Raw genomic sequence first — 256,221 nt, 5'->3', positions numbered from 1 at the left:
TTCATAGTTCTCTTTCTGGATACGGATGGCATTTTCCATCCAAAGTTTATTGAGATAACTTTGGATCATGGAACCACTGAGAACAAATTCTGTCACAGACAATCATTGCATGATCTTGCTATTGATGACTACAATGTTTTCCTGGTTCTGCTTGTTTCACTGAGTATCAGTAAATCTTTCCAGGTCTTTTTGAAATCATCCTATTTATCTTTTTTTTATAGAATGATATTATTCCATTATTTTCATATACCATAATTTATTCAGGCATTCCCCAATTGATGGGCATTGATTCATTTTCCAATGCTTTGCCACCACAAAGAACTGTTACAAATATTTTGGCACATGTGGATCCGCCTCCCTTTTATGATTTCTTTGGATATAGACCCAGAAATAACATAGCTGGATCAAAGGATATGCACAATTTTACTGCCCTTTGGCATAGTTCTGAATTGCTCTCCAGAATGGTTGGATCATAAAATTAAACATTTAAACTAAAACAGCTTCTTTAATTGAAGTAATATTTTTCACAAAAATGTCATTTTTTATCTACACAATGAATGTGCAAAAACTTTTCCTTCTTTTCGTTCATAGCTTAATGAGTTTTACATTCTATCAATAAAATCAATAAAAATGGGCTGCATTCTGATTTTGTTCTCTATAGTTTCCTGGTTTTAGTTAATTTTCATAGTAGTCTTATAGCTTTCTCTCTAACATTCAGATATCTGAATATCAAACATTGTTTGATATCTGACTTAAAAGTTCTATTAAAGAGGCCTGAAAAATTCTAACGGTATTGTCATTTACCCAGTGTAACATGATGAGAGGCCAGTAGCCTTAGGAAGCTCATCAGACTAAGGAAGATCAACTCCATTAAACTAATATGTAGTTAGAGATTAATGGCTATTACAATGGGTAATGGCTAAAGAATGAATATGGACGTCAATACATATTCATTGCACAGCATTAAATAAGGAATATGATGAATTCAAAAGAACACAGAAGCCTTAAATAAATGATGCAGAATAAAGTAAACAAGTAAAACAATATGCACGATGTTATAAGGAGGAAAAAAAAAGGAAACTGAATTCTATGTAGTTATGATGACCAACTTTGGCCCCACAAAATAGGTGAGAAAATATACCTCTTTTCTCTTTTTGTAAAGAGCATGTAACACTGTACACTGCCAGGCACAGTTGGTATGTTGATAGGTTAACTTTTACTTTCTTTTTTAATGTTTAAAAGGATGGCTTGCTGGGTAGTGGTATGTGGAGGGATGTAATTGGAAATAAAGTTGATCTAAAAACAAGAGATCAATAAAAAATTTTTTTAAATTGTCATGCAGCAACCTTTTCCTAGAGCAGATAAAAACCAAGTACCTACTGACTTTCAGAAATGAATCAGTTGAATCTATCACAGTGTGCAGAAGATCAAATCCCTGCATTGAGTCAAGAGGAACATTTATTTGATTGTGTTTAAAATACTAAATACCAAAATGTCATTTCCACAGGCATAACTATTGTTATTTTTTTCTAATTATCACACTCCATCAATTTCTGAAATTGTTCAATTTAAAAATAAAATGATGAAAAACACAAATAAAATGTGAGGCATACATTCCTTTAGGGAATCTGTAGTGTAATAAAACAGCTTATTCTGTGTCTCACAATGTACTCTGTTGGATATTCATCTTTTTTTTCTTTTTAATAACTTATCAAGACATGGATAGTGGTAACTCAGGGCAGAGCTAAGAAGCCAGGATGTAGACACTACTTGAGGACACAAATAGGTAAGCAAGGTAGATCATAAGATCAAAAACTTGAAAGGATCCAGGAGGTACTATGTGTGAGAATAAGTAATGATCTTATATCCAGGGAATTAGTTAAAGTTCGAATGATTAGGATCCCCTAATCAAGGCACTGGGAAGGGAGGGAAGTTATTATCTATTCTCATAAGAAATTGTTGATATCTGCCTTATTAGCATTATATGATAACATTCTATAATTCAAGGACTAAATAACCAGTTAATAAAACCTACTATGTAGGTACTAAAGATACAAAGACAAGAACATTATATTCTATCAGAGGAAATAATATATATATATATACATATATATATAACATATATATATGTATATATATATATATACATATATACATACATATAAATAATTACAAATAAACAAAGTAAATACAAGGTAGGTCAGAGAATTTGAGGTATTGCTCCTAGCAAACAAAACTACCAGTAAAGTGAGTTCTGATTTTAGGATAGAAGATGCTCACTTAAACTTCTTCTGCATGAGGGTGTTAATGGGGTAATGTCCCAAATTTAGATTACTGGGAGATTTTTACAAATATCCAAAGTAATTTTAAAGCTCTGCAAAAATAAATGAAAACATAAAGATTTTGTCTTTTGGAGAAGATCTATGGTTATAACTTGCTTGTACCATAAAGTTCATATTTTTCCTCAAAATCTCCATGGTTGGTGTCATCAAAGAAATGTAAGCCTGAAAAAGGGGAGGGGACTGATGATGCAATAAAAGTAAATAGCCAATATGCTCCATTGTGCTCCATATTCCTGTGATCCATTGGTATTTCATGTCAAGAGAGCAAGGAAGGAATAACAAAACTTTGGCAGGGGGAAATATGTGGTTATATCAGTAAGTACAGAAAAAAATTTTTTTTTAGTAAAATGCAAAACTTATCTACATTTAAACCACTAATAAGCTTAGGAATAAATGGAGCTCTCTTTACCACGGTAATAATATTTATAAAGAATTAGCATAATCTATAATGAAGAATCACCAAAGGGTTTCCCAATAAAGTGAGGGATAAAGTAAAGATGTTCATTGCCACTATCATTATTTGATATAGTTCTAGAAAATCTAGCTTTTACAAAAAGACAAGATAAATAAATTGAGACATATACACTAATCACAAGCCATGAAGAAGCAAAAAAAAATTTTATTTTCAGATGATGTTTTGCTTATCAAACTAAAGACTCAACTAAAATTTTGTTAAAACAATAACTACCTCAAGAAAGCAACAAGATATGAAATGAGCATACAAAATCATCTGTTTTTCTATGTTACTTACAAAAATCCAACAAGAATAGAAAAAACCATTCAAAATAACTACAAAAGGTATATCTGGGAAGCAATGTGCCTAAATGCCAAGTGAGCACATGCAAATTTTTCTATTGTGCATTTTTTAAAAATGCCTTATTTGGTGTTTTTTATTACCTTTTTAAAATTTCTCTATCACTACCTATTTAATTACCTTTGCCTCTCCCCCAAAAGCCTTCCCTAAAAACAAGTATAATCAAACAAAACATATTGGCTCTTTCTGAAAATATATATACCTCATTTTATGCCTCTTGACCATCACCTCTCTTTCAAGATGTAGAAGATTTGCTTCATTACCTGTTTTTTGAAATCTGTCATTCATCATGACTGGGCATTCATCAGCTTTCTTTTTTAATTGGTTACTGGGTTAATCAGAGCTCTGAAGTTTTTCAGAGTTGTTTTCCTTTGCATTATGATGTTCATTATGTAAATTGAATTTTTAGTTCTATACATTTCACTTTATATCAGTTCATACAACTCTTCCAAGTTTCATTGAATCCTTCAAGATTGTAATTTCTCATGGCATAATACTCTATCATTAAATTCTGCTCTAAAAATCATGTGGGAGAAGTCACCAAGATGAGATGTAGCAAAGTCCATTTTCCCCCATTTCATGGGAAGCTAAGTTATCACTTCTTCCTGCTCAATGGCCAATAAAGGGACTGCTTATAATACCTAAAATGCATGTTGATGCTGTCACCAAAATCAACCAAATTCTAAAATTCCTCAGCCTTTAATTAACAAATATGGCTGGGTGGAATCAGGAAGGTCATAGTCATGTATGCTGTGTTCCATTCCCATTACAATGAATGTATAAAAAATAAATAAAAGTGATTTCAAAGGTGCCAGGAACTAAGCTGATGAAATCAAAGCTGCTCCTGTTTTTCTACATCTTTGTACTACGTCTATTCTACATTATTCCTTCCCTTCCTCCCTCTCAACCCTTTTCCATCCATTAAGAAGTAAGCAATATGATACCAATTATACCTATGAAATCAAACAAAACATATTTTTATATTCACTATATTACAACAACAAAAAGGCAAGAAAAATAAACCAGAAAAAAGTATATTTTAATTTGCACTCAAAGTTCATCAATTGTCTCTGGAAATAGACAGAATTTTTTATCATTAAGTATTTGGAATTGTCTTGGATCATTGTTTGAATGAAGCTAAGTGATAATATCATTATTATACTATTACTTTTATTGTGTACAATGTTCTGCTCACTTCATTTATATCAGTTCAAAAAAGTCTTTCCAGGTTTTTCTGAAAATAGCTAGCTCATCATTTCTATTTTTCTAATTTTAAATAATATTTTTCTAGTTACACATAAAATCAATTTTTAAAATTCATTTTTAAAAAATCTGAGTTGCACACAAGGTTTTATGAAGGTGAATGTTGAAAACTCTCTTTGCATGTATTTGGAAAAATAAAATATTTTTGAAAAAGTAATAGCAAGACTAATTAGCAGGTAGAAATAGAAGAGTTAGCAGGGATACTAAAGAGATAATACATATATGTATATATATATGGTATGTAATATATAAGTAATTTATATTATATGTGGGTATGATATGTATATATAAAAATAAATAGATCCTTGCTTAACTATAGCCTGCTTCGGGGACACAAAGGGGATAAAGAAAAGGGAAGAATACAGAATAAAGTAAAAAGTGCACCACAGAGAACAAAGGAAAACTTATAAGCACTTTCTATTATTATCATTACTTTATTTATTTATTTAAATTTTTAAAATTTATAATTGAAATGTAAAAAATAGAAAAGGAAAATCAGAAAAAGAAAAAAAATTATCTTGTGCAAGTAGAACAAGAGAGGTTTCAAAACATGAAACAATAAATAGCCAAACTAAGAAAAATAATATGATTACCTCAATAGGTGCAAAAAAAAGCATTTGACAAAATCAAATACCATTCCTATTAAAAACACTAGGGAGAATAGGAAGGAATAAATGTAGTTTTCCTTAAAATGATCAGTAGCATATATTTAAAAACCATCATCAATTAATTTATAGTATTATTATTTTTACTATATTGACTCAGCCTACTTAGAAACAATTAACATTTTCCCATTGTTTACATATGATATAATGTGAAAAGTGTTTTGTGATTGTGTTCAATGTATTCCTGGGTTTATCATGGCAGATAGGTTCATAAATTATCTACAGTTATTTTAAATAAAATTTCTTTTTCTATTTCTTGCTGCTGGACTTTGTTAGTAATATGTAGAAATGCTGATGATTTATGGGAGTTTATTTTATATTCTGTTCTTTTGCTAAAGGGATTGATTATTTCAGGTAGTTTTTTTAGTTGATTCTCTAGGATTGTCTAAGAATATCATCATATTGTCAGCAATATATAATAATAAAATACAATGTATTCAGAACTTCCCGTCTTTTATTTTGCTTCCTTATAGGTTTTCTTTTGTTCTCTACTGTGTAGTTTTTATCTTATTCTTTTTTCCTCCTTTCTTCCCTTCCATCTAGGAGGCTATAGTTAAGCACAGATATATTTATGTTTACAGACACACATATGTAACAAACATGTATGAATGTATGAATACTTATTTAGGCATTATCTCCAGTTCCTATCTCTGCTAATTCTTCTACTTTACTTCTATCCACTAACTTGCTTACTTAACTTCCTTCCAAGAATCTGTCTGTATGATCTCCCCTCACTCTAACCCTCCCATTAATCTACACACCTTCTATAACCCACCTTTTTCTCCCCCCTTTTATTTCTTCATAAATTTTGGAAGCTACTATACCCTTCTTGGTATATATATATATATATACCAAAAATACACACACACACACACACACACATATATATATATATATATATATACACATATATATTTGTGTATGTGTATGTGTACATATATATGTATATATATATATATATGTATATATATATATATATATATATATATATATATATATATAGTTTTGTTCCATCTTTAACCTATTCCCAATGTGAGTTGTATTTCAGAACTATGACCCTCCTCCTTCATTTAATTCCTCTGTGTTGATTCTTACTCTCACACTCATTCATATAGCCTAATAACTGCTTTTACTTTTTCCTACAAGGCTTTTTAAAAAATAATCACATCATACTCAACTCTACCTCAATCTTTCTTCTGGACTACCCAATTACAATGACAATCCTAGAGATATGGTTTATATTTCTACATATAAAATGCAAACAGTTTGTCTTTATTGAGTCTCTTGAAATTAGTCTTTGATATTGGCTTTATATGTTAAATTTTCTATTGAGTTCAGGTTTCTTTGAAACAAAATCTTGAAATTCGGACAGTTCATTGAATCACTTAATTTTGCCAGATGTAATAATTTTGGTTGCAACTTTAGTTCTTTTCATTGTAAATATATTATATTCCAGGACCTGTGGTCTTTTATGGTAGATGATAGCTGCTGAAAGAACTTGTGTGGTTCTCATGGTAGCACCAGCATATTTGAATTGGGGTGTTTTTGTTGTTGTTGCTTGTAAAATTATCTCTTTGATCTGGGGGGGGGGGGCTTCAAAATTTAACAGTGATGTTCCAATATCCTTCAGGTGGTGCATCATTTCATATGACAAAAGTTACTAATCACAATCATGTTCAAGTTGTTTATTCATTCCCCAACAATTTCTAATTCCTTGCCATAATAAAAAAGAACTGCTATAATTTTTAATCCCTTTATTTTTATTATCCTTTTTTATCCTTTTATTTTTTCTTTGATCTCTTTGGGATACAAATCTAGTAGTGGAATGGCTAGTCTTTTGTGAATACATCCAAATTGTTCTCCAGGATGGTTGGATAAATTGTATTATGTTTCATTTTTTTCACATTCATTCTAGCATTTGTCATTTTCCTTTCCTATCATGTTAACCAATCTGAGAGGTATAAAGTGGTAATTCAGAATTATTTTAATTTGCATTTCTCTAATCAACAATGAATTAGAGCATTTTCCCATATGACTTTGATTTCTCCTGAAAACTGTGTGTTCATTTCTTTTAACTGGGGAATGACTCTTATTTTTATAAACTTAACACATTTCCCAAAATATGTGAGAAATGAGAACTCTGTCAAAAAAACTTAATGTAAACCTTCCCCCCCCCCCCCCAATCCTGTCTTCCTTCTAATCCTGGTTGCATTGGTTTTATTTATACAAAAGTCCTTTAATTTAACATAATCAAAATTATCCATTTAACTTCCTATAATCCTCTCTATCTCTTGCTTGAATATAAATTCTTACCTTTTCCATAGATGTGACATGTAAAATTTTCCATGTTCCCCTAATTTGCTTATATCACCCTTCTGGTCTAAATCATGTACCCATGTGGGCATTATTTTGGTATATAATGTGAGATGTTGGTCTTTTCCTTGTTTCTGCCTAACTGCTTTCCTGTTTTCCCAACAATATCAAATGCAGTGAGTTCTTGCAGTCCAAAAGCTTAGATCTTTGGGTTTATCAAACACTAGATTACTATGGTCATTTACAACTGTGTATTGTTTGCCTAATCTATTCTACTGATTCACCATTCTACTTCTTAGCCAATACCATATGGTTTTGATGATTATCACTTTGTAATGTAGTTTGAAATCTGGCACAGCTAGGCCACCTTTCTTCACAAGTTGCTGTTGTTGTTTAGCAGAGATTTCCTTAATATTCTTTAATAACAATAATGATGATGATAATAATAATAATCTTTAATATTCCCTTTGTTCTTCCAGATGACGCTTTACTTTTTTTCTAGCTCTATAAAATAATTCTTTGGTAGTTGATTGGTTTGGCATTGAATAAGTCAATTATTGTGGTCCTCTTACTGAAAGTACAACAATCTAAACTAGTGCAGAAAAACCCTAGTTTCCTTTATTTGTCTCTTCTGCAGACCATCTTATTGAATCAATAGACTTTACAACTTTTGCAAATGTAATCATTTATTTAAAATAGAAAGTATTGTTATATCCAGAGAAAATAAACAATTGATCATGTGAAAACATAACCTTCACTTTCACATCCTCAAATTCTAGATCCCTCCGCTACTCCCCAGATTTTAATTTGCATTTCACTAATCAAAAATTAATTAGAGCATTTTTTTCATGTGAATACCTGTTCCTTTGACCATCTATTAAATGGAGAATGATTCATTTTAAATAAATTTCATTTAGTTCTCTCTGTATTTAAGATATTTTAAAAATTACACAATAACTACCTGACTAAATATGCATCATTTCACATTCACACAGAGAGCAAGGAAATGTGTTTCATCATTTCTTCTCCTGCACTATTACAGTAAGATAACCTGCTTTTTAGTTCTCTTTTAATTTTTATTATTGTACATATTATTCTGATGCTGCTAACTCAGCTCTGAATCCATTTCTTTCTTCCAATATTTCTTTGAATTCCTCATATTTATTTCTAATAGCATAATTGTAACCCATTACATTCATACCACAATTTGTTTAGTAATTCATTAGTCTATGGGCATCCTCATTGTTTCCTGGTTTTTTGGGTTTTTGTTTACTACTATTACGATTTCTCATTTAAACAATTTTACTAGTAGAAAGATAGCAGAATTAAAGATAGTTGTGAGAAAAAACATTGAAAAAGTAGCCCAGAGAAAAAGGAAAGAGTAAAAAGAGCTAAAATGGACTGTCTCTGAGCAACTAATTTGTATATGAATAATTTGCTGAGGGCAGGACAATTGTATATTGCTTCATTATGAGTTGGTTGGCAGAAATATTAATTTGAGATAAAGCTGAGTGACTTCATACAATAGACCCCCCACAAGAGAGCAGTAGTATTGGTCAAAATCAGACCTCAAAATGGCAAAACAGATGTCAGAGTAGGATCTAAAAAGAATCCTCAGAGCTAGGATCAAGATATAATTCAGATCTGTTCTGGGAATAGACCTAACAACTTGCATTGCATCAACTGCTTGAAATGCAAACCCCTCAGAACTAAGCCAAGGGAACAAACTAGAAAAAGCTAGGCAGATCTTAGGCTTAGGATTTCTGCTGTGATGGAAATGCATAACACTGTCTTTGCAGCCCAAAAGAGGTACGACCTAAACATAACAGTAGAGAGGCAGACTTATCCACCATTATATTGTCATATAGACTGCTGAAGTGGACAAAGAACATCAAAGTCTGTATCACATGTTCATGTGCTTTTTTGCCAAAGCTCTGTAAGTTTGCACTCATTCTCCCCACAATGGAATTACATGCATCAGGATAAAAAATAAGTATTTCCCATGTTTTTGAGTGGAATGTCATGATATATAGTTTTTCTTAGAGCATTGCCTTCTGTTTATTTAACATTTCTTATTATTAGTTAATGGAATTCAGCTGGTTGACTCATTAAGGGGAATACACGCTACTGGAGGTAAAGAGCTACTGTGGACAATGGTGGGAGTATATTTACCCCATTAGGTGACCCCCAGAAGCCCAAGAGAGTGAAATGTAGCAATAGTCACTTTCTCTGAGCCAGTTTTTTTTTTATCAAAACAAAATTCCAAAGAAAGAATTTTACTTTTAAAACAATCTTAAATTTTTCATTACAAATGAAACAAGAAGACAAAATGAAGTTGCAAATAAATGAAAGAATGGCTCATGCTTTCTCCTTGGGGAAGCAATTAAAAGAATTGGTGCATCTAGCTTTATAGTTCACTCAAAAGCAAAAGAAACATAATTTTTATGAGTCATTGGATAATCTTATGGAAGAAGATGGTAAGAAATTATTGAGCAATATTGTCCCATAGAACAGAGAGAAAAAGATGAAGGGAAAAGAAATTTATAGAAAACTTGGTGAGAGTTTCAACTAAGCCAAAACATCCTAAATATATCTAAGGATAAAACTGGGGGAACAAAAACACACTAAAAATAGAAAGTTATATCAAAACCACTGCTTTATAATATAGTTTTATATTTGATACAACTAGGCCACTTTCATTTGCATTTTTTTTCATTAATTCCCATGAAATTCTTGACCTTTTATTCTTCCAGATAAACTTTGCTATTATTTTTTCTAGCTCTATAAAATAATTTCTTGGGAATTTGATTGGTATGATATTGAATAAGTAGATTAATTCATGTAGTACTGTCATTTTTATTATATTAGCTTGGCTTACCCATGAGCATTTGATATTTTTCCAATTGATTAGATCTGATCTGATTTGTGTGGAAAGTGTTTTATAATTGTGTTCATATAGTTCCTGACTTTGCCTTGGCAGGTAGACTCCTAAATATTTTATTTATCTATAGTTATTTTAAATGAAATTTCTTTGTATTTCGTGCTGCTAGACTTTGTGGTAATGTATAAAAATGATGTAGGATTTATGTAGATTTCTTTTATATCCTGCAACTTTGCTAAAGTTGTGAATTATTTCCATTAGATTTTTAGTTGATTCTCTAGGATTTCAAATATACCATCATATCAATGAAAAGAGTGATAATTTGGTTTCCTCGTTATCTAGTCTAATTTCTTTTAATTTCTATTTCAAGTCTTGTCTTTGAAGATCAAATTTTCTGTTCAGCTCTGGTTTTTTCCATCAGGAAAGTTTGAAAGTCTTTGATTTCATTGAATATCCTGTTCTCCTGAAAGATTATGCTCAATTTTACCAGATAGTTAATGCCTGGTTGTAATCCAAGCTCCTTTGCCTTCTGGAATATCATCCAGTCTTTTAATGTAGAAACTGCTAAATCCTGTATAATGCAGGCCATGGCCTTTTGATATTTGAAATGTGTCTTGCTCACTATTTATAAAACTTTCTCATTGGTCTGATAATTCTCAAATTTGGCTATTATGTTCCTTGGAATTTTCATTTTGGGGTCTCTTTCAGAAGGTGATTGGTGGAGTCTTTCAATAACTGTTTTACCTTCTGGATCTAGGATATCAGGGCAGTTTACCTTGACTTTTTTTTTTTTTTTTTAAATATTGTTTAGGCTCCTTTTTTTCTCCTCTTCCTCCTCCTTCTCTTCTTCCTTTTCCTCCCCCTCTTCCTCTTCCTCCTCTTCTTCTTCTTTTCTCTTTTTTTAATCATAGCTTTCAGGTAATCCAATAATTCTTAAATTATCTCTCCTGGATCTATTATTTAGGTTGGTTGTTTTTCAAATAAGGTATTTTAAATTTTCTTATATTTTTTTTCATTCTTTTGATTTTGTTTGATTCTGGATGTCTCGTAGAGGCTTTAGCTTCCATTTGCACAATTCTAATTTTTAAAGAATTATTATCTTCATTTTAACTTTTGTAGCTCCTTTTGTACTTTACCAGTATGTCTTTTTAAAGAATTGATTTCTTCAGTGGATTTTTTCCCCATTTGGCTAACTGTATGTTTAAGGAATTGTTTCCTTTAGTCAATTTTTGTCCTTCCTGTTCTAAGCTATTGATTTTCTCTTGCCTCTCCTTTCTTTCTCCAATTTTCCTTATATCTCTCTTAATTGATTTTTAAAATCTTTTTCTGAGCTTTTCCAAGAAGGTGGTGTGGGCTTAAGACAAATTCATATTCCCTTGCATAGAGGGATTTTGACATAGTTGTCCTCTTCTAAGTTTGTGTTAGGATCTTTTCTCTTACCATAGTAGATGTCTATGAGCAGAGCTCTTTTCTGAGTTCATTTTTAAAAGTTGATCTCTGCTTCTGGGGCACAGAGGTCCTTGTCTCAATATTCTTATACAAGAGATGAGGGGTCTGGTCACTGACTATCTGCTCCATAATCTGAAGTGCTGGCAATTTGCCCACTGAGTTGGGATGGTCCAGACTAGTTGCACCTGTTGTGCCCTTGGTTCTAGGATTGCCCATGTGCCTGTTGTGCTAGTGCTAATGAGCTCACAACTGGTCAACTGAGGCAGGACACCTGGCTTCGGCTGCTGATCTGTGCTGTGGCTAAAAAGTCTCTTGCTGGCTTGCCTGGACATCACCTGTGCTGGGCTCTGTTTCCTTTTTATCTAAGTAAGACAGACATTTCTTGAAGTCCTTCTAAGTTCTCTTGATCTGGAAAACTGTTTTACTTTGTCTTTTTTGGATTGTGTCACTCCAGAATTCTTTGATTTAATTGAATTGATTTAATGCTGTTTTCAAGGGAAACTGGGGAGAGCCTTCTGGCTTCTCTTTGCCATCATCTCTACATTTTTTTTGGACAGATGCTCTGATTGGACAGAGAACTGGATCCAGAATTGAGAAGGAAGAAGAAAAGAGGTGAGATTACCTTTGGAGAAGGGTTAAGCTTTGAATGATCTAAAGTTTCTCCTTGAAACAAAAACTTATTTAAGAAAAGATACAGTATTTTCTGTTGATTCTATATGGTTTCAAATAACAGAATACCACTATTTCTAAAGAATTTCCAGTTGTGGGCTTATCCAAAAGTCAATGGAATATCATTTAGTGGGTATTAGTAGGTTCCACCATTTTAACAATGTTAATTTCACCTATCTTACAACGTCATTATAAGGATCAATGAGATAATTTTTGTAAAAACAAAACAAAACAAACAAAAAAAAACAACACAGTATCTAGCATATAATAAATGTTACATAAATGCTTATTCTCTCTATTTTTTATTTTTAGTATTACCACTATTAACCTTTATAAAACAGATTTAAGAGGAAAAAAATTCATGCTACCAAAATAATACCATTTGTCTATAACAGAATCTTATATAGCTTTAAAGATAGCCCATTCAAATGTCAGGGAGTGTTATAGATTTTCAATTGATATTATCTAATTTAACAAAAATATATATATATATATTTAAAAAGATGAGGCAAGAGAGAAGAGAGGGCAGGTGGCTGATTTCCCTGAGAAGAAAATGCCAGATTGTATCTATTTTTTCTCACATTTTCTGGAGGAGGATTTTTGCTTCTCACCACCTCCCTTCAACTAGACTTAAGATTCCAGACCTCTAACAAATGCAGCTGCTTTTCTTGGCTTCTCTCTCCTCCACTCCACCCTTCCCACCTTTCATTCCTAGATGAATTAGCATCCTGTTACAGCTTGGAACTGGCATGTCCCATTAAATGTTGCTCCACAGGGGTGCTACAAGTAATAGCTGATGATGGACGTATTGTATGCTTTGTTGAACTGGATAAGATGAAGTAAGACATCATTCTTTTGTTCCTCTGGGCAGCACCACCCCAGTTGTTTATCACTCATTGTCAGAATGCTGTCTCTAGAAATTTGTTTGAGCAAAAATGATGAGAAATTTCTCAGTCCCTGGAATATAATCAGAAACTTGGATCTGCTTTCTTCTACTGGCTTCTAGCTACTTGGTGCTGTTCCAAGGCAAGGAAATCCCACTCTCTTGCTCCTTTAATCTCTGTTATTCAAAACTAGTATATGTCTTTTAAAAATCCCCGTCTTTTCCCCTCCATCTTTTATGAACTTTTATTCTTAATTGCTTTGCTTCTTTGTTTCTGATTCTCATCCTCCTCATTCATACCTTCTATCATGTCACCAAGGAAAAGGTCTTTATCTTTCTCTTCTTTTAGACTCTTTCAATCTCAGTGCTACCTGAAAATTAGATTTTCTCTGAAAAAAAAATAACTTCCTTAATCATACTTTGCAAATTGACTTCTTCCTTTTCTATGCTCCTTAATGCTTAAGGCCAGGAAGATTTAATCTATTCCTTTTCCTCCATTGCAATTTCCTAATAATAATAATGATTTTATATAATATAATAGCACTTTAAGGTTTGCAAAGCACTTTACAAAATTTCATTTTATCCTCACAACAACCATAGCTGCTACTATTATCCTCATTATACAAATGAGAACACTGAAGCAGGTAGAAGTTAAGTGACTTACCCAGGGAGAAACAACTATTAAGTATCTGAGATAGAATTTGAAATCAGGTTACTGCCTGTAGATATGCAACAATCTTTCCTCTGTTACTAAAATTCAAACCATCTTGACCAACTGCCACCATTTGAGGAAGATAACTCAGCAAAAAAAGGATTTTTAAAGTTAAAATACTATGCTTTGATCTATACTCAGTTTTAATAGTTCTCTCTCTGGATGCAGACAGTCTTTTCCATTCCAAACCTATTGGAATTTCCTTGAATTGTTGTGCCACAATTTCTTTTTAATTGTTCTGCCTCAGTTTCCCTAAATTGTCCTGCCTCAATTCCTTGAATTGTTCTGCCTCAATCGCTCTGGTTGCAACACCCCTTCCTGACCATTAGAACTGAGACAATTAGGGTTGGGAGCTCTGACCATTAGCATTCCATAAGAGCCATAAAAACACAGCTGCATCATTTCAGATCTGGGAAATATCTCTTATTCCAGACTTCCTGTCTCTAGTTTGACTACACCCTTCACTCCCAATGTATCAGGATTTATGGTCCTCACCCCCTCCCCCAACCTGTCAGAACCGCTCACCAGTGTTTGGACTTCACCCCTTGCCTTTGTCTCCCCTGATCACTAAAGCCCTATAAAAATCATTGGAATCTCACATTTGATGCTGAAGTCTTTGAGATGAAAGTCCAATTCAGTCCTGGGGGCAAAATGGATTCTGCTTTACCCCCAGACAATCTCCCCCTCTCACAAATTCAAATAAAATATTAAAAACTCTAATCTCTATGTTGCCTCAGTTTCTCCAGCCTACAGAATCACATAATCTTGTTACTCTATACAATGTTCTGTTGGTTTTGCTCACTTCACTCAGCATCACCATATAAGTCTTTCCAGGCTTTTCTGAAATCATCCTGTTGGTCATTTCTTACAGAACAATAATATTCCATAATATTCATATACCACAATTTATTCAGCCATTTTCCAGTTGATGGCATCCATTCAGTTTCCAGTTCCTTGCAACTACAAAAAGGGCTGCTTCAAATATTTTTGCACATGTGGGCCCTTTTCCTCTTTTATGATCTCTTTGGGACTCGGATCCAGACACTGCTGGATCAAAGAGTATGCACAGTTTTATAATCCTTTGGGCATAGTTCCAAATTGCTCCCTAGAATAGTTGAATCATTTCACAACTCCATTAATAATGCATTAATGTCCCATTTTTTCCCATATCCTCTCCAACACTTATCATATCTTTTCCTATCATGTTAGCTAATCTGATAGATGTAAGGTAGTACCTCAGAATTGTTTTAATTTGCATTTCTTTAATCAACAGTGATTTAGAGCATTTTTTCACTAGAAATGGCTTTAATTGAAAAAAGTTCTTAACATCCAAATCTTTGGACCGGTCAAATAGTTCATAATCCCAAATAGAAAGGGTTGACCTGACCCCTTAAGTGTGGCTCAGATGGGAGTGATAGCAAAGGATACAAGAGTTGAGATTAATAAACTGGGAAACTAAAGTATTTGAGGCACCACCAACACAGGATCACAGAAGTATAGCTCTAAACCTGGGAGGCCTCTCAAAAGCATCTAGACCAACTTTAGATACTAAGAAACTGAGATCCAGAGAGATTAAGTGATTACTCAGTGCTAAAGAGCACTTAGTTTAATTAATAATAATTTAATATTTTACTTTAATAGAGCAATTTAGTTTAAAGAAACTAATTCTAAAATATAAAGACAAGGGATGGGGTAGAAGGAAAGAATTAAACTACTTGAAAATAAAGTGAAAAGAAATAAAATGCAATGGAAAGAACAATGGCTCTTGAATAAGCAGCCTAGATTCAAATTCTACCTCTGACAGTGTGAGGTTCAATTAAGGTTCCATATCTATAAAATAAAGCATTCAAATGAAATGGCCTCTTAGGTGACTTCCAGCTAGTTCTAAGTCTATAATCCTAAAATGTAAGGTATGATAGAGGGTTGGGAAGTGGGTAGAAGGAGGGAGCAGCACAATGGAAAATTACCACTGTTGCTTATTATGAGATGGCTTCTATTGTTTTTAAAAGGATAAGGGGTAGCAAATGTAGTCATTGACATCTAAATTCAACTGCCTGCAGCAGAAGCTTGACCTTGTTGTAATATTTAGGACTTGATCTTATAAACATACAGAATCCAGGTGACTATATTATATACAGATGATGCTCAATATCCTTTGATGATAATGATAAGACTTTTAAAGTGTTATACTCAGAAACTCTATGTCTTTTTAATATTAATTTTATTTGTTTAATTATAATTATTATATATCAGAGTACATTTTATTTAAACATGTTATATTTCTATTATACTTATTTATAATTTGTGGAATAAAAAAGATTTTCATAATACAGTATAATAAAATGATTGCCCACAAAACACAATCTATTTTGTATAACTTAAATATAACATGTAATATAATATATATTTAAATATACAAAGTTATCATGTGGGAAAAATAAAAATAAATAGAAATACCAAAGAATCCCCACCCTCAGAAAACTTACATTTTTGTGGAAAACAGTTACACCTGTTCTTTGATATCTTTGATGAAATCATTTGTAAGGAGCTGCTCTAATTTTTTTAGATAATTGATTTCTAGTTTGTAAAAGAGGCTTTACTCCCTCTCTTGCACTCTCTGATCTAGACAAACTGATCTCTCTATGCCTCACATCCAGTATTCCATCTCCTATCTCATTGCCCTTTCTCTTGCTTGCAATTATATCCCCTCTTCCCTGCCTCATAAAAGCACTCTCTCTTCCTTCAAGACAGCTCAGGGCATGAACCATTTCCTGATCCCTCTCCCTGGTGTGTGTGGAGTGGAAGAGGCTTCCTCTATTTTTTCTTGCTCAAACTTTCCATTGTTTGAAAAATCTCTCTTCAGGTGTGTACTCTTTTTCACCATACTTCTTCCTCTGAAAGAAGACTCCACCCTTAGACCCTTCCTACACTTGGAAAATTCCTTCTAAAGTTCCTTCCATGTTGATGAAGTGCTCAGACCAACTATGTGGGCTCTACTCCTGATTCTGTATTTCTCTATGATCTCCTATGTGGGAACCTTCTCCTTTTCTCACTATCTAAATTTTCAGTTCTCTTTTATGGTCTGTCTTCCTCCATTAGACTGTAAGTTCTTTGAGATAGGGACTGTCTTTGTTTTTGCTTATATTTGCATTCCCATTCTCTGACACATAGTAAATATTTAATAATAACTTATTATTATGCATACATATATAAATGTTTATTTGTTGACACCTACAATACTTTTAATTTGCAATTAGTCATACTAGATTTCTGTCTTTAATTTCCATTTTAATATTTTATTTCAAATATATTTTTCCAGGCTTCCTACAAAATACTGACTTTAACTATTCCTTATGTTTCTTCCTAACTTAAAGAGTGGGCTTCATGACAGGCCAAACCTTTTCTTACCTGCTCAAGCCTCCCAGACCTGTTTCATCTTCTCTCAGCTGGAAAATGTTGCCTCTTAACTTACTAAGAAAATTGAGATGTTTCAACAAGTTTTCTCTCCTCTTACCTTCTTCATCTCCAAAGTCCTTGACGTCATCTTCCACTCTTCTCTAGACTCTGACAATAAGGGGTCTCTCTTTTCCTTCCAGATATATGAGGAATGGTGTTGAATTGGTCTATTAAAATCCACATCTATATAACCCTCTGTTTTCCATAACCAAATACGTATAGACACTGGACAAAATCTACATGTACTCTTAATTTCACCAACTTCCAGTCTCCTCCTAGTTTTGTAATCGCACCATTAACTTGACTCCTCACTTTCTGATGCTTATATATAACCATTCTTGCCTTTTTTACTTCCTGGATGCTTTTTGCCTCGGACCTCATCTCCCTGTGCACACAAGTACCACTGTAATTCAGGCCTAGATCATTCCTAATTGGTCTCCATTCCTCAAGTCTTTCTTCCCTCAGTATATTATCCACACTGCTGTCAAAGTAATTCAGCACAAATATCATGTCACTCCCCTACTCAATACATTCCCATGGTTCCCTATTACCTCTAAGGTCAAATATAAACTCCTGTTTATCTTTTAGGGACCTTCCCAACCTGAGCCCAGCTTTTCTTTCTTTTTTTAAAATTTATTTTATTAAAAAAATTTTAAAAAAGAAAAATGGAATAAAAAACAAAATAAAAGAGAACTTTGTCATGTGTCCAGCAGAACATCAGAGAGGATTTAAAAGATGTAAGAACAACAGCTCTTTTCAATTTTAATGGTTATCGCTCCCCCTCTTATACTCTGTGATCCAATCAAATTGAACTCTCTATTTCTTGCATCCAATATTCCATCTCCTACCTCATAGCCTCACACTGGTCATCCTCATTTTTGCAATTACATTCCCCCTTCTCTGCCTCATAAAATCTGTCTCTTCTTTCAAAACACAATTTAGGCACTGCCTTCTGCATGAAAATTTTCCTGATCCCTCTTACTCCTAGTGCCCTGCCTCTCAAACTATTTTCTATTTAATTACTTTGCATTTTTATATTTATTCTTTTAATATTCATTCTGTATATGTTTATAAATGTACAACTGTCTTCTCCATTGGGTGCTCCTAGTAAGTGAAAATTGTTCTACTCATGTCATTTTTGTCCCCATCCTGTAGCAGAATATCTGGAACATAGTAGGCAGTTTAGTCTAGGTGCATGTCTAATCAAAGACTCAGAGACAGCTAGCAAAGATGACCTTAGTCATTATACAATAGAGAAGGATTCTGAGAACCAGAAGAGCAAAAGGTGACATCATTAAGCAGTGCCAGAGTCAGGGCTTGAACTTCAGTCTCTTATTTCCCAGCCCAGTGCTTTTCCTGCCCCTCTGCTGTGTCCCTTACCTTAAAGAACACTGTGATTTATGGACTGCCAGGTGCACAGAGCAATGTACTTGGCACAAGGGCCAAGATTCATTGATTAATTTTTAATTCAAACATTTATTAAGGGCTCACTATGTCCAAGGCCCTGGAGATACAAAAATGAAAATAAAACAGTCCCTGCCCTGAAGGACATCCTACTGGTATGACGAATACACTGATAAATATAATACAAGGATGACTTATGACACTGCTCTGGAATCTCAGTGTCCTTTGAGTTCAGTGGAGAAGCTAGCAGGTTAGGAAGCATGAATCAAGTTGTAAAACATTTCATTTAAACAGAAAGACAAAGGAAGAAACACACAAAATCAAGCAAGAGAATCATTCTTTTTCATTCCCTCTGAATATTAATGACTAAAAATTGTGCGAGAAAGAGTTTTGCTTCTGGTGGAACACTTCTTTGTCCCAGTTCTCATGGCTTTGTCGCTGAGAAAATGGCTTCTTAGTCCTGCCTTTGCAGCTTCCTCCACATGGTCCTAGGACCATGGTCACTAGAGCTTTGTTGATGCAGTTCTCCTGAAATCTCTTCTGCTTGTGGAGGTTCTCTCTTTCTCTTCCTTTTCTTGTCCTTGTGGTCATAGAAGATCTCCTCCTCCCCCTTCCCTTCTTCTCTCTCCCTCACTCTTCCTTCTTGCTTCCCTTCTCCCCTCCCTCTCCTTCCTTCTTCCTCCCTCCCTTCCTGCTCCTCCTTTCTTCCTTTTCTTCTTCCTCTTCTTTCTTCTTTTTCTTCCTCTTCCTCCTCCTTCCTTCTTCCTCTCTCCCTTCCTGCTCCTCCTTTCTTCCTCTTCTTCTTCCTCTTACTTCTTTCTTCTTTTTCTTCCTCTTCCTCTTCTTTTCCTCCTCCTTCTTTCTTCCTCCTCCTCTTCCTCTTTACCTTACTAACACACCTCAGGGCCTCTTCACTTGAAGGGTCCTTCACTTTTGCTTCTAGCTAGATTAAGCAAAGAATTCCTTTTTAAGATCTCTATTCCAGAGCAATCTAAGTACTTCTCCTGCAAAGGAGAATCTATCTTAATCTAGTAATTAATACATATATCCCTTTTCATTCCCCCTTTCAATTCCCTTCATGTTCCACTGCCTTCTCTCTGCTTTCTCTCCCCCACCTCACTGCAACCCCACTAAAAATTGTTTTGAAATTTCAGTCTGCCTCAGGAAGGCACTTGATAATGGAGAAGAAGAGACTGGTATCGCTGGTGACCTTTGGTCTTAATTCCTCCTGCAGTTACAGTAAACACTGTGAATGACAGATCTGAGAGTGCCAACAAAGAGTCCTGTGAAAATCTGAGAGGGAAAAGATCACATTCATCTGGGAATGAGGAAACAGAGAAGAATAGGAAAAGATGACATAAAAGGCTCCATGAGATCTGAGTACTTTAGAGAGGGAAAAAGGAGATTTCATTAGGCAGAGAAAATGATGAGAAACTGCGTCACAGGCATGAGGTTACAAATAAAGTCAAATCCCATAACTTGGGACAGCACATGCTCAAAAAGGAGGATGGACATCTAACCTGCAATGTCCTTGGACTCACTCAGGATGACTCCCCAAAGAAAATTATTTTTCTTTAAGATAAATAATAGTTAGCTTTTACATGGCATTATAAGGTTGGCAAAGCACTTTACAAATATCTTATTTCACTTGAAGAACTCTGGAGGTAGGTACTATTATTGTCCCCTTTTTACAGTCCAGGAGACTGAGGCAGAGTTCAGTTAAATGACTTACACAGAATCACAAAGTCAGTAACTGAAGGAGGATTTGAACTCAGGCCTTCCTTCCTCTAGAATCTATAGCCCCCATACACTTTTGATACTGTGATAGAGATATAACTAGCCATTCTAGCAAGCAGAGCAATCATACAAAAGTGTCCTTAGGGAAGTCTCAGGGAAGAAAAACCTAAAAAAAGGTGCTGCTGGGAAGAGACAGTAAGGAATGGTCAGGCTGGGGAGGATCACACCTGAGATGTGGCCACTCTAAGGCTTCCTATTTTAATTATTCTTATTAAGTTCAATTGTTTGTATCTGCTGAGGACAGATGCCCCTAAACTAAAGCCTTGGTTGCTTTGTCCAACTTGACTCCATATTCTAAATCTGGGTAACCTGACTTAGTTCTAGTGCTCTGGTGACTCTCCTTACAAGGCAGCAAAGAATGCCATTTATTATTGCAGGATAGCTTCTCCCTGGACTTTAATGTCTTCTCCTTAAGTGGCCTATAGAGAATACAACTGATGATCTCATAGGTTTTTTTCCACTGTCAGAAGCTAGGATTTTGCAGTCTCTTGCTTTGTCAGTAAGAGGCAAACAAAATCTCCTCAACTGATAAACACAGCATTTTAAAGACTGGCCAACCAAATTTGACTTTTCTTGTGATAACCAGTGAGAAATCATTTTGTTTTTTTCCTCTTTAGGCAGTTTTTCTCCTAACCAAGACGCTTAATTATCTCATACATTAACATGAATGACCTAATCTCACTATTAGCTTCTCTGAACCAACTGCAATGAATAAAAAAGCCAATGAATAAATTAAATTTTTTAAAACACTAATTAAGTATATGTGCTGGGCACCATAAATAAAAAGACAAAAAGATGGGCCACCAGACACTTTCATCCTATTGACCCCAGATTGAAATGAATAAAGAAATCCCCCAAGATTGGATCCTAAACAAGAATTTGAGCCAGATCCTGGTCAATAGTCTGGGAATCAGGTAGCAATGAGTCATATGTCCAAGTGCAGGAAAACAAAGAGGATAGATCTAGAGAAGCTGTGGAGAGTATAAAGATATTGAAATCAAAAGATTTTTCTGGACTAAAGAAGGAAGCAGCACAATTCAGACTAGAACCTCAGAAAGGAAAGTAATTGGGAAGCTTGGGGTTCCTGGCAGAGTACTACAATGATGAGTTTGGAATAAAATGAGGAGCATGGACTTCTGGAAGTGTGAATGGACAGAAGAGAAGGGTTAAGAAACATTAAAAGATTGGCAAGTATCAAAGACAAATTTTACCTATTTGGTAGCCTTGCTTTGATTGGTTTTTATCCTTCTTTCCTATCTAAAACCAGACAGAAAATCTTTGGCCTTTTGGGAGATCTCTGAGAACTCTTGGATCAGAGAAATTATTTCTTAATTCTTTGTAAATCAAAGTCCAAGAGGAAAGAGAGTGCTATGATTCCACCTGCTCTATCATTCTTCCTCAGAAAGACTAGCTAGGCAAGACATAGAACTGGATTTCTAGTGTCATGTGAAAAGCACTGTCTCTGAAATGAAAGGATCTGATGGATTGAATTAAATTGAATTCTACGTAACCAAGTAACAATATTTTTTAGAAGAGAAAGAAAAAAAAGGAAGAGGAGGAGGAGGAGAAAGGAGGAAGAAAAAGGAGGAGAAGAAAGAAGAAGAGGAGGAGGAGGAAAAAGACATTTAATTACTAGCATAAGATCAAATGACTTACAAATCAATGAAAAGGTAGGATTGGAGTCTCTTTTCTGACACCAAATCACTAAGTCTGTATCTCTTTTCAGGCTTCCGTTTTAATTAATGAAGGACTCTATACAAAATGGATATTACAAATTTTTTCTCCTGATGTCACCAGAAAAAAATGCCATCACCATACCTAGAAGACGATATCTTTAAAAACCTACCTAGAAAGACATAGGAGAATGAAAGGAAACTACTACATGTCCAACACAGAGTTAATGTGAGTTGCAAAAGCAAAATGATCCCTCCTTCAAGGATCTTACATATTGATAGAGTTGACAACATGTAAATATTTACAAGATATACAAGTAAATATAAGGTTACCTTAGAGGGGAAGACAGCAATAGCTGATTGAATCAGGAAAAGCTACCCACAAAATATAGCCTTTAAGCTGAGTTTTGAAGGAAATCAAAGATTTTCTTGCCCAAAGTAGCAAAGCAATTAGTGAAAAGATAACCAGGAATAAAGTGACCCAAAGATCATAAGGCATAACCTCCATTGAAATTAATGAAAAAAGAAAGGTCATATGTTCATCAAAATATTTATTAGCAGCACTTTTTGTAGTGGTTTAAAAAAACAGACAAATCAGGAAACAAAGTAAGTGTCCCTTAATTGGATAGCTAAACATGTCATGCTACATAAATTTAGTAGGATATTATGTGCTGTAAGAAACAATATGATTGTAGAAAAGCATACAAAGATTTACAAGAACTGATATCAATAGAAGTATAAAGAACCAGGAAAATGATATAATGATATACACATTTTAGAGAACAATGTATAAGGGGGCTGGCTCTGTACATTTCAAATTGCCTAACATGGAAGCACCTGCATCCTAAATTTCCCTATCTTGTGAGTAGAAGTAGTCTTCTGTGATTGGTTGTATAGTGTAGCATCTTTTAAATTGGCCAGACTGGAATAGTCTTTCTCTTTCCTTTCTATGAGCTGTCTTGCTGTGCCCTGAGAGTGAAGATTACATAAAGTTCACTCACACTTCTAGTCCCAAGTACTAATTGGAAGGGGAGGGAAGCCTTCTCCCTGTCCCTCTCTATTTATCCTTGATCCTGGCCCCAAGAAACTGTCCTAGGGATTTTGTTTTTTTCTGCTTCATTTTTCCTCAGTTTCAGAAAAAAGGCCAGAATTTCAAAAAGGGATAGAGCAGCCAGCCATTCCATCAGGGAAGCCCAGAGAAGGTAGGGCACTGGGACTCAAGACCTAAAAGGATCTTCAGACCTAGAATTTGGGACTGCACTCTATGGGAAGTGAGCTAAAATGTGACCCTAACTCCTCACTGTCTCCCCCTCCGTCCTTCTCTACTGAAGTGTATAGAGAATTAAATTTAAAAGTGTAGGGTATACATTTGTATATTATATATATACTTTTTTGAAGTAAACATTTCTTCGTAAAAAATGTGTAGTTTTGCTGAATATTTTTTTTTATTTTTAGTTATAAGGGATAGCGCTCTAGAAGATAATAAAAAAGTATTAAAGATAATATGACTGTCATGTGGTTAAATGCCACATAGGTCAAGGACTTAGATAACATCCAATCTCTCTAAAGGATACGTATTCCCAAGAAAGGAATGAAACATAACACACTTTGCTTTCAGATAGAGCCAGGGTAGTCAATGTATAAATGAAAAGAACAACAAAAACTTAACTTTCTTTTTTAAGCAGAGAAGAGTGAGGGGAAGAATAAAGGACATGGGACATTACATATAGTGTCAGATTTTTTATATGTTTAGTTTTGCTGATTTTTTTTCTCTTTTTTATTCTTAATTATTAAGGAATGGCTCTTTAGGAAGAGAGAGAAGGTTTTATTGGAAAATACTGGTAATGTAAAAACACAAGCTATCAATCAAAATATAAACAAAAAAAGAAAAAAATTTTAACAATATTCTTATGTCTTGTCCCATAGATTACCATAGCTGACCTGAAAATAAAACACAAGTAATCCTTAATATGTTGCAATCACCAAAGAATACATTATTTACTGATGACCCTACTGGTAATTCATCTCAATATTTAGCTACGTTCCTCCTTCCACAGTGAAAAGACACACATTTTGGGATATAGCTAATGTGGGAATTTATTTTTCTTAACTTTGTATAATTGTAATGGGTTTGTTTGTTCTTTTCTTCCTTGGTAAGGGAGCAGGGAGAGAGAAAATAAATGCTTGTTAACTGAAGGGCAAAAACCAGATAATGTCTCCTTGAATCACTCATTCCTTCCTCATAAAATCTGTCAGAACTTATGCCCAGTTGGTCTATGTATTGTCAGCGTCACACCATGATGAAGCTATGTGAGGAAGACTTAGTCCCTTATACAGATTCTAGTGTTTTGAAATTATTTTTCTCCACTCCTCCTTTATTAGGGTCTCAAGGAGGACTCTGCCGGTGGCTCTGCCACTAAATGAACTCCTAGAGTTTGAGGATGTTATCGGAGGAATCAGACAAGAATGAGCACTCAGGATCTTGCAGGCATGACGTGCTTCCTAGCATTCCTAGTTAATGACCACAGCACAGGTACAATGGCAGTGATTTCAGAAAAGTGATTTGGAAAGAATTCAAATTAACTTCCTTTTCCCAAACCACCAGTTAGCTGAGGCAAAGGGCTGGCTGAGCTGCACAATGGTGCCACCTAGTGGAAGAGGACTTGAAAATCCCCCTTTTCAAATTATATTGTCAACTGCAAGTAAGAACCCATTATAACAAAACTTGTGCTTTCTTTGAAAAAAACACAGTTGCTGTTAGCACTACTGTCTCTCTACCCAGGTTACTTATACCTTCGGAATCCAATACTTAACGTGCAACAAGAAAATTGGATTTATACATATATATTGTGTCTAGGCTATATATGTATAAATGTATGGGATTGCCTGTCATTTAGGGGAGGGAGTAGAGGGAGGGAGGGGAAAATTTGGAAAAATGAATACAAGGGATAATGTTATAAAAAAAATCCTAGGTAGAAAATTAAAAAAAAAATCTTACCTGCGATTCAAATGTTAATTGTCAAATTGATTCAACTGTATTATAAGCTTTACATCTAAGTCCCATTTTGCCTTGTAATTTTAGGTTGAGCTTATTAAGAAATATTATCAAATGTGTAGAAAAAACTAATTTCCAAAGCTTTTTCATTGTTTGATAATAATGACTGAGGATGGATCTACTTTTTCAGAAAAATTACAATATTGCCCTTGAATTTAAATAATTGGAACAAAATATATGCTATATATAAAATTATTTATATCTATATACATAATAAAATTACTTATATATATAATAAAGGATATGTATTGCATAATGTGTACTATATATAATATATACTATATATGTAATATATAGTATATATTATATATAGTATGTCAATATCATATATTGTCAATATGTGATAATAAATAATTTTTAAAATTAATTTTATAATTATACATTTTTGACAGTATATATGCATGAGTAATTTTTTATAACATTATCCCTTGTATTCATTTTTCCAGATTTTCCCCTCCCTCCCTCTACTCTCTCCCCCCATGACAGGCAATCCCATACATTTTACATGTGTTACAGTATAACCTAGATACAATATATGTGTATAAATCCAATTTTCTTGTTGCACATTAAGTATTAGATTCTGAAGGTATAAGTAACCTGGGTAGATAGAGAGTAGTGCTAATATTTTACATTCACTTCCCAGTGTTCCTTTTCTGGGTGTAGTTGTTTCTGTCCATCGTTGATCAGCTGGAAGTGAGTTGGTTTTTCTTTATGTTGAAGATTTCCACTTCCATCAGAATACATCTTCATACAGTATTGTTGTTGAAGTGTACAGTGATCTTCTGGTTCTGCTCATTTCACTCAGCATCAGTTCATGAAAGTCTCTCCAAACTTTTCTGAATTCATCCTGCTGATCATTTCTTACAGAGCAATAATATTCCATAACCTTCATATACCATAATTTACCCAACCATTCTCCAACTGATGGGCATCCATTCATTTTCCAGTTTCTAGCCACTACGAAAAGGGCTGCTACAAACATTTTGGCACATACAGGTCGCTTTCCCAGCTTAAGTATTTCTTTGGGATATAAGCCCAGTAGTAGCACTGCTGGATCAAAGGATATGCACAGTTTGATAACTTTTTGGGCACAGTTCCAAATTGCTCTCCAGAATGGTTGGATTCTTTCACAACTCCACCAACAATGCATCAGTGTCCCAGTTTTCCCACATCCCCTCCAACATTCATCATTATTTGTTCCTGTCATCTTAGCCAATCTGACAGGTGTGTAGTGATATCTCAGAGTTGTCTTAATTTGCAGACAATAAATAATTTTAAATTAAAAAGAAAAAAGAAAAACAGTTGTGAGACTGTGTATCTTATAATTCACATTACATATAAATCGGTGTGTGCAAGCCAACGGACAGCCCACATATTACGGCTGTCCATGAAATATTAGAGATAAAGGCGGGATGGCCCTCCTGCGCAGGACTTGCAGAACATGCATGAGAGGACATGCTGATTGTGGTCTGTGTCATTCCAGGGAAAGGTGGAAACTTGGACAGTCATTGTCCGGACAAGCCTTTGGAACTGCTAGATGGATAATGGGAGCCTCGAATGTATACACTTGGGGCAGAATTCCCGTGGAAGTGGACTGGAACTTTGTGCCCAAGAAACACACCATCCTGAGGAGTCTAAGAGAGGCAGTCCATTTCCCTCCCAGGCAGACCATTGCACTTCTGAACAAGAAATTACTAGGAGATAATTCTATCAAGCCCAAATATGCCTCTCAATAGTGCAAACTGTGAAATTCTGGCCTGGATAATGAAAATCACTTGTTCCTTTTGGGCTTCCTTCATTCTTTTCATCTCTCTGTGGCCCCCTTTAGGCATCTGTGGGAGAATCAGAACTGGTCTCTACACGCTTTCATTTGTCATCTTCAGCAGATGCGTGAGCTAAGTTGTGTTTATGGTCTCCCTAGGGTAATAGTGCTGAGCAAAGGTCAGTGGCACTGGGCCTTGGGTACCGACTGCCCTTAGTAGGAGCAGGACAGATGATGCAGTGGCCTGGATCCCTTTGATGTCAGCTCCTTTGGATTCGGTCAGGATGGGAGGATGGGGAAGCAGAAGAAGTTCCTTGCACCTTGCAGATGAGAAAAGGTGAGGGAAAGAGGAGGGACAGAAACATTTATTAAGCACTTGCTATGCACAGGCCCTGTCAATGAGCACTTTACAAATATTCTCATTTGAGCCTCACAACAACCCCAGGAGGTAGAAGCTATTACTATTCCCATTTTACATTTGAGGAAACTGAAGTCAAGAAACATTCAGTGACTTTCCCCAGATAACACAGTGAGTATCTGAGGCTGGATTTTGGACTTAGGTCCTCCTGACTCCAGGCCCAGTGTTCTACCCACTGCATCATTTAGTTATCTTCACTTTATCAGTGAAGTTACTGGACAAAGTTACTGTAGATAGCTTCTTGGCTGTTTTGGGGGAAGAAAGCCAAAAAAAAAGAAAAAGAACAATTTTTTAAAATTTTTATAATTATAATTTTTTTGACAGTATATATGCATGAGTAATTTTTTTTATAACATTATCCCTTGTATTCATTTTTACAAATTTTCCCCTCCCTCCCTCTACTCCCTCCCCTAGATGACAGGCAATCCCATACATGAAAAAGAACAATTAACACATGTGTGACACATGTCAATTACCTGGGAAGTAACAGGAGAATAGCCATAAGTTATTGGAATCAGAAATCTTATAAAATTGCTCATATGATTTTTTTTTTCTTCTCTCAGAAATCCTACATGTGAAATGCTAACAGATTCCATAATGGAGGGAGAATAAACTTCTAATATTCAATGATACCAATAAGGCCTTATATATTAATAGTCATATGTAAATATGTAAGTATATGTATATATATATATACATGTAATTCATAGCAAGCAAAGTTCTAAAAAGCAAAATCATATTTTTATACACATGATAAGAAAATTATAGACAAGGCATTATGGAAAGCATTTCAGCTGTTGACTCTGCCACATCAGAAACAGAATACAGCAGGACAATCATCTCATTAATTTTGTACATTATACCTATCTTAATACAACCTAGAACACCAGGCTTTTTGGGGTCCTATTCATAATTAAGCTAAAAGCCCAGCATGTTTTTACAATTCATGTTTTCAGCCACGCCTTCCCCATTAAGAACTTCTATAGTTGATTCTTTGAAGCTAAATACAGTATTTTACAATCAATCAACATTTCTTAAACATCTACCATGTGCCTGCACTGTGCTGAACATTTTAGTTATCCCTATTAAATTTAGTTTTATTAGATTTGGAGCATTGTTCTAACTTCTTGAAATTCTTTCAGGTCCTGTCATACAAAATATTAATTATTCTGCTCAGCTACATGTGATTGGCAAATTTGAGAGCATGCCATCTCTGTCTACATTCAAGTCATTAAAAAATGCAGAATAGGACAAGACAAGACAACTGGGTCACTCCATTAGAGACATCCCTTCAAACTTACATGAACTCCTTGATAACTAACTAATCTTTGGGTCTATCATAGAATGTTATGAATATACCTAATTGTATTATCTAGTCCATTTCTTTCCATCTTTTCTAAAAGGATAAATGAGAAATTTTGTCAAATACCTTGTTAAAATCTATGTCTACTATGCATAACATTTTCTTGATCCTAATATTTTAGTTAGCCTTCCAAAAAAGAAAATGATTCTAGGGCATCATTCTTATTTCTTATTGAGACCACGATGTTTTCAGTGATCACTATTTTCAATGTACAAAAACTACAAAGAGGCAAATTTATGCTTAATGCTGACAGTTATCCCAAAGTAAAACAGGATACCTTTAAAGAGAAAGTACTGCATAGCCACTTAGGCTGAATTGGATCATGTTGGAGGTCCCTTTCAACTCTGAGATTCTGTGATGTCCTTTCTAAATACCTTTAAGACATTTCTTTAATATGTTCAACAACTTTGCAAGAAACACAAGATGAAGACTCCATCTCTGCACTTTTTTGGAAATCAGGACATGTGCCCATCTCAGTTCCTGAAGAAGCTCTTTTCTCCATGTTTCCATGATCCATAACAGTAGCTGAACAGATGCAGCTGACAATTCTTTCAAATTCCTGTAATGGGGTTATTTTCAATCATGTGATTTGAATTCATTAAGACTATAAGTATTCTCTCACTATCTCTTGATCTATCTTGAGTTTCAACTCTCTTTTAAATATTTTTCTCAAAATAAGGATCATCCTTTTTGTCAGAAAAAAAGTGAGCATATAATGCTGAAGAAACAGGCACGATAGTGATTTTTTAATGTTTTTTGAGTTTGGGTGGGTCTAAGAATTCCACTTAGATAAAATGTATAGATGGATAAAATTTCCGGTAAGATCAGTAATGTCCTTCAAAGACTGATTGTATTAGCCTACAAGAGTTTGCTCTTGAGTAATGAAATTTTTAAAAATCTTAATAATTGGTTATTAAATATAAGAGAAACAATTACTTCTCTTGTTGTGCCACAGTTCCCTTTTAATGCCTGACTCAGTTCCCTAATTGTCCTACCTCAGTTACTCTACCTCTTAGACCCAACCAAACTCAAAAAACCTTACAAATAGAATCTAATTCGAATGAATTTTGGCCCACTCAGGCTTGAGGTGGGGGGGGAGGGGGATGTAGAGGGTTAAGGATAGAGTAGATCCTTTGTCTAAATTCCTCAAGGTGGAGGTGATCTTGAAATAAGAGTGGCATCAGCAAAGTCACATCCCCCAGCCCCTCATTAGAGAATAGCTTCTCATTAACTACTAAACAATCAGAGTTGATTGCTGCCTTTTTGGGAAAAGGGCACATAAACATCAAAAGGCCTCCAAGAGGAGTCTTTTTGATTTACAAGAATAAGCCAAATGACCATCCTTTTATTAATTATTCACTAGTCATAATTAATAAAATGAAATTTTGTCTCTAGAATTTTTTGTCACACCAGAAATAAATGCCAGCACTTTTCTATCATGTTATCATGCCATCCAATTGGAGCAGTCATACTCTCCCTTCATTATTGCTTACAACTTAGCCCAAAAAAACCCCTTTTCATTTTCCTTTGGGCTCATTGCTAGCTTCTCAGGGCTTTTTAGTTCTCTTGACATTGTTCCTTTAGGACTGAGTATTCACCCTTAATTATTTTTTCTTGCCTCCATTTTATTTATATATCTTTAAGATCTAGGTTCTTTGTGATCCATTTAGGTTCCTTTAAACAGCTTGGTGGAAGTTACTGAGGGACCAAGTATATAAGCCAATTTGAAATATGCCTGGGGTGTGGTGCATATATTTGGAAAAATCTGGGAAGAAAGGGGATTTGGAAATAGTAAGGGTAAAGAATTGGTCCACCATACATTAGTCAGAGAGGAATTGGAAAACATTCTGGCTCCTAGTGTTGTGCCACAGTTCTCTTTTAATGTCCTGACCCAGTTTCCCTAATTGTCCTGTTCACTCTGCCTCAGGGTATAACCATTCCCTTTTAATGTTAGGATAAAGGTTTTATATCTTAGACCTAGGCTATACTCATTCCCTCTTAATGTTTGATGGGATAAAGGTCTTTACCCATTTTAGATTAGAATACCAGGAGCCTTTCCAGTACCTCCCTCCATTATGCCTGCCTCCATTATATCATCCTCATTCTAGATTCCTCCCCCCATTAGGTCATCCCCATCCAGATATCTCCCCCATTATGTCATTGTTTTTGTTACTCTATAAAAAATCCTGTATCTGACATTCACTGCTGGATTCTTTGAGACAATAGTCTCGTTCAGCCCTGGAACCAACCATCGATCCATTGGTCCCAGTAAATCTCTCCATTTAATAAGTTCTGTATTGAATACTCTCTAATCTCTGTCTTGCTCAGTTTCTCCAGCATTACATTTTGGAGGCCCCAACAATATGTTAGAAAATGAGCAGGATTAGAGATAAGAGACTCTCCAGCCTCTGCCTTAGGCCAGGATGGCTGTGAATCTGAATTCTTGGCCTTAAGAGGCAAGGCCCCCTGGATTTTTTTTCCAGAGCCTCCAGGAAAGAGAGCAGTTTCCAGCATAACAGCCTAATAGTAGACACCCTCATTTCAGCAACAGGAAACTAAGGCTGTCTGGGTACCTTTTGGGGTGCCACCTGTTCTGTTCTGTATGCTAGCATCTGGATTACCAGAATTACGAAATGCTAATGGGCATAAATTTTGGGAATAGGGTCTTCTGGACACAGGGGACCTTACCTGGGTGTCTAAGACACATCTGTATGCCAGTTGGCACAACTCTGGGCATTCCAGAGTATAAATCTGGGTGTCTTTTTTTAAAGACACCATCTGGCTTAAAAAAAGGGGGGGCTCTGTTTGGATTATGGGAGGGAAGACTGAAGCCTACAACTTCCCTCAGGGCTATTCTTTCCAGATAGCCCTTTGTCTGTGTTAAATGTTTTTGACTGCTGCTCAGTCTATTGTGTGTTCTGTGTTCTGTGTGATTTGTCTGTTTTGTTAATTTTAAGAGCTCTGTTAAGTTTAAGAACAATGATCAAATTTGGGAATTGGTTATTTCAATACTGAACTCCAGCTGGAGAAAACATTTGATTAGGAATTTTATGATGATTCTAAATTTGGGAAATAATTTTACTAGTTTACCTTTGCATGCCAGATTTGTTCTGAGTATATTGGGCAGTTTTAAAATTGTAAAAAAAAAAAAAAATTACAGTTACCTATACCGGCTAGATTTAATTATCTTTGAGTATAAGATCTTAAAAGAACAATAGCTTGTTAAAGAAGTTCTGTTAACTTGCCTGAAAGGCATCATGTGCCTCTAATTATTGGTAAAGTAAGTAGCAAAAAGGATCTGACTTCTGAAGGCTCCAACTCTGGCCAAGTTGGAGCTTAGGAGAAGTACATTGGGAATAATGGTCACGTGGGGCCAGAGGGAGAGAAAGAAACTATGCTGTTTCATTATTTGAAATATGATAGGAAAAGCAGTTTTATATTATTGGGAATTTAAAGCTGTATTCAGTTTGGTTCAGAGTTTGTTACCTATATTACAACATTATAAGTTATACTTTAAATCCAACTCTGCTGGACCCCCTCTTCCCCCCACTAATTTCTGCTACTTTAAAGGTTGGGTGGGGTAGGGATCTTTTGTCTTCAAAGGTCAAGATTTAAACTTCCCTCCCCTCCTCTTTCCCCCCTTCCCCCTCACTGCTGCTCTCTATTACTTCAGGTCTGGAGCATCTAGTTAGCCTGAGCTGCAGTTTAGTTCACCTTCCTTCCCCCCTACCTCTTTGGAGGTGGAGTGGGGGGAAGGGCAGCCACTTGGAATCCTTTCCTTCCCCACCTCCCTTTAAACTTTGTTCCAGCCCTTTTCTATCAAGTTGTAGCCACCTGGTTCTTGGCTAAAAGGAGCAAACTGGTTCATATAAATATAAGGTTATGGTGAAAATCTGTTTAGGATTTATCCGAAACTTTGGTTATTGGAGGTTATTGAAACTTGTTAAGGTTAAAGGTTAAATTTCTTGGGTTTGTAGTTAATAAGTCACTGCAATTTTTTCCTCCTGTAATTGATTGCTATAATCAGAGCAATGGTCAATAAGAAACTGTTAATGCAATTCAGTTATGCTATTTCCAATATGGTTATATGTTATACCTGGTTATCTGTAATCAATACTTGAGCGAATAAGTATTTAGTCTGTTCATCTATCAGTTACTAGATATTGTGTCTGGATATTCAAGTTTTTTTTTTAAGGTTTATAACTAATGAGAGGCCACATGTTGTAGCAGTCCTTGTGGACCAGTCTTTCTATCTCTCTTCTAACTTTTGTTAGATTTGTTTTTGTTTCTAGATTTGGTCAAATTACAGATACTGACTTGCTTCTGGGACTTAGATCCAAGCTTTGATTGTCAGCCACACTACACCCATCATCCTCCCTGGATTGAGCATCTCCGCCCATCTTCAGCAGGAAGTAGTTTTGAGAAAACCATCGTCCCTGCTCCTGATGTAATTTGGACTGATATGGGGGAGTGGGAAAGTGGTTGAATATTGTTAAAATTTTAACTGTATTACTGTGTTTGAGACTTGGGATGGAAATTGTTAAACGTGTATAACTATTGCTGTTATGTTTGAGGGATTTTTAGTCTGTTATGTATATGTATATGTATAGGAATTTTGATTCACTCTTGGGATTTATATGTGGACTGGTTATTTGATAATTCATTTCCGTAAGAAAAAAAGGGAGGAAGACATAGGAAATTGAGGAAATTGGTATATTAGGCACTTCTGCTCAGAAAGTAGGATACTAGTAGCAGCTCCTGTTCCAGTGAGGGGACAGGTGGAGCTACTCCAGACCCCACTTTTCCCCCTAGGACTTGGGGTGCCCCTCTTAGGATGGGCAGCAAATTTAGGACTGTCTTAAGCCCTGCTGCTCTATAAGCAGAGGCTGAGTCAAATGTAACTCACAATGAACTGTCCACAATGAACTTCTAGAGGAAGGTAATTCAAAGATTTGAATAGTTAGAAATTTATTCCCAGTGGACTTCTCCTAAGCTCCAACTAGGCCAGAGTCAGATCCTTTTTGCTACATACTTTACCAATAATTAGAGGCACAAGACCCCTTTCAGGCAAGTTAACAGAACTTCTTTAACAAGCTATTGTTCTTTAAGATCATATACTTAAAGATAACTAAATCTAGCTGGCATAGGTAACTGTAAATTTCTTTTTTTTACAATTTTAAAACTGCTCAATATACTCAGAACAAATAGTCATCCTCATCCTAGTTTCCTCCCCCCATTAGGTCTTCCCCATCCAGGTACCTCCCTTATTATGTCATTGTTTTTGTTACTCTATAAAAAATCCTGTATCTGATGTTCAGTGCTGGATTCTTTGAGGCGATAGTCTTATTCAGCCCTGGGACTAACCATAGAACCATTTGGTCCCAGCAAATCTGTCCTATTTAATAAATTCTGTATTGAATACACTCTAATTTCTGTCTTGCTCAGTTTCTCCAGCATTACACTAGGAATGTAGCAGTAATACATAAAGGGACATCAGATGGGAAATTCTTTTTGCGGCAAGGGGAAATAAATTAGCAGATGAGGAGGCCAAGAGAGCTGGAGACCAGATTACTCCTATAATGGTCTCGATACCTGTACTTCCCCCTATTCTGCCCTCACTGTTTTACCCAGAAGGAAAAGAGAAGGCCTCAACTCTCGAAGCAGCTGAGAACTCTGAAGGACGATGGCTCTTACCTGATGGCAGAGAGGTACTGACCAAAGCAAGTATGAGGCAGCAGCTGTACAGGGCAGTCACTGGGATGTCCAAAACCTGTGTGATGCTATCCTGACAAGGTATGTTTTCCCCGGTGCCATGGTCTGGTCTAGCTCCTCTGAAGGGCTCAGAATAAGTCCTTGTCAGGATAAGCAAAAGTCCTTGCCCCACGTTGTGGACGCCAATATGTAATGTTCTGTTGTCTCCAGAAACTGCCGATCGCTCTCTGGTCTAGAGGAGAGACTTCTTCCTCCAAAGAGCCGCCTCAACTCTGACCTAAAGCAGAGACCCCCTATCTCTGGAGTGCCTGCCGCTCTCTTTTATCTTCCCAGAGAATGGGCGTGGGATAACGCAAGGGCTTCTGGGAAAAATTACTTCAACCAATGAATTTGCTCCTCCTAAGCAAGCAAGCTTCACCCCCAGGAGTTCACAAGTAAAACTCCCAGTAAAGGCCGGAACTAGAGAACTGTTAAGTACCGACTTAGCACTTAATAAGAACCTAACACCCGGGCCTATATACTTGGCCCAACAACTGGTGGAGGGCTGCCTCAAGGACTAACAAGGCTGCTCAATGCCAGATCCCAAAAGGGGGATGACTTCCAGGAATCAAACCATTCCAAAGCATCCAGGTGGACTTCACTGAGCTATCATCAGGGGTGGCCTCAAATACTTGCTGGTCATAGTGGACCATCTGACCTCATGGGTGGAGGCTTTCCCCTCAGCCCAAGCAACTGCCTCGACAGTAAGTAAGGTCTTATAAGAACAAATTATTCCCAGACATGGAGTAGTGAAGAGGATAGACTCAGATCAGAGAACACATTTTCCTGCCCAGGTATTGCAGAATCTGATTAGGACCTTAGAACTCACTTGGGATCTCCACACCCCTTGGCACCCTCCCTCTTCTGGGAAAGTAGAAAGGAAGAATCAAGAAATGAAATGGCAACTGACTAAATTATCTTTAGAGACCCAACTACCTTGGACTAAATGCCTTCCTCTCACTCTGGTCAGAATCAGAACTAAGCCATGTAGAGACACTGGGCTTTCACCTTTTCACCTGGACAGTCATCCTTTCCAGGCTTATCATATGGGAAACTGAGACCCTATTTTAGAGACAAAGGATTTCTTTCTTAAGAGATATGTTAAATCATTGGTACAACATTTACAATAACTACAACAAAAAGGGTTAATAGCTCAGACTCCTTCTCTAGGTTTCCCTGTTCATAGAATTCAGGTTGGAGATTGGGTTTTGATCCGATCCTGAAAGGATGAGAAGTTACTTTGTGCTGGGACGAACCCTACCAGGTAACACTGACCTCAGACACTGCAATTTGGACTCAGGAACGAGGCTGGACACACCACACCAGAACAAAAGGACCCGTGGCACCACCTTTATTGGAGTGGACAGTTGAAGATGGGGAGACCTTAAATTACATTTGAGGAGGGGGCTTCCACTAAATGGGAACACAATCTCTGAACCCAGTGCACTGTAAATGTCTATGTATCACTCATTACTTTTAAAAATTATTTTGGGCCTCTTTTTTTGAGAGCTGATATATTTTCTCCTAGGAATTTCATTTTACTCATAGTGTACTCACCTACCTCTTAATTGGACAGGGATATGTTATATTGGATTAATAAGGCCCTCATGTTCCTGTACAGAATTGGACCTTACCATTTAATACTTCCTGGTAGTCCTGGTTTGGGGGAAGCTGGTGGAAGCAGCTTCTTTGGTTTGGTCTTATAACACTTAGTAGTGTTATTTTACTTCCTACCTGCATCTTGTTTGATCTGACTGATAAGTAGGATAGTCCAAAATTCATTATCCAGAATGATTAGTCGGAAGGGAAAGCTGAAAGCCCTGTTAGATTGATGGTGTTAAAAGGACAGAAGTGGGAGCTAATGGCCCAAGAAGACTGAGAGGAGCCAGAAGGGGATAAGTAATTAGATAGGGAATGTGAAATTATGATACAAAAATTTGAAGAGATCTCAGTGTACAAATAAGAAGGGGGACTGAATGAGGTGAGGTGAGATCTCTCAAGACAGTTGTGAACATCGAGTAAGGCTTCATCTACTTCAGAGTTGGAGTAGGCCTAAAGATCTCTGAGCATTGACTCAAGGGCATATCGAAGTCCCCTTCCTGCTATCCTCCCATGACATCATTTTCTCCCTACTTCAATCAAATATGGGCAACTATGAACTTATTGTTCAATTTCTTGGGTAGTTCCACATTTAGAATGTAAGATCCCCAGCCAATGAGTATGAGGGTCAGTGGCGGAAGAGGTGTTTGCCTGTCCCAAAAGTGTAAAGTGTAAAACCTGTCCCAAAAGGTGCCTCCTCCCTTTGATTGCTTGCTCGACTGGAGGGACGCCCACTTCTCACAAATATGTACAATAAACTTTTGTTTTGCTCCTAGAGATATTTCCAGCTTTTTATTAAATGATGACCACTCACCATTCTGAGCCACACAAGATCAAAAAAGAAAAAAAAGAAAAAAGAAAAAACAAGCAAGCAAACTCCAATCAAAAAGGTGAAAAAACTATGTTGTGATTTACATTTAGTTCCCACAGTTCTTTTTCTGGCTATAGATGGCTCTCTCCATCACAAGTCTATTGAAATTGGCCAGAATTACCTCCCTGCCTCCTTTATGCCCAGGGTCATAAAGTTGTAAGTGTCTGAGGCCAACATCTTCTTGTTGTTACTATGTACAACATTCTCTTGGTTCTACTCACTTTACTCAGTATCAGTTATATAAAGTATATAAAGTCTCTTGAGGCTTTTCTGAAATCATCCTATTAGTCATTTCTTATAGAACAATAATAAGGAATTTCATTTTTGAGAGTTTTCTATGCTTAATGAACTATTACTCTGTCGAATTTTGAGGCCATATTCTAATCCAGATCTAATTTAAGCCTGTCCAGTGATTCTGAGATTGGAACACTAGTACAACATTTAAGACTATAAAATTCAATAAAAATAAATTTACTTAATAATACATGAGTCTTAAATGATAACAGTCGCTGATTGAAGAAGAAGTTGCTCCCTCCTATCTCTGCATTTAATTACCATTTTCTGGTCAGCAAAGAATTCAGTTAAGACTGAGCAGCATTCACTCTTCATAAGCTGGGCTTTTTAATGTCTTAAGCAGTCATACCAATGTTGTAAGTCATAGTTCTCCAGATCAATCAAATCTAGAAGACTGGCCTCTGTTCCTCTTAAAAGGAATCAAGCCCAGTCATTGTAAAACAAATGCCTCTTACCACAGAATTCAAAATAATTCTTTACTTTTAGAAATTGCTTATACTCAAATTTAGAGAATATCAGACTGTGCTCAGTCTTCCCTTGGGATTTTATGGCAAAGATACTGGAGTTGTTTGCCATTTCTTTTTCTAGATGAGCAACTGAGGCAAATATAATTAAGTGACTTGCCCAGGGTCATAAAGTTGTGTCTGAGGCCAACTTTGAACTCAAGAAGAGAAATCTGACTGTAGCCTGAGCATTTTTATCCACTGTACCACTGAATTACCCATATAAGCACTTCTTTCTTTTTGGATAGAATTAGTTCCAGAATATATTCATTCCTTTATCATTTCTTCTACCTTCTAAAGTATAAAATGACCATTAAAGCAGTTTGAGAATTTATCAGCTGCTTTGCTTTTGCCAGAAATGTTTATTGATATCTGGATAACTGAAATTATCAGGACTCTAGGCTAAGGTAGATTTTCTAAATTACTCTTTTTTCCTTCTGCCTGGTTAGCCGATAATATATTTCCATAGTATCACTGTTTCTCTCCTCACTGGACTTTATATTTAAATACTCACCACCATGTTCCTCCCTTGTATTACTAGGACTTCCCCCAAATAAATATGTTACTCTACTAGCTTTTTAAATCTATTCTGTACCTTTTTGATGTTATACCCTTCAATAGCTACCCTCAAATCAGTTACCTTTTCTCCACTCAAACACTCCCCACTCTAGTTGTTCTCCCTATATCCAGTCTTTTAAAGCAACCACTCCAATTCATTTCTCCTCTCAGCTGCCACAATGATTTTCCCAAAGAGTAGCTGATCATATGACCTACTCAATAAACTCTAGTGACTCCTTATCTTTAGCATTAGATACAAACCCTAGTGGCTGGAATTTATAATTCATCATCTGGCCCTTTTCTACACTTTCAGCTTTCTCATGACTACTCTATCTCACTAAGCCATACTGGCTTGCTTGCTGTCCTTCCATGATACTATCTCTATGGTCTCCATGGCCTTTTCCCATACCTGGAATATTCTCCCTTGTCCTCTCTCTCTCTCTCAGAATTCCTATTTTTCTTTATCTCACCTATCTCATGAAGTTTTTTTTTTAATCTCCCCAGCTGCTAATGCTGTCCCTCCTTTGTATTAATTTTGAACATAATCTATATGTCTTTCCTCACTTTTGTTTTTGTATTCCTAGCACTTAGCACAGTGGCTGGCACATAACAGGCTCTTAATGAATAGTCTTTTCCAATTCTAAAATAATTCCATGATTGTAAGTGGTTTCATCTACATCACTACTATATATATATATAAATGCTTCAGGACAATGGTCAAAATATAGTATCCCATTTAAGCTATGAATCAAACAACAGAGCACTAAGACTAGTTACCTATTTGATGTGATAAGGGTTCTATATACATATATTTAGATGAGATGATGATGTGACGGCTCTCCTCACCATTGGTGCTTGCTGAATGTGTGATGGTGAGATAACTGTAGGCAAGGATTGGAGAGCTGAGGGAGAGAGGTAAGAGTCTCTCTGCCGCAGGATAAGGAGGAGCAAGACTTCAGGCTCCGGATTCCAAAGTCCAGAATTGATCTTTGGTAAGCTGCATGGCAGTTTGCCTGCCTCCTTCACTTCTCTTCCTAAAGACCAAGGATTTTGATTGATCCTGAGCTCCTCCAGAAAGCTAGCCTGTACAATATACATTATTTTATTGTTGCAGGTGCTTCTTCCATGGATGCATGTGAAGTCCAGGTTAGCACCCTGGATGCCTTAGAATCAGCCAGAGTCAGGATAAGCAAAAGTCCTTGGTCTTTATTCTTGGTCTCTAGGGGTAGAAGTGAAGGAGATGGACAGAAGCTCTCCATAACCTTCCTTCTCCTTGTCCACTGCAAAAGTGACCCTGGCTTATCTCACTCCACCCCCTAATCCCTCCTACAATTATCTGTATACACCAAAAGTTTGAGCCAGCATGGAATAGTGAGAAAGGCCATTTTCCAAGCATATGCTAATGGAGTCTTGTCCAATGGGTAATTAGCTTTAAGTCTCAGTTGTCTGATTCCAGTGCACTTACTCAAGAGTTTCAGCTCTTTAAAGATGCACATCAACCCTTCTATAATTTCATAGGCTGCCTTTGAAAGTTGCTAGAAAGATGAATTGTGGCCAAGTCGCAAAAAGCTACATATCATTATCATAAAGGCAATATGGAATTGAGTCTTATTAAGTAAGGGAATGGCCCAGTCAGATTTGCACTTAAGGAAAAACATTTTGACAACTTTATTGAAAAGGGACCTTAGGGAATGAATTAGAAGGCCAGTGCAATAGTCCAAGCAAGAGAGAGCAAGGGTTGTGGTCACAACAGTAAGAAGGGGTCAGACAGGAGATCCACAGGCACAGATGGCAATTTTGACATCCAGAACAAAGTTAAGTGAGAAGTCAAGGATTATCTTGTTTTTGAGAACTTGTGAGAAAGGACACTAGGATCCTGAACTGTAATGGAGAATTTTGCAAAGAGATTTAGGAGAAAGATAAAGTTAGACCTATGTTGTGTCTGAAATGTCTACAGTTTGAATGTCTAATAGGTTTGGATGTGTTGATACTGAACTCAGAAAATAGACTAACATATATAGATCTGAATCATTTGCAACCCACTGGAGCTTCTGAGGTCACTAAGGGTATATAACAGAACCTTGGGGGAATAATCAGTTAGGGGAATGATACAGATCCAGCAAAGGAGACTAGGTGGTCAGAAAGGTAGGAAGATCAAGAGAATGCAATATTACAAAATCCCAGAGTGACTGACGGTAGTAAATTGTGGCAGAGAGCAGGAAGAATGAAGATAGAAAAGTGCATCAGATTTATATTTTAAAAAATGTTTATACCTACTTGCTGAAATACACAAATTGTAAAAGATTATACAACACGGTCTAGTTGAAAGAATACTATTATTGGGAAACATAAAAACTCTTATAATAAATTCAGATTAGTTTCTCTTTATAAAATGGTGTTAATACCAGTATTGCCTACTTCACAAGACTCTTGTGAGGAAAGTGTTAAAGGGAACTTCATTTCTAACAATCTGATATTCTCTAACATTCCTCAAGCTCTCAAAAGTAACTTCCTTGTCAGGACACTTGATGAATTGTGTAGCTGGTTGACAACTTCAGGATAAGAAATACTGATATTTTAATTTTTTTCTTCCTTTATTTTTCAAGACAGGGAAGAACTGCTGCTAACTTCTGAAGGACTACTTTCTGCCAGCAATCTTAATTCTAATCTTTCTCATTTTACTAAACTAACTTTCTAGACAGCTTTAGAGCCTAAGCTACACAGGTATCCATATAAATTTTTTTTTTAATAATTTTTCACACCTGCTTGCTAGTTATCTTAATAGTCTTACCTCTTGATATTGATGATACATTGAGACTCTAACCCCAAAATCTGAAACTATTCCTCTTAATGGGACAGTTTAATAAAGTAGAAAAAGTTTTGGGTCTTGACATTGAAGATGTATTCTAATGTGTCTCTGATGTAATTATGAGCAGGTTAAAACCTTTTTGGATTCAATTCCCCCATCTACAAAAGGAGAGAGTTGGACTACTTGCTCCCCCAGGGTCCTTCCCAATTTTAAATTTATGATCTTTACCTATAAGCAAGAGACAATACAAAGATTTTGTAAAAAAAAAAAAAAAAAAAAAAAAAAAAAAGTTACATTTTAAATTTTAACTGTCTCCCTCTACTCTCCTCACTTTGCACTAGAGAAGACTACCATTTGCTGCAGATTTATAAATATATGTAAAACTATAGTATATATAACTTCTATTTATCAGTTCTTTCTCTGGAGGTATGGAGGATCTTTCTTCATAGGAAGATTTAGAGATGATTTGAGTATAGCTTAGTTGTTCACAATTATTCTGAAGTCTAGAAAGTTAATGTATACAATGTTCTCTTGGTTCTATTCATCTCAGCTTTCGTTATTTCATATAAGTCCTTCCATTTATTTTCTTTTTTTTTTTTTTTTAGGCTGGGGTTAAGTGACTTGCCCAGGGTCACACAGCCAGGAAGTGTTAAGTGTCTGAGACCAGATTTGAACTCGGGTCCTCCTGAATTCAAGGCTGGTGCTCTATCCACTGCACCACCTAGCTGCCCCCATTTATTTTCTAAAATCAACCAGCTCAGTATTTCCTACAGTGCTGTACTATTCCATCACAAGCATGTACCACAACTTGTTTAGCCATTCCCCAATTGATGTGCATCTACTCAATTTTCATGTTGTAAATTTCAGATGGGAATTTAAAACTATTTTATGTTAGCTACTAAGGCCATTGGATTAAAAATCCCACATTAACAGATGATGAGTGATCTAACTAAAATGAATTTATTTCACTGGTTGTTGGTAAGTGACAACAGAGATAAACAATGTCAGATAAAGTATTAAGATATAGATCAAAGCTTCCATGATCATAGCTTGATGTTACCTGTTTGTTTCAAAATTAAAGATTTTTTTCAGGCTAAAAAAAACCTTTTTGACCCTTACACATTCTATCTCACCACTCCAACATAAACACACACACACACACACACACACATACACACAGTATGTAGAATCTGAATGTACTTCAAAAGTACCCCCATTAGAGGACAGAATTTTTTATGTACAGAATTGAAATGCTTTGATCCTAATGAATTAGGATTTGAGAAATGTTAAGCCTGAGAAACAGATTAAATTCCTAGGACACAAAGCATACTTCATTTTCCCCAAGCATAGATGCAGCTTACTTTATTATTGTTATTATTTTGCCAAGGCAATTGGGGTAAAGTGACTTATCCAGGGTCACACAGCTAGGAATTGTTAAGTATCTCAGGCCACATTTGAACTCAGGTCCTCCTGACTTCTGGGCTGGTACTCTATCTACTGTGCCACCTAATTATCCTGATGTACCTTACTTTAAACAACAGATGTGTCCTTGAAAAGGTAATACAAACTAATTTTTAAAAATAAAATTATTTTAAATGCAATAGAAGAGTTGGATTGTTTAAAGGAATCCTAAAGTGAATTCTTTGAATGTAAGCAAATGCCTTACCCCACAAATGTTTTAAATTCATATTTGTATGCATTGTGTTTTAAGCTCATTTTACAAATAAAGATAATATAGAATGAGGTTTGCTGATATTGGTATTCCACACTGATACAATTCTTATCTCCTATGAAGAAAACCCTGATTCAATTTCTAAATAATGAAAAAAAATCCAATATAGAATCTCAATTACTGATTTCAAAACAAGCTTCCCTATGGCTACTTGTCCATTTAGATAGAATTGGAGAAAGGGAAAATTCGTGTTTTCATAGAATTACTTGAACTTTCTGTAGCTTAGTCTTGTCTACAAATCATAATAATTCTATGACCAAAGGGTTATAAAACTGTGCTCATCCCCTCAGCAATACCACTACCAGATATAGAATCTGAAAGAGATTTAAAAAAAAAAAAAAAAAAAAAGGAAAAGGGCTTATATGTAACAAAAATAGTTATAGAGGTTCCTTTTGTGATGGCAAAGAACTAAAAATTGAGGGGATGCCTATTAATTGGGGAAGAGCTGAATGAATTGTTGTATATGATTATAATCAAATACTATTGTGCTATAAGAAATGAAGAATGATTTCAGAAAAACCTGGGAAGACTTATAAGAACTGATTCAAAATGAAATGAGCAGAATCAGAACACTATTTTAATCAACTGCAAAAGACTTAGCTGTTCTGATCAATATAATGATCCATGATGATTTCAATGGACTCATGATAAAAAAAATGAACTAATGAACTCCAAGTGCAGATTTAAAGCATACTTTTCGCCTTTTTTTTTTTTTTTTTTGCAACATGTCTAATACAGAAATGTTTTGCAGAATTTGACATATATAATAGATATATTATTTGCTTTCTCAATGGGGGAGCGTGATAAGAGGAAGGGTAAGAATATGGAAATCAAAATTTAAATTAAATAAATGGAGATGGTTCCTGTCTTAAGGGGTTATTGTGAAAATCTGTATCAATCAAGTTACATATGGCATATGTAAAAGAATTTGAAAACTGTGAAATACTACATATATCTATGGTATTATTAATCAAATATTTTTAAATTGAGAAGAGGTTCATATCTCATGGAATATCAGAGCTAATTGGGACCCTGGAGATCACCAATTTTTCTAGAGCAGGAAGCTGTTGGTTCCAAAAAGCCCCAAAGGAACTGCAGGTTTGATTTGTTCTTAACCTGAAAAGAAGCAAGACATTGTATAAAGAAAAGCAACACCTTAGTGATTTCAGAATTTAGTTTCAAGGCTAGCTTTTCACTGTTATGAAGTCTTCCCATATCAGATTCCCTAAAGCAATCTTTTGTTTATTAAATTTAGAGGAACAGTGGTATGTTGTTGTTGTTGTCATTTTTAGACTTAAGCAAACTGAGTAAAAAAAACGAGGGGGAAAAACTTGATTTACATAATTTGATTCAAGAAAACATTCCTACTAAAAGGGTAAGTATGAAGAAAAAACCAAAACCAGAGAGAGGTCTTTAAAATATATTTTAAATGTTATTATCCAACTGCAATTCAACAATTTTACATTTTCTTTACAGAAATAAGTCAAGAATTTGTAAATTCATCTATAATTTTAGGGCCTTAGAGACTTTCCTGAACCTCAGAGGACTGTCCTTGAGTCTAAAGCTCTATTCACTCTGCCAAGCTGCTTCTCTACATTTGTCTCTTAATACTTGTAAATAACAGGTAAAGCAATAGTATGGCACATATAGGACACTGTCACTGGAGTGAAGAGATGGGAGCTGTAGGCTTAGTGATATTGATTACCTGTGTGACCTTGAGCAAGCTCTCAGCCTCTCTGAAACAGTTTGGTCATTTGTAAAATAAGATGAGTAAAGTAGTTAATCTCTAAGGTCCCTTTTAAGTAACAGTTATAAAATAAGCTTTAGGACAGGTATGTAGTATTAACAAACCAGTTCTAAATTTTAAGAATTGGACCATAATGACTTGGTTTGAGTATTTCCAGTAGTAATTCAAGTTTTGCTGTAGTATACTTTGCCTTACCATTTGTGTGCTATTTTGACTTATTCAACATTTCATGAAGAGTATTTTCAAAGACTGTTTTTCTTCAAAGCACTGTAATCCAAGCATTGTCTAAGTTCTTCTCCTTACAAATTTTTAAGGTTTAAAAGAAAGCTCAATTAAATATAAAGTTCATATCTGGGCTTTGCTTGTTTGTTTTAGGGGACTTCTGCTTGCTTTTTCAATTTTTCCAAAATCTCTTCTGGAGTTATGGATGCCAAAATCTTTACCACTTTTTCACGAGATTTACCACCCTGGTTCAAAATAAAATAAAGAATATCAGATATAACATTCAAATAAAAGACTAGTGAACATAGGTGAACAACAATTTCTCACAAATTTGTTTACATTCAATAATTTAATTCAATGAACATTAATTAAGCCCATGGGAACAAAGCACTAGTATAAATCCTAGCTCCTGGGAAGATATAAAGTTTAGGTAAGACATAAATCCTTTCTTTACATGGAACTTATAAACTAATAGGAAGATATGACATATACATATATAACTACAATCTAAAATGATTTATGATAAATGTTAGAAAGGCACTATGTGAGATCTGGGATGGAAGGGCAAGAGAGAGTTACTGCCAATTGAAGAGATCAGAAAAACATTCCTAGAGAAAATAATATTAAAGTTATGTTTTTAAAAGAGAGGAATACAACATGTGGAGAGGAAGACACTAAAAACACAGGGAACTTGGTGAGAAAAATCATGGAAGCAGACAGTTCAGAATATATACAAGAAATGGTGAATAGTCTAGTTTGGCTGCAATATAGTATATTTGGAAAGCCTCATATACCAGGATGGGAGTCTGAACTATATAATGGGTAACGGGACACCACTGAAGGGTTTTGAGCAGAAGAGTGATTAAGACCAGATCTATGCAAAAGCAAGACAAGTCTAGCAGCCAACTAAAGGACAGAATAGAGGCTAATGGAATGGGTCTAGTAAGGAGTCTGTACTTGGACTGTGCCAGGGGAAATAGATTGATATCAAAGATTACAGATGTAAAATTTATTTTTTAAATTACAAATTAACATTTTTTTTGTTTTTATATCACTGTCTCTTCTAAATATCTTCTTCCCCCTTTCCTTTTCCTTGTTGAAAAGAATAAAAATACAGAATAAAAAAACCTGGTTCTGCAACTTGGACAATTTTGGCAAGTAATTTAAGCTTTCTAGGCCTCGGTTTCATTTGTAAATGATGAGATTAGGTTGGGTTTTTTTTTTTGTTTGTTTTTGGTCTGAACCTAAAACTTTATTATTTTAAGGAATTCTCAGTAAGAAAACTCCCTTTAGAACCTAAGTTCAAATCTGATCTCAGACACTTAACAGTCCTAGCTTTGTGACTAAGTCACTTAACCCCAATTTTGCCTCAGCAAAATAAATAAAAATTTAAAAAAATATTAGAGGTGTCACCAGAAGGCTCATTGCTTTTTTATTTAAAAGAACTTAGCACTGTGTGAGGCATATATTTGATGAGCACTAAAAATGTGTTGATTCTCAATGTTTTTAATTAAGGAGTTGAGATGATAAAAGCAATATTTTAAGAAAATTAAAGTCTAGCAGCAATGTTCAGAAATGTAATCGAGGAGAGAAGAACTCTGCAGATAAGAAAAATACCTAGGATGTATTGGTGCTAACAGGGTCCTAAACTAGAAAGTTGGATGGAATGAAGAAGAGACAAATCCAAACATCATTTTGAAAAATTTTTACAGAAACCAATGATTGATGGAACACTAAAATGCAATAAATAAATGATATACCTTATCTAAGATAACATCACTCTTCCTAAGTTCCAGGACCTTGGAAAGATACCGACATAGTTCTGCATTAGCTTCTCCTTCTGATGGAGGTGCAGCAATAGCTACACTTACATTTTCTGTTGTTACATCTGTAACAAAAATGGTTTGAAATTTTGACCTGAAAGTGCTCATTTTTAAACATGTTAGTTAAGCCAGGCATAATTAAGGAAACAAAATAAAAAATAAATTTGAGGATTTGTTGAAAAAAAAAAAAAAAACATATCTGATTTCATTGGTATATAAGGGCTTCTTAAACTTTTGCTACTTGCAACCAAAAATCTTTTCACTGAAAAATTTTTATATGATCCTAGGTACATAGGTATATAAAATAAGTATACAAATCAATCATTTACTGATAACAAATCATATTCATGAGCCTACACTCAGTTATGAGACTCTCTATTGGGTCACAATCCAAATTTAAGATTTCTTTAAAGAATGCCAGGAGGCTTCCTATAATTGTTTAGCAATTAATAAATGTTAAGACAGTTACTTGGGAACTGGGAAGATAAGTGACTAACCCAGGGTCACAAAGCCAGGCTTTTTCCTCAATCCCACAGTTTCATCTACTACTTTTATGCAAATGACTCAAATCTCTATCATTAATCCTGGTCTCTTCTGAATTCCAGACACATACCTCCAATATTTTTAAAAGTATAAACTCATCTCTCTTTTTTTAATAATAGCTTTTTATTTTTCAAAATACATACAAAAATAATTTTCAATATTCACCCTTGAAAAACCTTATGTTCCCCCTCAATCCTCTCCCAGACAGCAAGAAATCCAATATGTGTCAAATATGTACAATTCTTCTAAACATATTTCTACATTTATCATGCTGCACAAGAAAAATCAGTTCAAAAAGAAAAAATTGAAGAAGAAAAAAAGCAAACAAGTAAACAACAACAGCACGGAGTATCAGCCAAGAAGTCAGTAGGACCCGAGTTCAAATCTGGTGATCCTGATCTCAAATCAAGTAAAAGTAAAGATAGATCTAATTAAAAGAGATAAGAAAGGAAACTATATTTTACTAAAGGGTGCCACAGAAAATGAAGCAATATCAATCCTAAACATATATGCACTAAGTGGCATAGCATCCAAATTCCTAGAGTAGTTAAGAGAGAAGAAAGAAGAAATAGATATATATCTACATCTTGCTCTCTCAGAACTAAATAAATAGAACCACAAAATAAGAAAAGTTAAGGAGGTAAATAGAATGTTAGAAAAGTTAGGTATGACAGATCTTTGGAGAAAATTGAATGTAGATAGGAGTTTACTTTTTTCTCAGCAGTTCATGGAACTTAATCTCAAAATCAATTGCAGAAAGGTAGAAATAGTAAATGCCTTTTTTTCAGATCACTATGCAATAAAAAATCACATGTAATATAAGAGCAGGAGAAAACAGACTGAAAGGTAATTGGAAATTAAACAATCTAATCCTAAAGAATGAATGGCTAAAACAGCAAATCATAGAAACAATCAATAATTTCATCCAAGAAAATAACAAGAATGAGACAGCATACCAAAATTTATGGGATGCAGCCAAAGTGGTTATAAGGGGAAATTTTATATCTCTAGATGCTTACTTGCATAAAATAGAGAAAAAGATTAATGAATTGGGCTTACAACTAAAAAAGCTAGAAAAAGAACAAATTAAAAACTCCCAATTAAATACCAAATTTGAACTTCTGAAAATAAAAGGGGAGATTAATAAAATTGAAAATAAGAAAATTATTGAATTAATAAATAAAACTAAGAGTTTATTTTATTTTTAAAAAAACAAACAAAAATAGATAAACCTTTAGTCAATTTGATTAGAAAAAGGAAAGAAGAAAATCAAATTGTTAGTCTCAAAAATGAAAAGGGAGAACTTAAAGTCATCCCCAAGATAGTACACTATGACCAAGTAGGAATGCAGGGCTGGTTCAATATTAGGAAAATTATCAGCATAATCAACTATATCAATAACCAAACTAACAAGTCATATGATTATCTCAATAGATGCAGAAAAAGCATTTGATAAAATCCAACTTCCATTCCTATTAAGAACACTAGAGTGTATAGGAATAAATGGAATTTTCCTTAAATGATCTGTAGCATCTATTTAAAACCATCAGCAAGCATCATATGTAATAAGGACAAACTAGAAGTATTCCCAATAAGATCAGAAGTGAAACATGGCTGCCCACTCTCACCATTACTATTCAATATTGTATTAGAAATGTTAGCTTTGGCAATAGAAGAAAAAGAGATTAAAGGAATTAGAGTAGATCACGAGGAAACCAAATTATCACTCTTTGTAGATGATGTGATGGTATACTTAGAAAATCAACTAAAAAACTACTAGAAATAATTCACAACTTTAGCAAAGTTGCAGGACACAAAATAAATCTACATAAATGATCAGCATTTTTATACATCACTAACAAAACCCAATAGCAAGAGATATAAAGAGAAATTCCATTTAAAATACCTGTCTAAAGTATAAAATATCTGGGAATCTATCTGTCAAGGTAAAGTCAGGAACTATATGAGCAAAATTACAAATTACTTTCCACACATATAAAGTCAGATCTAAACAATTGGAAAAATATCAAGTGCTCTTGGATAGGTCGAGTGAATATAATAAAGATGACACCTAAACTATCTATTTATTTAGTTCTATGCCAATCAAACTTCCAAGAAGCTATTTTACTGACCTAGAAAAAATAAAAAAATTCATCTGGAAGAACAAAAGGTCAAGAATTTCAAGAGAATTAACGAAAAAAAAAAAAAAAAAAAAAAAAGCAAATGAAGGTGGTCTAGCTGTACCAGATCTAAACCATATTATAAAGCAGTGGTTATCAAAACCATGTGGTACTGGCTAAGAAAATGAGTAGTTGATCAATGGAAAAGTTTAGGTTCACAGGACAAAATAATCAAAGACTATAGTAATCTGGTGTCTGACAAACCCAAAGACCCCAGCTTTTGGGATAAGAATTCACTATTTGACAAAAACTGCTGGAAAAATTGGAAACTAGTATGGCAGAAACTAGGCATCGACTCACACCCAACGCCATTTACCAAGATAAGGTCGAAATGGGTTCATGATCTAGATATAAGAACTAGAGATCATTTTTTATGACAAAATATATAATTTTGATTATATTAAGTTAAAAAGTTGTTTTTTTTTTTTTTTTCCAAACAAGACTAATGCAGACAACATTAGAGGGAAGGCAATAAACTGGGAAAACATTTTTACATTCAAAGGTTCTGATCAAGGCCTCATTTCTAAAATATATAGAAAATTGATTCAAATTTATAAGAATTCAAGCCATTCTCCAATTGATAAATGGTCAAAGGACATAAACAATTTTCAGATGAAGAAATTGAAACTATTTCTAGTCACAGGAAAAAATAGTGACGAATGTTGGAGGGGATATGGGAAAACTGGAATACTGATACACTGTTGGTGGAACTGTAAACGGATCCAATCATTCTGGAGAGGAATTTGGAACTATGCTCAAAAAGTTATCAAACTGTGCATATCCTTTGATCCAACAGTGTTTCTACTGGACCTAAATCCCAAAGAGATCTTAAAGGAGGGAAAGGAACCCACATGTGCAAAAATGTTTATCGCAGCCCTTTTAGTAGTGGCAAGAAACTGGAAACTGAGTGGATGCCCATCAATTGGAGAATGGCTGAATAAATTATGGTATATGAATGTTAGAGAATATTATTATTCTGTAAGAAACAACCAGCAGGCTGATGTCAGAAAGGCCTGGAGAGACTTACTGATGCTAAGTGAGATGAGCAGAACCAGGAGATCATTACACAACAAAACTATACAATGATCAATTCTGATGGACATGGCCATCTTCAACAATGGGATGGTTGAGGCCAGTTCCAATTGTTCAGTGATGAAGAGAGCCATCTACATCTAGAGAAGGACTGTGGGAACTGAGTGCAGACCACAACACAGCATCTTCACTTTTTCTGTTGACGTTTGCTTGCATTTTGTTTTCTTTCTCAGGTTTTTTTTTTCCCCTTCTTTACCCGAATTTTCTTGTGTAGCAAGATAACTGTATAAATATGTATATGTAGATATTGGATTTAACATATATTTTAACATATTTAACATACCTGCAATCTAGGGGAGAGGGTGGGAAAAAGGAGGGAAAAATTTGGAACAGAAAGTTTTGCAAAGGGTCAATGCTGAAAAATTAACCCATGCATATGTTTTATAAATAAAAAGCTTTAATAAAATTAAAAAAGAAAAAGAAAAAAAGAAAATAATATTAAAAAAGAAGCCAGACAATCATCTCTTAGGTAATTTTCTATATTTGTAAGTGTATTTAAACATGTTCTGATACATGAATGTAATGGAATATTACCATGCTGTAAGAAATGAAGTATGTAATGAATACAAAGAAGCACAGAAATATTTACATGATGCAGAATGAATGCAATAAAATTATAAAGATCAAGCATGACTCTAATGAAACAATAGAGATGAGAACTCCAACCCAGTCCTGGTGAAAGGTCCATAGGAATTGTATATGTTTTCATATTTTTGTTATATAAGATGGCTTTGAGGGCTTGGAAGAGAGAAAGCTAGTGGGGATATCCAGAAGGATAGAAGATGCAATAATTGCATAAGTTAAGGCAAATAAATACATAGATCCACAAACCCATTACTTATTCAGTAAGTATATGTGATTTCAACTACTTGGTTCAGATATACCTGTTATGGCATTTTGTTTGGAGCCAGGTTTGGCATGAATGGCTATTGTGATGGAACCATTTTGATCAACTGCCACAGGTCCAGTGGGAGGAAGTGATTTCACTGGCTCCTTATTCTGGCCTTTTCCCTATAAGAACAATAACAACATCACCTTAAATTTAAATAGTGCTTTATGGTTAAAAAAAAGCTTTCACATACATAACTTTATCTGATCCTTACACAATTATCCTCTTCCAATTTACACAGAAGACATCTTTTTTATATATAGTTATTTGCATGTGACCTCTCCAGTTAGACTTCTAAGTAGCAGAGTAAGCTGTTTGACAGCAAAAACTGCATTGGCTTTCTGTATATTCCAAGTATGTCTAGCATAATAAATACTCACTGACTTGACTCCCCAAGAGTAAAAGTATTTTATGACATTTATGCTACATTGAGATGCTTTATTGCCCCAATATATCCAGCATATTAGGCAATGTAGCACACTAAAAAGAACACTGGATTTGGAGTCACAGAACTTAAGTTTGATTACTCTGCTGCTTATCTGTCTGACCACACCCTTCTCAGGCCCAAGGTTTTTCATTTAGTCTCTTTATTTACACATAAGACAACTTATAAAAGTATTTCCAATTCTACATCTATGACTTTACTGCTTTATGGACTCTCCCCACTTCATTACCTTTGTTCAGAGGCCAAGCTTAGATGATATCCCTGCCTTCTCTCTTACCCTCCAATCAGCAGGCAAAGCTTGGATAATCTCTCCTTTCTCTAAATGTTCCCCGCCAACTTCTATAAATTTCCTATGAAATTTTATACTTAGAATAGTCATTCTTATTTTATAGTTTATTTGTACATCTGTCTTATTTTCCCTATTATACTCTAAGCTATGTAAGAATAAGGAATATGTAGTTGTAATCTCCCAACCTCCCTCCCCGCCCTATTCATTTAATGTTTATAAATGCCATTAATTCAACAAACATTTAAATGCCTACTATATTAGATACTAATAGGCAGATGAAAAAGTTTGCTCTCGTGGAGTTTACAACTCAACAGGATGCATAAAAACACAAGGCTGAATGTGAAAAATAAAAAATGGGTCCAATGCACTGTGAGAAATAAGAGGGAGCATGGTGATCAATTTGACCTGGTACAGCTTCATAAGAACAAGCATTTAATTTAGGCTCTGAAAGAAGACTACCACAAAGATGTAAAATGATTTCCAAACATCAAGGCAGCAGATTAGAACAAGATTGGAAAACGATGTCCAATTTGGTTAATGGTTCAGTTAAGTTAAAACTTCAAATCTGGGAAGAGTAGTAAAAGTTAGGGATTCTAGGTGACCATGAGTAAGAGTTCTCTTGCATGAGGTTTTTAAAATTTTTTTAAGTTAGAAAAAAACAATACCTGGGTTACCCACTTTTCACATGATCATTTTGAGGAAAGTGCTTCATCACTATCAGTAGAATACTAGGACTTCAATAAATTGTAGAAGAGAAGGGAGCTAGACTGTAAGATGTCCTGAACGCTAGAATAAATATTGTGTATTCATTCTATGGACAATGGGGAAACGTTCAAGATTTCTGAACAGGAGAGTAATATAATCAAAGCTGTGCTTTACAGTTTTCCTGTGGCAGCTGTGTGAAGGGCAAATAGAGAAAAAATGATTTAGATCATCCCATAATGCAGGCAAGAGGTATTAAGGTGTTGGGGTAAATAGAAAGAATCAATATTAGAAGTATTTTTGAGGTGTTCCAAATCACTACTGATCAAAGAAATGCAAATTAAGACAACTCTGAGATACCACTACACATCTGTCCGATTGGCTAAGATGACAGGAAAATATAATGATGAATATTGGAGGGGATGCGGGAAAACTGGGATACTGATGCATTGTTGGTGGAGTAGTGAACTGATCCTGCCATTCTGGAGAGCAATCTGGAATTACGTCTAAAGAACTATCAAACTGGGCATACCCTTTGATCCAGCAGTGCTGCTATTGGGCTTATATCCCAAAGAAATACTAAAGAAGGGAAAGGGACCTGTATGTGCCAAAATGTTTGTGGCAGCTCTTTTTGTAGTGGCTAGAAACTGGAAAATGAACGGATGCCCATCAGTTGGAGAATGGTTGGGTAAATTATGGCATATGGAATATTATTGTTCTATAAGAAATGACCAAAGGATGAGTTCAGAGAGGCCTGGAGGGACCTACATGAAGCGATGCTGAGTGTAATGAGCAGGACCAGGAGATCATCGTACATGACAAGATTATAAGATCATTTCTGATGAATGTGACTCTCTTCAATAATGAGGTGATTCAAACCAGTTCCAATTGTTCAGTAAAGAGAATCAGCCATACTTGGAAGGAAAACTAAGGGAAATGAGTGTGGGCCACAACATATTGTTTCCACTCTTTATGTTACTGTTTGTCTGCGTTTTTGTTTTCCTTCTCAGGTTTTTTTACTTTCTAAATCCAATTTTTCTTGTGCAGCAAAATAACTGTATGGTCATGTACACATATATTGTATTTAATTTATACTCTAACATATTGAGCATGTATTGGTCAACCTGCCATGGGGGGGGAAGGAGGAGAAAAGTTGGAACAGAAGGTCTGGCAGTTGTCAATGTTGTAAAATTACCCCTGCATATAACTGGTAAATAAAAAGTTCTAGTAATAAAATTTTTAAAACCAGAAGTATTTTTGAAGTAGGATCAACAGTGCTTGACAAGGTGAAGAAAAGGAAAAAAGTAAAAAACGAGTTCCGAGTATGTATACTGGAAGGTGGGCACCCTCGAGAGCAAACGCAGGATTCTGGGTGAAGACATGTTTCCGCAGTTTTGATATTAGCGGTTGGCACTTTGCAGCTAAGAAAACTGAGCCCAGGAGATCAGAGGGGCGCCCAAAGCCCCCCCCCCCGGGGGGGGGGGGAGTCCGCTGTGCGCCCCGAGGCGCATCACTGGGCGGCCATGAAGGAAGCTCTCCATCCTGCGTGCGAGCCAGTGTGCCGGCGGCCGGCTCCGGGCGGCCTCCAGAAGCCGGGGAGGGCAGGTGTGGGGGACGGGGAGCCGCGCCCCTGGAAGCCGAGCCCTCGGGCCCTGACCCCCGGGCTCTTCCACCTCTCGGAGCCTCAGTATGGAGGTAAGTGAAAAATGGGACTGATGACCAGCAAAGTGACCACAGGCCCACCCCCTACAGAGCAGACGGAGCCCCGCGGTCAGCGCAGCGGCCGGTGCACCAAGGGGAGCGGGAGATCCGCGTTCCAGCACAGCTTCTGTTTCACACAAGGGCCCTGGGTGTCCCCGTCTGTAAATGAAAGGGCCGCCTCCATGGAAGCTTCCTCAAATCCGCCTTCCCCCCCAAGAAACGTGTCGCGGGTAGCCGAGGGTCACGTCACGGCCCCTGCCCGGCACCACTGACCTTCTTGGGCATCCCCGCGCCAGAAAAGGGCCTGGCCGCTGCCGCCTCGGCTCCCACAGCCCAACGGCACAACCCGAGCATGGACGGTGGGGCCTCCTCCGCCCGAAAATAAGAGCCGGTGTTTGGCGGGGCGGCCGTCGCGCCTGCGCTCTGACGTAAAAGGGAGGGCGGACCCAAAGCGCGCAGCTTCCGGAAGGAGGCCCCGGTTCTGCGGCAGCTGCTCCTTAGGTGCCCGCCCTCGGGGGCTTGACCCCGGCCCGTTCTTCACTGTCCTAAAGAACCAGAGCCTTTTCCTGTTCCCCAGAAGCCAGGCTAACGAGCCAGAGGTTCAGGACCGGTGGGAGTCCATCTCCGGAGACCGGAGTTCAAGGTGCTCGGACCCGCCGGGAAGCAGTTGGGCTCTACAAAGTGGGCGTGGAGGGAAACGAGCTGTAGTGCAGGGCCCGGTGACCCGGTGAGGAGTGACTTGGAAACCGCCCGAGAGCCTCAAGTTTTGAGGAAAGTGACCTAATGAGGGGCTGGGTTTTAATGTATGAAAATAGTGCAATAGCCCAGGTTACACAAGGGCGAGTGTGAGCGGGAAGGATTGCAACAGCAGTGACAATTATTTGACAAATATATTTGGGCCCCGAGAGAGAGGTGTGAACTTGTGACAGGGAGCAGATGGACATGGCTGGGCAGAACTCCGTTCTGAGAAGCCAGAGAAACGTCCGGGAGCTGATCCACAGACAGTGCCACAGCGCTTCGTTTAGAAGCCAGAGTACAACTGGGTGGATTTGGGGTTTCTTTTCATTAGCTGTGCCCATCCCCATACCAGCTTTCTGGAATGCCCGACTTTCTTCAAATCACAGCTAAAATTCAACTTTCTACAAGCAGCTTCTCCCAGTCTCCCTTAAGCTGATGATCTAATAACATTATCTGTAGTCTCCCAATTATACTGACGCCCCTTATACTTTTTTTTTTTTCCTTCTCCATAGTCTCAGCAGTTAGCAAAAGCAGATCCGCAGCAGGCAATTAATTAATCTTTGTTAATTTGACCAGAAGCCAATCAGTGAAAGCTTAAGTCACTAACATTGAGGTAAGGCCCAGGCCAGGGATGGGGAATACTAATGCTAAATGGGTGGGAAATAAATGATCCAGAAAAAAAAAAAAAAAAGAATCAGTGGGACATGTAAGAGGAAAGTGTCACTGAAACTAAAGGAAGTATCCAAAAGGGGAAGAGCAATCAATAGTATGAAAAACTACAGAAAAGCAGAATGATAACAAAAATATCACCAAATCCAGCAACATCTTGGATAATCTTGAAATAAAATTCAGGAAAGAAAATTAAAAGATCCAGTGAAAGTTTTTGGTGGTGATCATTGTTCTGTTTTTAAGGAAAGGGTGAACATGTTTTTGTAAGGCAGTGGAAAGAGCCACAAAACGAATGATTTATCAACCAATTAATGATTTCTATGTATAAGATTATCCAGAACACAGTTCTATTTTAGCGTATCTACAAGATCAAGAAATATCATGTTATTTTTTTTCTGAATTTTTAAAACATTATCTAAATTATACTTTACCAATAGATTTAAAATACCGCAATGGTGTAGTGACAAAGTTGCAAACTGCCTTTCCAATGAATGAGTCAATGATCAGAATCTTTCTCACTTTTGCCAGCTCCCCAAATAGTAGCAATAGATTCTGGAAATGAAATCAAAACTACAAAAACTGGCAGTGGTAGAAGTCAATATTTCTCAGGAATTTTATCAATGCATTTGTAATAATGTATTTTTATTATCATACTATATGCATAAACTAGAAAAATCATTATTAGTAAAGACCCTCAATCTATTTCAAAGCCAGAACCACTATATTTATATAATATAAATATATTTCAAAAATCTACTTCTAGGACTGAACTTTAGGATAATACATTCAGAGTTCAGCTTCCAATATCTTTCTACATACATCTAACCTAAAATTATAATTAATGTTCATCATAATAATCCTGAGTCTTTGAAAAAGCTTAATCAAGAAATAGATTGAGTACTTTGGGGACATTATACTTACCAAAATAAAAGAATAATAAGTATTTTAGGCAAAGGTTCAAACAAAAAAGTATACTTTGTTTAACCTTGAGTTAAGCATAATTCATTTCCTTTGCTATTAAAGGTAACAGAATTTTTACTGCTCTGCAGTCACTGGTATCAAAAAACAACAATCATCAGTGGTCCTCAAACTTTTTAAATAGGGGGCCAGTTTGACTGTTGGAGGGCCAGATGATAGTAAAAACAAAAGCTCACACTCTGTCTCCGCCCCTCAGCCCATTTGCCAAAACCCAGTGGGCCGCATAAACATCCTCAGTGGGCTGCATAAACATCCTCAGTGGGTTGCATCTGGCCTGCAGGCCATAGTTTGAGAACCCCTGAATTCTAACTCTTCTTTCCCCTTTCCCAATCATTTAGAAAAATAGGGGTTACCACTATATTTCCTTGACTCTACTTTAAAAAGGCTTTTATACTAAAGTTCTAGTTCAGATGAACACTTTTTATTCAAACATTCTATTTAATGATTCTTCCATAATGTATTCTTTGAAATTCCCTTCTCAAAAATAAAATGCTTTTTATAACAAATTATTTACTTAAAAAAAAAATCAATATAATTTTACCTGCTCTATTTCAAATATACTGGAATAGCTGAATCCATGATTGTAGCACTATCAATAAAATGTTCAGTAGATCTCTGTGTAATGTACCATATAATTACCTCATTCTCTGGAACACAAAGTATCATTCATTCCAAACTCTTCCACCCCTACCCCCCAAAAATTACACGCAGTGATGCAGTATCCAGTCTTAGATAACTTCGCTTTTTCACATTTTACATTATTGTAGATTTATTTATATAAAACTCCAATTTATAGTTTATAAGTTCTACTATGTAACTACATTACTATACTACTACAAAATAACCAATTCTTTAAATGGATTCCAGATTTCTTCAGGTAAGCAGATAAATACTTTTCAACACTTAGAAGCATTTTTAATGCAATTCCAAATATGTTCGTGGTTCCCCAAGATTCCAAAACCAAAGATACAAATCCAGTTTTCATATTTCCTGAAAACAGTTATTTGAATTAATAAAAGGTTTAGCAAGAATACTGACCAAGCCCACATGGATCAATTTACCCATCCAATTGGCAAAACAGTAAAAAACTCCAAAACATCAACTGTCCTTAACAAGTAAGGAACTTTCCATTTAAAAACTACTGAAAGATTATCAGCCAAACAAGCTGATTTATGAAATCATACAAGTGAAAGAAAGCACAAGTAGCTGCTTAAATATGTATTTTTTTATAATTAAAGTCCTGTACTTTTCTCCTAGTTATATGAAAATGAAACACTCCATTAAGTTCTTCATAGCCTGATGATAATCATGCAAAAGCCAATATGGACATTTTTCTATCTTTCCTAAGAAACTAAAATGTTTCTTATATATTAAAATTATGAACATTCATAACACACTACTAACATTAGCAGCTAGTTAGTTACGCCTTTCAGGTTAGTCTGTTTATTTGCTGAATTATGTATAAAATATTATTTCTGGTATTTGTCCATCTTCTATTGATGTACCATTATTATTGCCAGGAGAACTAAAAAATGAAAATGTTGTTTTGCTTGCAGCAGGTGTTTCATGTACTACTTTCTTCAATCCTTTTGTGCCATAGTGAGAATCTGGACCCTAAATCAGAAACAACAAAATTTGTCAGCAAATAGTTACTAAAAATGAATACTACACCTTATAACTGCTACATAATACTTTAAACAGAAGCTAAAGGACATTTGAAGTCACTTAAAAAAAGAACTTTTGCTGAAGACTTCAATGAAATTTACTAGGCTTCAGAAAGAGAACCGGGCAACTGGAAGAATATGATGAATAACCATTTATTCTCTTTGTCTTCTCCTTCATTCCCTAATTCCCTAAGGATTCCCTAATGAAATGTTAAGTATTAGAACTCAGTTTACACATAACATTTTCTCCTAAAAACCAAAGTAAAGAATCATTTTCTCCATAGTCTCTCTTATTTCTACCTAGAAAGGCTCCACTATTCAGAATTCATGTCTGATAGCAGCTTCCAATAAAATAATAGTAACAAAAATTTTAGCAATGGGCACACATTAACTTGTAAAGTTATATAATCTTTAAAAAAATTATATAGTCTTACTTTGAGTGTTGCACACGCTGTATAGCAGACATTGGGTAATATTTCTATAGGTTCTTTGAACATGACCCGGAAAGTATTAGCTGTTCCATCACAACTAAATCCAGTATCATTTTGTCCCAGAGTTTGTTTTTTTTCATATTCAATTATCTGTAATAAAAAGAAAATTAAATATAAACTACTTCAAGGAAACAAAAAAAAGTTCCTAAAGCAAGAATGGTTATAGAAATAAGGTGGAAAACTATAACTTAAGTGCAAAATTGGACAAATCTCTTATCTTAATTTCCACTTTTCATAAAAGTTAGAAAATGTTCAAATAACAAGTATTTTATATTCTGAAGGACTGTTTTGAAAGAAGGCACCAGTGCATTACAGAAAGGGCAGTTGACTACATATGAAAACCATAAGCATTCAGTGGCCCTTTTATTTAAGGAGGTGATTTTTTTTGTTGTTGATATTGTTTAATGGTTAAATCATTTTAAAGAGCTTCCTTTTTTAAAAGCCTTTGGAATTTAAAAAATTGTCTTTTACTATTATAATTTTATCTGTTCCCCTAAGAAACACAAAATAATCCAAATAAAATCTTTTTTTTCTTGCTTTTGATTGTTAGTTGGTTTTTTGTTTTGGGGGGGTTTTTTGGTTTTGTTTTTGCTACCAGGTGTCATAGATCCTATTGTATAACTGACAATAACTAAGGTGTCTGGGCACTCCAGGAATTATGTAAATCAGAAAAAAGCTATTTTCTAACTCAACAACATTAAGTGAGAATAAGTCAACAAGAATTTATTAAGCACCTACTACATTCCAGGCACTGCATTGAACACTGGGGATACACAGAAAAAACAAAAACAGTCCCTGCTCTCAAGGAGTTCACAATATTGGGGAGACAACTTATAAACAAGAACAATTTGAAACTGATGAGGTTTGGCTCAGGGCAGAGAATTTTGAGAACCCCCCCCCTTCTGGTTGGCACAGGTCCTTCGTAAATGAATTCACAAACCCGAAAAGTTAGACTGGCAAAAGAAGTTTATTCGCACTGGGAAGTCAGCTTTGCAGGCTGACTTCCTTAGTGGCAAGGTCCTCAAGTCCTGAACTGTTTTGTGATATCCAAATCTGAAATCCCAGCTTCCTGAAGAAAACTCTAAACAAATATCCTACTGGCATCTCTAACTAATATGTCCAAAAACAATTTAATTCTCTTTGCTCTTGAAGCCATTCTTCCTCCCCCTTTCACATATTTCTGTCCAAGACACATTCAATTAGTATACTTTCAACTTACCTTTCTTCCTTTTCACATCCAATCAGTTAACAAATCTTCTTGATTCCACTTTCCCAATCTCTCCCATAAATAATTCACTAACACCCAAAGTATTGCCCATTTCCACCTACCAGGACTACTAAAAGATCTTCCTATTTTGATATTTTCCCTCTGCTAATTCATCCTTCATACAATTTTTAAAATACTTGAATGCTTAAGAAAGATCTGATCTCATTCCTCTGCTCAAAAGTTATCAATGTCATTATTCTTCCCATGACCCTAAAAAAAAAGTACTTCAAAGTTCTTTGTCTGGCATTGAAGGACCTCCAAAGTCCCACTCTACCTTTCCAGACTATCCTCTGTCACCCCCTACATATAATCTATTAGTTTCAGAAAACCTGGTTTACTTGAAATAAGCTGTGAATCCCCTAGCTTCTGTGCTTTTACTTAAGCAGATCATTATTCCATATTCAATTCCTACCCTTCTTTTAAAACCCAAGTTAAATACCACCTTCCTAAATAGCATTCTTATTCCCCCTAACCCAAGTTGGTAAAGAAAGAAATATGCTATACTTCACATAGCATTTTATTTTAAATTTCTTTTTGCACTTATTTAATTTTAGTTATTTGTTTGTCTTATTTCCTTTACCATAATGCAATTTTAGTTTTACAAAGGCAAAAACAATGTTTAATTTCAGCTCTGCATACCTATCACAATTCTCTGAAAGCAGTATTTTGAGAAATGATTTTGTAAATCAATGTCTCTAATTTGAAGGTGAAAAAAAAGATGGGTAGCGTTGTTAAAAACAATAATGGTGGTAAAAAGGAATGTCAGGAATGAAATCACAGATCTAGGGCTAAAGTGGACCTTGGAGCCCATCTAGTCCAATCCCTGCATTTTATAGCTGAGGAAACTGAGGTAAAAAAAAATATCCTGAGCTAAGGCACAAAAGTGGTAACAGTGAATAAAATATAGTTTGTCTACAATGTACTTTGTGAACATAAGGGTAATGAAAGATAAGGCTGGAAAAACAGATTGGGATTCTACAGTGAAGTGGTTTTGAATGATAAGCTATGTTTATGATGGGGGTTGAGGTCCCTTTAAGATTCCTTTCTAATTGCTCAACCCCCATGGCTGACCTTGATTCACAAATCCTGGTCAAAAGCATCCTTTTGAATATCCTGGCCCAGCCCCCACCATCAGCTCAGCTTCCCCCAGCCCTCACCTGATCTGAGCTAACTGAAAAGCCCACCAAGAACTTGGGGGTACTGCCCACAATCTTTTAGGTATAAAAGAGCCAAGCGGAGCTCTCTCTTAGCAGGAGCCCTCTCCACCGCCACATGGTATCCTTCCAACCATCTAAGGGTTCCTGCCCGCCCAGCGGCCACCTTCTGCCCTGGCATTTTTCTAACTGAACTTTACTTCCAAATTCCTACAATAAACCTTTTATTTATCAATCTAGGTTTTCAGGCCTGTAAATTCATTTACAGGGGACACTACGCCTCATGGGATTATCTTTGCTCCGAGAAATGGGGTTCCCCCTTTTCTTTCCCTCATTATTTAAACTATTTTATAAATAGCCACTAACTACTTTTAAAAGCAGGGAATCATTATTGAATTGTCAACCATACAAAATGGATTAGAATGTGAGAAAAAAGTGTGAAAGTCATTCCAGGAATCTAGGCAAAAGATAACAAAGAACTAAACTACAAGGGCAACAGGAAAAAAAAGAAATGGATATAAGTTTATAAATGAAAATATTTCAAGGATTATGTGCAAAAGAACTTAGTTTTATTGTTTATTGCTATAGGAAATCAAGCTAGGACAGAAGAATAAATTTTTTTAAACTAAGCTATTACAAAAAAATAAAAATTTTTTGTGAGGCAATGAGTTACCTAGCTCATCACTGACAATCTAAGGAAAGGCAAAAATAACTTTATGAGGATTCCTCTTCTGGAAAGATTAATCTTGATATTCTTTCCAATCCTAATGTTCCCTGATTCTTTTGTTTTGTTTTTTGTTCTATGATTCTAAATGAATTTCTTTACAATGAGGTAGTCTCTAAAAGTTCATCCTGCATATATAGATTAAAATTAGGCTTCCAGAGCTATTATCTCTCTGAGATCCACTGGAATTGCTGTTTTTCCTCAAAGGCTTAGTCTATTCCTAAATCTCATAAAATAAAATTCTAAATGATCACAAACATTTTTTTTCTTCATATGATTTAACAGAAAAGATAGTCTCCAGTAATATACATAATTTTGTAACTTTAATCAAATAATGATTTTAATGAAAATTTAAAATGGGGTTTTATCACAAACTTATTATAAATACATACAAATTTCCATTAAAATGTATTATGGAGAAAAAAAGTGGTACCTGTATATTCACTTGATAATCTGTGGGCCCATGAATAGAACCATATAACCCAAATCCTACTATGGAGATTCTTCTATTAACTGTGAACCTAAAAAACATCAAATCAAATCAATAATAAATAGTTTTTTAAAAATCATGACCCATGTATAAATGATGACCCAGATTTATTACACAGAATTTAATATTGTGAAAGCACACTAACCTTATACTCTTTCCCCTTTTTAGAAATATTAAGAATGGCTGGATATGGTAGAACACATGTGAAATATCTGCTATCAGAGAGGTTGAGATTGATAGATCACTTGCACTTAGGAGTTCCAAGCTGCAGTACGCTAAGGTGATTAATGTCCATATTAATTCCTGGTAACTGTGTTACCAAAAGAGGGGAGAACTGGCCCAGAGTGGAAGAAGAGAAGATCAAAGCTCCTGTGCCAATCAGTACTGGTATTAGACTTGTGAGTAAAAAAAAGCCCTGCAATAAGCTCAAAAATATATATAATTTCTTAATGATTTCAACTGGGTTTCTTCTGATGATTCCCTAGGATTTGCCAAGTAGACTATGACATAGGTAGATATAGTTTTGTCTCCTCTTTAACTATCTTTGCACCTTTCTCATCTCACGGTCATTGCTAGTATTTCTATAGTTATTCAGTAGTTACAGTGGTGTCCAACTCTTTGTGACTACATTTGGAATTTCACTGCCAAAGATGCTGGTGTGGTTTGTCATTTCTTTTCTCTAGCTCATTTCTATGCTTATATCAAATAATAGCAGAGAGAGTTTTTGTTTCTAAGAAGTATATGTAGTCTCAGCAATTCAATATCTAAAGCAAATAATAGCATTCTAGCTTTATTCCTATATTTACTTGGAATATATTAATAGTATTCCCATGGAAAATATTGCTTACTTTTTATTTTAGAAAGTTTTTATGACATTAAAACATTATTTTCCTGTCTATGCTTTACAGAGTTTTTTCCCAAGAATAAATAACTGTTCTGAAACTTTGTAAAAAAATAAAAAGCCCTGCACTAAATCTTCTTCACTTTTACCAAAATTATGACACCACTTTTCCTAGAAAAAAATGCATAAAAATTTAGAGGGAATTCTATTCTTCTGAAAGACAAAATTAGGCCAATGACCTAAAGAACAAGAAACACTTGATTAATCTACTTAAAAGAAGCATCCTCTTTGCCCATACTTTGCTCAGAATTGAATAATAATTAAACTACTTCTAATCAGGTGGAATGGAGAATACTAAGGAGGGGGTAACCTAACAAAGGCAGGATAGATTTTTTTTTTTAAATTCCTTTCTCTAAGAAAAGAAAGATTTTAAAAGTTACATTTATAATTTTTTTCCCCTCTCAAGCAAGCCATCCCTTATAATATAAAAAAGATGGGGGGGAAAAGAAGTTCAATTAAACAATATATTGTCCAACTTTGCAAAGATGGGATATATATATATATATATATATATATATATATATATATATATATATATATATATATATATATATATATATATATATATATATATATATATATATATATATATATATACATACACATACATATACTAACATTCTAACATAATTTTGAGGTTTCAAGGAGCCACAATTTGGTAATCACTAATCTCAGTTAACTAGCTAACAAAATTACTCACTTCACCATCCAACTATTTGAACTAAAAAAGGCTTTAATATATACATCTGAACTAATTGTCAATATATTCATTAAAGGACTCTCTACATGGCCTGGAGATAAGGGGCAGTCATGCATGGACATAAGAAATAAAGAAATGTGGTCAGTATAAATTTTAAAGTCTGCCTAGAGATTACTTAATGAAAAAATTTTTTCTTTTTTTCTTTTTTTTTGCTGAGGCAATTGGGGTTAAGTGATTTGCCCAGGGTCACACGGCTAGGAAGTGTTAAGTGTCTGAGGCCACATTTGAACTCAGGTCTCCTGACTTCAGGGCTGGTGCTCTATCCAACTAGCTGTACTGAAAGTATCTTTAAAAAAAAAAAAAAAAAAAAAAAAAAAATTTGAAAACATAACTATTCTTATCACCATCTGCCTAAACTTTCTCTTGTCCAGCTAAATACTCCTAGTTTGTCTTTCTTAGTGTTATCATCCAGCAGGGATTTAAGGCATTTTACCCTTCTGGATAGACCTTTCTAGACATTCCCCAATGTATCAATATCCTTCTTCCTCAATGTAATACTGGTGAAAAAACTAAACAGTACAAGGTCACATATCTCCCTAGAATACCCAATCTTTCTTCTAAGATGTCATCAGACTATTGTTATTTGTTAATGACTATTCAATCAGTTTCAAATTTACTTACCTGTACTATCATCTAAACCAGAATTTCTTAAACTTTTCCACTTGTGACTCCTTTTTAGCCCAAGCAATATTTATGTAACTCCAGTATAGGAAGGTATATAAAATAGGTATATACATCAGATTTTTGCTGATAAATCATTATTTTGTGGACCCCGCCCCCACATTTAGTTACAAGATCCCACATGGGGTCTTAAACTACAATTTAAGGAGATGGGAAGTATATCACATCCCTGCCTTCCTTTTCAAAAGTCCAGGAAGGACTTTATTTAGGAAGTGCTTTGCTAGACTCCAAGTAAACTATATGTACAAGATTCTCCTGATCACCAGTTTAATTGTTGAAGAAAGAAGAAAGTCTGGCATAAGCTATTTTTGACGAAAGTATGCTGATTCTTTGAGGTCACTAATGATAGATAATTATTAACTATTCCTTTAATAATATGTTCTAGAATTATGTCCAGAAATAGTCACATACATACCACATTCTCCTTTTTTTGAAAACTGGAAAATCTGCCCTTTTCCAATCTTGTGATACCTTTCTCCCTTTCTCTGAGAGATTTCTATCTTATTTTTACAAAGTCTAAATAGAGACACAATAATTAAGGGAAATCTAAATCACAATCACCTAGATGATTTATTGAATAGTTTTTGGCTAAATCTAATAATTTTTGACAGTAAAATTTAACAGAATATAAAAAACACATCTTCTTCAAAATATCTTCAATTCAACATTAAAACTGTTTTTTCCCCACCTCTGCAACATGATGCTATGACAAATACCTAATTCGGTCGCTTGTTCCACTGTAACCCCAACGACTTTCTACTTGCTGGAATCTATTGATGCTGCATTCTTTTCCCCTGAGGCAGCACCTTGGTCGATCAATGTATTCAACTCGGGGTTTAGGATTGACTGTAAAATGAAGGAAGAGATTTACCACTTCTCTGTCTGATAAAATTCCAGATTGAGCAGGACCTATGGAAAGAAAAACAAATAAAATTTCAATTAAAAAAAAAATTTGTTTTAAAAATGTGCTTTGAAATGAACTTTATGAGATCAAAATGGATTTGCTAAATTCAATGCAAGTTAAAAGAGAAAAACAATTATAATAATAATAATCAGTTTTAGTCCTTTTTGAGGACAGTATATAAAAACAGGTTGTTGACTAACAAAAGGCATAACAATTAAAATACTAATCATATGATAAAATGCAATATACATCTATATGAAACTATGTTTCTTTTAAAGAGACAGTCCAAATGACTAGAATTAAATTCCACTTAATTAAAATTAAATTCCACACAAATTAAAATCCACTAGAAGGTTGGAAAAGAAATGCAAAAGAGTACAGAGGAAAGAGCAATGGATTTGTAATCAGGAAACCTAAGTTTAAATAATAAAGTGTCACACCTTGAGCATGTTGTGTAACATCTCTCTGGCCTTCAGAAAGGATTTGTTGGTCTTTTAAAACTTTTCATTTATAATCTAATGATAGGAAATCATATGGAATTGGGAGGCCTACAGAAGTTAAGTGACTGATCTAAAGTCACATGACTACCAAGTAGTATCACTGGAATCAGATCTCAAGTCTCCTGACTTCAAATGAAATTCAAATCCACAGCTTCATACCTATTATTTGACCATTCTTTACTTGCTATCTTTTCCTCATATACTTCTGATGCGATTTCTAACTACTTTTACTTAGGCTACTATAGCCTGCCTCCATTTTTTTGTTGCTATGGTCCTCCACCCATAGGGCCACTTCTCTTGGTCCAACCACCAAAATGATGCCCAAAGAAATTCTGCCAAAATAGTATCTTACCTGCAGCAAACTCCTCAATAGTCATCAGTGGAAAACGGATTAATGAGAGCGCTTTTCCCAGCACCTTCTGTTTGTTTGCAAAAGTCACTGGTAGTTGCTGCCTCTGACATTCAGCTTCTGCCCATCGAACAACTGCTCCAAAGAGTCGACTTTCTCTAATACTAAGTGTATCTCTTTCCAGAACGGCACATAATGTGTCTAAAGGCAAGACACAAAATCCAATTTAAACTATATTTAAAATATTGGCAGCTTAACATTATATCTTTATTTAAAAAAAAAATTAAGTTTCTACTCAAAAAAGCACATTAAACTTGTAAGCCATCAAAAATAAAATGTTATTAAAAAATCAAAACTTATGCAAATCACTCGGGTGTCCAAAAACTCTTGGTGCAATTTTAAGTTTTAATAGCTTAAAAGGCTTAATTGCTTTAAGCTTTAATAGTTTAAGTATACAAGATATATCTACCATTTCTTACCAGTATGATATTAGGCAAGTCACAATTTCCCTGATTTTAGTTCCACATCTTTAAAAAAGAGACTTGGAATGGATGAGTTTTAAGATCCTTTCCACTTCTAAGTCTATGACATTATATCCTATGATTATGCAAAACATATGGATGGCCTAAAGTCCATGCACAAATCACTCTTTATTAATATCAAACCCTTTTTTTTTGGATACAGTACTGATCAGCTTCTGCTTGGCTATCTGACTTCTAAATCTTGCTACTAAGAAAGAAATTATTTTTAAAATATGGATAGAAAAATGATTTAGTACTAAAAAAAAAAAATAAGCTTCATAGGATCAATAATTTCAAATCCCTCTTTTTATAGATGAAGAAACTGAGGCCCAGCCAAGTGAAATTACTTGCCTAAGGCTGCATTGATATTAAATAACAAGGCAGAAATCTGAATCTATATTGCTGATCTCAAAACCCAGTATACATGGCCTAGAATCTGGAAAATTTATACAGAATAGCTTTTTCTTCAAAGACACTATATGAACATGGCACTATTCTATAAAATCTGTGCAATACAGGAATGTCAAGCTAAAATTTAAATGGAAGGCATATTACTATTTGAACTGAAATCAACCAAAAATTTATAGAGATAAGTGAACCCAGTAATAGAAAGCAAAATAAAATTATTTTCTTTTAAACTATCATTCATCAATTTCGCCATGGGGGATGGGGGTGGGGATAATTCTGCTCTCTTATACACATCTTAATGTAAGCAATGTTGTTTTTCTTTCTCGTAGGTTTTCCCCTTTTGATCAGATTTTTCTTGTGCAGCATGATGAACATGGAAATATGTTTAGAAAAACTGCATATGTTTAACATTTATTGGATTGCTTTTGCAAAGGTGAATCTTGAAAACTATCTTTGCATATATTTGGAAAAAAGAAAAAGCTATTAAAAAAAGAAAGAACAAAAAATAATGCAAGAAAATTATATGTGGCTTGAATACTGTGAACTGAAAACTTTATAATACAGATGATTTCATTATATAGAAAACTACTGAGAACTACAAATCCTGCTTTCACATACACTAATAATTCTAAACTATTATAGACAAAGCTTGCTCATCAAAAACTTTTAAAATTAAACTTGCCACATTATTGATACTTTTTTGCCTCCTTTTCTAGAACAAAATCTGATAAAATTGTAAAATAAAAGTCAGGAAAAAAATTACTAAATGGGTAACATACCATTTATTCAAAATACCAGACTTGTAACAACCATAAAACTTTGAAACAGTTAAAACAGCAAAAAGCCCTCAAAGTAAAAATCCCAAATGGGTTGTCACAAAACCCCTTCACTTAAAAAAGGCTGTTAGTCAAAACCTTATTGACTTTTTAAATTGAACTTGTTAAACTTAATTTTTCTTCCTACACCAAACTAAATCAGACCAAAATAGATTAGAAGTAGCAAACTAAATAGGACATAAAGTAGCTATGCATATATTGACAACAGCCAGAAGTAATAACTAAATACCTAACAATTAAGACAAACATAGCATAACTCTGCTATGTATTATGTATTAAAGTACAAGAATAGGTCCTAAATTAAATCAACAAATATTCAGGAGACAGATTACTAAAATGTCATCAAGAAAAGGATGAATTGTGTTCTGTATTCTCCATGAACCCTTCTCAATAGAGCAAGGTTTCTGAATCATGCTTTCTCCTGCCAAGAGCTCCTTTAAAAAAATTTGAAGGCAGATACTTAAGATACAGAATACCAAATTGAACTCTACCCAGCCAAGTTTTAAAGGATGATTGAATCATCCTTTAAAACTTGGCTGGGTAGAGGGCATGAATGTCAGAATATCAAAAGCAAAAAGCATGAAGGTGACAGTTAGACTGGTTTTTCTAGAAAGAGTTTAGGAGGGTGAGTAGAGAGATTTTTCAAGATCTGGCTTAAACCTGACCAACCTCAACTTGAATCAATCTAATTAAATTCTATATCTAAGAGTACAATGGGACCTGCTGAACTCTCAGAACAATTATTTTTTGATTAACTCATTTGGCAAATAGTCATGCATATAAACAATTATGGTATCTCTTCCACTGTCTTACTGATCAACTTCTTTATTTATATGATTTACTAAGTTCCTTCATCAAATAAAATATGAACACCTTCAAAGAAGCTTTCCTTATTCTAAATAGAACTATTCTATATAGAAATGGAACTAGCATATTGGTTGTGCTTAATATTTGTTGATTTGACTAGATGTTTAAGATGACAGTAAAATTAACATTTCAGGTACATTTCCTTAAAAATAATTAAAATAACTCAATTTTGACACCAAAAGGGATAGAATTATATGAACTTTCTAATCAATTGACCTTACATATCTCACACTCCCAATAATGCCCCCCAATGAAGCATTACTATACTCAGAAACAATAAAATTCAGTTCAAAATAAATAACTTACCTATGTCAATATCAGTAAAACCTTCTGCACTGATTGCATCCATTGTACTTTTGTCTATAGTGTCTAGACAAAGACTAGCAAGCTGAGGTTCATCAAATAATCGAGCCTAAGCATATAAAAAATACTTATTTTACTTACAGGCCAAAGATATTCTGATTTGACACTGCAAATAAATGTCACACCAAATACGTCAAAAGTAGCTACTTGCTTTCATTCCAATGTTTTAAGTATTTATCAATTTCTTAATTATATATCATTTAAAAAATATGTCCATTCCAATATTTTAAGTACATATAGTACCATACAGCCCTTTCCCTTACTAGGTGCTTAAAAAATTGTCTCCTTGGGGGCAGCTAGGTGGCGCAGTAGATAGAGCACCAGCCTTGAATTCAGGAGGACCAGAGTTCAAATGTAATCTCAAGACACTTAACACTTCCTAGCTGTGTGACCCTGGGCAAGTCACTTAACCCCAGCCTAAAAAAAAAAAAAAAAAAAAAAAAAAAAATTGTCTCCTTAATGTGCCCCTTGCAACTCCATTTGAGATTTTCTTGGCAAAGATGGTTCGCCATTTCCTCCTGCGGCTCATTTTTCAGATGAAAAAACTGAGACAAACAGGGTCACACAGCTTGAAAAGGTCTGAGGACAGATTTGAACTGTTTTTGCTGACTTTAGGACTGGCACTCTACCCATTGCACCGCCCAGTTTTTGTCTCTGCAAAATTACCAACGAGATATTGTCAAATCCAAATGTCTTTTTTTTTTCAGTACTCATTTTTTAAGAACATAACATTGTCAAATACCCTCTTCTTTGGAAACTCTCTTCTTTTTGTTTTTTCTGAGTTCTTAAATCTCCCTGTCTAATACTCTTTCTCCATCTATTTATGGGAAAAAAGATCTGAGTTTTTCTCTTCTCTCTCTAGCTCACGGGTTCTTAAGCTGGAGTCTGCAAAGTTAAAAAAAAAAAAAAATTATACTCATTTCAATAAAATTAGCTTCCTCCTTGAAATAAAAAAAGTACTTCTTCTTCAGATTATGTCATTTCCCACAATCACATTTAATTATCTCTATGAAAATGACTACAAAATCTCTATGTCTAGTTCTAATCTGATATCTTGGGCTTCAGTCTTAGATAACCTGTTTACTGGATATTCCATAAACATCTAAAATTCAATAAATCTAAAAAAAGAACTTTTTTTCTTTTCTCTAAAATCTACTCTCTCTCTTTTGAAGTTACCTACTTCTGTCATCCTTCTAGGTAACCAAGTTTATAACCTCAAGGTCATCTTCAACTCCTCAATCTCTCTCACTCACTTACTCTATCCAATCAGTAGCGGATTTGTCATTTCTACCTCTACTCCATCTTGCATATGTCTCCTCTCTATTTATACAGCTATACCCTAGTTAAGGCCCTCATCACTTTGGCTAAAATATTACAATAGTCTCCTAAGTGGTCTTCCTGCTTCAAGCTTGTCACTTTTTCAAGCCATCCTCCATGTGGCTGCCTAATTGATACTGACACAATCTGACCATGTCAATCCCCTGCTAAAAAGCTTCAATGGCTCCCCATTGGCTCTAAATTAACATACAAAATTTTCCTTTGGTATTTAAATACAGTCTGGTTGCAATCTACTTTCCAGACTTATATGTTTTCCCTTCAAAAATTCTACATTTTAGTCAAACTGGCTTACTTACTGTTTACTTCAACACTACCATGGATTTATGATCTCACCAATATAAGTCTTTCCTACAATGTGAAGATCTCAATCTATCCATGCCTTCACATCCCATGAAATTCTATGCGCATTGTTTCATGAATTCTTAATAGAGTGTCCATACAACGTTTTAAGAGACAACACTTATTTTTCTAGATCTATTAACATTACAAGGGGACTTACAAGGGATGGTCTTAGATGCCCCATCATAGTGTGAAGGTAATCTTGTGATTCAGAAGGTCATGTAGCAGACCATGAGATCTGGCTGGATCTAACATCTAAGATCTAACAATCTTAATATCAGACTGTGTTTGTTTTCTAAGGACCAGCCTCATTAAGTAGGAAAAGACCCATCACTAGCGGAATGGTGATGAATACTAATGAATCCTTTAGACATTGCAATAAGTCAGAAAAATAATTTCTATTCAAAGTATTATTAACTTGTGATACAACTGAAAATCCCTGAAATATAAGTGTCTTAAGAGACTGGTGTCCAAGACCCAGTAATATCACTTGAACAAAGGACTCTCCAAGTTGACTCTGATGCCTCAATAGAATGAGAAGATCTTGAGTATAGGAAGATTGTGCCAGCAGAACATAAACTCTGGAAGGATTCAACAAATTAGAAAGCTTTGGATGGTGTATATGGTCTGGTATACTGGTGGTATGATTGTCATCAAAAGTATTTTTTCAGTCACAGCCTATAAAAAGACATTCCACTGAATGGCAGAACATCACATCACAGATTTTCAAAATACTGAATTAGCATGTTAACACAAACTTTATTAAGTAAAAATTACTTACCTGAGTGAGAAGCATAAAGGCATTATCTGCCCTAAGATGTTTGGTGAGAAAATCTACACAATGTGCTTCTAAAGCTGGAACTGCATATTTCTTAGCAGTATAAAGAGTTGTCATGACTGTTTCTGGACCAATCTGAACTTCATCTGAATAAAGAAATCTGGAAAACATTTCAAAAAATGAAGAAATTGTCATCAAGAGGCCATTAGTATGACAGGATTTTAAAAGCCAGTAATGTTTACTCACATATTTCATACTGGACACGAGCTGACAAAGCTACAAAGATTCAAAAGCCTACTACTATATTAATGTAGACAACAAATATTCTTTATCTGGCCCATCTTCAGACCTGCCATCTTGAAACAGTTCCAACATTAGTGGATTGGTGAATTTTCAGACACAGAGAATGTCCAAGCTTAAAAATGTTTAATGATTATTTTATTTAAATCTATCTAAAAATGTATTATTTCCTTCTCCGTTTTAGTTTTCAGGATATACTATTATTTAAACTTTTAAAGATAATTATGGCTATCACTGAATACTGTGGCATTATGAAGTCTCTAGGAATTATGATGATGGATAAGACTGCATGTACATTTATAAGGTCTGTTCACATATGTAATGGAGGTGGTGATGTCATTTTTATCATTTGATTTAGTCAGCAAAACAATTCTATAGGCTTATTAAGCACCTAGGTGTTAGACACTATGTAAAGAATTAAAATGGCATAGTCCTTTTCCTCAAGGAGTCTACAATCTATTAAAATTGTACCCAGTAAAGAATATATACATGTATATAGTATTTAATAAAAAGTAGAAGGTAATGTTGGATAGAACAAAGATCTAAAGAATACAATTAACATGTGAGGAGAGAGAAAACACTTGTAAACTGAGGGATTAGGAAAAGTGTGATAGAAAAAGGGGCAGTCCTTGAGTGGAACTTTAAGAGAAAAATTCTGACATGTAGAAATGAGAAAGTACTGGCATGAATGCATTCCTGGTACATAATGGACTGTGCAAATCCAAAGAATCGGGAGTCTGCAATTTTGAGTCTCATGAACAGCTGGCAGTCTGCTTAGGCTGAGTATTAAGAATGTATAAAGAACAGAGTGAAAGACATAAGAACTGAAAAGGTAATCTGATTTTGTTGGGGGGGGGCAGAGAAATAGGGTGAATGACAAAGCAAGTGACAGTACTGTCCAAAAAAAAAAGTTAAAAGAGTGTCATTGAAGATTTTTTTTTTTTTTAATGCACCAAAAGAAATATAGGTCTAAGGAAATGCGACAAGCAGGATAGCTTGTAAAGTAACATGTAATTTATGAAATAACATTTTTTAAAAACAAGCTGTTCAAAATAGAACATGACTTCACATACAATCCTCTTCTTATGTTCTACTTTGCATATGGAAAATCTTTTTGGCATTATATAAATTCAGAATTTTTTAAAATGTAATTTGGAGCTAATCTGTGGCAGGCCTTAAATGTTTATTTTATCTTCCAAGCAATGGAGAAATGGATGCTAAAGTTTTCTCTATATGGAGAATGACATGGCATAATATTATCTCATCTGTAAATGAAAGTAATACCTATACGTCACAAGAGTTACTGTGGAGATCAAATAAAACTTGTCTTCCAATTGTGCACTTAATAGTTGTATGATCTGAACCATAGTTTCCTTAGCTGTAAAATGGAGACATTTTTCATTCATGTTATAGTGTCCTAACACAGTGCCTTCTTGTATATAATTGATGTTTAATAAATGCTTACTAAATTGAACATGTGAGTTAGGAAGGGAATGATTAATGGAGCAAGGTCCTGGAGGAAAATGAAGGGTTCAAGGGGTTATTTAGCATTGAAAGAGAAAAGACCACTTTCTGAAACCAAAAAGAAGAGAATGGGTGAGAACATACAAAGACCTAATTCCTATTCCTATTCCTGGAAGGCACTTTTCTCTCCTCTTATCTTTAAAATACATAGCTTCTCTCCAGGGCCAGCTCAGAACCCAAATACTAAAAAATTTTTCCAGATGCCTTCCAGTTGTCAGTGCTCTATTCCTTTAAAATTATCTTAGAGTTAAGTTAAATAATTGTGTATATTTGGAACATAAGTTCCTTTAAGACAAGCACTTTCATTTTGTCTTTGTTATCAAACAGTAAAAAGAGCACTGGTCCTAGAGGCAGAAGACCTTGACTCAAATGCTATTTCTGAGGCTTATCACCTGTGCCACCTTGGGCAGTTATTTAATCTCCCCAGACCTCTGTTTTCTCATCTGTAAAATAAGGGTTGAGCTCAAAAAGTCCCTTCTAGTTTTAAATCTATGATACTATGGTTTCCCAGTGCAAAGCCTAATAGTAGTAGTGCAGAACCTCTGACTGACTGAGACTCTTTCCTCTCCCCTTTATCTCCTTTATACAATCAGTTGCCAAGTCTTATCACTCACATCTCCCAAATCTTTCATCTTTACTCTTTCTCTCTACTTACAGAACATTACCTTATTTTTAGCTCTTCTTTCTCACCTGAATTATTTTAACAGCCTTTAACTGGTGTCTAGGGTCTCTTCCCTCAAACACAGTAGCCAAAGAGAACGTCCCAAAACACATTTCATGTATAACCATGCCATTCTCCTGCTTCAACAATTCCCTATTATAGGGATAAAATCTAAGACAAAATCCAAATTCCTTTTGGAGGCACTTCAATCTCTTCATAATCTAACTCCAAACAATCTTTCAACTCCAGAAATTTCCACATTCCAGATAAACTGGCCTCTTTATTTGCTATTCACCATACAAAATATTTCATTTCCCAAGTGCTGCCTAGTTCCGTTCCTTATTTCTTCTCCTTTGTCCCACTCCCCCTTTTCTCTCCTCTTCACTTCTGTTTTTAGAATCCCTTGATATCTTTTAGGCACACTTCAAATGCTAATTCTTACAGGAGGCCTTTCCTGACACCCCCTTGTTAATGTTCTTCTTCTAAATTACTTACAAAAACATTTTACTACGTAAAAACCAACAAGAAAAACCACTTTTTCTTTTCAAATGTCCAAGCTTAAAAATGTTTAATGATTATTTTATTTAAATCTATCTAAAATCTATTATTCTCTTCTCCATTTTAATTATCAGGATATACTATTATGTAAACTTTCATGGATGACTACAGTTATCACTGAATACTAGTACTATGATCTCTATGGTACTATGTGGTACTATGAAGTCTCTAGGATCTATAATGATAGGTAAGACTGCATGTCCATTTATAATGTCTGTTCACATATGTAATGAAGGGGTGTTGTTCTCTCTTAATATGTTCTTAAATCATTAAACTGTTTGTAGCACTGAGTAGTACCTAAGATATGAGGTGTTTTATATACCTTGAATACAGCTCAACTTATTTGAAAATCCTGAACTGGTGTGTACTATAATTCATCTTAAGCCCCAGATAAATGAATTCATTATAGATGAAAATGCAAGAAGTGTGTTTATTATATCAGCATTATATTGATATCTTTTTCCTCTCACAATTCTCCATATTCTTCCATATTCCTTGAATCATTCCTTACAAAAAATAAGAGATCAAAAAATTTCATATCACTAACCAGCACATCAACTAACTCTGACATCTATCTGATAACGTTTCCACTCCCATCATAAAAAGATTTTTTCAAAGAATAGAGAAAGTTGCGAAAGAATCCAGCCATTCTGGAGAGCAATCTGGAATTATGCCCAAAAAGTTATCAAACTGTGCATACCCTTTGACCCAGCAGCGCTACTACTGGGATTATATCCCAAAGAAATACTAAAGAGCGGAAAGAGACATATATGTGCCAAAATGTTTGTGGCAGCTCTTTTTGTTGTAGCTAGAAACTGGAAGATGAATGGATGTCCATCAGTTGGAGAATGGTTGGGTAAATTGTGGTATATGAAGGTTATGGAATATTATTGCTCTGTAAGAAATGACCAGCAGGAGGAATACAGAGAGGCCTGGAGAGACTTAAATCAACTGATGCTGAGTGAAATGAGCAGAACCAGAAGATCACTGTACACTTCAACAACAATACTGTATGAGGATGTATTCTGATGGAAGTGGAAATCTTCAACATAAAGAAGATCCAACTCACTTCCAGTTGATCAATGATGGACAGAGGTAGCTACACCCAGAGAAGAAACACTGGGAAGTGAATGTAAATTGTTAGCACTAATATCTGTCTGCCCAGGTTGCATGTACCTTCGGATTCTAATGTTTATTGTGCAACAAGAAAATGATATTCACACACATGTATTGTACCTAGACTATATTGTAACACATGTAAAATGTATGGGATTGCCTGTCATCGGGGGGAGGGAATAAAGGGAGGGGGGGTAATTTGGAAAAATGAATACAAGGGATAATATTATAAAAATATATATATATATAAAATAAAAAAAATTAAAAAAAAAAGAATAGAGAAAGTGCTTTCTTAAAATTCTTTATTCAATAAACATTTGTTTAAGGCACTATACTAAGAGATAGCAATACAAAAGTGGCAAAAGACAATAAATTTCTTCTTAGAGCCAAGCTTGGTCATTATGATTTCAATGGTGTTCAATTTCCATTTGTTCTTTCCATGTAGATTGCTAAGACTCACTGTGTATATATTTTTGGGTTTAACCTACTTCACTTTTCATCAATTCATGTAAGACTTCCCATTGTTCTTCTGTACTGGCCACAATATTTATTACAACACAGTAATTTTCTATTACATTCATATTCCATTTTCCAACTAATGGGCATCTTTGTTTCTACTACTTTGCTACTACTACTACAGCATATTCTAAACCTTGTCTACTCAGGCCTCCCAACACAGATCTTTCTGACCTTAGTTGCTCCATACTTCTTTTTCCTTTAAGCTATTCTGATTCATCCTTCTCACCATTAGTGATCCTCATTTACTCTCTTTCTATTGGCAACTTTTCTGTGATCCATTCACAAATAAAACCAAGTTTCTTCCTTCCTAGGAGGGAAAAAACCCACACTAGATTGTCCTGTGCTTTCAAGCTACTATACTAGATAGTTCAACCTTTTCACAGCTAAAATCTTAGACTAAACCAACACAAATGACTGTGAGAGTGGAGAAAGAGATAGATGCAAGAGACAACACAACAGCAGAAACAATAAGACATGGCAACTGATGAAACACGAACAGTAAAGGAGAAGAGGAGAGGATGACTCCACAGTTCCAAACCACAGTGACTGAAAGAAAGGGTGATGGTGGCATCTGACAAAAATAGGGAAATTAGGAAGAGCAGAAAGGTTGAGGGCAAAAAGAGTAAGCTTTTAGACATGCTGAGTTCTAAATAATTTAACTTGTTTGGATTTTTTCTTAATAAATTTATTTCAATCAAAGATTTGATTTTCCAATTTGAATTACCTTAAATTTTGAAGTTTTCTAAGTTTTTTTTAAATAGCTTTTTTATTTTTTTCAAAATACATGCAAAGTTTTCAGCATTTACCCTTGCAAAACCTTATGTTCCAAATTTTTCTTCCTTCCTCCCCTAAACATCAAGTAATCCAATATGTTAAACATGTGCAATTCTTCTAAACATTTTCACATTTATTATGCTGCACAAGAAAAATCAGATCAAAAGGGAAAAAAAAAAGAGAAAGGAAAAAAACAAATAAGCAAACAACAAAAAAAAGTGAAAAAAAAAATGCTATGCTATAAGCCACACTGAGTTGCCACAGTCCTCTCTCTGGATGTAGATAGCTCTTTCCATCACAAGTCTATTGGATTTGACCAGAATCATCTCACTGTTGATAACTAAGTCCACCAGAGCTGATCATTGTATAATCTTCTTGTTTCTGTATACAATGATCTCCTGGTTCTGCTCACTTCAGTTAGCATTAATTCATGTTAAGTCTTTCCAGGCCTCTCTGAAATCATCCTGCTGATCATTTCTTATAGAACAATAATTTCCATAACATTCATATACCATAACTTATTCAACCATTCCTCAATTGATGAGAATCCACTCAGTTTCCACTTCCTTGCCATCACAAAAAGGACTGCTACAAACATTTTTGCACATGTGGATCTTTTCCCTTTTTAATGACTTCTTTGGGATACAAACCCAGTAGAGACACTGCTGGATCAAAGGATGTGCACAGTTTGATAGGCCTTTGGGCATAGTTCCAAATTGCTCTCCAGAATTGTTTGATCAATTCATAACTTCACTAACAATGTATTGGTATCTCAGTTTTCCCACATGCCCTCCAACATTTATCATTATCTTTTCCTGTCATCTTAGCCAGTCTGAGATGTACAAAGTAACTTGTTAAATCAGTCATCTCTGTACTTCTTAAAACAAGGTCAAAATTAATATAGTGATACAAAAAAAGGAATAAAAATCATAAAAGTTATGCTGTGTAATTGAAATCACTCAATTCTAACCTAATCAAATTAGTTACTGATGATGAAAAAGGAAATAGAGATGAGGGGGAAAAAACAATGAAATCTATAGTAGTCATACAAAAGTTAAATCAATATAAATCAATTGCACTAATAAGATGAACAAGAGACTCAAAAAAAGGTTCTTAATCAGTTAAAAAAAAAAAAAGAGAGAGAGAGAGAGAGAGAGAGAGAGAGAGAGCGAGAGAGAGAGAGAGAGAGAGCGCGCATTGAAAATCAGTAACCAAAATTTTGGTAGTATAGACTAGTTGTTTTCAAAACTCAAACAGAAAGAGAGATTTCTGCTGGCAGTATAATCAACATTGTTTGTATTGGGTTTTTTATTTATTTTCTCAAACATTTCCCATTACATTTTAATCTCATTTCATCATTAGGGAATTTTGGTGCCTATCCTGAATGGGCAGTCAACCACTGTGAGTCTGCCACTTTTGATTTAAACTATAAATAAACTATTTTGTAACAACTGCTATAGAGAAATCTACTGGAAAATTATGAGGAGTAAGACTCACAGAATATATAAAAGCAGTGGACAGTAAAAGCACTATATAGAAAACTTGGTAAGAGACCCCATTAAGCAAAATCATTTCAAGGATATTTAGGAATGAAGGATGGAGGAGAGAATAAACATTTATATACTGCCTATTATATACCTAGGAGTAGGCTAATCACCTTACAAAAGATTATTTCATTTGATCCTCATAATAATCTGACTAAGGAGTTTCAACTATTATCCTCATTGTATAAATTGAGGAACCTGAAGCAAATAGAGGTTAAAATGGTGTCTGAGGTTAGGTTTAAACTCAGGTTTTCCTGAATCCCTCACATTAAAACTAAAAATTACATATTCTGAACTAATAATTTCAAAATGCAGTTTAAAAATATATTCTCATTTATTTTTAAAACATTTGATGCCCTTGTATTTATAGCATAATTCTTTTACCTTCCTTTCCACTGAGCCTATTCTTTTAACAGAAAAAAAAAAAACAAAACACCCTACACAATCAGCAAAGCCCACATTTGAAAATTTATTCGACTTATGTAGACCCTCAACCTTTACTCAAAGGAAAAAGGAATATTTCATCATTTGGTCTTCAAGGCCAAGATATAATTAATCACACTTAAGCAGTTCTTTTACTTTGTTACTGATGTTACTAATTTTATTCTGTTCTCTGATTATGTTTACTTCATGAAGCATCAGTTCATACAATGTGATCCCATACATATATTTTCTCAATTCCCCATATTTGTTGTTTCTTATTTATCACATTCTGTATTACATTCACATACTACAATTTGTCCAGCCATTACACTATTAATGGCTACCTACTTGATTTTGTGTCCAGTTTTTTTACTACCACAAAAAGTTGGCCATTTTAAGTCACAAATAATGTACAAGTTTGAAAGAAAAGGGGGATATAAAAAGAATAATTTATCAACAAGTTCTGTTCTGTCCTCAAATCCAAATGATGAAAACGTTTACCAAAACCCCACTATATCATCTATCTGCCTCAAAAAGAGAAACAAGTATGGTATAGTAGTAGTCAGTGAACCTGGTCCCACTACCACAAATTAGCTGTATGATCTTAAATAAGGCCTCTCATCTCTCTTGGATTCATTGTGGATAATATGGCTAGAACACAAATATCAAGACGCTTCTTTAACAAACAAAAAAACTGAAGAATCAGAGATAAAAGAGCAGCCATTAAAAAAAAAAAAGTCAATACTATATAGTCACAGAAAAATGAGTATTAAAGACACTATTACTTTTAACATATAATTTAACATAATTAATATGTGTTGGACTACCTGCCATCTAGGGGAGGGGATGGGGAAAAGGAGGGGAAAAGTTGGAATAGAAGGTTTTGCAAGATCAATGTTGAAAAATTACCAATACATATGTTTTGTAAATAAAAGGCTATAATAATTTTTTTTTTTAAAACCCCACAATTACTGACCTATTCCAGAAAAGACTGGTCAGTATAAAACAGAAATATGTATCATGTCATAATGGCCTCCCAAAAAAGATTTAGCAAGCAATAGTAGTAGAAATGGTACTGGCTAAAGCTATCAACTGGGGGAAAATAACAGCATTTGACTCAATAGAAAAAAAAAATTTTTAAATTTTAAAAAGCACAACTGAACTAGAAACATAAGACACAAAGTTCACAAAATATTCATGCTAAATTATTAAATAACTGGAATTCAGTTAAGTGCTGCATTTTATAATGTTTATTCTTAACAAATGAGAAAAAAGATACTATCTTACTAACTAGCACTAAAAAAAAATCACCAATAGCACAAAAACTATGACAACTAATTGAAAATGTTAGTTGCAGGGGCAGCTAGGTGGTACAGGGGATAGAGCACCAGCCCTGAAGTCAGGAGGAGCTAAATTCAAATCTGATCTCAGACACTTAACACCTCTTAGCTGTGTGACCCTGGACAAGCCACTTAACCCCAATTGTCTCAAAGAAAATGTTAGTTGCTACAATCCAACAAATATGAGTTTTCCATTCATTGACTGCACTGACAAAACATAATATGAGTGAAGAATAGGGACAACTAAATCAATGAATCAATCAATTCAAACAATTGATGTGAAGGCAGTAAGAACAGATCAAAAAAGTAAAGGATCAAAACCAATTCAACCCACTCCAGTAATGACTACAAATCAGAACATTACAAAACTTAGAATAGGATGTGAACTAAAACATGAATATACTCTCGACCAATTAAAGAAAGAAGCTTAAACTTAATAGCTATCAAAGCAATTTAGAAGGTGACTCTGGATTAATCAATTACAAAGCAATACCAAATATCTTCAAATACAACACTCACCTCACCTAGGTAAACAACCAGATATCACATACAAACCAACACTCAGAACAAGTATGTGAAAACAATCCACCAAGGCAAATATTCATAAAACTAAAACCAAATTGGAGAGATGAATACTCAAATACCAGACCAACTCACAGTAGAAGAGTAATACATGTTAACATTGTTCTGGAAAGGAAACTTAGTAATGAAAGGAAGCCTAAGCAGGCCAGAACAGTTACATTCTAACAACAAAAAACTGATAGTACAAATTTCTGGAAATATTTCCCAGGGGAAACTGGAAATTTTTTTATCCTTATTATAAATGAAAGAAAAGTGCCAGAAATAATGTACTAAAATGTGATGTGACTCTGAATTAATATTATGTTAAAGTAAAGATACTTCATCATAAATATGTGAAATGGCAATAAAATGTGAAGACAAATCTGTTTTCTACTGAAAACCAATACTATACATGTTTTCATTTATGGGAGTGAGGGTAGGGAATTCCAAAGTATTCTCTCTTCTCACTTATTGGCCGGTTCACTTTCCTTGGTATTAAATAATCTCATCATTTTGAGCTCTTAAAAAAAAAAAAAAAAAAAAAAAAAAAAATTCTATGAAATGTTAAGTTTCACCCAAACTGAAAAATTTCATCCTCAAAAAGTCAACATAAAATTAAACTGATTCTGAAACTTGGGGTAGCACATGTTGATATCATGTACTGAGTACTTAAAACAGAAGTCAAATTTACTCATTTTAAAAGCTTTAAACCTTTAAAGGTTTAAATTAAAAATTTTAAGCCATTAAAAGTATTAAACCATTAAAGGTATTTCAAATTAGAGATATAAAACTTGAAAATCTTAACTTTTTCAATTCGGTATTTATTCATCAATAAATTTAAACTATTTGTCCTCTCAAATTAACAGTAAGATAGAATAGCATTTTATTTTCCTGAAACTTAAAATTAATCAAACTTTTTTCAGGATAAAATTAAGAAATTAATTAATTGTTATTCAAGAGGAATACTGGAGGTTAAAGGGCAGGGGTTCAAATGCCAATTTTTTTTTACTTGTTTACTGCAACTTTAGTCACTTTACCCAAGCCTTAGGTATTTCACTTGTAAAATGAGGATACTGTGCTAAATTATTTATAAGGTTCCTTCTAATTCCAAATCCTTTGATCAGATAATCTCACAATTAGTTTCTAAATTACAAAGGAAAAAATGGTACTATTACATTTATTCTTTTGCCATAACATCTTCAAAGTTATATTTCAAAGCTGAAAACATTTCTCACCCTGATTTAATTTCATTTAGTGGTGTATAATAGCAACAATTACCAGGATTACAATAGAGGTAATGCATTTTATTTAAGGACTAATTAGAAAGGGAAACGGTACTTTAGCGTCCACGTAATGGGGGCTACAGTCTCTCTCCCCCTCCCCGTCAGATCAGGAGAGGACCAAACACTCATATTTGCGGCGTTCTGTATGAGATCCGCTTGCCTATTTCCTCCCTCACTGGAGTGTAAGCTCCTCGAAGACAGGGGCTCTTTTGCCTCTTTTTTGCATTCCCGGAATTTAGCAAAAGGCATAAATACGGCAAGGTTAAATCAGCCAAGAGCTAAAAAATGTTAAGAGTGGGAAGGGCCGGGTCACCTTGGAAGCGTACGGACAGTGGTAACTTCCCGACCTTGACCGGAGGCACGGGCCGGGGGCTGCCCAGGGCAGATTCACTTTCCAACTCAGAACACAGGGCTCACCCCACCACCTGCGGGAAAGGGTCAAAGGTTCCCTAGAACCCCACAAGACGCAATCCCGACAGGCCCTCGGGGAAAACTTTCCCCTCCAGTGCCAACCCCCGCCCCAGGCCGAGGCTCTTTCCGGCCCGGCCGTGCTTCTCTCACCTCAGCAGCGCCAAGAAGGCGGCGGGCTCCACGTCCGGCAGCTCAATTTCGGCCGAGGTAGTGGCCATGCCGCCGTTGAACATAGCGTCGAAGACGGCGCTGCCGGCAGCCAGCACGAAGCGATGGGCGGGGATGCGCTGGGGGCCCCCGGCAGCCGCGGCCCCGGCGCCCCCGCGGCCCTTGCCCAGCACGAAGCGCACGTCGCTCAGCAGCTCCGTGTTGAAGAGGAAGGCGAAGCGCTCCTTGAGCGACGCCTTGGTCGCCTGCCAGTTGTACAGCGGCTCCCGCTGCAGGGCTACCGGCGCGGCCGGCCCCTGAGGCGAGAGCGGCGGCGGCGGAGGGGGCGGAGGAGGTGGCGGCGGCGCCAGAGGCTGCTGTGCCGAGGCCCCGGCGCCCCTATCGGCCTCCGGACCCAGGAGAGAGTCCCCCGGAGCTGGGGCCCCGATTCCGGCCATGCCCTAACCGCCGCTAGTCCCCACGCAGCGCGCTCCCCGCAACAGCTTAACAGGCGGTCCAGGCCCCGGCTGCCATTTCTTTTCCCGGCCCGGTCGGGCCCAGTCCCGGGCCCAGGCCGCGGCTGTGAGGAGCCTCCCTCTCGCTGCCGGTTCCGTTGCGTTAGCTTCCGAACCTTCCGGGAAAGTGCCACTTCCGGCCGCTACCCACGGGAGGTGGGAGGAGCGCCCACGCACGCGCCCCCGAGCCAGACCAGCGGAGGGGCGGGGGAGGGGAATGGAGAAGGGCGGCGCGAGCACCTAGAGCTCTACTAGGTGATGCTAAGGGGCTCCCCGGGACCTGCGGGGGAGGCGTGGCTGAGGTCAAACCCCAAACGGGGAGGAGGTGCACCAACACACCCCCTTAAGTGATCATCTGCCCACGCCCACTTGGAAAACGGTGCAAAGGCGAGTGCAACTCGGATGTCGCGGATTCATCTCCGCTTAGCATGCAAATATAATGGGTCGGGGGCCGATAGGAGCGTGCAGAGACGGCCGCAGCTATGACGCAGGAGAAATTTGCTCGAGGTGGTCTGTTCCGCACCCCCGACCTGGGTTAGTCCCTTCCTGACCTGCCCTGTGCCACACCAGCAAAACCTGCGGTCCGATGATTGATAGGAAAAGAAACGTGCCTATAGCTAATTGAGTCGCGTCACCCTGCCTGCCTCAGTTTCCACATCTGTAGAATGGTAGCATTTACCTCCCAGGGACATTGTGAGATGCTCGCGAGATATGCAAAGTGCTTTGTAGACGTTTTAAAGCAGTTTTCACTATGCTAGCAATTCCTAGGGAGGTTCTAATAACTGATTTTAAGCTATTGCCGGTGGCTATCTATTTGATATGTTTGGAAATTGCCGCCGCAGTGAAGTATTCTTCCAAGAAAAAAAAAATCTCTAATGACGGTCTGTCAGTCTCTTACGCCGAGATCTTTTGGGGCAGGGAAATGTGCGCCTCTCTCCCATAAGGCAGGAAGGCCTCTGTCCTTGGGACCAGCTGCACAGCTTCCTGGCTGAGTGACCTTGAACAGGACAACCAACCTTAGGAGACTTCCTATAAAATGGAATAATAATATTTTTCAAGGCTGCTTTTTTGATTTGATGAAACTGTTCTCTCCAAGGTCACCAAAGATCTTTTTATTCTCTGTCCTCCATGTCCTAGTCCTTCCTGTTAGACATTATTAACTCCTCTAGACATTTAAAGTTTTCTGAGATAACTCATCATTTTTCAGAAAAAAAAAAAAAACTGCTCCAGCCACAATGGACTGTCTCCTCAAAATCCCAAAAAATCATCTTTGCTCATCCTTTAATGCACCTTTCCCATGAAACTTTTCCTGATTCCCAGGTTGACTTCCCCCACTTCATATGGCATCGTACACAATGTGAAATTATTATGTGCATTTATTTTCCTGTTTGCTGTATGTTCCAAGAAGGCTAAAAATCTGTCAATATCTTCCACAGTTCTTAGAACCAAGGTCCACCAGATGTAAATCTGTTGAATTGAATTAGTTTCCCTTTAATTAATGGTATTTTCCTTGGCTTCCAAGACACTATTACCTCCTCATTTCCTTCCTTTTCACTCTTCTTTTGTGGATTAATTTTTCCTCTTTCTTCCAGGATATGGATATACCCCTCAGTGATCAGTTTTGATATCTCTATATAGCCTTATTCAGAGGGAGAATTACAATTACCTCTATGCAGATTACTTTTGATATATAAAATAAGTATATCGCATACCTCATGTATGTAATTTTGTGTACATTACATGTATGTATTATATATTGGGATCTTATATCTATATTGTGTGTATTGTAAATATTAGAAGATATATTATTATAGGCCTACAGAAAATGAAGAATGGACACAAAGATTATCCTTCATTCTGGACAATGACCATGACATCAGGGAGATGATGCCATGATATGCAAATGAATTGGATTTGCATAAGAAGGCACTCACCAGCCTCAGTTTCTCCTTCATAACCTTCTGGGTCCAGGAGCAAGATTGAGATCAGGAGGACTAGAGATGGCCCTGGATAAAGTGGAAGATCTTGGCCTTTTTAAGGTAAGGTCTTTACCAGATCTCATTAACTAGGGCAACCACTCATTCAGTGATTAAAGCTAGGTAAGAAAGAAATGAGGCTGAGGCAAAGGACTTTTTTTTTTTTTTAAACACTTTTAATATATATACATGTATGTCCCCTAAACTCCATTCTTCATTTTCAGAGAACCTGTTGGACAAGAAGATGTCTTACTCTAGTCTTAAAATTAACAAGCACCAAATTAAAAATCAACAGCATTCCCCAAAAAATCTGTGTCCTTCCTCAACTTGACAATTTCTGTTGATAGTACTGTCTTTTTGGCTCTTCCTCATTTCACTTTTCACATCCAATCGATTGTCAAACATTTATCCAAAATATATGAATTATATTTCAAAAATATCTCTCCATTCACACCACCCTAATTCAGGCTCTCATTACTTCTTACAGAATGACTAATAGTCTCCACGTTGGTCTTTCCCTTCTTTTATCTCCTACTTTCGATCCAATACTCACAAAGCTGCCAAAATAATATTCTTGATGAAGAATATATTCTCAAAAAACCAAAATAATCCCACTTTTAAAAAAAAACCCAAGCCTTCACTTCCTTCTCATTGTTGATATGATAAAGTGTAAATCATTTAGCTGTCATCTGAAATGATCCAAAAGCCTTTTGTAGCCTTATTTCACATTACTACTTTTTTCAAACTCTGTTTTCTAATCAAATTAGTCCACATTTTGGATAGGTAGCTGTACCCAGAATTCTGATAGGCCAGGTAGTAAGAGTCACATAGATGTTCATACCACTGAGCTGGGAGTCATCAACTACAGTCCTTCCTGTAAGATGAAAAACCATCAATCCTTACCATCTGCCCTGCCACTTTGTCCTAAAATCCACTGAGCCTTATAATCTGCCCTGCTTTTGAGCACTCTCCAAATCCCTAAGCAATGTCATCTTAACCTGCCAGTGTAACCTTAGGACTTTTGCCTCCTCCTTGAAGCTGGGATTCTTGCATCTGCTGTCTCCCCATCTTAAAAGATGAGCTCATTGAGAAAAGAACTGCCTCTTCATATTTGTATCCCCAGCACTTAGTACAATGCTTAAATTTACTACTTAATAATTTGTATCCCCAGTGCTTAGTATAATGTTTATATTTACTACTTAATAATACTTATGTTTACTTCTCAAATGTTTTCATTTACTTACTCATTCATTTCATCATCCTGACTTTTCTCCATTCCATGTACCCCTCCAAGGTTGGAAGGCAATCTCTCTCTGTCTCTCTGCCTATTTTAAATCATTCCCTTCTAGAACCACCAAGCTCAGGAGCCACATCTTTCTTACCTTTCTAGTCTTCTCACACTTTTCCCCTTCACCCATTCTTCTATCCAGAAACAGTGGCCATCTTGTTTCTCAGATACAACATCCTCAGATGTAACACTAGGCTTTTTCACTGGCTGGTCCCCATGCCTAGAATAGTTTCTTTCCTCATCTCCACCTCCTAGCTTCCAGGCTTCCTTCAAGTCTCAGCTCAAATTCCACTTTCTACAAGAGGCCTTTTACCTCCTCATGTTCCATACTGTCCCTTCCCCCACCTCAAAGCTATTGGTGCCTTCCTCAGAGATGACCTTCCATTTGCATATGTGTGTGTATAGGGTGCACACACACATATATAGATACATATTTGTATGTATTTTTGCATTGTCTGGCCATTAGAATGTGAGCTCCTTGAGCAAGGACTGGGTTTTTGTCATTCTTTAAATTCCCAATGCTTAGCATGGTGTCTGGCACATAGTACATATTTAATGAATGCTTATTGACTGATGGGCTTCTCTATGAATTTTTTTCTCTGATATTCCTAGCAGAAAATGATCTCTCCCCTTCTCAAATTTTCTATTTAACTTTTATATCAGTGGAGTCAAACTCAAATAGAAATAAGGGGAAGGGAATACTAATCTGTCAGAAAGATCCCTATGGGCTGCTTATTAACAGTTCTAAGTAATATTACTCTATTTTATTGTATTTTTAATTTATTTTGTTAAATATTTCCTAGTTATATTTTAATCCATGACTGTGAGTTTGATACCTCCAGTCTAGACCTCTTCTTCCTCCCTCCCTTTCCTTTCTCATTACATTCTACCTTGAATTATGGTTATTTTGGTAAAGATCTTATGCATGCTAAGAATATTGGTTCCTTGACAACAAGGACCATGTTGTTTTTCAATTTGTATGTTTTGCTCCTAATACTGCCTTGTACTTAGCAGATGCTAAATTGCTTGTTGAATTTAATTGTTAAATCTATTATTTCATTAATGCTGATATTCTTGCTATTTATTCATTCTTCAACTTTTCCCTGATGTTTTGACCTGTACGATTCCTGCCCGTGAAAGTTTTCCAATAAATCTACAGAAGATCTATCCATAACACTAAAAGCTCTCCTTTTATCTTTTACTGTCTGGGGGAAGTCAGTGTATATTTCTGGCTGTCCATTTGTTGTAAGCTTGCCAATCCATGCAAACTACAAATCTCAAAGTTTTATATAAGTGTGAGCCATTATTATCACCCAGGCTTCTCAAATAACATCAAGACAATTTGTCCTGTGACTAAGGTCTGGCCTTAGTTAGAACACACATTAATAGGCAGAAAATAACACTTGTGTGCTCTGTCATGCAAGTAAATAGATTGTTTCAATTTAGATTCAAAATGCTCATGGCAGAATTGTTGGTTTAAAAATCCAAGTCACTCTCAGAAAATCGACCTATCCACATGCTTCCTTTTGATTTCTGTATTTCTTTGACTTGCTTGATGCATCACTTCTGGTTCTGCTTCTTTAACACTTCTCTGTCTTTTTTGTTAACAATTTCACATTTCAGTAAACATTTATTAAGTATCTAAGAACTAAAGATAAAGAGACAAAAATGAAACAATTCCTTAGTAGCTATGATGCTTGAGAAACAGCCTAAAGAATAAGCATTGAAATTGGAGTTAAAAGACCATAGTTTTTCTCTGGGCTATCCCAGCAATTAGCCACGTAATTCTATACAAATCACTTCTCTCATTTTCCTCATCTGTGAAAACACAGAGATTGTACTAGATATGAGATTCTTAACCTGGGGCTAGATATGAGGTTCTTAATCATGGGACTTTTTTCCTTTAAATATTTAGATAACTATTTCAATACAACTAGTTTTCTTTGTAACCCCTGGGTACTTTATTTCATTTGAAAAACATAATTTTGAGAAGGATTCTTTGAGCTTCACCAGACTTCCAAAGGGGTCCATGACACAAAATTAAGAACTCCTCGACTATATGAATAATAATTTAAATTTTAATAAGAATCTAAAATAAAAATTCTAATAATTATCAACACTAAAATAATTTTTAGCCAAAATAACATTGACATTATTCTTTAAGATTTATAAAGCTTTTAGATCTAAGTGCTAATCTAAGTAATCTAATATTTAGATCTAAGTGCTAATGTCTTTTGAGCAAACAAAGAACCAGGAACTCACGTGCACAATTGAAAAATATGGCTCCTTTTGCCCCCTACAGGATTTTTGCATCAAGTGTTACAGCAAAAGAAACCTGTCATTATCACAGATGCAATTTATTTGTCATACATTCTTTGTTGGCATGTCATGCTGTTTGGAAGCCAGCCTGAAGAAATAATATATGTCACCCTGTGTACTAGTTTTATAATTAGAACAGATATGAGGTCAAATCAGAACAGGACATTTAAGCAAAGAAAATTTAGGAAGAAGCTGGGGAAAATAGAACTGATGGGGAGAAACAAGGAGGCAGAGAGATATTTGAAGGATTCTTTTGACATGAAGAGGAGGAGACATTGAAAGAAAATTTAACAGACAATTTTTTGGTCCTTGGGACTGGAATATTTCAAGGAGTATAGAGAGGTTCAGCTGCTATTGGATAGCCCTCTATGTGAAAGGGTGAATAATTGTAGTTAAAAATAGAAACTAAGGTCATAGAGCTAAGAGAAAAGAAGGAGCTACATGCTCTCCTGCCTAGAGCAAACTGAGAAGCAAATGAAAAGTTATCCTTCCTGCTGTAAGGAGCTAATTGTGTATTTTCTTTTATTTTCATTTAAATTTTTGGAGTCACATTTTGAGCTCTGAGTTGCATCCTTCCTTTCCCCCCAATCCTGTGGTAAAGAAGGCCAATTTTTTTATATACATTCGTGTGTGTATGTGTGTAGGTGTGTGTGTATGTATATGTGTATGTGTATGGAACCTTATAATACATACTACCTTATATGAGTTCTTTCTCTGGAAGTGGAAGTGAATAATATTTTCTTTCATAAGTCCTTCATAATTGATTTGAATGTTCATATTGCCCAGAATAAGTCACTCACAGTGATGGAAGAAGAAAATGGTTCTGTCCATTTCACCCTGCATTATTTTATGCAAGTATTTCCATATTTTTTTCTAAAATCAAGCTTCTCATCATTTCTTACAGTGCAATAGTATTCCATCACAATCATATACCACAACTTGTTTAGCTTTTTCCCAATTGATACATCTCCCCTCAATTTCCAATTCTTTGCCACCATAAAGAAAGCTGCTATAAATATTTTAGAATATATAGATTCTTTTCCTTTTTCACCTTGGGAAACAGACTTAATAGTGACATTTATTTCTGGGTCAAAGGGTTATATACCATTTTATAACTCTTTCAGTATAATTCTGATTGCTCTCCAAAACGGCTGGATCAGTTAACAGTTCCATCAACATTTCTACCAGTTTTTCCATATGACCTTCAAATTTGCCATTTTCTTCTTCCATCATATTAGCTAATCAGGTAAATATGAGGTGCCTGAAAGTTGTTTTAATATTAATTTCTCTATGTGGCATTTTAAAAGTTTGAGAGACATGGTTTCTGGATAATGTAATCACTTTATTAATAAGGCTAGCATGTTGTTAATAATGGTCAGTGTCACTCTCAAATGCCAAAAACTCTAATGGTGTCAGTTCACAATTTATATGCTATTTGAACAAGGGTATTCCTGAGGATGATAATGCTGACTGGTTAACAATTGATGAGAAATGAATATTACAATGAGGGGCTGGACCTATTCTAATGAACTTTGATTATGTCTTTTACTTTTTACCTAGCTTGGAGCAATGTAGTAGAAGAATTAATCCCCACCCAAACCTTAGTAGAGTAGAAGATTGTTAAGAAAGTCAATACAATTTCTTATCAGAAATGTCCATGAGAGTTTAAACTTTCGAAATGAGATTTTTGGGAAAAGGAGGAACTCTGGATCTCCCCAAATCACTAGAGATTAATAATTTATTCTCATCTGATCAATGATTTAGAGAATTTTTTCATATAACTATATATATATATATATATATGTATATCTTTGATTTCTTAAAAAAACTGCCTGTTCACATCCTTTGACCATTTATCAATTGAGGAATGGCTCTTATTTTTATAAATTTGTCTCAATATATTTGAAAAATGTGTCCTTTATCTAAGAAACTATAATATTACTCCCAGAATTTTCTGCTTTCTTTCTAATCTTGACTATATTCATTTTAATATTTAGTTTTGTACAACAGTTATAATTTGATAATTAGTTTTGTACAAAAACCTTTAAATTTAATGTAAGAATTATCTAGTTTTATACCCTCTTGTTTATTTATAAATTCCTCTCCAATCCATAAATATGACAGGCAATAGGTTCCATGATCTATTAATTACTCATATGTCCCTGTTTGTCTAGGTCATGCATCTATTTTGGACTTATATTGGTAAATGGTGAAAATATTGTTCTAAACCTAGTTTCTGCCAGATTGCTTTCTGGTTTCCCCAGGAAATTTGTGTATTTTAGAATCATATAATCTTCACATTGGAATAGATTGTAGAAATCATCTGGTCTAGCTTTTCTTTTTTTCTGGTCTAGTTTTTAATCCCCTGATAGTGTAAACTGGAAGGCAAGAAGTTTCTTTCTTTCTTTCTTTTTTTTCTTTTCTTTCTTTCTTTCTTTCTTTCTTTCTTTCTTTCTTTCTTTCTTTCTTTCTTTCTTTCTTTCTTTCTTTTCTTTCTTTCTTTCTTTCTTTCTTTCTTTCTTTCTTTCTTTCTTTCCTTTCTTCCTTCCTTCCTTCCTTCCTTCCTTCCTTCCTTCCTTCCTTCCTTCCTTCCTTCCTTCCTTCCTTCCTTCCTTTCTTTCTTTCTTTCTTTCTTTCTTTCTTTCTTTCTTTCTTTCTTTCTTTCTTTCTTTCTTTCTTTCTTTTTCTTTCATACACATCCCTAGTGCCTCACCTAGTCTTTAAATGCAGTAGACTTAATATTGCATATTCAATAAATGAATAAATTCATTTTCATGAAAAAAGTTTGTTGAATTAAATTGGACTAAAACATGAATCTTTTCTATAACAGGCACTAACAAGCAGTCATCTAATCTTTGTCCAAAAACCTTTTGTAACAGAAAATCCATTATCTCATCAAGTAGCCCATTCCATTTATACACAGTTTGAGATGTTTCAAACTTCTTTTTAAACCCAAATCTGCTTCTTGGTAATTTTCTGTTTAAAACAAATTCTGCCTTATCTCGGGTCAGAAAGAATAAACCCAATTTCTGGTCCATATGACAGCCCTTCAAATGTTGGAAAACAGAAATAAGCATGAAAAGAGCACCCAAGTTCACTTTTTATCTCTACCACTTGTTGTTCATCTTTCATTTTCAAAGAAGACCAACAATATTACGGGTGATGTCTTTATTCTCTCTCTCTCTCTCTCTTTTTTGCTGAGGCAATTAGGGTCAAGTGACTTGCCCAGGGTCACACAGCTAGGAAGTGTTAAATGTCTGAGGCTAGATTTGAACTCAGATCCTCCTGACTTCAGGGCTGGTGCTCTATCCATTGCCCCATCTAGCTGACCCTCCCTCTTTGGTGAATTGGATTTAAATGAGACAAAATCACACAAAGTTGTCAGTCTTTCTCTCTCTTCTTAAGTTATTGAAGCCAGTAGAAGGATGACAGTCAGGATGAGTGGAGATTGTCCAAGATGGAGTGAATGACCTTGGTGTCTTCAATGCCAAACCAAACTCTAAGCACTCCACACAGATTGATCTTACCTGCCCATTACTCTGGAGAATGTCTTCATATGCTTAGAATAAACATCCCCCAATCTCATCAAAAGATTGGAGACTTGTCAGTTACCTTCAACCTGGTTTAGTCAGTCTGCTCTGATCGATAGTTTGCAAGGGTGTGTCAACTGCATACATTATAACTTCTGAAAAGGGTTTGGTAAGCCCTCATACAGAAGATGCTAGTTCTACCTAAATACCCCATATACCACCTATGTGACATTGGTCAAATCATTTAATCCTTCTGAGCCTTGATTTCTTCATTTATAAAATGAAGGAGTGGATTAGATGAACAAAGTCTAGCTTATCAATGTTCTTTCTAAAATGTGGGCTCCTGATACTCTAGAGAAAGCTTCTTTAACCATGAGTCACAATCCCATATGTGTAAGTGAGTGTGTGGGGGGTCACAAAAAATTTGGCAACAGTGTTGGAGCCAGAATGGTGGAGTGAAGTTGGGAAACTGCTTAAGCTCTCTTAAGTTTCCCTCAAAAATCACATGAAACCAAGCCTCTGAATAGATTCTAGATGACAGCCTGCAAAGAGATAGAATAAAATAATTTCCAAGATAGGTTGGAAAAAGTTCAAGAAAAGTCAGACTCACTGGGATAAAAGAGGTGGTCAGCCCAGCTCGGACAGTGTCCAGGAAAGTCACTGAGACAATCTTAATCACAGTGGATCAGCAACCAGGATCCTTGGTCCTGGCTAAATAAAACAGTAGCAAAGCAGATCATTGGGGCAGCCTTTAGTCCTAGCACAGGAGCCAGCCCGGGGAAACCACACAACACAGGTAGGACTAGGTTAGGCTATCCTCAGTGCAGTGGGCAAGTCACCAAACACAATTGTCCTCTGTGCTCAAAGTAAAAAGGAAGAAGAAGAGGAGGAAGAGGAAGAAACAAGAAACAAAAAGGAACCTTAACCATAGAAAGCTACTGTGATGACAGGGAATTACAAACACCAACTAGGAAAAAGAAAAAATAGGAATTGATCTCAAGTCCAAAGAGCCTCTAGGAAGAGTTCACAAAGGATTTTAAAAGTCAAATAACAAAGGTAGAAGAAAAATTGGGAAAAGAAAAGAAAAGTATGCAAGAGAAAGTCAACAGCTTGGAAAGAAAGATAAAAAATTGACTAAAGAGAACAATTCCCTAAAAAATACAATTGGCCAAATGCAAGAAAAAATCTACTGAAGAAAACAATACCTTTATAAGTAGAATTAATCAAATGGAAAAGGAGATACAAAGACTAACTGAAGAAAATTGTACATTAAAAACTAGAACTGAGCAAATGGAATTTAATGGCTCTATGAAACATCAAGCATCAGTTAACAAACTAAAAAGAATGAAAAATTAGAAGAAAATGTAAAATTTGGAAAAACAACTGACCTGGAAAATAGATCCAGGAGAGATGATTTAAAAATTATTGGACCACCTTAAAGCCACAAAAAAAAAAAAAATCTTGGGCAGCATTCTTCAAGAAATCATCACAGAAAACTGCCCTGATATACTAAATAAAATTAGACGGCAAAATAGTCATTGAAAGATCCATTGATCACATGAAAGAGATGCCACAAGGAAAACTTCAAGAAATATTGTTTTACAACCATATAAGAAAGGCCAAATGTAAAGTCCAGACTCGCTCTCTGGAGGACCTCAGGATCACCCTGAGTCCTTGGTCTTAGTGGAGTAGTCTAGGAGGCAAGAGAACCACGTGGCAGGTCAAAGAAAGATGGAGTCTGGAATCTGGCATCTTCTCTTGTGTCTATGGCTGAGAGAGAATCTTCTGTCTGAAACTTCCTTTAAATATTCCAGTAGATTATATCACTACATCACACTGAGCATGCACAACCATATTGTTCTTTCTTTCTACTTTGTCCCTCATTAATAATGTTTTGTTTCTGATCTATTCCTCTCATCCTGCACTCCCTTCTATCACCCTTCCTCTATTTTCTTCCCTTTCTCCTAATGTTTTTGTCCTTCCTCCTATCCAGCTCTACCCTTTTCTCTCCCCTTTCTCTTCTTACTTCCTTATATGGTAAGATAAATTTCTATGCCCAACTGAGTGTGTATGTCATTCTCTCTTTGAGCCCAAAGTGATGAGATTAAGCTTCAAACCATTTTACTACACCTTCCTTCTTTCCCTCTACTGTAACTTTCCTTAAATTGTAAAGTCTTTAGTGCCTCTTCTTGTGATCTAATTTACTCCATGTTACCTCTCCTTTCCTCTTCTCCCAGTACAATCCTTTTTCTACCTCTTAATGTCTCTTAAAAAATATCTATGTATAGCCTTTCTAAGTGCCCTAATAAAAAAAAAATATATATATATATATATATAGTTCTCAATTGTTATATTTCCATATAGGAATGTTAAACACTTTTTAACCTTTAAATAATGTTTATTTTTTTCTTTCCTGTTTACCTTTTTATGCTTATCTTAGTCTTATATTTGTAGATCAAATTTTCTGTTTAGTTCTGGCCTTTTCATTAGAAATGATTGAAAGGGGGCAGCTAGGTGGCGCAGTGGATAGAGCACCAACCCTGAATTCAGGAGGACCCGAGTTCAAATCTGATCTCAGACACTTAACACTTCCTAGCTGTGTGACCCTGGGCAAGTCACTTAACCCCAGCCTCAGGAGGAAAAAAAAAAAAAGAAAGGAGGACATAAAAATATTGGGGGCAGCTAGGTGGCGCAGTGGATAGAGCACCAGCCTTGAATTCAGGAGGACCCGAGTTCAAATCTGGTCTCAGACACTTAACACTTCCTAGCTGTGTGACCCTGGGCAAGTCACTTAACCCCAGCCTCAAAAAAAAAAAAAAAAAAAGAAATGATTGAAAGTCTCCTACTTCACTGAAGATCCATCTCTTCCTCTGAAAGATGATGCTCAGTCTTGCTGGTTAGTTTTTTTTTGGTTGTAATCCAAGGTCCCTTGCCTTCTGGAATATGGTATTCTAGGCCCTCTAATCCTTTATTGCAGAAGCTGCCAAATACTGGGTAATCCTGACTATGAATTGTTGATACTTGAATTGTTTTTTGGGGGGGTTTGTGGTAGCTTGTATTATTATTATTATTTTTTGGCTGTAGAGGGCCAGAACTCTGAAAAGGTATACTTAAGACTCAGTATGATTGATGAGATAATGATTCTCCAGCTAATGATGTAATCACTCTAGTTAAGTATATTTACTTAATATGCTGGATGATGTAATGCTACTATAGTTAGCACTTGCGCTCACTATTAATGAGGGACAAAGTAGAAAGAGAGAACAAAAGTATATACAGGAGAGAAAATAGGATGGAGGAAAATATACAGCTAGTAATGAATGTGAATGGGATAAATTCTCTAAAAAGTGAAAGCAAGTAGGTGAGTGGATTAAAAACCAGAATCCTACAATACAAGAAACACATTTGAAACACAGAGATACACATAGAGTAAAGCTGGAGCAGAATATATTACACTTTAGCTGAAACAAAACAAAACAAAACAAAAAACAGGGGTAACAATTCTAATCTCAAACAAAGCAAAAACAAAAATAGATTTAATTAAAAGAGATGATAAGGAAGGAAGCTACAACTTGTTAAAAGGTAACATAGACAATGAAGTAATATTAATACTAAACATATATGCCCCAAGTGGTATCCAATTTCTTAAAAAGAAGTTAAATCACTTACAGGAAGAAACAGACAACTAAAATATATTATTAGTAGGGGACCTCAATTTCCCTCTCTTAGAATTTGATAAATCTAACCCCAAAATTTGACAACAGCAAATGATATCAAATATTCCTCCAATAATTAATTCTTTATGTAAAAATATACAAGTATATCCATCTCATTAGTATGCAAATTTTGCTTTCATCTTTAATAAATAGTAAAATTACATGTATATCAAAAATTATTTTAAAATATATTTCTTTGATTTATTAAAAATATTTGATTCAAATACTCATTTTTTATATCTTTGTACATTCATAAGTGGAAAAAGTCTAAGAAGCCCCTGTTCTAGAGATGGGAGCCTCCTATTTCTGATTTAGAGTACAGGAATTGGCATTTGCTTTTTTTTTTTTTTTTTTTTTTTGGTTGCCACATTAATCTATTGATATATTGATTATGAAATTGGGTAAAATACCTGGTTGTTGTTGATGTTGTTTTTACATGAACTTCTGTCTGTCCACAACTTCTCCAACCTGTGTTGTTCACCTTTTATATGGAAGAGATAATAAGATAGAATCAAGGAAGGATGAGGAGAGGTATGCTTCATTTTCAGTAAATGTAGCTCACTCATTGATCACTTACTAATTTAGAAAATAATGACTTGAATTGTTAGGACAGTGTATAGAATTGCTGGCAGTATGTTAAATGGTTCAATGATTGCTGCTTCACTCATCTGAATTGAATGAGACAGTGTTAGAGTAAAAATCAATTCTTTTTCTGCAACTTTTTCTTCCTTAAAAATCCAATAACTTATTGAGGATGGAATCTGGAATGCTGGAATAGTCCTCCTATGAATGGGGATCTGGAGGAACACATACTTGACTATTCCACTAGAGTTTGTTTTATTATTTCCACTTATGGAATATGAATGGTTTATCACAAAATTGTAATTACCTCCTGTAATTAGCTCCAGATTATTTATTACCACACTAACACTAAGTAAATAGAGGAGAGAAAACATTGGCTAAGAAAATAGAGGTCCAGCCCTAGAATCTGAAACAAGTAGATTTAAATTCTACTTCTGACATATACTAGTTATGTGATTCTGGGCAAATCGCTCAAGGTTTCAGTTCCCTAAGCAACTCTTTTATGACTCTAAGTTACGTAAGATTAGAAGATATGCTTTGTTGAGGGGATTTCCCACCCTTAGAGTCCCTTATATAGATGAAATCATAGTTACTAGCTGAAAAGAAAAAGTGAATGGGGAGGGTTTTTTGTTTTTGTTTTTTGTTTTTTTTTAATGTATATTTACCATATTTCACCTATATAGTACAATTGGGAAAAGAGCAATTATTAAAAAATTCAAGTCATTAATGATACTCTTTGTAAAAAGAGCATTTTTTCCAATATAAATACCTTCTTTATTAAAAGTCCATGTAAATGGCAGTAGCTAGGTAGCACAGTGGATAAAGTACCAGCCCTGAAGTCAGGAGGATTTGAGTTCAAATCTAATCTCAGACACTTAAAACTTCCTAACTGTGTGACTCTGGGCAAGTCACTTAGCCCCAATTGCCTCAGGAAAAAAAAATCTATATAAATGTCTATAGCTGTTTATATCATTAGGATTCCCCAAACGAAAAGTAATTGGTAAAAATATGCTTAAAATCTTCACAATGCTAGTAACAGTGTCAGGAAGAGCCGAATTCCTAAGTCCAAATCTGGCTTCAGATTCTTACTAGCTATGTGACCCTGAGTAAATCATTTAACCCTGTTTGCATCAGTTTCCTCATCTGTAAAATGAGCTAGAGAAGGAAATAGTAAATCACTTTAGTATCTTTGCCAAGAAAAACCCAAATGAAGTCATGAAGAGTTAGACATGACTAAAAAAACGACTGAATAAAAACAACTACCTAAAAACTAAATATTCATTTTTATTAAAACTTTTTTTTTCTGAAATCAACATTTGGAATGCTAAAAAATACTGAATGAAACAGATACTTATTAAAACTAAACTTAGAAGATATTTGCTTATATAGAAATGAAGCTGGTTATGGTCCCTTTAAGAAACTGTATTTCCTATTGATCTGTGATTCTTTTCAGATTCCTAGCCCCTCCTGGCTGAGGTATATCCTCCCCAGACAAAGTTGTTTTTCCTGGATGCCAGGGCCTTTGATTCACAAATCCTGGTCAAAAGCATCTATTTCAATTCCAATAGAAGATCCAGGCTTGTCCCAGCCCCCACTGTATCTGAGCCAACTTGGGCTCTCTCAGCCTCCACTGGTTCTGATCTGCTCCGGTTGTCCCAGCTCCCATTCTGACTTGCTTGGGTTGCCCAGTGCCTCCTGGTTCTGATCTGCTCAGATTTCCCAACTCCCACCAAGACAACCAATATAATGAGCTCCCATCAACTAAGGTCTTTGCAGATGGACCTTGGCAGCTCCCTTTGCTGCCAGGACCTTCTATCCACTGAGAACTGCATTCTCAGTGCAAAACTCCATTTTCCATAGATCTGCCAGTTGGAATAATATTCTTTTCCAGTGTTATCCTCTCTTTATCCTCACCTATTTTCCTAACCAGACTTTATGCCTCTCTGTCAGGATTTCTAACCTTACTTCCCAATCCCCATAATAATTCTCTTTTATCAGTCTAGGTTTTCAGGTCTATAAATTCTTTTACAGAGAACCTCTGCACCTCTAGAAGGGAGTCCTCAAAACTCCCTACCCTTGTGCCGAATCTCAAGAGATTGCAGAGAGGGCTGAACCTCTCCATTTGGTTCCCTGAACCCCAAACCTGCCACTAGACCTTATCATTTAACTCCCTGACCACCAGAAATCTTAATTTCATTTTGGCTCCTTAAATCTAAACCTCATCAGAAACAGCCTTAATGGCAGAGACAGCATTTTGTTAGGGAATAAATAACATAATCGGGATTTAGGAGATCTTGGTTCTAGACCTGAGTCATTTAAGCTTAAACATCAGTTTTCTCACATGAAAAGTGAGAGGGATGGGACAAGGTGATGCCCTCTGGCTCTAAAATTTCACAATATGAATAATTTAAAGATAATGTTTTAAAGATTGGAAAGTACTTCTTCACCAGAGTCCTGTGAAGTAGAAGTTAAAGGATTATCAGTCTTTGCCCTGCTACAAAGAAAAAAACTGAAGCTCAGAAAGGTAGATTGTCTCAGAAAAGTTATGTATGAGGTAGCTAGGTGGCCCAGTGGGTAGAGCACCAGCCTTGAATTCAGGAGGACCTGAGTTCAAATCTGGTCTCAGACACTTAACACTTCCTAGCTGTGTGACCCTGGGCAAGTCACTTAACCCCAGCCTCAGGAAAAAAAAAAAGAAAAGTTATGTATCAAACAACTAGTAAGTCTTGGAGCTGACTCCCTTGGCCTCTTTCAATACCTCTTTATACTTCATTAAATTTCTACAGTAAGTAATTTTTTTGGCTGTGAAAAATCATGGGAGCTTTTTGCCTGGTAGAGGCATTTTCACTTGTCATCTCTTTGGAGCAAAGGACAATGCTTATTATGCTGATTTCTGGTACGAAGAGAAATAGTTAACTCCTTTATCATTTCCCTATTTTGCCCTATCCCCTCCTCTAGATAAAAAAAACCCTCAGTTTTGGTTACCTATATTTCTGAAAAGCTCTTATATCCATGGAAACTTTAGCCCCTACAACCCACTGTTTTCCGTTTCCTCTTTTCTTCCTTAAATTCTACTCAGAAAAAAACAAAACAAACCAAAAAAAACACCAAATGGTTGGTCTTAGTGATTTCAGTTAAAGTAAGATGCAATGAACATAATTAGAATGGGAAGGGACCATCTAATCCAACATCCTCATTTTATAAGTAAAGAAATTGAGGCCTTCATGAATGACATTCACAGTCACATTCTAGTTGGTGATTTAACCACAATTAGAGCCCTAGTTACTCATCCAATGTACTTTAGATAGCTTTCACTGTGTAGGAGAAACAAGTAATTATTTTTAAAATCAGGTTTGTTTGTTTGTTTGTTTGTTTTCTTTTCTCCCTCTCCAGGAATTTCCAGTTTTCAGATAACATCAGATCAGAATACACTTGTAAGTCAAGGCTTGCACTGAGGACATCTTTGTACTGAGGCACCAAACCTACTTTCTCCTCATACTAGATCAAATCTTCATTGGATCTACTATAACTATTTTTTCAGGTAAGATTGGATATTCTGGCCTTTGTCTAAATCAGGGGTTTTCTACCTTTTTTTTTTTTTTTTTTTTTGTCTCATGGATTCCTTTGACAACCTTATGAAACCTAAGGACCCCTTGTTAGAATCATGTTTTAAAATCCATAACATAAAATACATAGAATTACAAAGGAAACTCATTACACTTAAATATGGTCATCAAAATATTTTAAAAAATAAATTCCACAAGTTTATAGATATCACATTAAGAACCCCTGGTCTAAATGCATTCTTTATATAGTTGACCTTTTGAGAACAAACTTACAGTTACACCAAATTTTGTGACAGGCATGTGTTCACCAGAGATTACAGAGTTTTGGAGTAGGAGGAAAGGATAGAGCATGTCCAGTGAATTTCTCACAGGAAGTTAGAATATTGAGCTGTGGTAAGGTTGAGGAAGGAACAAATATCTATATCAAGCTCAGAGGTCACAGATATGATCATATATTTCAGTGAAATCATAAAATGTACTATGCTTCATACAAACTTTTTTTTTTCCTACTAGGGAGGGGAAGAACACAAATTGTACTAGTGATTTTGAAGAAGGGACCCTGAAACTCTAAAACTTCTTGAAGGAGAAAATCTCCTTCAACTCTGCCTGAGTGAGGGACCCTGCCCAAGGGAAACAAGACAAACAATTTCATTCTGTTATTTAGGTGGGGTGGGTTCAGTCCTGAGCAAAAGAATTCCAACCCTATTCAATTAAAGATCTTCAATTCTATTCAAATTCCAGCTCAAGCTAAAACCCAGCTTGTAGATGAGCCAACTTGGGACTCCACCCACTAGCCCCCACTGGGTCCTACCTGCTTGGACTGTCCCAGCCCCCACCAAGACACTAGTATAACAGCTTCCTTCTACGAAGGTCTTTTGCAGATGGATCTTGGTAGCTCCCTTTGCTGCCAGGACCTTTTGTCCACTGAGAACTGCATTCTCAGTACAAAACTCCATTTTCCATAGATTTGCCACTATAGAAGTTAGTCTCTTGGTAAACTGATTTCTATCTAACAATAAACTTTTATTTTGCAACTAATAATTTGGGAATGAGTGAATTCTTTCACTCCTAAAACCTGTGGCCAATTTGAAGGGGATTCTTAACAACTCTCTTATAGCCACTAATCTAGACCACTCAAACAGCATCAATTTCTACGATAAGAAATAAATGGATTTCATCCATGGTAAGGCTCAGTTCAGTTCTCAATACTACTCTTGCAAGCAGTATATAAGAAGATCTGGAGCAGCTACCTAAGGCACTGCCAGAAAAATACCCCTCTGTAACAATAGTTGCTTCCTCACTTCTCAGTAAGCCTGGTTGGTTTGTCTCCTGTGATTGAGTGAGTTTATCTCATTTCCAGTGTAAAAAGGATGAAAGATACCTTGTTTCTTCTTAATGGCAGGAGCAAATACAAATCTGATGCAGGTTTAATCCTGATGAAGTGACTGGTACACAGGTTACTCAGGGGAAGAACACTAGACCTAGCCTTCAAATATAGCTTTATTTCCTAACTGAAATGTCTGACTCTGGGCAGGTCACATAACCTCTGTCTGCCTCAGTTTTCTTAACTGTATGAGGGGAATAATAATAGTACCTACCTCCAAGAGTTGCTATAAGGATCAAACAGAATAATATTGTAAAGCATTTAGCACAAGCATGGCATGTAATTGATGATTAATAAATATTTATTTTCTCCCTCAAAGGAAGAAATAAAATATTCAGCTTCCAAGCTATTATGACTTTTAAATGATTACAAAATTGCCGGAAATCAGAGAAACCTCAAGAATAGACCTTATCTATCAGTCAGTTATTAAGCATTTACCATGTGATGATACTAAGCATTGGGGATACAAAGCAAAAAAAAAAAAAAAAAAAAAAAAAAAAGGAACTTATGATGCATGAAAAAATAAAATATATACATGCTAAGTAGTTTTAAAGGAGAAAGCATAATCAGTAAGGGGGAGCCAGAAGGTAATAGATAAGATAGGGAAGATAGGAAGGGGCTATGTGGTAACGAGTTTTAAATGTGAAAGAGAGAGTTTATATTTGAACTCAGAGGTGAAACGGGAACATTGGAGTTTACAGAGTGAAGGACAACAGGGTGACAAGGTCTTTTGTAAGTTTTAGGAAAATCACTTTGGTAGGTATGTAGAAGATAAATTGGAGGGGAGAAGAGATGGAAAGCAGAGAGTCTAATTATGAGGTTGCTGCAATAGATCATGATGAGATGATAATAACTTGAACTAGAGGTTCAAGGTTCAAGAGCAAAGGAGAAATATTCAAGAGATATTGGGGAGAAAGTAACTGCAGGATTTGTCAACTGATAGGTGGGGTTTGGGGAAAGGAGTCAGGGTAATACTGAGGGTGTGAATCTGGGCAACTTGAAGGATCACGATATTCTGGACAGTAGTGGTTAAATTCAAAACAAAAGTGAGTTGAAGGTGGAATGGGGAGAGATAAATTCTGTTTTGGATATTTGAGATTGAATTATCTGTGGGACACTGAATTCATAATATATAATAGATGATTGTGGTGCAGAATTGGATTTAGGAGGGAGATTAGCACATACATGGAAATCTTAGAATAATTTTTATATACATAGTAACTAAATCCATGGAAGCTAATGAAGGCACCAAATGAGAAATCATAGAGAGAAGAGTGAAGAAGACCTAAAACAGAGCTTTGGGGGACATCCACAATTGGTGGGAGAGACTTTGATGAAGATCCAGCAAAGGAAGAGTGAGAAAGAGTCAGAGAGGTAGGAGAACCAAGACAGAGCAGAGTCAAAAATACTCAGAGACTATCCAGGAGAAGGTAGTTGAGAAAAGCTATTAGATGATTAGATTAGACAATTAAGAGATCATTGATAACTTTAGACAAAGAACATTCAATTGAAGTACTAGGATATGGTTTAGAAATTGATACTACATATGATTTTTTTCTTTTTTTATTATAGCTTTTTATTTACAAGATATATGCATAGGTAACTTTTCAGCACTGACAATTGCAAAACCTTTTGTTCCAACTTTTCCCCTCCTTTCCCCCGCCCTTTCCCCTAGATGGCAGGTTGACCAAAATATGTTAAATATGTTAAATACAACATATGTATACATGTCCAAACAGTTATTTTGCTATACAAAAAGAACCGGACTTTGAAATAGAGTATAATTAGCCTGTGAAGGAAATAAAAAATACAGGCAGACAAAAATAGAGGGATTGGGAATTCTATGTAGTGGTTCATAGTCATCTCCCAAAGTCCCTTCACTGGGTGTAGCTGGTTCAGTTCATTATTGCTCTATTGGAACTGATTTGTTTCATCTCATTGTTGAAGAGGGCCTCATCTATCAGAATTGATCATCATACAGTATTGTTGTTGAAGTATATAATGATCTCCTGGTCCTGCTCATTTCACTCAACATTCATTCATATAAGTCTCTCCAGACCTTTCTGAAATTGTCCTGCTGATCATTTCTTATAGGACAATAATGTTATATAATATTCATATACCATAATTTATTCAGCCATTCTCCAATTGATAGGCATCCACTCAGTTTCCAGTTTCTGACCACCACAAAGAGGGCTGCCACAAACATTCTTGCACATACAGGTCCCTTTCCCTTCTTTAAAATCTCTTTGGGATACATATGATTTTTAAAAGTCAATTTCTATGCATTTATACTGCATCAAGAAAAAATTTAATATATGATGCCTTTTTAAGAGGGTGTACTTGCTTTATTCTCCAGTAATTTTAAAGAAGAAACTTAAATATGTATAATAGCATTATCTGATTTGATGTTTAAAACTCCTTTGTTATACATTTAACTTGAGAATTTTCTTTGTAACCTGTATCTTGGAGAGTTAAAGGAGCAAGACTTAGTTTCCTGCCCTGATGCACTTTAAACATTTATATAAATGTCCTTAACTTCAACTAGGATCAATAGGTAACCTTAAAGTTAAGAAGAAGAGGGATAATTTCTCAATAGATGAATAGTCAAAAAATATGAACAAGTTTTAAAAGGAGAATTGTAAACTTTTAGCAACTTTATTCAAAATTGCTTCAAATACAAATACAAATTAAAACAACTCTGAAGTTTCACCTCATATTTCTCTTTGCTACTTCAAGGGTCAAAGATGATAGAAAGATGGAAATAGTGTTAGAAGGGCTGTGGCAAGACAGTTATACATATGAAATGTTGGTGGAACTGTGAATTGATCCAGTTTCTGAAAAACTATTTTGAAATATACAATAAAATTGATTAACTGTTAATGCACTATGACCCAACAATCCCACTACTGGGCCTATACTAAGTTATTAAAAACATGAACAAAGTGGTTAGAGAATAAACAAATTATGCTATGTCATTCTCCTACTCAGTAAACTCCAGAGCTTCCTACTATCTTTAAAATCAAATACAAAATTCTCTGTTTGCATTTGAAGTCCTTTGCAACCTGGTTCCAGCCAACCTTTCCAAACTTATATATTATGTTTCTCCATTCTATTTTCTACAAATTGGTTTTATCAATGTTCTTCACATAAAAAACTCCTCCTGTTTTTGTACCTTTTACAAAGGTTTTCATCCTGTATCTGGAATGAATTGTTTTTTCACCTCTGCCTCTTAAAGTTTCAGATTTCTTTAAAATTATCTCAAAGAATCAAAAGTATAAAAATTTATCTCAAATATTACCTTAAAATAAGACTTTTCTTACTTCCCCAGCTACTAGTGTTGCCTTGTCATAAATTACCTTATATTATTTTATCATGTTCTTATAATTATGTGTTGTTTCCTCTGATAAGTCATGAGGTTCTTGAAGATAAAAATTATTTCATTTTTGACTTCATATTCCTAGACCCTCATACATTTCTTGGAACATAGGAGCTACCTAATTAAAATGTAATGAAATACTATTGCTCCATAAGAAATGATTAATATGAAGAATTCAGAGAAACATGGAAAAACTTGTATGAACTGAGAGAATGAAGTAGCAAAACCAAGAGAATAACATATACAATGATTAGAATAATATAAAAGAAAACAATATAAAAAGGCAAAAATCTTTCTGATTAATTGTGATAACAAATCTTATTTCAAGAGCACTGATCATATATTTCCCTTTTTTATTAGAAAGATAGAAGTAAAAAAGTTATTAAACTGTGCATACCCTTTGATCCAGCAGTGCTACTACTGGGCTTATATCCCAAAGAGATACTAAAGAAGAGAAAGAGACCTGTATGTGCCAAAATGTTTGTGGCAGCCTTTTTTGTAGTGGCTAGAAACTGGAAAATGAATAGTTGTCCATCAATTGGAGAATGGTTGGGTAAATTATGGTATATGAATGTTATGGAATATTATTGTTCTGTAAGAAATGACCAGCAGGATGAATACAGAGAGGCTTGGAGAGACTTACATGAACTGATGCTAAGTGAAATGAGCAGAACCAGGAGCTCATTATACACTTCAATAACAATACTGTATGAGGATGTATTCTGATGGAAGTGGATGTCTTCAACAAAGAGAAGATCTAATTCAGTTCCAATTGATCAACAATGGACAGAATCAGCTGCATCCGGAGAAGGCACACTGGGAAATGAGTGTAAACTGTTAGCATTTTTGTTTTTCTTCCCAGGTTATTTTTACCTTCTGAATCCAAGTCTTCTTGTGCAACAAGAGAACTGTATGGTTCTGCACACATATATTGTATCTAGGACATACTATAACATAGTTAACATGTATAAGACAGCCTGCCATATAGGGGAGAAGGTAGAGGGAGGGAAGGGAAAAGTCGGAACAGAAGCGAGTGCAAGGGATAATGTAAAAAATTACCCATGCATATGTTCTGTCATTAAAAAGTTATAATAAAAAAAATTGAAAAAATTTTTTCAGTTTTTTTTTCCAAAATTTTTTAAAAAGTAGAGTTAATTTGTTTGTATTTGGGGAATGGAGGTAGACATGAAATAAAACTTTAAAAAAGTAGAACAAAAAAAATGTAGAACATCATATTTGTTCCTAGATAGAGAATGAAGGAGTTAGTTTAACTTCTCTTTAATAACGATAAAACAAATGAGTTATTTAAACAAATTAATAGAATTAGAGACAGAATGTTAAAAGTTAAGAATCACAGATCAACCATTAAAAACCATAAACAGATAAGCAGAGAAATGATTATGTTGCTAAAATACAAATGTATTAGTAACAATATAAAAAAATTGCTGGCCTTTTCTTAATTTAAAAAATTTAAATCAAGAACTAGAAAATCATAATAAATCTAAACATTTCCATATACAAAACCTATTAAAAACACTATAATATACAGCTTGTTTTTTTTAATGTAATTTAATTTTATACTTTACATGTAGTACAATCTTTTGAGAATTTTAAAATATTTCATTGATGTTCTTTTCTTTCATTCCTTTTTGATTTTTCTTTTTTGTATCATCATTACTAGTCTTACTTTGTAATAGAAGTATGATCAAGCAAAACAAAAGTTTGTTATAATGGTTGTGTCTGAAAATGCATGTTTCATTCTGTATATACACTCCATCAACACTAGTATACATATTTTGTCATCAGTTTTCGGCGTTGTGATTAGTTATTGCATTGAGGAGAGTTTTTAGGTATTTTAAGTTGTTTTCCTTTACTATAGTGTGGTCAGTGTTTAAATAGTTCTGATTCTGCTCACTCATACTACATCAATTTATATAAATCATGTCAGATTTCTCTGAATCCATTCCTTTGAAAATTTCTTATGACATAATATTTTATTATATTCACATATTATAATTTGTTAAATCATTCTACTTTGTTTCTGGTTCTTTGCTATAACAAAAAGTGTTGTAATTTCTTCAGGACAAATGAGTCCTTTTTCTCTTTCTTTGATTTCTTTGGGATATGTACCTAGTAGTGTCACATGGTCCATCTTAGAATTCTCAACATGATATATACATGCAGATCCTAATATCCACTGATTTTTCAAATACCTAATCACATTCCTGTTTACCATAATCATTCTTGTCTTATCACAGGGTGAGTTATTTTTTAGTTAAGTAAAAATAGACAATGAGGATATAGCATCTTTCTTAGTTCTCAGTTCAAGAATTAGCAAGATTTGAGTATTGATAGCCCTCTGAGAAAGGGAACATCACCAAGACATGTGAGCACAGAGAGAAAGCAGGCTAGCAATGGCATCATAGAATTCTGGGATTTTAGTACTTGGAAAAGACCTGAGAAATAATTGAGACTTCATTTTACAGATGAAGATACTGAGGTCCAAAGAAGCTAAAGTTATACAAATAGTTAGTGGAAGAGTCAAAACTTAAATAATATATTCAGCAAGGGGCAGTAAATTGTTCTCCTGCCAACATTCAGCATCTCTTTCATTTGTTCATTCAATATGCTTTTATCTTAAGGAGCCTCTGGGACAACAAACCTTATTGACTGTGGACATTTAAATATTTGTTGATTTGATTTCAAATCCAGTGAAATGCTAGACTCCTTGAACCAGTAACACTCAAGATATTACAAAGATTAAGATAAATATGGAAACACTGATTCAAGGAGTAAATGAGGGAAAAATCATTAAGGAGGCTAGAAGTAAAAATATATAAATCTTTCCTTCAAAAATAGATTGTGAAATGTCAAAAACTGGTTTCCTCTATATCTCAGACCTGGTACTTCTAATTGATGGGCAAGGAGAGATGAATTGTCTTGGAAATGGAAGCATGTTATGGAGATTGAAGATGTGCTACACTGCTCTTCTCTAGAAGCTGGACTAGTTTTGATTCAGCTTTTGAAAAGAAGATCAGGATTTAGCCATGGCAGTTCTTCATGTTATCTCCAATGTTTTGCCACTGTATGAGCTAAACCAGAGCTCTATTCTGAATTGGGATTCCTAATAAAAAAGAAGATGTCAGAGATGGTGACACTTTTTCTCTTTTCTCTCCTTTGTCCTCTCCAAAGGTGCCCCAGTCACTGTCCAGAGTGCTATGGATTTGCCCAGCTGTAGGGGGAAGTATATAATTACCATAGAATTGAGTCTGGTTTTAGGAAGCTAAGGATATAGGAATTGAATAGAACCTCCTTAAAGGATTTGAGTAAACAAAGAAGAAAGGGAATAATTCATACTGTTTTCTCTGCTGATAGCTTTCCAGTACTCACTGGGAAAACAGTAATGAGTAGGGATAGAAAAATGAGATTGATTTTGATATAGGTATGCAGGAGACAGTTCGGAGACTAGAATGACTGAAATGCAGAGTTAAGATAGGTAAAGGCCACTTCTTGGTAGGCCCTGAATACGAAACTTAGTTTAGCTTCATTTTATAAGGAAACTAGTAGTGTTCATCTTGTATTGGTGGGCAGGGAAGGGAGAGAAACAGATTAAAGTGATGGAAAGGAAAGAATTTGAATTTGAATTTGAAACCTGAGTTTGAATTCTAACTTTAATATTTTTATATCTAAATGATCTTGGGCAAATCACATCTGCTTTCTGTTCTCTGTTCTTTATCTGTAAAACAAGGCCGTTGGACTAGCATAGTACCCTGCAAAGAGTGCTAGGGGAGGCAACCAAAGGCTCTGTTCTTTATGATCTGTAGAGCTCGGGGCAAAGCATTTTTCATGGTGGACCTCATTTTTTCATTTGTAAAAAAGGAAGTAAAAATAGATGACATCTGAGGTCTGTTTCTTCCGACTTTCTATCTATGATCCTATGATCTCAAAGGTTCTTTATACCTCTAAAATCTATGAGGGAGGCCATAGGATTTAGAGCTAGAAGGAACCATAGAGGTCTCCTACTTTGCAGTAAGGTGGAGATGACACATCATCACCCATTTTCACAAGAACAATCTTAGAAATGCTCTGATTGATTAGAAGAATCCAAGCTAAGTGGAAGGGATAGCTTTGGGGCCCAGGATAGGGAAACATGTTTGTTAATCGATACAAGAGAGTTTGAAGAGGCATACACTCAGATAGGAACCTTGGAAAGGGGGTTGCACTGGACACAGCGTGAAGGGGAAGGGGGTTCTAGATTTGGGAGTCATGCTAGAGAGAAGGGAGAAGCTCTAGAACTAATTTCTGTGTTACAATTGGCTTAGGCCAGTTTGTGGGTAGCTTTTTTGTGTCTTAAATGTAGGAGTCCCCAAATACTAAAAAGGAGCTTTCTTTTGTGCTTGGAGCAGAAAGAACACTGAGCTGGAGGAGTGTCGGGTGACACTACCACTCACCGGGACTTCTCTGGGTTGGTCTTCAGCTGGATATTCTTGGTAACTGGGCATTGGACTAGTTGACCTTTCAGGGCCCCTTTGAGGCTAAAAATCTTACCCAACCCAGCCAGGATCTCAATTCAGCCGATTTCCCCTCTTCCCCCCAGGTTCAAAGTTGCTGGCTTGAGAGCGGGCGCGGGGCACAGCCAGGGGTTTGGGCCTTGCAGAGGGGCCGGGGGAATAGGGCACTGCTAGGGGCTGAGGCTGGCCCAGGCTCAGCATGGGGGGCCCCTGTGTCCCCCTCAGCCCCGCCCTGTCCCAAGCATGAGATACTCCATCTCCTCCGCAGCTGTCCCCGCAGCAGAGGAGGGAGGGTCGCTGCTCTGGCCTGCGGGGCGACAGAAGAGAGGGTTGGACTGGCGTCCTCGAGCCTATGGTGACCTCTTGGCCGGGGCCTCTGGAGCCGCCCCGGGAGCTGGGCGCGGGGGGCGCCGCGGCCCGAGAGCCCGACTGGGCAGACGGGGAGGGGAGCCTCGGGGAGACGCGCGCCTCGGCGGAAGCTCGGCCAAGTTTAGGGGAGGAGGCAGCAGCCGCGCTCCGCTGTGGGCACTCGGGTGCGCCGCAGGAAGCTAGGGGCGGTGGCGGCCGCGCCCAGGCGGACTCGGCGGCGGCCCCGGGGGCGAGATGCGGTGAAGGCCGGCCCGGCTCTCGGCGGAGATGAGCGCCTCTGCAGCCACCGGAGTCTTCGTGCTGTCCCTCTCCGCTATCCCCGCCACTTACGTCTTCAACCACCTGGCAGCTCATCGCGAGTGAGTGGCTGGAGGGGTGGGGGCCGGGGCCCGGCCAGGGAGCGGGCTGCGTCCCGAATCTTCCTCCCGCTTCACCGGGAGGTGACTTTGTAAATTAGCCACTAGATCCAGTGCTTTACGCGTTTACTCCGTAATGCACACAGCACCTCCTGGGTGCAACTGAAGCAAGATTAGAAACGAGGATCCTTCAGAATGTATGCAACTGTAACTTTTTATAGCCAGACCCGTTGATTCGGTCCGTGTGAGCGCGGGAGGTGCGGGTCCTTTCCCCCAGCACTTCTTCCCGTGCACCTTCATTCCTGAGGTGCGGAGGGAGCCAGGGCTGAATTCCCATCCTGCCACTGCTACCTGCGGGACCTTGGCTTAAATCACTTAATCTCACCGAGTTTTAGAGTCCTCGCTGAAGACTAGGCGGCGGAAGCAGTCACAGACTCAGACTGTTTTAAAGCTGGAAAGAGTCTTAGCAGTCATCTAGTCTGACCCCTCATTGTTAGAGAAGAGGGAATGGGGGGATGCTTTAATTAAGTGATTCGCCCAAGGTCATTCTGGGTGTTAAATGGCAGGACTGGGATTAAAGGCTAGGTCTTCTAGACTCTTACGTCCAAACTCCTTCCAGTTCTAAATCCGGGAGGCAAAAAGATCTCTGCTGGGGTACCGTCAGAAACAGGTGGCGAATAATTCGATAGAAAGATCGTTGCGTTACTGGAGCCCAGAGGTCCAGGCCCAACTCTACTGCGGATAAGCCGCGGGACTTTGGCTAGGTCACTCCACTCCTCTGGCTTGCATCTGTAAAAGGCAGAAGTAGGACCGGCTAACTTCTAAGGGCCCTCCACTCTAGAAATAGCGGCAGCCCAGTCCTCTGCTTAAATGAGAACATGCGTGTTACGGCACATGGAAAACTGCTAGGTTCTATGTTAAAGGAATACATTCTAATTATTTTTAATCTACTAGAACAGAGTTGGGGGACAGGCTCTGGAAAAAAAAGGTAGGAGCTAAACTTTAATGGTTACAAAATGGTGTTATGTGAAAGGGGATGTTAAGAGTTTTAGTGCATCATTAAATTTAACTGGAACCTGGAAGCTCTGTCCCTACCATGGACACCATGTAGAATCACTGAATGTTAGTTCTGGAATCACCCGGGAGTTCTAGTCGAATCCCTTTGATTTACAGATCAGGAAACAATCAGGATGGTGAACAAGTATGTCCAAGATCACCCAATGAATAGAGATAAAAACCAGAACTAAGGACTCCTAGTCAGACGTTCCCCTCAGCGTTCCAAGTCACCCGACCAGCCCCCAAATAAGGACTTGAAGAAAAGCTGTTCCAGTTCTGGCCCTGGGGCAGACTGATTCTGTGCCAGAAGTGAGTTCCTATCCGCATGCAGGAAGTAAACCTATTGTGTTTCTCAAAGCTGTTGCTGCTGAGGAAATTGCAAGCTAGCTTTTAAACTGAAAATGTGCTCCTGGATTTCACTGTAAGTGGTGGTCTCTTTGTCAGCAATGCTTACATGCCAGGAGCTACTCACTATGGCTTCAGGCTTCATCTACACTGAGGAGAAGGAGAAAGAAGAGGTAGAAGAGAAGAGCTTGAGAAGGAAGAATAGAAGGAGGAGTGAGAGGAAATGAAGGAGGAAAAAGAAACGAAGGAAAAGGAGGAGGAGGAGGAAGGGGTATTTAGGATCTATTTAGGATGCTGAGAAGAGAGCATTGATCTCTCCAAAAGGCAGGAATTCAGTGACTAGCTTCAAGATCATGAGCCACTCACTTGATCGCTGGCCCTCAGTTTCTTATCTGGAAATGATGAGATCAGTATCAACGTTCTAAACCTTTTTTTTCTTATGGGCTTCTTTGTCAATTAGGTGAAGCCTAGGGACCTGGGTTCAGAATAATGTTTTTATATCATTGAAGGAACTGTTGAATTTCAATGAGAGGTTATTGAAAATTAAGATGCATTTTTATCCTATTGGAATCTGTGCATTGGAGGTTAAGAACCCCTGATGTAGATCAAAGCTTCTTAAACTGTGGGTTATGACTCCATATGGAGTCCCTTAACTGAATGTGGGCCTTGTGAAATTACAATTTATTATCAGTAAATGTTGGCTTTATCTACCTAGTTTATTTACTTATATACTTGGAATCACATAAAAATTTGTCAGGCAAAAAGAAGCCTTTGCACACACAGGCTGTCTCCTCCTCCTTCCACAATCCCAAAGCCTGGAATGAACTTCCTTCTTCTCTCTTACAGTCTTTGCCTTCCTTCAAGGCTCACCTCAAGTGCCACTTCCTATATAAAGCCTTCTCTCCTTGCTTGTTGATGGTTCATCTCTCATGATCCTTATCATCATCACTATCATTTTCTTTCTTTTTTTTTTATCACCATCATTTTCAATGTATTTCATTGTATCTGCCCTTAAGAAGTTCAAATTCTAATTATAGAGACAACATGCAAAAAACTAGATACTCATAAGACCCATCTATCTATATAGATACATAAGAATATATAGATAGCTATATATATATATGTATATATACACACATACATAGATATATGTATTTATATACACATATAGAGAGAGAGACAGACAAAAAGAGAATATAAATTGGGAGATAACTTCAGAGGGAAGGCATTCTAAGGAAGTGGGGCCTGGGAAGGACCTCTTGCTTAAGAGATTTGAGGGTGAGGTAAGGAGGAAGAGATGAGCATTGGGGAGGGGAGGGAGTGTCAGATAGTTGTTCACTGAGGGGAGTACAGTATAAGAAGACTGGAGAGATAGGAAGGAGCCAGCTCATGAGGGGTTTTTCAAGTTTATTCTATTCTAGAGGGAATAATAGAGAGACGCTGTGAAATTACTTTGTAATTCCTCATTGGTGTACTCATGTATATACCCAGAAGAGTTTAAGCTGGCTGAGGGTAGGGAACATTTCATTCATTCATTTATAAATCTAGTTGTTTATTCATCTCTCTAGTCTCTTGTTTCCTAGCTCTTAGCATAGTACCTTGCATAAACGAATTGACTGCTGACTCTCTAAGATCATTTTTGGTTTTAAAATTCTAGAGACTCAGATGTAATGATCCTTAAACAGAATAAGTTCTAAATTATTTGATGTTAATAATGCATTGAGTACCCTACTGCCTGCTATCAAATCTATCAAAAGATTAGCAATGCAATATGCATACATCATGTATCCAGCTTAACTTTAACATTCAATTCCAGGATTGGAAAGAACCTCAGAGTCAACGCTCTCCCTCCCCACCCTACAACTTTTCAGATAAGGAAAGTGAAATTTATAGAGTGTAACAGACATACCCAAAGCCTGCAGTCAATTAGTAACCATGTTGGGACTAGAATCTGGACCATCTGGCTCAGATGGTGTCCCTCTGCTTTTCCACGCTGCCTCCTTTTTTCATCATTCATTATTCCAGTTTCTTGCCCTAGATGGAGCTAACTTTCTTTTTTTAGACTGAACTTCAGTGTTAAGGAGTGGCTGGCTGACTGAACAGATCTTTTAACAGAGGGAAGATTTAAAATAAGTAAGTTATTTCAATATGCTTAAAAAGAGGGGGAAAGGCGCTCATTTATGGCCTGGTTCTGCAAATTTAACAAATATTTATTAAGCCCTCCTGTAAAAATAGAATATTTGGTGGCCTCCAGGGACCCTTCTAGATAATTAAGCAAGTCTCTTCACACACATAAAAAATGACCAATAGTTGCTTATCTTCTACTTGGTGACAGCAGTAGCATGAAAATTACATATATACAGAGAAGTATAATATAATATTTATGTAATTGGAGTTGAGACCTGGGGGCTCCAGGATTGTAGGACAATTTGAAGACAAAGAGAATGAAACCTTCTGGCTAAGTTAGGAGTTATAATGAAAATGTTGATAATCTTCTGTTGTTGTTCAGTCATGTCCAATTCTTTCTGACCTCATTTAGGGTTTTTTTGTTTTGTTTTGTTTTGTTTGCAAAGATACTAGGTAGTTTATCATTTCCTTTACCAATTCACTTTACAGATGAGAAAACTGAGGCAAACCAGTTTGTGACTTATCCAGGGTCACACTGCTAGCGCATGTCAGAAACTAGATTTGAACTTAGGAAGAGTTTTCCTGGCTCCAGGTCCAGTACTCTATCCACTGTATCACTTAGCTGCCTGTTGCAAAATTATTAAGGGTATAGAATATGAAATTAGTTTTGGCTTTGGGGAGGTATTCTAGTCTACCTGATTACAGCATTTATTTCTTACCTTCTTTCAAATTATGTCTTCACTCCTTTTCCATACACTTTTTTGTACCTTCTGACCTCCATCTTTAAGTCACAGCTCAAGCTTTTTTTTTTTTAAACTATCTTGGGCCACACTGATCTCTATCTCATCTTCTAAATTCTTATAGTTAACCCTCAATATTTCTATAATTCCTTTGGCAATTAGTCACATATCTTTTTACATCTCTGCAAAGTGTGTAATCTATTTTTTGAATTGCTATTTAAATATTATATTGATAGCTCACATTTCATGTGTTCCTGGCTTTCTTTAGCTAGTTCATTAGGTTCTGGAGGGTTTGTGTCTTATTATTGGATCTCCAAGATTATCTATCACGGAACTTCATACTTAGTAGATAAACTTTTTTGAGCAAATATTTGTTGATTTGATCTAGTACAGTTTTCTTTTTTTCTTTTGGTAAAAGCTGATTGAATCTGTTGCCACTTTTATCATGAGTTATTATGTGAATTTTACCCAACAAAATGAAATAATCCTTGTCAATTTGGAGATGTTCTTGATCTCATGAGGCACAGCTTTGGGTAAGACCATCTTTGGAAATGTAAATCATGAAGAAATGGAAAGTCCTAGATACTATGGATTTTTTTCCATAGCTTTCCTTCCCACTCCCTGCTCCAGTCTATTGAGGCTTTAAAAAAGTTATTGTAGGACCATTTCTAAGTTTGCAAAACTCCTACCGGGATCCCTGTCTTAAAACTAGATCACAAAGTATGGGGTGCAATTTCTTTACCCATAATATATTGTGATAGGGCCAGAATTGATGTGAGGCCCAGTGATTTTAGAGTCCTAGAACAGTTGAACCTAGTTCTTGAGGTAAAAAGGACCTGAAATTGTTTTGTTGAACCTTGTAAATTTTAATGTTGAACATGTTACTATCCCCTGATTCAGACCTCCTACCTGCTTTTAGGACATGCTTTTGATCTCTTGTCCTTCTACCATAAGTCAATCAGTTCCAGTTGATTACCATGATGTCCTTCCTTTCCTAGTCAGGGGACAATTGTACATGTATGTCCTTAAGCACAGTCTTTTGTCCATGTAACAGTGTAGTTACAAATACAGAATAGAGTCAGATATGGGAAGCAGAATTATACAAGAGTGACTTATAACAGAAAGTGGCAAAAACTTAGATCGTTTTTTCTCTCGCTAGCACTCTTCAATGTTTTACCCTAGCAACAGTCTGCCATTGGGCACCATCTATTATTCAAACTTCTGTACCAATTCCCCTTTCTTGGCAAGAACACCGAAGGGATAGGAGCCAACTTGATTTGCTCTTTAATTCTCATTCCTTCTTTTTGCTAAGGCTTAACCTTTTTTCAAAGTCTCCAGGAATCTAAGACTTCTTTACTTCCTATGTTTTGATATCAATTCAGAATAATAGCCCCTACTGGAGATACCATATGAGGAAAATGCCTAATACAAGGGAATTTTGCCTACTCCCTGAGAAAGAGCTGTGTCTTGGAATCAGAAAGATTAGAGTTTAGGTCCTATCTATGCCCCTTACTACTTCTGTGTACCTCAGTTTACTCAACTGTTAAATGGAGATGATAGTAATAGTATATCTATATCTATATTTATATATCTCACAGTTGTTGAGAATCAAATGAGCTAATGTATAGGAAGCCAGCATAGTATAGTGAAAAGAGCATTGGTTCTAGAGTTGAAGATCTTGGGTTCAAGTCTATGTTGGTTGTTTGCTACTTATATGCTCTTGGGCAGGTCACTTATATTTATCTATAAAACTAGGGTGTTGAGCTATTGCTCTCTGAGGCCCTTTCTAAATATGTGTTCCTATTTAAAATGATTTACAATTTCTACAAGTGCTATATGAATGTGAATAATTATAATACTTGTATAATATCACAAGATTATTATAAGGATCAGGCGAAATAATGTATGTAAAAATCCATTGTAACTATAAAGCACTCTCTAAATAGAATCATTTATTAACCAGTCAGATGTTTTTAGGAATTATCACCAACCAAAAGCTGTGCCAAAGATTGACCTTCATGGTGAAGTATGCTGCACCTGAGACTTCCATATTAAACAAATAGTGGAGCAGCATTATTTGGGAAAATGTATTCAGCTGGCTAGGAAATTCCCAGCATTGGAATGTTTATTTTGATAGTGACTCAGCTTCCATGTTTTAATTTTTATAGTTCCTGGACAATTGTAGCTGCTGGAGTACTGATTCTACTCATTGTAGCTCTGTTGGCTCGTGTTCTTGTGAAGAGAAAACCACCTAGAGATCCCTTGTTTTATGGTAGGTATCAATGGAATAGAAAATACTGGACATAAGGTTGATTGGGAGTTTTTTCTTCTGCCCAAACTTATATTTATCATTGGATTATAAATAAATTTTCATACCATTTAAAATTTGGATGGAATATTTTAGCAAATATCAAATACATCGTTAATTTTCCATATGCCATTGTCATAAGAAATTTTATAGTTATTGATGGGGTGCTAATCTGTATTCTATACATTGATTACCATCAGGCATCCAGAGAGTATTTGTTAAAGTAATTAAACTTAGTCAGTTGTGCAAATACACATTTTAAGTGGTTTCTTAAATCACTTAAGCAGGGGAGGAGAAAAAAGAACTGAGGGATAGATGAAGGAATCAATAATGGGGTGGAAGAAAAGGAGATGTTAGCATTATCTCTCCCCCCGCTTTAAAAATTATTTATTTGTAGCATTTTAGAAAATTTTGAGTTCCAAATTTTCTTCCTCCCTTCAGCCTTCTACCACCCATTGATAGAATAAGCAATATGACATCAGTTATACTTATGAAGTCATATAAAATATATTTCCACATTACTTGTGTTACAATAAAGCAAGAAAAATAAAGTCAGATAATTATATTTTGCTTTGCACTCAGAGTTTATCAGTTCTCTCTCTGGATGTGGATAACACTTTCATCATGAGTCCTTCAGTACCATATTGGGATTATTGTTTTGATCAGAGTAGCTAAGTCCTTCACAGTTGATAATAATTACTATATATAATGACCTCCTAGTTCTCACTTCCCTTTGCAATAGTTCATATCTCTTCCCAGGTTTTTCTGAAATCCTTCTTCTCGATTATTATAGAACAATAGTATTCTATATAGTATTATTTTGACTTGCAGTTTTCTACTTTCAAGGTCAAAGAATATTAGTCTTCCCCCTTCATTTTATGAATGAGAAACTGAGCCTAGTGAGATTCTGTGACTTTTCCAAAATAATTTAATGAATAAGTGATAGAGCTGTGCCCAGAACCAACATCTTTTTGATTTCTAGTGAAATATTCTTTACATTCGTTCATGCTGTTGTCTTTGATTTCAGACTATAGAAAATATAGAAATATTTTATATTTATTATACACACACATATACACACAAACATATGTATGTGTATGTGTTTTCCCTTTTAGTGGAGATTCAGGTTTTAGATTTTTTTTTGAGACTCCATGTTTTAGCAGAATACTAGTTTTAGAATCAGAAGGCTCTAAGTTTGATTACCAACTCCTTCATTTACTTAGATGCTTGACCTTATAATGAGGACACATTTTAAATCTGCAGATTTGGAGTTTCCTAGACAATTGAGAGATTAAATCATTGGCCCAGACAGCATGTATCAAAAGTGGAGATCCTGGTTCTGAGGCTAGCTTCCTCATCACACTATAGCACAATGTCTTTTCAAACTTGTGATAAAACAGGAGTTCTTAAACTAAGGTTATGGACTTAAGAAATTTTTAAAAATTATTATTTTATTAGGAGGAAGGCACTTGGGGTTAAGTGACTTGTCCAGAATCACAAAGATAGTGCCTGGGGTTGGATTTGAACTCAAGTCCTCCAAATTCCAGGCCTGGTGCTCTACTCACCTTACCATCTGCCTCTATGAACTTGGTTAAAATTTTTTTGATAACTAATGTGTGTGTATATATATATATATATATATATATATATATATATATATATATATATATATATATATATATATATTTGATATTATTGATTTCCTTTGTGTTTCCATATATTTTATTTTATACATTTAACCACATTATTTTGAGAAGCTCATGGGTTGCCAAAGGGGGCAGGTTGTATAGAGACTATGACACTCAAAAGATTAATAACCCCCGAAATGGTAGCATTAAACTACAAATCTTCAAGAAACCTTATAAGTTATCAAGTCTAAACTGTATCTGAGCACAAATCTCCTCTGTAACGTCCTGACAAATGGTCATCCAGCCTCTGTTTCTGAAGACTGAGTAACAGGAGCTTACTTTCCACGTGAGCTCATTCAATTTATTATGTAGTTTTCCCCCACTGGAGAGCCAAATCTACCTCTGCAAATTGTACCTAGCCCTACCCTCTGGGCCACAGTAAAGCAAGAATAATTGCAAGTCCGGGAGAAAGGTGACTGAGATGGATTAATGGGATGGTCTTGTGATTAGTGAGAAAAGTACAGATGCCACACTTGTTGAAGAGGTAGAAACGGCAAGATTTGATAACTGATTGGATTTAAAGAGGGAGCATCAGGACTTAAGGGTATCACCAAAGTAACAAAACTGGGAGATTAGAAATATGAAAGCTGTGATAGAAATAAGGAAATTTCAAAGAGAGGTAGGTTTGAGAGAAGATGTTTATTTTAGACATTTTGAGTTTGTGATGTCTTTGAGATATCTGGTTGGAAATGTCCAATACAATGTAGTTATTGATGTGGGACTGGAGCTTAGGAAAAATAAGGATGCCTGTTCTATAGGTCTGTGAATCAGCATGTACACTGAGATAACAATGACATTGTTGAGAATTGATGAGGTAATCCCAAGCCTCCTCTTCTCCAACTTAAGCATTCTCATTTCTTTCATCTTATTCTTATATGGGATTATTTCTAATTTCTTCACAATACTGGTCACCTCCTTTGGATAAGTGCTAATATATTAACATCTTTCTTAAAATGTGGTTCTCAGAATTGAATATAATGCTATAGATATGATCTGAGTATAGTACTTTGGGACTATTACTTTCTTTTTTTTTTTCCTGGACACTAGCCTTCTAAGATTCATGACTATATTAGCAATTTTGGTTGCCAAGTCACACCTTTTTCTCATAGTAAGATTTTATTTCACTAAGATGCTTAAGTCTTTTGTTCTTTGGTTTTTTTTTTATTTATTTAAATAAATGTTTATTGCCTTTTTATATCATTATAATTTCCCTTCTCCCCTTGATACCCATCCCAGAGAGCCATTTTATATTACAAATAGTATTGTTTAAAGACAAAAAAGGAAAATACACGCAGTGTACAATAATAGTGGACCTCCTACCTCTGAAAATAGATGGTATGGAGTTGTCTTCTCATATCTCTTCTTTCAAGCTGTGTTTGTTCTTTTTTTGTACTACATTCTGCTTTTTTGGTGGCTCTTTTAGGTCTTTTTAATTAATGTCTCTCACTACTTTTCCCATACTATATTTATGCCATTGGAGTTTTTGCATACAAGTCTAAGACTACATCTATAATTATTAAACTAAATCAAAAGTTCCTATGAAGCTAGTGATTTAATGGATAGGGGGTTAGACAAGAAGTCCACTATTCAGATTCTGCCTTAGACACATTTACAAACAAAAGACAGCGGAGTGACTCTGCACAAGGCTTACCTTGCTTGCCTCCATTTCCTCATTTATCAAATGGGAATAATAGCATCCACCTCCCACAGTTGTTGTTAGAATCAAATGAGACAACATATGTTTACAGTATTTTGCAAATCTTAAAACATCATATACATGTTAACCATTATTATGATCATATTATTAAATTTAGCCCATCAGACTAGACAAAAAAGATCTTTTTGGATTGTCATCCAGTGTGTTCCCTTCTAGTTTCATGTTATATATAAATTTGATAAGCATGGTATAGATATATGTGTATGTATATGTATATATGTATATATGTAAACATGCATTTAAAATGATGTTTATTAAATTGTATTACCATGTATTTAGAAGTATGGGAAATATTAATGTCTACACTTTTATATGAACTGTGCTACATGTACTTTCCCCAAAACTCCTTAACACTATGTGCAAAGAATGATGTTAAAAAAGTATAATGTTGAAACTCCTCCAAGTCACTAGAATGTTGTAAACAGTTTAGAATTATAGATTTTGCCAAAAATACCCAAGTTAATTTGTTGAGAACAGCAAATAGTAAAGAGGAGAGAAAAGCATGTGAGGTGACCCATACTCCTCAATCCCAATTACAAGGTACTCAAAGCTCTGATGCTTGCTAATTAACTCTGGCTGGCTAATTTAGTTCAAATAGTTACTCTATATTCATTGACATAATGCATGAGTATTCACGAGCAAAATTAATAAAAGCCATTCCCAACCCTGAGGGAGGAAAGACTTTGCCTTTTGGAGCCCCAACTGACAATGAGTTGGAGATGGAGGATGAGTCCTAAATGTTGTGGTACAGTAGGAAAGATCTTAAAGATAATATTGATTCAGACTGTTATGGATTTGTAGGAAATACTCATTTAAGCAGGAATTCTGGTAAATATTTTAATGAGGAAAAGTATGAGTAATAACTGTTATACAACCAGTCATTCAATATTTGTGATTTGGTATTTTGCCCAGGATGCAGTCAGTCATTAAGTTTCCTAAGGTATTGCCACTTCAAATGAGCATTGCTTTAAGAGAAGAAAAGGTAAGACTACAAAGACACAATGAATAGAGAATTATTGCATTTAAAGTTAAAACACCTGGTTTCAGAAACTGGCTTTGCTACTTCTTTCACTATGTGAACTTGGGTAAGTTGCTTAATATATCTAGGTCTTAGTTTTTTTATCTGTAAAATGAAGAGATCAGACTGAGTGGTCTCTAAGGTCCTCTCTAGTTCTAAATTTATGATCCTGTTCTTGAAGGAAAGATTACTTATTTGAACCTCGATGAGGCAAAACAGTAACTTTGTAGTGGAATCTTATTGAGGTTCTTATGCCCATTTCAATTAATTAACACTTATTAACCACAAATAACTTTTAAATGTTAATTACGTTTATCAGAGAATTATGATTTAGCAATGGATTTGAATGCATTGAATTTGATAGTATTTTATATATTAAGAGAATATAATTTTGGGGGGAGGAGGCAATTAACTATCTTTATTTTGATTTTGTGGTTGAGGTTTCTAAATGACTGAATTCCTGTGCAATGTTATATATACATGTGCTTCTATTTTTGTTTTAATGTGCAATATTTCATTGGCCTATGTTGACATATTGCATAATATCTTAGTGATAATTATTTTAGATTATTCTGTTTTTATTGGACAATATTAATCTGATCATATTCTGAGTATTTTAAATCACTGTTTTTATTTCTTTAGTTTATGCAGTATTTGCTTTTACCAGTGTAGTGAACCTTATTATAGGACTTGAACAAGATGGTATAATTGATGGATTCATGACATATTATTTGAAAGAGGTAAGTGACCCTTTTCTTTTTGTTAAATTTTAATCTTTATATTTAAAAAATAGGAACACATATCACAAATATCCTACTACACATTCATAAACATGAAATAATATATTTTAGGTGACTGCCAGAGGAAGTTTCTACATAAATAAAATCAGAGGATTGTAAAATAGGTGGTGATTTTCAACATTCAATTCTTAAGACTCCCTCTTCACTTTCCAGTATCACTAAATGTTTCTTTGCAATTAATGTAATTATATTAGTTTTATGTATTTATTCAATGTTTATTTGCCTCTATCATTAATAATTCATCTATCTATATACTTCACTTTCTTAGGGTTAAAAGCTTAATCTAGCTTCATTTACATAGCACCTACCAGTGCTTAAGAAATACTTATAGAAAGTACTTAAAGTAATACTTATAAATGGCTGATTATGATGATGGACACCTGAAAGAGGCCACCTGTTCTAGCTCCCTGTTGGACCTTCGTGTACAAGTGGAAACATACATTACCCAAAGCTAATAATTCTTTATCTTCTAATTTTTAGAGTCCTTAGAGAATACAGGTAAAAGAGGTTGTAAAGAACAACTAGAACCAAACCTGAAAAGGCTCAGGAAAATTCTGGCAAATACTGGAGATGTTTTCCTAGCTGTTTCCACCCTTCCTTCTTATTCATTTTTCTTTAAATTGTTCTTCCAGGCTCCAGTTGCTTCTGTTCATCCTCCCACTGTTAGTAATTTTCATTCCAGTTTCATTTTACCAGTTAGCATCAATTAGATTTTACAAAGTAAATACAAAGTAAAAATATTGAAATATTCTCCTTAGTTCCTAAAAACTACAGACTTAGACTTAATGCAGTTTTCTACATAGTGTTAGTCCCAAAAATTCATGTCCAAATGTGGTACAGCTACTGAATGATTCCTAGTCTAGGTCCAAAAGGGAATTCCTCAGGGCCCTAATGCTGGCTGTAAAACCTATGATGGACTCTGGCCCTTGTGACTTGTTCTCCTGATTTTTTTAAGTTCAAAAAGTCACAGCTATCTCTAAGCCCCTTCACCAGCAGGAAGAATGGACACAACAAGGATAACAATAGAAATAATAGCATATTTGTGTGTTCCTGGGTCAAATCATGGGAGTCTGAATGGAGAGAAACAAAACAAAACGAACAAACAAAAGTCCCTGAGACTTCCCTCCTCCCCCCTCAAGGCTTAATCCTTATCTTCTCACTTGAACATGATAGGCAGGGCAAAAACCAAACCAAAGTCAGAGCCCTAACTAACGGGTCAAGGTGAACCTCAGTTTTAGGGAACCAGCCAATTAGAAAAATATCTTGATCATGTGGCTTGCAGACTAGAGCCATGTAGAGAATGCCTGAAAATGCTCCAAACTGGGGAGTGAGCTATACATCACTCATCATGATAACTTTTGGAAGCAAGTTATCTAGCCAGACCCCTGAGGATATTCAAGTTTAGGGATTCAATTTTGACTTTGCTTTTGTAATCTCAAAACCTAATGCAGTGCTATACATATCAGGATGTTGAATGGAACTGAATCCCCACAGACTGGAATGATTACCCTCTACTTTCTTTCCTCTCATTCTGTTCTCACTCCTACAGGAGATGGATTCTGAACTGATTATTCAACTGAAACTGCTTTCTCCAAAGTTTCCAGTTGAAGCAGGAGAGAACTGTTTCTTTTACTATAAGTTGTGGTGCCTTTAAGATTATCACTCTGAGATTGTATCCTCTCTGATCAGGATCTCCCAGGCTCCAAAGAGTTGAGAGAGAGAGAGAGAGAGAGAGAGAGAGAGAGAGAGAGAGAGAGAGAGAGAGAGAGAGAGAGAGAGAGAGAGAGAGAGAGAGAGAGAGAGAGAGAGAGGGAGAGACGGAGAGAGAGAGAGAGAGAGAGAGAGAGAGAGAGAGAGAGAGAGAGAGAGAGAGAGAGAGAGAGAGAGAGAGAGAGAGAGAGAGAGAGAGAGAGGGAGGGAGGGAGAGAGAGCCCAAAACTTCCAGGATGAGAGAATCAACTCCCATAGAAATTCTGAATTCTCATTCAATTGAGGAATCCTGATCTGAGCTGTCCCAGCCTCCACCTGGTCTGATCTGCTCAGGCTGTCCCAGTTCCCATTGGGATACCCAATCTAATAGGTTCCCTCCACTAAGGCCTTTGCAGATGGACCTAGGTAGCTTGAGATCTCTGTCACTCTCCGCTGCCAGGATCCTTTTGCCCACCAAGAAAGCATTCTCAATGCCAAAACTCATTTTCCATTTTTGCCACTATAGAAGTCAGTCTCTTGGTAAACTAATTTCTATCCAACAATAAACTTTCATTTTGAAACTAATAATTCGGGAATGAGTGAATTCTTTCACTCCTAAACGTGAGGCCGATTTAAAGGGGATTCTTAACGACTCTCATTGCCACTAACTTCTTGACCACCAGGAACTGAGACCACTCAAACCGAATCAGTGATCTTTTGATTGTCCAAGTGATCTCCTTAATATCTCTGTACTCTTGATCATCTTGTTCATCTGGGTAAACTCTACCTTGAAGGTTTCGTGACACTGCTGCCTTCTGATTCTCTCTTGATCTTCTCAGTCTCCTTTTCTGGTTCATCATGTACTTAAAGCCCAGTAACCATGGATATCTCCCAAGTCTCTGTCCTGGATCCTTTTGTCTTTTTGCACAATGCTTCTTATTTGGTGATTTCATTAGTTACCACGAGTTCATTATCCCCATGGAGAGAATTCACGGATCCACTCTTCATTTTCCATCAGCTGCTCTGCTTGGTCGTCATGGTAATTAATCTAGCTTTGATACTCAGCACCTTTTCTGTCCCTTTAGCTGCCTGTCCCTTCTAATGGTAGGACAGTACAATAAACTCCTTTAGGGAAGACCTAGAACTTTTCACTTATACTCTTCATTTTCTGAAACTTTCTTGCTTGGTTTTGAGTCCAGGAACATATTGCCTTTGGGGTTCCCACTCCTTTTCAGTTTCCTTTTTTGTCTTGTCTTCCAGCTTCCTTTTTGTATTGTATTCCTACATACATTATATATAATTATATATATATGTATGTATGTATATATATGTGTGTATATATATATATAATTATATATATATATATGTATGTATGTATGTATGTATATATATAATGATTACCCTCTACTTTCTTTCTTCTCATTCTGTTCTCACTCCTACAGGAGATGGATTCTGAACTGATTATTCAACTGAAACTGCTTTCTCCAAAGTTTCCAGTTGAAGCAGGAGAGAACTGTTTCCTTTACTATAAGTTGTGGTCCCTTTAAGATTATCACTCTGAGATTGTGTCCCCTCTGATCAGGATCTCCCAGGCTCCAAAGAGTCCTTGAAGTCTGGGACAGTATTTTTCTCTTAAATATTCTCATTTTTTAACACAGTACCTAGCAGCCAATAAATATTTTTTGAACATTGATTTCCTATGTCCAGCCTCTGCACTATAATCACTCATTCCCAACTGCCTGTTAAACATTTGCAACCCAATATCCCATAGGTTTTTAAATTCGTCATGTTCAAATCACCAAATCAAGATATCTCACCAAACCCTCTCCTCTTCTGTCGAAGAAACCATCATCTTCCTAATCTGTCCAACAACATTAGTGTCATCCTTGACTCCTCATTCACTTAATTTACCCAATTTGTTGTCAAATCTTATCTATATTTTTGTAACATCTTAACTCTATGCCCTCTTCTCTTTACCCATGAAACAATTCTAATCCAGGCACTCATTGCTTTGCACATGTTAACTAATACCATATTCTATAATTGGCCCCCTGACCTCAAGTCTTTCTCCACTCTTGTCCATTCTCTAGTCACCTGCCAAGATGATTTTCCTAAAGTGTAGGCTGATGAGATGGCCCTCTGCTCAAGGAGCTTCTGGGTTCATATTATATCTAGACTCAAATAAAAAGTCATTTGCTGGGAAGATATGTATGAACTGATGCAAAATGAAGTGAACAGAACCATGAGAAAAATTTATCTTAACAACAACAGACAAACTACTTTGAAAGATTTTGACCAATACGAGTAAACATACTTCCAGATGACTTATTATGAGGCTTGTTTCCCACTTCCAGATAGAGAGATAAATGAGATTATAGTTTCTGAGACTTTGCAAGTGCTTCTGTGTAACAAACAAGTTTAGAAGTCAGCTCTACATCATGTCCTGAAGAGCAAGAAGTGGCCTTTGGGAGTTCATATTGAACCAAGGCCAGAGAAATCTGAGATGAGAATTTATCTGGAAGTCAAGTCATGTCTGGACAAGGACTCATATAAAAGTCATGCTGCATTTGAATGTGAACTGTGCTAATTTTTGAACTTATTCTCTCAAAGAATGAAATAGTGTCAGGGAATGTATGTCCTTCCCTTATCTCCAAAGCTTTTTTGTAAAAATGGTTTATATATTTGTTCTGCTATGTATCTGATGTAAAAATATTACTTTGTAAAAATGTAGAAATTCCTGTTTGGCATTTAAAGCTCTTCATGGTCTTCCTTTCCAGTCTTCCTACCCTTGACTGTCTCCATGCATTCTATGAGCTTCTTATTTTATAAGAAAGTTTTAATCTACTTGGAGTTCCTGGAACATGATTTTCCATCTCCTTTGCACTGAGTTCTTACCCCAAATCTGCGTCAGCTTATCTTACTTTTCCTGGCTTCCTTTCATTCTCAGCTCAGATCCTCCCTTCAGCAGGTGGCCTGTTCTAAGAGGATTAGCAAATCCTTTTCAGATCACCTTTCATTCACTGTGGTCTATCTTTGCTTCCATCTTTTTATGTCTTTTAAAAATCTAAGTTGTTTAATAAGTTCCTCTGTATTCATAGAAGTCTCTTTGGATCATTCAGTTTTTCTCTCTCATCAAAATTGTTTCTATTTTTCATTATTTCATTTTTGAGAGTATTCTAGCACTTTAGGGCTTATTTCCCCCATTGAATTTTAGTGTAGGGTCTACTTGTGCTTTCTCCAAATCCTTTGAAATGTCTTTTTTTTTTTTTCCAGAACCCAGAACACTTATCATTCTATTCCCAATTTTCACTTGATTCCTGGACTATTTCTAGTTTTCCTCTCTATCACAAGATCTAAGAAGGAATTTTCTCATTCTCACCCCAGCAACCATTTCCTCTGTGTCCAGGAAAACCAGGAAGAATTTCCCCTCGTTGGTTTCTCTGCTTCTTTAAGAATGAAATGATTATTAAGACAGTTAAGAAATTATTACTTGCTCTGATTTTTGCTGAGAAAACCTCAGAAGTTTCCAGATAATTTAAGTCTCTTATCATTAGAGTACCATGCCTCTGTGCCTGGCTTGCAGTCTGTTTTCAAGTTCTTCATCTATTGTTCTTTTGTCTAGGTGGTCTCTAATATACTTCAACAAAAATATCATTTGTTTCTGCCTCCATCGATGTTCCCACAAATGCTTTCTATCATGTTTACTATACTCTGTTTCTTGGGCTTCTTCCTATACGTGTATTTTCTTAATGTACAATGTTACTTTGCCTTAATACCTGCTCACTCCTTTCCCTCACTTCACTCATACCACCATCATCATTTTGCTTATCTTATTTGTTTTGATTGAATAAGATATACCTTCTCAAAAATATATTACAATTATGGGTCTTAGTGTATTAAGACTAAGTAATATAACTTAGACAAAATTTGCTACTTTTAGATAGGCTCTCTGTTCTTAATTGTTATCCATGTTGTTTTTACAAGCATCTCATGCCATACATAGATCCATTCTTGGATTTTATTTGGTTTGAATCCCTCGGTGACTGCTGTTCTCCAGGATATATCTACTTTTATTCTGATTACAGAATAGCAATTTTCTATATTATCTATCTTGTTGAATACATGTATTTTCTTCTCTCCCCCTTCCTTTCCAATTTAATGTCCTTTTGATAAACTTTTCAAGATTACAAGCAAATACAATCTTATCAACCTTTTAAAGGTATGCTCTGTCCCTGGCCACTACTCTTATTCTTATATTTTAATATATGGTGAGTAAACCCAGATCCCATTCAGAAATATCATTTTCTGAATAATCTGTTCATTTGCTTCTATTTTTATAAAATGTACCCTTTTAAAGTGAGTGTTATCAAATGTCCCAATGATTTTGATTGGATAGTTATACACAGTAGTATATGCTACTGTTTTTGTTTCATGATGTTCTGTGATTGATTTTTAATAGATTTTCATGATTTTTGTGTATATTAGTAGAGATAGTAGGGAATACCCTTGAATAATGTCTAGATTTCTCAGAAGCACACTAATGAAGAAGGAATAGATGTTGGCTTTGATTTCTTATCGGAAAGGGACAAGTAGGTGGCACAGTGGATAGAGCACTAGCCCTGAAGTCAGGAGGACCTGGCCTTAGATACTTAAATACTTCCTGGCTGTGTGACCCTGGGCAAGTCACTTAACCTCAATTGCCTCAGGGAAAAAAAAGAAATATTTCTTGTTGGAAAGTCTATGACTAGAAAAATGTATAAACTGTTCTGACAGAGGTTATTATGGTATTGTTACATAGTGAAGTATCTTTTTTTTTCTCAAATTGAAAATAGATTTATTTAATGGGTATTTCCATATTTTTGATTTGGCCACAATGTTTTATTGTGGGACCACTACTGCTATAACTATATTGTCGCTAATGATCATCATGGAAACTGGAATTGATATGTGTAATATATGCATGTTTGTAAAATAAACACTCTATTACATAGACAAGTCCATGACAAAATCTAGTGCTAGTCACTCAAAAATAATTTGTTAAATTTTTGGTAGGGAGAAGGAGAGGTGACAAGAGGAATGAGAAAGACAGAGACAGTGTATGTAGTTGACCACACGTCCCACACATATTCCTAAATCACAATGAATTTTGTTACAATAAATATTAAGATAAATTCTTAATCCTATATTATATGTATGTAAAGCAAAATATATTATTAGTTAACAATGAAATTTTAATTTGCTTATTGTATATAATGATGAACTACATATCAATGTTGAATTCAGTTTTGAAATTGATTTTTTTCCCCATTTTCTTTAGGGTGAACCATATCTGAATACTGCCTATGGGCATGTAATCTGTTATTGGGATGGTTCTGCTCATTATATGATGTATCTTGTTATGGTGGCAGCAATAGCATGGGAGTAAGTCTATTCGTATATGTTTTTGAGTAAGTCTTTTCATATATGTGTTTATACTGTTATTCTAATTTTAACATTTGTCACCTGCAAAGGAAATAAATATACATACATTTGCTTGTGATAATAGCAAACCTTAAAGTTTTCAAAGCACTTTACAAATGTTATCTCATTTTGTCCTTTATAACCCTGGGTATTGATGCTATTCTTATCCCCATTTTACAGATAATGAAACTGAGGCAAACGGAACCTATGTTTTTCTTTGTATCATATAATTGCCTTTGCTTAAATGGAATATAAAAAGTATATTCACAGAATTGGCTTTTAAGTCAGGGTCTCATTCCTTTTCCCTTCATTCTTTCAAGAGAAAGTTAGGCTTTTTCATTTATATTTTCATCTGTGATTTCATCAGCAAAGAGTGCTTCAGGTGTGAATAATCCAGCCACTGAAGCAATTCAACAACTCCACTGCATATTATAATCTTACAATACTGGCCTGAGGCTCTGAGAATGTCAGGGGAGAACTTGATCCCAAGTCGACCAGACTTCAATCTAACCCATTGTACTGGCTCTCCTTTCTGTGATTTGCAAATAAAATCGGTTTGATGATATAAATAAAAACTGGTTTTTTCCCTCTTCTGCTTTATTTATCATTCTAAAGGGAGCACTAAGACCCTGCCAATGTATACCATGGACTGAAATTGAATCTCAGCAGTAATGTTCCATTGTATTTGATTTGCCAGATTGGACATAGCAGGCCTCAGTAATTTACTAAGTAGGATTAAAATGGAAAACATTAATAATGCTCAGAGATTTCTTATCAGTAGCTTTCTAGGACTGGTGGATTAAATGAAGAATTTCTGTTGCAGGGAAAATTACAGATCGATTGGCTTGTACTGGGTTGGCTCTATTATCATGAGTGTTGTTGTATTTCTTCCTGGAAACATTGTGGGTAAGTAACGTCATCTTAAGTTTCACTTCCCTTGTTTTTGAGAATGTAATTTATTTTATAGTTCTTACTATAGAATTAAATGGATCTTGTTTTATATCCAAATTTTCCTATAAAGTAAATCCTCTTTTTCTCTTTCAAAATTTCTTCCTTAAAACTACCTTTGAACAATTTTAAAGATGTCTGATAGATGATCTGCTATTAGAAATTTTCTTATTACTTAAAAAGCATGTAACTTCTTTACCATATGTTCCCAAAACAGGGCTAAACTGTTAATTACCTCCATTTTGGGCTTAATAAAGTGTTTACCTAATTGTGTTAATAAAATATTTTTCATGATTCTTTATTTTGAGTTGTATCCAAAATCAGTTAGAACTCAGTAGATATTTCAGTAACTCAAAGCTTATTTTTAAAATGAAAGTATTATTTGCCATTTTGGCAAATCTGGGCCTTCTTAATACTTTTGCTATAGTAATAAGTTAGATAGAATTTGTATGCATATTTAAATGCTTTTAAACAGTTTAAATGTCAAATACCATGTAATAGGGGAGGTTGTGGGGTTTTTTTGTTTTGTTTTGTTTTTGTTTTTTTGGGGTTTTTGCTGAGGCAATTGGGGTTAAGTGACTTGCCCAGGATCACATAACTAGGAAATGTTAAATGTCTGTGGAGCATGTTTTTAATACATCTGTCATAATTTCTCTTTCTCTGTCTCTAATTTTTTTTAAACAGGAAAATATGGAACAAGAATTTGTCCTGCCATTGTCTTAAGCCTGCCCTATATTTGTCTTCCCATCTGGGCTGGTTTCAGGATCTATAGACAACCAGCAGAAACATACAACTACCCTTCAAAGGTAATTATTTCACATTTAAATAACTTATTCTTAATTCATGGGTTTCAGCTGCTTGGAACCATAAAATAAACTTGGGCTATTTTTGATCAAAACATTTTTTGGTTGTGTACTAATCACTGTATGTGAACTGTACAATTTTGGGTTTGTGAGAATTGTTAAGATGATCAAGACATTCAGATTATGTCTGATTTATTTGGGTTATTTTGACAGGAGCTATTTTGGTTTGCTTAATGTTATGAAAGTTCTAAATTTTCATTTATTCACTCAATATCTGGCTAAATTATTTTGCCTTTGTCCATTTGCCATTGTTCAGACTAGTGTTAACCTAGGTTTACAGACTATTGCTGCCTCAAGGTCTAAACAGCACTCACAATTTCTGATTGAGTTTACTCCCTTGAATTTAAGGGAGTTTGGTATGATAATCACAATAATCCAGATTAATAGGTGATTATATTGTGCATTATCTATAATGCATTAAATGGTTATAGGGATCACTATCAAAGGTGTGTGAATATCAGATAATGCAGAATCTCAAGATCTTTCCTCTGCAGAGAGTAGACCAAGAAGAGATCTGATTCAGCAGAGTCACATCGCTTTCCCCATAATTGGACAAAATGAGATCTTTCCAGTGAATACAGTTGCAAGTTATTATGATAGAAGAAGTTGAAAGGTTTAACTGGGCAAGCCATTTTACAAGACAGAATGATCAGAGTAAATTGGAGTGCCATAAAAGTGGGTTCTAGATCAAAAGGATTAGTAACATACATCCCAAGTAAAAGTGGTCAAGATTGACCTTTTAGGTATCACTCTATATTCTCTATTGCAAAACAATTACATTCTTTTTCTAAAAATCTTCCCTTTAATTTTATATTACAGTTATAGATCAAGTTTTTTTAAAAAGCTATAAAATATAAATTTATTTCTTGGTTGGGAGAGACAATCAGAGTTAAGTGACTTTTCCCCAGCTAGTAATAGTCTGAAATCATATTTGAACTTAGATCCTTCTCACTCCAGGGCCAGTGCTCTATGCCTGTACCACTTAGCTGTCCCCAAATATAAATTTAATTAAAAAAAAAGATTACTAAGAAGATGATTATTCACTGTGCAAAAGCATTAGCTATGAGAAATTCTGAAAATGTGATTATAACAATATTGCTTGTACAGGATTCCTCACAGTGTGTGTGTGTGTGTGTGTGTGTGTGTGTGTGTGTGTGTGTGTGTGTGTATGTGTGTATCTATATCTATATCTATATCTATCTATCTATATATATATGTATATCTATCTATATAGGTAAACACACTTGCATGTAGAGTGATAGCTATTTATCAATAACTACTGTATCAAAGCTGATTGGTAGATACTTTGAGACAATGACGTTTTTCATCTGGAAGGAACCTTTCGGTCTAGATTCCTTTTTTTACAATAGAAAAAATGATATAACATTCAAGTTCACAGCTAATTAGAAGCTTACGTGATTCTGAAAATCTTTTTGGAGGGTTTTTTTTTTTTAACAGTGACAATATATCAGACTTGTTCTCTTCTTTGACTCTTTTGAAGTCTGCCCTTTAATTACATGCTGTATTTTAGGTCCTTCAAGAAGTCCAGAAGAAGGGACTGCTAAGAAGACCATTTGATTTGATCTTTGTTATGTATCTCATCTTAGCAATGGGATTTTGTATATTTAGAGGCTTGGTAAGCATGAAAGATCTTAATAAGAGACTAACCTCAAATTTTTAACATTTATGCTTTAAAATAAAAAAGAGAATACGTTCACCATAGTTTTATACATATTATTAAAAATATACCTCTTATTGGAGCCCTGGACTTTTTTGAGGTCCAACATTTATTGAGAGATGCTTTTGTTCTAGTAAGTTTTGTGGAACAATTACCTCATGGGGGATAAATTGATAAGAAGAAGGTGTTGTTTGAGAAGCATTAGACATCCTGTTAGATTATAAGCTCCTTGAGAGTAAAAACTATCTTTTGCCTCTTTTTGTAACACTAGTATTTAGCACAGTGCTTTCTAGATGTTTATTGACTAATTAATCTTGTTCAGAAAGTTGTTCAAACTGTGATCTCTGCACAGAGTCAGAAGTTACTAAATGTTCCTTTTCTGTTACATATGCATTGACTGGCAGTATTTTAAAATGACTCTTGGAAGCTAAATGTCCTTTCATTTCCCACTCAGCCATTAACATACTTACACTCTCCTTAGAATAAATTTAAATGTATCTTTATAGATTTTCTTTTTTCATTTCTTGCTTTTGATTATCTCTGAGTTCCAAGTCTCTTATAATGGATGAATAATTTATGACCTAAACACAACAAATTTAGCTTAATCAGCAGTACTGTGACCAGTGGGACAGAATTATGGCTTTAATGACAAAATTATTTCTGCCTGTAGATTGCTTTGGATTGCCCTGCTGAGCTCTGTCGACTATACATACAGTTTCAAGAACCCTACCTAAGAGATCCTGCTGCTTATCCCAAACTTCAGGTGATATAATTATGAAACCTAAAAGAAGTATTCATGTAATTTTAAGTTTAAAAATGATAAAATGTTGTTGCATAGCAGGAACAACAGGTGAATAATGTACTTTTAAAATCAGTATGAATCAAGTATTTCTCTCTCCAGATGATAAGGACAGTGTTTTTGCATGTACTGTATGAGTGATAATACAGCTATGTTCGTGTTTTAATACAGATGCTGGCATATATGTTTTATTCAGTTCCATTCTTTGTGATGGCACTCTACGGCCTTATAGTTCCTGGATGTTCTTGGATGCCTGACATAACACTCATTCATGCTGGAGGACTAGCTCAGGTATTAAGAATATTCACACAATGAAAACATTTTCTGATGCTGTTAATGTTGAGTGGAGAAAAATTACATCACAAGGTCCGTGATTTCTTTTGAATTGTTAAGCCTTTTGCAGTTGGGTCTGAATCTTTGTGATTCCATTTGGGGTTTTCTTGGCAAATATACTGGAGTTGGTTTGCCATTTCCTTCTCCAGCTCATGTTAGGGAAGAGCAAACAGAGACAAACAGGGTGAAGTGACTTGTTTAGAATCATACAGCTAGTAACTGTCTGAGACCAGATTTGAATTCAAGAAAATTAGTATTCCCTCATGAGTCCAGTTTGGCACTCTATCCACTGCAATGTCTAGTAGCCCTTAAGTGCTGCCTTAACTAGTACTGTAAAAGATCCTTTTTCTACTTTTTTACCAGCAAAGATTTTCTGAGTCCCACATCCCTATGCCCACTGAAAAGAGCTACGAAATAGGCTTTCTTGGGAAATTCGTTTCCTGACTTATAGCTGTAGATAACTTGTGGGCTCAGATTATTCTTCTCATTTTTTCTTACTTAAATGCAAAGCTTTATGTGGGAGATTGGATTTTCCCTCCTTGTAAAAATGTATTTTTATATTATTTTGAAGCTTTGGTAGTAAAACTAGAGAGATCCACTAATGATTGCCAAAGTAGCACAAGTTTTAAAGAAGCACATAATTTATGATTATACTAATGATTTTAGGCTTCTGGTTATGTTAGAAAGAAGGTATGGCTTTTGAGATGGATATTCTACTGTAGGATGATCATTTTCATATTTTTCCTCAGGGCTGGATTACTTATACTCTCCTCACACTGTAATAACATTTCTTACAACTATATATCTCTTCTCCACAGGAAGTCCTTCCACTTCTGGACAAAACAGAATCAGTGGTCCTTAAATTAAACAAATAGATCTTGTCTGCACTTTGCAATAAATAGACTTATTAACATATGAATGACTTTTTAAAGTAAGAATGGTTCATAAATAGCAAAGCAAAACTGAGTCATTTCCACCAGTAGGTAACTGATTTATATGCTAATTTTGTTCTTCAATTTTTCTCCTTTTGCTCAAGCAAATAAAAGTTCAGCAAAAAGTTATATGGATTTAGTTAACAATAGCATAGTAACAATGATGAAGGTATCCTGAAATTTGTGGGGGGGTATTGAATTTTTAAAAAAGATATATTTAGAGCACCAAGAGAAAATCTCAATATCTAAGCCATGTCTTGATTTACAAATTAAAACGTGAGTCACAAATGTTAAAAGAATTAATGAAGCTTCCAAAGTCCTCTATCATTTCAGCACTCTTGCAGCTTGATTTAATGTCGTTTCCCAAGGTGCTTAGTTTACAACTTCAGGAAGAGTTCAAGAATTATTCTGGTTCTAGACATTCATTTAATCAGAAATTAAGTCATAAAAGATCAAACCATTTGTGCCTATATTTGTGAAGAGATAATAGCAGGCCACTTAACTTTAAAAGTTTTTATGATGAATTTTGGCCAAATTGAATCATATTTTTTCATCCAGATCCGTTATTTTTATTATACTTGTCAGTAATTCACTTTATAGTAAGTGGAACTGAATGAAAATTGAACTGTTATTATCCCTTTAAATTAACTTTTAAATATTTGATTAAATACATGCATAGTTTTTTAGGTAGTTGTCATCAGTATGTGGTTTTGCTTTTCAAAAAATATTAAACATTAATTAGGATTTCTGGACCCAGCAAAACATTTTTGCAACTTTCATGCTAATTCCCAGCTCTATCAGAAAGTTTCATATGCATAAAGGCCAAAAGCATTTTCTTGAGGGCCATAGTCTGTATTTTGAGAACTTATACTATTTATTATAAATGTGTGTAATAAGGGCTCAAGGACAGGCTTTCCTCTTATTTTATCTCAGATGAGTTTTTCAGACCTTTTTTTTGTACCCAAGTTTGAGCACATTAGAAATATTTAATTATTTAAGAGATTGAACTTAATAAATTGTATTTCTAGCTGATGTGGTAATTTGCAATTATAGCATGGCTGTCAAAAACCTTCCAAAATAACCACAGAAGACTTGGGGTTTTGCTTTCCTGTGTATTTTTCAGTTTCCTTGAGGGATTAGAAGCATCTAAGAAAGCAAGTTTGGGTCAAATCCTTGGGAGAGAGGTGTTTCTGAACAACCATGATTTGAATACTGGGCATATTTTCCTACTTGTAGCTCCCCCCATACTCTGATGTCTTCATAGAGCTACAAAAATAAAAGTTTTTGTTGATATGTAACATTAAAAAAAAAAAAAAAAAAGCTTCTTTCACTAACTTCCTCTCTCCAACTCCACCCTACACTTTTGTTTTACTGTACCTAAAAATACAGAACTGTTCTTAAAAAAAAAAAAAAAAAAAAAAAAAAAAAAAACACCAACACCTCCCCCCCCAAAAAAAGCAAAAAACCTCTCAGAAACAAAATCTTTGGTCATAAGTGTGAAAGCAAAGTTTTGTATTTTCTTTAAGTCAGTTAAGGAGGTTAATAAGATGAATGATTTTGTAACAAGAGAGCTAGCTAGCACTATAGGTCACACATTCAGTGATATCATTATATGTCAGAGTGAGCTATGGTAAAAAGTTAAATAGAAATTTTAAAAAATTCTGCATTCTTTTGGGCATACCATTGAATCTTTAAATGGAAGGGCTCTTACAGGTCATATATTCCAAAATCCTGTTCAATGCAAGGGAAATTCCTTTAGGAAGTCCCTGAAGGAACCATTGCACATATTACTTATGCTGGGGAATTCACTACTTCCCATAGTATATTCATTTTATTACTGGGCAGCTATAAATTAAAAAAATTATTAGCTATGAAAATTATAGGATAGAACCTTAAACAAATTTAAAATAAAGCCATTCTTTTTCAACCTAAAATAGATCTTAATTTTTCAAATATTAAATATCCAAGAAGAAAAAAATAGATTCATGAGTATGGTTAGAATTTTGAGTTCATAACATGTGTTTTTCTTTCTCTTTGGCAAATAATTATAATTATTTTTTTAAAATAATTCATTATATCAGAAAAGTGTTTCTTTCCTGAAGGTGAACATTAAATGAACAAGGGAAAGGGTTTTATTTTGTTTTGTTGTAAGAACAAGTGAATAATGGACATTTTGATAAAGGGATAAAAAATTTTTTCAAACACAAACTTTCCAATATCTCTTCCAGGCCTCATTCTAGGCAATCTTATAAAGTCAGTTACTTTATCTTTGGATCCCCAACCTCCCCTTTTAGGACAATGATCCTCTACTTTTGACATATTCTTTCCCTTCTGATTCTGCTTTCTCCCCAGCCAGGACCACAAAGCACTCCTTTACACTTTACTCATCAAAACCAATTTTCAGTAAAGGATCTAATCAGTTCATTCTTATTTAGTATAAAGTACTTCATGTGTTGCTTCACCTAGAGTTTGTTTTTTAAATTTTAACTGAAGACAATAGAGGGAATTATGGAATTTCCAGCATCAAGTGTCAGTTTTAGCAGAGGTACTTTCCCAGTGTCCCCAAATCATATCCTATTAGCAACTGACTGCTAAACCAGTGAAGTAATTATCTTTTATCCTTTTTTTCTCCCTAGCAATTGGGTAAATGGACTGAAACTTGACTGGTTAGAAAACGTTATTTTTTTTTAATGCTTTCAAACAACTTTATATCCTCTCATTTATTTTAGCTTCCGCAATGTTGCTATGCTGTGTCAAAAATTAGTTCAACAGCTCTCTCAAGCATTTATCCAGTGCCTTCTTTAAACAATAGGACATGCTAGACAAATCAATTCTGGTCTGCTACAAGATAGCTCAGTGTTACAGAATCCAATCCAAGCTGTGGCATATAATTTGATATAAAATCTATTTGGAGTTGTGAATGATGCTAGCAGATACCAAACAATAAAGGCTCCTGTGGACTTGTTTCCTTCTGGTATTTGAGTTGCCATTAAAAAAAGATCTCTAGACTGAGAAATGTGGCTTCTGTTTTTGCCTTCCCCGGATATTCTGTTGAGTCTGGGCATAATGCACAATTTGCATCTTAGTTCTTTATCTATACATTGAGGCTGCCAATGCCTGTATAAGATAAAGTATTTTGATATAATGTTATAGGTATTATATTATACAACTTCCTAATCTCAAAAATTGTAAACATTATGAAGCATGTTAGAATCTTTAGAGAGAACAATATGCTTTTACAATTCCATAGTTTCTACTTCTTGTCTCCACATTCTGCATTTTTCGATATAGTAATGATTGCTGTTTAGTGCCTTAAAAAAAAAAAAAAAAGGAAAAGATATATGCCTTGATAACTCTGTGAACTCATTGATATGGATACTTCCTCTTAAGGAATCCATCTATTCTTTCTTTTGCTCTATGAATCTTTTGCATGTCCTCCTGTAGAGCCTGAAGTAGGAGTACACAACATTCTGGAGGCCCTTTAGATTTCATAAAATGACTAATGGGAGGCTATACCTTATACATTAGTTATCTTTTGGTCTTGCTGCATGACCGGCTTACTTCCTTTTCTGGTCATATGTCTCTGATGATGTCCTTCATTGGTAAAACTTCCAACCTAGTAATGACCACCATGTTCCCATCTACCATTCATTAATTCCTCAAAACCAATCCTACCTGCTCTATTCCTCTTATTCACCTCTAGCTTCAATTATGGCTCTCTTATTCTTTGTGTCTGCCTTAGCTACATGCATTGATGAACTAGTTCTATAAATTGTGCAGATCAATGAACTCTCTATCATATTCTGAAGAGTATGCATTCGTTATCCAATTGAGTTTTCCTCTGTAAAACTTATTAGTGATTATGTATCTCATAATATTCTGGGATCTGCTGCAATCAGCACAATATCATCCCCAAACAGAAGCATCTAGAGAGCCTCACTATTTAAAAGGACTCTGAACTGAACTCTAAGACTGCAGTAGACATGTTTGGCAAATATAAACTATCTGCCCGATTTATTCCTCACTTGATTTTGATAACTGTAGATCTTCAAATACAGTCATTTCTGTTATATCTTGTATGATTCTTGAATGATTGTGACATGTTCAAGGGACACATCTGGTAGTGTTATGTTAACAAACATTAAATGCAGTGTGATCTACAATTTAATTGTGTCAATTGTGATTATAAAAGATATGGTTGGCTTTAAAATATTGTGGCAAAAGTCTTACCTGTTTTCTTATAAAGGATGGTCTTGATGGGAATAGATGAACATTTTATAGATGAGAAAGTAGACATACAGGTTGTCAGTAATTGGCAGACCTCTAGTTATCAATTTTTATTGCTCAACTTTTAAAAAGTAATAATAGGGTCCAAATAGTTTCCAAGTTATTGATATTCTCTCTTCTTTTAGATATTTGAAGGAAAAATTCAGCTTCTTTTACCATTTTTGGTCTTTAGTACCAATTTTCCTTCTTCATATGGCATATTGAGGGCTCTGATGTCCAAATGTGGTAGTCCCACTGCCACTAATAAAGAGACTTTAATGACTGTAGTATTGGATTTCTACAATGATATACCAATAACTCTATCCTAGACAAGGAACAGTAGAAATCTCTTTCCCCTGAATTATATATGAGAACTTTTTTCAATCTAATGGACATTTGTTCTACTTCATAGACTTGTTCAGCTAGCTAAACACAGAACTAGGCAGACTAGAAAAAAAACACTATTTAAAAGTAAAGGAAAAAGAGGATTCTGGGAAGATGGTGGAGTAAGTCAGAAAATTTCAAACTTTCCAGATCTCCCCCCTAAACAAGACAAAATAACTCCTCAAGAAGAACAAAAACAAACAAGAGTTAGGACAGAAGAGGTATCTTCCTGGGACAACAGGAGAAGATCTGAAGAATGTTACCAGGATGGAAGTTTGGCTCCTGTGAAATTTAAACGCTTCCAGGCTAGTTCCCACAAGCAGTGAGCCCTGGGCCTAGCTGGACTGGGAGGTAGCCTTGCTTGTCCTCAGTGATTGGCATCTTCATATCCTGGACAGTGTGGGGCATCTGAGTCTGAGCAGGGGGGGATTGAGGGGACCTCTTCTGACAAGGGGTATCAAGTCTAGCTTGCACTCCTGATGAGTGCAGGGCAGGAACACTGGTTGATGTGAACACTTACAGGAGATCAGAGTTCTTGGTTTTAGGTTGGGGACAAATGAAGGAGGACCTGAGGCTAGAGGTACCTTTCTCCACACTTCTTCCTCATCCCTTCCTACCCCACAGAGTAATGTCAAATGGTCACCTACCCAAAAAGAATTCAAAGAATTCTTGAAAAGACTTTTAAAATTAAATGAGAGATTGAGAAAAGTTTAAAAAAATCCAAGAAAAACAAGATTATGAAAAGAAAGTCAACCATCTAGAAAAGGATGATCCAGCATCTTAAGAAAATAATTTCTTGAAAATTATGGGCAAGATATAGCCTGTGAAGTTATATAAGTTCAAGAAATAACAAAACAAAATATAAAGAATGAAAAAAAAATAGAAGAGAATGTAAAATATCACCAAAAGGAAAACAACTGATCTGGAAAACAGATCAAGAAGACAAAACATAAGAATAATCAGGCAACCTGAACACTATGATACAAAAAAAAAAATTATCTTGATATGTTAAGGACCATGCCTAAGTGAAGGGGCAGGTCAATTCTCCAAGAACCTCCACAGCTGTGAATCATAACACTTAAAAGAGTTGCAAATTAGCCTTTACTGACACAGGTGTTGCTTGTGGATTGGGAATGAAATAAATTGGAGGTAGAGGGAAGAGGAGAGAGGTCAGAGAATAGCAACTGCCTCTCAGTCTCTTTGTATCATCATCATCATCATCATTATCCTTTGACATGAAGAGAAACATTCTACAGGTTTAAGTTAGACCTCCAGCAGCCACTTGCAGGTTGCTCCCATATCGCAACACTGATATAATACAAGAAATAATTACATAAAATTGTCCTGAAGCATTAAAACAAGAGGGAAAGTACAAATTGGAAAAAACCACCAATCACTATCTGAAAGGGATCCTATGAAGAAAAAAAATCTACAAGAACAAAATGGCCAAATTCTGAAGTCCCCAGGTCAAGGAGAAAACTATTATGAACAAGAAAAAACATTATAAATACAGCCACAATTAGAATCACACAAGATCTAGCAGCACCCACATTAAAAGACCACAGATCTTGGAACACTATATATCAAAGAACAGAACTGGGATTGTGGCTAAATATATCATGACCAGAAAAGTTAGGCATAATTTTGAATGAAAAAAAAATAATATTCAATGAATTGCCGTATTTTCAGGATTTTGTTGCAAAAAGACTTGAACTTAACAGAAAATTTGACATATAAGATCTAACAGAAATGTTAAGGTGAATCTCAAAGACTAATTACAAGGGACTCAATAAGAACAGTTTATGTTTTATACATAGAAATATAAATTGCATATTTGTATGTAATATTTCATTAGAAATTGGAGTAGATCTGGGGGCAAGTAGGTGGTGTGCTAAATAAAGTATCAGGCCTGGATTCAGGAAAACTCATTTTGGTGAGTTTAATTTTGGCCTCTGATACTTATTGGCTATGTGAAGCTTGGTAAGTTACTTAACCATGTGTGCCTCAGTCTTCTAATTTGTAAAATGAGCTGGAGAGGGAAATAGCAAACCACGCCAGTATCTTTGCCAAGAAAATCTCAAATGACAACATTAAGAGTAGCGATAGAGCTGAGAATGATGTGATTCTAAAACGCAAACAAACTGTGTAGGATGGGGAGGAAGGCAGGTAGTTCTGGAACTCTACTCTTATTAGAAATGGGTTAAAGAGGGAACATTACATATAAAAGTTCTAAACTCAGAAAGAAATAAGGTTAGGGAGAGGGGAAAGCATAGGGGAAGAATTTTTAGAAGGAACTCTTCACATCAGATCAGAGTTAAAGAGAATACAACATATACATTTAGAAGGGACTATAAGTCTTCAAAATTTATAAAGAAAAGGATGAGGGAATAGGATAAGAGGGGGTTTAGATTAGGGAATAAAATAAGGATGGGGAGAGAGGATATGGAAGAGATCTTTGGAGGAGGAGTAGATTAACTTACAGGAAGAGAAGGAAGCAGGTAGAAGTAAAGCAAAAGTGTCAGGACAGATAGAAAACAAGAGATACAGACAGGTATAATGATAAAGATCAGGAGTATAATATTTTAGGTAAAAAAGCAGGGGTAGTAATCAAATTTCAGACAAAGTTAAAGTTAAATTTAATCAAAAGAGAAAAATAGAGAAGCTACACTATATGTCAACCATATTAATCAATATCTATTTAGACCATTTAAAATAACTAGACAATATAAGGTTGGAATTTTGCTCTGGTATTGGAAATGATAAGTTGGTAGAGTTAGAAAAATATCAAAAGACTTGTACTTAGGAAGGGAAATGCTACCTACCTTCAGAGAAATAGAGGACAAATAAGCATAATACAGTCTTATATAGATGTATACAAATATATGTGCATGTAAATATGTATGTGTGTGTATATCTATATCTATATATCTATATATATCTGTGCCTAATTATAGCCTTTGTGGGGGGGAAGGAAGGAAAAGTAAAAACTGCACAGTATATAAGAAAACCTACAAGGAAGCAAAGAAAAGATGGACAGCTCTAAACATAGTATGTAATTTTTATTATATAGGCTTTCTTGAAATAGAAATTTATTGCTTTATAATTTGAATCCTCTCATGTTCTGCTATGTCCATGGTGATTTCTTTTGTATTTGTTTTAAATAAAGAAAAAGAATAAAAAAAGATAAAAGAAGGACCTAAATAAGTGCCAACTTTATAAAATATCATTTAGTAAATGTGCTTACTTAAGAAGTTAATTTTTTATCCAGTGACTAGCTTTATCTGATGTGTCATCATCCATCATTCAGAAATAAGTTGGCTTTGGCAGACTACTCATATCACCAAAGAAAAAGGATCACCCATTCCAATGGGTTTCCTTCATAAGATCTATTTTTACTTATTTTGTTTTATTCTGAAGTTTGAAAAAAAATTAAAACTCAGGACTTAAATACTTAAGATAAAAATTTAAAAAATAGATAACCAAACTTGGTTTACAGTGGCTTAAAATACAGAATTAAAAGGGACTGGTCAGAGATGAAGTCTAGCTAACAAAAACTTGTCTGCAATCTTGAAAATCCATTTGAAGCAAAAAAAAAAGGTTAAAAAAGGTTTGAAAAGGGAGAGAAGATTGCTTATGTATATCTATCAATAATCAGAAGAATAGTAGAGTCACCTGTTCGCTATTGGGAGTTACCTACTGATGTAGGAAAAGGCAAATAACTTCTAGTATCATTACCAAGAAAACCCTATATGGAGTCATGAAGCATTAGATAGGTTTAAACAACCTACTCCACAGGAGACAAAATTCAAGAATGGATCAATAATCAAATCTTTATGTTTAGATATTTATGCACAAGTGCATCAAATATGAGTAGCAAGATTTAATTGAGATCTTAAAAATTAAGTTTGACTTTATAAGCATTGTTGAATTTAATTATAACACTGAAAGGATAAATCTAATTTTAAAAATCAGGTGAAAATAGTTTTTTGGGAATATAGGGGTGGAGAATATTATATATTGAAGATATATTGAGGAAATTGGAAGATGGGGGAAGGCAGAGACATGGTAGAGAACATTTGGGTGAGGATGGAGGAGAGGTGCAATGAAAACTAAGATTTTCTTTGGGTCATAACTATAGATCACTTGAACAGAAGAGGAAATAGATGAAGAGTTTAGGGAAAAGATTTTAGGTATTATATAATAGTGATGAGAGATTTAAATTATCCAGAATCTGGTTTAGCTGTGTCTTAGCCAAAAGCACAGCAACTCATTATTTTCTGACATGTTTTACTGACAATTTCATCATTTTAATTGTGGAAGACTGAGCCCCAAAAGGGAAATTCTAATGGAGACCTAATGCTCACCAACTGAACCAATTGCTGGAATAGAAATGAGGAGAACCTTGAGAAGAATAACTATTCTATTTTAGAATTCCAATTAGAGAAAGAAATTAAATGGATTATAATCTTACATATTGTCTAGAATTTACAATAGCAGATTTTAAAGAATTGGGAGGACCTCATGGCCGCATAGACTAAAATTCTATATGGCTTGGCAGCCTAAGAGGGTTAGCAAAGTTCTTGGGAACGAGATTCTGAAAACAAAGAGAAACATAACCAATGAAGAGGGAAGAGTGTTTTGATTTTGACTTTAAAGACTATGCATGTAAGACTCACCAACCAATTCTGGGTAGGTGTGGGGAAGAGGTATAAGAAAGTAAAGTCTACAAACTAAGACCAATTAATTTGATTTTGATTTCTGTCAGAAATTCTTAGATGAATTATTAAAAGGGAAAGGAAAGGGAATAAACATTTACATAGTATACATAGTATCTACTGAGAACCAGGGACTGTGCTAATATTATTTTTGCAAAATTTAATCATCACAACAACTCTTTGAGGGAGCTACTTTTATCATCCCCATTTTACATTGTGAAAGCAGACAGTGTTAAGTGACTTTCCCAGGATCATACAACCATTAAGTGACAGGAAAAGAATATTTGGTAAAGATTTAGAAAAGCTGGTTATCACAAACAGTCAGCATGACTTTATCAAGAAAAGTCTAGCTTCAATTAGGTGGTTGTTGTTTTTAAACAAAATATCTAGACACAGTGAATATATATGTATTATTTATCTAGATTTTAGTTAAACATTTGACAGAAGTTCTTCTGTTATGCCTTTGCCTTTGGCCAACATAGACAATAGTACAGTGAAGTAGCATCAGAATTGAATGTCTGTAACCAAAAGATAGTCATTATTTTCCATGGAAAAGCAGAAATGCCCCCAGTATCTGTGCTTGGCTCTGCATCATTCATTGTTTTTATCAGCATCTTCAGTTTTTGCACGGATAGTACATTTATCAGATTTCCCCTTTGTTGGGACATTGTTGGGAAGTATGACTCACATTGAATTACAAGAGTTCAAATTCAGAAAAATCTTGACAGGCAAGGAGGATATTGGGGGAAATCCAAAGGCAGAATAAAATATGGATAAACATCAAATCTTACAATTGGATTTAAAAGGTCAGCATTACAAGTACAAGATGAAGAGACACAGCCAGGTAGCACTCAGTCTACAAAAGAATAGGAAGGTTTTGCACACATTCTATATACTTTAGATGAGTTAACAGTGTGATATAGTTGACAGTAATGTTGACATGATTTTGGTCTTCGATTAAGAAAGGAATAGTTGCTAAGACTAGGTAAGTAAGGCTGGTACATTTGCATTTTGGCCTGGTAAGAACAGATCGGGAGTGCTGGGTTCAATCCTGGGCACTGAAGAACCTTGGGAAGTTGAAAAGCTTCTGAGAGAAACCAATGTATGTTAAGTGTGTAAATCTATATCTATATAGATATACACACATGGTGTGTTCGTTTTATATGTACATATATAATAGTATATTATATGTAATATGTACTATATGTTACTATAACCAGCCTCTTGATAAAGTACATTAAGTTTATGTCATATAAGAAGTTGAAAGAACTCTAGGGATGGTGGCTCATAGAAGATTTAGGGAGGAGGACATGATAACTCTCATCAAATGTTCCAAGATCTATTGTGGAAGAGAAGAAATACCCTTATTTTCTTTGAGGTATAGGAGAAGTGGACAAAATTGTAGAAAAACGAATTAGTGGGTTCCCCCCACAGGAGAACTTGTTGACTACACTATACGCTCCTGTGGATTCCTGTTCATGGATCAAGTAGGTCTCTGAAGTGCCTTTCACTCTGAGACAATGTAATTCTATGATACAGGCACTTTTTCCAAATTATTTCACTTGGGAATTCCAACACAAGATACTTAGAAGATAATTCTTTAAATAAATTCAAGGTTAGTTGAATACAAATTTAAAGAACCCATTTTTTTTGTCACTGAGAAAACTGAAAGCTATAGCATTTTCTAGCATAGTGGGTCCACTTGGTTTTTTCCATGGAGCATAATCAAAGGATGAAAGTTAAGTAGGCCATGGGTTATTTTTATATTAAAATGTGAGTTATCTTTATATAACTGCCTACTGCTTATTCTGGCTGTGCAGTATTTGATTTCAACTTTTTCAAGTTGAAATTAAAATCCTACCTCTTCTTTGAAGGTTTCTATTTCTTGCTCTCTCAATAGCTTATACAGAGTAGGTGCATTAAAAATATTTGCTCAAATTTCTAGACATTTCTTGTCACTGGGGCATTATGACTGAACTAGATCCCTATAACTGAAGCAGAGACACTGGAAAGGGTGGTAATGTTTAGAGCAAAAAAAAAAAAAAAAAGCATGAGAAGGATGCCAGAGGGCAAAGTTTGCACAAGTGTATTTTAGAACTTAGAATAGACAGATGGTTGACATGTGGGTTGGATAGGGAACTGATAACCAAATAGTAACAGAAAGTGTTATCATTGTGAATTGTAAGGGAAAAAAAGCCAACCCAGAACAAACCAAATAAAACTTGAACCAACAAAATTAAACCAAGATGAAAATTACCATAGGCAATAATTTTAGGGAATCCTTTCATGTTCACAATTGCAGGAATGAAGTTTCTCCAAATCTGGTTGATAAACATTCTAGTCTGCTTGGTGACTGACTAATGGAATCATTTTATAGGTATTTATGTAATTTTAAAAAATCAGCAGAAATGTATATTTTCTGTTGTTCTCCAGTGAAATTGTTATTTTATATTTTTTCCTAACATAACTTAACTAATGTAACTGAATAAATTAGTTAAACAGAAGTCAATATTTTGACTACTATCCAGGCTAAGAACCAGTATTATTTTTACAGTTTAGAAATGATGAAAATTATTCTACCTGTGAAACAAATTAATTAATTTGAAAGTTGTGAAAATAACCCATGCACATAATTACTTTGGAAATTAAAGAAACCAGAAAAGTACAATGACTTCAGCAGAGCAACTAAGATTAACTGGTTAATCTGCTCATTTATTTCATATTATTATGGTTGCATTATTTATTAATTTCTTCCTGATCCTATGGCCAAATCAGCTTTACTACCCAAACCAGAAGCAGGCTGAGGAACCCAATTTTTTTTTGTGTAGTCCTTTTGTTCTCCACAAATAAAAATCCTTTGAAATTTCCCTGACTATTCAGATGCAGTCGAATTTATTTTAAAAAATAATATTGTAATAATATTATTTTGGATAACTGATTGCCTACAGAGTTGACTTGGGATTTTTTGCTACTATAATTGTGAAATTACTTGAGGTTAAGAACTTGAGAAGTGTACTTTATATTTCTTCTTTATTGTCTTTTTTTAAAAAATGGTGTTTCTAAAAGCTTAAAGAATACTTGAAGAAACTGAAAAACAGAAAGATATTAATAATGACAGCTAGCATTTATGTGATGCTTTAAAATTTGAAAAACACTTTTTATGTTTTAATATCTTTACAATAACTCTGGGAAGTAGGTATTATCCATATTTTGCATTTGAGAAAAGTGGGGCAAATATAATTAACTTGCCAAGGTGACACAGCTAGTAAATATCTAAGGCTGTATTTGAACTCACATTCACTTGACTCCAGTGCACCATTCTATCTACTATGCCACCTAAAATGAGGGGAAACCATACCCTTTTTTTATTAGCATTGTGGTCATTTTTAGTTTTTCTTTTTGATTTTCTTTTTCATCAGACATAACAATAGGAAATAGGCAAAACGTCAGAAGAAACAAAAACAAGGGTTTTGGCTTTTTGTTCATTTGTTTTTAACATCAATAATCAAGAGCTGGATTTTTATCTTAGTATATGGACCTTATTTCTGGCACTGAAATAGTGCATCTCCTCAAGTGTATCTGTCATTCACTGAGGATAAATAAGATTTAAAAATTCTCAGTGAGATGCTAGCCCTGTATTGATCAGATTAACTGTATAATCACCCAAATTTGCAATGTTACCTTTTGCCTGTGGTTTCTGGACATCTCTATAGACTGAAATAGAATATAAAGCACATCAAGCTGAGCATTCAGAAATAGCTGTGCATTTTCAAGATCACTGGTCCAGTCTATTTATTGGAAGAAGACTTACATAATTATGAGCTTTGAGAATTTAATTCATTTTTTTTCTTTCAGAGTTAAAAAAAAAGTCAAACTATATAACAACTAAAAGTTTGGGAGTGGAGGGAAGGGAAGCAGAGCTCACATCCCTAGATAATAATTTGTCATCTTAAGATTTAAAGTTAGAGAGAACCCAACTCCCTCTTTTTATAGGTGAAGAAACTGAAACATCTGATGAGGTTATATAACATGGCCAATGTCATAAGACAAAGTGGTAGAACTGGGATCCAAATCCAGGGCATTATGGGGTGCCTGTAATCATTAGGGATCTCAAAATGCTCGCTTGATCCCATATTTGTAACAAAGTCCTTTTACACACTTAAGGTATGTCAGAGGTCTTTGTAACTGTCAATATGTGGGAATATTCCCCAAAGCCCCAGACTATTTCTCTGTGGCCTATATATTCCTGTTGCCCCTCAGAGATTCTGGTATAGGACTACAAATCCTTAGTTTACTTTAGCCATGTGATTTGGCTCTGTAATAGATACAAATATATTTTGGGATATGGTTATACTAATTTTGTCTATTAGTTACCAGTTCATTAACAATATATTAATTATCTAGGTTGTATAAGTTGATCTGATTACTCTGAGCAAGAAAATTTATGATTAGAAACTAAATGATTCATCCTTTTTTAGTCTGTCAAATAAAATAGAAAAAAGTATGCTAACTTACATATAAAAAAGATTACAAATATTTCTTAGAATGGTTTTGTATTTTGACAATTTCAAAGCCATTATTTAACATTTATTGAGCACCAACAATGCGCTAAGCGCTGTACAGAACATTAGACATAGTACCTGCCCAGATGGCTTACAATCTAATCTAAATACATGAATTGTTTTGCATGTTACTGTGAATTTGGTGTTTGTGAAAATGAGGTACTAACTGCATTTGAACAGTGCAGGGAAAAGCTTAGAGAAAACCTTTCTATAGGTTTTTCTACAAATCTTCACATTGTTGCATGATATCTCTACTGCTTCTTATTTCCAATTCTTTCAAAAATTGCCTGGTAATTTTTTTTTCAAATTCTTTTATTTATGAGATGGAAAAATATCAATAAAGATAAAATGAATTAAACTTGAATATTTTGGTTTGGTGTTTCTAGAAATGCCACCATTTACTTGTCTTTCATTCTTAGTGAAGATTATCCCTCCTCTGACACCAATCTTAAAACTCTAGTATTCTTATGTCTCCCACCTAGAAAACCCCCCTTTTAGGAAATTAAGGTATATTTTCTGCCTAAAATGTCATCCTTTTAAGGATTGCAGCTCTTATGCTGAAATTTCAGATATGGGCCAGCAATTCCAAAAGGTATATTTGAAATCAGCAGACTTCCAGTCTTTGAAATTATGTGTGAGAAGATCACTATTTTGACTATATACTAATTTTGACCATAACCCAATAATAATGTAGCATATCATATGCTACATTTACTTCTGTCTCCATAAAATAGCAACAAAATTTACCAAAAAACCCAATCCAGCAGTAAAAAATCTATTTCTTTAAAATACTTGGCATATTTAATTAATAAACATTTCATAGTTGTAGAATTTTAGAGTTACAAGGAATTTTTTCTTTTTTTGGTGAGACAGTCAGGGTTAAGTGACTTGCCCAGAGCTACTGTCAAGTGTCTGAGGCTGATTTTGAATTCAGATCTTCCTGACTCCAAGACCAGCCCTCTAACACCTAGCTGCTCATATAGGGAACTTGAAAGAGCATCTAGTCCAATGCTTCCATTTTATAGACAAGAAAACTGAGGTCAAAGATAGTTTTAATACTAAAGTCAGACGCTAATACTATTATATTTGTTAGATTAACAGAGTAAACTGGGTGTAAGCTAATTTATGGAAAATGAACATAAGAGAAATTTTCCGGGCTAAAAGCAATTTTTCTATTACTTTTTGTGTTCTACCTGAGCAAGCTTTATGATGAATACATGTTATCTGTGTCTACTTTGCTCTTCCTTTGAAATCACAAGTGACTAATTTTTTCAAGAATTTCACTCAGGTTACAAAAGTGCAAACACTGAAGTAGAACCAAATAAGTATAACAAGATATTTTGAGAAAATTATACTGCAATCTTATTATTTTTTCTTATTCTTATTTTGTTATTTTACTTCCTAATTAAAATAAACATTTTTCTAATGCCTTTTTTCCCCTGACATGTTCATGAGTGATATCTAGGAAATTCAAGTCATTTCCTTTTATTTCAAATGCGCTGTGTCAAGTATGTAGTAGAACAAAGACAGGTCCACTTCTTTTTTCTTTTTCCGTAATCCATGCCACTCTGGCAAGAGAGATTAATGGGCAAAATGATATATTCTGACCTGAAAAAAATGGTCTGTATTCATATTTTCCAAACTGGGAAGAACCCCTGCTAGTTTTCCCAATTATTGTCTTAACAATCTTAGGGTACAACACAACCTCCCAAATTCCTTACGTTGCAAACATAAATAAGCAAATATAATAAGATTGTTAATTGCTACATATGCTCATTAATATGAATGAGTTGCTTGAAAGACTAGGTAACAGATGTAGACAAAACAAAATAAGGATCCTCTGTGTCTCTTGCTTATATCTTTGATTAGCTATTTATGTAGGGGAAAAAAATCCGTTTACTTAGCTTTCCTTTTTCTGGAATCTCTGCTGAAAATTTAATCAGTGAATGACAATTAAGTGCCTACTTAGTCTCTTCAGAATGTACAGCATAGCAAAACTTGCGATTTAATTAAGAATTTTATGTTAATATGGGGAATAATTAAGCCATTAGTAGAGTTTAGCAAAGAGGTTCAAAAACACAGCTGCCACACTCTAACCATGTCAAGGATGGTACATTTATTTGGACAGTTACATCAAGAAAGACTCAAACTTGGTGAAATTCTAAAGACCAATGACCTTCATAAAGTGAGATGTCTGAGAGTAAGACTTTATAAGGGCACATGTATACAGTAATACTGAACCATTTTTATAGTTATGCCTTCATCTGAAAGCAAACTTCTTGCTGACCAATTTTTGTTTTATGTGCAACAGGCTCAATTTTCCCACATTGGTGCTTCTCTTCATGCCAGAACTCCTTTTGTCTACAGAGTCCCTGAGGAGGCTAAAATGTTTTTCCTACTATTAAACATAGTTTATGGAATTCTTCCTCAGTTGCTGGCCTATCGATGTGTTTACAAACCAGAGTTTTTCATGAAAACAAACACAGATGAGAAAGAGGAATAAAAATCACTTCATATATATGTATCTAGGTTATTTGCTTCTGTAATAATTGTAATACTGATCTAAGATCTCTGTCAAAATGTATTATTAGAATAAAGACAATTTATTGTTCTACACTGTATGTATAAATTGTACTATAACATTTGAAGATAAATTTGTTCCTTTTTGAAAAGGGTAAACTAATTTGTTAGGAAAAATGTTTAAACTGAGAATTTAAAAAATGTTTTCTAAATTATTTGTGAATAAAGTTTTGGCATTTCCCTTTACTCAGTGACTATATTATTTCATCATTTTATTTGCACAAATGCAGTTATTGAAATGTCGACAATTACTACTAGTATGAAACTGAACCTATGTTGAACTGCATTGAAGCATAAAAATAGAACTACATTGGAACAAAAGTGATCTGTCTACATTTATCTCTGATGAAAGAGCCTTCTTTAGATTTTTTTAGGGGGGGAGGAGTTAGTAATCAAGCTTGTATTTTCTAATACAATCTCAATGTGAAATATAAACCATTTTCTTTTAGAAAATGTTGATTTAAATAGTATTTTTTTCAGTTATAGGAATACAACTCCTTTTAGAGCTTTTGTTAATTTTTTTTGGAAAAATCATCCCCAGAAGAAGGCTCTTATATTTCTTCTCTTTGACTGTCTACATTTACATTTGTAATGAGAAGTTCTATTGTATTTCAATGTATATTTGTAATTGAAATAAACTGTTTTGACCTATTTTGTGAAAAAAAATCTCTTTTTTATTGTAAACATTTCATATATTTCTGCCAAATATGGTTCTATTGTCCACTTTTGTTTCTTTTAAAATTTCTTAGTTTGAATTTCTGATTACAATTATGATCTGTAACACATATATGTTTCAGTATGAGCATTTCTTATAAAGAAGTGATATTTTGATGGATTTTAATTTTTAATAAACCTTAATTAAAAATGGGAAGTGATAAAGAGCTCTTAAAGAAACTTTGGATACCTTCCTTAACTATTTCCTCTGAACTTTTTCCTGTTTTCTATTCCTAAAGTGTATATGTAAGCCTTATGAAAAAGTTCAATTTTTTTTATTAATGAGAAAAAGTATTTAGACCAAAATATGGTAAAGAATCTTCATTTGAGTATCTGGTTAATTATTACATCATACCTCCTAGTCCCCACCATCACTACTGTGTTCCTGATTTGTCATTGATATTTCTCCTTCCATTAATTCTTTTCTTTATATAATTACCCTCCTCGTTCTCTAGATCCACCCTCCTGTCTATTAAATATGGTAAGAAAACCAAAAGAAAAGAAGAGCCAAGCAGAACACATGGGTAGTGACAGATATATGAAACTAAGAGTGCATTTGCTGTGGTAATATATTACACATGCAGGTCATGCATCCATTTTTTTCAGTATTTTCAAAACTAGTTTGAATATGTTTTAAGTAAATTAATAACCCTATTACCCAGAAAACGTACAAAAAACCTCACCTGCACTTAATTCTATTGTCAACTTCTTGTTAACAATATTTTGTTTTAATACTTGAGTTACATTAATACCCCACATTATTACATGTATGAAGCCAAATGACACTAGCTTAGTTGCTTACAACCTCAAATCTTACTCCCAATACACATTCCAATAAATTTATTCTGTAAAAACAATACATTTTTTTTTGTTTTTGATTTTTTTTTTTTACAGTAAACTTTTCAACTACAAACCTTGAATACGCGAAAGATGTTCCAAGGACAAGCATAACAAGGATTGAAAAACCAAACTGACTAAATATGTTTTCACAATATTAGCTGGCATAAAAATAAATAAAATTTTCTATTATCACAATTGCAACAATAATGTACACATAATGGTTCTGGAATGATTACTTACTAGTCTAGCTCTATTTCCAAAAGAAAAGAGAAGAATAAGTTCTTTTTTTTTCTTTTTTCTTTTTTTTTTTTTTTTTTTTTAAGCCTTTCAGTATTTTAAAGTCAGTGATTTGTTTTGGTTTCCCATAGGGCTGCTGTATCATAAATAGGCTTAAAAATGAAAGGTATATGATACATGAGTAATTAGTTCAAGTCATATTGGTATTGGAAAAAAAGTCCTTGTCTTAATCTAAAGGAACACAAAAGACTTTTACTAACGTCACATAGAGAAACTAAGTGAATTTATGTATATAACAACGTGATTTTTTTTTTTTTGAGAAAGATTAGCTTTTAGCTAGCTATTCCTATTAAGGAATAGATATTTTACAACATTATTGAATATTCTGCACATGGCATGAATCAAGAACAATTTTGCTTTTATTTTCAATCAATCAACTAACAAGGAATGACCTTGTGATAATTTATAATTCTCTCTCTCTAGGAATTAATCCCCAAATTTCATCATGAAGGGAAATATTATTCCTAAACTTTATATTGTTGGGCTCTTTTGTAAAAATGCTGATTTGAATTTAATTTAGTGGTGGAAGAGTTGGGGTAGAAGTGAGAAAAGGATGATAACTGCCCTTTCTATGGTAAAATATCCAGATGTACAACTTGGTGTAAAAATCTTCATCATCATCATCATCATCATCAGTCCATGGTTAAGGGCAACTTCATGCAGCCAAATGAGAAATTTAATCGATAACCCTTAGAAAAGACTAAAATGTCTTATTATTATTATTATTTTTTTTTTTTGCAAACACAACAGAGAGGAATGTGAATAATGTGCATACAAACTGGGACTATTGATGGTAACAATGAGTATGTGTTGATTCATATCAAACCCGAGACAATCAAACATGTAACCTTCTTGTGGTTTCCCTTATTATTCAGTATTCATTATGTTGGTTAAGTCTGTAAAAAAGAAGAAAACGAACCATTAGGTGACTATAAGAGTTGAATTTGTTATGATACAAAAGTGAGATTTTAAATACTGTATTTAAGCCTGATCTTTTAGATTTTGTTTATACTCAATATTGTAATATTCACAAACATTGAGGAAACAGCTTGTGAGAAGTATCTTCCAGTATATGTCTAGATAAAGATAGATACATACACAAATACATATTTATTTGTACATAAACATAGATCAATACAACTTAAGGAATACATTAAAAAAAACATTAGGAAGGTCTCTCTTTCAAAGGAAAAACTTTTTAAATAAAAAATTACAATTTGGATGGGCACTAGAGAACAATAGTGGAATTAAGCTTCTTAAGGGCAGAATGTTTTGATTTTTGTCTTTCTAATCCCAGTGTCTCATTCAAAATAGATAATACAGGATAATTGAAATGTACAGAATTCAATGAAGATAATTAAAATCCTGAAATTTTCTAATTACTTATTGGCTTTTACAGTAAACAAAAAATTACATTCTCTGATACAAAATCATCCTAGCCAAGAAAGTGAGATATTGAAAATGGTCATTTAAAAACAAACAAGGCTTTATTATAAAAGCACTTACTATGTATCAAACCCTGATAAACATTGGATGCAAAAAAGCCACAAAAAATCCCTGCCCTCAAAGAAGCTTACATTCTAATGGGGGAGACAGTAGGTAAATAATTAGGTGCATACAAGATAGATCAGTTAGATAAATGGATAGACCTACAGACAGCCAAACAGACAGCCAGAAATATACATATGTTTATGTATATACCACATATGCATATATATGTACACACATTTAGGTATGTATATATGCATATTCATATCCACAGATGCCTACAAAAACATATATAAAGAAAGAATGAACGGTAATCCCAGAGGGCTAAAGCTGGGAGGGACCACCAAAAGCGTCCTACAGAAGATGGGATTTTAATTGAGTCTGGAAGGAAGTCAGGGCAACTACAAGGTGGAGATGCGTTCAGTGTCATGCTCAAAGTCATGGAGGCTGGAGATGATGTCATGTTCAAGGAATTGTAAATAGGTCTATACTGCTGGATTACAGAGTACATGGGGGCAAAAGATAAGAAGAAGGAAAAGGCAGGAAGGGGTGAGCCAATGAGTGCCTCCATGCTCGTGGCTGTGGAAGTGGAAACAGAAGAACACATGTAAGAAACGTCAAGATAGAAACATCAAGATTTGGTAATGGTCTGATGTTGGAGTTGTGGGAGAAGGAGTTGAAGATAACACTGGACGTGAAAACTGGAGTGATGGAGGACAGTAGTATCTTCCACAGTAATAGTAAAGTTTGAAAGAGAGGAAGATTCTATGAGAAAGATAATGAATTGAAGAATATACACATTATTCTTGACAATCACCAAAACTTATAACATGTAGTTTTGAGAAACAGGAGAAAAACGTTGAGATTATAGAAATGTAAATATTTTGCTCTTCAAAATACAATTAATAAAGAATTGGGGAGGGGGAAGGCAAAAATCCACAATATAAACTTTTAAAGAATTGACAAGAAATTTAGAAATCACCTTTTTATAAGAAAAATATATTTCTCTCTGTTTTCTTTTTTTTTTTGCCCAGTTATAACATTTATTCATGCCATTTTACTAAAATCAGAATAATTTCCCAATATAATCCTCCTTAACTGTATCAGGATATTAGAAGTTTATTTTGAGAGGGTTTATATTTCTTCCAGATGACTACTTTTTCCATCATTAGTAGAAAGAGGCTCCCCCTATGGCTGAGTTTTCACATGAAAAATAGGGAGTTCAGGCAGTTAGATGGGTAATTCAATTTCTAAAGCCTTTTTGCCAAAAAAATTTACTTGAATCATTGCTTCAGCTCTTCATTACATGAGATACATATAGCTGCAGCCTATGAAATTTCTCCATTTGAAAATAACCTTAGGAATAAGGGAAAAAAGGTATGAAATTTTCTTTCCTGTGACCTTTAGGATCACAGAGAGTGCATCTCCTAACTCCCTTTCATCTACATTCATTTTTTTGGGGGGTATATCAAATTAAAGTAGCCACAGGCAGCTAGATGATTCAATGGATAGAGCATCAGCCTTGGAGTCAAGGAGACCTAAATTCAAATCAGAAACTTAACTAACATTTACTAGCTGTGTGACTATGGGCAAGTCACTTAACCCTAAATGTCTCGCCAAAGGAAAAAAAAATATTACTCACATTTTGTAATTTTTCCCAATACACACAACTACTTGTTTATTAACAAACAAAAATACTAGAGATAAGATTAGGCTTAAAGATATTTTGGAGGTTTTATCTTTGGGAGAATATGAAATTTTTTCCTTTAAGGAAGGATGTAAATGTGTGTATATATGTATACATAATTACCCACACACATGTATATGTATATGTGTGTATATATATACATATATATATGCACACACACATACACACATATACACACACAATCGTTGCAATAATTGCTATGATAAAAAAAAATATATATATATATATATCACTTGGTGGTTAGGTACTGGTGATAGACTTTTCCCAAAACCTTATCTAGTCTGGTTCTTGGAAAGCTGGCAGGGTCTATCATCAGGACTCTCTTTGAAGCCCTTCTGGAACAGCAGAATCCAGAAGTTGGGCTCTGTTGGCATAAGCTCCCAGAACCCAGGACCACTTTCATGGCATGATAAAACACTGGTGAGTAGAACTTAAGATAATTACAAATTTTTAACCAACCAATTTAATTTTCAGTCATCTTACTTAATAACTTTTGTGAGAAGAACAACATGTATGGATAGATAGAAAAAAAGCTGTATTGACATTTAAATTTTTAATTGAACTACTGGAAATCTTAAGGATCATATTATCCCATAATATTCTAAGGAAATATCACTAATCAATATAAAATGTCAACAGTAGTAGTCTTATCCACTTCAGGACTGTATTTGTCCATGAGAAGCTCAACTTATATAGCATTCTATTTGGGGTCATAGAGACCTAAATTTGCCTCAGACATTTAAAAGTTGTATGATCCTGAGTAAGTCACATAACAGCCCTGGGTCTCAGTTTATTCATCTCTAAAATGAGGAGGTTTAACTTAATGACCCATTCTAAAGAGACAGTCTGGCTTTATCAGACTACTCAATAAACTCCAGAGAATCTCTTATCAATCTGAGATTGAATATAAAATTCTCTGATTTGTGTTCAAAGCCCTTTATATATTGTCTCCCTTCCCTACTTTTCCAGTCTTCTTATACCTTAACCTCTCCTTCATCCCCTACTCTTCCATCCAGTTAAGGTGGCCTTTTTGCTGTTACTAGAACAAGACTCTCCATCTTCCAATATCAATCATTTTCCCTAGTTGTACTTTATGTATGGACTTTTCTCCCTCCTTATTTCTGCTTCTTGGTTTTCCTGGGTTTTTTCAAGTCCTAGTTCTAAAAAAATCCTTTTTTTAATCCCCTTTAATTCTAGCTGATTTCATTGTTTTATTTATTTCCAATTTTATCCTCTATGTAGCTTATTTTTCATGTTACTTCCCTATTAGACTATGAGTTCCCTGAGAGTAGAGGCTGTGTTTTACCTTTCTTTATATTCCCAGAGTTTAATATACCTTCTGTCTAGCATACAGTAGCTGTTTAATAAATATTTATTGAATTAAACTGGACTTCTACCTCTAAGTCTATGAACTATGATCTTATATGATTACCAAAATATTATGCACAAATGGAGGGTTTATATATTTTAAAATATAACCTTTGAAAGTATGGTTAAGCATGCAACAAGAAAATTGGATTTACATACATATATTGTACCTAGGTTATACTGTAACACATTTAATATGTATGGGATTGCCTGTTATCTAGGGGAGGGAGGGGAAAATTTGGAAAAATGAATACAAGGGATAATGTTATAAAAAATTACTCATGCACATGTACTGTCAAAAAATTTATAATTATAAAATAAATAAAATAAAAGCACTGAAAGACAAAAAAAAAAAAAGAAAGTATGGTTAAATAAGAGTCTACTTCTGTGTTACCATCACTCTATAATCTGCAATAAATGAAGCTAATTAAAAATAAATGGGGGTCTCAGTCTGATCATGAAAATGTAAACTATATAATATTTTATTTACATATGTGATTTCTCATACAGAAAACAAAATAATACATGATGGGCACTCAAAAGTAAGTTAAATAAAAACTGTCATTCACAACAAGCTTATTTTATACTTCTATATGTCAGTGGATCTGTGATTTACATATCCCTTCTTTTATTACAAGTAATAATAATGGCTAATATTTACATAACTCCTACTATGGGCCAGGTACTATGCTAAGAACTTTACAAATATTTCATTTAATCTCTCTCTCACACAACTCTGAGAGTTTGGTGCTGTTAGGATCCTTATTTTTATATATAAGGAAATTCAGAGAGTTTAAGTGGCTTGTTCAGGGTCACACAACTTGATTTCAAGATCAGTGCTTTATCCACTGTGCCATATAACTGCCCATTAATGTTAATATGAAAAAAGCTCTTTCCAGCTCTAAATATACAATCTTACGATCTTATAGATATTCTCTGGTTCCTCAATTTCTTTCCTAAAATTCAGCATCCAGAACTCCAGAATTCCAGATGTGGTCTGATCAGTGTAGAGTACTCAATAGGCTAACACTTCCAACTATGTGTCATAATCTGAGCAATATGTATTCATCACCCATTAGGTCTTTCCTATATAGATTGCTGAGCCATTCTCTTTTGAGTGCCATGGATCTCATCCAGGAGGATTTCTAGTTTTTTCTCTGACTTTTTGCAATCAACAAAAACACCATCTGCATGCAAGGACATGTGGAAGATCTTAGAATCTATAAACAATCCCTCTTTCATTTGCATTTTTGGCAGGATCTTTTATGAAAACAAGATAAATTTATATACCTGGCAACTATAGGTGCCCGTTTTGTCTCACTTGAAATAATAATCAGAGGATTATTGAACACATTTATCTTTATGGTTAAATCTAGTAAATCATAAAATAATCTTAATATATACTGAGGAGAATCTTGTTAAAGAAAAGTCTATAATGTTGTTGTTTTATTCTGCCGGGTGAAAGAGTAGACTTTTTGCCTCAATTGCTTCCTAACCTTTATCTCTGAATGGATCTAGCCTCAGTCAAACTGAGACTTGTTGAAGATCTTAGCTTAAAAAAAACCAAGGTCTCCCAGTGTATTCAGGGCCTTCTCTAGTCATCCAGATTTATATCTGGCCACTGAACCCAGATGGCTCTGGAGGAAAAAGTGAGGCAGGTGACCTGGTCCAACCTCTCTCACTTAAATCCAATTCACTTGCATGCCATGGCAACCCCTCCCTGATGTCATGGTCCTCTTGGAGAAGGAAGGACAAACAACAACATTGTGTTATTTTTTGTTATCACTAACAGCAAGGTAGAGCAATGACAGCTATGTGACAAAGTAGATAGAATGCCAGACTTGGAGCCAGGAAAACCAAGTTCAAATCCAGCCTTAGATTCTTACTAGCTATGTGACCCTGGGCAAGTCCCTTCACCTTGTGTGCCTAAGTTTCCTCATCTGTAAAATGAACTTTGCCAAGAAAACCCTAAAAGGGATCATAAGGAATCAAGACACAACTGAAAATCAAACAAGCTTATCTTTTGTTTTCTATTAGATTATCTTTTAATTTTCAGTCAATTATGTTTGTGAAGTGATGATTTGATGTAGTAAGTTACTGTAGCAGTTTTCCTGATTCCCTCTTTTTTTTGTATCATACACACACCCATTGAATATTCACATTAAAAAGTTTGTAGAGGTGAAAATGTAGACCTATGGGATGATAACCACTAATGTCTTCTTAGGTGCATGTCTGGAATAATAATAACATTTGAGATTTTTTCATATTCTTTGGGAATCTCTTCCAAAAGATAACCCAAAGATATATTTTTGAGACCTAAAAAAGATCCTTGTGTGGCTCTGAAATTGCAACATCACTTCTGTACGTAGGATTCATTCAAATGCAATTGTAATAGTGATAAAATGATAGAAAAAACATTAACAAATGTTTCATTTTGTATCTCTTTGTTGGACCCCCCCCAAAAAAATGGAAGAAAGAAAGAAAAAAGAAGCCTTAGCTTCTCTTTGTAAATTTGTTTCCTTGTAACAGCTTCACATTGTTTTGTGATGAACTCTTCCCTCTTATAATTTTGCACAGCTTCACCAATGAGCTTGTACTCAACCAGCATTGCCTAGGATTGCCAGGTCTTTCCATTTCACAAAGAGGTCAAGTATTAATTGCCTGAGTTCTGCCCCCCCCTCGAGATCTTTTGATCTCTTCATTATGATAAACATTTTGTAAAAATTAAACATTTTTTAAGAAATGGTAGTGTAGTCAGTGCCTTTATTTTTAAAGTAAACATTATTTAAACTGATCATGTTGAAGTTATACTGTAGTGGATTTTTTTTCCTCATTTTAATGATATAGATCTTTAACCAGTTAACGATCCAACTGTACACTGCCAAACTGATTTTGAAATTACTCTCACACAGGTAACCAATTGTTTCTTCTTTGATGGGATATAATTTTCAGATTTTTTGGATGTTGTTTGTTGCTTGCCACATCTAAGGTCTTCCAATTCTTTTCTTGAAGAAAAAATTCATGACATATAGATGTAAGGCTTTCTGAATAATTTACAAGTCTTTAATCTTGTTCATTTCTTGAATCTGGACCAGTATATTCTCTGATCAACTATGGATTTCCATAATTGATTTAAGTTCTAAATATGTGTTTCTAGGGTCCTTTTTTGTGCCCATCTTCACAAAGATATCAAGGTAAGTAGACTTACTGTAAGGATCTTATTTAATTCTTCACAGATTTTTTTTTTATTTCATCCTTTGCAAATGATGCTGATGAATAAAAGTATAATTAACTTCATTGTGGTCTACATATGCTCATTTTGATAAATACAAGGTAATATGACCAAGGAGCTCATGATATATTTGTTCTTGTTCTTGTCTATGAAAACACAATTCCATTAATTCTTTTATTTGTCCATCCAAGAAGATCCTTTGAGCCACTCTCCTTTTAAACTTTATTTTTTTACCTTTCTTGAAGCAAGAAAATCAATATGATTATGATTAGATCCTCTAACAGTAAAAAAAACCAACTGGTAGATAAAGACCTCACATTTAGAGTATGAACAGTTAATGTTAAGCAATTTGAAAACTGTGATTTTTGATAACAACTGTCCCTTCTCCTACTTCACAAATAACAGTACTATGAATGGGGTCATCCAGGACTAAGACCCATAACCAAGGACCATCTGGCAAACCTCCTAGAGATGAATTTCTCTGCACTTCACTAGGCTATTTACATCCAGTCTGCAACTGAAAGTATACTCAGAGTCAAAGCTAACAGAGCTTCTCCTCTTAATATAATAGCCTCTGAGAGTTCCATGTCTCTATCTCGAGCCTACTTCCCCCATCATGACTAGCCAGCAAAGTAGGTCTTTTGTAAAAGAATGTTCCTGAATTATAAAGAATTCCTATTTAATGGGGTTTTTGCCTTGTTTTTGCATAGGATCTAATGTAGCTAAAACGGACTATGCCATTCCTCCGCTAAAGAATCATCACTGGTTCCTATTTTTCTGTAGGACAAAATATAGACTCTTACTTAGACTTGGCATTTACACTCTGCCTCAAGTCTCCTTTCTTGACTTATTTCACCTTATTCTTCTTTACACATTCTCGTTAACTGGTAAAACTGGTAAACTCAAAAGTTCCCAGAACTCAACATTCCATCTCCCACGTCTGTGCCTATAAAGAATATCTTTGTATAAGCTGCCTGGAATGTACTTCCTTCTCACATCCACTTCACAAAACCACTAGCTTCCCTTCAAGGGTCAATGTACAACTTTATATCCTAATGGGAAGTCTTCTCAGCAAAGAAAGGAAAAATGCTAGTCTATTGTTTCCACACAGTTTTATTGAGGGAGGTAACATACAAACAACTCTGTACAAACTCTCTCTCTCTCTCTGTCTCTCTCTGTCTCTCTCTGTCTCTCTGTCTCTCTCTCTGTCTCTGTCTCTCTCTGTCTCTCTCTCTCTCTCTCTGTCTCTCTGTCTCTCTCTGTCTCTGTCTCTCTCTCTCTGTATATATATATATATATATATATATATATATATATATATATATGTATGTATGAGTGATTTCTTAGATAAATTCCTCTAGACTGGTTGTAGAGTTTCATTTTAAAATTTTAAATTGATATTCATTAATTATACTGGTTTATGTTTCTTATTTTGTTATTTTGTTTTTTTTTTTCTGGTTTAAAAATTAGGCTATATTCACCTTATGAAGGAGGATTGATAGAGTTCTTTCTTTTTCAAATTTTGAAAATAATTTGTAAAATATTGATATAAATTGTTCTTTAAATTTTTTCCAGCACTCCAGCATTCTCCATGACAACTGGGGGTTTCCCTTCCCCCTTTCTTTTCAGTAGTTCCTTTATTGCTATTTCTATTTCCTTTTCTGACACTGGATATTTAATATCTCTGTGTGGTGCTTTTTAAATTTGGGTATTTTACAGATTCAAAGGTAATTCTCTATTTCTTTTTTCTTAGTTTTATTAGCATATGACTTATTAGCATAGTAAATTCTTTCCAACTATTCTGGTTTTGTTGTAATTTCAAGTTGTTCATTTACTATATTGTTGATTTAGTTTTCTGTTCTTTCTTTTAACCAAATTGGCTAAAAGCCCATTAATTTTGTTAATCTTTTAAAAGAATTATCCTTTAAGGTTTTGTTTTTTAAAATAATTTATCTAGTGAGTTTTAAAAAAATTCTAACAAATTTTTTCTAATTTCAATCTTTTATCTTTTATACTTTTTTGGTTTTGTTTATTGGTTGGATTTCTACTTTTGTAGGTATATATTAATTCACCGATCCTCTCTTTTTCTGTTTTGTTTATTTATAGTTTGGAGGATATAGATTTTCTAAGGAAGACTGCTTTAGCTGTATCTATCCTAGAAAGTCTGGTATGTTGTTTTGTCATTATCATTGCCTTTTACATAATTATTGTTTCTGTGACTTGTTCTTTGACTCACTTGCTACTTAGGATTTCATTACTAAGTTCCCATTCTGTGTATTTTGTTTGTGCTTCATGAACTAATTACTATATTTACTTTGTTAGGGTCTATAAAGAATGTGTTCACTATTTCTACATTATTACATTTATTTGAAATGTCCCCATGCCCTAATACATGGTCGATTACTGCAAAAGTTAAGGGTATTTTGGTACTTAAAAACTTAATTATTGTGTTTTATACTTAAAAAACTTATTACTGTGAATCTATTACTAAATAAACATCTTTACAATAATTTTCATAATATTATATGTTTAGGTTGGTAGAAATAGATAGTATAAGGATAAAAATATTTTCCACTATTTAATATTAGGCATATCATTCTTCATCTTTGTTATATATATATATATATATATATATATATATATATATATATATATATATATATATATATATATATATATATATATATATATATATATATATATAAATAATGATATTGATTTATTTTAAAACCAAAGGAAATATATGATAGTTTTAATCAGCTTTTGTAATGGGTTGCCTAACTGGCAATAAATGAGAGGCCACAATTATGATTTTCTTCCTCTCTAAACCTTCCCTTGTTTTTTGCTCATTTTTTTTTATCAAATAGACTTCTAAAAGTGATGGAGTATAATTAGGATCTAGGTGGGTCAAAGTTGTAATATAATTTCTCTCAGAGGGATTATAGATAGAAGAAATATTTATAGGAAAAGAAGTAATGGCAATCTCATAAACATCTAGTTGATAATAGTTTTTGGCAACTACAAAATCTACCTATATTTAAAGCAGAAGTACAATGCACTTTATCATTTTGATTTACAAGATGGATAATTTACCAAAAATTCTATAATGACCTTTCTACAATTTCTCAAAAGCAGAAACTAGTTGAGAATTTTGTTAAATTTAATCTTTGAATAAAAAGAGTTCCAGATGGTCAGTTACAAAGAATACTTAACTCAAGGTGAAATAACTAAATTCACATTCTTGTATTCTAGTCAGAGGTTTTGAATTAAGAATTTGAATAACTAAATTCATATTCTGGTGCAACCACTAATGAGGCAATACAAGCAAGTATCCCTACTAGAAAAATAGAGATTTTAGATAATAAATTTAGATTTGGAAAAAATATTAGAGGCCCTCTCATCTTACTTGTTCCTTCTTATTATATCTGGATGCTGTGAAGACCACAAGCTAAGGTAGCATAAGTGAAAATTAAATGTAAACATTAAAGTAATGCTCTCTAGATAAGTAAATATGTTTAACATGGAAAAGCCCAAGTTCTTTAGGGTACTATTTTACCTATTTGTAAAATTTAGGAATTACAAATGGAATTTAAAAGTATTTTATAACTGGGTCTCTCAAATAATATAATGATTTACCTAGTACAAGCTGAAATATTACATAATTCAAAATGTAGGCCTAATGAATATATTATAGAATGATCATTTGAAATATATTTAGTACTTGGATTTGGGATTAGAAGAGAAGATATTTGCTCACTAATGATTAATTTTTCCAAACAGCCATTTTCTTCCTTTATTAACAAAGATTTTACTTGTGTAAATGAAGTATAATACCTTATATTCAATGAAAAATGATTCACACCAACATATAGAATGCATAGTAAATTCAGAGAAATCAAATTCAAACATAAATCTCAATAACAAACTCTGATACTAGTAAAATTATTATACTAACCCAAGGGTATAATAATTTTCTTTAGAGAATTGCACTGACACAGAATTTCAGTACATTTAAGCAGTAATAACATTGAAATATTGATAAGATAAATTTCCTTACTGAATTCATGTGAAATTTATTTTCTATAGTTACTTTCAATTAACAAAGTTTCATGAATACTGGAGACATTTTGAAAAAAAATCTAAAAAATTTTGCTTGGGTGACAGTGTAGTATAGTAGAGAGAACCCAAGAATAAGAGGCAGAAGATCTGAGTTCTAATCCTTTCTCCATCATTTAACATTTGGATGACTGAATAGAAAATTAAACCTCTCAGAGCTTTCTATTGTTCCATGTAATATAGGAATGATATCAAGGCTTGTCAGTTTCAATGGCTGGTTGTGATAATCAAATGAGATAATGTATGTGGAAAGTATTTTATACAATTTCTATATGAATATAAACTGATCCTTAGAGGAAAGTGGTATGATATAATAGAAACAGCACAGAACTTGGATTCAAATCTTCACTCCCAGCTGTGTGGCCAGGACAAATCACTGAATGTCTCTGAGCCTCATTTTCCTCATTCATCTATAAAATGAGGAAAATAATACTCCAATACTTTCACAAGGTTTTTGTAAGAAAAAAGTGTTTTGAAAACTTTAAAATGCTATGTAAATGTAGGTTAATGGTGGTCTTCTACCTCAACACCATGAAAAATAAAAGGACTAAATTAATGAATATATTAACTGAGTCTGAAATCAGTTATTGCCTTCCCATCAGAAGGGAAATGAGGCAAAAAACAAACAACTGTTAACCAACTGGTAAGCCATAGAGAAAGGAGCTCTAGTAATTTCCTTTCTATAATATCACACTGGGGACCTAACTGAAAATTATGGATTTGCATTTCCAGGGCTACCAAAATGATTGTTCACAATAAGTCTTTCCATTACTTTTACAATGACCCTAAGAAGAAGAGGTATCTGCTATCTTCAGTTATGGTAAAGACTTGTTAATTTAATATTGTCTACTTGGGATGAGGTGCAATGAAATTCATTTTTATTTTTAGCTAACAAAACATTTTCCTTCAAAATAAATTTTAAACTAAAAGAATAGATAAGCTAGACTGGAAATGAATAAAATGTTGTTGCAAAATATCCCAAAGTGAAGGAATTTAAACCAATATAACCTCTATGCCCTAGAACCACCTCTGTGTTTACAAAGACATAGTTTAATCATAGGGGTCTCCCACAAAAACCACCCTCCAACTCCAACTCTTAAAAAATACATAATTTGATTCATGTCTAGGTCTCTATTGAAAAGGTAAAAACTTTCTGTGTAGCACTAAGGTTAACAATATGTATCTCATATAGCTTTTATTTCATCCCACAGACAATGCAAAACAAATAACAATAAAAAACAAAATAAAAAATTAAAAAACCAAAAACAAAGAACTCCCAGCAGAGCACATTAAGCAGCAAAGAAACTCAAATCTTTGGTAGGAGTCACCTTGGTTTTGAGGATCTTTTACAACACTACAGCTTTATAGAGCCCCTGTTGGTTGGGAATGGGCTAGGGACAGTTAACTCACTATTAGTGAAAGGCAAAGCTCATATTTGCTTCTTCTTGGTATAAAATCTCCCTTTTCTCTGTCTGGGAACTCTCATTAGACTATCACTTTCTCTGGTTGCTGTTATCTTAAAATCTCTGAGACTCCCTCAACTCCTGGGGGCAAGTTGTTACCACTCCAAGATTTCCACTGTTTCTCTAAGTCTACCACAACCTCTCCATAGCTGTCCTTCTTGGGGATTAGAGGCTTCCTTGAATTGGTCTAATCATTCTGGAGAACAATTTGGAACTATTATGCATAGAGTTATAAAACTGTGCATACCCTTTTAGCTAGCAAAACTGCTTTTGGTCCCCCCCCCCAAAGAAATAAAAGAAAGTGGAAAAGAACGTAAATATACAATATTTATAGCAGCTCTTTTTGTGGTAACAAAGAATTGGAAATTGAGGGGATTCCCATCAACTGGGGAATGGCTATACAAGTTGTAGTATAAAGTTGTGATGGAATATTATTGTGCTATTGAAGTGATGAGCCAGATGGTTTCAAAAGAACTTGGGAAGACTTACATGGACTGATGAGTAGAACCAGGAGATCAGTGTAAAATGTAACAGCAAAATTGCAATGATAATGAACTGTGAAAGACTCAGTAATTCTGATCCATTTATGATTCATGACAATTTCAAAGAATTCATGATGAAAAATACTATCTACATCGAAAGAGAAAACTGATGGACTCTTGAGTACAGATTGAAGCATATTTTTTCTTTTACTTTTTAAATTTCTTGCTTTTTTTGTAACATGACTAACATAAATATGCTTTATATGACATACAATGGGTATGCTACTGCTTTGCCTTTTTAGTAAGTAGAGGGGGGACTGAGAAGAAAGGAAAGATCTGGGGACTCAAATTTTAAAATAAATGTTAAAAAATTGACAAAAAAGAAAATGAAATCTTAAAAAAAGATTGTATACTAGATTGGGGCTACTAAATTAATATTGTTGGAAATTTCTGAACATGCATTTACCTAGATCTAAGGTAAAAGGTATCTTTTAAACTTTATCTGTATTAACTTCCTGCTTTCTAGAATGGAACAGAGGAATACCTTGTTCTAAGCAAAGATTGTATATAAACATACAAAAGGGATTACTTGTATTTACTTCAAGGCACAGAATTTCCTGTTTATGAATGACACGTGGGTTTCTCATTAATCCCAGGTACATTGTAAAGCCTCCTAAATGAGATCCAAGATTACTCAAAAAGGTTTGTTCTAACTATCCACATCAGAAAAAAGCAAATGAATGAAAAAACCCTCTTATCTAGACCATGATGTGCAATTCGATGGACAATGGACATAGAACCTCTCCATCAGTATATTTTTATCTTGTTCAGGGACTGAAAGTAGATAATGAGCTGGGCCCAGAACTGAACAGGCAGCAGAAATATAGGCTTATTGCTTTTAGGAAATTACAAAATTACTTTAATGACATCAAGTTGCTTATGAAATAAAGGCCCATCTTTTAACATCAATGTTCTTTCTGATGATACTGTCTAACCTCAATTCGTGGAACATATGCAGTCTGAAAAAATGAGGCAGAGGGTGACTCAAAGGGCAATGAAGAGTGGACATGAATGATGGGTATAAACAAGCCTCGATACAATACAAGAAATTATTGAGGAGAAGCAACATAAAAGATGCCATCAAAGAAATGTATGATTAGGAAAAAAATAGATAGGTCTGTCACAAAGTGAGATCAGGGACAACAAGTGAACAACCCATGCTCTTTACTGTATTTATACAACTGTATAATTATACAATTTAAGCAGATCATGGGGAAGACCCACACACTGGGTAGATATGCAAAATATGGGAATGCATAGCCAAGAATCTACAAGATGGGCAGGTATGAATGTGCTGCAATTTATATTTTTTGAGGGAAAATATGTAAGAATATAAGGGCACTGATCAAATTGTTCAAATTGCATATCCTGCAGCCCCAACTAAATATCCATTTGCATCTTGGAAAAAATCTAAAAATACTTAAATGAAGGCCTTTTCCATCTTTCATAGCAAATATAAAAATTCAAGATACTGACAAATAAGGTTCTGCAAATGCCATATCTAAGGCAACTAGGTGGGATAGTGGATAGAGTGCTGGACTTGAAGTCAGGAAGACTCAAGAATATCTTGAGTTCAAATCAGACCTCAAACATTCAGCAGTTGTGTGACCTGAGTAAGTCAGTCAACGCTGTTTGCCTCAGTTTCTTCATCTGCAAAATGAGTTGGAAAAGGAAATAACAAACCATCCCATTATTTTTGCTATGAAAACCCCAAATGGGGCCATAAAGAATTGGACAAGACTAAAACAACTGAACAACAAGACACTGTAAATAGAGGTAGGACAAATATTCTCAAAGAAATCATGTTTAAAAAGAAGTACACACTCCACTTAGGAACAAAAGAGGTTTGGCCTCTTGGGAAATGATCACTAATTGTTTCCCTCTAGGAATAACAGCCTGTCTACCTAGAAGCACATGATTCTTACTTGCTCAAATTTTAGTCCTTGTCCTCCCACTGAAGTGGGCACTGACAATCATTAGCACATCTGCTTCTATTCCACTTATGCTAAATCAATGAGGAAAACTCCAAGATTTGAATATGTGAAATTACCTACAATGACCTTTTTCTGTTTTGCTATTTCCATATGTCATTTGTCCCATTATGAGAAATAGAAATCTATTCATTCTTGAAATATGATGACATACAGGAATTTCCTTCTTTAATGAATCATTGTGGATATGTATAACCAAATATGAAGGGCATAAAGGATTGCCTGTCTCTTATCAACTTTGCATATCTCCAACAACGCAGGAATATATTGTGCTTTTGCAGTATTTATTCTTCTTTTGAAGTCTATTCAATCAAAATTTTCCACTCAACCCATGTTATGATTCTTCAATTATACCAACCTCCAAGTTATTTTCCCTCTCTTTTCAAGGAGTTTTAATCCTGGATTTCTTTTCTCCCAGCTCCTGTTCTAGTGCACCTTAATATCCACTTGGATGATCCTCAAATTAATTGAGTTCCCTGCTTCAAGCTTCTTCCCCTGCCAATCTTTCCTACACATAATTACCAAATTCATGCCATATTCCAAATATTCTATAATGGTTCTGCTCACATCTAAGGAAAAACAATTCCTACTATCCATATGGAACCAACACTAGATATAACATGAAATCCTTTTATGATTAACTTTCTCCATTAGAAAAACTATAAAATCTTCTATCAGGAAATACCACAAAATAGCCTGAAAAGAGTATATTTAGTGAAAACTAAAGAATTTCTTGACTGGCTTATAGAAAGGGAGGAACTAACATATTCTGAGAAGTTAATAATAATAATAATAATAATAAGCATTTATATAATGCTATAGGGTTTACAAAGTACTTTACATATATTATTATATTTGATCGTTACAATAACCCAGGGAGGTAAGAGCTTTTGATATCTCCATTATACAGATATGGAGAGGTTAAATGACTTGATGCAGGCCTCCAACTCAAGTCTTCTTTACGCCAAGTCCAACATTTATACACTGTACCACTTAGCCACTTCTAACCAAGAAAGTGGACAGAACACAAGATTTTTTTTACACTGCCATTGCCTAAATCTTATTCCAAACATCTCAGTGTCTGTTTTACTAAAACTAAATAAAACTATGATTTTAGCCAATATAAGCAGCTTGCAGCATATGAGTTCTGCAAAAATCAGGTGGGTAAAACAACTCAGGGGCCATCAGCAGCAGCCTGATTTACGTAAGTTCCTAAATATTCAAGGATGTTTAAACTTTCGCTTAGAAAAATCAAGATAGAAAACAACAACCACAATCATAACCACCACAACAAAAATTGAGGCTCATTCTGAATTCAGAGTTTAGACTCTTCACAAGACCTAGAAAGGTCCTTAACAAGTCATTTCAGATCCAAAATCTTTTTGTGCAAAGTTCAAAATCACCTAAAGGACCATTTATTTTTCCCAAAATATGCAGGAGTTACTAACAAATAAGTACCATCCTGCAATACATTCTTTTTAATCATTTATGGCTCTGCCATATTTTATATTTTTATTTCTAAGAAAAAATTTTGGAATCCCTTTTAAAAAATTCAAATCTAACCCTCCAATATTGTCAGGGCTACTCCAAAACATCCACTGTTTCCATTTTAAGTGTGTATTTCAAGCCAGTCTCTGAGAAAAGAGCACTGAAACTGCTAAGGTCTGCCTTTGTCTCTAATTTTATTATGAAATATATTAGCCTGAAATGCTTTTCTGCCCTACCGAAATACATCTGCTCTGCTAAATTAAGTCTGAGAAAGAGCGCAACTGAAATTAGAATTTAATAGTATTGTGATAATAATAAACTGAGTACACCATGATGTATGGACCCATACTTTGGTAGTATGCAAATAGTGCCATCTCATGGCCAATTAATCTTACTGTTTTAAAATGGTTACCAACTAATCTCCCAAAACAGAACAATAGGACAAACAGCTGGAAAATTCCTATGAAAAATTTTCCTTCTCAGTAATATTCCCGCAAAGGTAGAACTCTTATGACTTCAGAAATCAGCAAAAGTTTCACATATATTTTAAAAAGATATGTGAAAAAGACCTGTTCCCATATATACTCTAATTGATAAATTCTAAGAGAGAAGAATCAGTCATAATGCTTTATTAGTTATACTACTGAAAATTTAATTGACTGAAATTTAATTTAATTAAAAGAAACACTGCTATCAGATTTCAAGTGGTACTTATGAATTTCAGTATATATTTGAGACATTTAACATCATCTTCCTTTAAGAAAAAAATAGATGAATATGATGCCAGGTTCCAATCAGCAGACACAACTCCCACTAAGCTCATTTTTGTCCTCAGGCAGTTTGAACTTAGTCTAATGTCCTGGGGAGCTATCTGTATACACATAAGAACAGTTTTGCATTTCACTTTTAGCAATAGCTATTGTGCCTAATATTTTTTTTAGATTTTATTGCTGGTGGGAATATTCTCAAGTAAAAGGATTTTTAATGTCAGGAAAGGTAAGAGAATAGTATAAGCACAGAATTACCCCTTCACTGGTTTTCTGCAAGTCTGAAGACGTGTTTCTTGTGTCATTGCCTGCATCTCCAGCCTCAGAGCCGCTCTTATTTTCTTCCTCTTTGCAGTCCTTGTCATCTTCATCTGCTGGAGATTTCCGTGACTGCTTAGAGGATTTCTAAATGTTTAGAGAGGTTAAAAAACAGAGTCAAAAGCTAAAATTCAAATTAGAAACCAAGAGAAGTTCATCAAATATGGCATCAAAAAGTCTTCTTTATCACTGGGGCAATTCCCTGCTTGAGAGGCTTTCTTTGATGCAGTGCAGTGCTATGCAGTGGAAAAAACTAAGCTAGAGTCTGGGGAAAACAAGCTTAGACAGTCCTGGAACAGCAACGATCTAATGACCTTGGGAGAACCATTCAGCCTTTCTTGGGCTTCATTTCATCAATTAGAAAAATAAGGATCTGAACTAAATGATTCCTCAGGTCTCTTATGGCACTAAAATTCTCTAACTTGAAGCTCAGAACAGTTTGTGTATTTGGAATATATTGCAAATATGCAACCAGAACAGATAACCTATTAAGTTAGCCATTGCTTCAGGTAGAGAATTTTTCCATAAGGAGAAAATGAATGTGGCCATTTGAATTAAATTTCCTTCTGGATTACATTAATGAAATAGATAGTATTCTATTTCTGTCATTTCAACTTTTGTCACCAGGACAAAAATTTTAACTTTGTTTGGTGATTAAGCACCAAAAGATACAATGTAAGAATGCCATTAGAAAAACTAATTGTCAAAAACTACTAACATAATGAACTTTAATTATTTCAATTATACCCACTTGAGAACCAAGGATCATATTGGTGGATGAGTCCCACTCTCTTGTCATTAAGTATTTGAAATCAGAGTAGGAAAAAATAAGAAATTGCTAAAACAGAAATTTTTAAAGGCTTTCTTTCTTCAAGAGAGGTTTAACTGAGTAACCCTAAAATCACATTAATAAGTAGGTCCCTACTCATATATTTTAGAGGAAAGAAAACAATTTAACATTTCTATAACACTTTTCTTTCAAGGATTTTTAAGCTCTTCACTGTGTTATTAGATAAAAATGATTTAGTCAGTGAAAACATCTCTGAAATGGATTAGGAAATCAGCGCTTAGCCACTTTACAACCAATAAAAAACATGCAATTTCTAAAGGAAAAAAGTCAACTTGATAGATATATGACTAAATCAAAAGAAATACTGTTCACTTAATTTCTCTAAAGAGTATCTTGCTTAACTGAATCTACCAATCAAGCCCAAACTGGTGTTATAATTTGATTAAAATTGGATGATTTTTATACTATGTAAGAGTTTAAGTATATATTTGCATATATAAATGGAGCTTTGATTATCTTTATTTATCCACACTTAATTTAGCTTAGAATAAAGACAAAAGAAACATATTTTTATCCTCCTAGTAAATAAAGAAAAGATCATTTTTTAAAATACAGCAAATGTCTAATAGTACCAATGAGAAACACTTTGTGATAAAAGACCAAAGGTAAAAAATTAGCATGTATAATAAATTTCAAAAAGCATTTGGAGAAATTAGAATGTTCAGAATCTGAATTGAAGCTAAGGCATTAGTTTAAATAACTATATAATTGTCAGTTCATTACTTAAAGAGAAAAATTATGATAACCTCTAATCACCTTGAAACCAAATTAAGGTAAACCAGTACTTCTCTCATCTCACTCAACAATAGAACATGTTCCTATCATCTTTAGCTTTTTTTTTTTTTAAAAGACCAAAGCTGTGACTTGATTGATGGAGGGTCTCCCAGTGAGGATGCAAATCAGCAAATTCCCTGAAAGAGATAGTGGCCTAGAACACCAAGTGACAAGTAGCCTGTTTTGGGTCACATGATATATTTCAGAGACAGAACTTAGACCCAGGCTTTCTCACTCAGAGGCTGGTTCTAATAACTACTTTGACACAATGTCTTCCTAATGTCTTCCTCTAGATTCTTGATTAATCTGATTTAAGTTAAACAGGTATCAAGTAACTCAGATTTTATTAAGGTTATAGTTAGCACACCTCACCTGTGATTAACATATATGTTAAATGTATTGGTCAACCTGCCATCTGGGGTGGGGGGGGAGGAGGAGAAAAATTAGAACAAAAGGTTTGGCAATTGTCAATGTTGTAAAATTACCCATGCATATATCTGGTAAATAAAAACTATTAAAATTTAAAATATATATATATGTTAAGACTGTGACATGGAATAGTTGATAAATATTCCCCTCACTTAAATGTTTATTAAATATTTTATAAGGTAATTTTTTTCTTCTTGTAATTTATAAAGGATAAATGTAGTTCTAATATTTTTATTTGTAAGCCAAGAATTTAAATACGTTTAATGTGCTGTAATGATATTGAATGCTGGACTTGGCATTGAGACACTTGAGTTTGAACAATACTTTTAATTCTTCCTGGTTGTGTCATTCTTGGAAAGTCATCTAACCTTTCTGAAATTCAATTTCCTTATTTGTATACTGAGAGTGATAATACATGACTTACCTTACTGGTAGTTATTATTATGGAAGTACTTTATGAACCTCAATGTGCCATTATATCTTTTAGAAGTCTTAGTAAGAACTTTACAAAAAGAACTCTTAGTAAATGAGCAAAATATTTCTTAGTGACTTCTGAATTAATATATCATTACTTCTGCAGCCAGCAACTCTCATCTCTCTCCTGGGGGCTGTCTTACTAATAATCAAATGAAACAATGATATTTAAGGTCATACTTACCTGAACTACACTTAATATCTGGCAAAATGAACTAGTTAATATAATTTAAGTTTTCATCACACTATACTATAAGTTATTAAAAATAAATATAGGTCATTTTAGAAATGAAGTTCAGAGCTGGAGAAAATCTGAGACTAAATGGAATCTAAATACTTTTGCAGAATAACAATAATGGAAAATGAAGACTGGGGGAAAAAAGCTAGATTTCTAGTTTGCAAGTGACGACTTTATCCCTACCCAAAGGAAAATAAGGTGTTTTATCAGAAGGACTGAAGAAAATGCTGAATTTAAATTTTATTTCTTACTAGTCAGTTTGAGTGTGTTTAGTAGTAGGCTGGCAAAAAAAAAGATACTATGGAAGAATAAATGTTTAGTACATATTTATGAGATGCTTAAAATATAGCCAGCCTATTACTTACATAAGCATCAAATAGAATTTAAACAGAACAAGTTGTTTAAGTATTCAATTAACCTGTGTGACAAATCAATTCTGATAGACTCAATAAGATGACAACCCTTCTCTTTGACAAACAATTTAGACACTGCCCCCCTACTCTGAAGCACTGTCTTACTAGCAGTTTCTAAAATGTCATTTAAGCTTATCTCATCTGGTAAATTGTATTTCATTAGAGTTTATACTCTTATAGAATGACAAATAGAGTCTCTTGTTCCACAGCTAGAGTTGTAACTCCTGGGTGGCAGGGCCACTTCTCCAACGAAAATGTATATATTATCCAAGGCTAAACATAGAGTAGGCACCCAGTAAACATCTTTTAGTGACTTGATGGATCAAAAGGGAATGTGCCCTTTTATCATGCATGCGACATTAATAACAATGGGAAAAGCTCCTCTGTAACCTTTGAAGTGTATGATTTTTTCCGTTTTGAGCCAGCTTTTTCATTCTTTCTTTTGCCTTTTCCATCTTCTTCTACTCTATCACCTTCCTCCTCACTGCTGGCATCTGCAGTATTGCCTCCTTCACCCTCAGTTTCTGAAGAGCTCTGTTGCTGAATTGCCTGAAAAATAATAAAAGATCAGCTAATTACACTGTGCAAAGTACCACAGGCGCACATACTCACATGGAAATGGTGATAAGAAATGGCTATACTTTAGGCATTTTACTTAGAAACAGCTTGGCTTATTCCTAAGACTCTGGAGAAAAGGTCTGGCAGAGAGAATTTCTTCCAGTGGCCACTTAAACATCAATGATCAGATGAAGAAGCTTTAAATCTGAAGGGACCAATCAAGCTTTGATGATGGAAACCTGCACATTAAAGTCATAGTCAGTCACAGCATTAGGAGCACTATTTACTGAAAACATTTAGCTGGTCTTCTGGAGTAGAGAGTTTGTGTTCCTAGTAAGTAATCAACCAATTAGCAGAAGGACTATACATCTGCACAAGATCATTAGAGCATAAAAGCTAAAACTAAGAAATGAGATATGAAGAAAAGTAATATAAATTATTTACCTGATATCCAGTAAACTTGACTCTGGGATTATTTTCTATTTCCCACAAGCCTTCATTAAATCCTTTTCTTTTGTTAGATTTTCCAAACTTATCTTTATATTCTTTATAAGGGAAAAGATCTTTGGGTCCCAGAAATGCTCTGTAGAAAAGACATGGGAAATATAATTGTCTTTTCAAATGTAATATACATCTAACACATAAATAGCAACAGAGTCAAAATATTTTTTATTTAAATAACACAATATATATACTACTTAAAATACTTGTCAGATAAATTATAAGATAGTTCACCAAAAAGGTAAGCATGAAAGAAATCAGTGCTTTTTACTTCTTAACATCATCCTCACCTCCACCCAGGCCCCCTAGTGCCTAGCATGGTATTTTGTATACAAAAGCTGATTAATAATCAGATGTTGAAATACTAGGATGACTTCTAGTCTCAAATCAATTTTAGTTTCATATCCTGAACACATTGTGAGTATGACAGAGTGCTGGTTTTAGAGTCAGAAAGACCTACGTAAGTTCAACTTTACCTTCAGACATTTACAGGTTTTATGATTCTGGATAAATTATTCAAGCCCTTTATTGTCTTAGGCAATCCAACAAACTATAAGTAAAAAGGGCTGATTTGCATTGTTAGGATTTTCTCATTAGGAAGTTTCATATATTAGCGAAATCCCTATCTCTAGCACCTATTTGAATGAACCTATTTAAGACTCATGGATTCTTATCATACTACCAAATTTTATAAAATAGAATATAGTAATAGCAACTAGTTACAAAATGTAAAATTATGGTAAAAACAAATTACACATTAACTCATTTTCCCCTAGTAAAATTCCTAGAAACTCAAAAACACTTATCCTAAAATAAATTCTATTATACATATTAAAATCAATCACTAGTTAACATTGTATGGTCTTACTAACAACTCACCTCTTACTCAATCATGGAGTCTTTAAATTGGAAGATAATTTAAAGACCATAGGATCAGAGGAGTTAGGATTAGAAGGTGTTAGGATTACTAAGTGAGAACTGAGGTTTTCTGGACAATTACAAGGTGAGAACTCAGGTTGACTTGATAGAGGGGGCAAGCTCATTGGCTGGGGTGGTTCTTCCCAGAAGCCCTTGCATTATCCCACGCCCATTCTCTGGGAGAATAAAAGAGAGGACTCTCAGAGAAAGAAGAAGACTCTCTGCATTACATCAGGCCTGACGGGGCTCTCTGCAGGAAGGGAAGTCACTTCTAAGGACAAGAGTTAACAGCAACTGCCTGGAGACAACGGTTCATTACAGGAAGAAGAATCTGTCTGAGAGATTGTAGTAGACACAGCAGATCTCTTCCCAGAGAGCGATCCGGCAGCTTCTGGAGACGACAGCTCGCTACAATTGGCGCCCAACGTGGGGCAAGGACATTTGCTTATCCTGACAAGAAGAGCTAGACCAGACCTTCGCAATTTGGCGCCCGAACAGGGACAGACACAGTCCTGATTCCAGTGGAAAAGCCTCTCATCCAGATCTCAGTCTCTCTGACCCAGAACTGTGAGTAACGAGGAAACGTTGTTAAAGATTAAGTGAGCGTGCTAATAGATAAATAAGGAACTTAACTTGTTAAGGGCTAAACCAGGAATCTCTTATAGCCGAAATGGGGCAGATGTTAGCTATATTCAATCCCTGGACCTCAGCCGACTCAACTCCAGCCCCAGAAGCAACCTCAGCTCCACCCCCATTCAGGAGTGGTACTATAGAGAGTATAATCAAGATAATTGAGGAGCAGAGTTTACTTGTAACCTGGGTACAGATTGCTAAACTCTTGGCTGCATTAAGACGCACATCCCCTTGGTTCTTAGAGGAAGAAAAGATAGATGTAGATAAATGGAAGCTAGTGGGATATGAAATGAAAGAATTTCAAGCAAAAAATGGGCCTCGTTCAATTTCTGCAGAAGTATTTTATATCTACAACATAGTTCAATTAGCCTTAAACTATCAAGCAAGTTGTAGGAGAAGGAAAAGTTCTAAAAATGAACAGAGGAGGAAGTGTGAAAAAAAAAGGAAAGATCAAGATCTTGTCCTAGAGCAAGAAGATTTAAATGAGGAATTATGGTATGATTCTCTTGAAGAAGCTTCAACTCTGCCTAGAGAACAGATTATTGACAGGCCCACATCAACCCCACCTTCAGAGATGGAGGAAGAAAGAGGGGAAGAGGCAGAAACACAAACAGAATTGCCTGTGAAGAAGCCTAAGCCTATGACAAGATTAGAAAAAGCATTGGTTAAAGCTAAGAGAGAAGGACAGGATATAAGTGATTTTATACATGCATATCCTGTGATTGAAAATATTGACTCTGTAGGTAAAAAAAGGAGAAGATATGCACCTTTAGATTTGAATAAAATTAAGGATTTGAAAAAAGGTTGTACCCTTTATGGGGCTACATCAGCTTATGTCAAAATGTTACTAGATGGTTTGTCTTATGAAGTCCTAACCCCGAATGATTGGAAATCCATAGCAAGGACATGTCTGGAACCTGGAGATAATTTATTATGGCTTTCGGAATTTCATGAATTATGTAAAATTCAAGTCAGATGCAATTTGGAAATAGGAGTTAACACACAATTCACTTTTGAGCACTTGGCTGGTGAAGGTCGGTATGGAGAGAATTCAGAACAGACTGATTATACCATGACAATATATGAACAAATTGCTAAGGCTGCAATAAAAGCTTGGGGTGTCCTTCCTGGACAGAAAGATCATGGAGAGGCTTTCACTAAAATACAGCAAGGTCCCAATGAACCTTTTGCAGATTTTGTGGGACGTTTGCAAACTGCTGTCAAAAGAACTATTGGAGAAAATTCAGCTACAGAAATAATGACCAGACATCTGGCTAAGGAAAATGCCAATGAGATTTGCAAAAGAATTATATGGGGATTAGACAAAGATGCTCCTTTAGAGGAGATCATAAGACGCTGTGCTACAGTGGGAACAAATGCTTTTTACACCCGGACAATGATGAATGTGGAAAGACAGGGTCCCTCCTGGCAAGGGCCTTCTAGAGAAACTCGGAGATGTTTTCAATGTGGAAAAATTGGACATCTAAGAGCTCAGTGTAGGTATGGAGATACAGTGAGAAGACAGGGTGAGAGAAGACCTAAAACCCCATGTCCAAAATGCAACAGAGGACTCCATTGGGCATCAGAGTGTAGAATAATTCAGGGAAATGGGATGAGGGGCCCAGGTCCAGGGCCCCAGGCAAAAAAGACTTGGGGCATGATGGCAGCTGATGTTACACCTAAAGAGCCTTTAGAAGGCCAGGACTCTGATTTAATCAATCAGCAGAAAAGCAATCACATGGTAGAAAGGGATTACCTGATAAGTCAGCCAAAAGGCAATCAGATTGCAAAAATGGATTACACTTGGGGAGAATACAGGCCTTTTAAACCAACAGGGCCGTGCCCAGTGCAAACAACTCCAATGTAATTGTCAGATGATGAGAAGAGATTTAGAAAGTGGTAAATAGAAAGAAATTAGATAGGTTAACTGCCTGGGAGAGAGGGTTTGCTTGTATTTCTTCAGCAGGAGAAGGAATCAGATGGGTGCCAACGAGTCATATTCGCCTTGTCCATCAGAGAGAGACAGAAAAAGAGAAAGATCTCAAAATAAAGGAGAAGATCTAAGAAACATCTGACACTGAAAGAGCATGGATAATAAGAAGACTGTTAAAGAACTTTAAAAACCAGCAGGAATCATTAGACTTCCTCACACAAGATGAGACTAATGGACAATGGACTTATGGACATTTATAAATTTTCAATTTATGATTATGTTATATACTTCTAGCATGTGTTACGTTACTATGTTACTATGTGCTTATGTAATTTATGTAATTATCTGTAATACTTCCCATATTGATGGATTTATGTTTCAAGGTCATGACTGTCCTATGTTCTAAATCAAAAGAAAGGGGGAGATGTTAGGATTACTAAGTGAGAACTGAGGTTTTCTGGACAATTACAAGGTGAGAACTCAGCTTGACTTGATAGAGGGGGCAAGCTCATTGGCTGGGGTGGTTCTTCCCAGAAGCCCTTGCATTATCCCACGCCCATTCTCTGGGAGAATAAAAGAGAGGACTCTCAGAGAAAGAAGAAGACTCTCTGCATTACATCAGGCCTGACGGGGCTCTCTGCAGGAAGGGAAGTCACTTCTAAGGACAAGAGTTAACAGCAACTGCCTGGAGACAACGGTTCATTACAGGAAGAAGAATCTGTCTGAGAGATTGTAGTAGACACAGCAGATCTCTTCCCAGAGAGCGATCCGGCAGCTTCTGGAGACGACAGCTCGCTACAAGAAGGAAACTTAAAAATAATTTTCTTTCTGTAAAGCTGCACATCTTATAAATAAGGAAAGAAGGTGCAGGAAGTTTCACCTTGTCCAACTTCCCATTCAATGAAGAAATTATTTTTATAGCAACCATCATTATCCCTGGTAATCACACCTTAAAAGTACTCTCTGTCCCTGGGGTCCTTCCCTCTGATTGGATAGACTCTTTCCAAAGTCTCCATTTAAGAGAGAAACCCATTATGGCAATCTCTTCACTTCCTGCTAGGCTCTACTGTTCTAAATTTTTCCAGCACGAGATATCTTCCCAATGACTGATTTTTATGTGTTTTCTCTCTATCCCATTTCTAATTTCTGTTTGTCTTCTCCATTAAAATATAACCTCCTGGAAGACAGGGTCTGTCTTTATCTTGCTTGTATTTATCTTTCCAGTGCTTAGCACAATGCTTGGTACAGAATAAGTAGTTCATAAATGATTGCTAATTTGAGATGGCTGGTAGAAAGTTCTTATATCAAACAAAAACTTTCTATTTCTATCACTGCTTCATTTATATTCTGGAGCAATGTAAAATACATTTTCTTTCTCTTCATATATTTTTCCTCTTTAAATATTTAAAGAGTGTTATTACATTTCCCCTAAGTCTTTTTTCCTCCAAGCTAAATATTTTCACTTCCTTACACTTTCCTTCAGTACAACAGTATACAGATTAATCACTATTCTGATCTCTAATCTAGTTTATCAAGGTTCTTTTGACAACAGATTATCCATTACTGAACACAATATTCCAGATAGTATGTTAAAAGCATATAATGAGAATATTAATTTCTATAAACTAGATGTAATATTTCTAATATAATCCAAGAATTGAGGTAGCTTTTTTTTTTTACCAGCTATAGCACAAAAATTTAGTGGATATCACTTATAATGAACTTTGATAGGTGCAATTAGAGATGCAGAATAAATAAAATATATCATATATCCTTGTGCTTAGAAAAGTTTATAATCTAGTTGGGGAGACAAAACAAACATTTGTAACAACTGCAGCAAAATGCAAAAATGTAATTATATTTAAAGGCTTAATTGAATGGTATAGCATACAATCTTATTAGCAACTTGAGGGTAGGGGGACAGAGAAATGTGTCTTGCTATAGTTAAAAAGTGCTTCATTAAGGAATTTGAACTTAACTGGACTTTGAAAAATATATTGAATTTCCTTGGCCCAAGAACACCACTCCTGACCAATTAATCCTAAAACAAAAGGAGAGCTCTTGAAATATTTACAGCAATACTTTTCGTGGCAGCAAGAAATTGGAAACAAAGAAGATGCCTATGACATAGGAATAATACCATATTATTGTGCCATAAGGAAAAATTATGAAGAATTCAGAGAAATTTGTGAATATAGATACATTGTATTTACTTTACATTGATCTGTATTTCTCCTTTTGCTTTTTTGTATGTATACACACATATATGCATATGTGTGTATGTGTATATATATATATGTATGTATATATATATATATTATCTTCCTCATTAGACTGCAGGTTCTTCACTTGTATAGATTGTTTCATTCTTTATATTTCTACCCATACTGCCTAGCTCATAGTAGGCATTTAATACATGCTTATTGATTGATTGGTACTTGTATAAAGTGATGTAGACTATAAAGTAAGAAGAATTATAAGAATATCAACAATCACAATAATGGAAAAGAAAATAACACCAAAAAGCTATCTGCACATGGATTAGTGCAAAGACCAGACAACTGATGAAACCAATTTTCCTCTCCTTTATAAATACATCTAATATATCTTTATGTGTAGTTGACTACAGGTACCTAATGAGACATATGCTATTCGGTATGGTCAAGATATTGCTTTGTTTTCTTAACTGTTCTTCTTGGTTACACTAGTTCTCCCTTCCCTTTGCAACAAATGGCATGTGAAACACCCAGGAGACAGGAACACAGATGTGTCACAGAAACAAAATGGCTTTGTAAGTCAGTCAATAAAAATTTATGAAGCACCAACTCTGTGCCAGGCATTGTACTAGCATTGGGTATACCAAGAAAAGTAAAAGAGAATCCCTACTCTCAAACAGCTCACAGTCTAAGCAAAAGCATATCAGAACCAAGGACAACAATGCTAGGGAAGAAAATTTTCCCCAAATGATGAAGAATCTTCAGATTAAGAATTTAAGGTATTTGAGTGGGTATTCTGAAAGTTCAGAATGAGTCAAGCAGTGTGATATGCCAAAAGCCAATAAAGCTATGCAATCTTACATTGCATTGAAGAGGCAGAGTGTGCTGGACTAGAGAGGTAAGTATCATTGTTGTACTCAAACTACATTTGAAGTATTAGGTTTGGTTCTGGTACCACATTTTAAAAAGAACACCAATAAAACTGCAGAGCAGCTGGATGATGGGACCTTAAAACTGTGGCACATTAGAATGGGTAAAATAACTGGGGCTATGTAACCTAGAGAAGACTCGGGGGAAGATGTGAGAGCTATCTTTAAATCTCTAAAGAATTTTCAGGGGCAAAAGGAATTTGATTTCAGAAGATGATAGATATAGAAGGACTCTCAAAAGCCTTTTAGCCCTTAGGCTTAGGAAGAAACTAAAACTCAGGGAGGTTAATTAATTTGTTCAACACACAGGTAGTATCGGAGGCAGGTTTTAAACCCAGGTTCTCTTAACTCCAGACCCAGTGTTTCTTTTACAACACCTATTTCCTGGACCAAGAAAATAGAACTAGGAGCAATAAGAGAAAATTTCTGAGAGGGAAATTTAAGCTTATTGAAAGGAAAAATTCCTGAATTTTCAAAGCTATTCCAAAGTGGAATGGAATGTTTTGGGAGATGATGCATTTCCTCATCCTCTTAAGATCTTAAAAAAAAAAAAAAAAGACTAAATGACCCTTGTTGAGTATGTTATAGGGTGGAGTATTGTTCAGATCTGTATTGGACTAGGGGGTCACTGAGGTCTCGTCTAGTGTACAGATTCTGTGAATTATACCACCTAAATTCTGAAAAAGAAAACTTTCTGAAGATATGGATACCCCTCCCCCAAATTAAGAAACAGGATATTGGAGTCAGAATGATCTGGATTCAGATTCTCCCTGGGACACTTTCTGGGTAAATCATTTGCTTTCTTTGGCCTCCATTTCATCTATGAAAGAGAATATTGGACTCAAAGGTCTTTTTCAGTTCTGTCTACATTTCAATGTCTTATCTCTCCTTGAATATTAGCTCCTACAGGGTAAAGACCTTTGGACATTTTTAAAACCCCTTATATCACTTAGCATGTATATCTTTGCTGAATGAATGGGTTGAAATCTGTATTGAAGACACAATAGCAAAAGCTCATGGACTCACATAGAGGATTCCCCTGTACAAGAATTACACATTTAATTAATGAATTGATGTTCATTTAAAGCTAAAGTATCTTGGTTTAGGGGGAGTTTTTGAAAAGCCTCACATGAAACTACACTGATAAGCTAGGAAGAGCCTTCTGAGAGATGGTGAAGATACCTTGAAACTGCGATATCTTATAAGGGGCAAAGGAATTGGGGATAGATGCACATGTTTTAACCATTTGTGCTAAATCAAGACTATCAGTTTCTATCCTTTGCCTAATCTATTACTACTATTTTGCACTTTACTTCTTGGAGCTGCTTTAGATTCTACCTAATCCTTTATTGTCTTGAACTCTGGACCGTTAGAGCTCACCTTTGTCTGATTTGTTATAACCCTTGCTTCAGCCTCTAGGAATCTGGTTATTCTCTTTTGGACAGAACAGAGAGTTAATGCTAAAGAGTACCTGGAAACAGTTATTTGAGAGTTAGAGCCATAAAATAGGCTCATCATATTATTAGCTCACTCTCTCCCATACAATCTTCACATACTACCACTCACCTAAGTATTTATCTAGTCCCTCATTCCTACTGGCCACATACTTTCTTCCTAATCTACCATATTTATCTTTTGATTGATATTTGTGTGCAAGGAGTCATCCCTGATATATTACAAATCTAGGGAAACTTCCCCCAAGCTCTTTATCTTTGGGAATCTATATCTTTGATATATATTAAATATAACAGACCACAGAAACTACAGGGAGCCAGTGGTAGAGTGAAAATAAGGTATTGTGGACAAAATGTGGATAGAATGATGTGAGACACCCAATCAGCATGTAAATTTGGAAGAGGAAGGGATGAGAGCTGGCCATTGGTAATAACACCCCTCTCCTTTCTTCTGTACATATTCTTCAGGCTGAATATTACTCCTATATTATATCTCTTCCCTTAAAAAATCTTCTTTTAAAATTGTCTTCCATGCTCATTTAAATTAGTTTTCATTTGGGGCAGCTAGATGGCCTAGTAGAGAGAATGCTGGGCCTACAGTCTGGACAAGACAAACCTGTGTTTAAATGTGACTTCAGACACTATGTGCTATGTGACTCTGGGTAAGTCACTTAACTGCTGTCTTCCTCCTTTCTTCATCTGTATAAAGGGGATAATAACAGCACCTACCTACCAGAGTTGTGAGGTAAAATAATCCTGAAGAGCTTAGCATAATACCTGGGACACAATAGTTCTTAACTATCATTATAATATTAAAATGGTAAGAAAAGGGGTGATTTGCCCTTTGTCTTATGTCCTATCTAAAGATTTACTATTTTTATTTGTTTGTTGTATGTCTCTAAATATCCACATACATGTATACGTACCTATGTATTTATGTGTTAGAGGTCATTTTTTCCAAACTATACCTAGTGTCTAGATAATTACTTACAATGCTGAGTGGTAAGTTATTTCTGAATTATCAGAGACCATTGTGTCTAATCAAGTGTTTATCAGTAAAGGATTTGTAGCAAATGGGATGAAAGGGGTAGCATCTTCTTAAGGAAATGAGAAATACCAATGCAACATAAAGCTCCTAACCAAAACAAGGCTTACAAAGCAATGGCAGTGTCTGGAGGGTTTTATGTGGTTCTGAGGTATGGACTTGGCCTCATATTCAGGTTCTAAAAAAGCTTTTTTTTTTTTTTTTTTTTTTTTTTTTTTTTTTTAAATCATCATCATCCTCCAGCTCTACTAAATCTTATCTAGGGAGACAGGATCAACAGGAGTTTGGATCCTAGACAGTCCAGCAGCACTAAAGCAATGCTTATCACAGTACAGCTCCGATAGGGTTTGACCTATATAGGGAATGGATCTGCCCAAAGAGTTTTCTTATGTTAAGCTGAAGTGAGGCAACCATAAATGGAGTCAGAAGAAATGTTCCAAAAGAATATGCTGAAAAGCAAAGTGCTCTAGCAGTATACATTTGGGAAACGAGCAACAGAGTCCAGCTTAGTGTGTTATATGCAATGATGGGGCAATTTTTTGCCCCATATTTAAGAAAAAAATTCAAGTTATCTATGAGCCTAAGAAACAAGTTCAAACAATACTGAGCTGTGAAAATAGAGACTGCTGGGGATGATTTAAAGTTGTATGTACTTTTTAAAAAAGTGCAATAATATTTTCAGGCAAATGTGGCTAGGATTTCTTATAAAAAGCATTCTGATTGCTACTAAATTTGGCTGTAGAGGGATTCCTGAAATACTTAATTCATTTTTTTAATGGAGGCAAAAACTTTTCTTCTTCTTCTGGATAGTAGAGTAAGTTCATATTTCATTTAGCAAGGAAAGTGACATAATTTGTTAGAGCATCATTTCCCATCATTTAATGCCCTCTAGAAGATCTCAAAGACCTCTTCCAGCTCTAAAATTCTATAACTCTATTGTGTTATGAGGATAGAGAGGTGGGGAATAAAAATACCAATAGAAGACATTTACAGAGCACCTTTCAGTTTACAAAATGCTTCCTGTACAGTATTTCATTTGGTTATCACATCAATCTTATGAAGTAAGCATTTCAGGCAAAATGTACTAGGATAATTTTGCTAGTGTATGAAAGAAGAAGCTGTGTTAGATAAGCAGTTTGAAATTTTTAATGAGATGTAAAAGAATCTTAAGTAGTCCTTTGTATATCCAAAAGCCCACTATTAGCAGCTGCAAGTTCACACAGCTTGAGGGTCTGTCTATCAGGCAAAGGGTGAGATGGTACCCATAATACAGATTTCCCTCCAGAAGGATTACAGAGCACTAATTTCAGCTACACAAGGTTTAGGCAAGTAGAATCAAGAACCTACTTCTGAAACCAAATTTCATAATTTATTCTTGCTCCCATTTATTATTTTCACTTCCTGGTTTTCCTATAGTTAGAATCAGTTCAATCACAACAACACCCTTAGAAAATTTTATAAAGGTCTATTTGCTTGTTCTAGAACTGGAAGAGAAGATTTTAAGAGATTGTGTCTTGTTCAGCAATGGACCAGGAAGAAGAGAAATCCTATATAAGAAAGGGATAATTTCACCGTGGAGAAGTAGGCAGGCCTACCCCAGTCCTTGGGGTTTAAAGAAAAATCTGGAATTTATATAGGACCAGCAGTATACACAGGATGCATGCACAATGGCAGAAGCTCCCCATATAATCACCACTATCTAGCTGACAAAGTAATGCTATTCAATACCAAAGACATTAATATTTCAAATGTTTACTTTAGTGAAAAGACATTGTTTTCTGTTTTGATTAAATTGATTTTGATAGCATGTTAAGTTATAGCTCCTTTATCAAAAATTTTACAGATTAAAATGGAAAGTTGTAATTTGATAAGACATTCATTTTTAAAGAATATAGCAATTTTTTGACTTACGTTTCATGGGTGCCAAAAAAGAAGATTGGGTACTTGTTTGCTGGAGGCTTCACAGCTCCCTCTGGGAGTTCATCAATCTGTTGAGGATAAAATTACATAGTACTGTTACCAAACATTCAGATAAATCATGTAAATCAGGTGAATCTCATAAAGGGATGACTGTAATAACAAGAAGTGCTCTTTCTGTGACTAATTTCAAAACATAGTTACTGTTCTACTGCTCATACATTCTCAGAAATGCTGCTGCCATTTAATTATGCCAGAGAAAGAGTAACAGGTCACTGCACTGAGAATCAAGAATACAATGTCATAATTTGATTCTAAGTCACACTTCTGAAATTTCAAATTAGATATTGTCACTGAGATAGATCACTTAGCATATCTGGCTCAGTGATTTTTAAACTTCTTAAATGCCACCATTCATTCTCTTAGGTTCCATATCAACTTTCTACAAACATTAAAAAAGAAACCAATCCTAAAGCATTTAAATCTGTTCCTCAAATAAGTAAGTATTCTAAAGAGCTCTTAAGTAGTAAACTTTTAAAAATTCACTAATTATGAATAAAGGAAAAGAAAATATAGTTTGAATAAATGAAATTTCTAATAATTGCAAAAAATTACAATTTTAATTCTTTCAATAAAATTTCAACCCAAACCCAGCATGGCATAGCAGAAAGGGAGCTGTCATTGGGATCATGATGAAGCCTGGGTTCAAAATCTACCTCTGCCACTCTGGCTTGGTCATCCTGGACAATCACTCAACTCAGGGAACTCTGACATTTTAAGTTGTAAGACAGTTATGATCTCATTGGAAGATGTAAGAAAATACAAAACAGAAATTGCTTACATCAGTGAGGTTACATATCTGAACCAACCCCCCTGCCAAATCCCAAAACTAAAGTCAACAACATGTAGCCAGTGGTCCTGCATAATCTATGTTTTTGAATACATAAGAAACACTTGTACATAATAGATTGTCTTATGCAGCCAATGCTAGTGGTTTTAATGAAATGCTTAGGATACTTTGCTTTCATCAGGTTATGTGACTACATAAGATCTTGTTTACATTATTACATTACTAATTTGCTTAGCAAACTCTTTCTTCACAGATGACAGAAAGAAGACTTTGAGCAAGTCAACTCATTTCTCTAAGTCTTACACAGATATCCTTTAAGATGCCTTCTAGTTCTTAATCTATGATCATCTATATTGTGGTAAACAAAAGAGCAATACAAAATATCTTGATCGAAGTAGGATGTTTCCTATCTACTGAGATTATAAAGTAGATTAAAATATTCTATTCTGTCTAAAATTGGAATCTGATTATCTTACTACATTCATGCTATTTAATATCAGTTGGGTCCTTTAGTTAATAACCCTTCTATTATCCATGATTGACTGTCGTCCTCCCCTAATGCAATTGCAATTATCCTCTCAGAACCTCTTATTCAAAACATTTCTTAGTAGGTGATCTTGACTTCAGCTTTCATCCTATACTGTTCCTCCATTTTATAGCCAAACTCCTAGAAGAAAGTTGTTTTTCTTCATCCAGTTCCATTCTATTCACTTTTTAATCCTTGCAAGTCCTCTGGCACTTAAACACCTTGAATCTGGCTTCTAAGTTCATCACTGAACTGAAACTTCTCTCTAAGGTTAACAAAGTTCCCTTAATCACCATTCAAATGGTTTCTCCTTAGTTCTCCTGTTTTTGTGATTTTTTGTTTGTTTGTTTGTTTTTGTTTTTGTTTGTTTTTTTGGTGAGGCAATTGGGATTATGTGACTTGCCCAGGCTAGTAAGTGTTAAGTGTCTGAGGTCTGATTTGAAGTCAAGTTCTCCTGGTGTTCTACCCACTGCATCATCTTCTACCCACTGCACCATCTAGCCCAATAAAGATTTTGACACTTATTTTTCAAAACTCTTTCCTTCCTGAGTTCTTTTTTAACACCTCTTTCTCCTGATTCTTTTGGAATCTTTCTTTTCCTAAAGGCTAACTAAATTCAATGTCACTTCCTTTATGAAGTCTATTCTGATAGACTTCACCAAAACTACCTTGCATTTATTTTGCATTTCTTTGAGTTCATGTTATTAATTCCAACACAAAACGAAAGCTCTTTAAAGGCACAGAATATTCTTTTTTACTCTGAAAACTTAGCACATAGTGGACACTTTAATAAAGTGCTTGACTGATTTATTGAGAAAACTGAAGTCATCTACTATGAACTCTTTCATTTTCCTTACCTACATCTCAAAATTCTCCTGTTTACTTCCATATTTTCTTTCTTTCTTTACTCTTGTTTCTAGAGAGGAGGTATTATTCCTTGTATTCCTTCACCCTTTTAATGGTGCCTTTGATTCCATCCATTCTCACTCTGACAGGAACTTGGTCCAGTAACCATTATCTCTCTCTGCAGTGATCAATATTTTCCTCTTTAAGAATCCATCCCTTCCTTTCTACTGGCTCTTCTGTCACTTATAAATATCTCCTCCATCTTTTAAAAATCCTTTCACTTTAACCTGAATTTCCTTCTAGTCTTCTTATATCTCACCTTTATTTCTTTCTCACATTCCCAGGAAAACTTGTCTCTTTCTTTTTCTTTATCTCTTTATCAGACACTCATTTTTCAAATTCTCACAACCAGGATCCCCCCCAACTACTCTACTTTAACTGCCCTCTTTCAAGTAAACTAATGATTTCTTAACTGCTACATTCAGTGGTCTTTTCTTAAGTGTCATTTTCCTTTATCCCTCTGCAACTTTTGATGAACCTTTTAACCTAGATTCTCTTTCCCATCTTCAGCATCTATAACATCTTTTTATTTCTCCCCTTAACTACACACCACTCACTCCTTTTCATTCTTCACTAGTTCATCATTGATTCCCTCTCCATAAGTAAGACTATTTTTTCTCTATCCTTCTCAATCTGTGCCTCCTTAGCTTATTAGCTCCTATAGATTTATCATGACTGACTGATTGAGATTCTGGATCTCTAGCATGTACTACTCTGTATGTATTAATACCCTGTATTAATAGATCCTTAACAAGTTCTTGTTGCACTGAACTGAATTTTTACACAGATAATTACACACACATACACAAATATATATCACACACTTATCTCTAGCCATAATCCCTTTATTGGGATTCTAGTCCTGCTACACATCTCCATGTGAATGTTCCATCGGTAAATTCAACATATTCCATCAGAAGGGAAGCAGCATGGTAACAATGGAAAGAATAGTGCCTTTAGTATCAGAGAACCTTATGTTAAAACACTTTTGATTCTTATCACCTTATTATTTGATTGATTACTATTATTTGATTCTTATTACCATGGGTAACTCACTTAATCTCCTTGACTCTCAGTTTCCTCAGATGTAAAATGAGGGGACTGGTCTTAATGGTCTCTAATATTTCTTGTATATCTGAATCCTTAATACTAGGACCCTTGTCCAAAAAGAATTTATCATATTACCTTCTAAACTCACTCCTTCTTCAAAGTGCCACATTTCTGTTAAGTATACTATCAGTTTTATAATCACCCAGATCTGTAACCTTGTCATCTTTGACTTTCCCCTTTCTTTTATCCCAAAAGCCAATCAATGTTTAAGTATTCTTGGTTCTGTCCCCATTACAATTCTTCTCATTTTTTTTCTCCCTTCCTTCCAATTATACAACCACCACTTGAATTCCAGCCTTCATTACCTCTTGTCAGGATTACTTTGCTACTTGCTTGATTGATATTCCTGCTTCTACCCCTTCCTTTAACACTGGGTAGTGAAGTTCCCTATAACCAGTCTAACCACCTAATTTCCAGCTGCTCTCACACATGTATCATTCTTATTCTTCTTCCACTTCAACTCTGAGAATGGTAATTAAGTTAATGTTGCCATTCCTGGAAAACACACGCTAATATATTGCTCCATAGCTGTAATTACCACCCCTGACTTCACAGTCCAAAATACTCCTCTCTCTGGTCTATATGTATTGTCTTCTTTGTTAGAATATAAGTTCCTTAAGGTCAGAGAAAAATCTTGCTTTTTGTACTTAATAAAATTATTTTTGTATCTATCTACATCCCTAATATTTACCACAATCCCTGACACATAGTAAGTGCTTAATAAATGCCTTTTCATTCACTCATTCATTTACTTATCTCCCAAAATAGTTTTCATAAGGCACAGGCTTAATCCTGTCATTATTTTCTGCTAAAGAATATTTAATGATTCTCTATTCCTTCTAAGATAAAACATAAATTCCTTTGTCATGGCTCCCCCAACCCTGCTAATTATCAGCAGGTATGACAATGCAAAGTATGGTGAAAGTGCAGTAAAAGAACACTGAATTCTTGCTTGGAGAACTTTGGATCATAGATCCTAAATTCAGAGTTAGAAAAAATTGTAGAGGCTATTGAGGCCAAAGAAGAAAGTAAGGATAAGGGAGATCAGTGACTTTCTAAAATCATGTGATTTTTAAGAAACTTAAACAAGGTTTGAACTTAGATCTTCCTGAATTTCAGCCTAGCTCTCTATCCATCCTTCAGCCAAGCAGTTTCTCAGGGGACAGAGACATACATAAAATGGCCGAGTTAAAGGTAAGCTCAGTAGTAACTGAGTTAAAAGTTAGTTTTCTTGTGCATACCCTTTGACCCAGCATTGCTACTACTGGGCTTATATCCCAAAGAAATACTAAAGAGGGGAAAGGGACCTGTATGTGCCAAAATGTTTGTGGCAGCCCTTTTTGTAGTGGCTAGAAACTGGAAGATGAATGGATGCCCATCAATTGGAGAATGGCTGGGTAAATTATGGCATATGAAGGTTATGGAATATTATTGCTCTGTAAGAAATGACCAGCAGGAGGAATACAGAGAGGCTTGGAGAGACTTACATCAACTGATGCTGAGTGAAATGAGCAGAACCAGAAGATCTCTGTACACTTCAACAACAATACTGTATGAGGACGTATTCTGATGGAAGTGGAAATCTTCAACATAAAGAAGATCCAACTCACTTCCAGTTGATCAATGATGGACAGAAACAACTACACCCAGAGAAGGAACACTGGGAAGTGAATGTAAATTGTTAGCACTACTGTCTCTCTACCCAGGTTACTTATACCTTCGGAATCCAATACTTAACGTGCAACAAGAAAATTGGATTTACACACATATATTATATCTAAGTTATACTGTAACACATGTATAGGATTGCCTGTCATCTAGGGGAGGGAGTAGAGGAAGGGAGGGGAAAATCTGGAAAAATGAATACAAGGGATAATGTTATAAAAAATTACTCATGCCAAAAATTTTATAATTATAAAATTAATTTTTAAAAAAGTAAAATGAATAAATAAATAATCAAAGATGGGAAAGAGGAAAGGAGGTTTGGGAAGATATTTCTACTATGTTTCTGATCCTAAATAGAAATCAATAAATAATTGTTAAGCATCTAAAAAAAAGTTAGTTTTCGTCACAGCTAATACTTGATTATTTAATGAGCATTTAATTTATAGATTAGTTTGTTTTTTTTCTCCAGCCTATTTCCTTGACTCTTTCAATAATTTATCCACATTATCACAGAAGCAAGGAGGAGGCAGCTAGATGACACAATGAATGGAGTGTTGAGCCTGGAATCAGTAAGACTCAATTTCCTGAGTTCAAATCTAGCCTCAAACACTAGACCTTGGGCACAGTCTGACACTTTACCCTAGTTGCCTCAGTTTCCTCATCTGTAAAATGAGGTGGAGAAGGAATTGGCAAGTCATCCTAGTATCTTTGCCAAGAAAATCTCAAACAGAGCCACAGAGAGTCATCACAACTGAACTACAGCAAAGAGGCCACAAAGAATAGAGATTAAAAGCTTAAACTTATGTATTTCAGAATTTGTTAGAAGTGACTGTAAAAAGGTTTGAGTAGGAGTTTGAAATCAATAGCTAAAATATTGGAATCTCTTTTCAGTCAATTATTCATGCTGACTTCCCATTACTATGAATAATAAGCACTCGATTCTTCAGATAACTATAGAATTTCCATGTTTCCTATAAAGCAATTTCTATCAAGAATATAATTCTTAGAGTTTAGAAAAACTCACACTAGCTAGTACCTTTGTGTTTATTTAGAGCCTATAAAAGAATATGGCTCAGTACTAAGTATGATACTTAAAAGATCAGTAATACTTAGACAATGTCTTTCCCAATCTTTTACTCTATTGATAAGGGAAACACATTTTAAATGACAAAATAAAATCTACACTAAAATATACTATGCAGAAAGTTTTCTGGACAAAGCATTCTACATAATTTAAAGTGAACACAAATTCAAAACTAAAGTGATTTCTACATAAGAGAAAAAGGCCTAAAATTTTATAACTTGCAATTATTTTTTTACTGACATTTGTCTAACCAATAATAATTGCCTTATTTTTAAACAAAAATGATAAATGAGGTCAGAACAGTAGTTTCAATGATGCTATTTATGGTCTTAATTAGACATTCTACCTTAAAACACGGTACTATGTTTCTACTTTAATATGTCAAAACATTGGCTTCAAAGTATGGGCATCAGAATAGGAATCCCTGTTAAGCCTAATATAAATTCAAGTAGCGTTTCAGCAAATGATGTTATTATTAAACTTTGTGATCACTTCAGTCTCTTGTGGATGTTTGTAGAACATACTATTGTGGAACAAGAAACTTATGAAATTTCCAATAGAAAAATCCATGTCCTATGCTGCTGAGATGGCAGGCTTTTAAAGTAATTTTATATTACAATATATACATTAAATTTGAGGTAGCTTTTTGGAAATAAGAGGATAAAAAGTTATGTACTACATACAGATCTTGGGCTAGATTAAACAATTTACCTCCCCAGTTTGAATAATCTGACTAAAAGAGAAGTAAAAATGAAGAAGAAACCCACAAGTGAAAAATTAGGTCCACCACAAATTTGTTATTTAATTTCAACTGGACTCTCACTGTTACAGTTACGCTGTTCTTCTTCCATGACTGGAAGAATACTGTCCACAGTAACTATTCCAAACCTTCTCTTTCAAATTCTTTTAAACTATTACTTCCTTGCTCTACTTTAGCAGAGTGGCTCAGTGGGTATAGTGCTGGATCTGAAGTCAAGAAGACCCGAGTTCAAATCCAGTCTCAAATATTTATTGTCTATGGACCCTTAGCAAGCTACTTGACTCCCAGGGTGGTTGTTAGAATAAAATGAGATAATTTATGTATAACACTTCGCAACCTTATGATGTTATATAAATTCTAGAAAAATGTTAGCATATCACTTCCTGTGAGAACACAGGCCAATTATTGTCTCTTCAAATGCATGCCTAAAAACCTTTTTTAAAGTCTCATTCCCCAACTGACAAATAGAAAAAGGATATAAACAGGCACTTTTCAGAAAAATTCAAAGCTAACAATATTCATATAAAAATGCTCAAAATCACTAATCATTAGCTAACCTGATAGAAAGGAAAATGACAAATGCTGGAGAGTATGCACGAATATAGGTATACTAATGCATTCATTATTGGTAAACTAATCCAACCATTCTAGAGAGCAATTTGGAAATATACTCAAAAAGCATCAAAACTGTACATAACCTTTGACTTAGCAATAGCAGCTTTCTGTGGTGGCAGAGTTGGAAATTAAGGAACAACCCATGAATTAAAGAGTAGCTGAAAAAGTTATGGTTTCTGATTGTGATCAAATACAATTGTGCTGTAAAATGATGAAGGGGGTCTTCAGAAAAAATTGAGAAGACTTATATGAAATTGTTGCAAAGTTTAATCTGGAGAACAATGTACACAGTAAAGCTATATTATAATAAAAATCATCATTGAAAGATTTGGCTACAAATCAATATTCAACACGAAATCATCCCACAGCTTTTATTCAATGATCATAATAATTCCAAATGGACTCATGATCAAAAATGCTATCTAACTCCTGATATAAAATTGTGGACTCTAAGTGAAAAACTAAAGCACATAATTTTCTTTTTCTTAATTTTCCTTGCAATTAGGCTAATATGAAAATATGGGTTACATGACTCTATGTGTATAATGAGTAGTATGTTTTTTGTTTTTGCTTTCTTAGTGGTTGGGAAGGGATAGAAGAAAGGACAGAATTTAGAAATTTAAATTCCAATAACAAAAAACCCTTTTATATTGTTTCTCTTCCTTTCTTCCTTTGCCCCAAGCAAAGATGGTTCTTCTTTATACTTCAAGAGCAATCAGTTACCGCGTTTTTATCAATTCTAACTCTATTATTTTTCTTCCATGGGTTCCCTTTTCTTCACTCACAAATTCTGTCAACCTAGTTCAGGATCCTGTCATTTCATGTTTGGATCAGGGAAATAGCCTCCTTGTAGTCTCACTGCTTCCATTCTCTTCCCTTTCTAAAATTCATCATTCATATAGCTGCAAAAATAATATTAAAACAGAAATCTGTTCATATCACTTTACCTTCTCAAATATTCAGTGCCTCCCTATTGCCTTTGATATAAAATCCAAAATCTTCATTTTAACATTTAAAAGTCTTCACACTTGCCTTTTCCAAATTAATTTCATATTTTACACTCTACATTCCAGCCTAGCCATTGTTCCCCAACCAGACTATGCTCATTTACTGCTTCCCCATCTTTTGCATGGGCTCTTCCCCATTTTTTGAATATTATTTCCTGCTCATTTCCATCTTTCAAATATGTAGCCTCCTTTAAGGTTTAGCTTCTCCTTTATCTTTTTTTTTAGGAGACCTTTCCTGAGATCCTCCATTCCTCCCTTATGTTCTCACCCCAACTTCTACTAGCTTAATGTTCTCTCCCTCCTGAAATCCTTTTGTATTTATTTACTTTAAAATGTAAGTCTTGCATCTCTCTAGTAGTGTGTAAATCCCATGAAGAATGTAGAAAAAAAAAAGAAAAAAAGGAAGAAAATTTGTTTAATAAAAAGAAAAGATGAATTTTAATTAAAAGGAAGAAAGTGACAGGAAGAAAAAATATGACCAGAAACCCATCAAAGTACACAATTTGCAGGCTGATAACAATTCTATTAGGTTTTTCTAACTTTATTAAAAATTACTCTAATTTTACATACCTCATTTCAACTGAATTCTTCATCTCTTTTACCTCATTAAGTAAGAGACGTGGAAATATAGGCAATAAAATGAGTAAATTGATTGATTTAAATTTTTCTATTTCATTTTCTATATTTAGATTTTTGGCTAAAAATCAAAATCATACAAAAAAGAGTTTTTATTTAAGACATTTAACTATAAAGAAACCATCCTAAAAATTATTTTTATATTACAGAGATAATACATCCAAGTAACCTCCTAAGCAGGTTCTAAAAAGATCATGGAGGCAACAATCTTATAAAGTTCCTATGAGGAGTAAAAAAATTGGTGGAAAAAAATTTTAATGAATTTTTTTATTTTGCTAAACTTCATATCTGGATTATGTTAATTTAAAGAAAAAGCTCAAAGACTATATCACAAATTAAGGATTAGAATTTTAAATATCATTTGAGGTAATATATTCAAGTAAACTTTAAAAATAAGTTTTGCTATGTAGATAGCTAATATTCTTGTCAGAGAAACATCTGCATTAATCCTTAATTGTTAAAGGTGAACTGTGAACTATGCTACAGGCACTTGGCCATAATTTTTCTTTAGCTAGCCAAGGTACAGTAAATTTTAAGCTAACTGTAAATATTTAAGAAATGTTTGCCACTGAGATTTTTTAAAAATCCTTGTCAGTTCTCTTAAAGACAGAATTCTAGAAAAAGATGGACCCTTCTTTAAGATGGCTGAGTTCAAACTCCTGATTTGTCAGGTATGTCATTTAATTTTTGAAAGATCAACAACAATACTATATGATGATCAATTCTGATGGATGTGGCCCTCTTCAATAATGAAATGAACCAAATCAGTTCCAATAGAGCAGTGATGAACTGAAACATCTACATCCAGCGAAAGAACTCTGGGAGATGACTATGAACCACTACATAGAATTCCCAATCCTTCTATTTTTGTCTGCCTGCATTTTTGATTTCCTTCACAGGCTAATTGTACACTATTTCAAAGTCCGATTCTTTTTGTATAGCAAAACAACTGTTTGGACATATATACATATATTGTATTTAACTTATACTTTAACATATTTAACATGTATTGGTCAACCTGCTATCTGGGGAGGGGGGGAAGGAGGGGGAAAATTAGAATAAAAGGTTTGGCAATTGTCAATGTTATAAAATTACCCATGCATATATCTGGTAAATAAAAACTATTAAAAATTTTTTGAAGGACTCACTTTACTCACTGTAAAATAGAGGGGTTGAGCTTTGCCAGGTAATTTTTTTCTGGGAAAATATATATTTGGGTCAATATTTTACATTGGAAGAAGCAAGGTAAAATGGAGGAGGGGCAGCTAGGTGATGCAATGGATAGAGCACTGGCCCTGGATTCAGGATGACCTGAGCTCAGATATGGCCTCAAATACTTAGTAGCTGTGTGACCCTGGGCAAATCCCTAATCCTGATTGCTTCCAAAAAGAATTATGTAATAGAGGGAGCACTTGATTTGGACTCATCAGACTTGTGGTGAAGTTCTCCTGAAGCTTAATAGCTGTATAATGTGGGCAACTTATTTTACTTAGTTTCAATTTCCTAGTAATTCCATATAATGGGGATGGTAATATATGAATACTTACAGAATTAGTATTTATAAAACCCTATGAAATGTGAATTATAGTTATATTCAATATAGTCTTTTACTATAATAGGAAGTTTTCCAACAACATAATTAACATTAAACTTTCAGAGTGTTCCAAATCACTAATGATCAGAGAAATGCAAATTAAGACAACTCTGAGGTATCATTACACACCTGTCAGATTAGCTAAGATGACAGGAACAAATAATGATGAATGTTGGAGGGCTGTGGGAAAACTGGGACACTGATGCATTGTTGGTGGAGTTGTGAAAGAATCCAGCCATTCTGGAGAGCAATCTGGAATTATGCCCCCAAAAGTTGTCAAAATGTGCATACCCTTTGACCCTGCAGTACTACTACTGGGCTTATATCCCAAAGAGATACTAAAGAAGGGGAAGGGACCTGTATGTGCCAAAATATTTGTGGCAGCCCTTTTTGGAGTGGCTAGAAACTGGAAGTTGAATGGATGTCCATCAATTGGAAAATGGTTGGGTAAATTATGGTATATGAATGTTATGGAATATTATTGTTCTGTAAGAAATGACCAACAGGAGGAATACAGAGAGACTTGGAGAGAGTTACATCAACTGATGCTGAGTGAAATGAGCAGAACTAGGAGACCATTATACACTTCAATAATGATTCTGTCTGAGGATGTATTCTGATGGAAGTAGATATCTTCAACATAAAGAAGAGCTAATTCCAATTGATCAGTGATGGACAGAATCAGCTACACCCAGAGAAGGAACACTGGGAAATAAGTGTAAACTGTGAGCATTTTTTTTTGTTTTTCTTCCCAGATTATTTTACCTTTTGAATTTACCTTTGCAACAACAACAACAACAAAATTCGGTTCTGCACATATATATTGTACCTAGGATATACTATAAGATATTTAATATGTATGGGAATGCCTGCCATCTAGGGGAGGGGGTGGAGGGAAGTAGGGGAAAATTCGGAACAGAAGGGAGTACAAGGGATAATGTTGTAAAAAAATTACCTATGCATATGTACTGTCAAAAAATGTTATAATTATAAAATTAATTTAAAAAAAGAAAAAAAATTAAACTTTCAGTTCTTTAGAAAGCTTATGTAACACAAGACATTCTATTTTAAAGAATCATAGCACTGGAAGGAACCTGAGACATTTTAATCCAACATTTTCATTTTATAAATTTTAATGCTTATTATTATTGTTATTATTGCTGAGGTGAATGGGGTTAAGTGACTCGCCCAGGGTCACACAAGTAGTTCATAATAATGATAAAGGATAATTTATCTAGTGCCTACTATATACAAATCATTGTATGAAGCACTTTATAATTAACATCTCATTTGATCCTCACAACTCTGGGAGGTAGTTGCTCTTATTATCCCCATTTTACAGATGAGGAAACACAGTAGTTAAATGTTTTGCCCAGAGTTACATAAAATAGAAAACCACCATCAAGAGGTTTCATACAACCACCTCCTGACTCCAGGACCAAATCTATGTCCACCTTGCCAAAAAGTACTTAAAAAGAGTTTTCTAGAGAAAAAACTCCCAACAGTTAGAGATACTAAAAAGTGTGAATCTATTTAAAAATTGTTCAAATAAATTTTAAAACGTTCAGAGGTTTAAAAACTCCTTTTTAAATGATATGGAAAAAAAAGGTAGGCTAGGTAATGTGCTGTCTTAAGCAAGTGGTTCCAAAATAATTTGCATATAAATGGCAAATTTCAAAGGTGAGGAAAATTTGGTGATGAGAAATCTGGAAGCCTAAGATTGCTCATTAGAAAACCACCATCAAGAGATTCCATACAGTCATTTTCTGGAGGTTGTCTAATGAGAAAAGGAAAAAAGGGCAATCTGAAATCAAGTATTTTCAGTCAAATTGGGCAGAAGAAAAGACAGGGTGGACCATCTTATCTACAAAAAGGGAATGTAAGCGAGGGAGCTAGTGAGGACATGAAGAGTGTTAGAGCAATTATCTTCTCTCAAATACAAGTAAAGGCTATTGATACAACTCTGAAGCAGAAGAGTATTGATGGGTAGTAGAAAAGCAATGGGCCTAACCAAGAAATTTTTAAGACTTTTTCTTTTTAAAGAAACAGAACTAAATATGTAGTGATAATGCTATATGACTATAGCAAGAGAATTTATTTAATTTGTATCTAGGAGTTTGTATTTCAGTAAACTTTATTTTATCAGGGTGCCTAATTGAAAATTTGACATCTGAAAATTGAAATATTTGAAGCATTAAACTCTTGGGATCTAGGCATGGAAATTGAGACATACCCCAATTGGCCAATGAAGCAAAAACTCAAGGCACCATTCATTTGGAAACAGCCAATTGAAGGGCAGATAGAGTGCTTAAGGACCAATAATAAATTTCAAATGGGTTGGTTTTGTGCACTTCAAAACTGAAGTGAAAGCAAACATGAAAAATCACAAAACAAACATTCCCAATTTCAAAAGGGAACAAGGTGGTAGAGTAAATATATCACTAGACTTGAAGTCAGGAAGACTTGCGTTCAAATCCTACCTATTTGTGTGACAGTGGGTAAGCCATTTAACCCTTCTGAACTGGATTCCTCCTTTATAATAGGAAAGGGTTGTATTCAATGATCCCCAAGTTCCCTTCAAATTCTGATTTATGATCCTATGTTTATCAGGGAATGTTAATAAGGGAATAGGGACAGGGAGAGGACAAAGATGAGGAAACTAAAGAATAGCAAAAAAAAAAAAAAAAAAAAAAAAAGAAAAGAAAAAAGAAAAAGAAAAGCAACATAATTTTTCAAGGGCAAAATAACAGGAAGAAAGTAAAACAAAAATAAAGGAACTATTCATAGCCACATTAGGGTATATGAAGAAGGCTTAAAACAGAAGATTAGATTAAATATATCTCCAAAAGAGATTTTTTTTACGAGGAAATGGGAAATTTACAGGTTTCCAATCACAGGACAAAGAAAAAAAAATGTTGTGGTCTTTATCACCACAAACAACTGGAGTGTCTTTTATGTACAATGAATTGTGCAAGGTAGTGGAGAAAGAGGTACAAGACAGTATGTGACATCACAGGACTTAAAAATTGTTTAATGGGAGAATAAGAATTTATTAAGCACCTGTGTGGCCCATGTTATGTGCCAGACACTGTGCTAAGTAGTTTACAATTATTATCTCATTTAATCCTCACAACCATCCTGGGAAGAAGGTAGTATTATTATCCCCATTTTACAGTTCAGGATCTTGAGTCAGACATTAAGTGAATTGCCCAGGTCATATAACTAAGAAGTGTCTGAGCAGAGACTCAATCTTCCTGACTCCATATTTGCCACTCTATTCAGTACACCATTTATCTTTCTCAAAATTAAGTAAGTAGGATAGATGTATCAAATCATAACACAAGAAAATGTAAATCAAACGTCAAATAAGTAATAAAACAATAAAAACTAGTGAAACTCAGAAGATGTTATCACTGAGGTCAGGAGCCCTTTCAAAAAGGCTCCTAGAGAAGACAGCATGTGAGCCAGATCTCAAAGGAAGGTTAGAACTTGAGTAGAAAGCAAGAAGACCTTCCAGGCATAAGCAAAGGTACAGTACAGAGGTGGGAAAGCACATGAAATATTGAACTATAAAAGAGAAAGGAGCCATGATGAAAAAGAAAACAATTTCCCTGGAGTGGAAAACTCCAGTGTAGGCAAATTGCAGAATATAAAGATACAAAGATAAGCAAGGTCTAACCTGGAGAGATCTTTGAATGCTGGCATTTTTAAAAATATAGACAGAAAAATCAGATAACACGTACAAGCTATCATCTAAGAAGATGAATCTGAAAGTTCTGTATAGAGTGGTTGAGAGAGGGTTGCAATTAAAAGCTCTGGATTTAAAATAGCTTCTGCCTGAGACTATTTAGGAGACCAACACTGTCAGGGAGTGAAGGAAAGAGAATATGGACAAAGATGATGGCAATGACTTATGAAAGGGATGTATATGAATGGCATTTGGAAGGAAATAAGGAAGAAAGAAAAAATTCTAAAAGCACTGTTATAGACTTACCTTAGAGACAATTAGAGACTGTTAGAGATTAGCTAGCCAAAAATCCTTTATTTTAATAACTGAAGACAGGTTAAATAAATTGCTCCAGCACACATTACAAATCAAGTGGAAGAGCTATAGCTAGTTTGAAGCAGATCTGCAACTAGTTCTTCTGAATCCCAAGTCCAATGTTCTCACTACCTTAGAATATTTTGCCACTCTATACCTCTATCTCTTTGATATATATATATATATATATATATATATATATATTTCCTAATGATGGAGATCAGGGTGGGGAAGGTAGAGAAATAGAGGAACCAACGATGAACATGGAAAGGAAAAATCTAGACAGACAGAAAGAGGGAAGTCCAGGAGGGAACTAGTCTTTAATAAAAGACACTGTGTTAGGTTTTAGACAACATGGATTGGAGGTTGACAACAGGCTATACAGCAGAGAAAGATAGTAAAGCTCCCATCTGGCAGGTTAAGAGGGATGTAGATTTTGGATATTAGGGAATAGGAGCATTTAATTTTATACCAATTTCTCCCTCTAAAAAGCTTTGACATTCAAAAATTTTGAAGTAAATTAAAATGAATAGCTTTGATAATCTTATCAAATTTCCTGACAATTAAAGAGACCTCAGAATGCTAGAAATAATCAAACTTGAGAACTAGTTTTTCACCAAGTTTATGCGGAATGGGCTGGATCAGATCTCGCAAGATTTCTTTAAGCTCTCATTCACTGCATTTTCTAGCAGAAAAAGATTTATCTCATTTTATATAAACTTGTAGAGATGAATTCAGTTGGACTCTATCAATAATAACATGGAGAATGTATTCCATAGATTTACTGTAGACACCTTTATATTGAGTTGATTCCTATAGTTTCCAATATTCACATTCCATCTTGATCCAAATAGCCACATTTTAAAGTTGAAAAGAGATAAAATATGTTTCACTGAAAATAAACTAAATCAAAACAGTTCTGACAAATGGATCAGACAGTTTTAAAATACTCAATAGAAACACTCCCAAGAACCAAAACGGGAAAGGATGTTAAGGAAAAATAAGTTTCAAATCAGAATCAATTTAAAAGAAATTTTAAAAGCACATTCTATGTACAAGACACTGTGATAGTCACTGGGGATACAAAATTTGGAAAGAAAGTCCCTTACTTCAAGGACCTTACAATCTAATAAAGTATATATAACTTTTTTTTTTTAAACAATAAGTGTGATACAAAGAAAAGTGTGATAAAAGCCAAGGGGAGATTCAAAGCACTCTGGAGAAATCTAGGGAAGGAATGATTATTGGCTGAGCTGGGCCTTGGAAAAAAAAAAGAAGAAGAATCTTTACTTTTAGATGAATAGGGAGTGAATTTCCAACACGTGGCAGGGGTAGGCATCTGAATGCACAAAAAGAATGGTCCAGAATGGGATTTGGAAAGCTAGTTGTCTAATTTGGCTGGAAAGCAAAAGGCTAGAAGGAGAGCAATACGGATGACTGCTCGCAAGGTATATTGGAGCCAGAATGTCAAGTCCTTTAAATGCCAAATGATTGAGTTTGTAATTTATCATATGACATGAACTTTTCTAAGGTAGGGAAGCAAAATGGTCAGACTTAGATCAGTATTAGGAAATATATTTTTGGAAGATCAAAATTCAAACCAGATCAACATGCAACTTTTGTTGGTGGGATTTCTTTATTCTAGAAACCTACAGGGCATTGACATACTTAAATGTATAATCATTGCCCTATTTTAAAGTAATTTTTAAGTTTTAGAAATTTATTTAACATTCTACCCAGCTGGTCTTCTACCTAATATTCATAACATAGCTTGTCTGAGATTTTGATTTCTAGAAATAATAAAACATTTTTCAAAAACTGGCTCAGTAACTGTTAGAAACTGAAAATGTGTTAGGTAGGCAGCTGCTAGGGTTAAGGAAACTCAGAATGTCATGCCACATTAAAGGAAATTTCATGTCAAAACAAAGTGCCACTGTGCAGGGGCTGAGAATCAGTGCATTAGAATGTTGCACTAATGAGGCCAAACAGCCAAGATTCATGAGAGCTGGAAAAGATAATTCACTGCATTTGCTACAGAATTAAAGCCTGCACAGCTAAAAACTGGAAAAATATATACAATTGGTTAATAAGACTAGGTGAAAAAAGGTAAAGGAGTATAAATTTATCACCATGACTTATAAAAGAAAGGCAGGTCTTCTTTGGGATGAAAGTTAGCCAAAGAGCTTTTATAGAGTTTGAGAGTAGCAAAGGAATGCTATTCTGGAAAGAGTAATAGTATGGTGTACAGACTGCATCCCTGGTTCTCACACTTATCAGCCCAGTGACCCTCAAAGCTCTAGACACTTGAAAAATCTCAGTTTCTTTTTTGTTTTCCTTTGATTTACATTCAATCTCATAGTTCTTTTTCTGGAGGCAGAAGGTGTTTTCTATCCAAAGTCTACTGGGACTGCTTTGGATTACTGAATCACTGAAAAGAATTAAGTCTTTCGTAGTTGATCATCACACATTCTTGCTGTTACTGTGCACAATGTATTTCTGGTTCTGCTTCTTTTGCTCAGAATCAGTTCATGTAAATATTCCCAGATCTTTCTAAAACCAGCTTGTTCATCATTTTTTACAGAACAATAAATAATATTCCCTTATCTTCATATACCACAACTTATTCAGCCATTCTCCAACTGATGGACATCTACTCATTTTCCAATTCTTTGCTACCACAAAAAGAGCTGCTACAAACATTTTTTGCACATGGGGGTCTTTTTCCCTCCTTTAGGATTTCCTTGAGATACACTCCTAGGAATGGCACTGCTGGGTCTAACTGTATATACATCGTTCCAAATTGCTCTCCAGAATAGCCCAATCATTTCACAACTTCACTAACAGCTCATTAGTGTCCTACATCTCTTCCAACATTTATTCATTACCTTTTGCTGTCATTTTAGCCAATCTGAGAGGTGTGAGGTGATAGCTCAGATTTGTTTTAATTTGCATTCCTCTAATCAAAAGTTATTTGGAGCATTTTTTCACATTTAGATGGCTTTAATTTCTTTTTTTAAATTAAAGTTTCTTATTTTCTAAACATATGCAAGGATAATTTTTTTAACATTTAACCTTTGAAGAACCTTGTTCAAATTTTCTCCCATTTTCCCTCAACCCTACCCCTAGATGGCAAATATATATGTTAAATATACCTAAATCCAAAATAGGCATACATATTTACACAATTATCTTACTACACAAGAAAAATCAGATCAAAAAGTTTTAAAAAATGATAAAGAAAATAAAATTCAAGCAAACCACAACAAAAAGAGTGAAATGCTATGTTGTGATCCACACTCAGTTCCCACAGTCCTCTCTCTGGGTGTAGATGGCTCTCTTCATCACAAGATCATTGGAACTGGCCTGAATCATCTTATGCTGAAAAGAGCCATATCCATCATAATTGATCATTGCATAATCCTGTTGTTGCTGTGTACAATGATCTCCTGGTTCTGCTTATTTCACTCAGCATCAGTTCATGTAAGTCTCTTTAGGCCTTTCTGAACTCATCCTGTTGATCATTTCTGATTGAACAATAATATTCCATAACATTCATCTACCATAATTTATTCAGCCATTCTTTAACTGATGAGCATCCACTCAGTTTCCACTTTCTTGCCACTATGAAAAAGGTTGCCAAAAACATTTCTGCATATGTGGGTCCTTTTTCCTCCTTTAAGATCTTTTTGGGATATAAGCCCAGTAGTAACACTGCTGGATCAAAGGGTATGCACAGTTTGATAACTTTTTGAGCATAGTTCCAAACTGCTTTTCAGAATGGTTGGATCTGTTCACAATTCCACCAACAATGTATTAGTCTCAGTTTTCCCACATCTCCTCCAACATTTGTCATTATCTTTTCCTATCATCTTAGCCAATCTGAGAAGTGTGTAGTGGTATCTCAGAGTTGTCTTAATTTTTATTTCTCTGATAAATAATGGAAAATCTCAGTTTCTTAATCTGTAAAATGAGGATAACAATATCTTACTTGCCTAACTTGAAGGGTTGTGAGGATCAAAAAATGAGATAAAAGTATCAGGAGTGAGAGGAGAGAGAATAAACATTTATTAAGCCATGACTGTACCTGGCACTGTACCAAGCACTTTAAAATTATGACCTCATTTGAACCTCACAACAACCCTAAGAAGTAGGTGCTGTTATTGTTCTCATTTCATAGTAGAAGGAACTGAGGCAAGCAGAACTTAAATAAGTTATCCAAGGCCATACAACTAATAAGTATCTAAGGATAGATATGGCCTTTTGGTCTTCCTAAGTCTAGGTCCAGAACTCTATCCACTGCACCACCTACTACAATGACACTACAGGTTAAAAAAAAAGGACAACAAATAATAGGATTGGTTGGCTAATATTACTGAATGTAGCTATTTAATGTCTATACCTAAGAAAAAACCATAAAGAACGATAAGTTAATTACTACAAGTGAATACTATGTACCTCTTAATGACCCACAAAATTACTTAAAGAAGCAAAGGATAGATCCCAAATGTAAGAGTACTTATTTGTGGTAGAGTGCAAAGCTGACCAATATGATAATGTGTCTGGCTATTTAACAAATCAGTGATAACTCATCAGAATAGAAGAAATAACAGAACAGCAGGCAAAAGGAAAAGACAGATGGAGGAAGATAGAAGAATAGGAGTGGGAAGAACAGAGAGAGAAAAGGAGAAATATTTAAATGTAATAAAAAATTTATAAGCTATTGTTACCTTTCTAGTAATTCTAGTCCTTAAGCAAACACTATACAAATCACCTTTCTTATCTGTAAGCCTACTTCTTTGAAAGTTATATCCCAATCTTCAACATAAAGAAGATCCAACTCACTTCCAGCTGATCAATGATGGACAGAAACAACTACACCCAGAGAAGGAACACTGGGAAGTGAATGTAAATTGTTAGCACTACTGTCTATCTATCCAGGTTACTTACACCTTCGGAATCCAATACTTAACGTGCAACAAGAAAATTGGATTTACACACATATACTATATCTAGGTTATACTATAACACATGTAGAATGTATGAGATTGCCTGTCACCTAGGGGAGGGAGTAGAGGGAGGGAGGGGAAAATCTGGAAAAAGGAATACAAGGGATAATGTTATAAAAAATTACTCATACATATATACTGTCAAAAATGTATAATTATAAAATTAATTTAAAAAAAGAAATGATGGTAGTCAAAAATATATTATTTACTAGTGTACCCTTAAAAACATCTTCAAACTGAAATACCACATACATTTTGGACAATAAATATTTCTAATTCTTTAGTGAAAAAAAAAGAAAAGAAAAGAAAAAAGAAAGTTATATCCCAGCTAAGAAACTTCTGACTTGAATACTACCTTATGTTCTAAGAAAAGAAGCCTCCTCACCTGTGGACACAAATTATGTTCTCCTTAAAAGCCACCTTTTAAGAAAACATTAAGTACTAAAACTTGTCTATAAATTAACTTAAAATTTCTTGTCCTAAACCAAAAAACATCTCAAGAATTCATACGAGAGAGACATTGAGCTCTTTCCCATTTTCCTTCAGAAACAACATTAAATAAAGCCTCTAAACAGACTCTGGAGAGACAGAACCTACAAAAGTATGAAGTGAAATAATTTTCCAGCTCAAGATTATTTAGAAGGACTTCAGAAAAGAAGTGTCTCACTAGGGTAGAAGCGGAGTATAGCTAAGGCCAGGGGTGTGGGCAAGCCAGCAAGAGGCTCTTAGCACAGATAAACAACTGAGACTTCCTGGTCCTGGATCAGAAGGTCAGTGGCACAGCAGAGCAGCTGTGAGGCCTCTAGCCACAGCAAAGAAGGAAAACTGTGAGCCTTGGAACCTTGGCACAATTGGCATGAATAGGCTGGATCATCCCCAGCAGGGAAAGCCATTAATCAGGTCCCTCCCCCTCATCACAAGAAGCTTAGGACAGTGTCCCCTCCAGTTTAGGAAAGAGCTCAACTTAAAAAAATTAACAAACAAACAACAACAAAAAAAGAGCCCTGATCATAGAAAGCTACTTTGGCAATAAGGAAGAAGAAAACACAAACTCAGGAGAGGACAGCAATATCAAAATGCCCACATATGGAGCCTCAAAGGGGAATATGAATTGGTCTGAAGCCCCAAAAGCCCTTTTGGAAGAGCTCAAAAAAGATTTCAAAAATAAAGTAAGAGACAGAGAAGAAAAATTAGGGAAAGAAATGAGAGTTATATAGGAGAATTATTTTAAGAAAGAGCCAACAGCTTCAATGAAACTGGGAATATTCAATTTTTTCTTATGAAAAGACAAGAACTGAACAAAAATTTTAATCTTCTACAAGATTTAAGAGAAGCATTAAATGGTGAACAGGAAAGAAAAATAACATATTGTTCAATAATTAAACTGTTTACATCTTTATACAAGATGATACTTGTAACTCTTGAGAATTGTATCTCTTCTTAGAGCATTAAGAAGGAATATTCATAGAGAACAGATCTATAATTTGTCTTTGATGTGATAGTATCAAAAAAAATAAGGAGTTAAAAAAAGATTGTGTTGGGAGAAGAGTAAAGGGGTAGAAAAGAGTAAATTGTAATACATGAAAAGGTACAAAAGATCTATTTCAATAGAAGAAAAGAAAAGAAGGAAAGAATGTTATTTGAATCTTCTACTCATCATATTTGGCTCAAAGCGGGAATAACACACACATTCAATTAGGTATGAAATTTTATCTTTCCCTATAGGGCAGTCAGAGGAGAAAGGGAAAAGAAAGGGAAAATGAGGACTGATAGAAAAAATAGGAAAGGGGGGTAAGGGATGTGAAAGTTGGTAGAAGGAAGGGAAAACTGAGGAAGGCAGGAGTCAGAACAAAACATTAATGAGGAGAGATAGGGAGAAAGAAGAGAGAAAAGTGTAAAATGGGGGGGGGATGGAGAGAAATACACAGATAATAATCATAACTGTGAATGTTAATGAGATGAAATGTCTTATAAGATAGAAGTGGATAGCAGAGTGGATTAAAAAAAAACAGAATTTTACAATATGTTGTTTACAAGAAATACATTTGAAGCATAAAGATACACACAGGATGAAGTTAAAAGGCTGGAGCAGAATATATTATGCTTTAGCTGAAATTTTCAAAAAAAGGCAGACAGAGCAATCCTGATCTCAAGCAAAGCAAAAGCAAAAATAGGTCTAAAGAAGGGAACTACATCTTGTTCAAGAGGATCAAAGACAATGAAATAATATCATTGCTAAACATATATGCACCAAATAGTATAGCATCCAAATTCTTAGGGAAATTAAGTGATTTACAGAAAGGAATAAAAAGTAAAACTATACTAGTAGGATACTTCAACCTCTCTCTCTCATAACAAGATAAAATATAACCACAAAATAAATAAGAAAGAAGTTAAGGAGGTGAAAAGAGCATAGAAATAAAAGATGTTTTCCTTAAAATCATAAACAACATCTATCTAAAATTAGCTTAAAGCATTATAGATAAAGGGAATAAGATCAAGGGTGAAACAAAGATGCCCATTATCACCACTGTTATTGAATATTGTCCTGAAAATGTTAGCTTTAGCAATAAGAGAAGAAAAAGAAATTAAAACAATTAGAAGAGGCAATGAGGAAACAAATGTATCACTCTTTCCAGAAGATATTATTATACTTATAGCATCCTAGAGAATCAACTAAAAAAACTATTTGAAACAATTTTAACAAAGTTTTAGAATACAAAATACACTGATATAAATCATCAGCATTTCTATATATTGCCAACAAAGTCCAGCAGCAAGAAATAGAGAAACTATCAAGAAAAACTGGGACACTAATACATTTCATTTAAAATAACTTGTAGATGATATAAAATGTTTGGGAGCTCACCTGCCAACACAAATCCAAGACCCATAATGAACATAATTATAAAATACTTTTCACACAAATTAAGTCATATCTAAGCAAGTGGGAAAATATAAATTATTCATGGGTAGGCCAACTTAATATAATAATTCTACCTAAGTTAATCTACTTATTTAGTGCCATACCAATCAAACTACCAAATATATTTTATAGAGCTAGAAAAATAATAACAAAATTCATCTGAAAGAATAAAAGGTCAAGAATATCAAGGGAATTAATAAAAATGTAAAGGAAAGATCTAAAACTATATTATGAAGAAGTAATCATCAAAACCATTTGGTACTGGCTTTAAAATAGACTGGTAAATCAGTAGAATAGATTAGGTATACAGGCCACTTTAGTAAATGACTAGAATAATCTGCCATTTGATAAACCTTAAGTCTCTGGTTTCTGCAATAAGAACTTCCTTTCTGACAAAACTAGAAAATAATATGTCAGAAATTAGGCATAGACCAACATCTCACACCTTATATAATGATAAGATCAAAATCAAAATATGTACGTGATTAGATATTAAAGGTGATTCTATAAGCAAATTAGGAGAGAAAGGAACAATTTATCCATTAGCTTTTGAAGAAGGGAGGGATTTATGACCAAACAAATCATAGGGAACATTAAAAAATTCAAAATAGTTCATTCTTATTACACTAAATTCAAAAGGTTTTACACAAACAAAACCAAGGCAACTAAGATTAGAAGGAAAGCAGAAATCTAGGAAATAACTTTTGTAGTCATCATTTCTAATAAGGCCCTCATTTCTCAAATGGATAACTAAGTCAATTTATAAGAACATAAATCATTTCTCAATTTATAAATGGTCAAAGAATATGAACAGGTAGTTTTCAAATGAAAAATTAAAGCTATCTATAGTTATATAAAATTTTCTTAATCATTATTGATTGGAGAAATGCAAATTAAAACAACTCTGAAGTATCATCTCACTTTTATCAGATTGGTTAATATGACAAAAAAGGAAATTATAAATGTTGGAGGGCATGTGGGGAAAGTGGGACACTATTGCATTGGTGATGTGAACTGCTCTAATCATTCTGGAGAATAATTTGGAACTGCATCTAAAGAGCTATAAAAGTATGCATACTCTTTGATCCAGCAATAATACTATTAGGTCTATATCTCAAAGATTTCACAAAAAGGGGAAAGGGCCCATCTGTATAAAAATAACTATCAGCTATTTTATGGTGGCAAAACATTTGAAATTGAGAGGATGCCCATCAACTGGTGAATAGGCTGAACAAATTGTGGCATATAAATGTAATGGAATACTATTGTATTGAGCAGGCAGATTTCAGAAAAACCTGGAAAGACTTAAATGAACTAATGTTGAATGAAGTGAACAGAACATCATACATGGTAACCACAACACTGTGTGATGATCAATCATAATCGACTTAGCTCTTCCCAGCAATACAGTGACCCAAGACAATTCCAAAAGACTTGTGATTGAAAATGTCATATAAGTTCAGCAAAAGAACCATGGTATCTAAATGCTGATCAAAACATACTATTTTCATTTTTTAAAAACATTTGTTTTATGTTTTTTCCTTTCTTAAAGGTTTTCAATTTTGTTCTGATTCTTCTTTAACAACATGACTAATATGAAAACCCTGTATCTGATTGCTTGATGTCTGGAGAAGGAAAGGGGAAAAAATTTGGAATTCAAAAGCTTACAAAAATCAATGTTGAAAACTATCTTTGCTTATAACTGGAAAAATATAATATTATTAAGAGAAAAAAAGAATACATAAAAAAATTCATAAGAGAAATATAGATTGATTAACCTGAATAAAAAAGATGCTGAACTTCATGACTTCTTGAGAATTCTCTTTTTGGTTTATTTACATATTTTTTTTCTGGGTGAGACACTCAAGGACCATATTCCAGTGGGGGAGATAACATGTAAATAAATAGGTACATAGAGTAAGTGGAAAATATTAGCAATTGAGGGCAACTGGGAAGGCTTCTGCACAAAGTAGGATTTAGTTGAGACTTGAAGGAAGGAAGGAAAATGAAGAGGCTGAGAGAGAGTAAGAAGTGAGAGAGCAAAGCATTCCAGGTATGGTTCACAAGAAATGGAATCTTGTGTATAAAGTACTTCAAACAGGACAGTGCAAGAAGAGAGGAGGCATATCAAGTACAAGAAGACTGGAAAGGCAGAAAGAGGCCAAGTTAAAAACATGTTGAATTAGAGCCGCCTATACAGCACAGCATCCAGTTCAAGATGTACAAGAGGCAATTGGTAATGCATGATTATAGCTCAACAGAGATACTAGGGCTGACTTTTATAGCTCTTTGAATTATCTTTGTAGAACCACTAATGCAAAGGAGGTGCTAAGATCACCAAACAAGATAATACAGAAAGAAAAGAGAAGAGGGTCCAGGGCAGGGCCTTGAAAGACACTCATGGTTAGTGTATGACATGAAAAATCAGCAAAAGTGACTTGAGAAGTAAAGTTTAGAAAGACAGAAGAAGAATGAGAGAGTCTTGTTTATCCAGAGAGGTGAGAGTATTGAGGAGGTGATAAACAATATTAAATACTTCAGACAGGTCAAGAAAAATAAGAATTTAAAAAAACCAGCAATCTACCAGTCTGACAATGTCCTTCCTAAAATGTAATTCACAGAACTGAACATAAATGAAATTTGGTCTAACCAGAGAAGAGCATAGTGAAGCCAACACATCCTTCTTTCCTAGATGTGTTTCTTAATGCAAGCTCAAATTACATGATTTTTTTTGGCTATTGTCACTTTGGATCATATTAATCTTGGCAACTAAATCTTCCTAACTTTATCAAGTAAACTGACTTAGCACTAACAAGCATTTATTAAGAGCATGCTATGTGCCAGGGCACTGAGCTATGGGGATGTGATGAGAGGAAAAAAATATTATAGCAACACATGTTCTAATAGGGGTGAGATATATAAGATAAATTGGGAGTGGTTTCAGAAGGAAAGTACTATGGGATCAATGAGAACTAGGAAAGGATTCTTGCAGAAGGTGGGACTTCACCTAAGGATTCCAGGGAAGCTAGGAAGCTCAAATGAGAGGGAGATCATTCTAAGCATGGGGGGAAGCCAGTGAAAACATACTGAACAGCAAGGAAGCCATTATCACTGAATCACAGAATAAGTGAAAAGGAGAAAGGTACAATAAGAGTGGAAATATAGGAAGGGGACAAATTATGAAGGACTTTAAAAGTTAAACAGAAGATTTAGTATTTGATCCCAGAAGCAATGGAGAACCACAGGAATCTATTGAATGGGAGGGGGTTAATATGATCACATTTCCATCCTATACTTGAAAAGTTGATTTTTTAAAAAACTAAATATAGGATTTTATTTTTATATCTATTAAATTCAATTTTAGTCCATGTTGCCTCATTAAACCTTTTTTTGTCCTATCTGTCCTATAACCCCTTAGCTATTATCCCCAGTTTATTATCTTACACAGCTCTGATGTATAGGGCATCTATATCCTTTTATACAAATCACTGATAAAAGTGAAGTGAAAAAAAATGCACGTATTGTGTGTCAAGAACTGCTCTGATTCCTATGTATGATTCTATTACTCTTCTGTAAATGATTCTGTTAGTACCTGTGTATGATCCATTAGTATCATAACTTTAAGGCTAGAAGAGATCTTAGAGGTCATTGAAATAATGCCCTCATTTTATAGATGAGGGATCTAAGATTGGAAAAAGATTAAATATCTTACCCATCATCACACAACTCTAAAGCAAAATTTGACCTCAGGTTTCCTGATTCTAAGCCTAGCACATTATATTAATTAGCTGCCTCACCATATTAAAAACTTCCTTCCAAACTGATATTGATCCATTTACTCTTTAAAACAATTTGTTCAAACAACACTGATATTCTTTGAACTATATTATCAGGCAACCCATAAATCCATCTTGTCCACAAAATATAGTATGAGAAATTTTATCAAGTATTTTACTCAAATTAAGATATTCTATGTTTATCATTTCCCCTCTCATTTACCAGTTATATAATCCTGACCAAAAAAATGAAGTTAGTTTGCCATGCCTTGACGAAGCTGTGCTTTCTTGAAGTGAGCATTATTTTACTCTATAAGTGCACAAAAGTGTCTCTTTAATGATCTATCACTGAAATTCCTAGGAATTTAAATCATGATCATTGGCCTACAGTCTACCAACTGACCTCTACTCTTGTAAAACAAAACATTTTAACATCTCCACTCCTTTAGCACTGTTCATGTTCTCCATCATTTTTCCAAAGTCCATTCATTGTCAATTCCTCAATAATCATATCTGCCACTTCTTTCATCATGTCCCTTGAAACAGTTTATCAATGAGTTTATCTACATCAATTTCTTTACATAGCTATCTTTTATTTATTATAATTGCTTCCTTAATTCTTTTATGTTTCCCATCCATCTTGGCCTAACTATGACTGTTGAAATATAAAGCCTATCTTATCTTAACTCTAAATCCTTTAAAATTAATTTCCTCATGTCTAAGATACATTTTTAGACATAGGCTTTTCTTCCTTTATCACAATTTTTTAAATGGGGTGGTTACCTCCTCCTAAATCCTCATCATATCTATCCTCTACATCTAGTTCCTAATTCACCAGAATCAAGTCCAATAATAGAAGTTATCTTTTAACTTCTTAAATCTTTTTGAAAAAAATGAAATGATAATAAATTGTTGACACCTTAATCAGCTGCTCTACTTTGGGCAGATAGAGTTCAAGATGGCTGGATAAATGTAATCTCCCTCCATCACCTTAAAATGCTTCATATCAAGATTGTGATCTCAAATGACTAATTTATTTTTCTTTCCCAAATAATATGTATCTTCTATTTTTTCTTTTTTTTCTTTCTATTCATTGGTTCTTACACAAATGTTCTGTACCATATTGCTTAGATTTCCTGACATAAGTAGAACTTCCTAATTATATGTTACTAAATTGCCCCTTTCATTATTTTCCTTTTGAATAAAGTATGCCTTTCCATAAGTATATTCCAGACATGAGTCCTATTTTATCACTATGAATGGTATGAAAAATGTCAAATTAGTCTCTTTGCATTGGCCTCTTTATCTTATTTACTTTGTTCTTTTCCTGTATTTTATACATTTGTGAGACAGCACATTTTAAAACTTTTTTTCTGGAACTTATATCTGCCTTATTTTCTGAAACTCAATTGGAAGCAGTGATGGCAACAGTGTATGCTATATATCCTTTAGTTTCTCAACCATGACTTCAAAATCCCTAGGAATTCTTTCTGAGTTCTAGAATTATCATTTGTTCATTAAAAATCAGTAAGTGAGGATTGTCATTCTCAGGATTGACAAGTTTCACTTGGATGTTCATTAAATCCCAAATGTCCTGGGAGTTATTAGGTTACCTTATTGTCAGATTGACAGCTGCCTTGCTATCCCATAGTATGGAGTCCCCAACCATCAAAAATAATCTCTTCCTCTGATCCTTACTAGATGCTTTTGTCCTAGTAGAAGATAAATCTCTGAAGGCAAGGACAGTGTGTTTCTCCTGAAGCTAACTATAGATCCCCACCATCACTCCTAAGGGAACAAGAAAATGCTTCTCTTTCATCCATCTTTTTACAAGAAGATCCTTAAACATATCCCATAGTTTCAAAAGATCATTTACTCTTCATTTGTTGCCATCACATTTACCTTTTGATAAAGAAGAGTATATCCCTTTACCTCTTCACATTCCTTTTCTTTTTTTTTTTTTTTTTTTTTTTTTGGTCTATTTCAAAAAAACATCTCTTCAGCCTCTTCTAGCTCTAAATATTTTCCTAAATTGGTCTTGTCCTTGAAAATATGCAAAAGAATGCACCAAAGTTTCTAAAAACGATTAGAAAAAAGTTCCCAAAATTTTTGAGCAAAGGCAGCTTCACTAGATTAAGTATATAACCTTCAAAAATTACTACTTTAATGTTACTCTGGGTGTTTTTTTTTTAATCAATTGTATGAGACTGGGTCTCCCACTTTGTAAATTCCTTGAGAGTAGGGCCTATATTTTAGCTTTTTGGATCTTAAACAACTCATATAATATTTTTCACTTGGAAAATATTTAATAAATATGTTCTCAGTCAAATGTAATTCTACTTTTATCATCAAACTAGAACAAGAACTATGCCAGGAAATTCAAGGACACACTTCCACTTGGAAGTAGGCATTATTGAGAAATAACTTCTTGAAAATGCTTGTCTTAAAAGAGTAGTCATTGGATGATTTCTGCCACATACCTATTGTGTACATACAGAACACTATGCTAGGTAGTACTGGAGGAGGAGAAGAACATACTTAATAAAGAAGACATTCATATTTATTTCTAAGAGGTTTCTGTCTTATATTATTTCAAACTTTTGCTTTGCTGGAAATGCTCTTCTTTCCTCTTCTTAAAGTCAAATTCAAATACTACTAACAACTCCATGAAGTTTTTTTTTTTTTTTTTTTGACTTCACCTTATGACTTTCCTCCTGATGTTTTGTTTTGCGACTCTCAAAGGCCTTTATGTAAAACTGTATATTATATGTTTGTGCTCTATTCTCCCTACTAGATGACAAAGACTTGAGGGCAAGGATAATGGCTTATCAAAAGTTTTTACCTCTAGAAGAGATAAGCACTGTGCTTAGCGTAGGAGGTGTTTATCTCCTCTCTACCTATAGCCTTCCAACAAAAGTTGTCCCAGATCCTTTGTTCTACTTTTGTTTTCTTTAAACATGTATTCATTTCACTTCAACTAAGGACAGAGTTTATTTCCAAATGTTTAACTCATACTCTGACCCCTCTTAAAACCCACATTTTGACCATTTTATTAGTATGTCTAAGTGGAAATGCCAACTATCTTTTCAAACTTAACATAATGAAAAATGAACTCACCACTTACTTTCTCCCAATACACCATTACAAACTGGCTATTCCTAACTATTCTATTCCAATTATCATTTGAAGTCACCCAGGTTTGAAAACCTTAGAGTTGTTAAACTTTACACTCCTTTCTACTTATAATCGGTCTTTAAGTCATATCGTAGCCCCTCTCCCCAATAATGTTCTTAATCTGTCTCTTGTTATTTCAAGTGTTTTCCACTATATCCCCTATATCCCCCCTCACCCATTCAGGTCCTAATTGCCTGAATCTTACTAATAGCCTTTCAATTGATTTTTCTTTCAGATTTCACCCTCTTCTAATATAATCTGTACACTATAGAAATATTAATCTTTCTATTCCTTAGTTATAGCACAAGACACCTGAAAATCACAATATCCCTTCCCCCATACCACCAGTCCTGATGTGGACCTCAATGAAGGGAATGACCTTTGTGGAGAAGGAATTTATTATTTCCACTACCACCAATATCAACCATTGGCCAACTGCCACTGATGGGCAGGTTAAACATAAAGGCATTTGAAACATCAGCACCCCAGTTCATGAACCCTGCTTCTTCTATCTTAGTGCCTAAAAACATTACCTAGGGAAGTACAACAAGGCAACTGCTTCTGCAGGTACTACAACCATCACCTCCTCAGAAGTCACAACTACTGAAAACCCTGAAATGAAAATGTGTGTCACTAAATTACTTGACACTTGATATTGTTGTAGTATCAGAAATGGAAAAGATTTTAGTTCATGGAAATGACATTTTAAAAGATGCATCACTGTCTGCTTTGCTGCTGAACTCTAAGAACTCACAGACCTTTCCATATGGCTGAAGCTCCTTTATATGTTATCACTTCACTATTAAAGTTGAGCACTTTATAAATAGATATTATCTGGTTTTTCTTATTGTATAGTAAATACTTAGCCCAATGATTTTCACATAGCAAGTCTTTTTTTTTTTTTTCATTCATTCACTTAATCCTAAAATTTCAAAGCTTGACATTTAAAAAAAAATACTACTACTTTGAAGGGGCAGTTAGGTACAGTGAATGGAGCACCAGCCCTGAAGTCAGGAGGACCTGAATTCAAATATGGTATCAGACACTTAACTTCTCCTAGCTGTGTGATTCTGGTCAAGTCTCTTAATCCCAATTGCCTCAGCACTTTCTACTACTACTACTACTACTACAAATACTTTTTAATCAGTGTGAATTGGAAATATGAAACCTGCTTGAAGGTAATCTGCATGAGGAAAAGGAAAGAATCTCATTCTTTTTATACTGTTTTAGAATTTCTGTTCTCTGAATGAGCTATCTCTAATTCCTAGAATATCCTTTCTCCTCAACTCCATCTGTCAGAATCCCTAGATTCTTTCAAAGCTCAGTTCACAGGTATTTCCTACAATAGTCCTTTCCTGATTCTACTTGCCTCTAGCATGAACAAACTACCTGGTATATATTTTATAGGGGAAGCTAGTTGTTACAGTAGATAGAGGGCCAGACCTGGAGTTAGGGAGACTCATCTCCCTGAGTTCAAATCTGGCCTCAGATTTATTAGCTGTGTGACCCTAGATAAGTCACTCAACCTAATTTCTTCAGTTTCCTCATCTGTAAAATAACCTCATGAAGGAAATGGCAAACTCCTCCAGCATTTTTGCCAAGAAAAGTCCAAAATGCAGTCATGGAGAGTTGGAGGCAATTCAAATGGCTGAGCAAAAATATCACATTTTATATATACTTATATGTATATAAGATGTCTCTCTTGAAAGAATGTCAGTAGGATAGGTACATTTTCATTTTTATCTTTCTATCCTGTGTCTGGTCCATAGTTGGAAGCTTAATAAATATTTATTGATTGATTGTTTCCTAAAATAACTTTCCATTCCCACTGCCAACACGCCAGTTCAGGCTTTTATTATTCTCCTTATGCTTGTATTACATAACCTGAGCACTTCAGCCAATATTGATCTATGTCTTATCTGAACTCTTAAAGTACTTCCTGACTACACTAATTTGGGCATTTAATTGCATATTGCCTTATTGTGATTTAATTCTAATGTATATATTGTATTTTATTAAATTGTAAGCTCATGCAGAGCAGGGACCACATTTTACATTTAATTTGTGACTCTCTAATCTAGCAAAGTATTATTTACATAGTATATTTTCAATAATTACTTATTAAATAAATTATGGCAATGAAGTGAAATATATATATATATATATATATATATATATATATATATATATATATATATATATATATATATATATATATATATATATATATATATATATATATATATATATATATATATATATATATATATATATATATAGTATAGTATAGAGAGGCATATAATAGTCCATTATAGTAGACAAAAGACTTGGAGTCAGGAAGATCTGAGTTCAAATCTGGCCTCAGGCACTTGGTTGTTATGTTATCCTGGACAAGTCACTTTACCTTGTTTGCCTCAGTTACTTCATCTATAAAACGATCTGGACAAGGAAATGGCAAACCACTCCAATATCTTTACCAAGAAAATCCCAAATGGGATTATGAAGAGTTGGACACAACTGAAATAACTAAATAACAAGAACAAATTATGTCCAAACTGGAATTCAAAATCCCTTTCTAAATATAATTTCAAATTACATTTATAACTTATTCATCACTACTTCAAAGATATTCCCTAACTATAGGTAGGCTGATACTGTTCAAACATATTGGTAGTCCCTCTGTTTCTGAAATTTCTTTCATCTAAAATATCCTTTTTCTCCTTCCTGCCTACCCCAATCCTACCAATCCATTTAAAGTTCAAGTCACACTGCAACTCCTCCCTGACCTGTCTGTTCCCTGACCCTATTAGGCTAAATGATGGTCATCTTTTCCTTCTTGAAATGCCTAGGGCATTCATGTATTTCTACTACTTATTTTTCTCTTAATGATAGGTAACTTGCATGATATTAAACTTTTCATATCTTCTATCATGTTTTCACCAACTATATACCTTTTAAAGAGAAGAGATTATGTCCTTGTAATACTGTAGTATCTGACTAACATCATATGCTTAGTAGGCACTCCTGCAGATGCAGGGAAAGCGACAAGGTCTGACAAAGGATCTATGAATTCATGACAGTAGAAAGGTGCCCCAAGGTTCTCAGTATCTCTTATCTTAGAATGTCACTTAGGGCATTTAGAGATTACTCTATTTGCACAGGATCACACAGCTGCAGTTGAACAAACATTTATTATGTGGCTATTATGTTCAAAATACTATATTGGGCTGCTAGGGATACAAAGATTAAAACATGAAGTATTCCTGCCCTCAAGAAGTTTTTCTTTTTCTAAGATGGATACAATGTACACAGAAGAAAAGACACATGAGCTACAGTGTAAGGAAATCCAGATGAACGAATTCAATCTACTAATAATTTCAGGAGAGACCACACTAAGAACTAACTTGTGGGAGGTAGAACCAAAATAATCTTCCTGAACAAGGCCTTCCTATATTTAACCTGAGACTGGGAAGAAGCTAGGAATTCCAAGAGGCAGCAGTGAAGAGGGAGTGGGAATTAGTATGGAGACAGGGTGGTGGTGATGGTGTGTGGAACAACCAATATAAAAACATTGAGAAAGGAAAACAATTAAATTGTAATGTTTTACATTTATGTTATAGGTCTTCACAGATATTTAGTAATATCTACTCAATAAATACTGAATGAATAAAATCACTAAGCTTAAAATGACATAATTAATTCTGTTACCTACAAATAATACTAGGAAAAAGATGCAAAATACACTTAGGTAGTCTGAACCTGATTGAAATGGAGTTAATAAAGGTTATAAGAAAACAAAATAGCTGAAGAAAGAAGAAATAATTATGCTAAGTGGTAGAAATTGTGTCACTCTAATTGGAAGAGATATGGCAACATGGCACTTGGTGTTTAAGATCTAGAACTGCATACTGTTGAGGTTCTAAGATTTATCAGTGATTTTTATTATGCTGTCTATTGCTAGTTAGCTTAAATTCCATTAAAACAGGCTTCATAGGACAATGACACTTCTGCTATTGTAGAATTTTTTTTTATAATTAATACAATGTTAGAAAATACTGTTTCATGTCCCTAAAATTTGATCTTGAGATTTTACTATTGGGTATATATTCAAAGAAGTCACAAAGATAGAAAGTCCTACTTTTGTGGTCACAAAAAACTGAAAGCAAAGTGTCTATCAAATGTGAGGTAACTAAACAAATTATAGTATAGTACATATTTATATATGATATCGAATATAAAGAATTCAGAGAAAAATGTGGGAAAATCTGACATAGGAAAGAAAAAGGAGAACAACATAAAATGAAAAGAACACTAAAAGGAAGATCAAATTTTGAGTACTTTTAATAACCAATCTAAGGGGCAGTTAGGTGGTACAGTGGGTAGAACATCAGTCCTGAAGTCAGGAGGAGCTGAGTTCAAATCCTGCCTCAAAAAACAGAACATTCCTAGCTGTGTAACCCTGCCTCAAGGAAAAAAAAGAATAACCAATCTTGGCCCTAAATTTCTCTTTTTGATAGAGAAAAGACCACAGATGGGAAAAGTTGCATATATTGCCACACTAGTCACTGGTTTGGCTGGTTTTGCTTAACTGTTTTTGTTAGAATTATTTTGATGTTTTTGTTCTTTTAATTAAAAAAAAAACCACTGTATATAATGGGAGGGAGATCTATCTGATTCTGAGGCCTGCTCTCTATCTACTATAATTAAAAACAAGTATTTCAATATATCGCTTTCTCAGAAGAAGAAAAAGAAATCCTGCCTGCTAACCAGATAAAGTCCAAATTCCTTATTCTTGTATTCAAGGTCTTCTATCAAATGTCCCTTATCTATCTTTTTAAACTTTATTTCTCACTGTAGAGCTTAGCACAGTGCTTGGCACATAGTAAAATCTTAATAAAAGTTCACTGGCTGGCTAACTAACCATTCTCTAAAACAATTCTAAAACAATCTTCACTTCATGGAAACTGGTCCATTTATTTATGGTTTTGTTCAATACATATTTACATTTGTATAATACAATATTCTATGATAGGTGCTGAAGAAGATAAAAGACAAATAAAGTTAGATTTTAAAAATATCTTTCAGGGCTTCTCATTTATAGGGCATAAAACATGTTCCTGAGAAAGTCTATATCCACTTTGGCTCCCACGCCTTTGTGCTAATTCCTTTACCTTGAGTGTCAAACCTATTCATATTTGAGGCTCAGATAAAATCCTAGTTCAATCTTGAAAATTTTCCTGACCATTGCAGTCTGAAGCAAGTAACTTTTATGTCTCTAATTCTTGCATCACTTATAATCTACAACTTTTATTTAGATCTATTCCAGTTATCTGAATGCTTTTTCCAATTAAAATTGGCTTCTCTCAACTAGACAGTAATCTCTATGAAAAGAGAAATATCTTAAATTTCTTTATATCAAAGGTCAAGAATATCAAAGAAATTAATGGAAAAAATACAAAGGAAGGTGATCTAGCCAGACCAGACCAAAAACTCTATTATAAAGTTGACAGTCATAAAAACCATTTGATACTAGCTAAGAATTAGAATAGTGGATTGGTGGAATAGGTTCAGTACGTAAGACACAACAGTCAAGAACTATAGTAATTTAGTCTTTGATAAACCCAATGATTCTAACTTCTGACATAAGAACTCATTATATGACAAAAATTTCTGAGAAAACTGGAAAATAGTTTGGCAAAAAATTGGTAGTAACCAACATCTATCACCTTATACCAAGAAAAGGTTGAAATGAGTTCATGATTTAAACATGAAGAGTGATCTATATAAGTAAATTAGGAGATCAAGGGATCATTTACCTGACTAATCTTTGGAGAAAGTAAAATTTTATGGCCAAAAAATAGCTACAAAACATCATGAAATGCAAAATGGATAATTTTAATTACATTAAATTAAAGCATTTTTGCACAAACAAAATCAATGTAGTCAAGATTAGAAGAGAAGCAGAAAAAAGGGAAAAGGCCAGTATTTTTTATAACAGCCTTCCTTCTAAAATAAAAAGAGAATACAAATTATTCCCCAATTTAAAAATGGTCAAAGGATATGAACTATTTTCAGATGAAGAAATTAAAGTTATTTCTAGGCATAATATGTTCTAAATCACCTTTGATTAAAGAAATTCAAATTAAGACAACTCTGAGGTACAACTTCACATCTCTCAGATTGGCTAGATGACAGGAAAAGATAATGATAAATGTTGGAGGGAATGTGGGAAAACTGGAGCACTAAAACATTGTTGGTGGAGTTGTGAAATAATCTAACCATTCTGGACAACAATTTGGAATCATGTCCAAAAGGCTATAAAACTGTGCATATACTTTGGCCCAGCAGTGTCATTACTGGGTCTGTACCCCCAAAGAGGTCATAAAAGAGTAAAAAAAAAAAGACCCATATGTACAAAAATGTTAGTAAGGATCCTTTTTGTAGTGGCAAGAAACTGAAAATTGAGTGAATGTCCATCACTTGGGGAATGGCTAAATAAATTATAGTGTATGAATGTAATTAAATATTATGATTTTATAGAAAATAATGAGCAAGCTGATTTTGGAAAAACCTGGTAAGAGTTATATGAATTGATCCTGAGTGAAGTGCACAGCAACAATAAGATTATGGTGAACTTACAACAGGACATGTATAAGAATCAGATAGGATAGAGAGGCGTTTGTATCATCAGAGGAAATATATTCATTAGCTAGCTCATATTTCCACTGAAGTAAGAGGCACATTGGTAAGGTAGAGAGTCCCGAACTGTGACTTAGTTTGAATATTGGCTTTGTCTTTAAGTGTGTGACAATAGTCTAGTCTTTTAACCCCTTGATAAACTGTGATGGGACCTGGCTCTTTTCAACAATGAAGTGATTCAAGGCAATTCCAATAGACATGGGATGGAAAATTGCTTCTACATTTAGAAAGAGAACTGTGTTGACTGTGTGGATCAAAGCATAGTAATTTCACCTTTTTTTCTTTGTTTGTTTGTTGCATGATTTTTTTTTCTTTCTCATGGTTTTTCTTTCCCCTTTGGTTCTAATTTTTCTTGCATAAAATGACAAATATGGAAATGTGTTTAAAAGAATTGCACATTTTTATTTAAGATTGTTTGCTGTCTTGGAGAGGGGGAAGCTAAGGAAGGAAGGGAGAAAAATTTGGAACACAAAGTCTAACAAATGAATGTTGAAAATTATCTTTACTTGTATTTGGAAAAATAAAATACTATTGAAAATAATTTTTTAAAAATTTCTTTATATCATCCTCATTATATATTGTAGTGTACTACAGAAATAGTAATTAATATAGCTATATCACTCTGGGAATACATATGATTCAGTGCTAGATATGCAGTGGTAATATCTGGATTCAAATCCCACCTCTGCCACTTGCTACCTGTGTGAACTCAGACAAGTAATTTACCATTTCTTAGTCTCAGTTTCCTCATTTATAGAATAAGGGGAACCTCTATGGATCCTTCTTGATCGATTTTTGTGAAATAAGGAGCTTAATTGTTTTAGGTGTTTTTCTACATTATTTGATCTAATTTCTTATTTGATCTAATTTCTTTTGTCCTATAAACTCATCCCACAATGCCTAAAAAAAAACCCAAATCTTGTCATTTGACATTTTATTACTCTAAAGTGTGATTCTTGTCCAATCATAACATGTTTATTATCATAACTAAGAACTGAGCTAGTTATCTAATTTGCCAAAGATAAAACCATGTTCAATATAGTTTCAGTGTTAATTATATTTTATTGTATTTTAATTTCCCCAAACTGGTAAGCCATGTTAAAATGTTTATGACATTTCTCTTAAATAGAATCAATAAGCCAAAAAAATAAGCCAAAAAAGTTTGTGGCTTTTTAATGAACATGTAAGTTGATTTTTCTTCTTTGTTTCAAATCTAAAACAGGATTCATATTGCTCTGACATGTATCTAAACAATGACAAATTTCTTTCATGAATATAACCCTGGCTTATGTTCTAGGACTAAAACTGTGAAATCTGATGGTATATGGATATTGTCCAAATTGACTTTTTCCCTAATTGGTCTGCTTGAAAATTAAAACTATATACACATTCAAGTTACACAGATATCCAAACAGACATTATGTTAATTCCAGCACCAATTACTATTGTTAGATATTAATGCAAAATTATCTTACCAACTATAAACACATTTTAACTTTAAAGCTAAAAAACTATTTGATGACAGTATAGTGATTTAATTCAACTTTGGAAAAGTTGAAGCTTGTCCAAAAGTCAATCTTAAAGGTGCATGGTAGAAAGTGATAGGCCACAACACATTACAAATAAAGGATTTCATAGGAGAAGCATTACAAAGGATGTCATCAAAGAAAAGCATGTTTGGAAAATGCAGGTAGGTAGCTACACAGTAAAAGTGTGACCAGGAGAAAGTGCACATGATTCAATGATATCCAAATATTCAATGATATCCAAATACTGTTAAAAAGAACTTGAGAGAGGTCTCAGATATATCAAATGGTGAACTTACAACAGGACATGTATAAGAATCAGATAGGATAGAAAGGCAATGACAGGTTTGTATCATCAGAGGAAATATATTCATTAGCTAGCTCATATTTCCACTGAAGTAAGAGGCACATTGGTATGGTAGAGAGTCCCGAACTGTGACTTAGTTTGAATATTGGCTTTGTCTTTAAGTGTGTGACAATAGTCTAGTCTTTTAACCCCTTTTAACCTATGAACTTCAGTTTCCTTGTCTATAAATCATGAAGTTCCTACTATGAGCCAGACACTATGCTAGTTACTGGATAAATTTCACTGCCTTCTTCAAAAGGTAACTAGAAGAAAGCACTTTAGGATTTACAGAGTGCTAGTAAATATTATTACATTGCTTTCTATGTTCACTGAAATTCTATGCCTCTCTGAGTACTTAATTATACCTACCATACAACCAAGACGTTACTAAAATTGTCTTTGCCATAAAATTTCACTGTTAACTCTGTCTGGAGTTTACCCAAAACTACTACTAAAGAATAAGCTCCTTTTCCCACCTCAGATATCCCCTCCTATTCCAACTTAGCTCAACATTGCTTCTCCCCAGTGCCCCACACCAGATCTTCACAATTCTTTCATTGTATTCTATGGAAATACTGCTCTATAATTAATAAACATCTTTTCTCCTTAAACCTCTTTCTCACTTCTTGCAACTTCTGACACTCATTGACATCTGCTTTCATTATGATAACACTGAATATCTAGTCACCCTTTCCAAAACTGCAAGCATTTTTCACTCAGAACTCCAGATTACTGGTGATGGTGTAGGAGGGAAGTGAATGGGATGCTTCACTCAGCTGCACAATGGAATCATCATAGTCTTGACTTTTATTTTAATTCATGCTATCTAATCTTAACTGGTTTCTCAATAGAACAAGACAATCCTACTTATTCCTCTTCAACTGATTATTGATTCTCTATACCCCTCAAAACAGTAGCTTTTCCAAACCTTTTCTCCTTTTCTCAAGCTTCTCATGTCATCCTCTATGATATGGATCTCACCTGCTTTTCCCCCCACCTCCCCCAAAAAAGGAGATCGTTCACTGAGGTCTTCTCTTCTTTTTTCCCATTCATCTCACATCCTTATAACAAATCATGCTCCCATTTCATCCTTCATTCAAAAGAATGATGATATGGCCCTTCTGTTTGCAAAAGGCAACCCTTCCATAAGTATCTTAGATACCATCCTTTCTGTCTTCTCCAGAAGACTACCCCTACATAATTCCTATTCTCTAATCCATGATCTTAGTCAATAAACTTTTATTAAGTGCTTAATGAATGCCAGGCATTATGCTAAGAAATTGTGATGAAAATATGAAAAAGAAAGACAGTCCCTGCCATCAGGAATTTATAATCTAATGAGAGAAGACAATACATAAAAATTTTGAAAACCAAGATGGGAAGGGTTAGGAAAGAAATATAGAAAAGTAGTGGAGTGCGTTCCAAGATGTACATACAAAGATGATTCAGCTTTACAGGATGAAAACATTCCTGATAGTGTGTTTTCCTAAGAACATTGAGGAGTCCAGTTCCCAGAAGGCAAGATGGTAAGAAATGAAAAGATGTTTTATCTAGAAGCTCTCTTTAAATGACTTTGGAAAGAGTTCTTTGTTTTACCCTCCAGCCATCCAATTAGAGGGGCAGAAGATACTGAAGGTACTAGTGAAGAGTGAATACCAAAGCTGATGCAATCTCACATGATGATGAGTTTCCTGTTAAGTTTTCATAGGGGCATGTAGAATCTAGTCCAAGGAGTTTGAGCTGGTGGGAAATGAATCACTCCTTACCTATCAGTTCCTTCCTTTTGCCTATAAAGATTTCCATATCTCTCTGATCCTTAATAATCCCACATTACATCTTACCATGACCAACAACTATGTCCCATATTTCTCCTCCTCCTTTCAACTAAACTTCTTGAAAAAACAGGGTACAATTAATGCCTACATTTTCTCTTCTCTCACTCAATTCTAAGCTCTCTTCAATCTGACTTCTGACTTCGTCATTCAATTGAAATGAAATACTTCAAAACTACCATCTGTATTACCATTCTTTTTGACCTCTGAACAGCATTTGACATTGCTGATTACCTTCTCTTGGACACACTTCCTTCTCTGTATTTTTAATGACTGCTATCTTTTGGCTCTCTTCTTAGCTGTCTGATCACTCCTCAGTATCTTTTACTAGATCTTTAGCCATGTCACCCTCACTAAATATAGATGCTCCCCATGCCTCTGCCCTGGGTCCTCTTTCTTATCCATGTGTTTATTCTCACTTGATGATCCTATAAGTTCCCATAAGTTCTATTATCATCATTATGTAGATGATTGAGGTAACACAGGTAACATTCTAAACTCCTCTATCTTATTCACTCCACATATTCAACCAATTTCCAAAACTTGGATTTTTTTTTCTCTGCAACATTTTTGACTTCTACTTTCTTTTCACCACTCACACAATCACAATTTTGTTTCAAACTCTCTTACCTCTTGTCTAGATTTTTGTCAATATCCTTCTTTCTAATTGCTCCTATCTCAAATTTTTCCCTACTCCACACTGCCATAATGATATTCCTAAAATATATTTCTGACCTGATAACATTTCCCCCAAAATCAATAAATTCCACTACCTTTGTTTTACCTTCTAGATCAAATATAAAATATTTTGTTTGCCATTTAAAGTTCTCCAGAACCTCAGACCTTTTCTCCTTTCTAATTTCATTGTTTTCTATTCCCTTCCATACATTCCACAACCTAGTCATAAATTGCATTAAGGAGATCACTAGATTCCTCTATTATGAGAGCAATATTCCCTATTACATCCTCTTCTACTTCTGCATATAAAATATAATCTTAGTAAAGCTGATCTTCAGAGGACAGATATATAAATGTGGACAGAAATTCACTCTGTCCATAGTTTTCTTAAAGGAAAGATCTGGAACCTAATTCCAATAGAATCAAAGGTATTTCTGAGATTAAAAAACTCAAGAAATTAAGGAATCCCTAGGATTTGGTCTAATTTATTCAGAACTCTGGAGTTCTCAAGTCTGTGCTGGCCCAAACTCAAGAAGTTTCCCATGGTTTTTTATTAATGTTTAATTCAACTGCCCAATATGGATCTCCAGCATATTAGATTAATCTATCCTTTTTAAAAAAAGGGTTATGTGTTAGACAACCTTGATCAGGGGTTCTCAAACTACAGCCTGCGGGCCAGATGCAGCCAGCTGAGGACTTTTATGTGGCCAGCCAGTTATGACAAATGAGCTGAGGGGCGGAGACAGAGTGTGAGGTTTTGTTTTTACTATAGTCTGGCCCTCCCACAGTCTGAGGGACAGTGAACTGGGCCCCTGTTTAAAAAGTGTGAGCACCACTGACCTTGATCATAAGCAGACTCAATACAGTACCAACTTATTAATATGGATTAATAATTTTTAGTTATGTAGTGAAAGCACTGAAGGCAAGATTAGTTTTGTATAGACCATATAAACTTCTAGTCAGAATTTTTTCCAATATACACAATTCAACCAATCTAACTCTTACATATTTTTGGTCATGTAGCAATATAAAGCAAATCTTCAATCTAGTGACTAGATCATCAACTAACATGTCAACATCTTTGAAAGACACTTCATAAAAATATAAAATAATTCGTTTGATGTTTAACCAAAAAGAAAAAATTAGCATTCCCCAAAATCACAGAAAGGATAAGAGGAATGATTCAGAAGTCCTTGAAACATAATGATCTTTTTTTAAATTTAAATTTCTTTTTTTAAAATTAATTTTATAATTATACTTTTTGACACATATGCATGGGTAATTTTTTTTACAAGATTATCTCTTTTTTTATTCACTTTTCCAAATTTTCCCCTCCCTCCTTTTACTCCCTCCCCTAGATGACAGGCAATCCCATACATATAATGGTCTTTTTTTCAAAGTGCAATATTCTTGAGGTGATTATGAAAAAAAAAAGTCTAACTCAGGATTATTAAAAAATAATCAATTTTGAGGCTTCAGTAATAAAAATGTTATTATAAAGCCCTAAGAAGTTGGTGAAACAGTATGGAATGTGGAAAAAAAAACCAGATCTTAAATCAGCATATGAATTTGAATCCTAACTCTGCTCCATACTGCCTATATGAACTCAAGCTAGTCACTTCATCTCTCTTACCTCAGTTTCCTCATCTGTAAAACAAGATTGGACTATGATCCCTAAAATCACTCCCAGTTCTAAAACTTCAAGATTTTATAATCTTGGATGAAAAAAATAATTCCACTTCATAGGACAAAAGAGATAGTACTAGAAATAACTAGAAAGAATCTTCTCAATTTATAGATGAGGAGAAAGGTCAGGGAGATGACATGACTTTCCCAGAAAAGTTAGCTAATGATAGATGAGAGCAAGATCTCAATCCCAATGCAATGTAATTTCTCCAAATATATTACTGTTCTGAAGTGTTCTAGAGGCTGATATCAAGGAAGATGGAAAATTTCAAAAATTCTTGAAGAGTGAAGGTTTTAATGGGTTAATAATCTAGTCAATACCACCAAGATAAGAAAGACATTAACATGTGTGTCCTTTTCCCATTGCTACTTTAAGGTCACTGGCAATTATGATTAATAAAAACAGTCTTTCAGGGCAATTTCTGAAAATTATTTTTATGACTTTGTTCAAGCAGAAACTTCTGAGTACAAGATTATCATATATTATTAGTTGGGGGAACTCATAATTTCCAAGTTCAGTAGGGTTTATTATTTTTAGGTGTGTAAAGATTTTTAGTATTACGTGAAAAATTACAAAATATCTTAAGTAGGGTAGGAAACCACTTCTTCTCTAGATCTATATTGTTCCCATTGCTCCCTGACCCCTTAATGTGATTTTTTTCTAAAGGCCAGTCTTTGGCCATCTCCATTCTCTCTTTTTCTACTTTTGCACTTGACAACTTCTAAAAAATTTCCTGACAAAAGAGCATTTTGTTTTACTATATTAGCTATAATAGACACTATAATAGAATATGTCTTACTTAAACTTTGCATATATCTCTCTAGTTCCTCGCATAGTGCTCTGTACATAATAAATATGTGGTTACATATATCACCTGCACCTTTTAGTTAAATATTTCCCATGGTTCTGCCACTGTCTCTATTAAAAATAACAAATGGCTAGAGCCATATTCCACAGCTGGTTTGGTGGCATCCCTTGCCTTTGCCACACCAACCATTTCTCTGAAAATCACTTTTTTTTAAAAAGCAAATAAAGCAACCACCAGGGATCCCCCTACAATAAATAGATATACATATATGAACATGAAAGTATATATATAAACATTATATATTACTGAGTATAATATTCCATATATCACATAGATAGTATATAATAATGAGATAAAATAATATTTAATAATTTATACAAAATATTATACATAGTATACCACATAATACATGCAATATATTATCTACAGTACATATTACATATATTATGCTAAATATACATATATAACATCTGTTTCGTTTGGCTGTCCACAGACTATAGATACTGGTACACTTTATTATTTCTTTAAGAATTCAGAGGAATGTTATAGAAAAATCAATTTTTGCTATTAGTCAGTTGAAATGTCTTACTATGAATTTTTTTTCCAATGGAGTCATGGACTATGTAGATGTACTTTGTTTTCTCAGGATTTATGAGGAATGTGTGGAAAGGATAAAGAAGAAGATGATGACAAACTTTTCCTTGTCAGAATTGTCTTAATTCATATGTTATAAAGAAAAACCTTTTTAAGAGTTTGTTCAGACAAAGGTTCTGATAAATGCCTCATTTCCAAAATATATAGATAATTGACTCTAATTTATAAGAAATCAAGCCATCCTGCAATTGATAAATGGTCAAAGGATATGAACAGACAATTTTCAGATGAAGAAATTGAAACTATTTTTAGTCATATGAAAAGATGCTCCAAATCACTACTGATCAGAGAAATGCAAATTAAGACAACTCTGAGATACCACTACACATCTCTCAGATTGGTTAGGATGACAGTAAAAGGTAATGATGACTGTTGGAGGGGATGTGGGAAAACAGGGACACTGATACATTGTTAGTGGAATTGTGAATACATCCAGCCATTCTGTAGAGCGATTTGGAACTATGTTCAAAAAGTTATCAAACTGTGCATACTCTTTGATCCAGCAGTGTCACTATTGGGCTTATATCCCAAAGAGATCTTAAAGAAGGGAAAGGGACCCATGTGTGCAAAAATGTTTGTGGCAGCCCTCTTTGTAGTGACTAAAAACTGGAAATTGAATGGATGCCCATCAATTAGAGAATGGCTGAATAAATTATGGTATATGAATGTTACAGAATATTATGGTTCTGTAAGAAATGACCAGCAGGATAATTTCAGAAAGGCCTGAAGAGACTTACATGAACTGATGCTGAGTTAAATAAGCAGAACCAGGAGATCATTACATACTTCAACAACAATATTACATGAGGATCATATATGATGGATTGGCCCTCTTCAACAATGAGATGACCCAAATCAGTTCCAATAGAGCAATGAAGAGAACCAACTACACCCAGAGAAAGAATTATGGGAAATGAGTATGGACCACAACATAGCATTTCCACTCCTTCTGTTACTGTTGGCTTGCATTTTTATTTTCCTTCTCAGGTTATTTTTACTTTATTTCTAAATTCATTTTTTCTTGTGCAGCAAGATAACTGTATAAATATGTATGCATATATTTTATTTAAGATATACTTTAGTATATTTAATATGTATTAGTCTACCTGCCATTTAGGAGAGGAGGTGGGGGAAAGGAGGGGAAACATTGGAACAGAAGGTTTTGAAAGGATCAATGATGGAAAAATTACCTATGCATATGTCTTGTAAATAAAAAGCTATAATAAAATACTTTTTATAAAGAGTTTGTATGGAGCTGGTAAGTATATTATATCATGGAAAGACTTTCCTGTGATGACTGTTGAGGACAAAGAAAAAAGGACTAAATTAACCTATTTCCTAAGAGAGTAAATTCAACCTTTACCTTAAGGAGAAATATGAAGAAAATTCTTAAGAGACCTTAAACTTGTATCTAAAGTGAGGAATTTCTGGAAAAGGAGCAATTTACTGTTATGCTGAGTGTTTGAAATAAACCTAAATGTAAACATGCTCATTGCCAAAATATTAAAAAGAGTTATATTTTTATTATTGAATTTATTTGCTAATAAATTCTTCATGAGTATTATTAGAAAAATATTTTTCCTGGTCATTCAAAATGGGATTTGAGTCAACTGATCAATGAGAAAAAGTTGCAATTTTACAAATAAAAACTATCCAATTGATTGCTTTGGAGTTCAAAATGATAAAATTAAATATACAAGTCAAATGGCAAGCTGAAGGGTTTACTAAATATTATAGTACAAGTAAATACTTGACCCTATTTACCTTTTCTGTGTATATGTTTATGTTAAATGGTTTATATGATGGAAAGTTTTCTTATACTAAAAATAAAGTATTTAGTACTTTAGTATAATTATTGTCAGTAATAGCATTGCTATAATACCTCAATGATCAGAATGATCCACTGTATGACTACATATAAATCTTTTTGATGTCAACATACCTCTATTTAATATTTTTTCCAAGAAGATGCAGCTTTTTGTAAAATGTCAATTAGAAAGTAGATGCAAAAAACAAAATTACATCTTCAAACTTCACCAATATTAAAGTTAAGTTATTTTATTATTATATATAATTGTTGAACCCATCAGAAGCAAGAAATAATGAAATATAAATTAACATAAATCCATTGAGAATGAAATATTGAAATAAGAGAACTGAAAATTTGAAATAAACCATATTAAATAATTGAAATAAATTATTGGTATAAATAACAATTCTAGATGCATGAAATTCTTTAACTTCACAAGAACTTGATCATAACTCCACAGAATTAATTGTGGAAATATTAACCTCACAGAACTTCCCTATCAACCTTCCAGACTTAGAGATAATATACTAAATAAAACCAGAATAGTCCGCTGGTACCTAAAGAAAAATGTGATGTTCTAGTAAGCATATGGTAATTGCAGGTTCTATATATTTGTAGCTTATTACCCCCAAAGGTTATCCATTTTTGGTATGTAGAAGGTATCAAAAAAGTTTGGATAAGTTGATGAATGACATATATAAAATTCAATTTACGAGAATTTAGAGGTATTTATTTTCCTAATTGTTTAAGGTCGAGAGAAACAGTGGATTCTTTGGTCCAAACAAATATAGATTTTTTAGATTTTTATATTATCATGGCATGAACATCTAGTTAAAAAGTGGGTGGTTTCAAATGTGTGTGTGTGTGTGTGTGTATGTGTGTGTATTTCACTGGAAAATGTAATGAAAATATGCCACAACCAAATGTGAGAATTAATCATGTCAAAGGTCTCAATTACTTCTTTCCTTGAATATGTACATGAAACATAAATCCATTTGTTGCCACCTGGACCTAGTGTAGGTATCTACAAAACTAGATTGAAACAAACCAACAAGTACCTCATTCCAAAGTTCAAGCAAAGCACTTTATAAAAATGATTTGCTTAATCTTCTCACATTACCTAAGACAGGGCCAACTATCAATTTTTTTTTTCAAAATCCTAAGTCTCATTAGGCAAGTCAGTGTAACAACTAAAAATGAGAACTCATTATTTACCCAATGCTCACTCTACTTTCTGTCTGACCAAATAACAAATTAATTAAAAAGAACTTATTATACTGTTTCCTTTGTATATAAAAGGATTAGCAATTTATCTAAAATTGTATTTTAACTAAGATATTTTATTTCAATGGTAACAACACAGGAAATATAAGTCAATAGCTGTTACCAGTAGATCAGATTATTTCCCTGTTCTGAGTTAGAATTTCACCCCATGTAATTTATTATCCTTTCAGATTTTTTTCTTTTGGAATCTTTGGTAAAATAAAAATTTTAACTTGCTACTATTTCTGAGTTTAACAGTTTAACCCCTTACAAATATTGTCAACAAAAAAACTGAAAGGTTATTAATAGACTGCCAAAGTCAGAATTCTCTAGTTCCTCATACATATTTAAAAACCTTTGGATTATCTTTGACTCTTCCACATTTGGTAAGATGAATATCTCAAACTTCACATAGTTTTGTGAAATTCAAGGAATCTGAGTTAGATCTTGTTCTTTGAAATAGGAAAAGAGGAGGTTCATTTGTGTGCCCTTTGTGTGTTCTAAAATACTATTAAAGACTGAAGAGAAGGCTAGGCACATTATAGATTTCTAGACTTTCATCAATCTTTCCCCAAACTCTGATTTTTTATGATCAGAAGTACCTCAAATGAAATGTAAGTTCAGGGGTCAGGATACCAGACAGGAAACAAGTTAAAAGGGAGATATCTATTCTTGTATAGTAAAAGAAAAATCATAGTATGGTAAAAAGAAAATCAATCAATTGATAAGTATTTCCCTTCTCTATGTCTAATGTTATTGAAAAGTGGTTTTGGTTCTTATTGGAAAATTATTAACAAATAATTGCTAAGAAAAATGATGTCTTTTGTTTCATTTGGTTTTAATAGTATTTTCACAAATATTTTATTTCATGTCTATACACACACACACACATACACACACACACACACACACACACACACACACTCCTAAAGGCTACAAAGGACAAACTTTTTTTTTCCTAGCTTAGAAATCTAATACAGAGAAATTTGATAATTCTTCACAAACTTGCTATATGACTTAAACAATACTTCTTATAGATGACCTCTAAGGTCTTTTTCAACTCCAAGATTCTATGACTTAGCATTTTAAAAGTGTAGTTTATAAGAGGATATAGATAAACTAAGGGGTCTTTACAGGTAGCTTATTTTTAAATTATTGTTTTAAAATTTCACTACTGATTTAAGTCTTTATTAAAAGGGATATAACCTAATCTGACCGAATCATTCATCCAAATTTCCACTACAATCCCCAATCCCAAGAATCATTACACCTCCCCTAATCATTACTGTACTACAGAAAAGTGAACAATGAATCAGTTCCCCTTACCTCCCCCACATACTTTTTATTTTTCAGTGGGAAGGAGAGAACAACAGAGTATAAACAGGCAGAGTAATATAATTACATTATCTTTCCCCTCAAATCTACTTCTCTTCCAAATTTTTCTATTTCTGTAGAGGGGACCACTATCCTTCCAGTTCCCCAGGTTTCAAGCCTTCTCCTTCATTTAAATGTTTCAATCAAATAATTCATATCCTTTGCCCCTCTCCCCAGAAGTTTTTAAACTCATACTTCACTGAGAAGAAAGGGTTCATTTGCCTTGAGCATTTTACATGTCAAAGATTTTTGTATCCTAGACCCCCCTCCTCTTCCATTTCTTTTGGCAACTTGTACTCTCAAATATCCTTTCTCTAGTTTTAAATTTTGCCTTCTCTATTGGTTTTTCCCTCCTTTCTACAAATATGCCTAGGTCTCCACATCTTTAAAATTTATCTTTTTGATCCTATTATCCTCTAAAGAAATCATATCTTTCACCTAACTTGGGCCTCATTACTTAATGAAACCACTTTCTTCAAGGTAGTAAATGCTTTCATAGTTGCTAATGGTGATGACTTTTCCTTTCTTGGCCTTTTGAATTTCTCTGCAGCATCTGACATAGGGTACATTGTCCCATCTGATTTTTCTGACAATGTTTTCTCCTGGTTCTCCTTCCACATATCTGGTCAATCCTTCTAAGTCTCTTTCTTTTTTTAAATTAACTCATAATTTTTACCACAGCTTCTGAAACTGTGGGTTGTGACACATATGGGATTTTCTAACTGAATGTGGGAGTCATGAAACTGCTATTAATTATCAGTAAATTTGTATATCTATTTTATATACCCACATGACTGAGGTCACATAAAAATTTTCTTGAGCAAAAATAATCTGTGAGTGGAAAAAATTTAAGAAGTTCTGCTCTACATACTATACTCCAACTCTCAATGAATTCTAAGCTTCTGTCCTGGTTCCTCTTCACTTCTCAATGATTTACTCAGGTCCCACTGATTCACCTATCTCTGTTGCAAATAATTCCCAGAGCAATACATTCAGCTTCTTTTATGAAGTCCAAGCCTTCATTATCAAGTTTTTATGGGACATTTCCAACTGAATAACCAATCAGCATCTCAACTCAATAAGTCTAAAATAGAACTCATCTTCTTCACTGCCAAACCATTTTTTTTTTAATTTCTCTTTTAGTTACACTAATTCATAACCCCTGAGTCATCCTCAATTCCTTCTTTTCCCTTACTCTTCATATCTAATAGATTGCCACATGTCCATCCTATCTCCACAATATTTCTCAAACCCATTCCTTTCTCTCTACTCATATGACAATCACCTTACCTAATCTTCCTGACTACAGATTCCCCTTTCTCCAGTAGATCTTCAACAAAGCTGCCAAACTGATAATTCTAAACACAGATCTATTATCAGTAGCTCCCTATTGCTTCTATGATAAAATACAAATTCCTATGTTAAGCAATTAGCCCTCCAACACCTGATATCTACCGACTTTTCCAGGCTTATAGCACATCATTTTCTTTCATTTATCCTCCATTTTGGCCAAACTGACCTACTTATAATATGCTCTGCAAATGGCATTTTATCTTCCATCTCTAGTTTTTGATAGGCTGTATCCAGTCACTAGAATATATTCTCTTCTTCCTTTCACCTCTTGAAATCCTTACTGAAGTGCTACATTCTTTATGAGGCCTTTCTCTATCCTTTTTTGTTGTCATAGGTACTACTCTGAAATTACTTGATTTGAACTTTGTAAATAGTCTGTATTTACTTTTCTGTAAACATGCTATTTTGTTCCCCCTAAATATAAATTCTTTGAGGACAAGTAGTATTATACTTTTGTCTTTGTATATTTAGCACCTATCAAAATGTCTGGCACACAGTAGATAACTTCATAAAAGGTTATTGGTTTAATGGGTGGGGGTAATAGAAGTGTGAATCAGCTTGGAGATCTACTTAGTAAAATTTCAAGATCTATTAGTTAATAATGATCACCTAGTTGAAGACAGCTTAAACAAGTCAGAGAACTTAGGAGCTAGAACTAACCTTAGAAATTATCTTCTTCCTTTTCTCATGAAGAAACTTGGGGTTCAGAGCAATTAAATGACTTTGTGCACTTCTCACATTTAGCAATTACAAGAAATGGATTTATAATCCAGGTATCCTGACTCCCAGGATTTGTTCAAACAGAAGATAACCTTCTTAATTAATAATCAGAAGTATTGGTCTCTTCACTTATTTAGCTTTTCCTTTGTGGTATTCTCTTAATTTTCTAATATTTTCTAATATAGTTAACATTTTCTATGGAGTCATATTAGCTTTAAAATAATATGTGAAGAGACTAAATAACTATGTCCCCTTTGGTGTAAATTTACACTACAGGGAACAAGACACTTTCCAGGTGTTATACACTTAAGAGACCCGTAATTCTTAGGACACACTATTGAACACAAGTAGAATACAGCTCCAAAGTGCTCCAATACAAGTTGGTGAGTGTCAGTGACCAACAGAACAAAACTGGAAAAAAAACAAGCTTCTAATCCCTGAATAAACACCTTATAATTCATTGGGAAAACAAAATCCATGACTATCACCAGGATGTTCATACAATAGAGCTGGAGAGAGTTTAGATCCTCGTACCTTAAAAAAAATAGCTATAGAAATTTCAGTGACAAGACAGTAAAATGAAAAAAAAAATTTAAGCTTTTTCTCTGTTGACATATAAAGAATTCAACTCCTAAACAGTCCTCTGTACTTTAATTATGGTCAACTCAACTACAAAAATTCAAGTGAACAGGTTTCATGCCCTCAAAGAAGAAAAGTCTCCTGTTTTAAAAGCTTAGAATTGGATATTGCCATTTTTGGTGACTTGCCCAAGGACAGACACTAAGTGACAGAGTCAGGTTTCAAATCCAGGTCCTTTGAATGTAGTGCTTTTTTTAGGATGCCATGTCTAAAAAGTAAAAAAAAAATTCCTCTCTGAGACTGTGTGTGTACACATTTAAATAACTGAATTATGGTAAGTATATTTTGTAAGATCATCAAGTCTCAAGAATTAGGCCCTCAGAGGCCATCTAGTCTGACCTGCACTGATAAAACAATCCTCTCTGTAATATCAAACAAATGGCAACCCAGTCTTCACAAGAAGACCTTTAATGAGGGGCAACAACTACTTCCCAAGGAATATTGGGGACAACTCTAAATATTAGGAGTGTTTTCCTTACATGAGTGTAACTTTAATCCTTTTTTTTCCTATGCTACCTATATACTCTGAAGTCACTTTTAAATCTTCTTTTCCCTAGGTAAAACATTTCCAATTCCTTCAGCAAATTCTTAATGTGGTTTCTAGGTCTTAATATAGACATAAAATAAGGTAGACAATAATACAGAAGACAGAAAAAAGCAGAAAACAAAACTGCATAAGGGTAAATACTAAAAACAATACTAAAAATTAGTATTACTGTATACAACAAACCTAGAAGGAAAGGAGATACTCAAATTGTAAATTAAAGTTCTACAGTAGTCAAAATGGCAAAAGAAGAAGCTTGGCAGTACTGAGAATAAGAGTGGGGGAAGTGCTTAGAATTGCCAAATTTGGGAGCAAAAAAGGATCATAAAAATCTTCTATTTTAAACACACTTGTGAAAAAACTTGTGAGAAACCCAGAAAAATATGGAACAACTTCATTATAGTCTCAAGGGAAAGCTATTAAGATGAAAATCCATTACCATCAAGTAATAAATTGTAGTACCATAAAACTTTTCTTCCTTTAAAACAAATTATATACAAATATATTTCACTAATTTTAAAGACTTAGAAATTTTAAATGCACAGCACTAAAATGTTTTAAAAGAAATATATTTTTAGTTTAAAATAAATTTAAAATCAAATAATTTGGTAGGCAAAGCAAAGTAACATCGATATAAATGACATCACAAAAAACAAAACTTAATCTATCTTAACAGATAAGAACTAATAAGTTACTCATTTGGAAATTATTTTTAAATAAGCTTTCTCTGTATACTTGAATTAACATGTAAGAGGGAAACCAACACCAAATCAGAACAATTTAAACAAGCTATAAATTATTTAAACAAGCTATCAATGCAAAAAAAGGGAAATAGATAAAGGAAAAAATACCATTTATATTTTCTATAAAGTTTATATTTCTACAAATAATGTAGGTGCGATATGGGGAGAACAACAAAGCCCAGCAACCATCACAGCTAATAAACATTTTATTTCCTAGCCAAACAGATATAGCAACTAAGTATAATGCAAATTAGGTTATGAACTTATTTGAAAAATCTTGAGAAGAATGAAGAAGAATGACATATAATACTAGTTCCAAAAACAGCAAGAAGGGAAGGGAAAAACAAATTTACAATGGAAATAAATTATCCGGAAAGCATTTAAGGATGAAATTGGAAGGATGATAAACACATAGAAAGCAAAAAATGTGTGTCTGGATTTTAATAACAAACTCTTTTCTCCATCAATGACAGTGGAAACATCATATATGCACTTTAACATTATAATCCTTAATGTGCTATGTAAGAAAGTAGCAATGTCACTTTAAAAAACTAAAAAAGTGATCAGCTAGATCAAACAGAAAACATCTGTACTCCAGGCCACACTATTATTCTCAAAATATTTTGAGACATGTATAATCTATATTAGACTGTTTACTGTCTCAGGGAGGAGAAAAAAGGAAGGAGAGGACAGAATTTGGAACACAAAATTAAAAAAAAAACAAATGTAAAAAGTTGTTTTATGTGTAATTGGGGGAAAGTGAAAAAATTTTTAAAAGGGTATCTGTGAGAAGGGAAGATATCAAACTATTGGGGGGAAAAAAACCATTGAAAAATACCACAAACATAATTAATACCAAAAAGGTGAGATAAAAATTACCATTCCAAATTCAAATGTTAATAAAACATTAAGAATAATTTACACCTGTGTCAAGGGCATCCTTGATAGAAAATATGAGAAGAGAATTGGTAGATTTTGCAAATGACATCCTGAAGCAAATTACAACTTTAGTTATAAAATTGACTAAAAGTTGTGGAGAATACAAGATTTCACTATCCTTACTGTTTACTGACTGCCTATATAAAATGTACCCACTACATAAAAAGCATTTATTCATGGGACAAAATGTTTCTTTAAGTGTTCTCTCCAATAAGGTGTTTCTCATGAATAAGTTAAGATCACAAAAGATTACTAGATAGAATCAACAACTGAGGGAATCTTGACTATCTGATTATCATTATCAAATGAGGTATAAAAGAGATGTATGTTTGCCAGAAGTGCTTGCAAAATTCAAATGGAAGAGAATTCTTATGAATGATGAGATCCACCAGATGTTTTCAGATGACACTGGACAGATTGCACCAAGCCCCAGAACACTGTACAGTTTCCTAAATAAGATCCAAAATGACTCAGAGTTTGTGTCTTCAAATGTATGAGAAATGCCTGTTGTCCAGACTAAGACATGAACTGGGATGAACAACCCATAAAACAAATCCATTATGTATGTGCCTGTGTTGGTGTATATATGTGTACATGTGTATATGTACACATATGCATGCATGGGCAGGTAGCACAGTGGATAGGACAGAGCTGTGGGCTTGGAGTCAGGAAGAGCTGAGTTCAGATATGGCTTCAGATACTTAAAAGTCACTTCATCATTGTTTTTCTATTTCCTCATCTGTAAAATGGGTACCCCCTCCAAGTTTTTGTGAGGATCAAATGAGATATTTGCAAAATGCTTAACACAGTGCCTGGCACATAGCAGGCACTATATAATTGTTGGCTATCATTTTTATTATTTTTAATTGTATGTACACATCTATACTCATATCTATATTTATGTCAATGTGTATAGAGATGACATTGCAAATGGAAATTGTGTTGTGCCCTAAACAGAAGAAAAGGAAGCAGCCTGGTTTGCCCTGGAAAAACTATACAAATGTTTTCAGTAACCTCAAATGTTTTTTCCTGAAAAAAAAATTCTCTTTTTTTTAAACACAAATGTTCTGTTAATAATGTTACATAGATGCAAAATGTGAACTACCATGATCTCTAAGGAATGGAATTATATGATACTCAAAGGCAAAGGATAGACATGTGGTTGAAAGAAATAGGTTGCAATAAAATACCAAGGAGGAACTGGATATGCAAAGAGAACAAAAGTTATCATCAAAAGGACATATGATCAAAAAAGCTGATATGGAGAGAGAAATAATAGATGGACGGCTATCAGCTGCATTGGTACCTATGTAATGTCAAGAGAACAAGAGCAAAGCCCTGAGAATATAAGATAGAACCACCATGGAGACTTTACAAGAAGACATAGATCAAAGTTTTAAAAGATAATATGTTGAGATGGTTAGTACCCACATTAATAAGATCACATTTGAATTGAAATATTAGTTAGAAATCAAACCATATGTTATACTTAAAACCCAAAAGTTACAATACAAATAATTTGACAAAAGATTTCACAAAATATTGATTTAAAGTATTATAGTAATAAAGAAAACAGGAAATAATATACTGTTACAGGGAAGATATAGTTTAAGGATTTAATTTTCATATAATTGATATGTTTTGATAGCATTACCATCCCCACAGTTAAATTATCACATTGATTTGGAAGATTTGATATATACATATGTGTATGTGTATATGTATACATGAATATATATATATATATACACACACACATATATATATGTATATGTACATATGCATACACATATATATGTGTGTGTGTGTGTGTGTGTGTGTGTGTGTACTGAAAAAAACACTTTGGAATCCTAATTTAATCAGCTTTATAGGTCATAAAACTTAATTTAACATAATTTGCCTTCCTTATCAAAATTGATTTTCATATGTGGAACTGAAATGAATATAATTTTTGTATTCTCAAATTGTAAAACTGTTCACATAAATGTGATTCCTAGTTCATATGAATTATTTTACTTTTTTCCAGTGAATTATTTGCAACTCAGCTGGTTATAAATTCACTATAAATTGCTTTTTTTTCTAGGTCTTTAATAAATTAAATAAATGAAACTAACTGATAATGACCATTACTAGGCTGTTTCCTATAAAAGCCTTTTAAAAACCTGAAATCGTTATATTATCACTATCAGATTATCTCTATGGCTCCTTCGAAGTCCAAGAAAACCATAAACTTTGAACTATCTTGTCCATTTTTTCAGTAATTCATATTCTGATGTCTTTTGTGTTAAAGAAACAACTGAGTTCCCAAAGGTTATGGCAGGAGGACAGAAATTCTAAAAATTGGAAAGACTTTGAGTATAGGCCCAGACATGGACTGTATGTCTGCTTTCTGAACACCAGTCTAGTTAAATACAGAATAACTCATCCCCAGAAGACAAAATCAAAGCAACTCATAAAAAGATCTAAGACCCACAATCTGCATTAGTAATGGATATACAAATCCTTGAAGAATCAAAGTATTCTATCCAAAGAATGGCTTTCCAAAGAATAAGAATTGGTGATATTAGTTACCTTTTGAAACATATTTATGAGCTTGATCTGATTTAAAATGCTTCACAGTGCACAGTAATTGTCTCTTTATACATTTAGTGACTTAGATGTTAGTACTTTTCTTTATCACCTTTTCCCAGTTTGGTGAGAGGCTGCAAACTAATGGTTTTCTGGGTACAAACCCTAAGCTACCCATTTATTTAAAGACCATTTAAAAAATGGTTCTTGCTAGAGCTGGAAGAATACAAAAGATGACCTACCTGCCTAACATGGGTTCTGATTTGGTTTCAAGATTCTCTTTTCTCTAGTTCATGCTAATTCTGCCTGCTGACTAGCTGTCTGGCTTTGACATTCTGTCCCATCTGATTTCTGATTTCTACATAATCCTGGATTCTGACTGTACTGGGAAATGATCAAAGCCAAAAAGTCTTTGACTCTCCACTACATCTTTCCAGTTCCCCCTCTTCCCTACTCTGGATTGTCTCTTCAGTATGGCCTTATGTGTCTATCTCCCTTGTGCTCTCTGAGCTCTAGCTTCCAGGTCTTCTTCTAATTAAAGAAAGCCAGAATTGCAAAGAACCTGTGTGATTTTATAATCCTATCTACAATATGCTTGACAAGTAGTTAAAGCTATCTGGTCATTGCTTAAACTCTCTAGTGAGCAGTGGGAACTGATCATTCTATTTGAGGGCCATTTTAATAATTAGGAAAAACTTTCTCAAAGGTAGCCTAAATTTGCTTCCATGGATTGCACCCTTTGGTCCTGGTTCTCCCCTTTGAGGCCAACCTTCCAAATATTTGAAGAATGCTATCATATCCTCACTAATTTTATAAGATCCTTCAACTAATAATTCTTATTTATGTAGATTTAAAAGCTTGCAAAGTAAACCTTTCCTGACAAAATTCTTGTGCGCACTTTTCCTTATAAAAATCTTGTAAGTATTGTACATACTATTATTCTTGTTTTACAGATTAGAGATCTGAAACTCCAAGAGGCTAAGTCAACATAACTATTAACTATCTTAAATGAAATTTTAAAAATCAGGGCTCTTGATTCTAAGACCAGCATTCCAGCTGTCTACCATCATTCAACCTATAGATTTCCTGGAAAAACTTCATGAAATTTATAAATTAATGCATGTAATCAAATTATCTTATATTACTTCTTTCAAGTTTATGTCCACAACATTTTTATATGTTCATATTGTTCATTAATTATGCCACTTTTAGCTAATTTTACAAACTGACTCATGAATTAAAATATAATATGAAAAATTCATAAAAGCTCAGAATTCCCATGATAATTTGTGAAAAATCTGTCATATGCAATTTCCTATTTATAAAATCCTTAGTTAAATCATAATATCTAAGGTAATAACCTATTCTGTCTACAATCAGTATTTTAAACCATCTACTTTCTCTTTCTATTCTGTAATGGAGATTATGATGGTTCACAATTCTTTTTCAAGTTGTAGATTTTAATCTCTCCATCCATCCTGCTTTTTTCATCTCTTGGTCTCCACAGTTCACAATATTCAAAAAGACAGAAATGTCTCTCCTTTCTTAGCCCTCTGTCATGTATTTCTTTGTTGACCCTCAAACCTACATCATTCAGTATGATCCAGCTGCAGTGACACAAAGATGATGCAAATGGTTTTGCTTTCACTTTTGTATTTAAGAATAACATTTATTTATGAGCACTTAATAAAAGCTGCTGGAAGCTAATGCTGATGAGAGATTCCCTGTATAACCACAGAATTCCTGGAATGAATCACTTTTATCCTTGAACTTCTTATACTCCACATTCCACTTTAACAATACTTTAAGAATCTGATTATTATCATTTACTAAGCCTTCAGAGCAAAGTATAGAACTTTTAAAGAACCAGTTTCTGCTTACAAGGTGATTTACACTGCAACATAGATGGATACAGATTGTTTCTTCTTAATTCTTCCTGCCACTGCCCCACCTCCTTTACCTACTTGTTTAGTTTCCTAGTTTTCCTATTAATTTCCAAAATGTATAGTTTTACTTCTTTTTTGGCTATATTTTTCCTGAAATTTATGACAGAATAAACCAAAATCAAATACTATACTAGCGACTATTTTCCTTCTGCCCATTTTAAAATTTCATCCAGGATACTGACATCCTATAATACATGATATGTGTTGGTTTTCTAGTATTTATGGCTTTTTAAAATATTTATTTCCTTTGTTTGTTTGTTTGCTCTTTAGCTTATAGGGAACTTCCTTTTTGAAGCATTTTTAAAAGCAATATTATTATAGAATAATTTCTGTAATCATACCAGAGAAAAATAATGACTACCCAATAAATATATGTGTATATATAATATAAATGTGTGCATAGTTCCCTTTTTTGGCATTTTAAGTTTTGTAGCCCCTTTTCTCTACTTGATGCAGGTTCCCCTGCTCTTATGTCCACAATAATACTTCTTACTCTTCTAGTTTTTACAGGGTTACCCATTGTAATAAACTTTTCTTTTCTTTTTTTTGTTTTAACAATACGGTTATCTGAATAGGCATAGCAATGGAAACAGCAGCTCTAAAGTGAATATTTAATTTTAAGTGAAGTTTATAGCTTCAACAAGGAAAAGAAAAATGACATTTGACACTATGCTATCCCAAATGAATTAAGACAGATGAACATTTTATTATCCATCTTTATTTCAGTGATTTCTTCTATTCAGTCTATTTCTTTTTTAAAAAAAAGATCCTTTGTTCACTGATTATTTCTACTTCACTAAGTTTCTGTTAGGCCCTCCTTGGTGTCATATCCTTTTTTTTTTTTTTTTTGACATATATTTTATTTCCTTGTTTTGCATTTTTCATTTGACTCTGACTTAGAATATTTTATGAATTATACTTTGTAATTACAACTAACTTTCCCTATGCCCAATTTTTTTTATTGAGTTGACTAATATTATCTGAGACTCTTTAACCCGGTATTCCTGATATTGTAATTCTATAAACTGCAAAATGATAAGACAGAACCAAAAATGCATAATTTGCAATTCATTAAAGCACATATGACACAGTCAGCATCAATCATTGTCACCTAATAGAACAAATCAAATGGGAAAGCAATGAATATGTAATTCACTCAGATGCTTTCTAGAGAGAGAGCACTGGGCCAAAAACACATATACACAAATGGTTATTGGAGTATGTGGGTGACAAAAGTGAAGCATGGAAAGCCAACTTGCTGTGTAGAGTGGCTATAATAAACGAGGTGAAAAATTGCTTATTGTGCTTTTTACTCAGTGACAGTTTGCAAGCTTCCTGTTATTCAAGGCCAATTTAAAAGGAAAGATGAGAGCATAGCACTATGAACCCCAAATACAAATTAGTAGTCCAATTGACATATTGTACCACAACATGTGCCCAGTGAAAATTCAACAAGTCTAGATTTTGAAGGGTGCATAGAAAGATAGATGGACGACTGCCAAGAAGCCCATATCTTCCTCTGGATTAACACCAGGGATCTATTATTCCAAATATTTACCTAACTTGTTTAGATACCCATTTGCACTGTTCCTATCTGCTCTGATGGCTGCCTAGAACCTGGGATATTTATGAACAACCCTGGAAAGAGTTGATGCTTCAAAAACAGGCTTGTTTTATAGGCCTTGTCTTCCCGAGTATATTTCCCCAAGCACCGGATACTTTCTGGAATGAGAGGCACAATCCAGGCCTGTGGCTGCTGCCGGGGTGAGGCAGATTTTGTGGGGAAGGGCAGTTGTTTTCTTCGGAAGCTGCTGGTGCACTTAGAGACGGAAGAAAGGATGGCTGCTCTCTTTGCGAGGGGGGGTGAGAGGTGGGGAGGAGGAAAGGGAGAGGGGAAGATGGGCACGAGAAGGTGCACCCCACAAGCATCAGCCCCCCAGTTCTGACAAGCCCCCAAACCGATGCTCTCATCTCCATCGCCTGGCTTAGAGAAAACGAGCCCCCCGCCCTAGCCGCTCTATCCGGGCTGCCGGAGCTCTCAACCCTCGGACCGGGGACGGGGATTCATCCGTCTGGTTCCGGGTGCCGAGGGACAGGGTGGGCGCGGGGGCGCGAGGAGTGCGAAGCAGGGCAGGTGGGTGGGTGAGTGGGTAGGTGAGGGGGGTTCCTTGCGGCCATAAAGAAGGGGTAAAATGGTGGGCGAAGAGACCTCTTCCGCAGGGCCCCCGCGGGGCCCGCTCGCCGCTCGGTACTCACCCGGGCCGGCCAGTGCGGGTAGCCCTTCATCTTGGCGAACACCAGGTCCCCAGCCTTGTACTCGCGGGGCCGCGGACGCGCCATCCGGAGCCGCCTCTGCTTCCCTGAAATGTCGCCGCCGAAGATCCCGGGGGGCCGCCCCCCTGCGGGCTGCGCCCCGCGCGTCCCCCCGGCCTCGGAGCCGGGACGGCAAGGGAAAGGACGGGGCGAGGCGGAGCCGGGGCCGGGGAGGGAAGGGAAGCGGCTTCGGGCGGCGGCGCTCGGCCGGTCTGTGCCTCCTCTCTCCCCCGGCGGCGGCGGCGGCGGCGGGAGCCTCGGCGATGGAGGGGGCGGGGAGCGGGGCGGGAGGACGAGGCGGGGGGAGGGGGACGGGGACCAGGCCCCGGCAAATCACAGCCCCCGACAGCGGGGGAGGGGACACAGCGGCCACCGCGCGGTCACCCCGCGGCGTCCAGGAGGGAGCGCGTCCCAGCGGCTCCGGGCTCCGCCGCTCTACTCTCCTTCCTGGAGCTGCGGAGGCGAGCCCGCCCGCTGGTCACAGCCGCCGCGCAGTCCGCCTCATCCCCCCGCGGCGGCGGCGGGCCTCCCTCCCCTGCCCCGAGAGGGCGCGGATGGGTTCCGCTCTGAATTCCTCCTCGGGCAGCGGCCGCCAACACGCTCTTATTATTGTTCTCCCCAGCCCTCAGCATCCCCCCTCCCACCCACCCCCCAGCCCGCCGTCCTTTCCCCCTCCCCTCCCCTCCTTTTCCTCCTTCCCCTCACCCCCCCCCCTCCTGCCCGCCCGCCGGCGCGCCTTGCGCGGCTGCTCCCGGCGCTGGCAGTCTTCGGCCGCTTAATTTCTAGGTACGCGGTCGCCTTACCCAGTGAAACCCGAGCGCCCCCCACCCCCACCAGCCGCTACGCATCAGGCCCCCTCCTCCCCCTTTCTCCCAGAACAGGAGCTGGAGCGGGGCTGGAGCGCCTACTCCTGAGCCAGCTAGCAGGAGCTCCTCTTTTGTTCTTGGTCCGAAGCTCTCTCTCCGACCAGCAGCCCAGCCCCGCCAGGCGTGCATCGAGTCGCCCGGTGTGCTCCCACTCCCCACTTGCTCATTGCCAGCCAACCCATGGGGGGCACACCTCCAATCAACACCCCGTCCCTTTCCCCACCACCCCTCTGGAGGACACCCCTTCTCTTCCAAGGGCTTCTCCTGCGCCATCCATAAAATCACAATCACAACACTGGGTCACACCCATGTCCCATCCAGCTTCGGCTGCCGAGAATGGCATCAAGGGACAGTCAAGAGAAGACCGTCATGGTCTCCTCAGGCTTTCATCCCCAAGGTTAGGAGGTGGACCCAACAGAATTAGCAGTAGGCAAGCTAATGAAGTGAAGGAAGCGTCTCCTCCTGGCCTCGCCTCCATTTCCAACATGTGACCTACGGAGTACAGAGTCGTGAGGAAAGCAGCCTCTGGACCATGGTCCTACCACTGTGACCTTGGGCAAATGAAAATATTCTGGGGCTTTAGTCTCTTCTGCAAAATGTAGTCCTATTCGTGTGCCTCGCTTACATACATTATTTTGGAATCTTAAAGCATTTGATCTCAGAATTTCCCAACTAGAAGGGGTCTTGGAGAGCGTCTAGTTCAGTTGCACTCAAAAACTCGGTCTGTGAGATGGAAAGTTCAAATGTCGTCACCTTCAGTTTCATAGATAAGGTTTTTAAAGATTTACCAAATGTCACTTTTATTGCAAAGGGCTAAAAACCCAGGTCTTCACATTCAACTCCCTGCCATTTCTACCTTACCTACTGTAGTTCTTGCCATTGTAGTTCTGAAGCTCAAAAGAGGCAATGCATTAGGAAAGTAGTTTTGAGAAAATATCATTTCCTTGTCCTTCCTTTTTGTACTCTATCCAAAAAATACCCCTGCAATACCCTTTGTGGGCTGTTCCAAATCTTTCCCTCTTCTTCAATACCTATCTTTTATAAAATTCCCTTGAAATATTTCTAGGTGATTGACTTGTAGTTAAATTGAATTATTTACAAATTATTTGAAGTTAGGATGGGAACTGGTTTATTAAAATGGCTTAAAATCATCTTAGAAGGAACTCAAAAAGTCATTTAGAGCAACCTTCCATATGAAGACAAATTTCCCCTTCCTGATCTCCTTTATAACACTTTATAATCTCTGAACCTTATAGGTGGTGAAAGTGAGCATCCCATTCTACTGTTGGACAGCTCCAAGTATTCCGATACTCTTTCTTATGTTGATTGAAAAATTGGCTCTTTGTATTTTTCAGATCATTACTAAATGAAAGCAGAACTGGAGAGATAAAAAAGATCTCAGAGGCATCTAGTCCAATCTGTATCTGACAAAATCCCCTCTTCAACATTCCCAATAAATGGTCCTTTAACCTCTATTTGAAGAACTCAAGTGAAGAGAATTCACTGCCTTCTGAGACAACCTACTGCATTTTTTTTTTTAACTAAAGCTAATTGTTAAGAGGTTTTTCCTCATAGGGACCCTAAACCTATTTTCCTGAAACTGCTACCCATTGTTTCTCTCTCTGTCATCTGGAGTCAAGAAAAAAATGAGTCTGATCTTTTTCCTATGACAGCCCTTCAAATACATGAAGCCAGCGACTATCATAATAAGTCACATTTTCACTTAATGTGAATAGTACAAATACTATTATTTCTATTGTATAAATAAAGAAAACAATAATCTTATAAGTTAACTGACATACTCAAGGTCAGAGGTTAATATTTGGGGCTGGTTTTAAATCTAGGTCTCCTGACTTCAAATTCAGTTTTCTGTTGACTCCATCCTCTGGCCATAGTTTTGTTTTCTGGAACTAGAGAAAATAAGTATACTTTCTTTTTCACAAGATAGCCCAGAAATTGTCAAGACAATTACCACCCTCCAAAGATAGCTCTTCATAAACTCAGTTCTTTCAGCTCTTTTCATTTGACAATTCACTTTATTGACTGCCCTTCTATGGATATATTCCAGTATGTCAATGTCCCTCTTAAAATATAATGTCCACATCAAAACAAAGTATTCATTGTTTTACATTTATCCACTTTATTTATTTAAAATTTTTTTAATTTCCAAACTTTCAAACCAAAGGAAGCTCCATTTCCCTCTTTAAAAAGGGCAATAATTCTTCTAAAGTGTAATGAAACCTTTGCAAATATTTGAATGAGTAGTATGTTATGTGGGAACTTTAGTATCAATCTCATAATAAGACAAGAGGAACAAGTCTGAAAGTCCTGTCTGCATTTGAAGCCACAGAGCAATGGTTCACTAAAGTGTATTGACATGATGGTAATGTGTTAATCCTGGTCCAGACAAATGGGTGCTTAGCCATGTGCATTAGGAGATCCCTGATGACCAGCCAAAAGGAGACCACAAATAGATCTCAGATGGTCTTGTTATGAAGTCTTCCTTGGTTAGGAGATGGGAAAAGAGGAAGTGATATATTTTCAAGATACATGTTGAGGATACAGTTGAATCAAAATTATGTGTTAAAATAAATGTTTATGGTCTAAAATGATGAAAGATCAGGGTTGCATGGAACTAGTTAAAGGGGTTTGGGGTGTAAAACTTAGAAACTGGTGAATAAGTTGATTTGAGATTCTGATACTTGTTGATTGAGTGGTTGATAAACATACTTAATCAGTAAGATATAAAGAGCTGTTTGAGAATCTGGATAGGACAAATGATACAAATGATACAATTCCAAGAACAGGTATTTTTACAGCTCACAAGGAAAAGATGAACTAGTTGTTTGGAAGTGAATGACAACTACTACAGTATGAATAATATGATTCATTAAATTCACTGACTAACAGAATGTGGAAAACCAAAGTTTTTAATTGACCAACAAGTGCTTGCTTATTGAGCACTTATAATGTGCCAAACTATGTAGCAGAAGATTACAATCTAGTTGAGAGCAAGGAAAATTTAAGTTAAGAAAGGGTTTTACTGTAGATTATAGAAAGCAAAGGCTCAATGGAATAAATGGGACACAATCTATGCTTGAAAGGAGAGGTATGAGAGGTGAAAAATATGGTGAAAAAATATCCACTATGAAATTAGAATAGCTATATCCAAATCTTGTCTCTGTCATATTACCTTAAGCAAATCACTTAAGTTCCTTAGGCCTCAGTTTCCCCATCTGTAAAAGAGAATAGTTGGAGTACATGAACTTTGAGCTGTTGTTCAGTTCTAAATCTTATGATTTTATGGTTTGGATAAGGAGAGAGAAAAGGAAAGGTATTATAGGGGTAAAGGAAAAATCAACATAAGCAAAGAGACTCTAATAATATGGCAAGAAACAATACTGTTTGAGAAGTGGATGAGAAGGGCTATGTGACCACTCAAAATAATACCTATTGAAGATTTAGAAAGGAAAATTTAGGAATGAAAGAAAGTACTAATCAGCACAGTGGCTAGTGAATTTAGGAATTGTCCTAAGGAATAACATAACCTCAAAACACAAATAATGCAAAAATATTTGGATAAATTTATGGACAATAGGCCCAAAGTGAATTATTATATATCTTTTCTAATGATACTAATCTAGAGTTTTACAGTTTACAAGCTATTTTATTTATATAATTTCACTTGATCCTTGTAATAAATCCATGAGATAAACATGGCAGATTCTGCTTTATTTGGAATTAGAGGAATTAAATAAGTTGATTTTTTTAAAAGAAGGGCCTGAAGATCATTTAACAAGGGTATTTTATAGGGGATTTCTATTTCAGATATACATATATATATATATATATATATATATATATGTAGGATTAAAGGACCTCTGAAGATCATTCTAAAGATGTCAATTCTGAGATTGTATCATTCACTAATGTTACAAATTTTGCCTAAAAATTAACCTGAAATTCCTAACTTTTCATTTGGTAGAAGCACCCATGCTGATGAAATTACAAAGCTTCTGAGGTTTTTAAGTATCACCCCCACTTCAGAAAATTGTTCATGGAGGTATGCTAGACTAATGACCATATGCTTCAGAGTAAAGAATGTAGGCCTATATATTGTCAGGAAACAGGCTTAATCCTATCTTTATCACTATATTGTATGACCTTATTCAAACCACTTTTCTTTATAAGTCCTTTTTCTTTTTTTTTCTTTTATTTTTTCCTAATAGTATTTTATTTTTCCAGTTATATGTAAAGGTTTTCAACATTTAGTTTTGTAAGATTTTGAGTTCCAAATTTTTCTCCCTTACTCCCTTATCTCTCCTCTCCCTGAGACACCTGAAATAGGTCATATACATACAATCATTTTAAACATATTTCCATATTAGTCATGATGTAAAAGATAAATCAAAGCAAAAGTGGAAAAAATGAAAAAAATTCAGTAGATGATCTTTAAAGTTTCACCTCGGCCACATGGAAGGCCATCATACTCTGGAGCTCACTGTTACATATAAATATTCTACTTCCTTAATTAAAATTTTAAAAACTCTTGACATTCCTCTAACTATATAACTTCCTATCATTCTGCCTCTTCATATGCTTTATCTTTCCAAAACCTATTATTTATTCTTAATTTGACTTCTAATCTCTATCCTTCAATACTTACCCTGGTTATTTTCCATGCTCTTACTTCATTTTTCCTCATTCCCAATCTCTGTCCTAAAATTAGTCAATTCAGCTCAACTCTGGCCCCTATTCTTGATTTCTCAACCCACTGACCCATCAGAGCTCTTCCTTTGAAGGACCTATGCTCTGGATTACTTCCAGTATCCTCTTTTTTTTTTTTAAACATCTATTCACATACTGTTGGGGCAGCTAGGTGATACAGTGAATAGAGTGCTCATCCTGGAGTCAAGAAAACTCATTTTTCTGAATTCAAATCTGGCCTTAGAAACTCAATAGCTGTGTGATCCTAGGCTAATCACTTTACTCTGCTTGCCCAATTTCCTCATATGTAAAATTAGCTAGAAAACAAAATTACAAATTACTCCAGTATCTCTTGAGAATCAGACAGAACTGAAAAATGACTTAAAACACATAAAACATTGAGCAGAGGTGGAAGAAGTCACACAATGGTGCATACTAGGTATATTATAAATTCATCTAGTAAACTTCAACTGGGTCCTTACTGTGTACCTAGGAAAACCTTTTAGTCTTTTTTAAACACACTTTCAGTTTATTGGCATGGTTTGTTTTATATTTACAGATTTTTCCTTTTATACTAAATAAAATAATTAAGTAAAACTAATGATATAGTAAAAAAGCAAACAGAAGTTTATTTTACATCCCTTCCATATCCATCCTATAAGAAAAGAAGAAAAACATTTCTTGTGTAAATATGCATAGTTGAGTAAAATAAATCAATCCTCTTATGATTGTATATACACATATTCATTTTACACCTTAAATTAATCACTTCTCTATAATGAGTAACATGTTTTATCACTGTTCCTGTGGAATCATTAATATCAATTGTATCAAGTTCCTATAGTTTTCAAAAGAGTTGTCTTTTTTTCCTCTCTAATTTTCCATCTCCCCACAGAAGCTATTCCAAACCTACTCTTCTTAAACCTCCCTAACCTTGCATCAGATAGGCTAAAAACTATGACAGATAAGAGGGCCAACATAGTTATCAGGGTAAAAGAAAGTGTTAAGTAGGATCAAATGTCAGGCAAACCAAAAACTAGTAAATTTGGTGGCAATTAGAGAAGAAACGGGAAAGCTATTTGTAGCACCAAGGAGAGCTCCAAACATGCTGCTATGCCTGTGGCTGCTGCTACTGCAGCTACTGTGGGCCTCTTTTCCTAACTAAAGCCTTAGGCACTCAACACCACTGCCTCCCTAAATCCCCAGTAAATGACTTGAGGGATTCAGCTTTTGAGGGGTTTGGCTGGGTGTACAGATACAGCTGTATTGTGGCTTTCTTGAGATCCCTCCATATACTCAAGAGTTTTTAGTGTCTATGTATTCTCCTACTTAGTATCTAATATTCTAGTATCAGAATATACTATGGGTAAATTTAGAGGTGATTTGGGAGATAGTCATATTCCTTCCAAAGCATATTCTTTATCAAAATGCTCATCTAATGTCCTAGTCATCCTCTGTGCCTGGAGCAAGGGTCCCTAACAAGGGAAATCTTCACATCAACCCTCTTCACAACCATCTTTCAATGGTGAGACACAAGATCAGGTTCAATGATCTAACTTCAATGGAAATGGCTATTAGTCAGGAAAAATAGACATAGATGGCAGGTGTCCAGAAATAATCCCAGAAATAATTTTTCAAATTCAGTGAAGTGCTATCATAATTGTTGTTGCCAGATATAAGTCCAAGCTTCCATGACCTTTTAATTCTTCCTTATCTTTGTGGGCTGAGAACAAAGGCTGTGAAATTGATCATCAAATTCCATACAAAGGGGACAGATAGTTGGTGTAGTAGATAGAACACCAGCCCTAAAGTCAGGAGGACCTGAATTCAAACCTGGCCTCAAAGACTTAACACTTCCTAGCTGTGTGACCCTGGGCAAGTCATTTAACCCCAATTGCCTCAGCAAAAAAAACAAAGATGAAAAAATTCTACACAGAGATAAGATCACTAGAAGAAACCTCAAGAGTTAAGTTTGTAGTTACAAATTGTATGATCTTACTGATGGAACATAATGCAATGAAATAGCTTCCTAGAAAGTTGGCTTATATGTATCCTACTCCTACTCCTACTCCTACTCCTACTCCTACTAAGGAGTAGTACCCAAACTTGCACATCTAGATAAGCACAAGCTTTTCCATTACCTGTCACTTCTTGGTTTTGTCCTTGAAAAGTCCTGTACAGCTTACAACTGTTATGTAAACCTATATACAGTTTATATATTAATGAGGTAGTCCTAACTCAAGATTCCCAGGCTACAGAGAGGGTGGAAGTAAGAGGGATGGTGAAGGGAAGAGCAATAGATAGTAAATATATCTAACAAAAACTATGGACAAATACATTTGTTAAATAATTATATATAAGTGTAATACAGGGGAAAATGTAATCTCATTCCTTTATTTGACCATACTACAACAGTGGAATTACTATTCAAAAGTGTACTTCATTCTCTGTTCATCAATCATTAGGTAGTATATAAAGGATGAGTAAACACTAACCTCTGTGGTAGAGAAGAGAGTTCACCTAATACATTACATGAATTTGACTCTCTTTGAAGAGATTTGATCTGTGAGTCTATGCAGAAGAATAACTGCTTGAAGAAGCATATAGCAGCACTAACTGTAGATGCTGTATGACTTATGATTAGGTTGGCTTTGGTTGTATTTCTATCACAATAAAAATCATGTTGAACTATTTTGAAAAGTCAGTGATAAGATCCATTATGACTGTAGTCCATGATCTCTGGACATACAGGAATTTCTGTGATTTGCTAATGTTACCTTGAGTTCTAATGAACAAATTTTATAAGAGCCCACAAGCAGGTTTGTTTTACCATATTAATTTTTTTTTAAAAAAAATTTGTTACAAA

The 256,221-nt window shown here is 34.8% G+C and overlaps 4 protein-coding genes and 2 long non-coding RNA genes across 11 annotated transcripts; 3 read left to right on the top strand and 3 right to left on the bottom strand.

Annotated features, from left to right (window-relative positions):
* Positions 1-12,010: 12,010 nt before the first annotated feature.
* LOC141553732 (uncharacterized) lies at positions 12,011-22,196 on the top strand. The gene is made up of 3 exons (XR_012485613.1): positions 12,011-12,093; positions 12,224-12,339; positions 20,006-22,196. It is a non-coding gene; the product is annotated as an uncharacterized LOC141553732 (long non-coding RNA).
* A 22,244-nt stretch (positions 22,197-44,440) lies between these two features.
* C2H15orf40 (chromosome 2 C15orf40 homolog) lies at positions 44,441-55,148 on the bottom strand. The gene is made up of 4 exons (XM_074295290.1): positions 54,943-55,148; positions 51,528-51,654; positions 46,766-46,893; positions 44,441-45,250 (listed from the first exon to the last, which is right to left on the bottom strand). The coding sequence occupies exons 1-4, from the start codon at positions 55,021-55,023 to the stop codon at positions 45,155-45,157; spliced, it is 432 nt and encodes a 143-aa protein (XP_074151391.1). The 5' UTR covers positions 55,024-55,148; the 3' UTR covers positions 44,441-45,154.
* A 2,648-nt stretch (positions 55,149-57,796) lies between these two features.
* On the bottom strand, positions 57,797-84,350 carry BTBD1 (BTB domain containing 1). The gene is made up of 8 exons (XM_074295289.1): positions 83,554-84,350; positions 72,393-72,549; positions 69,878-69,983; positions 66,943-67,140; positions 65,903-66,095; positions 62,788-62,875; positions 59,153-59,299; positions 57,797-58,668 (listed from the first exon to the last, which is right to left on the bottom strand). Exons 1-8 carry the CDS (start codon positions 84,006-84,008, stop codon positions 58,510-58,512), a joined length of 1,503 nt encoding a protein of 500 aa, XP_074151390.1. The 5' UTR covers positions 84,009-84,350; the 3' UTR covers positions 57,797-58,509.
* Positions 84,351-110,825: 26,475 nt separating this feature from the next.
* TM6SF1 (transmembrane 6 superfamily member 1) lies at positions 110,826-152,700 on the top strand. 6 transcript variants are annotated; one of them, XM_074295283.1, is made up of 10 exons: positions 110,826-111,044; positions 117,478-117,581; positions 122,683-122,780; positions 129,847-129,950; positions 130,813-130,895; positions 131,622-131,743; positions 133,332-133,436; positions 134,149-134,241; positions 134,449-134,568; positions 135,429-135,565. In XM_074295283.1, exons 1-10 carry the CDS (start codon positions 110,953-110,955, stop codon positions 135,483-135,485), a joined length of 978 nt encoding a protein of 325 aa, XP_074151384.1. In that variant the 5' UTR covers positions 110,826-110,952; the 3' UTR covers positions 135,486-135,565. The 6 variants fall into 6 exon arrangements, with proteins under 6 accessions (XP_074151384.1, XP_074151382.1, XP_074151387.1 ...); XM_074295280.1 differs by lacking the exon at positions 135,429-135,565 and adding an exon at positions 151,781-152,700 and having other exon boundaries at positions 110,827-111,044; XM_074295284.1 differs by lacking the exon at positions 135,429-135,565 and adding an exon at positions 151,781-152,700 and having other exon boundaries at positions 110,830-111,044; positions 129,847-129,976.
* Positions 152,701-153,588: 888 nt separating this feature from the next.
* On the bottom strand, positions 153,589-248,061 carry HDGFL3 (HDGF like 3). The gene is made up of 6 exons (XM_074295288.1): positions 247,726-248,061; positions 187,658-187,734; positions 176,562-176,700; positions 175,950-176,108; positions 172,322-172,468; positions 153,589-154,796 (listed from the first exon to the last, which is right to left on the bottom strand). The coding sequence occupies exons 1-6, from the start codon at positions 247,807-247,809 to the stop codon at positions 154,791-154,793; spliced, it is 612 nt and encodes a 203-aa protein (XP_074151389.1). The 5' UTR covers positions 247,810-248,061; the 3' UTR covers positions 153,589-154,790.
* Positions 157,440-166,637, top strand: LOC141558303 (uncharacterized). Its single transcript, XR_012487028.1, has 3 exons — positions 157,440-157,516; positions 163,803-163,863; positions 166,545-166,637. It is a non-coding gene; the product is annotated as an uncharacterized LOC141558303 (long non-coding RNA).
* Positions 248,062-256,221: the final 8,160 nt, after the last annotated feature.

Source organism: Sminthopsis crassicaudata, chromosome 2, assembly GCF_048593235.1.
Source record: "Sminthopsis crassicaudata isolate SCR6 chromosome 2, ASM4859323v1, whole genome shotgun sequence".
NCBI lineage: Eukaryota > Metazoa > Chordata > Mammalia > Dasyuromorphia > Dasyuridae > Sminthopsis > Sminthopsis crassicaudata.
Note: the sequence above shows the minus strand (reverse complement) of the source record. Positions and strands in the feature narration are given on the sequence as shown.

Bases quoted from the DNA above. Each gene is read 5' to 3' on its own strand.
- HDGFL3 (XM_074295288.1), bottom strand. From the start codon at position 247,809: ATGGCGCGTCCGCGGCCCCGCGAGTACAAGGCTGGGGACCTGGTGTTC. The intron at 176,701-187,657 runs GTAAGTCAAAAA...TCTTTTCTACAG, and splicing joins TTTTTTGGCACCCATGAAAC to AGCATTTCTGGGACCCAAAG. The intron at 172,469-175,949 runs GTTACAGAGGAG...CTAAACATTTAG, and splicing joins AAAAATCATACACTTCAAAG to AAATCCTCTAAGCAGTCACG.
- TM6SF1 (XM_074295280.1), top strand. From the start codon at position 110,953: ATGAGCGCCTCTGCAGCCACCGGAGTCTTCGTGCTGTCCCTCTCCGCT. The intron at 131,744-133,331 runs GTAATTATTTCA...GCTGTATTTTAG, and splicing joins CATACAACTACCCTTCAAAG to GTCCTTCAAGAAGTCCAGAA. The intron at 134,242-134,448 runs GTGATATAATTA...GTTTTAATACAG, and splicing joins CTGCTTATCCCAAACTTCAG to ATGCTGGCATATATGTTTTA.
- BTBD1 (XM_074295289.1), bottom strand. From the start codon at position 84,008: ATGGCCGGAATCGGGGCCCCAGCTCCGGGGGACTCTCTCCTGGGTCCG. The intron at 62,876-65,902 runs GTATTTGTCATA...GATGTTTTTTAG, and splicing joins GGAACAAGCGACCGAATTAG to GTTCACAGTTAATAGAAGAA. The intron at 58,669-59,152 runs GTAAGACTATAT...TTTCTGATTTAG, and splicing joins CAGCGTGTGCAACACTCAAA to GGTCCAGATTCTCACTATGG.
- C2H15orf40 (XM_074295290.1), bottom strand. From the start codon at position 55,023: ATGCTCGGGTTGTGCCGTTGGGCTGTGGGAGCCGAGGCGGCAGCGGCC. The intron at 51,655-54,942 runs GTCAGTGGTGCC...TTGTTCTTATAG, and splicing joins GCGCGGGGATGCCCAAGAAG to GGAAAAGGCCAGAATAAGGA. The intron at 46,894-51,527 runs GTATATCTGAAC...TTTTTGTTACAG, and splicing joins CAAACAAAATGCCATAACAG to ATGTAACAACAGAAAATGTA.